The sequence below is a fragment of the Eubalaena glacialis genome, chromosome 18 (genome assembly GCF_028564815.1).
Source record: "Eubalaena glacialis isolate mEubGla1 chromosome 18, mEubGla1.1.hap2.+ XY, whole genome shotgun sequence".
Classification (NCBI taxonomy): domain Eukaryota; kingdom Metazoa; phylum Chordata; class Mammalia; order Artiodactyla; family Balaenidae; genus Eubalaena; species Eubalaena glacialis.
This window is the reverse complement of record NC_083733.1, coordinates 51372970-51638418: the sequence shown is the minus strand read 5'-3', so window position 1 is coordinate 51638418 and position 265449 is coordinate 51372970. Positions and strand designations below refer to the sequence as shown.

Sequence of the window (265449 nt, the reverse complement as noted above, 5' to 3'; positions counted from 1 at the left end):
CCCCTACTTCCCTGCTTCCCTTCCAAGGCCAACAGACAATAAGAAAATTCAAATAACTGGGGGTGGAAGCGGGAGGGGTGAGGCAAGAAAAACAAACAGCCCACTGAGTTTCCAGAAGGTCCTGCCCTCCTCACAATTTCTAGTGCTCCCAGCGGCTTCTCTCCCTGAGGCCTGAATGGCATCACCAATTTTTACAGTAAGAAAAAGAAATCCAATTAATCTTGTAAACACCTCCTGGGACACAGGGCAGGGCCAAGGATTTCTCCTATTTCCTTATTTATCTGATTTAAAAATTCGTCTCTAGAAAATTCACTTCAGGGCACAAGCAAGGACTTGGGAATTCAGCCAACAAAACACACGCACCTCCAGTGGCGAAGGGCCGGCAGGCAGACGGACGGACGGCTCCAAGGACACACTTGGCTGTGGATGCTCCAAGGCCCAGACACTCACCCCAGTCACCCAGAGGACGCTGTGTCCCACGGGAGGCGGCAGGATGCATCCAGCCACGTGCCCACTGGGTGCACTCACTTGGCGTGCAGACCCCGGGCCCAGGAAAGTTCTCTGTCTAGTCAGTCTCCACCTCTAACGGGCAGGAGAGAAGAATGACGTCCCTCCCGGCTGAGGGCTCCAGGAGAAGCTGCTCATCGGGAGAGAGGCTGCTATGGCAACTTGAGGAGAATGGAGCCAGGCACTGCCGTCACCTTGAATCCGGCACCGAGCGTTCTGCCAGGGCAGCAGACGGGGCCCGCGCCTCCAGCTCTGCCCCCCACCGAGGCCGGCGCTGGGGCTGACCTCCCGGCTTCCCTCCTCAGCCTCCTGGCCTCAGTAACTCATTTGCTCTTTGCTGAAACAAAGCACACAGCCCAGTCCCCTGAGAACACCACCTCCATCTGTTTTGTCAGGCGAGTTATTCCGTGTGTGTGGCTCCTGCTTACTTCTGAGATGGGGTTCTTCTTGATTTCAGCTCCTTAAAATCCTGCAGCTAATTAAAACTGCTCTAACGGCAGTGGTGGTAGCAGCAGCAAACTCTGGGACGAGTCCCTCCAGTTTTTATGCGTAGGCATAAAGTTGCAATGCTCTGCGAGGATGACGAATGACTGCAAGCGCTGAGACTCTGAGGCGGGGCTGCAGACTCCTGCCCCACCACTGACACGGGTGTGTGTGTGTGTGTGTGTGTGTGTGTGTGTGCTGACCTGGGTCCCGAAATGGCCAGGGCCCAGCCTTGGCACACTCAAGTAGGCATGACAGCACCCCATTCCTGGGGGAAGCAATTCACTTGATATACATTCCCCTGTTACAAGGTAGGGAGCCCTTCCAATCCCCCATGCTCTCTGCAGGGGGAGAGAAAGGGGACGCTAAGGTGAAGGCCGAGGCATAAATCAGGCTCAAACAGCCCCAAGCCATATCCCCACGGCCCCACTAGGAACACCACAGCCCAGCTTCCCACCACTGCGCATACAAAGAGGATGAACGGAAGCCTGCAAACACATAGCCACGGCAAGAGTGTCCCGAGAGCCTGGCCAAGGTGTCACAGGCTGCAGTGCCTTCCACTGCTACTATGGGTATCATCTCTGCCCAGAACGTCTTATATTTTCAGGGTGTTTTATGACAATGGAACAGGGTCGTGGAATAGTAATTCTACAGGTAGAAAAACTGAGTCCCTCCCCACCCCTGCCCAGGCAGTACCTCCAATCTTGTGAGCATGTGTACCTCAGTTACAGCCCTTCCCCCACTGTGTGGAGAGCATTCACATGCCTGTTTCAGACTCTTTGCTCATCTTTGTATTCCCAGCACTTAGCACAGTGCCTGGCACAGGTGATCGATAAACTTCGCTGCATGTTGAATGAGCATGAGTTAATAGGCAGAGGTGATTGGGCCATCTGGAGAGAGGCACTCCATGAACCTGGAATTTTAAAAAGGTCACTTATGTTTCAGGGAGCTGTGGGTTTGTTTTGATCAGGTCTGGGTTGGAATCAGGTCCAATGAGTAGTCCAATCCTATGACTGAAGAAGAGACAAGGAACTGAGCTCCACCAGGGAGCCCATCGGAACCTGACAGCTCCCAAATACCCAAGGCACACTCGCCACCAGGATGCCACTTTTGTATCCTCATGTTGGTAGGGCAGATTTCAAATCATGGGGCTTGAAGACTAGTATACTTGTAGAGGTAAATGATGACTCTATTTCTATATATAGATGTATATTAACACACATAACACATGCACAAACAAATATACAAGTCATTTAGATGCTGTAAAATGGATGATTCCCAAACCTTTAAAATACAGTATGATGATAGGAAACTCCCAAACAAAATTGGAGGTTGAATGTGTTGATCAAAAACCAATGACAGCAACACACGGTGTAACATGGATGAACCTTGAGGACATTATGCTATGTGAAAGAAGCCAGTGACAATAGGACAAATACTGTACAATTCCATGTAGTCAAATTCCGAGACAGGAAGTAGAATAGTGGTTACCAGGGGCTGCAGGGGAGGGGGGGAGGAATGGGGCATTATTAATTAATGGGTACAGACTTTCAGTTGGGAAAGATGAAAAAAGTTCTGGAGATGCATAGTGGTGATGGCTACACAACAATGTGAATGTAGTTAATGCCTCTGGACTTAAAAATGGTTAAAATGGTAAATTTTATATTATATATATAAATAATAGTAATGATAGTAATTCTACTGCAATAAAAAAAAATCAGTGAATGCAAACTGAGCAGAAATCACTATGTTATCATTTTCCTCATCCCACAGGTGACTGGGTGTGGGCCCAGAAGCTGAGGAAGACCAGAATGGTCAAGTTCACGCCTGTGTGAAACATGACCAGGACATAGAGGAACTAAGTTTACGAACCCAGGCAGCCCCCCCAGAAGCGACCAGATGTCATGGGATGGACACAAGGCTCAGAGTGGTGGGCTCAGGTTCTGGGCCTAGCTGCCCCTCCAATTAACTGTTGACCCTCAGGGTTTGATTTTCCTAACCTTGAAATCAAGATGCATCCAAAATATGCGCTATAGGTGAGTTTCCAAATTCCTTGCAGCTCTGGTGTGAGACAAACACCTATCTTGGAGAACAGAAAGGCACCTTGTGAATTTTATTTGCGTGAGGCCACTTTCAGGTCCCTCGCCCACACCTGCTGACTGTCCCTTGCCACAAATCTGGGTCAGTGCTGTGCCCCTAGGGACCAAAGCTGCCAAGCTGTTTCTCTTCGAGATAACTCTGTCCTTATTTGAGGGGGCAAGGGACCCTGATGCAAGTGTCAAACTGAAAAATGTGTTCTCAGGTTCTTTCTGATCAACCCCTGAGGCCTGCGTGGTCTAGGCGAGTCTCTCCTGGGTCCACTCTCTACCTGGGTTACCACTGCTGTATGTTTGAACCCACTGAACCCAGTTGGGACAGTGTCTCATCTAATGATAAAAATCATTTTAAGGCAGAAATCCAAACAGGGCTAATGATTTGAATCCCACTGTATCCATGGTCAACTTTTGTCATTTAAAAATCTTTAATTCTTAAACAATGTAAAAGGGCAACATGAGGCATCCTTGTGGTGATGGAAATGTCCTCTGTCTTGACTGTATCAATGTCAACGTTCTCACTGTGATATTGGACTGTAGTTTTACATGATGTTATTATTGGGGGAAACAGGATAAAGGGTACACAGTATTTCTCTGTATTACTTCTTACAACTGTATGTTCATCTATAATTATTTTGAAATAAAAAGTTTAATTAAAAAAATCAAGAACTTAAAAAGAAAAGTTACTGGCCTTTCAGCTCATGCATGATGGAAGCATATTCTAATGTTGTGCACATAAATAACAGATAACCATTTTCATGGATTAGCACCATCCTCTGTTGAATAAGAAACATTTTAAAGGTAAGGGACTATGCCTTTAACAGGAAAATTTGATGTGTTAGCAACTACTGGTTGATCTTTGTGTATTTTTCAATTGCAAATTGCACTTTAAAAACGCAAACAATTATTAATATTGATTTGGACTAAAACAATATTGAATTTCAATGTATTTCCGGCTCTTTCATGAATTTCCCCGTGGATAATACTCTTTTACCATAATCAATGATAAGAGTATTTGCACGCTCGATTTCTTTTCAGTGAGGGACCTTGAAGAGGGCTGATGTGATCCATGGATAAAGAACTTCACAGGGACAAGGCTGGCTCCAGAGTCCTCTACCAGGTTCTCAAACTTAGCAGCTGGGACAAACTTTCAGGGCCACTTTCCCCTCTGGTCCTTATCCAAACCGATATTACAGAGCACAGGCTACGAACAAATGCTCAAGGCCTAGAATGGGACTTAGTGTCACAGTTTTTAGGGGAAAAGGAAAAGGAATAGACATTTGTCATGCTTTGTCAACGTTCCAGGCACTATGCTGGATACCACATAAACATCCCATTTAGCTTTCACACAATAACCTCTTGAAGTGAACATCTTTATCCCTATTTGTCACAGGTTTGGTTTTCTATAAGGAGATGCTGTGATGGAGTTTGGGGTACAAGATGTTTATCAAGGCTCAACATCTATGAAGGGAAAAGGGAGGAAGGGGAAGTGAGCAGGAGAAGTTGGTCAGGGATTCAGGTCCAACAAAGCCTGGATGGGAACTCTGGAGTAGGTGTTGGCTGTCAGAGCACCCTGCAGCAGGCAGAAATGGCTCCGCCTGTATGCCTCTACCTTACTCAGTAGCTGGATGTGGGGTGCCCAGGGAAGGGCATGACCTGGGATAAGGCAGTTTGCTGCAGATCCCTAAGGAGCTGACAGCTGACCACCTGTCCTGTGGTTGGTCAGTGAGTCCTTCCTGGAAGGGGATCCAGGCAGCATATCTCCAAGTCTACTGCTCTGTTTTACAGATGATAAAATTAAGACCCAGAGAGACTGTCAAGGTTACACGGTAAATAAGCCATCCCAGATCTGTTTGCCTCGCTTCTTCCAAACAAAAGCATAGATCAGATTATCCTGACCTTCAGTTACTGAGGCACGAAGGTTTGAAAGTCTCCAGAGGAACATGCAGAAAGTTTGACTGCGTAAGCAGATACCTTTGTTTCACCTGCAACACGCACTACTAACATCCCTGCAACACGCAGCGTCTGTGCGCACACACACGCTTACTTCTTGGCAATTAACTCGTTGCTAATGGTAGGCGGGGACGTGGATTATTTGGGTTAAAAGTTCCCCTGACAGTACAGCCTGGAGAGCATCTCCCCACAGTAGAGCCGCTGGATCTGGCGAAGAGCAGCAGACGATGTACGAAGCTGCACGGCCTCCTTTTACTTTTAGAAAGCACTGAGCTACTCACATTTTCCAGCTGCTTTGAAATCCACAGCCACAGCAGGGAAAATTACAGGGAGGAAAAAATTGCATATTTACTTCTCAAAATTGAAAGTTGGGGTATAATATGAACAGAAAGGAGTGTATGAGTAAACCCAGAATGCCCTGGCCCCTGGCAGAGTGCAGCTGCCTCCAAGTTGCAGATTGAATCCACAGACTCCAGAGGAGTAGAGAATGGCAAGGAGGTTTGGCTTCCTTCCAGGGAATCCCTCTCCCTGCGGCTGGCGCAAGGAGGCCCCAGAGGACTTGCCTTTGTGCTCCCAGCTGCCAAAAGTGCCTGGCACAGAGGAGGTATTTGGGCAACGTGTAGTGAGTGATGAAAGGCTAGGAGGAGGAGGGAGGAAGGGAAGGGATGCTTGTACACTAAGGCCAGCTGGGTGCTTTGAGTTGAGGTCATGTGGAGCCCAGCAGGTGTGCCCTGTGTGTCCTGTGGGAGCAGGCTGGCCTTTCTAAGCTGGCGCCAAGGCTGACCACCACATTCATGATTCCTACTAGCCCAGCATGATTTTCCCTGGAGCTCTTCTCAGAACAGGCTGGTTCCTTCCAATCTAAGGGCTCAAAGACTAAGGATATGGCAGAAAAACCAAGTCTATTGTCTCTGTCCTGACTGTTCCGTGGAGAATTGGGTCTCTCTCAGGCTATCAGGATGGGACCAAGGCTGTGAGTGACCTGGAAGTCCTAATGAGCGGCTATGCATGAGGTAGGAGCCTGCCTTCTCCATGAGACTCTGCCTCATGTCTCCTTCCACTTGACTTCCTGTATTTCAAGTCTCCTCCCCCTCAATGCCTTCCCCCTTTTTCACCACAGAGTGTTGGAAAGACATAAATTTAGGACCAACCTCCCCTCCCTTCCCTCTCCCCCGACATCCAACCGTACACCTGGTCCCCTGCTCCTGTCCTGTCTATCTTTTCCAGCCCCTCAGTGTGGCTGATTCAGCACCGGGATCCTGGACAGCTCCCCCACCTCCACACCGCTTCCGGCAGTGCATTAGCTGTCCCTCCCTGTTCAAAACCGTCTGAGGGCGCCCCGTTGCCGAATAGTCCAAGTTTAAATGTCTCAGCATGTCCCACAAGGCAAGTGAGTATCCGGTCTCATCTCTCACCATTCCCTGACAGCCCCCAGGCCGGGTGAGGCATCCAAAGAGCCCCTGGGCTTTCCTCCAACACAGGTAAGAGTGAGAAGTTAGTGTAGAGAAAAGACCACTGGGCTCTGAGCGTGTGCTACTCTCAGCACTAAATTTTCTCCCTGGGAGACTTTGGGGATCATCATTTCACATCTCTGAGCTTCAGTTTTCCCAACCAGTAAGTCAGTCCCAGGTGGACTGATACCACAGGGCCATATGTGAAGATTCCTGCTGTGACGGGATGCTGTCCTGGGGTGGAGGAAAGAGACTCAGGGCAGGTGGGGTGAGCTTCTGAGTCCCGGTCCCTTCCCTGCAGGGCACGTGCTCCCCACGGTTGGTCTTGCCCTTCTCTCCAAACAGTTCTGCTGACTTCTCCGCTTACCTTGAACAACATACAAGGCAGGGGGAGGGGTTCTGGTTTTTCTCTCCCTGAGCCTGCAGCCTCTTTTCTGCTGCCCTGCGTCCTGGATGTTCTCATCTTTCAGCTTCAAGGACACAGGTAGAAAAGGGGCTAAACCTTTATGATCCCTGGACATGGCACTCTATGGCATGTTTGCCAGGCTGGAGTGGTGGGCAATACCCAGTGAACTGGGAGCACCTGAAAACAGAACGGCATCAACACAGGCCCCACGTTGTGCCCTATACCACTCTGCATGCAAAGGGTCACTTGAGCCCTGACTTTTTATATGGTTGCTGAAAACAGGAAGACACAGGTGCAAATACACATTGTTATGACGAGACAGACTGGCCCATCGATGGTCTTCAGTGAACACTTGTTTAAAGCAGCCCTTTCCTATAATAACCGTAAGCCATTTTAATATGAAAATTCTTTTAAAGTAACCCTTGGTAGCAGATCCAGACCTTCAGATTTTCCGGTTTGAAAACCTGGATTTTTAACTTGATATTTCCTGATTCTCAAATTGGCAAGTAATGTACATTTTAAAAACCGACCTGACCCAATAAAAACTCATGTCCAAGTTGGATTTGGCCCGGGGTCCACCCATTGCCAGTCCTGCCATGAAAAGCAGAGCCTGGATTGGGGAAAAGCACCCAGCCTCTGGATAAAAATGATGCCTAACAGTTCAAGGAATTTTTGTGCAAAATCATCTGAGGGGAGAGAAAGCTTGTGAGTCAGCTGCAGTGGAGTGAAACTGCAGCAGCCTCGCTGGTCAGGAGCTGCTTCCTACAGCTCTGTAACCAGATGGCACTCACGCAGAAACAGTGGCTTCCAGCCCAGGTCATCTGCCTCCACCTGGAGGACAGTCACTGTGGTAGGACAGGGGAGTAGTGACACAGGATCCCAACACAGCAGTGACACACACACACACACACACACACACAGACTCACACTTGTATGCACCTGTTATGGGTTGAATTGTGTCCCCCCAAATTCATATGTTGAAGCCCTAACCCCCAGTACCTCAAAATGTGACCTTACTTGGAAACAGGGTCATTGCAGAGGTAATTAATTAAGATGAGGTCACACTGGAGTAAGGTGAGCCCCTAATCTAATAGGACTGATGTTCTTATGAAAAGGGGAAATCTGGAGACAGACATGCACACAAGGAGAATGTCCTGGGAGGATAAAGGCAGAGATCTACAAGTCAAGAGATGCCAAAGACTGCCAGCAATCCCCCAGAAGCTCGGGGAGAGGCCTGGAACAGATTCTCCTTCACCATGCCCAGAAGGAACCAACCCTGCAAATACCTTGATCTCAGACGTCTACACTCCAGAATGGTGAGACAATATTTTTTGGTTGTTTAAGCACCCCCCCTCATCTGTGGTATTGTGTTATGGCAGCCCCAGCAAAGAAATACAGCTCCTGTGGCAGAAGGCTCAGCCCCCACCTATAGGGCAGCGTCCTCGGTGGGACAGGAAGGAGCTGGGGCGTTGCCAGGAGACCAGCTCTTGCCTGGTTCGGTGGTTGCCATCAATTGTGTGCAGTGTCAGACTAAGCATTTGCCATGAGCCCTGTGACAACCAGCATGTGTTTGGAGGTGAGTAATAGAAAACCCAGCTCAGTGGGAATCCCGAAGTTTCATGGTGTCACCAGGACCCAGGTCCTTACTGTGGCTCCACTCCTCTGTCCTCAGGCAGGTTTTATCCTCAGATGGCTCCTTCATGGTTGTACGATGGCTGGGCCACAGTCCAGCTTACAGGCATCCTCGTTACATCCAGCAGCACAGAGGGAGCCCTGTCCCCAACTGGACCCTGAGCCAATGGCACCTCTGGGGCTGGGGGAATGCCCTCTGTTGGTGGATGCAGGCCTGGGTTACTGGAGCCAGTGGGATGGAATTGGCCTCCCTGGAGCTGAGGGTGGGGTCAATCCCTCCCAAACCCAAAGACTAGGGTACGAGCTGGGGAGGGGTGACCCGGAGCTGGCCACTGAGTTCACTGCACAATTATCTCCTTTGCTCCATATAAAAGCCACATGAACAAGTATAACCCCCATTTTACAGATGAGGAAACAGACTTAGAGAGGCTGAATAACTTACCCAAGGCCACACTGCTAGGAAGTGGTGGAGTCAGATTTGAATTCAGGTCTAAGTCCAAAGGACGTGCTCTCCACCACGCCTCTTCTTGAGCCCTGGAATTCACCCTGCCTGTGACTGAGGAAGCCACATCCCAGGCACACGCCAGCACAGACCTGTGTCGGTCAGCGGGGAGGCGGTCAGGGCTGCTCTGCCGCTCTCAGGAGCCCTCTCTAAGCCACACCCTGCCTGCAGCACTGGCCTACTGGCTCCCAAACAGACACTGGCCTTGGTGAGAGCTTGAGGGACAGCGAGAGCAAGGAAGGTCCTAAGAGGGCCCTCGGCTCATGCGTGAAAGCGTCTGTAACTACATGTGTGCACACACATGTGTGAGCGTGCAGACGTGTCTCTGTGACTCCGTCCTGTGGATGGAGTGGGTGAAGGGCCGGGTATGTGTGCCTGGGTGAGCGTGTGTGTAAGTGGACATGTGTGTGTGAGTGGATGCGTGTGCGTGTGTGTGCCCGTGTGTGGCGGTTCCAGAACCTCCCACCCCTCTGCCCTGTGACCACCAGCAGGGAGCAGTCCAGCTGCAGCCCAGGCCGTTCCCACCTCCTGGCCACCAGGACATAGACCACAGCAGCCCTTGCTCCCAGCTCAGCGGTGCTCCCACACCCCCAGCTGCGGCCTGGGGTCAGGCCTCCTTCCTGGCAGAGGAGAGCAAGGCTCCCTTTTCTGCAGGGCCTGGAGGGAAGGTGGCGGGAGGGTGGGCTGCGGGGGGCAGTGCTCAGGGGTGGCAGCCCAGAAAGGCCATCTGCCATCTGTGCTGTGCCTCCCACTCTCCCCACTCTGTCCCCTTTCCGCCTCAGGGTGCGTCACTCTGGCGACCCCTGGGAACTGGAAGCTAATTTTCCACGATCATTAGTGATGGAAAGACCTCAGGTTCTGCCTTTAATTAAAGTCAAACGTGGGGCTGAGGAGAAGCGCTGCATGCAGGCATCCTCCTCTCACTTGTAAAAGCTATACGCAAATAATTAAGCCAGGCATGGAAGCCATAATTAAAAATTTCACAAACCCCCTCATTAGCTGAGCAGCCTGCACAGAGAAGTGGAACCGAGCCCCTCCCTCATGTCGGTAGCAGCTCCTACAGATGGTTAATTGGGGCTGGGGGAGGGGGCAGGCTGCACCTAGTTGACTGTGCACCTGGCAATGAGCTGACAAGACTCCTGACCTCCCAGGCCAGCAGTGATGACCTCTCACCTCTATCTAGGAAGCTTCTAGCCAAGGGCTAGGGCTCCCAGAGTGTAACGGGTGGATCCATGTCCATCCCCCCACCCCCCCACCCCCAGGTCAAGGAGGACCACAACACAGGACCCTGGTCCCAAATCTCATAGTCTCCCTGGCTCGAGACCCATCTGTGCAGGGCGGGATGCACTGATGGAGTGGGAGAAGGGTCTCAGCTAGAGATTAGAGATAGCGCCAGTTGGACATCCTCAAGCCCCCCCCCCACCCCCCAGCGTACCCAGGAGGGAAGCGGGACCCTCGGATGGAGGCAGGCTCAGCAGATCCCTTCTCTCTCCCAGCAACTGTGTGTCCTGAGGCCCTTCAACTCCTGCCATGCACACAGATGTCCCCAGGCCTGGTGGCCGCTGTGCAGCAAGTGACCCACCTGAAGACAAAGGCCCTAGACAGGATACCTCCACACACCCCAGAAACATTCCATCAGCCCCAGCTTCAGTCAGCTTTCACAGAGCTGTGAGTAGGGTGGCATGGCAACCTCGCTGTTCCAGACATTCTCTGGCCCCCTCTCCCCCCTGCCCGAGTCTCAGCCCCTGTAGACATCTGGTCCATCTCTTGTCCTGAATCGATCTTGCCCTGCCGGTCACCGCAAGCATAATCTCCACGTGCCCTCTAACACTGCCAAATGAATATTCACTTGTCCCGATTGCCGCCACTTGTTTTCCGTCTGGCCTGATCAATGGCACTCCTCTGAAGGAACTGTTCTCATCAGAAGCATTGATCGACATCTGGGAAGTTGCCAGGCGGGCGTGGGGACAAGATGTGTCCTCCCAGCCACGACCAGCTCACCTCACCTGCAGACCACTGGCCCTCGGCTGGGCCAGGGCGTCCACACAGCTAAAACCGGCTCTCAGCAACTGGCTCTCCTTTTGTGGATTTGGGGATCTTATGGGGCCACAGGAAGTCATGGAGCTGAGATCTGAGTTCTGTCCTGCTCAGGTCAATCTCCGCCCAGAGGAGCTCCCATCTGAGCCTTCTACCAGGTCCCCGAGCTGAGCCCTTTCCACCTTCCTCGTGGTTCAGGAAATGTCATTTCTCTTCTGTCTCTTCTCTGGCAAACAGAAGGGATGCGAGCCCTTCTGCCAAGGGTCATCAGACACATCCCTCACCGCCCTCCCCCCCACCCTGCCCCCAGCATCCTGTTCTCGGAAGCTGACCCAGGGCAGCTGTGCTCTTGTTCCTCGTCTGTTCTCAACATGTTTTGACGGTCAGCTCTGCAAGTCAGCTCAGGGGATCCCTTCATTTCATTCACCCTCCAAGCCAAGCTGCCCTGACGGTCAGAGCCCACGCCCCACTTTCTCTTACTGTCCCTCCACATCTCCTGGTTACAAACGCAACTGCCTAAGAGCCTGCACTTCCAGCCACTGACACAGGATAGTACACAAAAGTAAGCCAATACATTTGGGTGGGGAAGGGGACTGTCCTACTGATACAAACCATATATAAATCTTACTTTTTGACCCAATTTGATTTTTTAAAAATAAATTTATTTATTTATTTATTTTTGGGCTGCGTTGAGTCTTCGTTGCTGCATGCGGGCTTTCTCTAGTTGCGGTGAGCGGGGGCTACTCTTTGTTTTGGTGCACGGGCTTCTCATTGCGGTGGCTTCTCTTGTTGCGGAGCACGGGCTCTAGGCGCACAGGCTTCAGTAGTTGTGGCTCGCGGGCTCTAGAGTGCAGGCTCAGTAGTTGTGGCGCACAGGCTTAGTTGCTCCGCGGCATGTGGGATCTTCCCCGACCAGGGCTCAAACCCGTGTCCCCTTCATTGGCAGGTGGATTCTTAATCACTGTGCCACCAGGGAAGTCCCTCCCAGTTTGATTCTTTAAAATTCATTGTGAAACATTTCAGATAGATAAAAAAATATTAAAATAATATAAAGAACAACCAGTGCACTTACCCTTAGCTTAAAGAATAAAACAATTACTAATATTTGGAGTCTCTTTTGTACCCCTTCCTACTACTTAACCCCTCCCTCCCCCCTAGAGGTAACCACATGTGTTAAATATTTAATGAGCACCTACCATGTGCCTGGCACTGTTCTAGGCAATTAGGATCTATTGGTGAACAAAACAAACAAAGATCCTGCCCTTGTAGAATTATATTCCAACGAGGAGAGAGATAGTGCTACAAACATGATAAATGAGTAAATTACAAATAACACTAGAGGGTGATAAACGCTATGGAGAAAAGAATAACAGCTGGGTGATGGGGATGGGAGAGCTGGAGGCTAGAGGCAGTCTCAAGACCTAAGCATGTGGGAGGAGGCCTCATTGAGAAGTGACATTTGAACCATGTGGTTATCTAGGGAACAGTCTGCGCAAAGGCCCTGGAGTGGGAGCATTCCTGACTCCCAGTATGTTGCGAAGAAGTGAACATAAGGAAGATGAAATAAGATAAGGTAAAAGAAGTAATGAGGGGCCAATCATGTGGGCTGTTGAAAGGATGTTGGCTTTGACTCTGAGAGAGATGGGGGACGGTGGAAGGATATTATGACCTGGATTTCAGCAGGACCCCTCTGGCCATGTAGATAGGCAAGGGCAGAAGCAGGCGGGTCAGGGAACAGACAACCATAATAATCCAGGTGAGAAATTTCAGCTATAACATGAAAATCTGCTTCTGCCATTCTCATGAGAATTGGCACTCTTAGAAGAGGGCTTTATTATGATGTTGAAAATTATATGTTTTTACTTTGATGCTCTGATATCAATGTGTATCTCAGGTCCACTTGCTGAGCTTTTCTCATGTAAATATTCTGGATCCTGAGAAAACTGTAAGTTACTCTTCATGTCAAGCCTGGCCCTCCCAGCTGGTTATCATACCTAGAAGTGCAGGAAACTCAGTTGCCTGGTATATGTAAATGAAATGGAAATGAGATAATGAGACACATAGTGATGACTGGAAGGAGGGCGCTGGAGTGGCCAGGTTGCTTGGGTCCAAATCCCAGCTCCATCACTTACCAACTGTGTAGCCCTGAGCAAGTGACTTAAACTCTATGTGCCTTGTTTTTCTCATCTGCAAAATGGGGGTAATAATGGTTACCTCCCAAAGTTGTTATAAGGGCTAAATGGGAAGTGCCTGGCACACAGGGAGTGCTCCATCATGTTAGCAGCTGCTTTGGGGAAGATGAACAGGGCTCCCCAAAGTGTTCCTCTCTCAGGCAAATCCATCAACCTGGACTTGGAGAAACAACTCCCTCTAGCAAAGCCTGAATGACAGCAAGAAATGGGAGTTGTGGAAGCTTCCAACGGGGGTCTCTGAGAAATGTCTCAGGGGCTCAGGCTAACAGGCAGACCCACAGAAAAATGTGACGCTCCTGGAAAGGGCTTCCATGAAACTGGCCCTTGAGCACTTCATCAAGAAGGGAAAATGAGCAGCCATTCCAAGCACTATGCCTCTGCAGCCAGCACTGGCCTTGGGCTACCTCTACTGCATGTGTCATGACGAGCAATGGGGTTGGTATTTATTTCAAAGTACCGTGTTTGCAAAACTATTTCAATCATGTCTACTGAGTATGCCAAACACTTCAGAATGATCAATTTCGAAAGTTTGATGCAGTTGATCTTTTCCCTGATGATTAAAATCATGGTAACGTCTACCTTCAGCCTGTTTACTCACCAAGCACTTTTGACAATTTCAGTTCAGACCAAGAGAACCCAGTGTGCAATCCAAATTCAGAGAATTAAGAGAACAGCACGGCATCCAATGCATTGGGTTTGGGTGGGTGTTTTTGGTTGTTGTGAGGTGTTTTGTTTTTTTTGTTTTTACATAATTATTTTACTAGCAAGGTTGAAGTCTTCTAAAAAAAACTGGCAAACGCTGAAGCTTGGCAGGGAATGATAGAGTATATTCTGAAAATATTTGTGAGGTTTTCCCTTGTATTCACACACACACACACACACACACACACACTCACACACACACACAGTCCTTGTCTTGAATTTGGCATTGCAAAAACACCCTTAATGGAAGTCCAATATTATTTTCCAATTCAGCTCATTTACTTCAAAGAAATTTGACTCCAGTTCAGAGACATAATCAATTCTATTGGTAGTCTCCAAGGCTTAGGAAAACAGCATTTCCTCTCTGATCACCTCCTGAGCCATGGATCACACACACCTAGGTAGCTATGCATGGTTTCCTTTATCACCCATTCATCACAGCTAATAGCCAAATAATAGATCTGACCTTTTGCAAAACTTTTAGCCTGCCACCCTGGTAATGAATTCCTCCAGGCTATGTTCTCAGTTTCTTGACTAAGAAGGCAAGGTCTGGCTGCCGTCAATGTAGTTTTCATGGGAATTTCCAGCAAGGTGAGAATCTGTATCCTTTAGGATTGCAAGAGTTTTGTACAGACTGGTGACAAGATCATGATGTTGCTAGTTTCTTTCATGTGAAGTAGAGAATGACGTTTTGCAGGAAAAAAAAATTAGACCCACAGGTTTTAGAATAAATTTCATGTGATCTTGGTCCAACGTATTTTAAGATATGAGGGTGGTTTGGCATTGACTGCCCAGATTTTCCAATGCCTCAAGGACGGTGACCGCATCTTTGCAAGAGACATAAATCTACCCTTGATATCAGCCTCATGTGTCATCATCGTCAGCTACCTCAAAAGGGACAAAGAAAGTAAAACCTGAGTACTGACGCTCAATTTGATTTGCAGATGGCAGTGGGACCTCCAGGACCAGCAGCCAGAGGGTAGTGGGGCAGGCCCGGCATCCATCCACACCTAGGCTCCAAGAAGCAGGAACGTGGCTGTGGGTTTGTTTCACATAAAAAGTCGTGAGCACAGTGTACTAGCGCCTGTGGTGATGGAAATGATCTTACTTTGATTTCCAGCTTGTGTAGTGTTAGGACCAACTTCAACTCTTGGAAAGGATAAAACTGAAGATGTAACAAGCTCACAGGCCCTTTTCTGTGCTACTCTCTAGTAAATACAAAAATCAAACTTTTCCTCAAAGCATATCCTCACATTAAAACAGAAAACGCTTCTGCGTATGACATGTAATGGGAACCACAGTGCACATGGCAACATAAGCACACAATGACAGTCCACAATATACACAAGTGTCAAGGAACAAAATCTCTTTTGTTCGAAATTCTGCAGAGCCCCACCCACCAGAAGAATTGTGAAAAGCTTTCCTTTCTATAGTTTGATTATGAAAATATAATTTTATACTTTGAACCCTCCCCACAAAACACCTCTCCAATTATGAAATATTCTTTTTCAAGCATTTCAAATCCTTCTCTCCCCCCCCAGACACTGATACACTTGCCTGAGCTTCATGTGCCTGTCCCTCTTCCTCCCATCTCCCTGGAGAAGTGCTGCTGTCGACGACCACCTCTGGGGAAGGTGGTGAAACAACACCACTTGTTTTCCAAGCCCTAATTGCTCAGAGACTTTCTTTCCCTCCCCACAAAGCCACAGCACCTCTTCCCATCTTGGTTAGGACCAAGCCCCAACATCCAGCATGGTGGAGGGTGGAGTTCCCCGAGGCTGTGTGTTCTCCCAGCCCCATGATGAAGACCAGTGAAGGTTCTCAAAAGGCAGGCAGGGGTTTAAGCAGCATGCCTAGCATGGAAAACCCAGGGTCCCCAAGCTCTAAGCATCTATCTATCCCCTGGCAACAGTCACTCAGATGCAGTTTAGTTAATTCCCTTCCACACAATCTCTGGGCATGACTCAGCACTCATGGCAGCCTTCCTGCATACAATAGCAGAGGGGGCAGAGTGGTGGGCATGAAGGGACCTCAGAATCATCCTTTCTCAAGCAGAGACAATTAAAAACCAAGCGTCAGATTTGCTCTCTGACATGTGCAGGGTTATGGCCACTCTCATTCTTTCCCTCAGGCCCTGTTGTTTTAGGATGATATGAAGTAACTCTAAAAATGGCCAATATTTCTCCCCCGACACAAAGGCATAAATCACTACATCTTTGGTGCTTTCTCTGTGGTATCGATTCTTCTCAGATCGAAGGCAGATGGTTCCGATATGGCATCATCTAATACTCCCCCAGCTTGATTTATGGATTTCTTTGTGCATTACCTGAACATAAACCAGTCTTGCGTTATTTCTTGCACACTTGTCAAATTAAGGTAAGATATTCTTGTTGACCTTTAAACCTAAAAAAATTAAATGTGCCTGAGACATTTTCCAGCAAGCATAAAAATGAGCTGGGTCCTCAGATGCCAATTAAGAGGATGTAATTATGAAGGGGATCGTTGTCTGTGCTTCGGGTAATGATTTAATTTTAGTTTTAATGTGTTCACTCAATGGAGGAAAAGAAAATAAGCCGGTTACGAATAACCTCATGAAAGAGACGAGAACAATTTGGCACGATTTGTCCCTTAATTTACCAAAATGGGAAGGAGCTGGGGGAGCTTGGCACCCCAGCCTTCCAGAAGGAAGGAACGCTTCTTGAAAGATGCAGAGAAAAGCAGCAGTAGCAAGAACCAAAATAGAGACAAGGAGGCCGTTTGCTGTGATGTTACCAAACAGAGTCAGCACCAGCCTTCAGGCTGTGCGAGGGTGTGAATTGGATCTAACTTTCAGCAGGGGAGTAAATTCCGTTTGGGAGCTGCATCAAGGCTTCCTCCTACGTTGTTTTTCCCTCTGCCCTTCCCACAACCAGGCCCAGGAAAAGGGTCTCTGGGCAACATCCACATGGGGCTGACTATTGTCTGCCAGGACACAGATAAAATGAATGCACCGTTCACCCTCCTTCTACAAACCCTACTCTTCAAGGCTAAACGATGTTGGCTGCACCTATGTGGTCTAGCCTTGGTATGTACAAACCTAGAAGTGCACACATGTGCACACACACACACACCTGTGACCACATAGGGCCTAGCCCATGAGGCTGGCTTTGGCATGCCTGAGGTCCCTTTCAGAAAAATACCCACTTTAATCACTTACGAAGATAGTAAAAAGGTTAAAAGACAAGAATAGTAAAAATAACTATGATTGCAACAATTAGTTAAGGGATACACCAGATAAAAAGATGTAAAATGTGACATCAAAAACATAAAACATGGGGGATGGGGGGGGTAATAATGTTGAGCTTTACAATGGGATCAAAATTAAGTTGTTATCAACTTAAAATAGACTGTTATAGATATAAGTTGTTATGTGTAAGCCTCATGGTAACCACAAAGCAAAAACCTATAGTAAATACACAAAGAGAAAGCAAAAGGAATATAAGCATACCTGTAAAGAAAGACATCAAATCACAAATGAAGAAAGCAAGAGAAGATAGGAGCAGAGAGGAGCTATAAAAACAGCCAGAAAACGATTAATAAGCACATATCTATCAATAATTACTTTAAATGTAGATGGACCAAATTCTCCAATCATAGAAAGGTGATAGATTAAAAAAAACAAGACCCTATGCTGCCTACGAGAGACTCACTTTAGATGTAAGAACACACACAGACTGAAAGTGAAGGGTGGAAAAAGATATTCCATACAAATGGAAACCAAAAGAAAGCTGGAGTAGCTATACTTATATCAGACAAAATAGACTTTAAAACAAAGACTGTAATAAGAGACAAAGCAGGGCATTACAGACAAAGGGGTCAATCAAACAAGAAGACGTAACATTTGTAAACATTAATGCACCCAACATAGAAGCAGCTAAATATATAAAGCAAATATTAACAGACCTAAAGAGAGAAATAGACAGCAATACAATAATAGTAGGGGACTTCAACACCCTACTTTCATCAATGGATAGATCATCCAGACAGAAAATCAATAAGGAAACATTGGCCTTAAATGACACATTAGATTATATGGACTTTGTTAAGTATGCTTACAGAACATTCCATCCAAAAGCAACAGATTACACATTCTTCTCAAGTGCTTATGCAACATTTTCCAAGATAGATCATATGTTGGGCTACAAAACAAGTCTTAATAAAAATAAGAGGATTAAAATCATATCAAGTATCTTTTCTCACCATCATGGTATGAAAATAGAAATTCATTACATGAAGAAAACTGAAAAATTCACAAATGTGTGGAGATTAAACAACATGCTACTGAACAACCAAAGGGTCAAAGAAAAACATCAAAAAGAAATAAAAAATACTTGAGACAAATGAAAATGGAAATGTAACATATCAAAATTTATGGGATGCCCAAAAACAGTTCTAAGACGGGAGTTCATAGCGATAAATGCCTACTCAAGAATAAAGAAAAGTCTCAAATAAGCAACCTAACTTTACACCTCAAGGAACTAGAAAAAGAAAAAATGAAACCCAAAATTAGTAGAAGGAAGGAAATAGGAAAGATTAGAGCAGAAATAAATGAAATAGAGACTAAAGAGGCAATAGAAAAGATCAATGAAACTAAGAGCCAGTTCTTTGAAAAGATAAACAAAATTGACAAACCTTTAGCTAGATTTACCAAGAAAAAAAGAGAGAAGACTCAAATAAATAATATCAGAAATGAAAGAGGAAACATTACAACTGATACCACAGAAATACAAAGGGTCAGAAGAGACTATTATGAACAATTACACATCAACAAATTTGACAACCTAGGAAAAAAATGGATAAATTTCTAGAAATATACAACCTATCAAGACTGAATCATGATGAAATAGAAAACCTGAACAGACTAATTATTAGTAAGGAGATTGAATCAGTAATCAAAAACCTCCTGACAAACAAGAGTCCAGGACAAGACACCCTCACTGGTGAATTCTACCAAACATTCAAAGAAGAATTAATACCAATCCTTCTCAAACTCTTCCAAAAGACAGAAGAGGAAGGAACTCTTCCAAACTCATTTTACAAGGCCAGCATTACCCTGATACAAAAACCAGACATGGATGCCACAAGAAAAGAAAACTACAGGCCAATATCTCTGATGAACATAGGTACAAATATCCTCAACAAAACATTAGCATACCAAATTGAACAATACATTAAAAGAATCATATACCATAATCAAACGGGGTTTATTCCAGGGATGCAAGGATGTTTCAACATCTGCAAATCAGTGTGATATACCACATTAACAAAATTAAGGATAAAAATCATATGATCATCTCAATAGATGAAAAAGCATTTGACAAATTCAGCATCCATTTATGACAAAAACGTTCAACAAAGTGAGTATAGCGGGAACATACCTCAACATAATAAAGGCCATATATGACAAGCCCACAGCTAACATCATACTTAATGGTGAAAAGCTGAAAGCTTTTCCTCTAAGATCAGGAAAAAGACAAGGATGCCCATTCTCACTACTTTTATTCAACATAGTATTAAGTCCTAGCCACAGCAATTAGGCAAGAAAAATAAATAAATAAAAGGCATCCAAACTGGAAAGGAAGAAGTAAAACTGTCACTATTTACAGATCACATATTACACAGAAAACCCTAAAGACCTCATCAAAAAACTGTTGGAACTAATAAACAAATTCAGCAGAGTTGCAGAATACAAAATCAATATGCAAAAATCTGTTGCACTTCTCTACACTAATAATGAACGATCAGAAAGAGAAATTAAGAAAAAAAATCCTATACAAATACATCAAAAATAGAATAAGAATAAATTTCATCAAAGAGGTGAAAGACCTGTATATTGAAAACTTATATTAATGAAAGAAATTGAAAAAGACACGAAAAAATGGAAAGATATACCATGTTCACATATTGGAAGAATTAATATTGTTAAAATACTACCCAAAGCAATCTACAGACTCCAGGCAATCCCTATTAAAATTCCAATGACACTTTCTCACAGAAATAGAATAATCCTAAAATTTGTATGGCACCATAAAAGACAACAAATAGACAAAGCAATCTTAAGAAAGCAGAGCAAAGCTGGAGGCACCATGATCCCTGATTTCAAGCTATATTACAAAGCTATAGTAATTAAAACAGTGTAGGGTTGGCAGAAAAACAGACACACGGATCAATGGAACAGAATAGAGAGCCCAGAAATAAACCCATGCATACTTGGTCAATTAATTTATTACAAAGAAGCCAAGAATATATAATGGGGAAAGGAGAGTCTCTTCAGTAAATGGTGTTGAGAAAACCGGACAGCCACACGTAAAAAAAATGAAACCGGACCACTATCTTACACCATACACAAAAATTAACTCAAAATGGATTAAAGACCGTAAGACCTAAAACCATAAAACTAGAAGAAAACATAAGTTGTAAGCTCCTTGACATAGGTCTTGGCAATGATTTTTTGAATCTGACACTGAAAGCCAAAGCAACAAAAGTAAAATCACAAATACAGATAACAGATTGGTGGTTGCCAGAGGCAGGGGTTGGGGGGTGGGAGACATAGTGAACTGTTTTGTGGGGTTTTTTTTTTTTTAGTTTAAATAAATTGAATTTAAAAAACACCCACTTAGGGACTTCTCTGGTGGTGCAGTGGTTAAGAATCTGCCTGCCAACTCAGGGGACACGGGTTCGAGCCCTGGTCCGGGAAGATCCCACATGCCGCGGAGCAACTAACCCCTTGCACCACAACTACTGAGCCTGTGCTCTAGAGCCCGCGAGCCAGAACTACTGAGCCTGCACACCTAGAGCCCGTGCTGTGCAACAAGAGAAGCCACTGCAATGAGAAGCCTGCGCACCGCAATGAAGAATAGCCCCCGTTCGCTGCAACTAGAGAAAGCCCGTGTGCAGCAACAAAGACCCAACACAGCCAAAAATAAATAAATTTATTAAAAAAAAAACAACCCACTTTACAACCAACCTCTAATTAAATCTATCCCCAAAGCTCACTAAGATAACAAAGGGATCCCACTGGTAATGCCCAGCTGCCTGTTAGAGCCCTCTGTCCCCATCCTGCTTCGGTATTTGTGTGTATGCACACCAGCTGTCCCTGTCCCTCTCCTCCCTCTGCCCAAATGCCCCAAACTCCTTCTCTCCTCACACCCAGCTCTGAGCTCCATAGCCCACCCAGCCCCTCTCACCTTCCACTCCCTTCTTTTCTTTGCTGTGGTAACTCTGCACTTTCCTGGGTAACCCTGTTCCCTCTTCCTTCCAGGACCAATGGGATCTGTCTTTCTTCTTCTCATTACCCTGACTACACAAAGGCCTGGGAAACACCAGGAAGACAGACTTCTCCTTATGAGGCTGGGAGGAGGGGATGCTGAAGTGTTCGCCTGTTAGAGATTGTTTCCCAGCCACACCCCTCTGCAGGCGTCTGCATGTGTATGTGCGGGGACACACACACATACACGTGCTCGCTTACCATGAAGGAGAGGAGACACACATACTCTTGGGTCCCATGGGGTGTAAGGTGTCAGTCCCAGAAACAAGTGCTCCATCTTAAGCCACGTGTCTAATTAACGTGGCCTACGTAGCTGGGCACTAATAGGCCCTTCCTGTCCTGCAGCCCATGGTGCTTAACCTCAGCCCCCTGGCCCGGGAGAAAGCCGGGTGAGGCAGAGGGGCTCTGATGCCCCAGCCAGGAGGGCCGAGGGTGGTCCAGGGGCTCATCTGCCCCAATCTGACCCTGTCCACCACCTCCCCAGGGCTGGGTAGGCCACTCAGAGTCCTCTTCACGCAAATAAAGCTTACTGAGTGCAACCGTGTGCAAGTTCAGGCCCCTCCCAGACCAGCACAGGGTTGCGAAGCACCTCTCAGAGGGCCTGCTTCCCCCAGAGCCACAGAGGAGAAGTCCTGCCTCTCCTTCCTGGGCTCTGGCAGCCTAGCTTCACCCTGGAAGAGGCTGTAGGACAGTGCTTAAGAAAAGCAATGTTTTTTTCTTTTTCCTTCAGTTTTGCAGATCCCCAAACAATTCTTTTGATATGATGGTTCTGATTAGATGCCCAAAATATTTCCATTTGACATTTTTCTCTACTTTCATACCCATCTGTGTCTTAAACCCCTAAGAGTCAGCCAACTACGGCTCACAGGCCAAAACCCACTGGCAACCTGTTTTCGTAAATAAAGTTTTATTGGGACACAGACATGCTCATTTGTTTTCATATTATCTATGGCTGCTTCATGTTACGATTGCAGAGTTGAACGGTTTCAGCAGAGACCTTTCAGCCCACAGAGCCTAAAATATTTGCTACCTGGCCCTTTAAGAAAAAGTCTGCTGACCTCTGACCTGAACTGCAAATATAATTCACTTATAAATCAGCAGTCAAGTAAACTTTTGGGATGTCCAATAAACTTTGAGTAAGCCATTCAACACCATCACTCAAAGATATAAAAATGAAAATCCCAGAAGCTCAAGGTAAACCATACAGAATCTCAATTCTAAATCCATACATCTCTTAAAATGACACATACACACAGGAATATATTCTCATAGGAAAAAACTTCAAACAGTACAATTAAAGATCCCTTTGAAAGTCACCCTAATCCAATCCACTCCACACTGGGATAATTTGGCATAATTCCTTCCAGACTTCTTTCTAGCTATGTATTTACAATTATGTAAATAGAGAATATACAGTTGTGGTTTTTTTTGCATGCACATATTTTTAAGCCATAAATGGTATATAAGTACATATTGTTCACAGTCTGCTTTTTAATTTAACAATACATTTTGGACATTTTTCCGAGGCAGTACATACATGTTTTTTAACCACCTAGAATATTTGAAGGTTGGGTGTTGCAAATTCTAATCTCAATGCACACAAACATCTGGAGAGGCCGCTGAGCTTAGCATAACCAGCTATCCTTCTTCCCAGGAAAGAGGAGCCAACGTCCTCGGGTCACGTCAGAAAGCAACCTTTCAGTTGATGCACTGCAGGCCCCTGGCACACACACCCCCCGTCTATTTGAAGGCACTCCCCACCCCCGGAGGCCCTGGTCCTTGTCTACAACTTGTGCCCCCTCAAGGAGTCTTTGCATGACCCTCAGCCCCTCCTGGCAGAGTCCCTAAGAACCATGACTCCAAAAACACCACTCAAACGAGCTATTTGAAAGGAGAATCACTGTGAATTTAAATGACTTTCTCAGAAGCTTGACTTTTAAAAAAGGAAGATGAATCTGGCCCTTGCAAATAAAAAACAGATTGAGAAGCTGAGCTTCGCGGAGTGACTTAAACAGGCATTCAGAGCTGGCACCCACTGGGAACAGTGCAGCAAAGGCAGGCGTTGGGAACAGGCAGAGCCTGGAACTTGACTCATGAGCACCTCCCCCCGCCTTTGTATCTCCTCCTCTTTGCCCCCTGCCTTCATCATCCCCCCCACCTTTACCTCCTCCCTTTGTTCCACAAACCCGCACTGAGCACTGAACCCACTATGTGCCAGCTTGTATATACTGCCCTCAAAGAGTTCCCAGTGATGCCAAGACAGTCCTGAGGCAAGGGACCACGGCATGTGGCTCTGGTCTGGGCAAAAGGATGTGCAAGGTGAGAACTGAAGGAGGAGTGGGGCAGGTAAGGGATGGGGGAGGGGTATGAACCCCTCCCACCAAATATGTACAATTTTCTCTTCAAAAAGACCCACTCCGGCTGCTGATGGAGAACAGACCTGTGGGAGGGAGTTGCTCCACCCACCCAGGGGCAGCCTGAGTGGCGCTGGGTAAACATCGGCCGAAGGAGCAGGGGTCCCACACACACTGTGCAGGGGCTATGCAGGTTGCAGGGAAGATTGTGGCTGGGAGGTGGGTACCGCCTCTCTCCTGAAGGTCCAGCCGTGTTGGTCCAACCACGGGGCGCCAGACGGACCCTCCCTTGGAGAAGGAGAGAGGGGCTCCAGGGGGTGCTGAGCTCTCTCCAGCTGAAATTCATGAAGCGGCCAGGAATAGAGGACCCAGGTGAAAATCCCACTGGACTACTGACCGGCTGGATGACCACACACATGGGGCTCAACCTTGGGTCCCTTTTCATTCATTGATTGGAATCAAGACAAGGCTGCCAGCTCCACACAGCTTCCGTGCCCTCACGTGGGGCTGGGATGTTAGAAACCTTCCTTCCTGCCATGAACACATGTATAGATGGACACCTGAGGGTGCGGGGGCTAAGGAAGGTGGTCAAGCTGAGTAAGGAAAGAACATTCATGCCTGGAAAAGCAGTTGTCGGAAGGAAAGGGACTTCTGTGTTAAGGATGACAACAAACACCATTTGTCTAACTTCCTTCCTTCCAAGCTTACTTTGAAAGAATCAAATAAATATAGAAATGGGCGGGGTGGGGGGGGTGGAGCCTGTATCCATGGAGGAAAGTTGGTCAGGTCACGGGGCAGGAAATCAGGCACAGCCAGGAATTCTAGCAAGCCTAGTGCAGCGGGCACAGGACGGGTGACAGGGCAGCCTCTGGGAGGTCAGGGTGCCTGGCAGAGTCCAAGAGCCACAAAGGAGGTTCACGAAAGCTTCAGGGGGACGCCAAGGGTCAGCCCCATGGAGTGACCTCCACAGATGGGCACCAATACATCTCACAACATAGCTTCAGAGTCTATAAAGCAAATGGTTAAAGGCAAAAGGACACTTGACAAATCGCCAGTCATAAAGGTTTTAACACTTTTAAAATGAATAAATTATGCAAACAAAATTAAGTGAGAATATTAAAGACTTGACTAATAAAATCTGGCGCTCTCTCTCACAGCTTTGTGCTCAGCAAACAGAATACAGTTCTCTCAATCACTCTTAGAATACTTAGAAATATGGGCTTATATTAGACTACAGAAAAAAATCTCAATAGAAGTCATTACTGGAACTTCCCTGGTGGTCCAGTGGTAAAGAATCCGCCTTGCAATGTAGGGGACGCGGGTTTGATCCCTGGTCAGGGAACTAAGATTCCCACATGCCGCGGGGCAACTGAGCCCGCGCACCACAACTACTGAGCTCGCGTGCCTCAACTAGAGAGCCCGCATGCTGCAAACTACAGAGCCCATGTGCCCTGGAGCCCGCGCCACAACTAGAGAAGAGAAAAACCGCATGCCACTACTAGAGAGAAGCCCGCGTGCTGCAACGAAAGATCCTGCGTGCCGCAACTAAGACCTGAGGCAGCCAAAAGATAAATTAAATAAATAATACATAAATTTTTTTTAAAAAAAAGCCATTACTTTACCATGATGCAGTAAAAATAGACTCTAACGAAAAAAGAGAGATAAAAATGTTGGCTACAGCATTGTTTTCAATAGAAAAAGGTTCAAAAAATATAAATTCCCATTAGTAGAAGAATGTTTAATTAAATTTTGGTCCTTCCAAACTCTGGAATCCTATACAACTGCTGAAGACAATCACCTCATTCATCTAATACAGAGTTGCAGAAGAGAATGGGGTACTGGTAGAAAAAGCAATAAACTGAGGGAATATGGCTGAGAATGTTCCAGAATGGAAAAAACGCGGGTTTTTTGCACTGAAAATGTACACACAATGCTAAAATCTGGGTAAAAATTTAAAAAATTCACCCATCTTGGTAAAACTCCAGAATACCAAAAAGGTAAATCTTAAAGTTTACCGGAAAGAAAAGACTGATTATCTACCAACAGTTAGACCACAGCAGACATCTTAGCATCAAGAGATGCCCAGAAAACAGTGGAGGAATATTATTTTTTGTAGGTGCTGTAGGGAAATAAAGGTCATTCTATTCAATTATTCAAGAATGAGGGAAAAATAAAGACATTTTCAGATACCCAAAGCTGAGGGTGTGCCAGCTAAAATAAAAGAATTACTAAAGGATACATTTCTGCAAGAAAAATGAACTCAGAGAGAATGAGTGGGATTTAAAAAACAGGAACATAGGTAAAATTTGTTGGCAAATTTAATTAACCATCAACCGTACATATTAAAAATACTATTTTTGCATTAAGGTACCAAAAAATTCTCAACTATAACAACAAGGAAGATGGAGGGAGAAAGTGTTTGGTGTGCAGTCCTTATGTGCAAAGATCCTTGATTGTCTTGGAGGATGACAGAGATAATAACTTTAGACTTGCTAAAAAATTTATAGTTAAATATGTATGTTAACATTTTGAGGGTACTCAAATTATAGAAAAAATCTATAGTTTTCAAATCAATAGCGAGAAAGAAAAAGAAAGAAAATTGTATTGACTGGACTGAAAACAAGAAAGGAAAGTAAACAGAAGCCACAAATAGGGTGATAGAAATAAATCCAAAATCTTAGTGTAACAATAAATATTAAGAGATTAAGCCCATCTAACATTTAGCGATGCTCACTCTATGCCAAACTAAGCATGTTACATGTATTGGCTTATTTAATCCTCCAAACAAGTGCATAAGCTAGGTATTGTTATGATCACATTTTATACATGGGGTAACTGAGGCCCTGGAGGTTAAAGGAATATGTGCAAGCACCCGCGCTGGTAGAGAGCAGAGCCAGGATATAGACCTGCACACACAGGATCCCCAGCTTATGCACTTTCTCATGTTCTCTGCTGCCTTCAGAAACAGGTGCTTTCATCTGGCCTACTGCCAGCCAGATGAAAACCATCAATCTTGATGGTAAAACCCTTTAAAAAGCAATACAGGAAGGCTGGAAGTTGCTGGAAAGTGGAATGCCAGGAAGTACTAACCAAAGGAAAACTGACATGATATTACTGATATTATTGTCAAATAAAAGTGAATTCAAGGCAAAAAAGGAATTAATAGAGGTAAGGAGTGGCACAACACAATGAGAAAAAGAACAATCTGAAAAAGAAGGTGTAACAATTAGGTACTTGTAGGCATCTAACAACAGAACCGCGCAATACATAAAGCAGAAAGTGGCAATCACAAGGAAAATTAACAAATCTACCACCAGAGTGGGAGATTTTAACAGGTCTCACTCGGAAATGGAAAGATCAAACCAATAAAAAAATTAGCAAGGGTACAGAAAATTTGAAAAGCTCCGTTTCAAGATTGATTTTATATATGCATGTGTGTGAATGTGTGCATATGTGGAATATGCAAATATAAATATGTGTGTGTGTATTCCTATAGCCAGCAAACAGAGAAGATACATTATTTTCAAGAACATGTAAACATATATAAAAACTGGCCACCTACCACATACCAGGTTACAATGTATTGCAAGGAACTAATATACTACAGATCACATTCTCTGACCACAATGTACTTAAATTTAAAATGAATGATATATGATATCACTTATATGTGAAATCTAAAATATGGCACAAACGAACCTATCTACAAAACAAAAACAGACTCATAGACATAGAGAACAGACTTGTGGTTGTCAAGGGGGAGGTGGGGAGGGAGAGGGATGGACTGGGAGTTTGAGGTTGGTAGATGCAAACTATTACATTTAGAATGGATAAACCACAAGGTCCTAACGTATAGCACTGGGAGCTATACTCAGTATCCTGTGATAAACCATAATAGAAAAGAATATAAAAAAAGAATGTCTGTATGTGTATAACTGAGTCACTTTGCTGTACAGCAGAGATTGGCACACCATTGTAAATCAACTATACTTCAATTAAAAAAATTTTTTTAATAAAATAAATGATAAACTCCGTATTTCATACATTCTAAGATTTACTTTTTCATAACATTGATGAAACCAAGATACATCTTACAATAGATGGGATGTTAGAGTTTAACTAGCAGTGTTTTGTTTTTTTTCTTCTTATTGGCATATAAAACAGTGGTATGCATTACAATCAGCATCAATTTAAATTTCATGTAAATATGGTAGTTTAAAAAAAATGTATGGGATACAATACTAACTAGAAATTAATAACAAAAGAAAAAATAAAGAGCTTTAATATACTCTCCTGAACACCTCTCTCATATCAAAGAGAAAATAAAAACAGCACTTTTAGACCATGAAAAAGTATGATAAGGGCAACTTATGCACACCGAAACTTATGGAATGTGGCCAGAACTGTACTCAGAGGAAATTTTTATCACTTTAAGTGTTTTATTCTTAAAGAAAAAAGGTAATAAATGAACTGGACATTCAACTTAAAATTAGAAAAAGAACAAGATAATAAACCTTAAAAGGGGATTAAAAATGAAAGAAGAAACTACAGATTTTTAAGAGTTCAACAGCAGGATGAATAAATTCAATAACTGTTTCTTAGAAAAGGTCAATATAATATATGAATCTCTGGTAAGTCTAATCAAGAAAAGAAAAAGAGAAAAACATTAAAGAGAAAGAGATATAACCGGAGACGGAAAAAAAACTATTAAAATATAAGAATACCACGTGGAATTCTATGCTAATAAATTTTAAAATCTTGATTAAATGTATGATAGCCTAGGGAAGCAGAAGTTAAACAATCTGATTTAAGAAGTAGAAAAGCTGAATAGAAAGTAAGTGTGGAAAACAATCATCCCCACCCCCAGAGGCGTTGTCCTCAGACAGATTTCACTGGAACATTTCAAAGCTTCAAGGAACAGAAATTTTCTATGCTATTTAAAATGTTCCAGAGGATAAAGAAAGGAGAGAAACTTCCTAATTAATTTTATGAATAACGCATAACCCTGGCACCAAAACCTGCCAAAGATGAAACAAAAATAAAATCATAGACTAATCTTGCTTGTCACTCTAGATGTAAAAATCCTAAATAAAAGATCATGGCAGACACACACAGCCCCCACCGTCACCACCCCCAGTTCCAAATGTATGGAAATGCTGGATAAAATATAATATAAAATAATTAAATACATAATCAGGCTTAAGGGAAAAAAGGGAAATCCTTGGGTGCAAAAAATGGAGAGATGTGTGAACTGGAGCGATAAACTGTCAGCTGGTGCCCCTGAGGCCCTGAACAGCAGATGGCAGACGGAAGAGGGCAGAGCTGGGGCGTTAGTGTCCACAAGGGGCAGGAGATACAGCCTGGCTCTCACCTCTCATAAGAGGAGCTAAAACTGAGCTCTTGCTCTAGAGGGGATCTCACCTCAGTGAAATGGGTGCTGGAACACTCAACCTCTGTCTGGGGAAATACAAAAGATCTTGTAAGGGCACAGTTTCCAGAAAGAAAGGAAATCCCAGCCCTGCACTATGGTCATGAAATCCAAATTTACACTATGGATGTGGTGTTAGAATCCCCGCCTGTAGAAATAATGGGGAAAATGGGTCCCAACTGGTGCATCCATGGAACTCCCAGCAGAAACAATTTTTGAAATGTACCGAAGCAACACTTTTACAACCCAGGAAGCACAGGGCTACCATTAAAAAAAAAAAAAAAAAAAAGAAAGAAAGAAAGAAACCACCAATCTTAAATTAGCTTGGATAATTTTTGTTTCCCTAGAATATCATATAGAAATTATAATCTGCTCAAGGAAATGATTCACCGTGAGTGAAATCAGCTGATAACAAACAGAAGGACTAGCACTCCATGACGCAATAAGGAAAAACCCCAAAAGATACTATAATTATGTTTGAAATTATTAAGTGAGTAAAAGGAAGACTTAAAATAATGAAAGAACAAAAACTACGAAAACAAGCATGTAGATTTAAAAGGTCCCCATAGAATTTCTAGAAATAAAAAATATAATGGTTGAAATGAAAAACACAGTATAAGAGTTTAATAACAGATTAATTAGTAAACCAGGAGATGTAGTGATCTAGGAAATAAATCTGATATAATCACCCAAAATTCATACATAGAAAATATGAGACTGAGGTTACAAGGAAGAGAACAGAATGAGAAGGTCCCAGATAATACTAATAACCATAGAGACTCTGGCAGAAATGCATCCCCAGGGACTAAAAGAAAGTCAGATCCTTCTAGAAAACTTACACTAATGATCTTGAAGCAAACGTGTTAGTGTCAGTGTAGGGTCTCTGGAGCATTCCAGAGAACACTAATAACTAAGACTTACAAAGAAATGACCATGTTCCAGGAACTATTTAAGCACTTTACATACATTAACTCATTTATTATCACAACAACCTAAGAGTTTGGTAATATTATTATGCCCAACTTGTAGATGAGAAAACTGAGAAAGAGTTTATATAATTCTCCTCAACTGTTATGCACTGAAGTAGAGTAGATCCATGTAGCTATCTGCAGAGTCCATATTCTTAACCACCATGCTATACTGTCCCTATACATGTGGTTGGCATTTCAAAGGCTAACATTGAGAATAAAGGAAAAGAACTATTGGAAGAGATGATGACTGAAAATTTTTCAGAACTTAAGAAAGTCATCAGATTGAATAAATAAGTGTTTCAACTTCCAAGCAGGAGAAATAAAATTATATAAGTAGATATATCTGAATGAAGCTGAGGAATATCAAAACAAAGAGAAAATCACAAAAACTACTGGAGATAAAGATATTATCCACAAATTACTGACAGAGTAACTCCCAGCTTCTCTGAGGAATAGTGGACACCAGAAAACAATGGACTAAGTCTTCAAAGAGCTAAAGAAATATAACTATCATCCAAGAATTTTATACCCGGTTTAACCATTAAGGGCAAAATCATATTTAAATGAACAAAGTCCCAGAGAGTCTTTGGTCTTCCACACAGGTCTTCCCTGAAAGGACTACTAAAGGGTTATGAGGGGCAGTTAGAAATGGAACCCAGAGAGAAGGAGTAAGATGCAATAAGCAAAAAGTTGGTAAACAGTTGTAAATCTAAACAATCACTAACTGTAAATAATAATAACAGTAATAATGATTTAAAAATTGGGGAGTTTGTCAACAATATGATGCTAAAATTAGACAAAAGATATGAGATGGGAATATAATCAGAATTAAAGTGTTCTACAGTCATTGTGTTGCTTTGGAAAAAGGTAGAAACTTTTATTTAATTCATACTGTGCTAAGCCAAGTATGCATATTAAAAATTTGAAGGTAATCACTGAAAGAATAAAAAACAGAATGTATAACTTTCAAATCAATAGAGGGAGCAAAAAAGAAAAAAGAAAATGCAATTAACCTTTTAGAAAGCAGAAAAGATTTTTTAAAAAGAAACAATAAAAAAGCAAGGAAAGTAGAAAACACAAAATAAAACAGAAAAAAGAATGCAAATACACCAGTAACCACACACACACAGATTAATCTTGCTACAAGAAACTTCCAAAACATGATTCAGAAATGTTGAAAATCAAGAGATACTATAAAGCTATACCATATAAAAGACAAAGAAAAAGTTGTTTTTTACAATATTAATATAAGGTTAAACCAAATTTAAGGCAAAAAAGCATCAATGGGGATTAAAAGAGTTCTTACACACTAGGAAGATATAACAGTCTTGAACCTGTATGCACCCAATAATATAGTTTTTTAAAAAAATATAGAGTAAAAGTTGATAAGATTACAAAGAAAAAATCAAGGAATTGATAACCATATTAGGAGATTTTAATACATCTCACTCTGAAATTGATAATTAAAAAGACAAAAATTTAAAGATATAGAAGATACAAACAATACAATTAAAAAGATTGAGCTAAAGAATGTATATAGTTATAGATAATAGAATTCTGCACCCAACTATTAGAGGATATGTATTATTTCAAACATAATGGAACAAAATATGACCATATACTAACCAGGAAACAAAGCAATTCTCAACTAAAATTAAAGAATCAATAGCACACAAACCACAATCTCTGGCTACAATGCAGTAAAATTGGAAAGCAAAACAGAAAAATATGGCTTTGAAATGCTTAAGAGTCTAAATAACTCATGAGACAAAGAATCACAAAGGAAATTATAAAACTTCTGGCTATCGAACAAGCAGTATAATAAAATAATTATGTACCCCAACAAATTAAGATTAATCCAGAAATGCATTACAGAATGACTCAATATTAGACTATCTATTAATATAACTTATTGCATCAATAGGTCAAAGGATAAAAACCATGTTTATCTACATAGATAGATTAAATACATTTGCAGGGGAGGGGGAAGCCCTTGATTACATATAAACACTAGTAAGATGAGATACTTTGTTTTTTTAAATTCTGAAAATCTTATCTCATAGATAGCATCATGATTAATAATGAAACATTAAAGTCAGGAATAGAACAAGGGAAGCCAGCTACTATTTAATATTGCCCTGGGATGATTTGCCAATTTAATTAGAAAGGAAAATTAAATTAAAAACATATATAAATAAAAAGTAGAAAGGAGTAAATCTTCATGACCTTGAGTTAGGCAAGGCCTTTTTAGATACAATACCAAAGCACAGCAACAAAAGAAAAAAAAAGATAAACTGGACTTCATAAAAATTAAAAACTTTTGTGCTGCAAATGACACTATCAAGAAAGTGATAAGATAACCCACAGAATGGGATAAAATATTTGTAAATCATATATCTGATAAGGAACTTGTATCCAGAATATACAAAGAACTCTTACAATTTGATAATTTAAAAAAATTAAGTTATGGGCAAAGGATCTGAATAGACATTTTCCAAGGATGTACAAGTGATCAATAAGCACATGAAAAGATGCTCAACATCATTAATCATTAGAGAAATGCAAATCAAAACTACAATGAAATCAAATACTAAATGCAAATCAAATACCACTTCATACCCACTAGGATGGCTAAAATCAAAAGGACAGACAATAACAAATTGGCAAGGAGGTGGAAAAAAGAGAACACCCATACATAGCTAGTGGGAATGTAAAATGGTACAGCCATTTTGGAATGCAGTCTGGCAGTTTCTCAAAAGGTTAAGCATAGAGTTACCAAATGACCCATGATTTCCACTCCTCTGTCTATGCCCCCCAAAATGAAAACACACATTCCCAAAAAAAACTTGTCCCATAATGTGTACACAGCAGCTTCATTAATCATAGCCAAAAGGTGGAAACAACCCAAATTCCCATCGCTGATAAAAGGATAAAATAATAAAGGTAGTATATACATTACAAGGGAATATTATTCAGCCATGAAAAGGAATGAAGTGCCACAATATGGATGAACCTTGAAATCATTATGCTAAGTGAAAAAAAGCCAAAAAAAAAAAAAAAAAAAAAAGACCACATACTATACGACTCAATTTATATGAAGTGTCCAGAATAGGCAAACTTACAGAGACAGAAAGTAGATTAGTGGTTGCACAGGATTGGGGAGGAATAAATGAGGCGTGACCACTAATACGTACACAATTTCTTTTTGAGGTGATGGAAATGTTCTAGAATTGACTGTGCTGATGGTTGCACAACTATGTGGACATCCTGAAAACTTTTTTTTTTTTTTTTTTTTTTTGGCCACACTGCGAGGCTCGTAGGATCTTAGTTCCCCGACTAGGGATTGAACCCGGGCCTTCGGCAGTGAGAGCGTGGGCCTCCAGAGAATGCCCTGAAAACTATTAAACCGTACACTTTAAATGGGTGAATGGTACAGTATGTAATTATACTAGAGAGATGGGCAGAGAGAGCAAGACAGAGAGAAACAGATAACTTCCAGATTCCAATCGCCATATTGGCACCCACTATTCTGCCTTCTTAGCCTTCTCTATGCTTTGCCAGAGGTTACATGTCTGTACTCCAAGGGCTAATCCCTCCACTTCTACCAGCTCCAGTGCTCTCTTACCTTCTCAGGGACTTTGAACCAGCCTACAGAATTTTCCACATTCTACTGGATCATTCCCATCAACATAAAAATATCCTGTTATGGACTTCCCTGGTGGCTCAGTGGTTGAGAATCTGCCTGCCAATGCAGGGGACACAGGTTCGAGCCCTGGTCCGGGAAGATCCCACATGCCACGGAGCAACTGAGCCTGTGGGCCACAACTACTGAGCCCGTGTGCCATAACTATCGAAGCCCACATGCCTAGAGCCCGTGCTCTGCAACGGGAGAGGCCACCGCAATGAGAGGCCCGTGCACCGCAACGGGGAGTAGCCCCCGCTCGCCGCAACTAGAGAAACCCCGGGCACAGCAGCGAAGACCCGACGCAGCCAAAAATAAATATAAATAAATAAATAAATTTATTAAAAAAAAAAAATCCTGTTATTTTTCCCATCAGAAAAACCAAGCAACAACAAAAAACCTCTCTCTTTTTCCTTTCTATTTCTTTGCTCTCTTTCACAGAAAAACATGAGTTACCCATATTCACAATCTCATCTCTTGCCATTGCCTCATAGACCCACTTAAATCAGAATGTTGTTTCCCCCACTCCACCAAAGCCCCTCTTGCCAGGGCACATGGTGGATCCACTAGTCAATCCTTGGTCCTCATCTTATCTGACCTGCCACCAGCATCTGACACAGGTGACCACATGCTCCTCCAGGAGGTACCGTCTTCACTTTGGTTCTAGGACACCACACTCTTGCTTTCTTCCTACCTCACTGGTCACTTTTTGGTCTCTTTGGTTGGTCCCCCCTCAACTCTCTGACTTCTACATGTTAGAATATTCCAGGTCTCAGTCTTTGGTCCTCTTTTCTTCTCTATCTACACTCACTCCTTTACTGACCTCAATCAGTCTTATGGCTTCAAAAACCACATGTTGATGGACTCCCAAATTTACATCTCCAGCTCTCACCTCTCTCTGTAACTCCAGACTCATATATCCAACCAAATATTCAACATCTGCAGTGGGATGTGCGTTGGACATCTCAAATACAGTGTGTTCTTAACTGAATTCCCTCCAACACCTGTTCTGCCCACTGCCTTTCCCATCTCAGTTGTGGGTAATTCCATCTTTCAAGTTGCTCGGACAAAAGCTTTCTTTTCCTCACACCCCATCTAATCCATAAGGAAATCCTGTTGGCTCTGCCTTCAAAATCTATCTGGAATCTGACCCATTCTCTCCATGTCACTGCCACTGTCTTGGCCCAGACCACCATCTCTCACTGCAACAGCCTGCCAGCTCTCTTTGTCCTTTATCGTGGCAACAAGAAAAGAATGATCCTCTCAAAACATAATTTGATCATGGCACTCTTCTGTTCAAAATCCCACAGTGGCTCCCTACCTCATATGGAGTGAAATCAAATTCCTTATCCTGCCCTGCACAAACCAAATTGTCGGCCCTCTTCCCATCTGCCCTCCGACAAGTGACCTCATTCCCAGCTGCCCTCCCATTGCATCTCTCCACCGTTTTACTGTTCCTCACTCCTGCCTTAAGACCTTTCACTAAGTGCCCCTCTGCCTGGAAAATCTTTGCCTAGATCAGGATTTCTCAACCTCGGCACCATCAACATTTGGGGCCAGACAATTCTTTGCTGTGGGGGCTGTTCTGTGCATTGCAGGATGTGGAGAAGCATCCCTCGCCTGGTGGTACCCATTAGATACCAACAGCATCTTCCAGGTATTGCCAAATTCCCCTGGGGGGGCACAATTGCCCCAGGTTGAGAACCACTGTCCCAGATCACCTGCATGGCCCACGCCCTCAGTTCCCCCAAATCTCACCTGGACAATGAGGCCTACTCTGACCCCCCCATTCCCTCCTCCCCCACCCCCCACTGCCAATCCCCTTTACCCTGCTTGGCTCTTCAAAGCAACTCTCACGTTGGCTTCATGGGGGACTGGGATCTTCCTCTGCTTTGTTTCCTGATGTATCCCCAGTGCCTCAAATACTGCCTGACACACAACTGGTTCTCAATAAATATTTGTTGAATAAATGAATCAGAAGACTCAATATGGTAAAACATAATAAATAAATAAAGTAAAAGGTCAATTTATCTGCCAACTTATCCTAAATTTATCTACAAATGAAACACAAACCCAATACAACTCACTATTGGATAGTATTTGAAATTTGACCCAACATTTCCATGAGCGTACCTAAAAGAATAAAAATGTGATATCACACAAGCACAGTGAGATGGTTTGCTTCCACTCTAAGATATTACAAATGTATTCGTAAGCTACAATCATTAAAATAGTGGGTTCTGGTACTAGAATAGACAGACTAAAATAGAGGAGTCCCAAAGCGGCCCCAGGAAATACAAGAATTAAGCAAATGAGGAAGCTAGCATTTTAAAAAAAGTAAGCAAAGAGTGAGTGCTCAATAAATAAAGCTGGGACAATTGGCTGGCCATTTTACACCTGCAGTATATGGATGTGATGTGGAAATAAATATAGAAGTAGTAATACACGCCAGGGAAATAGCTCAAAGAGTCCTGGGGGGTTGCCTCTGGGGAGCAGGAGTGGGAGAGGTGGGGAAGGATAAAGCGGGGGATTGCTGGGTTTATTACACTCCTTTTATTATCTATGCTTTTTAAATGACACATACATATTACCTTGATGAAAATAAAAGTTATTTTAAAAAAGCAATAAGCATGCCCCTCTTTAACCTGTCAAGTTAACCAAGATTTTAAAAATGAAGATTTGCTGGTATGAAAAAAGGCACACTCATGCACCACTGGGTCTTTCTGTAAGGTGATCTGTAGGGAAGTATTAAAAGTCTTAAAATCAGGCATACCCTTTGAGCCAACAATTATACTTCTAGAAATTTATCCTGAAATGACACAAAGGAATACAGCAAGAACGTTCACTCTGACACTCTTTAAAATTGAAAAACAACAATGAAAATCCCCCCAAATGTCCAACAGGGAACGGTTTATATAAATTATGATAAATTCATAGGAAGGAATGCTGTGCAGGTGTGAAAAGCGGGATGGAAAGAGATCCATTACCAGGCAAAGGCGTTCATGATGTATAGAGTGATTAAACAGGTTATGTGCAGTAGGCATAAAAATTATTGCACTTTTTAGAAAATGAATATGACTTATGAGTTTATGTACATAAAGTGATTTAAACATAAGATCTTCCCACCCTGTGAAAATGTATGGGAACCCCAGATCCAGAGGGTAGGTTGGGTGATGAGACTTTCTTTTTCTTCTTTTTGCTCTTAAGGCAGGGAGTTACTAAGATTTGTGAAAGTGAAGGCAGGAATGCTAAGGTGAGGTCCCTCAGAAGTGGGGTGGGAGTCTGCACAGGCCCCTCTGCTAGTCACTCATCCACCAAACCCCAAGCTGAGTGGACCAACCGGCCAGCGCTGGACTTGCCAGGATCCAGCTGCACTCAGGGTCCAGGCAGCAGCCCAATGGCCGCAGCCACAGCGGCAAGGACCCCCTTCTAGCAGATTGGGCAAGGGGGTCCCAGGACGGAAGCCATATTTGGGCAGGCCGCAGCTGCCTGCAGCCCGGCAGTTCTTCAGCATGGCCTGCAGTCTTGGCGGTTACTGTCTCTTTCTGGGGCTCTGGCCCCCACCCTCCAAGTGGGGAACTGTCCACCTTGCCAGTGGAGCTCTGGGGTCCAAATTCCTCCAGCCCAGAAGCCAAATGCAGTTCACAGGCATATTGTTTGGTCAGTGTAGGACGTGGATTTTAAATTCTGAATTAGTCTCCAGATTTCAGAAGGGGAGAGATTTCATATAAAAATCTACCCATTCTTGAATATTCGAATACCTGGCTACACTGAATCCCTAGCCCTGCCTGCGATGACAGCTGGATTTGAGTTTCCCTCCCCACTTCTGAAGGGGCAAGTGTCCCCAGGCATCCCAAACTGCACCACTTTCTCTCCAGGAAGGCTGGCTGCACTGGGGGCTGTATTTTCCACCCGGGCTGTTCATGTCTGGGCTACATCATGCCCTCTCCCCACTTTACCAGGCCCCTGTTCCCTCCTACCATTGGCTGTGGGAACCAGTGCCCTCAGCCCCTGTTCTGACCTGCCCCTTTGGGACATTAGGGTTTTTGTTGCAGAAAATCTCTCCAAGTCTTCCCCCCACCCAGAGCCGGGTGGTGTGGCAGCTCAGATCCGAGGGAGCCCTTTGGCCCTTTGGCTGCTCAAACCCTCCCCAGGGGGACCTGGACTGAGGCCAAGACCTGGTCCCTGCCTCACCCCAGCCCTGGGCTCAAGAAGGGGACACAGAGCAAAAAGAAGGATGTTGGTCCTCGGGCACTCTGATCCCGGCAGAAGATACTCACCTGGCAGACAGTTGGTTTAGGAAAAGCGAAATCCCTAAGAGCCAGTGTTGTGGGCTTCGTTTCCTGGAAACTCTGGGGATTATTGCGAAGGGCTCTTGGAAGAGGCCCCTGTGAGGAAGTGAGGAAGACAGGAGTGGGCAGACGGAGAAACTGAGGCCATGCCTCACAGCTGAGGCCTGAGCCCGTCCCACAGGGGGCTCCGGAGCGGGGATGGACACTGCCAGTCATCGGGTGCAGACGGGGTTGGGCAAAGAGCCCCCAGAGGTCGAGGGCAATTCCTATTTGGTGAGGAGGGGTACCACTGGGAGAATCGGCAGCAGAATTTCCCAGCAGTCCCCGTGGGAGCTCGTGGGCAGAGCACACCTGGGAGTGGTCAGGGAAGCATCCCGGAGGGGTGCTGCCAGCCCAGTGCTCTCTCGCAGGCGAGGCCTTCTAGGACGAGCTAGAGACGTGAGCGGAGAGTGCACTGAGAATTCAGTCCCATCCCGGCATTTATTTGAAACAGAACATTAATTCTGACTGTCATTAGAGTCCATTTCAATTTTGTAATAACACAAAAAGTTAAGAGTCTAATTTATTCATACAAATCTTGTTAGCATCCAATTTCCACATAACGTAACATATTCCTTAAAAAGCTGACAAAGCAGGAGAAATTAAAAACGTAAAAAAAGACATCCAGGGGCGCTCACTGCCACAAAGCCAAAGGTGAGGAGGGGGAGAGCAGGATGGCTCCAGAAAGGGCTGGAAGATTGGAACAAGAACCGGTGGATGCTGGAGAGGCAGGCTGCGCCACCTGAAGGAGCTGCCACCTGAAGGAGCTGCGGTCCGTCACATCCCAGATGCTGCAGGGGGGTGGGGCGCTCCTCTTCACCACCCGCACGGCCCCCACCTGTCCCCAGCATGCGTCCCTGCCCTTCCAGCTCCACAGACAGTTCCCTGGCACCTTCCTCAGCAAATCCACCCTCGAGAGCCCATAACTCCTCTTAATTACACGTCTGCAGTGTTTGCATTAGATAGCTGTCACCCTGTAATTTACCCGTACACGGGTTTTAGTTGTACATTAATCTATCCTACACGCCACTCCTCTGCTAGAATCTGTAACAGCAGCAGTTTGGGTCATTTTGTTTATTCCTCAACCAAAAATAGCTGATGAATGTAATTGCAGATTGTCCCTCCCCTTCTTTTCCAAGGATTACCTGCTGTGTGCCCGAGAGAGAGGCTCCTGTCACCTGCAGGCTGCCTTTAAACACAATATTGGACTGTTTCATGGCTGACATAAATTTCAGAGGAAAGGTCAGCAGCAACAAGCAATCTTCCAATCACCTGCCACGAGCTCCCTGGGCGCCTCTGCTCACATCCTTTCTCTCAAGCTCCAGCCTGATGGGTGCTGGGAGCACTCGCTTGGCTTAAGGACCATTCTCACAAGAGAGGATGACAGGAGAGGGCAACGTGTGAACCTAAGGAATCCACCGGCATGGAGGTTCCAAGGTCACTTGGAGAACCAGGAAGGAGAACTATAAATTACAAAGCCCTGGCTAGCTGCCAGGGCCCCCCCGGAAGCTACATTTAGCATATGATTCTCCCTGAAGCAGGAGGAAGCTTTAACTCCCTTTCCAATGGAATGTGAATGGAATTTGTTACAGGAATATTGTGATTGAAATATCACCTCTTGGCTTTTCATGACAACTCTGCAATAGCCTGCAATTGCGATGGGTTGTGTGTGTGTGTGGGGGGGGGTGGCTGTTGTGGTCTTCAGGGGGCCGGGTGGCAGGAAGAGAGTCCCCTACAATATTTATGAAATCCAGATGAAGCCCTACCCTGGCAATGAGCTGATACCATACCACAGATTTCAAAAACGCCTTGACATTCGCCCAAGATCAAATCTCCCCTTGCGAAACCCCATGAGGCCTTGTGCTGACGGTGGTCTGCCCTCTTGCCCCCCTCCAGCCACCTTCTCCATTTAAACCCGGGTAATAAACACTGGATGGGAGGAACCGAGGGATTGGAGTGGTGCAGACTAGACTAATACCATGAAAGCCCACTTTTCCTTTGTGGAAAACAAAAGCAGTGGTTTTCAGTGGTGGAAGACAGGAGTTTGATAATATTTATTGTTAAACACTTTCCAACAGGCAAAACAAAGTGCCAAAGTGCGGCGATCTCCTTACTGACGAGGCTCTGACAGCGTATTTGGATGAAGAGAGACAGGCAGCGATGATCCATCACACATCAGCCCAGGAAACAGAAACGAAAGCATGAAATGTATTTCCTTGGGGCCACAGATCTCGTTTAGGTGCAACCCTTGATTCGTTTTAGGAGACCCCATTAGGAAGAGTGTCACCAGCTTTCCCAGGACCTGGGTAACAAGTCATTTCCAAAGTGGTCCCTTAGGGCATCCTCCACCCCAAAGGGCTCCCTTTTCTACCACTACCCAGTACCCGTGGCTTTTAGAGACATAGGTTCCCCATGTTCCAGGACCTGGAGTGGTGGAATATTGCATGAAATACTGCATAGGAAACACTGAATGAAATATTGTATGGAATTCAGGCCTGAAGTCCCCAGAGATTGTTTACTAGTAAAAGGCGAGGGTGATTTAGTTGGGTTTTGATAAACACTTCATATAGCACATCTTAAGAGAAGCAAAATCCTTGTCAAGCATGCATCTTTATGAGCTGTCCGCCTATAAACCCTGCATGAAAGGTCCACGCTTAATGTTGGTTTGGCAGTAAGTTGGCACGATGCATGCGTCTGCTGCATCAAATTAGCATCAACCCATAAAACGTTACTGAACGATTCCTCAAATCCGCCAAGTCTTCAGATCAATTCGGAGAAAGCGTCAAAGGTTTTTTTTTAACTTTGATAAACTTTTCATATTAGTTATCACAGAAGAGCATAAACCTTTCTAATCTGTCTTTCCACAAAAAAAAAAGGTTGTTTTTCCCAAACTGCTTTTAGCTCTTCCATCTTTGCACACCCACCTCCACATCGGCATAAACAATGTGTGTGTCATGGATTCTTTGTTGCCCTATTTTAAAGTGATTGGTATTTAGCTCACACTGTCCCTGCCCCATGACCTTGGAGACAATTTCTACTGGCACTGTAACAGGGAAGAGGTAAATCGGACTCCACATTGGATCTGTTCGACTTTAACCTTTGCTTTCCGTTGCTTTTGTTATTATAATCATACATAACGGCCTGCCTCAGGGAACCCTTCCCACCTGTGAATGGCTGCAAGAAAAAAGAAACTAACACATCCCCTCACCGAGGCTGGTCATTCCAGATGTTTTGCAAGACTGATGGCCCTTGTACTTTACTTCTTCACCGCCTCTCCCTCTCTGATTCTATTAATGAAACAGGTATCCAGACCCCGATAAGATGGTTTTTCAGAGACACTAGTCTGTCATCTTCTCAGTCTGCCGGCTTTCCGAATAAAGTCGTATTCCTTGCCTCAACACCTTGTCTCCCGTTCAGTGGCCAGTTGTGCGGCGAGCAGAGAGAGCTTGGACTCGGTTAACAGCCCAGGATAAAGTTCTCACCCTTGGCCTTTGATGTGCAGTCCCAAGCATGCCTCCTCCAGGAAGCCTTCCATAACTCACCGATGAACTCTGATCCCTGCTCTACGCCCTTGTGTGTCGTGTCAACTAGACCATAGTTTCCTGGGGGCTCAATGCACTTCCTTCCCTGAGGACTTCACGTTTTGGACCCTCAGGGATGGGGCTCACACTGAGGGATCCATGAGGTGTCATCTCCCTGCTCCCCATCTTTGACGGTCAGCCCAGGCCTCCCTCTTCCAGAGCCCCCGGCAGATGCTCTGGCCAGAATCCCTTGCCCTCACTCCCCAACCTCAGAGATCTCAAACCAGCCCCCCCACCCCGTTATTCCCCCATGGGTTGCATCAGAGTTGTACGTGAATCTCTCTCCTGGAGGTAACGGCTGGGTCCCCAAACCAAACAAGAACAGAACCTGGATTTGAACATGGGTCTGATCCAGAGCTCTCATCCCCCTGGCAGTGCTGCTTTCCACATAATTGTCACACTTGAGGAGAAAAGGACCAAGTCACACCCAAAGAAGGGAGGCTTTATCATGGTCCCCATCAAAATGTGATGGGACAGGAATGGATGAGGTGGTAATAGACTGGCCCTTTCGCCTTCAGTTGACGGGAGGGCATGTCATCTATGCCCTTTGTGTGTCATCTATGAAAAGGTGGTGTTGAAAAGCCTAGCACGCTGCATGGAGCACGGATGGAATGTTGCTCTCTGCAGAGGGACCCAATGACACATAAGCCCATCAGGGATGAGGGCCCCCTCGGGGTGCTCCTAAATGGCCAGTGCTTGGAGCACTGGAGGTGAGCGCAGCTGCTGGGGGGAGGTCATTCAAAGGAACAGAGCACCAGGACAGGACACCCTCCAGGGTCCGAGAGCTCGACTTCCAGAGCCCTCCCCATAGCAGCCCAGGCTTCCAACAAGTCCCTGTCAAGTCAGCTGGGGTGGGAGAGGACAAAGCCAACAGGCAGTGCTCCGTCCTCTGGCCCTTCGTTCAGTGGGTATTTATGGGCCCCACTCTGCGCCAGGACTGTCCTAAGCACTGGGACACAGCAGTGCACATGACAGACAGGGCGGTCTCAATGCTCCTGGAATTTGTGAAGGGAAAGAAAAATGAGCCCCGGAGAGACTGATGGACCACGGGAATCCATCTGGTCATTCTGGGACAGGTGGCCAGGTCCCAGCTTCATCCAGAGAAATACCTGTCTACTCCACCCATTGCCTAATGACATGGAGGATTGACACCCACCTGGCAGAGGGAATTACCAGCGCCCTTGACATTTAAGACACTTAAAGATTTGGAGATGGAAGTGAGTTTTCAAATTTGTTGAATAATGTTTTCAACTACAACACATCCTTGGCAAAAATAAAAAATACTGTGTTAGTCATCTGGGAAATAAAATTAAAACCACAGTGTGATACATCTACATACTCATAGAAGAGCTAAAATGAAAAAGGTTGACAACACAAAGTGTTGGAAAAGATGTGGAGCAGCTGCACTGTCATATATAACTGGTATGTGTTGGGGGAATTAGTACAACCACTTCAGAAAACTGTTTGCCGGCACCTACAAAAGATGAACATATGCATATTCTGAGACCCAAAAATTCTCTTCTAGGTACAAGCTTATGAAGATGTGTACAACATATGCCCAAGAGATACATGCAAGAATGTCTACAGCAGCACTGTTCATAAAGCCCCAAACTCCAAACTACCCAAATGTCAATCAATAGGAGAAGGGATAAATAAATCAGGGTGTCTTCACACAATGGGATCCTACACAGTAACAAGAGCAAACAAACTACAACTACTCACAGCAGCATGGCGGACTCTCACAAACATGATGGTAAGCCAGACACAAAGGCACACAGACTTATGACTCCACTTATATCAAGTTTAAAAACAAAGAAAACCGGGCTTCCCTGGTGGCGCAGTGGTTAAGAATCCGCCTGCCAATGCAGGAGACATGGGTTCGAGCCCTGGTCTGGGAAGATACCACATGCCGCGGAGCAACTAAGCCCATGTGCCACAACTACTGAAGCCTGCGCTCTAGAGCCCGCGAGCTACAACTACTGAGTCCGTGTGCCACAACTATGGAAGCCCATGCGCCTAGAGCCCATGCTCTGCAACAAGAGAAGCCACCACAATGAGAAGCCCGTGCACCGCAACCAAGAGTAGCCCCCACTCACCGCAACTAGAGAAAGCCCGCACGCAGCAACGAAGACTCAACGCAGCCATAAATAAATAAATTTATTAAAAAATAAAAACAAAGAAAACCAATCCATGCCATTATGAGTAAGGAGAGCAGTTACCCATGCTGGAAGGGAAGTATCAAGAAGGGATCACAGGGATGCTGCCATGTTCTGATCCCTGCTCTGGTGCTGGGCACACAGGCCTGTTTTGTTTGCAGATATTCAGTGCATTGTACACACAATCTGTGTGTTTTCGGTATGAATACCGTACTTGGAATTAAAAGTTTTCAAAAGGGAACCCACCTACACTGCTGGTGGGAATGTAAATTGGTGCAGCCACTATGGAAAACAGTATGGAGGTTCCTCAAAAAACTAAAAAAAGAGTTACCATATGATCCAGCAATCCCTCTCCTGGGCATATATCTGGAGAAAACCCTAATTCGAAAAAATACATGCACCCCTATGTTCACAGCAGCACTCTTTACTATAGCCAAGACATGGAAACAACCTAAATGTCCAACAACAGATGAATGGATAAAGAAGATGTGGTATATATACACAATGGAATATTACTCAGCCATAAAAAAGAATGAAGTAATGTCAATTGCAGCAACAGGGATGGACCTAAAGATAATCATACTAAGCGAAGTAAGTCAGAAAGAGAAAGACAAATACCATATATCACTTATATGTGGAATCTAAAATACGATGCAAATGAACTTCTCTACGAAACAGAAACAGACTCACAGACATAGAGAACAGACTTGTGGTTGACAAGAGGGAGGCGGGTGGGGGAGGGATGGAGTGGAAGGTCCTACCGTATAGCATAGGGAACTATATTAAATATCCTGTGATGAACCGTAAGAGAAAGGATATGAAAAAGAATATATATATGCATAACTAAATCACTTTGCTATATAGCAGAAATTAACACATTGTAAATCAACTATGCTTCAATAAAATTTTTTAAAAAGTTTTCAAATGTACTGAATGCAGGACAGGGAAAAGGCATCCATGGGAAATTGCTAAGAAAAGGGACACCAGTCTGTAGGGGCACATGCCCCCTAAGCCTTTGTCACGTCACCAGATAAGGCCCTTGATCAACATGCTTCCTTGCACCTGAGATGGAAAAGGACTGAGCCTCGGCTGAAAGACCAAACCCAGGAGATGATGATGATAATGACGATGAAATAATAGCAGTTTCCATTTACTGTGGGCTGGCTATCTGCTGGGCGCAACTGGTCTATGAGGTATATTCTATTATCATCTCCATTTTACAGATAAGGAAACTGAGTCCCTAGTCCACAAAGTGATCACGTGGTGAAGCTGGGTTTTGAATCCAGGCAGGCTGACTCCAGGTGCTGGCTTCTGTCACAACCCCGAGGCGGCTGCACGGGGTGGGGCGAGGGGTGGAGCCGGTTGCCATGGCTGTCCATTGACACTTTAATTCATGGCAGAGGGAACTGAGAAGCGTTAAGTAATAGGCATAGATTGTGTTTTCACAGGGATGAATGGTCATGAAATTAAATTTGCAGATGAGGCCAACCCTCAGGAGTGGAAATAACATCAGTTGGAGACAGAGGCCCAGAATCTAAGCAGGAGACGGCAAGATGGACCCAATCTGGAGCAATGCAGTTCACCTCGCACACTGAGGCAGCAATCCACGCCTAAATGACTTTCATGAGAAAAATGTGTGGGAGTGGGTGCTGCGAGGGATGCTGAGGTGGCCGTGACCACGGACAGCAGGCAGCCCCTGCACCACAGCAGCGGCAGGCTCGGCCCCCAAGCACAGCGACGGGAGAGGGGGCATCGGGCTGAGATCGCCATACGGCACCAGGTCACCACGCCCCACGTGCACACCACCCCCAGCCCTGTGCCAGCCTGTGCCAAAGAGATTCGAATAAGATGTGGGAAACTGAGGGAACCATCAAGAAAAGCTCCTTGGAAGTAAGACTCAATTTGGACCCAGATGTGTGTAAGGGAAGGGGTAGAAAACAGTATTCCTGGCAAACGTGTCAAACAGGCTGGCTGTATCACCCACCGGCTCCACCAGTGTAGACAGATGGCTTACATCATGAACTGGGCCAAACCTGTGTAGACAGACTGTGTTGCACTTTGGGTTCAACCACTCCAGCTCTGGGAGACAAAGCCTGATGGGCAGGACCATGTCTGAGGGGAAGCGGGGGCCTGAGCTGAGTTCAGCCACAGGGAAGTCCCCGAAGCCAGAGAGAGAGTTTCAGAGGTTGTGCAAAGACGCCACAGAAAGTGGGGCAGGCATGGACTAAACGGAAGGTTCCAGTGCCCACACCCTTGACTCAGCCAGTGTAGACAGACTGCCTGCACCATGTACTGGCTCAGCTGGTGTAAAGTATCTGTATCACACACTGGCTCCACCAGTATGGACAGACTGCACACTTAAGCTCACTCTGCCTGCCTCAGCAATCAGTGAGTACCTTCTCCATGCCGAGAGAGCAGTGCTTGTACCAGCATCACGACCCGCTGTGTTCCCTTGGCTTCCTCCAGACCTGGCAGGAGGTGCTGCACATGAAGGACCACAGTCAGTATTTGCTGGGGGCCTGGATGCTTCCCTCAGGAGCACAGGGAGAAAAGCGCCCCCCCCGCCCCCCCGCCATCTCCGGGCTGGGGGAGGGTCTCAGTGCTCACAAGCTTGGACAGATGGGTCTCGTCCAGGGAGATGAGTCAGCCCCCCAAGAAGAGGCAGCCTCAAAGGTTGGGACAACTCGTCTGCCAAGTATGAGTCAACCTGAGCCTGGGCTAGGAGCTGCTGGCAGGGGGCTCTCCTGTGTTGCCTTCCCACTGATGAGCATGAGGGCATGACCGGTGGTCCACAGTGGCGAGTGCAGCAGCCAGAATAGAAAGGAAGGCCGATCTGGTGAGGCCGCACTCCAGGCAAAGAGCCCAAGGGCTGGAGGAATCAGCCCAGGGAGGCCTGGGGCCTGCAGAGTAGATCTGTCCCTCCTAGCGTCCTCTCCTTGGTACTCATCCCTCCCGGCCCAGAGTCGGGCCCAGCCAGGGAGGAGCTGGCAGAGTGAGGACAAGGTGACAGCGACCTGGCCTGTTGCCTGCAGCTCAGGGGCTGCTCCGCTCAGGGCCCAAAGCCAGCAGCGTGGGCACAACAGGAAGCGGGGTGACTCACAGATCTGCTCCCCCCACTCTAGTTTTGGAAGACAGAGCCCGGGGGACCCAGCTGATGTCTGCGGGGAAGCCAGGGCCTGAGCTGAGCTCAGCCAGCTGCAGGGAACTCACCGGCATCAGAGCGGGCTTGGGAGCTCAGGGCCTCGGGCAGAGCCCCTCACAGAGGGCGGGGGGCAGGCACAGCCTGGCTGCACAGGGAGGAGGGAAAGGAGAGAGGATGGAGAGTGAGGGGAGGGGACAGGAGAGGAGTTCTTTCTGGGGCAAGCGGCAGCCAGCTGCCTGTCAGATACAAGTGGGTGGCAGGTTAAGGACCTACCAGGGATGAAACGCAGGTCGAGGCCACCTCTGGCCAGCAGGTGGGCATGAAGGTGGGCGTCCGAGCAGCCTGTCCTCGTGAGAGAGCACTGACACTCAGCTGTCACTTACTGAGTGCCCACCACGAGCCAGGGCTAAACGGTGAACACACGGGGGAAGGTAGAAGAAGGCCCAAGGGCTTAGGGGACAGCTGGGAGGTGGGCCAGGTGGGCAGGGGCACAGAGGCAGGGGCACACAGGTGGCTGCCTGGCCCACCAGCCCTGGAGGATATAACCCAACCAGAGTGGATGGGCACTTGGAACATTCTGGTCCGAGGAGCACTAACAGGTCCCAGTCATGATCCAGAAGTCACGGTCCCAACCACGGTCATCATCTCCTCTCTGCACCTAACCAAGCCCTGGTAGATTCATGCCCACGCACCCCCTCTGTAGGACCACAGCCACCTTCCTTCAGGATTACTGCAACCCCCCTCCTCACTGGGCTCCTTCCTTTGCAGTCCCTCCCTGGCCTTCAAGGCTTTTTACGGCCAGGACTCCACCTGTGTCTCCAGCCCCGTCTCCCCCTCCTTCACCCTGCTGGCCACATGGGCCTTCCCACAGCTCCTGGACGGCGCTCTGCGATTTCTCTCACTCGTTCACATTCTGCGCCGGGAAGCTCCCTCCCTGCTTAGTTCCAGCTCTTCCTTCAGAGCTCAGCAGAAGAGTCACCTCCTCCAGGAAGTCCTCCAGAGCCCTCGGTCTAGGTCAGATTACCGTACTGTACATCTCGTTACCACCCAGATGCTTCCTTTATACGTTTATCATGGCCTAGAATCACACTTGTATTGGTGACTTGTTTAGTAATGGGATCGTCTGGCACAGCATGAATCAGTGCGTGATGAGGGGATGGTGAGCGAGTTTCTGCAGATGACAAACCCCAAGGGCAGGTGCCCCTCTTAGTTTTGCTTTCCCCAGAGCCTGATCCAACAACAGACACAAAATATTGGGTTGGCCAAAAGGTTTGTTCGGGTTTTTCCATAAGATGTTACGGAAAAACCTGAACGAACTTTTTGGCCAACCCGATACATGCTCATATACGGTCACTGAATGGAGGGTGACAAGGAGTCTGACGCTGGGAGTGTGGGACGGATCATCATTTGGCTTCTGGTTTCAATGTTGACAACTCTAATTTAGTTCAGATAAATGTCACTCACCAGGGCCAGCTCTGACCTTGGGTTGGCAGGGACAGGGTGTCTTGCCCTCCGTCACCAGTAGCAAGAAGCACTGATTTCCCAGAAATGCATGGCTTTCAAGGTGGGGAGTGGGAATGCTGAGACCCAGGCCCCTTGCCTGCAGACACTCTCTGACTTCCCCAAAGGTGGGTTTCGAGGTGGAATTTTGCTTCTTGATGTCAACCCACCTGGTCACACGCAGGCTTCCCCCATTTTGCTGGTGGCCAAGGCTGCATCTGTGGCCAGCAGGTGCAGGTTAGAGCACCAGATCACAAATGACAGGTAGTTTTGTACAGGGTAAAAGTCACAACTTTTTCCCATGACCAATTTGTAAGTCTCATGCTCTGCCACAGTGATTTACCGACCACAGGGTCACACATCCTCCAGCCGGAAAGAAATGAGACGGCATCTCCGGTGTCCTCTGCCACCTGAGCTAATGTGGCTCTGTCCCCTGGCTGTCTGAGCCCAGGGGTTTCCTCTGCCTTTGGGCAGCCTTTTCCCAGGAGGGAGGGAACACAGCTGCTCTGGAGTCAGATGAGCCTTGGCAGTGGCTCCAAAGACAGTGCCAGGGAGCCTACTGTCACCCCGCAGTCGCCGCACAGGCCACCTGCTCCCATCAAACGTCCTGAGGCTCCCAGACACCGTGGCCGCATATACATCCAGACAGCCATCCTTGATAGCTTTTTTATTTGTCGCTGTCCCATGTCAGAGCCACATTGATCTCCTTGGGCCAGCACTACATAAATCTCCTGTTTATAACTCATTACCTTCTGATTAGCTGAAAGGCTGGGTACTTATTTCACAGTGTTTACTAACTCGAATTGCCATAGTTATTCATGAAGGAGCTGCCATAGTCCTTTGTCCACTTTCCTGCCCATACACTCCCTCCCTGATCCATATCTCTCCGATGTGGCTGCCACACATGGATAAATCAGGGAGGTGTGGCAGATGCAGCTAAGACAGGTGTCTGAGACTCCAGACCAGGCAGCAGGCAGGAGATGGGGAACCACACCTTCCCCCAGCAGCCCCCAAAAGACTCCAGTGCGCACCGCAGGTGCCTTTATCCAGATGCATCAGCTAGCAATGATAAAAGCTCCCATCTCTTCGATCGGCAAAACCACAAAAAGCCTATCAGGCCACCGGTGGCAGAAACCAGGTGAAGAGCAGAGAAGCAGCCTGGAAGACGTTTCCAATCAGGAGAATCTGACGTTCCTCCTTTTGAAGGTGAATTCTGAGATGAGCCCACCAGGCACGTTCTCCCAAGAACCATACAGCAAAAAAGCAGTTACTGAACTTTCCCAGACTTATTAGCTTACACAAACAGAGATTTGAATAAATGTTTAAAAAATGAAATTCCCCTGATACTCTGTAATCAGTAAATGTTCATTACGGAAACACAGCAAATATGCATGAAATTTCCCAAGTGGTATTCTGGCTACAAGATTAAAAAGGCATCTCAAACAGCAGGCTGAGTTACAAAGCATCCTCCTCTGGTCACAGTCCAGGAAAGCTCAGCCAAGCCCAGGAGGTCAGGTGAGGCTGCTCCTCTCCCAGCCGGAAGCAGGGAAAATCAGAAAATGCTCCTCTGCCCACTCAGGCAATTTGGAAGAGAGCCCCCGCATTGGTTGATTGATGTGTCTCTATAAATAATTAATCCTTGACCTTGCTTTAAGAGAGCCTTGACTTTTTAATTTGGGGTCTTTTAAAAAATCAATACTGGGGGGAACATAAATCACTCTTGTGGAGTCTGATTCCAGGTAAATAAATAAATAAGCTATGCCTTCCCTCTGTCCCAGGGTGAATGGGCCAGGCAACGGATGGGGTCAGACTTTGAGGGGATTTTTTTTCTATTCAACTGTTATTGGATTATCGATCATCCTATGAGGCTCAGTTCTCTTCAGGGTCTGAATTTTATCCCTCCTTTGGGTCACTTCACAGAGGCAAGTCTGATGAAGTCTTCAGAATGTGCTTCCAACCCGCCAAGGGCTTCCCAGAACCCGTCCTGCCGTATGTAGTGGGCTGTCTGGATTAAAACGAGGTCTCCTCCAGGGACCAGAGTGTCAACCCCTTCTGGTGGCCTATCTGCCTTGCCTTTGGGACAGGGGCAGGGGGTGGGTAGGAGAGGCTATGACAGTTGGGAAATTTTAAAGAGGGCTCTGCCATTCTTGCCCCAGAGGCTGCACTGTTCTAGGGCAGGACTTAGGAAAAGTTCTCCACCCCGTGAGCAAGGGTCAAGGTGAATGAACACAGATGTCAGAGGTTAGCCAAAGAAAGTGGGCTTAGTAGTGCAGCTGGTAAGCAGCCCAGGGATGGGGAAGGAGCTATTCTGCCCCTTACCCCTCTGCAACCGCCCCCCTCCCCCTCCCCCCCAACACACACACACACACACACACACACACACACACACACACACACACACGTCCCTTCACTCACAGGCCTCTCCTTCAGGCTCCGCTGCCAGGCCAGATCCCCGCCAAACAGATAGAGAGGGCCCAACCCGTTCCCCTTAGCATAGCCAATCACGGCTCAGCCTCCAGGTGGGAGGGGGCCCAAAGACCCGGGGTCCACCGCAATATCGGAGACGGCTAAGGGACAGAGAGCCCCAGGGTTGGCCCCTACTTTTCGTCTAGGACAGACAGCCGGGCAGCGAGTACCCACAGCCGAGGGCGCTGCATAGTTGCCGCGCCAGCTCCACGTCGGGGTCGCGGGGCCTGGAGCCCAGACATACCGCGAAAGTTAGGGGAAGGGAGAGAGGTCCCCTCCGACACAAGCGCCAGCACTGGCACAACTAAATCCCGCGAACGCGCCTTCGCCCGGCCGGGCAGGCCTCCGGCGAGGCTGGTGTGCAGAACTAGAAGCCAGCAGCTGGAGCTGCAGCCGCCGCCAGAGCTCGGCTGGGTCCCGCGGCAAAGCGGATCCTTTCACCGCCCACTCCTGGGCTTCTGCACTACTACTGCACTCCTGGACACACGCACGCACACACCTTCACACGATCACTGACGCACACACACTCTCCTCGAGTACAAAACAAGCTGGTGCCCCGGAGAGTCGTGGGGTGAGGATGCGCGCGATGGAACCCGTAGGCACATTCCGCCGTTCCGTAGGAAGCCAAGAAGGCAGCCTCTAACTCCTTCCTCGCCCCTGCCCGCCACAACCGGTCCCCGATTCCCAGTCCCCAGCGCGCGGGAAAGCTCTGGGCGCCCCGGGGCTCCAGCCCGGCTCTCTCCGGGCCCGACGCTGCCTCCCCGCGCCCAGCATCCAGTGCGAAGAAGAGAAGCGGAGGATCCGCAGGGACCGAGGGAGCCCGCGGGGTGGCAGTTCACAGACGCGCGGCAACGACTAAACTCCAAGGAGCAAAAGTCTAATTAAAGTTCCCGCTACTGGAGCCAGTCCCCAAAGTGCGGCCAGACCGGAACCCCGCGCGCTCTATCTCCGCCCGCGGCTTGGGACTCTTACCGGCGTCGGTTCTCGAGTATGGGGCTCAGTGCAGTCCCGGGCCCTCCCGGGACCCTTCGTGGCGCCGCTCCCGGCGGGAGCCGGCACAGGGCGGGGACAGGGGTGGGGCGGGGGCGCAGCGCACTTACCTGGCGCAGCCGGCGCTGGCGGGGCCGCGGGTGCCACCAGCCCGGGCGCGGTCCTCCACGGCGAATCCTCCGTTCCGGTGTGCCCGGGCTGCAGGGAGGACCCCCGCCCCAGCTCGGGCCCGGTGCCTCCTCCTGCTCGGAGCGGAGCCCCGTGCGGTGGGTGAGGCGAGAGGCGTGGGGCCGGCTACCGGAGCGCGCAGAAGAGGGGAGGGCGCGGTGGCGTGTTCCTCCTCGGTCCCCGGCTCCGGTCCGTCCCCCTCCCGCCGCCGTCGTCGTTGTCGTCGTCGTCTCCTCTCCTCACTGCGCCCCCGGACCCCGCTCTCGCGCTGGGAAGGCTCCCAGCGAAGTGTGAGCGGAGCCTCCGGCTAGGCTGGAAATAGCGCCGCGCCCGCCCGGCGCCCCGCCCCCGGCCTGGGCCCCGCCCCGGGCCCCGCCCCGCGGTGGTGGAGGCAGCAGCGGTGGCGGGGTCGGGAGGGGATCACTCCTGCAATCGACTTGTCCCTCCAGGGAGCTCACAGGCTCCGCGCCCCCGCGCTTTCTGCGACTCCGGCGGCCCTAGGAGCCGTGCGCTGGGAGGTAAACGCCGCTGGGCGCGGTCCGGCGGCCACCGGGGTGGGGGTGGGGATGCCCGGCGCGGCGCCGGCCTCCCGGGTTCCCTGAGAGCCGGACTCCCGGCTGCCACTTGGCTCCAGACCGCGACCAGAGTGCTGCCACTGCCTCGGGGGGTCGCACGCCGGCGCCGACCCCGGGAAAGGACTAGGTGTTACCAGAGCGGGCCGTGACCACAGCTGGGCAGGAGGGCGCGCCTAGGACCCGACTCTGCGGGGGCGCGGGGCTGGGGAAACGCAGAGGATAGATCCGAGGAAGACTGTGAGAGTTCCCTGGACTACAGCCTCGGTGGAATTCGGTCAAGGTCTTGGGCAGCCTCGAGCCCCCGTGTCCCCACCGATCCCCAAATTCCTAGGGCTCTGGATTCTGCTGAAAGCGCCCCATGACTCAGGCTCTCCCTTGAGGGCTACCTCCTTGAAGTCCCTGTTGTGTCATGGGCCTGAGAGCTGGGAGGGGTCCTGAACGAGGTCAACCTGGGTCAACCAACCCCTCTGCATACATCCCCCCAAGAGGAGAGTGGGCACGTGACAGAGCCATAGCCACACAAAGCCAGGGCAGAGCAGGGACGTGAAGGGAGTCGGTGGGGGGCTCTGATATTCTGGTCCCTGTTCTTCCAGAGAAGAGGCAGCCCCCACCTGCAGGGGGCCGGCAGGTGCCAGGAAGGAAGGCGGGCTGGCTTCTCACAGGAGCTATATGAAACTGCTAATCAGTCACCTCTTAGTCTTGAAGGGACACCCAGTATTTTCAAAAACCTGTAGAGAAACCTTTAGTAAAATAAAGTGAAGGATGTTCACCCTCCTCTCATTTTATCGGTTGATAAACTATCATGATCTCCCTTAGTTTCTGCAACAACAAAGTAGGCATTATTATTCCTGTTTTATAGAGGAGGAAACGGAGGTACAAGGTTACCCCCAGCATACAAGTTACAAGCCACCAGGTTGCTGGATTCCACACATCTGGAGGGTGGCAGAGCCAGGATTGGGCTGCTGATTCCAAAGTAGAATGGGTTCGGTGCTGGGGTTCCCTCTCCAAGACCAGGGCCCTAGGCCCAGCCGTGCTCCACTGGCTGCGTGTTACTTGTGTGTGTATGAGGGAGGGGGATGTATATGGCTGAAATCTACCTGCTCCACCTCAGTCAGGTGCAGATTGGACAAACTGAATGTAAGCGACAAGGACTCAAGTGTTAGGGAGCGCAGGACAGTGGTGTCCTTATCCATCCCACGACCAAAAGCTGTCAGAGTTGAGAGGGAGGAAAGGAGGTGGCAAACAAAGGGGTAGGGGTTGGTGGTGAAGTGGGCAGAAAGCTACTTGCCTGAGGAGCCCAGAGTGCCCTGCCCCTCTACCTGCCCCTGTGCCCCCTCGTCCCTACACCTCCAGCCCCCTCACCACCTGGGGTCCTGGCTGCTGGTTGGCTGGGCAGCTGGGCTGGTTGCTGAAGCCTGGTGGTCAAGGGAACCTCTTCAGTACCATGCACACTCACTCGGGCAAACACACACACACACACACACACACACACACACATACTCACTGGGCAGTGGGAAAAGGATGGGGAGAGGAGTTCCCATTCCCTAACCCCAGCCCTACAGTCAGGAGGAGGCTCTGGACCACAGGTGCCTCCACGGGATGAGTCTACACAAGCTCTACTTCCACAGGGCATGTCTACACAGGCTTTAACCCGGCCAGGCTAACAATGAGTGTGGCTGGTCAGGCTGCCTCAGCTGCCCTGTGCATCTGTGTGCAGTGATCCTACTGGGAAGGATGGTTTTTCCATTAGCTTTTCCAACTGTACTTATTAGCACTTATTTGCATCTAATATTCCGGCAGACCCACTAGGAATCAGCAATACTGCATTCCTTTGACATATGCTACATGTTCAGTTTTGCACTCAGACTTCCTTCTTGTTTTGAGAGGCCCTCAGAGAAATCCCCAAAGGAGGCCTGAGGTCCCTGGCACCAACGTACACTGAGATTTCCTCCTCGGGATTTGTCCAGGGCTGTGTGCCCTTTTTTGAAAGTCAGGCTCAGCCTCTGCAGCAAGGAAGGCGGAGAAACACTGCAAATCCCAGGCAGGAAGCCCTGTGCTCGCTTACGATTCTTGATATGTGTGTCTCCACTGAAAGATTAGTGGCAAACTGTTCCCTTTGCATCCCAACTAAGGTAAAAAGACATTTGCACTGGATGGCCCCCTGAGTCCACATCCCAGGCCCCAGGAGAGGTAACAGAGGTTCAGAAGGCATTCTGTTACTGCCAAAGGGGTGGGTGCAGGAGGGTGCCTGACCAGGTTTGGCTGAGGGCAGCAAGCAAACCGCCCCTCCCCTGCTGGGCCCCGGACCATTCCCTGGAGCAGCGGAGATTCTTGCTGCCTTGGGGCAGGGAAGTGAAGGCAGCACAGCAAGGAAAGCACCTTGTGTTTGATGAAGGGCATGGAAACCCGGTGGCAGAGCTGACTCCTAAGTTCTAAACCTTCCATTCTGTGGCAATGAGAAGGACACTGTTCTTGGGAGGGGGATGGAAGTCATCTGGAGTGGCAGGTCTGGGAGCATCTGTCTCCCTGATCCCACGGGAGAAAGAAGAGAATGATGGCATGGACCAGGGGGTCTGTCTCAGGTCTCCAAGGGCTGGCTGGGTGGTCTTGAGCGTGTCTCCTAGCCCTCCCCATCCTGTTTCTTCGTTTGCGAAATGGGAGCAGTAGACTCCGCCCCTCTAGGGCAGCAGGGATTTGCAGAAGAGATGAAGGGTATGAAAACATTTTGAAAAGTGGAGTCCTTGGCTGGCCCGCTCTGAAGTCACACTTAGATCAGCCACCTCAGGGCTTGGGGGTCCAGCATCTGACCCTATACTGGCCTCTAAAATATCACGACCCCAAGGTTTCCCAAAGTCGATTCACCGCATCATGACATGCTGATCTGAGCACCATTCAGATGGAGGACTCTTCCCCGGGGACCTAGCTGCTTCCCAGCTGCTTCTGCTGTGGTCCTGCTGTGGGCTGGTGGTCAAGCCTTTCCTCCCTATTGAATAGTGAGGGGAGTGCAGCCCAGGTTCTTGAGGATCCTCCAGGCCTGAGCTGTGATTCCATGATTCCTAAAATTTCCTCTTCTGGAAAGGAGGCCCAGAGATTCCCTTGGCCACCTGGGATCTTATCAGATGAATGTCCCTTCCCTGCTCCTTTCCTCCATTCGCCATGACCTTTCTCCTTTTCTGTCCACCCTTGGGTTTCTGAGGAGCTGGAGGGAATATGTTGCTTTGCTTCCTTCTGTGTTGAGTTGCCTGAAATTCCCTGAGTGTCAGCATGCCTGTGTGAAAGTTGGCTGCATTAGCAATGCTGCTGGGGTTCCAGGCACCCACGCGTGCCAGATACCTGTTATAATTTCTCAAATTCCACCATCGTAAGAACAGTTCCTTTTTAAAGAACAGGTTTCTGGGGACACCAGTGTCCATCCTTAACACGATGAGAGCTGGGGACAGATAGGGGTTCCTGGGTAGCACATAGTAGAAACTGACTGTGGTTAACTTGAGTAAAAAGGGAGGCCTTCTTGAAAGGACACTGGGGGTCTCAGAGCAGAGAGGGAGCCTAGCCTCAGCAACCAGGGCAGAGGGCTAGAGGACCCTTGGGCTTTCCAGGAAGGGATACCCTGCTTCCAATCTAAGATCCACAGGTCTGCAGATGGCCTTTTGTTGACTCCAGAGTCCAAGAAGCAGCCAGATAGATTCAAGTCCAAGTCCAGCCCATCCATGCAAACTGGGCTCAGGGCCAGCCTGGTTTCTCTGTTGAGTCTTGGCAATATCAAGTTCATTTTGGTGCTTCTTAATTAAGAAAACAAAACAAACAAACAAACAAAAACAAACCACAAAACACCATTGAGCTAGTCTGCTGCAGGTTACTCCTTCAGTTCCCACGAATCCTTAAGCCCCATCATCCTCTGGCGGTCTGCCTATGGGGAGAGGACACTAAGGTGGGGCTTAACTGCAGGAGGGGGTCCAATAGACCTTGAACATAAATGGTAGAGATTTTTCTTTTTACTTTGGGGTAAAGAGTTTAAAATTCTAGACTATTTATATGTTACAACTCAGTACATGCTTTTTAATTTGGACCAAATGAATTCAGCATTCACGTCATGCGGGGCTGGGCTGAAGTTTACTTTTTCACTGTCAGTCAAAGACAGTGGAAATTGGCTGGTAGGGGGCATGTCTTCCCTACCTGGAGCATAAATGAATTTTGACTTCTCTTGCCACTGTAGTGTTCCTGTGCATCTATCTGCATCCAGATACAAATGAGCTCATTATGAAGAGTTCTCCCTATTCAATCAAGTTCACTTGGCTGACCTTCTTTTTTGGCTATGTGTTGTTAGTCATTAACTGAGATGACTATTAAAATGAGGAAATTACTGTATGACATAAATAAATGGCACTTCTTTTTAAACACTCCCTAATTGGGAGAGCTTGCTGATTCTCTAGGACTCCTTCTGGCTTAGCCCAGATTGTCACGGCTTAGCTTTTCATGTGTCTGCCGGTCACTGCCCAGAGTAGAGTGGCTGTAGGTTACTCAGCTTCATCCAGGGCTCCATGGGGTCTGAGAGAGGCAGTGGGGTCTCTGAGGGCAGAATTTCCTCTCTAGCATCATCAGCCCATATGCCCTTACCAAGGGGCATAAATCACTTCATCTCTTTCCATTATGTGGTAAGAAAATGGGGCTTAAGTATCTTCTGAGTTCCTGAGATAGCTAAAAGCATTTTTAAAAAATGCAAACTTGAATGCTATTCTAAATTTAATGCTTAGTATTAAGAATCATGTTTGGAGATTTTTGAAAAGAAAGGATTGCTTTGAACTGAACAAAATATTTCCATAGGGACACTCCAGAAACATTTATCAGGTGCCATTGGGAGCATGCCATGGGGTAAGGAGATACACCCTGAGACTTCCCTGTTGGGGGAGGTTTATCATCAGATGAGCTTAGAAATGTGACACAAAGATAGAGGACACACAAGTGGCAATTTCTTAGCCCGGCTAGAAAAACCGCATTCTGGAGGAGCCACAGCCGCATTCTGCGCCCACAGAGCTGGAAAGCAAGACGGTCACTAAGCTCAGTTGCGATGTGTGCTTTCCTGAAGACAGATACTGTAAGAATCTCCCAGATGCAGTGGGTTAGTCTCAAGGTTTTCTCAGACCCTTTTAGCAAAGGCGAGTTGTGCCATAAACCATGTGGGCGGCCACAGCAGAGATGATAAAGCAGTAGCAGGTACTGCCCTTCTTCTCCAGGCGATCCTGAGCAAGTGGCATTTCCACAGTGTGCCGGGGGCCCACACAACGCCTGGCAGCATGCATCTCTCCACCGGTACTGAAAACAAAAGCCTGGTGCATTATGCATCCACGGAAACAGATCAGGAGAAGCCCATCAATCAGGCAGCATGCCCCCAAGAGGGACATCCAAGGGCAGCAGATCAGGAATGCCTGTCCTTGGTCCAACACCCAAACCGGGTCCCTAACCTGCAGCCTCTGCTACCCACTCCTCCGTGGGAAGATGCCTCCACAGGAAACACCCAAGTTTACCTTGGAGGGAAGCACCTGAACCCTTCTCCTGCAGGTTCCCCGTGAAGGAGAAACTGGAAAATCCTGAGAAGGTTTAGTTCCTCAGACCCTCCAAAGGTTTTCCAAGCTGGAAGCAGGTCATGCTAAAACTTACTGTCAGCCCCTCCTATTCCATGCCCAGCACATCGCTGAGAGCCAGCCAGCCACCCAGGAAACTCCCCTCCCCACCTTGCAAAGCCATCCTCCAGGGCAGAAAATGTGCCAAGGTCACCAGGCTTTGGAAGGAGATGACACCACCTGGGAAGGTTTGTGGGGGAAGGGACATCTCCAGCTTCCTAGGATTCCTGGGTGCAGGAGTGCTCTGCAGGGAAACCCTTTTGGATACCTGGAGAAATTAAACCCTGTCATTGAAAATAGAAGGCAGTTGCGACAGAAACTGAGATAAGCAACTGCCATTTCATTGCTGAGTTCTCCCAGAGCCGAGGAAACTTCATCTTGCAAGCAGAGCCTGAGATGCTCTGGAGTTCAAAGCACTGCCCAGTGGCGTCCTGTCAGTAGCTATGGAAACAGTGAGCCCGTTGCCTTCCTGTCAGCTTTTGTGCCAGAGACATCTTGCTGTCAGTAGGGTTTCAAGTTAGCTTTAAAAAAAACAAGACAACCCAAATCGCCTCTTTTGACACCACGTGAAGGGCCCTGTGGCATGGAGGCAGCCCTGCAGGTCCCAGCATGGAGCCTGTCACACTCTGTCCCCCATCCCTGTCCTCAGACAGAGCTTCCTGGATGCCTTGGGCTCAAATGAGTCCACCTTTTTTGCCTGTTCCAGCCTTGGTGGCTTGTCCCAAGATTCAGGGGCGGGGTGCAGGACATGAACCAGGCTCAGCCCTGTTTAGAGGTGTGCTGAGATGATGCAGCAGCTGGAGGCAAGCCCATGAGTGAAGCCCAGCCCCTTCTATGCTTCTGGCCACCTGCCTTTAGGCACAGACTGTCCTGCCCCACCTTCATGGACGGACTGTTAGAGACAGGATGGGGGAAGCAAAGGGAAGAGCAGCTCACAGTAGAGGAGGAAGACAGATGCATGGAGTAGAATGCAAGGCAGATTATGATGGAGCCATGACAGAGGTGGCTGAGTCACCTTCCCCGGGGGCATCAGGAAGGGCTTAACGGAGGAGGTAGCATTTGGCCTGACCTAATCTCACCTGGCCTGTTCTCACTCCTAAGACTCACAGCCGGGCTTCCCTGGTGGTGCAGTGTATAAGAATCTGCCTGCCAAGGCAGGGGACACAGGTTCGATCCCCGGTCCGGGAAGATCCCACATGCCGTGGAGCAACTAAGCCCGTGCGCCACAACTACTGAAGCCCGCGTGTCTAGAGCCTGTGCTCCGCAACAAGAGAAGCCACCGCAATGAGAAGCCCGCTCCCCGCAACTAGAGAAAGCCCGTGCAGCAATGAAGACCCAACGCAGCCAAAAAACAAACAAACAAAAAAGACTCACGGCCACAGAGAACCAAGGGGACAATAATTCTACGTATATTTGGTTAAACATCAAGAATACTCTGGCACCTACAGTTAAAAGACTCTCACTTCCACGCCCAGAGAAAGGGTAGACTCTACAATTAGAAAGTAGGATTGCTGAATTCTGGAAAACGAGTGTAGCATTTAGGAATGACACTGTCTAGGGGAAACAATCAATCAGTCCCTTTTGGGGGAGTAAAGAGGTTGTAGACAAGGAAAGACAAGCATTTTATTTGTGTGGAATAAAAGATGTCTCATCAAAGCTATTAAAAATATTAAGCAGGTTATACGACATGAGAAATGTTTGAAACAGGCAAAGCTACTGGAACACAGCTTAGTCTCTGTCTTGGGTTATGGTCCCCCAAAAGCAGACCCAAGACAAGCATTTGGGTTCAGGTAGTTTATTTGAGAGTGACCTCAGGAAGCCCAAGGCAGGCTAACAAGTTTTGATGGTTCCAGGGAAAGCTCTATAGGGAGAAAAGAGACGCAGGAGCTTAAGGTTGGAAACATCTCCTGGGTTGAACTCAGATGGGCTGAGGGGATCAATAGAGTTTGTTACAATGTCATTATCAGCACAAGACACTCTACACAAATTAATGTTTACATAGCTTTTCTCCTCTGGTTCGGTCGTGATAAAGCATGCCTTGGTGGTGTTAAAGAGCCAAGGTTAAAAGTTCTCCCTGTGGTATTTTTGAGAATATGGCAGCAGTGCTGGTGGTATAATTTTGAATCCCCTAATAAAAACAGACAGACCAACTAGGTAGCCAGACCTAAAACCCGTGGGAAACATTCTCAGTAAAACTAGTGGGTAATGGGAATTCCCTGGCAGTCCAGTGGTTAGGACTCTGTGCTTCCACTGCCGTGGGCCTGGGTTTAATCCCTGGTCAGGGAACTAAGATCCCACAAGCCACGCAGTGCAACCAAAAAACAAACGAATAAACAAAAAAACTGGTGGGCAACGTATCCCTCCAAACATCAGAATACTAGCAAAGGGAAGAAACAGGGTGCTTGTCATGCCTGAGAACATGAGCACCCCCCAGATAGCCAGTAGGTATTCACTGGGAAGCATAGAGATCCCATTTTAGAACAGTAGCCGAAGCTGGGAGCGTTTTGCCCCCTCCAACAGCATGGAAGTGCAAAAGGCATCAGGTAAGATGATTTAAAGGGGATGGAGCATCCTGAAACTGACCAGCCAGGTCTTCCTTCCAGGAGGGGACACTGTTGAAAGAGGAATCAGAATTGAACCGAGAAGGGATAAAATAGGGGAAGGAAACAGAAGATCCAGATAAAAGTGGAGACATGTTTATAAGAGCCAGAACGTTGGAAATCAAACTGCCAGATCTTTTAACTGCGTGAAACGAAACAGGGAGCTTTGTGAAGTTAGAAAAGCTACCTTGAACTAAACTTCCTCCTAAAAGTTCAGAAAAATTAATTTCCTCTTTACAGAAATGAGCACAAGAAAAGAATCAAGGTCATACCCCACACAAAGTAAAAAATAAAAAAGAGAGAGAGAGAGAGAATAGGGAGTAGAATACCATCTCCACAGACAACGAAAAGCATAAAGAAAGATATGCTTACAAAACAAATAAGAAGCTATAACCTACTATTTCCAAAGATAAAAGCCATAAGAAATTAAGGAAATGGTATAACAACATAAATCAGAAATTTAAAAACTCAGAAATGATATGACAAATTCAGGAAAAAATTTGGTTTAAAAGAAAAAATATTTCAGAAATTAAGACTAAACTAGAAAGAATACATGAGTGAATAAACATGATAGATATTGCACTAGAAGAAATAGGAGATGGGAAAAAAAAATGGAAAATATTAAAAATCCATAAGAAATGAACATGATACAAAGGATTCAGGAGAAAGTGACAAATGTTGAAGCTAGGTAAAGATGACTTAACATGCAGAGAATAGGAGTCCCTGAAGAAAAAAACAAAAGTAGGGCTTGGAACAAATATTAAAAGCTATAATTCAAGGAAAACTGTCAGAAACAAGAAAGGGTTGAAACTACATATTGAAGGGTCACACCATTTTCCTGAGAATACTGACCCAGAATGACCAACTTTAGGGTATAATTTTAGTAAAATAATGAGACTTAAAAAAAAATAAAATTCCTTTGGGTAAGCAAAAGTAGCATATGATTTGGTAGAAAACTGGATTATCACCAACTTTTTGACTGTAACACTTGTGTCACAAGAAAATAGAGTACCATATTGAAGATACTCAAGGAAATAAAATGTGAACCAAGAATCTAGGAAAACTGACTTTCAAGTATAAAGGGTACAAACTCTTACCAATATGCAAAAATTCAGGAAATATTGAGCCCTTCTTGAGGAATCTACCAGAGAACCAAAGTGACTAGAGAAACATGAATAAAGAGATGAACACGAGCTCTAAATATTTGGTTGTTTATGGAATTAAGAATAATTGAGGATTAAAAAGGAAAGAGTATAGTATGTAATGGCTATACTTTCTGACAACATAGACATAGTACAGCTCTTTATTAATGGGAGGAATAAGAAAATGAGGAAAGCATATGGAAAAAATTTTTTTAAGTATAATACTTTTATTGTACCTAGGTTTAATAGAAGTCAAATAAGATCTTGTTATGTCTGTTCCAATTCTGTCAGCAAGAAAAATAACTTGGTATGATAAAATTCTTTTATTTTATTTTTTAATTGAAGTATAGTTAATTTACAATGTTGTGTTAGTTTCAAGTGTACAGCAAAGTGATTCAGTTATACATATATATAATATATGTATATATACATTCTTTTTCAGATTCTTCTCCATTTTAGATTATTACAAGATATTGCATATAGTTCCCTGTGCTATATAGTAGGTCCTTGTTTTTTACCTTTTTTATATATAGTAGTGTGTATATGTTAATCCCAAACTCCTGATTTATCCCTCCCCCCTTCCCCTTTGGTAACCATAAGATTGTTTTCTATGTCTGTGAGTCTATTTCTGTTTTGTAAATAAGTTCATTTGTATCATTTTTTTAGATTCCACATATAAGTGATATCATATGGTATTTGTCTTTGTCTGACTTACTTCAGTTAATACAATAATCTCTAGGTCCATCCATGTTGCTGCAAATGGCATTATTTCATTCTTTTTTAAGGCTGAGTAATATTCCATTGTATATATATCTATACCACATCTTCTTTATCCACTCATCTGTTGATGGACATTTAGGTTGCTTCCATGTCTTGGCTATTGTAAATAGTGCTGCTATGAACATTGGGGTGCATGCATCTTTTCGAATTAGAGTTTTCTCCAAGTATATGCCCGGGAGTGGGATTGCAGGATCATATGGTAGTTCTATTTTTAGTTTTTTATAAGGAACCTCCATACTGTTCTCCATAATGGCTGCACCAATTTACATTCCCACCAACAGTGTAGGAGGGTTCCTTTTTCACCACACCCTCTCCAGCATTTATTATTTGAAGACTTTTTAATGATGGCTATTCTGACTGGTGTGAGGTGATACCTCATTGTATCATTAACTATTTTTAATAATGATGTTGATTGAGGTAGTATTAGTGTTTTACACTGAGACTTTTGTGCATATAATATGGGATAAAGTAAATAAGTGTTGGATATTCTAATTCTGTGATTCTTGTGTACTCTTGAGAAGTATGATTTTGGGTGAGAAAAGGGAATTCAGGTATAAGAAAGAAGACTTTAAATAAACACTTGATAATTCTCAAATTGAATTGAAAGAATCAGTACACACTCATGAGGCATTTTATCTTTTTTTAATTAATAGAATCAGTTTTAAAGAACTGCTTTAGGTTCACAGCATAACTGAGTGGAAAGTACAGAGGGTTCCCCTCCAGCCACCCCCATCCCCCGAAACCAGCCTCCCCTACCATCAACATCCAGTGTCAGTGTGGTACCTTTATAACAGTCAGTCTACCAACATTGACCAACCTCAACCGAAGTCCATTGTTTACATTAGGGTTCAGTCTTTGTGTTGTACGTTCTATGGATTTTGACAAATGCATAGTGGCATGTATCTACCATTATAGTATCATACAGAATATTTTCACTTCCTTAAAAATCCCCTGAGCTCCACCTATTCGTCCCTCCCTCCCTCCCTCCATCCCCTGAACCCCTGGCAACCACGGATCTTTTTTACCATCTCCATGGTTTTGCCTTTTTCAGAATGTATTATAGTCAGAATCATACAGATGTAGCCTTTTCAAATTGGCTTCCCTCACTTAGCAATATGTGTTTAAGTTTCTTTCGTGTCTCTTCGTGGCTTGATAGCTCATTCTTTTTATTTCTTTGTATATTTTGGACAACAGTCTTTTATCAGATATGTATTTTACAATATTTTCTCCCAGTCTATGGTTTGTCTTTTCATTTTCTTGACATTTTATTGAAAAAAAAAAAAGATAGACAGATAGATAGATAGAATCCACTATGTATAGATAGCAAGGAGACTGGCAGTACTAAAAGACATGTCAAAAGGACATGGAAACCATCTGTAAGAGGCCCCTGGTGACCAAATATGGAACCATTTGCGCTTCAACAAAGATTATAATTGTAATGAATTAAAACCCATCAAATGTATTTAGACCTTTAATTCATAAAGCTACTTAAAACATAGTCACCTTCAGAGGAGAAAGAACAAATTTATTCTCTCGAAAACTGGTAAATGAAGGGAAAGAATCAAACATCTATCCTGCCTTTAATATGTGAACCCTACCACTGGGTAGCCAAACAGTGTATGAGTGGAAGCATCTCTTTTTTTTTTTTTTTTAATTTATTTAATTTATTTATTTTTGGCTGTGTTAGGTCTTTGTTGCTGCGCGCGGGCTTTCTCTAGTTGCAGCGAGCGGGGGCTACTCTTTGTTGCGGTGCGCAGGCTTCTCATTGCGGTGGCTTCTCTTGTTGCGGAGCACGGGCTCTAGGCACGCAGGCTTCAGTAGTTGTGACTCACAGGCTCAGTAGTTGTGGCTCGCAGGCTTTAGAGCACAGGCTCAGTAGTTGTGGCACACGGGTTTAGTTGCTCCGCGGCATGTGGGATATTCCCGGACCAGGGCTCGAACCCGTGTCCCCTGCATTGGCAGGTGGATTCTTAACCACTGTGCCACCAGGGAAGCCCAAGCATCTCTTTATAGAAGTACTCAAGTTAATATATGAAAGAGAAATGATAGAATATCACCATTTTAAAGCCCCTGTGAATGAACAGAGCTAGGTATTGTGCAGCAACAGCTGTTAAACTCACAAAAGGAGAGGCAAACAGATATTATGTGTCTCCTTATGAAAGAACACACCACCACCTATGGTCTTGCCGAAAGGACTGAACCCGAGTCTGATCCAACCTCTGGATTCAGCTGCAAATTTTACAGGAAAATACAGAGGGACACCTTGAACTCCACCAAGAGTATCAATCAGCAGAACCCAGACAGTGGGAAACTGGGTCAAAAGGCTCAGATTCTTCAACAGATAAATTATAAAGAACAGAAAGGGATGGAGGGGGAAACCTCTAGATTAAAAGAGACTCAAAAGGTAGATTGGATTTTGAAAAATAGCAAGACTACAGCACATGTCTAGGAAGGCACTCGGGTGATACAAGTGTCAAGAAAGACAAGAGACCAGATTCCTATCAGAGTCTGGAGAGGGGTCACTTATGCAGGGAGGAAGGCAGTTGAGATTGAAAGCAGACACATGAGGGCGCAGCTGGGGATGTTGGTGAAGTTCTATTTCTTGCTCTGGGTGGTGGTTGTTATAATAACTCCTTAAGCTATACATTTGTTGGGCTTATTTTTTCTGTCTGTTTTATTTTACAATGAAAATACTTCTTTAAAAAATTCTCCCCATCCCTAGTTTCATCCTCATTCGCCACATGCCCAGAGGTAATGGTTGTGGCTGTGACTGATTTCCCAATATGATGCCTTAGGGCTCTGGCTCCAGAGTAAGGATGCTGAGTGTCTAATTAGAAGGACCCAACGACCCACCACAATAAATGCTCCAGATGGTCAGAGACTGTGCCTGCCGTGTTCACTGCTGTATTCCCAGCTGCACCTGGCATGTAGTAGGTGCTCAATAAATATTCCTTGAATGAATGTATGATGGAAGCTGGACTCAGTGGTTTTACTTTGTCGGGGAGAAATGTACAGTGTAATCGGTCATATAAAAGATACTGCGACCCCACCACGAAAAGGCCCGTCTCCTCCCTGTTTCTGAATCGGTCCTATCCACATCTCTGAGGTCATTTTCTGGCCCACATTTGGACACCACCCGTCCCACCAAAAGGGAGAACCTCCTTGGTGAACCACAACTATGAAGGATGCCTTGCTGCTTCTAGAGGACTGGCCAGGCCAGGGGTGGGGCTGGATCATCCTTTCACCTTCATTTTGAACCAGAGTTTGGTGATGCTTCAGAGAAGCAATGCCTTGGTCCGGTCCCCACTTCCCCCTACCTGGAGAAGCATTTGCCATGGTGACTGCCATGGGAGAAGGAGGGATATCTGTGGGCTCTAGGGTTCAAGAGGATTCCTTCTGAAAACATCAGGGAAAGACAGCATGGGCTGACACTGGTGTGTGCAGGCCCTCTGCCGCTCTGCTTCCCATCCCTGCCCTTGAGGGTCCCCAAGAACACGGGGATTCCAGGTGTGCCCACATACAAACATGAGGTACAACCTTTATCCTTGGAGACCCAAATTCAGGGCATGTTTGGAAGGTAGCATCATTTAAAGTGACTTAGATGAAATTAGGTTTACACAAAATTGCTGAGAATTATTTGCTTCCCTTAGCCCCCTTTATCCTGGTTTATACCCATTTAACAGCTGGGACAGCAGAGGCCAGATAGTTACTGGATTACTCCAGTTGGAGAGGACTAAGGGCTCTTGAGGGTGATGCCTCTGTTTTCCATAGATGGTCCCACTCATGACCGGTGCCTCCCAAACTTGACTTTGGAAAGGATGAGCAGGTGGTTCATGGGACTGGAGCCAGTTTCCTCTCATCTGGCATTTGTTTGCAGTTCTCTTCCCAGAGCATGGATGCTACCTGCCCCTCCACACGCCCCTCCACCCCGCTTCCCAAGAAATAAGTTCTAGAAATCTCGGGGATTCCAATTCCCTACAGTCAGATCTCTGGGCCACCTATTCCAGAGAGTCACTTGCTGTGACCCATCCCAGTACAGGGAGCTGATAATTCCTTCCACGTCATCTTCCTAGGAAGTGTCAGGCACAGAGTGAGCAAGCCATGCCCAGACCTCCCCTCACAGAGCTTATCGCCTGCCCAGTGGACATTCAAACGCCCGTGCCTTGCAATTCCCAGAGGTGGATAGAGGTTCCCTTGTTTAATAAAAAGCAGAAGAAAAAAATGGATTAAATCATAGTTCTCTCAGGTAACCCTCTTCTCCACCAGTTAAGTACAGTAAACCTATTTTAAGAGCATCGCTCAGGAAGCATAAACTTTATTTCACTGCATCATATAATCCCTTGTAATAGAAAACCAGTGATGAGGATGCCAGCAGCAGGTGCAAAAGGCAGTTTTACATCAATAGAACATTCAATTCTAATTAATCTCTTCACAGCCAACATAATTGAGTTTTCATGGGGACCACCGGGCTCAGCCACACCCCCACCCCACTGTTCCCTTTGACGGGGGACTGTCTTGCCCACTGCTGTGCCGGAATTTGTCTGGAAACAAAGGGAAAAACAGTGCTGATACCATCTCGGGCAATGTGGGTTTGCAGCGGAATCTCTTTATTTCCATCACCGAGTTATTACTGACATCCAAGCCTCCGAGCGCAGTCTCAAAGGTCTTCCCTGGGTATGTAAATAGCATCCTGCTTTGTTATTTATTTCTTAGCTCTCCTCTTTCCTCCCCTGCCCCCAAGTTGTTTTCTGTCTTTTTTTTTTTTTTTCTGAAGACATCACAAGGGTCACATCTCTCTCTTCTATCACAGCGGTCTTCACTTTTGCAGCATAAGAAGGAATTATGAGCCGGGTGAGTGCCGGTGTCCTACGCACGGGTGTATGTCTTGTCGGCCTCCCCATCCTCCCAGGTTGAGGCCATAATTCATGCATGGGTGACAGCCAGTTTAAAAGCCATCACTGTGAAGCCACAAGAAAATGCACAGGATTCATAAACTCCCAATATTGCCTCATCTGATCTATTTCCTTCATTGCTTTCTTCTCCCTATGTTAAACTGTGATCAGCCTTAGCATGGAGCAAAGTTGCATCAGCCTAACGTTTCAGACCAGCTATGTTAATTAAAATGCTCCCTCTATGCCGATTTCCAATAGGCTCTCCTCCCAGCAAATGTGAGCGCACAAAAAAAGCCCAAATCAGACTTGTATTGGTTCTTCACGCCCACTGTGAGCAACAGGTCAAGCAAAGACAGGGTGGGGGCACTGCCCAGGAGCCAAGGTCTGGCACAGTAAGAGGATGCTGCAACTTCAGAGTCCTCCTTGAAGCAGGGTTCATGGTCCCTGTAATCAGAACAAGCAGCTTGCCAGGGTGAGTTGTCTCCCACCTTATTTGGAGTCTGGGGTCTGCTTTGGATGCCTCTGAAAACTGAGTCTTCTATTGCCAAAGATAGATCTAGGTTTCTGCCTTGCCCACGTGAGGCGTTGGCACTGCCAGATGAGGCTGTGAGCATCGTCAGATGTGGGTGGAACAGTCCTGCCCACCCAGCAGCCCATCACCTGCATCACCACCAGATACCCGTTTGCCGACTACCAAATCAGAGTCCCCAGCCAGGAATTCAGGGTTGGGCTTAAGCAGAAAATCGGAGTCCGTCTCCTGTTCACCATCATCCTTGGACCTTGGTGTCCCAGAAGCCACGGACACTAGCAATGCTTTCACGTTCATGCCAGTAAAGACGACTAGGGGCAGCAGAAAGCCCAGAGAACCAGAGTAAGGCTTGGGAATGGGGTCCAGATAGGCTCCTCACCACTAGGGCTTGGGCTCCTTGGTGGAGTCTGGGGTCAAAGGATCAAAGGGCTCTCCTCCCAGACTCCTCCTGTGCTGGTTTCCCTTGAGGACTTTGAGGGGTTCCTGTTTCCTTGGTCAAACACCCGTTTTTAAACACATTGACGGATGAATGGATAAAGAAGATGTGGTACATTTATACAAAGGAATATTACTCAGCCATAAAAAAGAATGAAATAATGCCATTTGCAGCAGCATGGATGGATCTGGAGATTGTCATACCGAATGAAGTAAGTCAGACAGAGAAAGACAAATATCATATGATATCACTTATACGTGGGATCTAAAAAAATGGTACAAATAGACTTATCTACAAAACAGAAATAGAGGCACAGATGTAGAAAACAAACTCTCGGTTATCAAGGGGGAAACGGGGTCGGGGTCGGGATAAATTGGGAGATCGGGATTGACATATACACACTACTATATATAAAATAGATAACTAATAAGCACCTACTGTATAGCACAGAGAACTCTACTCAATACTCTGCAATGACCTATATGGGAAAAGAGTCTAAAAAAGAGTGGATATATGTTTTTTTAAAAAGTTCTGTACTAATTATTTTTTAAAAGTTACAATAAACAGCATTGTGAGACAGCCATAAAAAATTTTTTAAAAACCACACACCCCACTTCCCCAACTCCTCACGGGGACAGCCTCCATCCACCTGCTCCCCTCTCTGTCCCCCAAGGGCCATCCCTCCTCCCTTGCCTGCTTGCTGCCTGCCTGTTCCTTGTTGCCCCTGCTGCTGTGGGTGCTGAGCTGGCTTCTCCTCTCTAGTCTCAAGATCTGGGCTCATCCTCTGGCCACCTCTTGCTCTTCTGCTGCTCTGATAGCTGGATAGGGAGGGTCAGAAAGCGGTCTGAATGCCGCCCTGGAGACGCTGTGGGGAGGGGGGAGATATTGGCACCACAGTGAGTCACCGTCTCCCAGGCCTGCTTCCCATTCTCATGCCATACCCTTGAGGTCCAGCCATCCCCACTAACCTAGAGATGCTCACTGAGGTCCCAGACTTTTATGGGGCTGAACTAACCAAGGTCAGAAAATGGAGGATGGGGGTGGGGAAGGCTTGACCACTTTCTAATGTTTCAGATGTTACACTGAAGTCTGGGGCCATAGCCCTTTGAGGCCTGAAATTTTGAGTTTTTATGGATTGCTATTTATGTGACATTCAATGACTAATAACAAAAATAAAAGGAAATCCCACAAGACCCCATCCCCACTTGGAAGTATAACTGAGGGTGTAGACATTCTTCTGGAGGGTGAGACAGGGAAGGCACAGAGGCTGCCCTTGGGGAGGATCATTAGCTTTGTCCTGCCACACTTGAACTTCTTTGGGAGAAAGCACAAACCTCCCCATGCTACACAGGGCCCCAAAGTTTTAGGACTTAAACCTAATCTCAACAGAAGACCTGGTGTTGCTCATCACAGGAGACACCAGCAGACACTCCCACACAGGTCCTGTCCTCACCACCTCCCCTTTGATGATTTGTAAGGACCGAACTGGTCACCCTTTCTGGGTCTCACATCCCTCTGGTCCACCCTCCACCACAGTCTAAGTCGTGCTTCTAAAATACAACCTGACCACACCAGTCTGATGTTTACCACGTGTCAAGTCAAATCCACAATCCCCACACTGGGAATTTAAGACCAACTTCTCCTTTCTTCACACCATTCTCTAGACGCATCACTGCTTTCTTCCTGCCTACTCCCGTTCATGCTGTTCTGCTGGAATGCCTCCCCTGCCACCCACTGCCATGCCTCAGTACACACTTGTGCCTGCTACCGCCTCTTATCCAATATTGTTCTGAGAGTCTTAGCCTGTGCAATAAGTCAAGAAAAAAATATAGATATGTATAATGATGCAAAAAATAGAAAAGAAGGTAATTACTTGAAGATTATATGCATTTCAAAAAAACAAATGGAAAACTGTTAGAACATTGATATCAAAAAAAGAACTGAGATGCATAGTTTCCTGATATACAAATTGTAACTCACTAAATATAATGAAAAAAATCCCATTTACCATAGCAACAAAATATATAAAATATCCAGGGATAAACCAAAAGAAATATGCAATAACTGTACCAAAAAAAATCTATAAAACTGTACTGTGAAATATAAAATAAGAGCTTAATAAATGAAGAGCCATGTTATGGCATAGGAAGACTTGGTAATAAAAGTATTTCAATTCTCCCTAAATTAATCTATAAATGTAACTCCAATAAAAAATCCCAGCAGGATTTAGGGAGAAGAACATAATAAAATTCAGTTGAAAGATTTCCAAATGACCAAGATGAACTAAGAACTGTTCTTTAAAGAGGAACAATGAAAGAAGATTTCATTTACTGGCTATTGAACCAGAATATAAAGGGATGCTTCTTAAAAATAGAAATAGACAAAACAACAGAAGAGGAAACAGGATTCCCCAAATGGATCCTTGCATATGTAGACATCTGATATTACTAAGAATAAAAATGGATACTTACTGAGTAAGTAATCCATGTGCCAGGCCCTGTTCTAAGCACTTTACATGTATTAATTCATTTAATCCTGACAACAGCTCTGGGAGGTTGGTTACTATTACTAACCCAAGTTACAGATGAGGAAACTAAAGCACAAAGCAGTTGAATAACTTGCCCAAGGGCATACACCATTATGATAAGAGTGACAGATAAAGTTGGTTAAGAAGGATAGTCTATGGGACTATCAATGGGATAAAAGGAAGAAAATGGAATTAGATTTCCTACCTCAGATCATGTACAAAATTGAATCCCAGATATGGGAAAGATTTCAATGTAAGAAGAATCAAGGGTACTAGATGCTCATCACTATTCACAATCTCCAAAAGGTGGAAGCAACCCAAACGTCCACCAACTGATGAATGGATAAATAAAATGTGGCTAGTCCATGCCATGGAATATTATTCATCCATGAAAAGGAATGAAAGACTAATACATGCTACAACGTAGATGAACCTTGAAAACATTATGCTGAGTGAAAAAAACCAGACACAAAAGGCCACATATTGAAAGACTGCATTTATATGAAACATCCAGAATAGGTAAATCTATAGAAATAGAAAGCAGTGGTTTCCAGGGGCTGAGAATAAGTAGGAGGAGATTTGGGAGTGACCACTCAATGAATATGGGTTTTCCTTTTAGGGTGATGAAAATGTCTTGGAACTGGATAGAGACAACGGTTTCCCAGCATTGTGAATATACTAAATGCCATTGAATTGTACACTTTAAAATGGTTAATGGTTAATTTTATCTCATGTGAATTTTACCTAAAAAAAAAAAGTACTGGAAGACACTGTGGAAAGAGTGACTTTAACACCTTGGGGTAGAGCGTTACTATACTGGCCTCCACTGAATCACATCTTCCTGTGTCTGTGCCCCTTAGCAATGTGACCTTGGTGTTCTTTCCATCAAGAAGTGGAATCTGTCCCCCCATCTCTTGAAGCTAGGCTGGCCTCGTAACTTGCTTTGGCCAATATAATGCGGGGAAGTGACCCTGGGCCAGGTCTGGATCCTCTGATGTAAGAGATGTTACAGCTTCTACTTTACCCTCTCATAGTCCTAAGACCACCATGCCATGAAGGAGGCCAGGCTAGCTTCTTGGAGCAGGAGAGGGCATGTGTTGGAGAACTGAGGCATCCCAGCCTATAGCCAGAAACAACTGCAGCTTTAGTCACGTGAGTGATCCCCGGAGAGACCAGCAGAAAAACCACCCAAATGCCATCCAGAGAACCATAAAAAATAATAGATGGTTAATGTTTTAAGCCACTATGCTTTGGAGTGGAGTGTTGAGCACTGATACCTGAGTAGATAACTGATACATTTGGGCTAAGGAAGGCTTTTTTTAATGCAGTGGTAAAGAAAAATAGATAGTGATGAAATAAAAATTCACATTTTAAGGCAAGACAAGAAAAATATGAACATAAAACTTTTCCTCTGCCCTTTGGCCTCCTCCCTCCCCTCTAGTGTGCCTTGTGCACATGCATTATGTATTAACCAGATCTCCCTGATGGCAGAAATACCTGCTCAACCATAAAGATCAATTTTTCTTCTTCTGGCACCAGCCATGTAACTCCTTAGAAGATAACATTCCCTTCTCAATCCTGTAAGGGGTCACGATGACCCACCACTCACCTTGTATGTGCAGACATCTCTGGTGAACTTTATGTACAATGCCAATATATCATTTCTCTTAAAGATAGAGATTGGTGCAGAACAGACTAGTCAGATGACCTGGGGAGATACTGGGCCACACCTAATGGAAGTTCTTAGCTTAAATATTTACTTATGACCTTATTAATGCTACTAGCTACATTACTTGTATTCTGCCTATTTTACAAGGTATTTGGTCATGCTTCTTGCATTGCCAAATAGTGTGACTGAGCCTCAGATAAAATTAATGATAATTAGGTGACTTGAAATGATTGGTCAAAAATATATTTCTAGGGAGTTCCCTGGTGGCCTAGTGGTTAGGATTCCAGGCTTTCACTGCTGTGGCCTGGGTTCAATCCCTGGTTGGGGAACTGAGATCCTGCAAGCCATGTGGGGTGGCCAAAAAACAAAACAAAACAAAACAAACAAACAAACAAACAAAAAATAGATATAGTTCTAAAGATCAGTGATTTTAATAGTGTTACTCTAGGTATGGGAAGAAGCAACAAGAGGGAACCATTTCCTGGACCATAACAGACTAGTAAGAAAGGTGGTCCAGAGGCCTTTGGTTACTGTTAACAGGACCTAGTCCAGTAATAGCACACTGAGTGTCCTATCAACAAAATCCTCACCTGACCTGGGAAGAAGCATTCCTAGCACCATGGGACAAATTGGTCATAAAATACCTTCCAAACCTTGGTTGAAGTAAAGACCAAAAAGGAAGAGATTGTAAAATAAAGAATGTCACCCACCATTCAGTTCTACAAGAATCAAGTCATTAGCTACTGCAGTCACTGACCTACAGTACACCCTGAAAGGAATTCAGGGTGAAGATCAGGATGAGACACTTTGTGCCCCCAGAAAACTGACAGAACTGGCCCTCAGATAGGGCCACATATTTTCAGGAGAAGATTGTGTGAACCTAGTTTCTTGCATCTTCCCATACTTAGAAAAGCACTAAAACCCCTAACTGAGATATCTGTTCCTTGTGGCTAGTGGCAACCTTCTACCAAGATGTGTGCTTGATTGCACACACCCCTTTGCCAAAATCACATATATCCTGGCCTCCCCCTTTTCCTCTTCGGAACAGTTCTCAGAGCTCTCTGAGAGACTGTCTCCCGGGTTATAATCCTTAGGTTGGCTCGAATAAAATTTTTCATTTCTTTCTTAGTTTGACTATTGATTTTTTTAATTTTTTGCGGATAATAGAAACAGGACAAATTTGACTAGGTAAAAAATGTAAAACTTCCACACAGCAAAACACAAACAAATAAAACACCACTAACAACTGGTGCTTATCCTGGGGGTATATCAAAACTGGGAGCTTTCTCAGTACGCATATATCAGTCACATGTCAAGGAAACATTTCAGACTCCCCAGGGTTTAGAGTGAATACATGTGGCACTAGTTCATGGTTAGAGCAAGAATCCTGTAGACAGGCAACGGCATGAATCCTACTTGCCGGCTGTGGGCCCTTGGGCAAGATGTCTCTCTGCCTATAAAACTGGTACAATAGTAGTATGTGTCTCATAGGGTTATTGTTGTATGGATTACAACAAGTTAATACATGTGAATCCATTAGAACAGTGCCTGTCATATAGTAAATACTTAATAAATGTAGTCAGCATGTGAATATTGAAAATTTTCCAAATGATTCCCATACACCACCCACCAAACCAGAAAACAAAATTTGACTGGAGTGTGTATGTGGACAGAGATTTGTAATACATTATGATGAGCAAAAGTTATCCTCAAGGTACAGACAGTTCTGAATAATCAATAAGAGAAACATGTAAAAACAAATGCAATCAGTTCCAAAAGAAATGTAAATACACAACAAACATTAAAAGACATTCAACGTTTGGACTTCCCTGGTGGTGCAGTGGTTAAGAGTCCTCCTGCCAGTGCAGGGGGCACGAGTTCGATCCCTGGTCTGGGAAGATCCCACATGTTACGGAACAACTAAGCCCGTGCGCCACTACTACTGAGCCTGCGCTCTAGAGCCCGCGTGCTGCAACTACTGAAGCCCACAGGCCTGGAGCCCGTGCTCCGCAACAAGAGAAGCCACCGCAACGAGAAGGCGGCGCACCGCAACAAAGAGTAGCCCCGCTCGCCGCAACTAGAGAAAGCCCACGCGCAGCAACAAAGACCCAACGCAGCCAAAAAATAAAAATAAAAAAAGACGTTCAACTTTAACGGTCATCAGAAATATACATTAACGCAATTTGTTTCTGGTCTTTCATATTTGCAAAGAGTAAAAAAGGATAATTACCAATGTTGATGAGCATGGGGAGAAACAGGAACGTTCATACCCTGTTAGGCAGATTTTGAATTGTTACCATCTTTCTGAGAGCAACATAACAGGAATGCATACACAATTGTAATGTGATCCACTTCTTGGAATTTATCATAAGGAAATCATCAAACAGGTTAAGAACAATATATGAATAAGGGCATTCATAATAGTCTCCATGTTAAAACAACTCTGATGCCAGTGAATGGAGATTCATAAAATAAAAGGACAAAGCCGGTTTCAGAGCAAAGTGAATATGGTAGAACCCACTTTTGTAGATACGTATGCAGAGGGTGTCACTAAACACTGTCCCTGCTGTTGGGGAGGGCGTTGGTGGCGGGTGTAATATTAGGAAGCCCAACAGGGGCTGGATATCCTAGGGAATTCACGTCAGCCTCATCATACCCAAAGCTGACGATTTCATCTCCATCTGTCTGATTACTGAATTTTATTTTTCAGGTGGTTCGAAACTTGTTATTGCTCACCTCAAACGCCAACAAACCCCTCGTTCTTCCTTATCCTCCCTCATTCTTTCACAATAGGTCTGATTGGATGAACCATTAAGCCCATCATTTAGCAACCAAAACTTGGTTGCCCTTTCTTTCCTCAAGGGCAGGAAGAACTTAATATGCAACCCTTCCCGGAGGAGAGATGAAATATTTGCATTCTGTCTCTCTAATGCAACGAAACGAGAAAAAAGATCAAAGAGCTTCGATTCTTTAATAAAGCAGGCTGAGCATGCAGAGTCTGCTACCACATATATGTAAAATTTACTATAAATAACCGAGAAAAAAGACTGGAGGGATGTGTATCCAAGTGGAGGAGGGGCAGGAGAGTTGAACAAGCTAATTGGATAAATGAAATCAAGGGTGTTTCCTGTTTTCTTGAATTTTATGATTTTTCTGTAATTTTCATATATTTCTCTTGAAACAGAAAAGCAATCTCCTATACTATTAGACTTTCGTCTACCTTTCAGAGGTGTCTCCTCAACTCAAAATTATCTCTAATCCCCGCCCCTTATTTTGACAATGTTGGTGGGTGTCTAGCTGTCTTGTACAATGTGCTTAAATGCTCCCAATCCCCAAACCTGCCTCCATGCAAGCCTGAGGGGCTGAACCAGGGGTGGGTACTGTGGACAGGGAATGTTGCCTGCCATTCCAATAAACAAAGAATATTGCCCGCCATTCCAGTAAACAAGGTTGCCCGTCATTCCAGTTCTACAAGGGTCAAGCCATCAGCCACTACAACTGCCGCTCCCCCCCACCATAGGGCACCCTGAGGGGATTCAAGATGAAGAAAAACAGGATCCTGGCCCTAGATGGTTAAGATGTATATCTAAGGAATAATTTCAGTGAGCCCTTGCATTTTCCGATACTTAGAAAAGCACTAAGATCATTAACTTGAGCTGTCTGGTTTTTGTGGTTTCCAGTAATCTTTTGATGTTCGATTACTTTTTTTCCAGCAAAAGAAACTCCTTTATATCCTGGCTCCTCCCTTACCCCTTGGGAGCAGTTCCTCAGAGCTCTCTGAGAGGCTGTCTCCTGGGCTATAGTCCTTAGTAAAGTCCCCAAATAAAACATAACTCACAATATTTAGGTTGTGCATTTTTCTTCAGTCGACGGCAGTTACCAAGCTGGGCCAGTCAAGATCCTCTGACCAGGAATTTGAAATCAGGTTGAGAAAGTCAGTCCTTTGTGTGGCTAAATCAGTAACCTACACAACCAGGAAAGCTGGGCGGCCTTGTTTTTAACCAGTCCAGGCTCTGAGTGGTGAACCTTCCTGAGGTTTCTGTTTGCAGGTTCTACAGCCTCTAAAAACCCATGTTTTTGTTTAAGCCTATTCTAGTTGGATGGTATAATCAGAAGAGTATTACGCAATATGAACCTTGGTACCAGAAGTGGAGTTACAAGTAGACAGTCCTTGAAAGACAGTGAGCTGACTGAGGCAGGATGAGAGTGGGGATGACCACAGTGGGGAGTCCCATCCAACACTGAGAAGCCTCCCAACTGTGGTAAATATTGGAGAAGCAATTATGATGCTTGTTGGCTCCTGGGCCTAGGATTAGGGGCTAATAGAGAACAAGGCTATAGGGGATCCCTACACTTAGACGGCTTAGGTTTTCATGAGATATATTTCCAGGAAAAGGAAAGCCTGGCTGGGCTTCCCTGGTGGCGCAGTGGTTGAGAGTCTGCCTCCCAATGCGGGGGACACGGGTTCAAGCCCTGGTCTGGGAAGATCCCACATGCCGCGGAACAACTGGGCCCGTGAGCCACAATTACTGAGCCTGCGCGTCTGGAGCCTGTGCTCCGCAACAAGAGAGGCCGCGATAGTGAGAGGCCCGCGCACCGCGGTGAAGGGTGGCCCCCGCTTGCCACAACTAGAGAAAGCCCTCACACAGAAACGAAGACCAAACATAGCCATAAATAAATAAATAAATATATTAAAAAAAAAAAAAAAAAAGGAAAGCCTGGCCAACAGGGGCTTGGGATTTTCCGTCTCTTGGGAAATCCACAATTCTTAGCTTGGGCTCTAGCTGGGGGTGAGCCATCGAGGTGGTCACCCCCTGGGGGGAATCTTCCCTAGGACTCCTCTCTGGAAGGTCCCCACAGGACACTGGATCTGGAGATCCCCCCTGGGATGGGTGCTGGCCGGGGAAGCAAGCCACCAAAGCACTGTGGAAGGCAAGAAACCTCCGGTCCCATCACTCCCAGATCCTTTCTGGGCAGGAAGAAATGGTATCTGCTTTGGACTGGCAACTGAGTGGGGGTGTATCTCTGTTCAAGAATGTTCTTAATGTATCCCAATCTTATAAATGAAACTCACCACTGTCCATAGGATGAGTTTTTACTCAGCCTAGGGTGGCACCAGGCACCGATGGAGTAGTAGAGTGACCTGCTCCTTATAAAAAGAAAGTGAGCTCTGAGAAGAGGAGCCACACAGCTGCCTGGGTGGGGCGGGAAACAGGGACACGTGGGTTTTAGGCACCTTTCCATTGGGAGGAAGTCCTCTGATCTAGGATGGGGACAGATGGACAGGCAGGAGGGACGGTTCTCTTAGCTTTACATTCCTAGTTCCAGGCCTTTCAACACTGGCTGCCCTCCCGGCCGTGGGCTCCATGGGTAACTACTGCATCCTTCAAAATATGTGCCCCCTTATGCTCAAGCTAGCTTCAGCTGTGTTTTGTTACTTGCAACTTACAGTCTTGAATTTTTAAAATGAATATATTTTGTACTAAAAAGGTCATAACTGAACATGCTAAAAAATTCAAGTAGGTCAAAGGGTAGTCAATTAAAAAAAAGTAGTTCTCCCTTCCACTCCAGACCCCTGTCCTTTTCTCTGGAACCAACCACCATTAACGGTTTATATAAAGGGTTTCTATAAACCCTTTCAGGAACTGTTCATGTGTATAGAAGCACTTGTATGTAGTTTTTTTTGAACAAATAAAAGCTTATTATACACACGGTTCTGCACTTTGATTTTTGTTCTTTTTTTTTTTTCTTTTTTTACTTAATGATATCTTGGAGATCATTTCATATACCAATTGTTTTTTTATTTAAAATTTTTTTTACCAATTCATTTTTAACTTAAAAATCACGTAAATAAATAAGTGGTACTGTGATAGTTAACTGTTTATGGACATATTAAATTAGCTTCCTTCTTTATACCATGCACCAAAATAAGTCCCAAGTAGTGGATTGAAGATTTAATTATAACAACTGAAGCTCTCAAAAATAATGGAAGGAAACGTGGGTGAGTGATCTTCACATGGCAGATATTGAGTGTGAGAAAGTCCTTCCAAGCCTGACATGGAAACTACAAAATCCAAGGCCCACAGGCTCAAGTGTGCATGTGGGTTTTCTCCAGACTCTACTTTTTCTCCTATAAGAAAAGAGTGTCTTAGGTAGGGCTTCCTAAAAGCAGACCCCAAGATGAGCATCCATGTGGTTTGTTAAGGAGCTGGTCTTTCATACTCCTGCCCCTGTCAGTCATCGACTAAGGGCTGCCCAAGGGACATGCACCTGTGGGCAGAGCAGCTCCTGTAACCCAGGGAGATCCCGAGAAGTTGCAGGTGCAGCTCATAGAATCGGGGCACAGATGCCCAGGTGTGGGGATCTGAGAGGCTCTGGGAGGAGCATCAGTTGTGTCTACCACACAGGGAGTCTTTCACAGAGGCGGGAGCTATGGGAGGCCTGTGGGGGTCAGATCAATGCCACGGTCAGCTGGAGGTCAAGACGTGAAGTTACAACTCTGAGCTTGCAGTGAAAGTTCCAAGAGGATGGGGGCCCCAGGCCCTCATACCCACAGCCAGCTGGCCCCAGAGCCCAGGCATCTTTGGGGCAGGGGGTTTATGCTGAGGGCTCTCAGAACGGACCCCTGTAAGGAAGTGAGGAGTGTAGGAGTGGGCAGAGAGGGAAGCCGACTACAGTGGGGTTACAGCCAAGGCCTCGGCCAGTCCCATGAGAGCTCTGGAGCTGGGACAGCCCTTCAGTACACAGTGAAATTCCCAGCAGCCGAGGGGTGGCGGCATCAGCCCTGGAGAGGAGGTCTGGGTGGCACGCCACAGTGTCCCCTCCATGTGGAGATGGGAAAGTCTCTCCTGGAGGCATCCATCTGCTGTGACTCTCCAAGGAGAGGGGCCGAGGGCAAGCCCAGGGAGCCGCAGATCCAAGGCCATTGGGACGGACTCACCCTCAAGGAGGTCCCCTCTGTGGAACCCTGGGGGTGTTGGGGGCCTACCCGTGGGCTCCGTGGAGCTTGGGTTCCCTGGCAGAGCTGACATTGGGAGAGATCTCAGGGGAGATGTTCTCAGAAACCTGGCGAGGGGGAATACTAAGGGTCAAGGGTGAAACCCTGGCGTGCGGATGCTCCAGCCTGGGGTCTGTCTCCCCCAAGCTTTGCTGTAGGGTTAGGGTAGTAGTCTGATGGGGTGGTCAGCGGGCCAGAGCAAGGTGGGCTTCAGCGAATGCCCTGCCCCTCTCTGGGCTGAGAGGACATGGGCAGCTTTACCCTCTCGAGAAGGGTTCCCATGGAGGGTGGGGGGCCTGTGGCTGGGAGCCTGCTGCTTCGCTTTCCAGCTGCTGGATCAGAAAAGCAGAGAGAGGTGCCCAGGAATGACTGGGCCTGGCCCGGCTTGGAGAGAAGGGCTGCCTTGAGACTGGGAGGTTTGTTTCTGGCCCCAAACCCCCATCCCAGTCACCTCAACTGCTGTTGCTTTTAAACAAATTATCCTGAGAACGAGAAGTGGCAGAGGGGCGTGGGCAGCCAGGCAGCAAAGGGCTCGTGGGCAGGAGCTGGAGGCATTGTGTCCCCACGCCTGCCCCTTTGCAGATGAGGTTACGGCCGAGGGCAGCCCTGGGAGCCCAGAGGGATGGTGATGGAAAAAGCAGGCCAAGGCATCTCAGGGTGTGGCCACCCGAGGAGAGGTGTGGACCCGAGGTGTGGGGTGGGCAGTGAGGGCAGCCTGCACTGTTGCCATTCCCCATGCTGCCCAGTGCTGGGCCGGAGCCGGGGTCTCAGGAGGACCTGGCTTTGGGTCTGGTTGCCAGGATACGGCACGGCCCTGCCTAAGCATCCCTGGAAATCTAGTTTCCCTGAAACACTCCCGACCAGGGCCGGAGCGGAAGGACCGAGCCTCATTATTGGCTGAACAGACGGTTCTTAACAAATTGTCCTCAGCAGACAGGGATGTGTGGGCAGTTCAGCCCCATGCGGGGGTCTGGGAAAGTTCCAGGCCCTTGGTGCTGCGGGGAGAGGGGTTAGTGCGCCTCCACATCAGGGGCAGCCAGGCTCCTTGCTGGAGAGGCTGTCAGCCAGCTCAGTCCCCATGCCCCTTATTGGTCTCCCAAAACTGTCCCCAGGACTCTGTGCCTCCACCTCAACTGGACGCCCTGCTCATTGGCATCACCCCAGAGCCTGCAGGGGAGCCAGGCACCAGGAGCCAAACATTATGGATTATGCCCCAAACCAGTAAGGACAGCTAACAACTCAGGACGGAGCTCCACTCACACTGGTATTGATCCTGGCCGTGCAGTGGCGTGGAGGCCAGTGAGAACCAGGCTTACTTGTGAAAGGAGAGTTTCCTGCCTCACAGACACTGGAGGTTTTAATCGACGCAGAACATCTCAGGGGACTTCCCTGGTGGCGCAGTGGTTAAGAATCCGCCTGCCAATGCAGGGGTCACAGGTTCGAGCCCTGGTCCAGGAATATCCCACATGCCGCAGAGCAACTAAGCCCATGTGCCACAACTACTGAGCCTGTGCTCTAGAGCCCGCGAACCACAACTACTGAGCCCTCGTGCCACGACTACTGAAGTCCACGTGCCTAGAGCCTGTGCTCTGCAACAAGAGATGCCACCGCAGTGAGAAGCTCGTGCACCAAAACAAAGAGTAGCCCCTGCTCGCCACAACTAGAGAAAGCACATGTGCAGCAACAAAGACCCAACGCAGCCAAAAATAAATAAATAAATTTATTAAAAAAAAAAAAAGAACATCTCAGAACAGCATGTGCTCCCCCACGCCCTGTGCTTGGCTGGGGGGCAGGCATGGCGGCCCAGGCAGTCAGAGTTGGTACATTTGGGACACAAGCCTGGGGCACAAGCCCAGTTTCCAAGCCAAAGGAGGTTCCATGGAATTATGAGCCAGGGCAGGGGGCTTCCAAGAAATGGAAAGGAACAGCCCCATTGCATCCAGCTCAGGAGAGCATTAGTCACGCAGCCCAGGGCATGCCCAGCACACAGGTCCTGCCAGTGGGATGACCAGGCGGGGCACGACAAGAGCCCGTGTGCCTCAGGTTTCCGATGATGGCTGCAAGGCTGACTTGCTCCAGGGAGAATATTTGAGATGCGAATGTGATGGGACTTTGGCATTCCATCCTCAATGGCTCTTAGCTCCCCTTCTCATGGCTCATGGCAGCTGGGTTTTCTGGAAGCAGGTCCTGGTGAGGAGGGGGCGGGTGTGGTGTCGATGGGGCAGAGGATCTTCCTAAATCGAAGACTGTTTCCAGTGTTCTTCAGGGCCTCATTTAGGGAAGTCTGGGCAAGTGGAGAAGGCTGTGTCTACTCAGCTGGGAGGTGGGAGAGGTGGGGCAGGCAGATCCTAAATGAGGCAAAAGCCCTGAGATGTGGCTTCCAGACAATGGCCCCCAGGACGATGATGCTTGCAGGTGACGGCCAGCATCTGGAGGAAAGCAGGCCCACCAGGACCAAGAAGGGGCCCTAGCTGTCCAGGGCATGCTGGCCTCTGTCCCCTTTTATTGTCCTGGACCTCATCCTCTGGAATCCAAAGGGAAGGGCGGTATATCTACCCTCAGGCTGGAGTGGAGGCCGGTGTAGCCGGGCCAGCGGTCACTGGGAGTGGCCTCTGCGTGCGCTCTAAGTGGAATGCTCCCTTCGCTGCCAGCGCTGGAGGTTTGTCCTCATCCTGGAGGCTGGACGTTTCCCTTGCACCCTCCACTGCCCTCTCCTTGCAGCCCCCCAGGGCAGAGCGGAGAGGATCATTTACATAAGGGTGACGTAAATGTGTAGCCCAAAGATGTGGGTGCTGGCCAGGACCATCGGGCCCCTTTCCCGCAGGCTGCCCCGTCCTCGGGGAGCCCTGCTAGCGCCCCTTGCAGGAGAAGAGGAACCTGCAGCTTCAGCCATGGGCCAGCCGCCTGGAGGGTCCAGGCCCCATGCAGGCAGCAAGTCTCTGAGACATCTGGTAGACGGTGTCCTCAGGGAGCCCAGGAGGACTGAAGCTGGGTCCTGGCCATCCCACAAAGAGGGACTGGACTCCAGATGCCCACCCAGGGCTGCTAGGGAGATGGAGAAAAATGCAAAAGTGCTGGTCTCCACGAGCTTAGGATTATGCTTCAGGGACAGAGAAAGCTTCTTCAGACTGGGGTCCTTGTCCCACATGGGAAGGAACGGCAGGAGCGGCAGAGGGATCCAGAGTCCTATCTCAGCTGTTCTGGGTGAGTGAGGCACAAGCCCTTACACCTCAAACATCTGACTGCGGGCTTCCCACCAGGAGCCTACGGAGTGAGCTATGTGGGATTGCTGCAATTCAAGTCTGTGCATCAGTGCATTAATCATTCACCTTAGTGTTCTGCTAAAGTGTACGGCGGCCGGGCCACACTGCACGGCTCCCCGCACGCAGACACACAGGGCGTGGGCATCACCAGTTTCCAGGAAAGAGCTTTGTTATCATCATATCCTCAGGCCACTGTGAGTCGGTCACAATACACAGCTGCTGTTTTTCTTCGCTTATCAAGGTAGGGGGAATAATGCGCAGTGGAGGAAAAAATTGCTGCTTCAAACTGACACTCTTCTGGGAGGATGGAGCCTGGTGAGGGAAAGATGATCATTCCAGGGTCTCCGCTGTTCTTCTCAGAGGGCCTGCTCTTTGTTCTGCCCCAGTGACCCTCATGTGTGTGTGTGTGTGTGTGTGTGTGTGTGTGTGTGTGTGTGTGTATGCTTGCACACATCCATGGTGTCCCTGGAGCCAGCTGTAGGAGGAAGAGCTGGTACTCCCGGGGGCAGCCGCCTCTGGGATGGAGGTGGGGGTCAGAGACCAGAAGCCAGGAGCCCAGGCCTGACATGGAGAAAAGGGGTGTCTAACAAGCAGCCTCTCCTCCAAGGTCCACAAACTCGCAGGCCTCAGCTTGCATTCGTAGTTGATTTGGAGAGGCTGGGGAAGGTGGACCATGATGACTAAATTACGGTCATCACGGCATGATCGAGAGGCAGAGGACAAGAATTCAGCAGAGGTGGCAAATGGAGCAGGAGCGACATGAGAATAGAATTCACCCCCTACTCTCAGGCTCAGCTTTGCAGAAATCTCAGTAGAGTTCTTAGGCTTTCTGTTGCATGTGAAATATTATTTAGACCATAAGGGGCATCTGGGTTACATTCGTTAGGTTTTAGTATTGTTTTGTTTAATTTTTACAAGTTGTTATTAAAGCAATGCATGCACATAGTTCAAAAAGTCAAATATTACCAAAAGATTTATAATAAGGAACAATACTTCCCTACATCCCAATCTTGTTCCCAGAGACAATGCTTTTACCTCCTGGGCCTGCTCCCTCCTGTATTCACCTCCATGTTTCCAATCCACATTCACAACCATGGCCCCCTCTTCCTTCATTGGTTCTGTCATTCTAGTTTGATATCCCACCCTGTGAATGAGTTCCCAGCTTTCCTAGGGCATCCCCTCCCTACTTCTCCTCCACTGTCCCCCATCACACTTCTGGTTACAATTACGGCCAGTGTTGATGTTATTTTGACTATGCAAATGTGGTTTATTGTTGAGTCAAGAATATATAATCATCTCATCTCCTTTCTTATCCAACCTTGTTTTTTTCCCTCTAGAGTTATTAATTGCTTCACTTTTTTATTTGCCTGGTTTTCAACATACCTATCATTAATTTTTTCCACATGTTTTGAAATCTCTGCCACAGTCTATTAACAATAATTTTTGATACACGCTAATATCACAATTACCAAACTGCATCGAGGCACACCAGGATATTGCAGTGAACATTCAGAAGCATCACGGGGTATTTTAAATTTTTGAGAGAAATACAGTGATAGTCAACATTTGTTAGCTGTCACAAACTACTAGCATAAGGCAGTTCACTGTTTCAGTGTTAGTGTGAACTACATTCCTTCAACTGATGTCACATTTTTGCAAAGCTGGGTTTTCAGCATTTACTGTGATAATATGCAAGTACTGGGTAAATATCAGTGTGAAACAGAAAATGAGGGTGGAGGTGTATAATCTGATTCAAAGGTTTGAGAAGCTGTGCAGTGTCCAAACAGGTGCACACATCTCATTAGGAAGTAATTGTGATTATTAAAGAATGAAATTCATATATTTTGATTTCAATTTATGTGTACTGGTTTTTCAAAAGGCTACTAGGTTGTTAGGACATAAATATTGATTAAGTTGCTCAGACCTAACTATTTTATAAACAGAACTGTTCGGTATTTCTTTTAACCTAGGAGTATCAAGAAAAAATTACCAAGACGAGGACACCATGAACCAAGAAAATCTGGGAACCTCTGCTCTAACAGACCTTCTGTCTCACTCCTGAAGATGTCTCTCCTGGAACTTTCTCCTTCTTGTCACAATCTACTGTGAAGCTGTCACTTTAGGAGCAACCTTCACTCTATTCCTGTGTAGATCTTCCATTTCCTGGATTCCATGTTCTTTCTCATCTTGCTGGAGCATGTTCTTCAGCTTCCCGAGAAAGGGTATTTGGAAAATAAATCTTTTTAGTGCATGAAGGTCTGAAAATGTCTTTATTCTTCTCTCATTTTTGGTTGATAGTTTGGCTGGATATAGAATTTCATATTGAAAATAATTTTTCCTCAGAATTTAAAAAATTTTCCTCCATTGTGTTCTAGTTTTTACCTTTGTTATTGAAAAACCTGATGTCATTCTAATTTCCAGTTTTTTATATGATGTTTGTTGAAAACATTGTCTTTTCTCCATTGAATAGTTTTGGCACCCTGGTTGAGAATCAATTGACTGTATCTGAGAGTTTATTTCTGGGCTCTCTCTTCTATTCCATTGGTCTATATGTCTTTCTTTATGCAGGTAACACACTGTTTTGATTACTGTAACTTTGCAGTAAGTTTTGAAATCTGGAAGTGTGAGTTTTCCAACTTTCTTCTTTTCAAGATTATTTTGGCTATTCAAGTTCCTTGAGATTCTATATGAATTTTAGAATGGGTTTTTCTATTTCTGTAAAAAGTACCATTGGGATTTTGATAGGGATTGCATTGCATCTGTAGATCACTTTTGGTAGTGTTGTCATCTTAATAATATCAATCTATGGAACATATGATGTCTTTCCATTTATTCAGGTCTCCTTTCATTTCTTTTAGCAATGTTTTGTAGTTTTCAGTGCACAAATCTTTTACTTCCTTGGTTACATTTATTCCTAAATATTTTATTATTTTTGATGCTATTATAAAGGGAATTTCTTTCTTAATTTCATTTTTGAATTGTTCATGACAAGTGTACAGAAATACAACTGATTTTTGCATGTTGATTTTATATCCTGCAACTTTGCTAAATTTATTTATTAGCTCTACATTTTTTTATTACTTTAGAGATTTTTACATACAAGATCATGTCATCTGTAAACAGAGATCATTTTACTTCTTCCTTTCCAATTTGAATGCATTTTCTTTTTCTTGCATAATTGCTTTGCCTAGAACTTCTAATACTACTGATTAGAAGTTGTGAGTAGAAGTTCAATAGAACTGCTGAAAGCAGGCATCCTTATCTTGTTCCTGGTCTTAGGGGAAAAGTTTTCAGCCTTTTACCACTGAGTATGATGTTAGCTGTGGGTTTTCCTTAAATGGCCTTGGTCATGTTGAGGAAGTTCTCTTCTATTCCTTGCTTACGGGGTGTTTTTATCATGAAAGGGTGCTGAATTTTGTCAAATGCTTTTTCTGCATCAATTGAAATAATCATGTGTTTTCCCCTTCATTCTGTTAATGTAGTGTACTATATTGATTGGTTTTCTTTGTGGATTTTTGGTTTGTTTTTCTGTTTTTGTTTTTCTTTCTTTCTTTTTTTAATGTTGAACCATCCTCACATTCTGGGCATAAATTCTGCTTGGTCATGATGGCTTTTTAATATGCTGCTGAATTTGGTTTGCTAGTGTTTTGTTGAAATTTTTGGCATTGATATTCATTAGGGATGTTGGTCTATAGTTTTCTTTATTTGTAGTATCTTTTTCTGGCTTTGGTGTAATGAAAAAGCTGGTCTCATAGAATAAGTTAGGAAGTGTTCTCTCTTCTTCAATTTTTTGGAATAGTTTAGGAAATATTGGCATTAATTCCTCTTTAAATGTTTGATAGAATTCACCAGTGAAGTCATCTGGTCCTGAACTTTTCTCTGTTATGAGATTTAAAAAAAAAAAATTACTGATCCAATCTCCTTACTAGTTATGAGTTTATTGAGATTTTATATTTCTTTTTGAGTCTGTTTTGGTAGATTATGTGCTTCTAGAAATTTATTCATTTCATCTAGGTTTTCCAATTTGTTGGTTATAATTGTTTATTCATAGTATTCTCTTATAATCTTCTTTATTTCTGTAAAATCTGTAGTAATGTGTCTAATTTTAGTTCTGATTTTAGTAACTTGGGTCTCTCTCTTTTTATTCCTAGTTATTTTAGCTAAAGCTTTGTCAATTTTGTTAATCTTTTCAAAGAACCAATTTTGGTTTCATTGATTTTAGTTTTCTATTCTCTATTTTATTTCTCTCCCCTCTAACTTTTACTCTTTCATCCTTCTACTTGCTTTGGGTTTAATTTGTTTTTATTTTTCTAGTTCCTTAAGGTGTACAGTAAGGTTATTGATTTGAGATATTTCTCCTTTTTTTAGTATATGCATTGGCTTCTATAAATTTCACTTTTAACACTGCTTTCATTGCATCCCATGAGTTTTGGTATGTTGTGTTTTTGTTTACATTAGTCTCAAGTAATTTCTAATTTCCCTTGTGGTTTCTTCTTTGACCCATTTGTAGTCTAAGAGTGTGTTGTTTAATTTCCACATATTTTTGAATTTTCCAGTTTTCCTTCTGTTACTGATTTCTAGTTTCATTCCACTGTGATCAGAAAAGATACCTTATATGATTTCAATTTTCAAAAATGTATTAAAACTTGTCTTGTGGCCTAACATATGATCTATCCCGGGGAATGTCCCATGTGCATTTGAGAAGAATGTTTATTCTGCTGTTACTGAGTGGAGTGTTCAGTATATGGCTATTAAGTCTAATTGCTTTATAGTGTTGTTCAAGTCCTGTTTCCTTATCGATTTTCTGTCTTGTTGTCCTATCTGTTATTGAAAGTGGGGCACTGAAGTCTCCAACTATTATTATAGAATTATTTTTCCCTTCAATTTTGCCACATATATTTTGAGGCTCTGTTGTTAGGTGCATATATGTTTATAATTGTTACATCTTATTGTATTGAAACTTTTATCTATCTATCTATCTATCTATCTATCTATCTATCTATCTATCTATCTTTCTCTCTAGTCTTTCTTTGTCTCTTTTAATCTTTTTTTGATTTAAGGTCTATTTTGTTTGACAGTAATATAGTCACCTTACCTCTCTTTTGGTTATTGTTTGCATGAAATATCTTTCCCCATCCTCTTACTTTCAACTTCTTGTGTCCCTATATCTACAGTCTCTTATAGACAGCATATAAATGGATCTTGTTTTATTTATCCAATCTTCCAATCTCTTTCTTTTAGTAGGTGAGTTTGATCCACTTACATTTAATGTGATTACTGATAAAGAAGGATTTACTTCTGCCATTTACTGTATTGTTTCTATTTCTGTAAATAGAAACAAATATGTACCTTTTTGTTTTCTGTACGTCTTCTATGGTTTTCATTCCTTGATTCCCCCATGACTGCCTTCTTTGTATTTCATTGATATTTTGTAGTGTACCATTTTGATTACCTTTTTTGGTATTTTTTAAGTTATTCTCTTAGTCATTACCTTGGGATTACAATTAACATTTTAAACTTATAAGAATCTAATTTGAATAATGCCAACTTAGTTTCAGTAGTATACACTCTGCTCCTATAGATGTCCATCCCTCCTCTTTATATTATTATTATTATCACAGATTACACTTTTATACAATGTATGCTTATTAACATAGATTTACAATATTTATGCATTTGCCTTTTAAATCATATAAGAAAACAGGAGGAGTTACAAACCAAATCAAAAATACAATAATAGTAGCTTTTATATTTACCTTTGCAGTTGATTTTACTGGTGTTATTTCTTCTTATGGCTTTGAGTTACTGTCTGGTATATTTTTACTTCAACCTGAAGGACTCTCTTTAGCATTTTTTGTAGGCAAGTTCTATTGGTAGTGTTCTCCCTCAGCTTTTATCTGGATGTCTTAGTTAATGTCTTAATTTCTCCCTCATTCTTGAAGTGTAGTTTTGCTAGATGTAGAATTCTTGGTTGCATTTTTTCTTTCAGGACTTGAAATATGTAATCCCACTGCCTTCTGACCCCCATGGTTTCTGAGGAGATAGCAGCTGTTAATTTTATGAAGATCTCTTGTATGTGACCAGTTGGTTATCTCTTGTTGCTTTCAAAAATTCTCTTTGTCTTTGGGTTCAGCAATTTGAGTATACTATATCTTGGTGTGGATCTCTTTGAGTTTATCCTACTCGGAATTAGTTAAGCTTCTTGGATGTTTACATCAAGTCTTTCGTCAGATTTGGGACATTTTCACCATTATTTATGCAAATATTCTTCTGCTTTTCTCTCTCTTCTTCTGTGATTCTTATGATGCATATGTTGTTATATTGATGGTGTCCCATAGGTCCTTTGGTCTGTGTTTATTTTCCTTCAGTCTTTTTTCTTTCTGCTCCTCAGACTGAATAATTTCAATTGTCTTATCTTCAAGTTTGCTGATCCTTTTTTCTGCCTACTCAAATCTTCTGCTGAACCCCTCCTGTGAGTTTTTATTTCAGTTATTGTACTTTTCAGCTTTAAATTTTCTATTTGATTCCTTTTTATAACTTCTCTTTATTGAAATTCTCATTTTTTAAGACATAATTTTCCTGATTTCCTTTAGTTCTTTGTCCATGGTTTCCTTTAGTTCATTGAATATATTAAAGACAGTTGACTTCATGTCTTTGACTAATAATTCCTATGTCTGGTCTTCCTCAGGGATAGTTTCTATCAAATTCTTTTTTTCCTGTGAATAGGCCACACTTCCCTGTTTCTTTGTATGTTTTGTTAAATTTTTTTGTTGTTGAGAACTGGACATTCTGAGGATTATGATGTGGTAACTCTGGTACTCAGATTTTCACACTTCTTAGGGATTTCTGACTTTTGCATGTTGAGGGCTGGGGTCATCTATTTATGATTTTTTCCAAACTATTTATGTGAAGTGTGTATTCTTTGCTGTGTGTGGTCACTGAAATTTCTGTTCCATAGTCTCTGTGATTGTTCAGTGACCTGACAAATATTCTCTTAAATGTCTGGGGGAGGGGGGGTACTCTTTCTTTAAATTTCCTCATGGTGAGAAAGCTGCTTTAGTTCATGGGACTTCAAACAATGATTGGTCTCTGTGCCAGCCCCTCAGTGATCAAAAGCAGTATTCAGCAATCAAAACACACAACCCTTATGCTTGTAGGACAAGGTCCTCATTGCCCACCCTGACACCAGCAAGCCATACTAGGAATGTGGGCTGCCATCCCCATGACTGCCTGCCAAGGGGCTGGTGGCTGGAGAATGCTAACCACTATATAAAATGTGAGAACTTACCAAAATTTACCAGCCTCTTCATCAAGCTCTCCCCTGGAAACCACAAGTGTTCAACTGGATTTCAGAGTTCCAAAATGATTGCTTCAGACAACTCCAGCTAACTCAATAGTTGTTTGGATGGAGGGACAGATTCCTTTAGCTTCCTACCCTACCATCTTCAGTGACACTACCCAACCTCCCTGTTTTTAATCATGCTAAAACCCCACTCCCAGCCCCAGCTTCCAGAGCCCAGCCCCTCCAATACGGAGCCTGGGAATTCTGTGGTTAATGGGCTCGTGCTCACCAACATCCCCCTCCAACTCACCTCTGATATTACTGTCTCTGCTCTACTCAATCAGAATGCACTCCTCCCTCTATTTTCTGCCTTCCAAAATTTATTGAAACCCCTCACTGCTACTATTGTACCTCATCTGTCTTTGTCCTTGTTGGTTTATACCTTTTAAAATTGCTTTACTTTCATGGTGGCAGGGTTGGGATGGGGAGGAGAAGATGCTTGAGGTCAAGCCACTGGTTTTTAATAGGCACTCACTCCAGGTTTTGCTACTGCTAAACACCTTGTTCCAGTGCAAGGCAGCACTATTACCATTTGACTGTCATTGTATCCTTCTATGTACTGACTATCATGGTCAGGAGAAATGGTGGAATAGGAAGTTTGCAAGGGTTTGCTCAACAGTGTAGCCAAGTAATGGCAAGATGGCCAGCCCTGAGTTTCATTTAGGGGAAGATGAGTCAAAGTGAGATGTCTGGGGACTCCTGGGCATATTACTGGAGGGGACACTGAATTCTAATCATGCCAGTACGCAGTCCTGCTGAATTCCAGAGCAGCCTGCTACTGTGGCTTTGTTCTTAGTCTAACCTGCCTTGAATTGAATGTATGAATAACAGGCACCTCTGATGCTGGGAGGATGCCTGAGCCTTTAGGATTCAAGAGAAGTAGTGGGCCTCTCCTCTGAGCAGGTCTCAGGCCCCCACACACTTGCCTGCATCTAACTGCAAACAGGTAGCAGTACCCTCACAGGACAAGCGAAGGCACCTCCTTTTTCTGTTCTTTGGTGTTTAATATTGAGTTTCAGCCCTGCTCTTGATCACAGCTGCTGTCAAAGGACCTACAGGAAAATCCGTTTTTATTGAAGCTGAAAAGGTCAGTTTTCTTGGATGTCTCCATGGTGAAAATAATAAATGCAGCACATTCATACCCTGTGTGATATTTAGGCTCTCCAGCTGGAATGACCCTTGGGAAAAAACACCTGAGATTTTAATTATGTTTCTCATCCTTCCAGGCAACATTTGCTGCAGAGGAGACCAGATGGTTTCTCCTTGGGTCATAGGATAGGTATGTGGTCAGGGACTGGGCAGCCCTGCTAGGTGTCATCCAGTTTAACCTGGACAAGTTCCCAGTGGGCCTTCCTGGATCAGGAGAGCAAGATACACATTTGGTCTAAAATGTGGCCCACTAGTTATGTGGCTGCTGCTATTCAGGGCTTATCTCATAGATTGACCTGAATTTGCAGGGGGACGGGTCTCTCTCCTCTGTCTGTCTAAATCCCATTTGAAGATAGGAACCCCCTTCTGGGAAAGCCTGAATGGCTGAGACTCAGCTTATAGGGATGGCCAGCCTCTGGTCCCTGAGGACGCTCCTACTCCCTGGGGCATCTGAGCAGCCCGAGGGCAGGGCCACTGGACGTGCAAGTTTATCTCACCTGGGATTAACCGATGATGGACCTAGAGCAGAAGAAGGGAGGGGTCATCAAGAAAGCAGAGAAAGAGACTGAAAGTTCAGGGTAAGGTTCCACTCAAGGAGGGCAGGGAGATAGGGGTGGAGGGAGAAACTCTATGGCCAGCCTGGTATTGATCTCTTTGTGGGTACTTATTCTTCATTTATCCAGGAGACTAGATCATTTCACCAGCTCTCTTTTGATGTTCATTCGTTTTGCCTGGTACAGAGTAAATGCTTTCAACCTACAGATCTACGTCTGTCTTCAGTTCAGCAAGGTTCTCCTCGATTTTATTTTTGAATGCTTTTTCTTTTTGGCTAGCTGTGTTCTGTATTTCATCACACCCCTTACCCTTATTGGATTTCCAGTATCTTGTCTCCAAAGATGTTGCCTTCTCTCTGATTACTTCCAACTTCCCTTGTCCTTTTTTGCTGCATCCTGAAAAAACATCTCAAACTCACTCTCCGTGTCACTGCATCAATTGTCCACAGGCCCTCTCTGGACTTTTACTGTCGCTGATCCTTTTAAAAGTCTGCTGTGGTGTCATTTGTGTCCTCAGATGGTTTGCCCAACTTCCAGCTTCACTTTGATTACAGTTTGTTGTCATTCTCTCTCCATCTCTTGGTTTTTAGAGTCAATATTTTCATTTTGAAAAAAAAAGTCTTCATCTGTTTCTCGGAGCAAATATTTTCAAAATTCAGATTTTTTCGCCTTCCTTGATATTATTACAATATGGGTTTCTGCTCCGTCCACCTTTTCTTCAGGTGCTATACGGCTGAGTTCACTCTCATGCCCAGGTTTCTTCCTGCCAAGTTGGGCGTGCTCCATCCATCGTGTGAGTGCGGTGTATCTCTCTTGTTCAGGGCAGGGTCCCTGAGGGCCGACTGAGCCCACGGCAGTGGTGAAGGGGCAGTTGGAGAAGAGCCCTGACCACAGAGTTCTGCCTGGTGCGAAGACTCAGCCTTTCCAGGCTCAGCACAGCCTCCTTGTGGCAAGTGGTCCCCGGGGACAAAGAGTACTCATGCCTCTAGTGTACCCCTCCAAGTTAGAGGGTTCAGGAAGGAGTTCTTCCACACCAGTAAATGGCCAGGTCAGAGAAAGCTTCGAGCACCCCAGGGCTGCATCTCGGTGCAACCGAGACCGTGCTCATGGCTCGGCGGCTGGGGCCTCTGAAGGCCCTTGAGACATGGTTGGCACTGGCCCCCACGTCCCCCCACGAGTGTGCTCACTGTGTGCCTCATCTGGAGAGGAAAGGACGTATGTGATGCTCCACCAGCATCTCCTTTACTTACTTCCTGACACCACACATTTTTTCACTTCTTTCCATACTCAGGAAGGAGGGCTGTGGATCTACTTCAAGCCAGCACCTCACCCTGGTCTCAGCTGCCCAGCACCTTGCAGAGACTCCTTCAAGTCTGTAAAATGCAGCTGCTGCTTTCCTTGAGTTTCAGCAGGGCTTGCCTGAATTTTGTTATCTTTTTTGCATGTTTTCATTTCAGGGAGGGAGATATGAGGCATTTTCCTTACCCTCCCTTCACACATCTCATGCCTAAGTTGTGTGCTGTGTCCTTCACAGCCCTTTGGATACTTTTTAATCACACATGTCAATGGCTAAAGAGATTGATGAGTCATTATTCCAGTGAAACTTTAATAAGGGACAAAAAAATTTTTTGTTTTGTCTCTGGGAAATGCGGAGATAAAGAAAGCACAGCTTCTTTATCTGAAGACAGGAAAATAACAGCACCTACGTCAGGTTCTGTGGCTTGAATTAATTAAGACAATCAATATCTGTGAAGCCCTTACAACAGTGCCTGGCAAGTGGAAGTGATCAATAAGTGGTGCTTAGGCCTTATTTATTATAATAAAAGTCGTCACTCTGACTCCTGTTCCAACACGACCTTGTTTGGTTAAATCACTACTTATCGTGAAAGCACATTCTGTATTTACCGTGATATATGCTGTGAGTCTTCAAAATACAGATGGCCTAAGGTTGGGATTATCGCCTTACCTCAAATTCAAATTTTTACTAAAGAACATCAGTGTATAAGTATACCTCTTCCAAGGGGAAATAAAAGACCACTGAGATATTTAGGTTTATCCCATAAAACTAATCTTGTCCCTGAGTCATCTAGGAATAATAAGTTATATATACACCCACACATATATATGCATATATGGATACAAACATAGATACACACATATACGTGTGTATATTTTATGTATGTAAATATATATGAAAAATGTGTATATAATTTATATATGTATATATATACACACAAATATATGTGTACATGCACATATATATGTTATATATACATGTATATTATATATGCACATACGCATATACACGCACACAGTAATGACTTTATTATCTTTTTAAAAATTATTTATTTATTTAGGCTGTGTCGGGTCTTAGCTGCAGCATGCAGGATCTTCATTGCAGCATGTGGGATCTTTAGTTGCAGCATGCAGGCTTCTTAGTTGTGGCATGCGAACTCTTAGTTGCAACATGCGGGATCTAGTTCCCCAACCAGGGATTGAACCCGGGCCCCCTGCATTGGAAGCACTGGACCACCAGGGAAGTCCCAATAATGACTTTAGAGGGACTAATTTATACCTAATCTTTTAACCCTTTACAACCATATTGAATGTAATAATTTGGGACCCAGAGTCAGGCCCTTCTTCCCTCAGAGCCTCTGAATCCTGGAATGCAGCCCAGAGTTCCACCCTTTTCCTAAACTTCAAAATAAAGAACTTTTTTTTCTTCCCCTCGGAGCAAAATTAGCAAATAGAGACAACTCTGCAAACAGGGATGGGGCTGAGATCAAAGAAAAACCTTGTGCATTTTGCAATATCACAGCTGCTCAGTGTCTGCACCAGGTTGTTTCCCCATCTCTGGACCCTGAGCTGGAAGGTCTCAGCACCCTGAGGTCCTGGTCGGGCCCTGCTGTCTGGCTGGAGTGGCAGGAGAGGAGGGCTGCATGGAGGAGGTGGCGCTGTGGGTTCAGCTGACTTCGGTGCAGGCTACAGGCAGCTGCACAACCTCTCTGAGCTTTGGTTTCCTGACCTGTGAAATGGGCTCACAGCACCACTCCTGGATAAAGAGGGCATCTGTGGGGAGAAGTGCTCTGCAGATGGACCACACTCGTGTCTCCACTACTCCCCTCCCAAACACTCCCTGGCCCACTCAGGCTGCTGTGTCACAGCCCAGATGTTTTCACCAAAATTGGCAGGTTCCACTTAATCACCAAATCCCTCAGCTACCCCCCAGTTCCCAGCCCCTCCACCTCCTTCAGCTTGAATGAGGGAAGTGAAACAGAGCTCAAGGGACTCAGCTGCCCAAGGAAGATTCCTTAAACCCGGTAGTGACCCTGTACCTGCAGGCCCTGCCATCAGCTAACCCCCAACAAGCCATTAAGAAGAGAACAGGCCTCCAGGGCAGGCAGTGAATTCCCATCCCCCTGTGGCGTGGGGCAGAGTGCTTGGGGGGTGTCCTGCACCTGCTGGGCAATCTCTCCAGCCCTTAGCACAGTCTGTTCCCTGGACAGCACTGAGGCTGGCAGATGAGAGGGCCAGCATGGGGGTGGGGGGCAGGTGCAGATATGTGCCCTCCCCCCTCCCCCATCCCCACCCTCTTTGGATGCAACTTTGGGTAACCTTGTGGTCAACAAAGATCGGTGTTCCTGGATCAGGTAACACAGGTCGTGAGCACGCCCAAATACAGGCACCAATATGCTTATCTGTGTGCACACGCACTTGTGCATACACACCCCTCACAGATGTGCACGTGTGCACACTTACATGTAGGTACACACCTGCACCACACACGTCCATGTGCACGTACACAGACACACAGGCATCTGTGGGTCCCTTTCCTGTCTGCCCCAAGGCTGTTCCTGGCACCTGACTGTCCTTAGATGCCCTCCTGCCCCCTACAGCCCCCCGAGCCTGGCCTGGGCAGTCCCAGGAGGCAGTGCTGTGATTTCATTTTCCATTTTCTTCTTCTCACCGAGGAGGCCTCTGCAACGTGAGCGGCCCGAGGGTACGAGCAGTGCGCAGAGCTGTATGCGATTCATTTGAGAAGCTCCGGTGGTGGTGGTGTCCGACTGTGTCAATTCCAGAGTGTCAGACTTTATTAAAAAAAAAAGCCTGTGTGATGAACACGCACACACACTTACACAAATTCTCAATGGCACACTTGAGCACACTCACGCATGAGAGATAAAGGGCTCACACAGATGAGAGCACTCCGTACACATTTTCACACACACATGCACAGCACAAACACAAACGTGTATAGGCATGTACACACACACGTAGAGAGACAGGCACACAGGTAAGCACGTGCACAAAAACCAGGCGGCACGCACACGTGTGCCAAAGCTGGTTTGCGATTCCTGCCCTGTCTTCCTGGGCCCACTCGTCCCAGGTTGGGGCCCTTGGCTGAATGGACAGGATACACACTGACTCCACTGACCTCCAAAAGAAGGGAAGCGGAAAATGCTGATTCTGCCTTCTAACCATTTTTCACATGCACTGGCCCTCTCTCCAGGCTCCCTCCCCACCCCACGCCCCGTAGATGGCCTCCAGGTCGCTCTGAACCCCAGCTCTGAGCTGCAGAGGTGTTCAGAGCCCAGGCACTTTGGCTTGATACCTGTGTCACCCCAAATTGCCCCCCTCACGGACACCCCCCCACCCCACCCCACCCTCCACCCCCATGCTCCAGGCCCTCCAAGTCCCCCTCCCTCCCCCCAGACCTCTAGGCGGTGGGTGCCTGCTCCAGACTCCTATGTACCCCTCCAGGCTGGCTTGGATGGCCTCTTCTCTGGTGCCCCCCGCTCCCACCAGGCAGAGCTGGGCCCCTGTGCTCTGTTGTCCCTGAGCTGGGCATCCACACCTCCATGGCTGTCCTCTCACAGTGTCATGTAGTGCGGCTCCGTTGTCTCTGCCATACCCAATAAACCCCTTCTGGAAGCACAGGCTCCATCCTCCTCGTCTGAAGGTGCCAGGAGCCTGACTCGTGGTAAGCCCTCAATAAATATGTGTTGGCGGAATGAATTAACAGATGAATGCACCCATGTTGCTAAGTTGAAGTCAGTTCTGTTCTGTTTGGAGGCAGGGACCTAGGCCAGCTGGAGAGCCCTCCCTCTCTGCTCTACTGTTTTGAGTTCAGCAGTGTCCCCAGAGGGGAGGATCTGCAGGGAAAACTTAGCGAGGAAAATGCCATCTCCCAGCCTCATAAATCTGCAAAGGCCCACCTTCCTCGGGAAACTCCATCCTCTAAGTGAAAAATGAGGAATCAGACGTTCTGTATTCAAATCTATATGAATTCGGATCATTGACTCAAAACCTTGTGTTATCACCCAGCTGCAGCTCAGAGCACGGACACATCACTCTGAAGGGAAACGTTCAACACCAGCAGAGGAGAGATATTCCCGTGGTGATGGCTCCAACAGGAAGAGGTCACGTCTCCGTTCCCATTTCCATAGGCTGAACCTGTGCCCAGTGGGCACCCGCAGATGACTGACCTCTGCCAGTGCCCAGTATCTGTAACGTCTTCTTATCCCACGTGCCCTGGGGAGGGCAAGCTCCCCTTCCACCACCCTCTCCCCTAAGTAAGGTCAACTCACCCCCATCTTAGCTGAGGCTTTTGCCTTTTCAAGACGCTTTGGATATTTTGGTTCTTGAGTTTCCACATTTATCATTAAAACAATTATCAGCTAAAAATGCCCTGTTCCCTAAAACAATGCAATCAGAAGGCAGGAGTGTATTTGAAGTTATAAATAACTTCCTTTCTCCCTGCTACTTGTTTGCGGTGCTATATAAATCTTCAGGTGTACGAGTTTCATCATTACTAATGTTCTTTAAAATGTAATAAAACTTTTCTCATTAAAAAAGCCAGCCAATCAAAATAAGCGCCTCACAGACCCACAGACTCGGGCGCCGCGGTATTTGCATTGCAGAACAACTGTAATTTTATTCATGGGTTGGCATAGCTGCAGCCCATCAGTAATTAAACACGGAACAGCTGTCACTCTGCGGCATCCAAGGCAGATAGGATGGGATAATGAGCCCCTGTCCCTGGGCTCTGCGCAGGGGGCTGACGTAGGAGGAGGGGGGCTGCGCAGGGAGGGGCCGGTGCGGGCAGGGGCTGACCTGTGTGGGATCGCTGAGCTGGGCTCAGGGCTGTCCCGGGCTCACGCACTCCAGGCTGTCCTCCTTGACTCTGAGGGAAGAGGGGCTTAGAGAGACAGCGGAGGGTTTGCTTGCATTTGCGCAGACCTCAGGGCTCCTGGTGGAGATGGGCTGGGTTGGGAGGCACTTCCAGCTTCCTGCCTTGTATCTTCTGTGCTGTTTGAAAAAGGTTAACAAGCCGGCAGGTGGTGACTTTTGTAATTGACAGAGCTGACTTTTAAAAAGGGTCCGGTGCTGAGTGGTGAGAGCAGAGGAAGGGCTCCTGTTGGACTCCCAAAGACTTGGAGGGATGGGTCCTAAGTGTCTAGGTATCCAAGCCAGAAAGGGCATCTGCAAGCTTCTGGCCCAATGCCCCCATTTTGTAGGTGAGGACGGCTGAGGGATGGAAAGGCACAGTGGTTTGGGGCAGTCGCTGGTGAGAGCCCAGTACAGGACTGGGAGTCTGCAGGTCTGGGTCCTAGACACCCACAGTCCACAGTGTAACCCAGAGCAGCTCTGTCTGCCTCTGGGTCTCAGTTTCCTCCTCTGTACAGGGAGTGGGATGGGGTGGGGTGGGGTCTTTAGGGCTGTTGGCAAAGACATCCTGCGAGCAGAGTCTTCCCGGGGCCCTTTTAGAGATGGACCTATTCATCTCCCATGGGGCCCAGATGGGCGGCCAGGGGTGGTGGTCCAGTTTGTTGTCTGTCTGTCCTTCTACGAACCCCACCTGGACTCCCCTTATACCTCTCCAACCCCCAGTCTGCACATCAGCTTCTCTGAGGGTCTCCTTCTCCCTCTCTCTCCCTCCCTCTCTTTCTTCCAGGCACTTCCAGGTTGTGTGTGTCACCTCCCAACAGCAGGGGACATGGGTGATGTCTCCCAGGGCCCCCTGAGGAGCCCACATCAGGGGCCTGAAGGCAGGACCTCAGGGGCCCGAGCTCCTGCAGGCCAAGCTCCCTGCCAACCGCCCGAGGCTGCACACCTTCAGGTGCCTGCTGACCATCCTGACCCAGGCCTCCCGCTGGTCTGGAGGCCAAGGGAGGGGGCGGCCTTCCTCCATGAGGAATTCTTGGCTTGTCCAGTCTCCCAGGGCACTCTCATCTTTATCAATTGCTGCCACACTGGAGTCAGGGAAGAACGGAGCAGACCGGCTGGCCAGGCTATGGGCGGGAGACACAAGGGCCACCCTAAGGGGGCTGCACTGGGGTGGAGAGGGGAGGTCTTCTGGGAGTGGGCTGGCAGGTGCCGACTCTGGTCTGAGATCAGATAGACTCGTGTCCTTTACCCACAGTGACAACAGGGGGCAGAGGGGACGCTACTCAGTGCCTTGGACGGGGCATTGTCTGTCCTGGGTGTGCAGATGGGGATGGGCAGGGTCCATGTGTCCACTTGTCTGGATGATGGTTTTGTGGGAGCTGGGGGGTGGTCTGGAGGGAGGGGTAGCAGCTGGGAATCCCTGGGGCCATCACCGTGGGGAGAGGAATGCCAGGTCATAGCTCGGGGAGCAAGGGAGGCCCCATTGCCAGTCTGTGCCCTCTAGGACCCAAAGAAGGGGAGGCCTATAACCCAGACCCAGAGGTGGGGCGGGTGCCTCCACCAGACACACACACTGAGCTCCAGGGGCTCGGCTGTACTGCAGGTGTCCCCGGGTCTGCTCATCTCCCTGTGACTGCGAGGATTTTATGTCCTACTGGGCCTGGTGTCCTCTGTACCTTGATGTCTGGACCTGTGAGGGTGGCTGGATTTTCAAAGACATCTGTGGCACCTGAGGGCTGACAACAGAAAAGAGTATTTGAAGTCAGGGACCTCTGGTGAGGCTCCTGGGGCCAGGTAGAGAGAACGTCCCACTGGGTAGGTGGGGCCCATGTTTGCAAGGACCAACGTAGACAGGCAACGGCGTCACGTGTTAGGCCCACGCAGGAGGGGCGCTGATGGAGAAGGCCAGCGAGCGCTCCAAGCCAGCAGAGAAGCTGCTCCCGCTGCCCATGAGCATGTGGGCTAGGGCCTCCCAGCAAGACCCAGGCCCCCTCCTGGGCTGCAAAGTCACCTCCTAGACTCTCCCTGGTCTCTCTTCCTTACACTGGTGACAAGCGTCCGTGCTCCACGCTGCCTCTGACAAGAGCCATGGCCACAGTTTAGGGGGGCGCTCTGCTTGGTGCTGTACAAGCACCTCCCCGTGCACCTTCATAACAAACCCACAGGATGGGTGCTACCGCTCTCCCCCTTCACAGAAGTTACACCAATTATAACTCTTCTTTGTTGTTGTTGTTAAAATTTGAGCTTTTTATTTTTTTAAATTAAGTAATTAATTAATTTTATTTATTTTTGGCTGCGTTGGGTCTTCGTTGCTGCGCAGGCTTTCTCTAGTTGCGGCGAGCGGGGGCTACTCTTCGTTTCGGTGCGCGGACTTCTCATTGTGGCAGCTTCTCTTGTTGCGGAGCACGGGATCTAGGCGCACGGGCTTCGGTAGTTGCGGCATGCAGGCTCAGTAGTTGTGGCTCGCGGGCTCTAGAGCGCAGGCTCAGTAGTTGTGGCACATGGGCTTAATTGCTCTGCGGCATATGGGATCTTCCCGGACCAGGGCTCGAACCCGTGTCCCCTGCATTGGCAGGCGGATTCTTAATCACTGTGCCACCAGGGAAGTCCAGTTATAACTCTTTTGATCACAGGGACTAAAGCCCAGCTCAAACAGGCTTAAGCAAAAGTGGGATGCACTGGCTTGAGCATCCAAACAATCCGGGGACAGCCCTAGCTCCAGGGCTCTGAACAGTCACGTGCTTAGCCCTGAACCAATCACCGTGGCTGGGGAGTGTGATGCTCTGATTGGCCCACCCCCGAGTTTGTAGGGGCAATCAGCTGCTCCAGAAACAGGACGACAAAGAGTGGGGAGTCTCCAGAGAAGCATGGGGTGACCAGAAGGCAGATGACTCCTGGCTGGCTGGCAAAGCTCACCACGAAAACCAGATTTGAGCCAGGGCCTGCGGAGGCTCCAGAAAGCCCCGTTTCTCTGCTTCCCTACGGTGTTCTGGGGTCACTGGGCTGGCATGCCTGCCCCCAGATCTTTCCTGCCTGGCCCCTGGAAAGCCCCTGACTGTGATCCAGGCCTTGGGGACCCATTTCTGTCAGCATCAATTCTGCTCTTGATTTTGGGAGGTGCAGGATGCTGGGGCGAGACAGGGTCCTCTAGCACAGGCTCTCCAAGCTGGGGCCCTGGGGACCCCAACTGGATTGTCACTGCAGTTACATAACTTAAATATATGGGACGTAATTATTTTTTTTTATCTACCAATAAAATTGTCTCTGATTATTTTAGTCACAATACAAATAGCCTCAATTAGAGCAGAAATAGGGCGAGGGTTTATGGCTCCCATGAATCTGACAGCAACCCCAATTCTGAGGCAGAAAAGCAGAAGCCCCTGTATGGCCTTGCCACGAATCTTGCGGCAAAATGTCCCTAATTCCAGTGTGGGCGCTGCAGGCTGGGACGAGGGGGGACGGAGGGCACCTGGGTCACCTCTGCAAGGCCCCAACTCCCATAGCTTGTCTCAGGCCTGCTGCGAGAGGGAAGGTCTTCAGGCCTGCAGGAAGGCTGCACGTGGGGTTGAGGACACTGACCCATTTACGGGTCCACGCCCCACCCTGCAGCCCGGTTTTCCATCTGTCCCTCTGTTACAGCCTAAGACCTGCAGGGCCTGGACTAGCCCCGCTCTGGACCTCGCTCCCAGACTCTCCTGGGCCTTCAGCTCCAGTCTGGCCCACTCAGCCCTCCCAGCCAGCCTGACACCCAAGTTCCCTTTTACAAGAGGGCAGTTTTCACCTGCTGTCTCCAAAGGCAACCCTGTTGGAGAGACCCAGGCCCTGAGATCCAGCCAACCCCCCACATTACTGATCGAGAAACTGAGACATCAAGGGGAAGAATAGTCCAGGGTCACACAGCAAAAGAAGTGGCAGACAGGGGACCCCAAGACTCTGTCCCCAGTCCCGGGAGCCACAGGGAGCCACAGGAGAGTACAGGACAGAGGTGGGGCAGCCAGCCCTTGGAGGGAAGCCTCGTGGTCCTGCCTGCCTTGCCCCACCCTCTCCTTCTCCTCTGAGTATCTGTGCAGCTGCTGAGACCCCTGAGAGCCCAACCCAGTCTCCTCGGCCCCGTCAAGGACAAGGACACCTCGCCAAGCAGCCATCCTCACAGGTCTAGACTTTGAGCTGGACTCAGCCATGGAGCCCCTGCCCTGGGCTCCCCTCAGGAGACACTCTCTTTCCTGTTGCAGGTTCAGTACGTATGGCGGGTGACCCCATCCGACCTGGGCCACCCGCCCAGGGAACGGCGTCAAGGCCTGAGGACTTAGAGCCGGCACACTCCCAGCCCCACAGTGACAATGGCTATGCGTGGCTGCGATGTCCCTACAGGGCTGGGGCAGGGCAGGTGTGAGGCTGATGCGTGGGGACGATGCGTGGGGACAGCAACGCCCCTCAACCCAGCCACTCGTGCTCTTTCTGACGAACCTGAGCATTTGTCTCTCAAACTCCAATGGAAATGTTTTGGGGATTTTAAAAATTGGAATTGTGGTAAGAACACAGATGAACTTGGAGAGAAATAGGATTTTCACAAAGTGAGTCTTCCCAACCCTGAAAGAATTATTTCTCTCTAACCAGGCTTGTCTTTTTGTCCTTTCAATGTTTTAGTGTTTTCTTCATCTGGGTCTTGCACGTTTCATGTTCAGTTTATGTAGTTTGTAGCTTTACTGATGTTGTGAATGAGGATCTTTTTTTTTTTTTTTTTTTTTCATTTCATTTCCCAGGCAGCTATTCACTGGTACAGGGGAAGCTGTGGATTTTTCTCAGGGTATCTTCCATCAGCCCACTTTTCCAGGCTTTCTCAGTGGCTCTAATTGTTGTGCAATTAACTTTCTTGGATCTTCCCGGTAAACATAAACATATTGTTTACCAAGAATGAGAATATTGTTTCTTCCTTTCTAATCTTTAGTTTTCCTTTTCTTCACTTTCAGTCTTATTGTGTTGGCCAAGTACCCTTGTTTAAAACTCACACATAAAGGGTCACCTCCAGCTTCTCACTGAGGCCCCAGAGATGGGCCCCTAAGAGCCCACAGTACTGTGCACACCTATCAGCGTTCCCAGTGGTGCTGGGGCTCCTGTCCTCAGCACGCCCACAGTTCCAAATGCCTTACCTCTCCCTGGACTCTCTCTTCCTTCTCAGGGAACTCCAGGGCCAGGCTTGGGGTGGAGGCGGCCAATCCCTCCACCCCCTTGTCCAGGGGCTCCAAGGGAGATTTTCCTGGCTTGTCCCCAAGTGTCTCTTCTTGAGGGCCCCTGAACACAAGGATGAACTTGTTTCCTGACTTAAGACCCATCTGGGTGTTTCCTAACAAGGGCTGGCAGGCTGGGGGGTGGTATGGGGGCTCCATGATCCTTGGAGTTCTGGCCATAGAACCATGGTCCCACCTCCCAGCTGTGCCGTCTGATCTTCCGTCCAGCACGTGTTAGTGGGCCCTCACTGCCGGCCGCACCCAGCGCAGTGACTGGGGGCCCAGGGAAGACCAGGTGAGGAGCGGGGAGGAGACTTGCCGACAGTGCAGCGAGATTGGCCGGGGACGGGGGCAGCTGCTGGGCTTGAAGGTGAGAGAGGCCTCTCCGACTTGGCTCTGCGGTGGGAGAGAGGTAGGGGTCACCTGGCGGAAAGATGGGGGGAACAGGTGGGGGACGGCAGCCCAGAGGTGTGAAAGGAGCACTGACCGCCCAAGTCCCGGGTCCCAGCAGGGCAGGATTCCAGGTTGGACGGAAGAGGACACGAGGCTGCAGGCAGATGGGGGTTTGTGCAGGGATGCCCAAGGTAATGAGCTTGAACTTTACCCGGAGCTTGAACTTTACCCACTGCCCCTAAATTACTGGCATTTTGATTTGACCAGTTAGAAATCTGAGACAAAGTCATGGTGTTTGTTAGTTTGGAGCTGCCCAGCACCCATTCCCTCTTCTCAGGGTCCTGATTCCCCATGGGTCTCGCTCCTTCTGTGTTCTCAGCCTATGTGGCTGGAGCTGTGCCCTACGTGGGGCCAACTTGTGACCCAGGGCCCAAGCCCATCAGAACACTGCTCCCCTGTGCCATGGTGATGGGCCTTGCAGTACACATGTGACTCTGGCCACACGGTCAGGCCCCATTAGAACTAACCCCAGGGTGTTGTCTGAGCCACTGGGATGCAGTGCCCACCATGTCCTAATGGACCTGCACCTGGACAGATGTGAGAAACTACCTGACCGCTACGTGGAGCCCATGAATATCACCAACAGAGTCAACCAGAGTCCAGAGTCTAGATTCCAGAGTTAGTGGCTGAGGCCAGCCCTGCCTGAGGCCAGTCTGCTCTGGATGGGATTTGCTCAACCCATAGTGGGCTGGGTGTCCTGCCCCTTGCCACCCCAAGAAACCTCCCCATGCCCAGCATCCTTCCAGTAACTTCCCCCTTTTCTGGCTTAAGTTAGCCCAAAGGGGTTTCTGCTGCTGGGTGGAAGAGCTGGTCCCAGAGGACTGCTTTGTTCAAATGGACAAGAATGGGGAGACCCAGCTCTGGGATCACCCTGGAGCCAGCTCCAGTGCAGGGACAGAGAAACCCAGCATTGTCCTTTGAGGGTCCAGACGGCAGGTGGGAACTCTTAAGGCAGATCCAGGGATGAGCCTCAAGACCGCCTGGGGTGCAGGACGCCTGGGGGCAAAGTGGCTTGAGCTAGGCCTTGGTGGCATTTGGATGGGGGAGAGCATGCTGGTGTGGGACACCCAAGGGCCAAAGGCCTGAGGCAAGACAAAGTGAGGAGGCCTGGGTCCTGATGCCTGGCCGGAGCAGAGGCTGCTACAGCCTGGCAAGCAGGCTGGGGAGTTTGGATTTGACACCCAGGAAATAGGACATCACCGCGATATGATTTACTCCAAGTGGGTGATCATTGATTTAGGACTCCTGACAGATGTGCTATTCTGAAACTTGACAGAGAGAAACATTAAGTCCAGGAGTCCCCATTCTGCATGGAGCAATCCCATTTCTCTATGCCTGGTCAATTCTACAAAAGTACTTTTGTCCCCTGGAGGGAGTCAGGATGGATTTGAATTAACCAGGAAGTTCTTTGATTGCTATTTTAAAACTTCTCTCTGCTACCCGGCCTGACATAATAATTACCTGCCTGTGATTTATCTCTGGCAGATTAGGATCGATGACAGGGTTTGAGGTGACAACTGAGTATGTCCAACACCTCACCTCCTCGCTCATCATTCAAGCTGAAGCAGCCCTGGTTTTCCCTCTGGGCTACCGATGTTCGCTATCACCTTGCCGAGAATGGGTTACAGAACGAGGTGGGCATTTTGCAGGGAGTCCTGTCAGCTCACGCAGAACCCTGCTGTGGTCAGCCCAGTGGGTGTCCATCCAGCTTCGTCTTGGCCCATCACCTTGTAAGTCACCCCTTAGACAGAGGCTCACAGCTCAGATGCTAAGCCAGACTTCTGCTCCCACCTTCCCCAAATATTTACTGGGCTCCTACTGTGTGTCTGGCACTGTTCTGGGGACACATCAACGAACCAAACAGAAAGAGCCCTGCCCTCGGGGAGTGTGGAGGGAGCGTGAGGGGCAGGGTGCCACAGGCACATAATCAAATCAACAGGAAAGGAACTTCAGAGACAGATGTGCTATGGAGGAAATGCGACAGGGCCCGGGAGGGCCCCTCGGAAAGGCGGCATTGGAAGTGGAAGCCCAAGGACCCAGCAGTGGAAAAGGCAGGAAAGAGCAGATCAAGCAAAGGGAACAGCGAGGGGTTGGGGAGGATGGGACGGAGGTGGGGGGTGCGGATGAGGGGAAAGTGGGGGACATGAGCTCAGAGAGGTTGATGGGGCATTGGGGGTGGTCTCCTGCAGCTGGGGGTGAGGTTGCCCCAGAAGAGCAGCCCCCATCCTCCCCCAGAGGAAGCCCTCGGGGAAGGGGTCGCAGTGCAGCCAGTAGGAAGCCCGGGGTGGAGTTCAGGACGGTCCGCACCAGCACCGTCAGTGGCCCCTGGTGGCAGGGCGGCTCCATAATTGCGGGCCCAGTATGAAATGAAAACGCAGGGCCCCTTGTTCAAAGAGCAGGAAAAAGCTTCCTCTGTTCTTCAGCAGTCTCTCTGGCCACGTGTCATGGTGTTTTTTAATTTGCTATTTAATGCTGCCCTCCCTTGGGCATGGGGAACCTTGTGGGGAGAATGCAGATCCTCATGGGCACCCGGGGTCCCACCCTGCAACTCAGTGCCTAACCCGGCCTCCCACTGCCTGTGCTCAGGTTCCCAGGAGTGGAGGGTGACAGCAGTCGCTGGGTAGGGCGCGGAGTAGGCAGCTGGCATGTGGCAGGTGGTGGAAGGAGGGGACTCTAAGCTCCAACACGTGTTCCATTATCCCTTTGAACTTCACTTATAAAGCACAAGTTCAAAGATAAAAATGATTAAGAATCTCAGGAGTGGGAGGTACAAACTATCAGGTGTAAGAAAGACGTCTTCAATGCTGTCCCAGCAGTGGCCACAGGTCCCTGTCCACATGGGAGGCTTGCCTCCTCCCCTCTCCTGCTGAGGGAGCCCGGTACCCCTAAGCCATGGACCCTGGACCCTGGCCTGCTGCAGGGGGGGGAGTTGGATGAGGGTACCTAGCTTGTTGGTGCTGGTGGTCTGCTGTGCACAGGGCCACAAGCCATGGGGTGATGCCACAGTGGGTGTATTTCTTAACAGGTCTCAGACCTGGACTCTGCCCTGGTTCTGCCATCAGCTTCCTGTGAGTCCTTAGGAGAGACATCATTAGTTCAGCTTGGCCTCAGTGTATTTATCCATGAAATGGGCACAGTGCCTTCTCTGCTCCAGGGTTCTCAGAGCTGTGGTGAGGCTATGAAGGACATGAGGGTCAAACAGCTGCTGGGCATTAAGATGTAGTTTGGTAAAACTAGCTGTGTGTGAAAGCAGAGAAATCCAGCGGCGGTGTGTGACTTTCCAGGGCCTGGAGAATCTGTGATTGGTTGGCTTGTCCCCTGAACAAGTTCTTCTGAATGACGATTATCCTGAAAGATAATATAAGCATACTAACAAACATTTGGAAAGCAGAAGAATATCCTTCATAAGCCCACAGTCCTAATGCAACTGTTGTTAAAGGTATAATCTGGGGAATATGTGGGCAGAGTCTTTGGTGTGGTCGATGAGCTGGTGTGACACGCTCATTATTCCAGTCTTGGCTCACTCTGGGCCCCTCAGAGGCGATGGTGGGGTATAAAGAATGACTCTGAAGCCAGACCAACCAGGCTGGGGTCCTGCTCTACACAGTTTAAGAACTGTGTGATCTGGGCAAGTTACTTAGCCTCTCTGAGCTTCAGTTTCTTCATCTATAAAATGGGGATAACAATGGTACCTATTTCATCAATATATTAGGAGGCTGGAGTGAGATGGAACTGAGAAATACTGGTCCTCTCCTTACCCCCCTGCCTTAGCCACTGCATGTGCATGGCCACACGCCTCTGATCCTGGCTATGCGCCATGTCCTGAGTCCTCCAGCAAGAGCCACCAATGGTGCATTGGGAGGGGGCTGTCACCTCCGCACAGAAAATGCTGCATGTCTCTTGTGGAGGTGCAGTGGACAGGTGCACGCTCTCTCTCTCTCTCTCTTTCTCTCTGTCTCTGCACACCTTAGGATGGGTCTGCAGGCAATACAAGTGTCTTGGGAATGAATCTCCTGTTTCCTCCCAGGTCCTCCCTGCCCCACAGGCTCCTTTGAAAGCGAGTCCCCTGACGTACTGATGTGGACAGCATATCCCCTTTGTGGCTTTTCAGGAGGCCCAGCTGTGAGGGCTCACAGTTCCACCCTTGTTACCAGAGGAACTGGCCTCCCCATGACATCTGGCTTCCTACATCCTGCTCTGTGCCTGGTCACCATGTGTCAGCCTTCACCATCTGCAGGGAACTCAACTGATGCTGGAAGAAACACAGCCACAGTGGGGACACGACCATCTGGGAAGCTCAGGGGCTTCCCAAAGCGTGCCACATGCCCAGTTCAGGCACATTCCACCTCCAGGCACACCGCGCCACTCATTCAGTACCTTCCTAGGCTGGGGTATGTACGGGATGCCAGGCTGTCTGAGATGTGAACAGGCGATGCTGTAGCTCACGTGCACAGTCTCAGAGCCTGCGCTGCAGGAGGGGCCGGAGCATTATCTCTGCCCAGAGAGGGAACCCGCTTGCCAGAGATCACACAGCAAGTTGAGGGGCAGAGCCAGGCCTTGAGTCCAGGCCTCCTGACTCTGAGCCAAGTGCTTATCTTTGGGGAGGAGTTGACAGAGACTGGAAGGGTGGGTTGGCCAGAATTTGGGGGTCTCAGTTTATTCCACACTCCTGAGACTTCCCTGACCAGCCCTCTTCCCCATGGATCTGTCTTATCATCCTGGGGAATGCCAGCATGAGTGCCAGGAAGAAGGGTGGGTGCCTGAGGAACCCGGATGTCATGAGGTGAGTTGTGTTTCCCCCAAAGATACGTCCACCTGGAATCTCGGAATATGACCTGATTTGGAATAAAGGTCTTTGCCAATGTTATTAGGGATCTCAAGATGCGATCATAAATCCAATGATAAATGTCCTTATGAGGACATAAAAAGAGAAGACACAGAGCCTGAGGGAAAAGCCCACGTGAAGATGGAGGCAGAAAGTGGAGTATGGGGCTTCCCTGGTGGCGCAGTGGTTAAGAATCCGCCTGCCAATTCAGGGGACACGGGTTCGATCCCTGGTCCAGGAAGATCCCACATTTCGTGGAGCAACTAAGCCCTTGCAACAAAACTACTGAGCCTGTGCTCTAGAGCCTGTGCTCTAGAGCCCGTGCGCCGCAACTACTGAGCCCGCGCGCCTAGAGCCCGTGCTCCACAACAAAGAGAAGCCACTGCAATGAGAAGCCCACGCTCACCAGAACTAGAGAAAGCCCGTGCGCAGCAATGAAGACCCAACGCAGCCAAAAATAAATACAACTAAATAAATTTATATTAAAAAAAGTTTAATTAAAAAAAGAAAAAGAAAGAAACTGGAGTTACGCCACTGCAAACCAAGGAACGTCAAGGTCTTCCAGCAGCCCCCAGAATCTAGGAGAGAGGCATGGAACGATCCCCTCTCAGAGCCTCCAGAAGGAACCAACCCTGCAGACAGCTTGATTTTGGACTTCTGGCTTCCAAAACCATGAAAGAATAAATTTCTGTGGTTTTAAGCCACCCAGTGTAAGGTAATTTGTTACAGCAGCCCTAGGAAATCAATACATCTGGGGAGCCCATCTAAGGGCAGGGTCTCGGCCAGTCAGGGGTCACTTTCTCCGGGGTGGGCTTGGTCGAGTGCAGCGGCATCATCCTGGTAGAGGTGGGCACGAGCCCGCTCACATCCTGCCTGCCTTTCACTCAAGCGTGCGTTCTAGCGGATGATAAAGGCAGTAAAGACAGATCTTCAGGAACCACTGCAGTAAGAGAAAGAGACTCCCGTGTAGAACTGAGCTCAAGTCCTCCATGTAGAGGCCACTGGGCGTTTTAGAGGGAAGATGGGGGGTAGGGAGGGGGAACAGGCAGGGGTGGAGGCAGAACTGGGGAAGTGAAAAAGTGCATAAAACAGGTGGGGGTTGGTCAATGTGATTAGGCCCCTGGGTTTGCTCACTGGAGCTTATGGAAGTCGGCTCCTACCCTCCCCCAGAGATGGGGAGACAGGGGGCCTATCTTCAGGTGTTGGCTGGAATAGACAGTAAATTTTTTTGGCAGCCTTGAGCTTTCCAAGGCAGGAAATTAAGGGGGTAGGGGGAGTGGGCTGTCCCAGGGATACGGCCTTGAGCTGGTTTGGTGATGTCTCTCAGCGTGGGGAGTGGATGAAATTGTTTGTCCTGAGAGGCTGCAGTCCTTACAGGCCAAGGTTGGGGCCAGTGGGCAAGAGGGCTCAGAGGAGCCTGAGTTTGGTCAAAGAGAGAGTCTTTGTCAAGGAGATGGAGGCAGATGCAAGCCCAGCCCTCCCAGCACGGAGTTCTAGTGGGGAAGACAACCAAATCAATGGGGAGTATGCGGTGATGGGGAGAGTGTGGGAGCAGGGGGCATGTGGAGGAGAGACATCTGAGCAGACAGAAGGCAGGGCCGTCAGGGAAGGAGGGAAAGTCCAGGCTGGACCTGAAGGTGGTGGAGGCAGAGGGGGCAGGGAGGGTGGCTGGGGAACAGCATATGTGACGTGTGAGGCTTGGAAGCAGGAGAGCCAGTGCATCAGGGATGTGGAATTAGGGTAGGTGGGCGGGGGCAGTGGAAGATGGGGCTTGGGCTGACAACAGGGGGCAGGTGGAGTTGTGCCAACATTCGGGCCCCTGCCTGGAGGTGGGACCAGACACAGCATCGCTAAACGCTCTCCGGGCGATTCTAAGATGCAACCCTGCTTGAGACCTGACGGCTTTAGCTTAAGGGTAATGTGGCATCCCTGAAGGGCTGTGAGCAGCCGAGAGGGACAAGATCAGATCTCTTTTATTTAAAAGCTCGCTGGGCAGAAGCTGGGAGAGCCTCGTTGAATGTTCTAGCAATAACCCAGGGAGGGAAGAGGGAGCCTGGTCCAGGGCAGTGGGCTTGGGAGGAGGGAGGGATTCCAGCGATACTTGGGGGAGAACTGGCCGCATTTGATGACAGGTGGGATGTACCTGTGAAGGTGAGGTGACACCAGATTTCTGTGTGGACAGCTGGCTGCATGGTCACTGACATGGGGAATCACAATCGGAATTGGGGCCATCAAGTAGTGACCACGTGAGGCTGTTTGTCTTGCCCAGTGATACCTGAGTGGTGCTGTTGGGAGATACAGAAATAGAGCCAAGGGGAGAGTCTGACCTGGGATGAAGGTGCTGCAGTTGCCAGCACGTGGGCAGCAGTTAGAGGATGGAGGGCCTGCGACAGAGGGCCCCTGGTGGGGGGGCTTCGATTTTTGAGGGATGGGCTGAATCTCAGCAGTTGGAAAAAGACCATCCAGAGAGGCAGGAGGAAGTCAGGAGAGGGTGGGCAGCTGGGAGACAAAGCAAGAGAGAGTTTCAACAAGGAGTGAGTTATCCCCAGTGCCCTAAGGTGCCAAGAGGCCGAGTAGGATGAGGCTGAAAGGCGTCTGATGGATCTGGAGGGACAAAGAGCCTGGGCTGGGCTGGGCTGGCTCTCCTCCTGTCCCCCACCCCTGGCCCCCAGGCTGAGGCTTGCTTCTTACTTGGAGCCCCAGGCAGCCCAGGTATCAGGGTAAAAGGCAGCTTTGGGCGCACAGAGGGAGAGATCTCCAGCAGGATGTAAATGTTCAGCTGGCTTTAATAAGGAAACTTCGGAGTTTAGGTGTCTTCTTTCCTGCCTTAGGAAGAGGAAATGCAATTTTTTCCCTCAAGGGCAGCCTGGTATCCTCCTCAAGGGCAGCCTAGTTAATTATAGCAACATTTTACAGACTGAAAAGTGCACACACCCTAAGCGTGCAGCTCTGTGCATTTTCACAAACTGAATACACCCGTGGAACCACCCAGATGAGTCCAACCCAACCTCACTGGCCCCAGAAGTCTCTCCTGTCCCCCCTTCCAGGCACTGCTGGCCACAGGTAACCATGATTTTGACTTCCAACTGTTTAGATGAGTTTAGATGAGTGTTCTTTTTAACTTTTTTCTTTTTCATTTATTTTGTTTTTATGTTATTAATATTTCTTTTTTATAAACAGGCAATACATTGCTTCCTAAGTTCTCTTAAAAAAGAAAAATTCTACCTAGTAAGTTTGGAGATCTAACTGGCTTTATTCGATGAAACATGGATTGGGCAGCATCCCTTCAAGCAGATAGCAAGGAGCTCCAAGGAGATGTACAAAATGGAAGACTTTTATAGGCAGAAGGAGGCAGGCAAGGACGTTATTTTAGCAAAGAGCTGATTGTTTCAGGCAAGGTCACCTTCCTATGGGGGAGGGGACATCTATCTCACTAGTGCTGACCAAGTAATTCCAGATTGACTGGTTAAGGGTCACTTTCCTGGGAGAGGCTGAAACTGCAATTAAGTTAGGTATTAAGTCTTAGTTTGCTGATGTCGGGGCTTAGCACAAGTGACTCCATTTTAGCCTGTTGTTTCCTCTTTTTTTTTTTTTTAACAGTTCAAAAACCAAAGCAATATAAAAGAGTGTACCCATTGAGAAGTCTGGCTTCTATCCTTGTCCTTTTCCACCCCCCCTACCTTATAGATCATGAGATGGAAAACTTTTTTCTGAAAAAGGCCAGATAATCAATATTTCAGGCTTGCAGGCCCTGCAGCCTCTGTTGCAATTACTCAGTTCTGCCGTTGTCATGCAGAAACGGCCGTAGAATCACACAGCACCTGCTCTGTGTCAGGCTGATCTCGCTCAACACCATGTTTCTGAGATTCATCCTCTTTGTGGCATAGATCCATTGCATGACAGAAACACTCTATTTATCCAATCTGCTGCTGCTGGGCATTTGGGTAGTTCTAGTTCAGGGCTTTTCTGAACAGGGCAGCTATGAGCAGCCTTACCCATGTCTGCCGATGGACAGATGCCCATGTTTCTGCTGGATGCGCACCAGGGAATGGAGGTGCTAGGTCAGAGGTGGGCACTCTGTCTTAAGGTTTCAAATGAACAGCTTCCATTCTAGGTTTCATGAGTCATCCAAGCTGAATGTAAAGACGGAGACAGAATTTGGGGTGAATGGTGGAGGGACAAAGAGGATGAGGGGGCAGGGCGCATGGGCAGCCTTCAGGAGACAGGAGCAGAGTGAGGGTGGGGACTCCGTGGGGAACTTGTATGAACTGGTTGGGAGTCAGAAGGTCCTGCCTGGGGACCATGCTTGCCTTCCCTCTTGTGGGACCCCACCGTCCCTGTCGACTCTGTCTTGAAGTTTTCTCGATCCTGGCTTCCAGGAGAATCAACCAGGGAGTTTTCAAAAATCCCAATGTTCTATCGCCATTCCTGGAAATTCTGATTCAGTTGTTCTGCCCGAAGCGCAGGCACTAGCAGCTTTTAAAGATTGTCCAGGAGATTCCAGTGAAAGCCAGGGAAGAGGACCACTGGGCCTCATGTAGTAGTGGTCATGTGAGATCACAGTTGACCCCCAAGAATCAAACTGCCCACCGAAGACCACCCACCCACTGGCAGGCATTGTGTCAGTCAGGGCTCCCAGATGTAAACAACAAAAATGGACTTACGCAAATGTATACTGAAAGGACGCCCTTGGAAGGGTGTGAGGCAGCTCTCAGAACCTCCTGAGACCTGGGCTGGGGAGGAGCCCATGGCGGGCAGCCTCCGGTACTGCTCCCTTCACAGCCCACCCAGCTGCCTGTGCCGGCTCCGACGGCGGCTCTCCTGCAGCCACCGTGAACCTTTGCTGCCTGAGCTGCACCCTAGGCAGGGCACTGGCCTGGCTGGGCTTGGGCCTGCACACCCAGCGGCCCTTGAAAGAGAAAGGGTGTTGAGGCACAGGGCAGCCACAGTGACAGTGCCCCATGGGCTCTGGCAGGGTGGAGGCGGGGTGGGGAATGCTCTACCTGTTCTGGAAGGGGCTAAACTGGGCAGGATGGACACTCCCCAGGGGATGATGGTCTGTGCCTCCCCACCATGGCCCTTTCTCACCTTCTCTCCAGTGGCCAAGATTCTGCAGGAGCACTAAAGCCCCAAGACACAGGGGACCCAAGTGAGCTCTTGGCTGGGCCCCTGGGTCCAGCAGAGCAGAAACCGACCAGCAGTGTCCTTGGCCCCTTCCCTAAACTATCCTGCTCTTCTCAGCGACAGCGTGACCTTTACCAGCCAGTCTGGACAGTGTCCTCTCTTGCTGTGGTCACCATTGGCATTTGCTGCCTGGGGGTGACAGTCCCTCAGTGAGCTGGCTTTGAGGTCAGTCAGGGTACAGCATGTTTCCCCCGGGGGCCACCCAGGAGGATGAGACATGTCAGGTTCCCAGGGAGTCCCCAGCAAACGCCCTGGGAGGCCAGGTGCCCCTCCGACCTCTGAGGTTTCTGGGAAGGTGGGGCCTGTGGGAGCTGCTGTGGATCAGCTCCACCCCCCCGGGCCAGCTGACTGGGCCACTTCTCTCACTTCCCTTCCCCTCACTCCGGGCTCAGGTGCTGGGAGCAATCTCTGAATCCATGGAAACCACAGAGGAGGCAGAAATCAGAAGGGAGGAGGGGGCTGAGAACTGTTTTGCAAATCCTGGGGAGGGCGAGGGGGGTATTCCTTTCCTTGATGAGTAAAAGCCAAAGGTACCATTTTTCTCTCCCTGGCAGCCCCCCCACTGGGGAGAGACTGGCCCCCATTTCTCACCAGGACGTAGAACGGAAAGCAGGAGAGGGATTGCTGCTCTGGGGGGGAGCCAGCAGGCCCAGGCGTGGGGGGCGGCAAGGGTCAGGGGAGGGGAGAAGGGCCTGGGGAGCAGGCTGTGGTGGGTGTGCGGATCGGGGCTCGGGGGTCAGGGCTCTGGGACTGGAGGTTGGGAAATGGGGGTCAGTAGTGGGGAGAGGCAGAGTTGGGAGGTAGGGATGGGGAGTTGGGAGTCGGGGGGTGGGGAGATGGGGTTGGCCACACGGTCCGGGCTCCCGTGAGCCAGGGTCGTCCCCCTACCGAATGGCCCCAACTTCCCAACTGTCCTCTTGGCACTGCCCTGCAGTCCTCTGTCTGTGATCCTTGTCAATAATAACCAGACCTTTTCCTGCAAAACACAAACCAACCTGGGAATGTAAGTTGGTGCAGCCACTATGGAAAACAGTATGGAGGTTCCTCAGAAAAATAAAAATAGGACTACCGTATGATCCAGCAGTCCCACTCCTGGGCATATGCCCAGACAAAACTATAATCCGAAAAGATACATGACCCCTATATTCATAGCAGCACTATTCAATATAGCCAAGACATGGAAACAACTTAATGCCCAACCACAGATGAATGGATAAAGAAGATGCGGTACATATATACAATGGAATACTACTCAGCCATAAGAAAGAACAAAATAATGCCATTTGCAGCAACATGGATGCAACTAGAGATTATCATACTAAGTGAAGTAAGTCAGAAAGAGAAAGACAGATACCATATGATATCACTTATATGTGGAATCTAAAATATGCCACAAATGGACCAATCTACAAAACAGAAACAGACTCACGGGCATAGAGAACAGACCTGTGGTTGCCCAGGGTGGGGGTGGGGGAGGGAAAGGGATGAACTGGGAGTTTGGGGTTAGCAGATGCAAACTATTACATTTAGAATGAATAAGCAACAAGGTCCTACTGTATAGCACAGGGAACTATATCCAATCTCCTGGGATAAACCATAATGGAAAAGAATATAAAAAAAGAATGTATATATGTGTGTATAACTGAGTCACTTTGCTGTACAGCAGAAATTAGCACACTGTTGTAAATCAACTGTATGTCAATTTAAAAAAAAGTCACAAACCAAACAACCTCCCCTCTCAGACAAGAGTAGGAGGTGCAGAGGGCATCAGCGGTGGCTCCAACAGATTCCAGGGCCCCAGATGAAAGCAAGCTCCCCAGTTTTCAAAGGAGCCCCATAGGCTGCAGGGCATTCCCGAGACAGAGGTTTTTTGTGGTATTTTTACAGTGGTTTTATTTATTTTTTAATTACACAAATGCCTGAATATATTCTCCCTAAAAAAAAAAAATTCAGCTATTAGATAAAGGTATAGCCCCCTCCAAGTTGTCTCACAATTCCCTCCCTCATCCCTGGTTATCTTCCTCCAGACCTTTTAAGCACTTTTACAACATATACACGTGTCTGCGGAGAATTCATAGAACTGTCTATTGTTTTATCGGTTTATAAACATAATGATATAACACAGTATGCACCGTTCTTCCACTTTTCACTCAACGAAATGCTGTTGAGAGCTCTCCAAGTTGATGACTGTAGATCTAGGACATTCCTCTTAACGGGTCTCAAGTGCAGGAGCAGACAAGTGTTCACATGTGGATGAACGCGCAGACTGCTTCTAGTTTTTCGCTATCACAAATAATTCTTCAGTGAACTTGCTGGTTTGTGGCCTCTCGTTTTCATGAGGCAGGATTTCTTTAGGGTAGATAATGAGAATTGCAATTACAGGTCAGAAGGCTTTGTTTTAAATTTTGGGGTTTTATAGCTATTTCCAAGGTACTCGCCAAAGTAGAAGTTCCAATTTATTTTCCCACAGCCTTAGAACATTTGGTCTTGGCACGCTTTTACTCGATGCCCATCTTGGGGTGAGAGTGATGGGCTATGGGCTCTTTAGCCAGCAGGGGCTGGGGCCCCGTGGACACCAGGGGTCCCTTGGCCAGGCCAGCGAGCTTTTCTGATTGGGCCGTGGGAAGGGCAGGAGGAGGGGGCCTCACTGGAAAGTGGGGTGTGAAAGGGCCCTCAATGGGAGGAAGGATGGGAATAAATGTGTGGGTGATGGGGGTGATGAGCTCAGGACCGAGGCCCAGCGCCCATGCCTCATCCCTGGAGAGGCAGCTGACAGGCCAGCATAGGACTGCGTGTGACCTGAGGTCACGAGAGAGGTTTAGCTACCTTGGGTGGCTGTCACACAATAAACCCCAACCCGGCCACAAACTACTGGTGGCTAGCGTGTTGGCTAGAAATCCACGTGGCTGGGTCGCCTCCCAGCCCACCAAATCCAGATCTCTGAGGGGTGGGTGACATGCCTGTCCCACCCCTCATGCCCCCAGCAATGACACAGAGAGAGCTTGCAGCTTGTCCTGTGCTGGGTGGGCCGTCCCCAGGGGACTTGGACCTCCTTAGAAGGGGCCCTTAGTCTTCACATGGCAAGTGCCCTTGGTGACAGAAGGGACAGAGTCTGCCAGATCCAAAGCTAAAACTGGTTCTCCGTGCAGCCAGTTCTGCAGACGGTGTTCAGCGAGCATCCGCAAAGATTCTGGGAGCTCTTCCCATCCCAGTTTGGGCCTCCTTCTCCCTCAAGCAGAGGTGGTGCCCGGGGGAGACGCTAGGTCCGTTCTCCTCCCAGACCCCCCGTAAAGAAGGCCTGGCTGCCCACCCCCGACCGGCACTGCTGCACTGGTCGGCCGCCCAGCCTCCCCCGGAGGAAGCTGACAGCGGCCCCGTGCTGGGTCAGCAGCTGGTCCTGCGGGCGGATTCGTGATCTGGGAGGAGCTGCATGTGCCGAAGCTCCTGCTTCTGGCGTTTCCACTGTGAGATGATTTTCAGTAAATTCTCCCTCAAGCCCTAAATATTGATCTCCGAGCTCTGGAAATAAAATTGTAATTTTCCCAAAGACTGTTTGAACGGAATGTCCAGACAGGATGGGGAAGCGAGTGAGACTCCTGCCGGCTCCTGAAGTTGCCGGTGAACTTGGCATCTGATTCAGAGACTGTGCTACTGTCTGGACTGAGCACAGCGGCGGCAACGTCTTGGGTACCTATTAATCTTTTTAAAAGATGCCCCAGATAGAATGACCAGCTCTTGGAAGTGGGGCAGGCGCTCAGCTTGGACAGTCCAAGCCTTGGACTTAGGCAGGCGTCTCTGCAGCGGGACGCTTGTCTTCATCTAGGTGAGAAGGTGCTTTGCTTTGGGAAGAGCAGGGCTCTCCTCGCGCTCTGTGCTCGGTCTCCCACAAGGTTTGGGTCTGTCTGAGCCAGGCTAGCCTAGGGGTGAACTCCCTGCTGACTGTCACCTCTCAGCTACCCCTCCAGGCTACCCAGGTACAACCCCATGCTATGTGCGCCCCACGTTGGCCTTGCTTTGGGGTGTGACAGCGCAGGCCAAGTTCCCAGGCCGGGCTCACTGGCTTTTGCTGCACCCAAGGTGCACACAAGGCTCCATTGGCATAATCGTTTGGATTTAATTGGCTCCAGCACCATCTCTATTACAGGGGCCCTCCAGTCCCCTTAGAAGTCTCTTTCAGGTATTCCTGGCGGGGTCCCCAGAGGGATTCTTACGGAAACTCAGAGTCCTCCCACTTCCTGTGCTTCAAGTCGGCTGCCCAGAAATCTCCACTGGGGGCACCATGTCTCTGCACCACCGCTGCCCAGTCTCCCTCGTGCAGAAACAGAGCTATGTGAGGGTGGTGCCTTTCCACGCCCCCAAGGCGGTGCAACCACAGGGTGCCGGGCAGAATCGAGGTCCCGGCAGCCAGACTGTGCTCCAGGTAGAGGTGAGTTGATGGTCACACTCTCTCCCCAGGGCCCCACAGTGGGTGCTGCTGGGACCCTGCACCACCCAGAGCTCCACGTGAAAGCAGCCCCTAAGACCCCTGTCCCCAGCCTCCCCTCTGGGGTGTTAGTTTCAGGCTCTCCTCCCTCTGCCCCGTGTGATAACCCGGCATAACAAATCATCCAATGTAATGGCTCAGAACAACCGTTTACATGGCTCGGGACGCTGGGGCTTGCTTGGCTGGTCTCAGCTGGACTCATTCGTGGGTCTGCAATCAGTCCTTGGGTTGGCTGGAGGCTGATAGTTCAAGCCAGTCTTGCCTGTGTGTCTGCTGGTTGGCAGGCTGTCTAACGGGCATGTTACATTCTGGCAGGCTAACTAGGGCATCTTCATCCGGTGGTAGGGCTCCCAAGAATGGCAAGAGGGTCGGCCCCAGTGGGTGAGCCCTTTCCAAGGCCTCTGCTTTTGCGAATGTCTTGTTATCCAAAGTAAGTCACGTGGCCAATCCAGATTCAAGGGCTGGTGAAATAGACTGTACTTCTGGATGGGAGGGGCTGCAGCATCGCTAAACAAGGACGTGGACACAGCAAGGAGAATTTGAGACCGATTTTGCAATCTATTGTATGTCCCTAACCACTCTCACAAAACTCCTTGCAGCCCCTCTTCCCTATGTGCAAACCCATGCCTACAAGTAGAGCCCTGCTGGCTTCATAGGCAGGGCCAAAAGCCCTGGGTGCAGCCAGGGCTGCCCTCTCTGCAGCCTTCCCCACTCATCCGTTTTCCTGCATCTCTTCAGCATCTCTGTGTTTGGCTGGACTGCTAGCTCATGTACAGAGAGAGAGCAGGGCTGGCTCGCAGTGGCTAGGCAGCCCCAAGAGCCAGCAAGTCCTCTTGAAGGGAATAAGCACTGACCACCTTGGCTTGGGGCTATGGACTCACCCATTTGTGTCAAAGTTGTTCTGTAGGTGGGCAGGGTTAAGAGTGACGTCATGGGGCATCTCGCCCACCTCCACGCCTTGAGGATGAGGGTCCTGGTGCTTTCCTGCTGCCCCTACTTCTCACATGACCACTGAAATAAGTATGGCAGCCATCCTGAGCCAGGGGCTGTGCTGAGGGTCTCATGGGATCACCCATCTAATCTCTTCAACAATCCTCTGAGCAGAGACCCATCAGCCCCATTTTACCAAGGCGGAAGCTGAGGCTCAGAGAGGTTGGGTAACTTGCCCAGCACCACACAGTGAGTAAAGTAAAAAAGCCAGGAATGGGATCTAGGTTCCTGCATCCACATTCCTAACCTCCATGTACATGCTCTCGGATAATAAGTATCATAATAAGGAAAGTGACCACTGCCATATTTGTATAGTGTTAAACTGTTCCCTAAGAGCCCTGGTGTTCAAGGCTCCTCTGCCCCTTAGAACTGCCCCTTAGGGGAAACAAAAGCACCCTGTTGTCTCCAAATGGCAAAAGTGAGGACCAGAGAAGTCAGGGGACCCAGGCATCTGATTTTGAAGTCCATGCACTTCCTTTCTTTCTCCACCACATGATTTCTAACAGGCTGTTTGTGCTTGGGGATATTTATTTGGCAATGATATGGAGGCAGGGCTAGGTAAGACCTTTAGAGCTAAAGAAATGAAGATGATGTATCCTCTCATGTAAACTGAAAAGAAAAACCATGAAACAAGAAAATCACACTTGTGCTGAAATGAAAATCGCTGCCTTCTAGACTTTTTGATTACAATACTCAGGACTAGTTTGTCCAAGTTGACCTTTTCAAGGTTTATTTGGGGGGAGTTGCTGGCACACCAAATTGGTACCCACAATATTGTGCGTCACAGGGATTTGTGTATATCTCCCAGCATCTTAACCCCCACCTGTTAGGAGAATTGGATTTAGTGAGATGCCGGGCTCCCAACCCTTCCTTCCCCGCTGCAGAAGCCCAAAGGGACAAGATGGCCAGAGCGTGGGCATGAGGCTTGGGCTCTGTCAGTGGCTACACTGCCCGCCAAGGGCTTTGGCCATGCAAGGAGTGAAGCCAGGATGCTGGATGCTGTGTCAGTCCAAGGTGATGTCCAAGAGTAGGGGTAGTGGCAATAATTAAGGGCAGCAGTGTGTGGTGTGGTCTGGCTGTGCACTCAGCTACCAGCTTGCCTGGTTCCCTTCTGTTTTCTGAGTCTGTCTCTCCTTCAAATGTGCCTCCTAACGCCCTCCTGACATATCCTCTACTTGAGGATGACCAGACTCAGGGGCTCTTTGTTACAAAGAATGCTGATGAGCATGGGGCTTAAAATGGGAAGAGACTGCAGGCAGGTAGTCAGGCAGGCAGCCCCAGAGCCTTGGCATTGACATGGGGGAGTGGGAAGTGGCTGCAGGAAGGAAGAGGTGGGGGGGATGGCGGGGTGGGGGGGAAGACAGGGCACTGAGGAGGAAGAGTGGACAGATGTGAGGTCGGGAGAATGAGGAGTCGCAGGTGACCCCGGTCTTGCTGGTGGCACAGACAGGTTAGGTGGCTGCTGGGGACATAGTCTGTGGGTGATTTCATGAAGGGCAGAAAGCATCCCCCTTAAAATGACACCCTGATGGAAACCCACGAGAGGGGAAGTTGTGAGTGTCAGCAGGAACATCAGAGACGTTCAATAACTTGGAGCTGGGCAGAGGGAAAGCCCATCCCCGGGGGAGATTTCTCTCCAGGACACAAGCCACAGAACCCAATTTCCCTGAGCTGCCACTGTACACTCATACTTTTGAATTTCGTTCATTTTATCAAGATCTTGAAACGTGGTAATAAAGTTATACCAATGAATAGCCCCACACAACACGGGAAATGCAATAAAAGTGAAAGCAATAAAAGGTGCAGAGACAAGCCACGAGCACTGATATGACTTGGAAGAAATAAAAGTAATTATCACCTGTGCAACCTGGCCAGCCCACTCCGCGTGCGCGCAAGAAAACCATTTCAGAACTTTATTTCCTATATTGAATGTCGATAATTGGATGTATTTATAAGTCTCTCTGGAAGAAAACAGCTTGTGATTTCAAGATGAGAAAACAGTCTCCCAAAGAGTGAAAAACAATATACTCCCATTTTCACACACACACACACACACACACACACACACACAAAGAGCTTGTTTCCTTCGATGTTTTTAAGGTGCTGTTGGAATGATTTGCCTTTCCGAAGGCACCGTTCCATTTCTCATCTTGAACTGCCTCATAGACCTTGGCAAAGTGCTCAGCAGGGACCACTTCATTTGAGGCAGTGACGGGGCTTCCTAGGGAAGGCCCCCCCGGCTGCTGCCTGCCTATTTCCTGCAGGAAGATGGATACCCAGGAGGGCTGGGAGGGGCCAGGAAGGGCAGGAGGAGTGTGACGTGGTGTGGGGCTCCTCTGGGGGTGCTGAGGGATGGTGGTGACGGCTGTGGCATGGTCTGGAGGAAGGAGCAAGCCAGGCTGGCCCCAGGAGTCGGAGAGCTATGGCTGCCGCTGCTGCTGATGTTGCAAAGGCTGAGGGCTGGGATCCGCCAGACCCGTGATGGAGAGGTGGTCTCCTGGGCATTTCATTTCCATCACGCTCCTTCCTTCCCTACTAGGGAAGAGCTTGGGTTAGACTATGCCACCCCCCTCTCCCATCTCACACCCGCACATGCCTGCACCCTTCTCTTCTTTCTGTTCAGTCTATTTGGTGCTGGCTTCCTGAGCCCAGTCTTCTATTGTCAGCAAAAGCAAATAGTCACAAAAACCCCACATGCCACCCCGTGTGGGTTTCACCACCCGAGGCTGGTGCCCCCATGCAGTTAGCACAGAGCCCTTGCCAGCGCCTCCTGCTCCAGACGCGGGCTTGGACCCCGCTGCTCTCCTGCTCAGAATCTCTCAGTAACCCCCAGCTCGTCACACAGCCCTGCTCTCGGCCCTCCCAGATGGTGGGCTCCTTGGGGACAATGCTGAGGGCCCCTCTTCCTCCTCGGCCCAGACCTCCAGGGCAGGGTCTGGGCCCCATCCCCTCCCAGATTGGCACGTGAGACAGCTTGGTAGTAAGGGCAGAGCTGGCATCCAGTGTGGTCACACAGAGCCTTCCGGCAGACCAGCATCCTCAGATGTAGCAGAAGATGGAAGGGGCCCATGTCCTGCTCTTCCAGGCACGCCCCTGCGAGGCCCCAAGTCAGAGTTTGGCTGGTCGCCACCTCTGGGCCAACCGTCTCCAGGCAGCCAGCCGTCAGCAGTGTCCATGGAGCTTCAAGAGCTTGGTGCCCGGGTCGAGCGGTGTGGGCAGAGCAGGGAAACCTGGCAGTGTCACAGGGACAAAGGGAGCCACGGGAGCTCCAAGGAGAAGCTTTCCTGGGACCAAGTTCCTCTGTGGTCTCTGGCTGGGGCAGGGCACTTCATGAGAGTCATGATGCCCTGGCCACTGGGCTGGCTGAGCGCAAACACTTCCTAGCCACTTGTAGGTCACGATGAGGGGAGACTTTCCACCAACAGTCTGTGACCTCAGAGGGGACGCTGCGTGAGGCCTGAGTGTGCTGGCTGGAGCTCTCCCTTGCTGATTTATACTCTCTCGCTCCAACTCTCTAAAATCAATCTTTTCCCAATTGCCTCCTGGCTTCCTGCAGCATTCAGGGTCGGCCCTGCATGAGTAATCTTCACCCACTCCCAAGGCTGCTTCTCCTGGAGCCCCTGCCAGAGCCCTGATCAGGAGGGGGGTGGCGGGTGGGGACAGCCCTGCCAGAGCCTCTGATGGGGAGGGGTGAGCAGCAGCAGGGTAGCCCTCGGTGCCAGGCTCACTGGCAGGGCAAGCCCTCCATCCAGACAGACCAGGGTGGGCAGGAAGCAGGGGCAGGCCCCTCCCACCCCCCAGCACCGCCCACAAACAAGGGTGCTCCACTCAGTTGGTAGGTGCCCTCCCCCTATTATTTTGTGGCTATTTAGGATAATTACTTCTTTTTCATATTAATAAACACTCAGAGCTGGCAGTTGGCTTAATTTTCACATATTTTTTGTCAAAATCAATGGTGGAGGGGCTGTGATTAGCTCCGGGGCAGGTTTTCCTTCCACAAAAGAGCATGAGAAGCTCATTCTGCTCACCCTTTGCTATTTTTAAAAAGTGTCCAGTCTCTTTCGCTGAAGGTGGGAAACTGCATAATGGGAAGTGGGGGGCGGGTCCGAGTTCTCAGGGCAATGGGCTGGGCAGTGGGGTGTGGGGCTTATACCTCTGCTCTCCTCCCTGGAAACAGGCAAGAGGGCGGACAGATCCTCTCTGGGGTCCTGCCTGGAGGAAGTGGGAAGGGGGAGGAAGGATGGAGGTCCCCTCTTCCATCAACTCTCCTTGGTCTTATCTGGGTCAGGGAGGTGGGAAGGGCTGTCTGGAGGTGCCACCTTCCTCCTCATGGCTTTGGCCATTTTAGCTGTGCCACAGGCTAAAGGTGCCTGGATGCCTGCTCATGAAATCCTACAGCAGCCCCGTGAGGCGATACCATTAGCTCCCACCTGTCAGATGAGGAAACCAGGGATGGTGCTAGGACTTGAAGCAGGCATGCTGTGTCACCCACCCTGCTTATGCTCTGGTTTGATTCCTCCCCCTATTTAAGGGGCCTGCTCTCTTCCCAGCTTTGTGGGGACAAACAACAGCTGCTTCTCCATCTCGGAGTCCCTGGTGCCTCCCTAGCTCAGCCATGGTGACCTGCATCCTTGTTCTGACAAAGAAACAAGAGGTACTCCCAAACCCAAGGTCTTCAAAGAGAAGCTACTTCCAGCTGTGAGATAGCTGGGGGCTGGGGTAAAGAAGCCCATGGGCACGTGCTGGGCCTCACATCCTGTCCACACACATCTGCATAACCCTCGTGGGGGCCAGGACTCAAGGGGTTACCTCCCCCACCAGCCCTGGGGCCCCTTCCTTTACTGAGCCAGTGTGAATCACTACCAAGTCACTACTGCATGAGGTCAGCCCCTGTGTGAACTCAGGTGAGTTATCTACCTCTCTGGGCCTCGGTTTCCTCAGCTGTAAAATGGCATTAAGGACAGAGCCTACCTCACAGGGCTACTGTGAGGATTCAGTGAACTGACACTTGCAAAGCACTGGGGCACACTGAGTGCTCCGTACCTGTTAGTATTACTATTATTCGAAGGCACCGGCAACACAGGGAGCTCCCCTGGAACATCTACTTACCACCACCCTTCCTGTGCCACTCCCCAACCTTCTGGAGGACACTGCACCCAACAACAGTACCCAGCAGGGCAGAGGGGGATGCCCACAGTTCTCCTGAACTGTGCCCTCCCTGTGCCCACTTCTCCCCAGCCCTCCTCACTGGCCTCCCTGTCCCCAGGTCCTTCTCCATCCTGCAGTTGAGGGAGCTTGGAAAGGTCCCAACAGATGTAACTCCCCAGCCCATATTCAAGGCGGTGCAAGATCTGACCCTTGCTTACCTCTGAGGCTGCACCTCTCACTCTCACACCCCCCTCCTGGACCCTGAACTTTTAGTTTATTCCAATTGCCCCGGCCTTTGCTCAAGCCATTTCCCTTCTTAAGCAACAGCTGTCACCTCTGCCCCGTCCCTAGACTGGGTCAGAGGCTCCCTCTCTCAAGGTGCCCTTCCCCTGGGCAGGCTGGGACGCCAGGTCAGGGGCAGAATCAAGGTATCCACTGCGTCGGTAAGTTCCCTCCTATTCTGGAAAGGCCTCTGCCTCCACCCCAGCCCCGCCCCTCGCCTGCAGCCGGGGGCCGGCGAGTAGATACATTCTTCCCCTCCTTCAGGGCTCCGCCGCTCCGGGTCCTGCGGAACCTTTTCACTAGAGGGGGCGGGGCAATGGCTCCAGGCCCCGCCCAGGCCCCGCCCCCAGAAGTGGGACCCTAGTGGGGCTCAGCTGACGCCTCACTTCACGTGACGCTGGAGCCGGGCAAGCATGGCGGCGGCCACCGGGTGAGTGCTGCTGCTGTTCCCGGCCCTTGCACGGCGGCGCGGAGCGGGGGCTTGGGCCTTCCGGCTGGACAGGGGCTGAGAGCCCCGTTAAAGGGCCGCGTCCCCGCCGGGCGTGCAGTGTGGCCGCGGGCAGCGCGCTTCTTCGCGCGGGTTGGGCGTCCAGCGCGGGGCGTCTGGCTGCGCGTCCGAGTCAGCTCCCTGGCCACTGCCCACTGCCCTCGGGGCCGCAGTGGCGTTCAGGCCCCACCCGCGCGTGTGGAGTCCCCACTGTGCGGCCGAGGTGGGGTCCACGCGCGCATTCACGGTCACGACCCTCAGATGGGAAGACTGCGTTGCCAGGGCGCTGGGGACCTGGGGACCCCCCGGGAGGAGGCAGCGTTTGAGATGGGCTTGGAATCCCCTCCCTAGCGCGGCACTTCTCTTCCTTCAGGGCCCAGATGGAACTTCCTCAGAGAAGACTTCCCTAAGCACCTATCCTACTCTTATCACCGCCTGGTAAATTATATAGTACATAACAAAAAAAGAAACAACTTGTTTCTTGTCTTCTCTCCATTTAAAGTGTGAGGTCAGGGCCTTTGTCTGGTTTGCTCCTGGACCTTGTTAGTACATGTCTTGCACACAGTAGATGCTTCATAAATTCTGCTGAATGAAAGAATGGTGAATGGTCCTAGTGGCAGGAAATGTGGACGGGTGGGCTCACTGAAGCGTTGGGGAATGTCCCTGATGAAGGAACATCTGAACAAAGGTTGAGAGTTCAGAGTGTTCTGGGGACGGGGGACAGTGGAGCGTGTCCCTATGCTGGAGGGCACAGTGTCCCAGCTGGCTTTTCCAGACTTTGTCCTAAGGGACTGGAAACTTCCAAGGGTTTTTAATCTGCTCACATCTGCCTTTGAGACGACTATCCTCTGGGCTATGTATGAGTTCAGGGCAAGGCCCAATTATGGGGGCGGCATTTGGGCCTGGAGATGCTGGGGGCTGGGAAGGGGAGTGGTAGAGAGAGGGCAGTGCCCCAGATGCCAGGCTGGAATTGAGATCAGAATGGGGGAACTGGTGGACTAAATGCATCTCTCTTTTTGGAAGGTAGGGAGAGTGGCAACAGAAAATGGCCCCCTCAGTTGGCCCCCAGCTCCAAGGTTGGGAGAGCTTAGGACATGCAAGTCAAACACTTAATAGGCACCTGCTGTATTCCAGGAACAGTACTGGGCCTACCCTTAGGTGTTCATGGGCCACTGGGGTAGATGTCATGCCTCTAGTCTTGGTGTGTGCCATTGACGGGCATGGATTCTGAGCTCAGAGGAGAGTGTGGGTAGGCTTCACTCCCTGGATGACATTTGTGCTAGTTCTTGAGCACCCCTGAGGCAGAGAACTGTGCTTGCAAAGTCCCAGATGAGTGTCAAGGAGTCTAGGGCCAGATCCTTGAGCCCAGCCTGTAACCCTGTCTTAAAGAGCGGAGTGAGCAGTAGGTGTAGGCCAGTGCCCACATGTGGGTCAATTACCCCTATATCTGGGCCACCAGGTGGTCACAGGGAGTTCCAGGGGCTGCATTTGGATTCAGGGCTCCATGCTGACTTGAGGTCTGCTGCTCTCCCGAAGAGACAGGGAGCCAGGCTGGTGAATGGATGGGCGTGAGTCTAGAGCTGGCCGAATCCTGGAAGGAGGGCCCTTATAGCAAAACTGATTCTCTGGGCCATGGAGCAGTAAAACTGAGTGACAGAGGCCTTGGAGAGGTGTGTAATCGGAAGGGAGACCTGACAGGTGCAGGTAGCTTCCAGAGATTGGCAGGACCTGCTTGGCAAGAGCCATCCCAGGCTGGTATGGGTTACCCTGTTGGACACTTAGAGCCCAGCCGATTCTTTAAGTGGAAGAGGCTTCGAGTGTGTTTCCAGCAAAGCTCGGTGCCCAGCTGCATACACAGGACAGATCAGAGTGTCAGGCATAATGAGACACCATACCATCAAGTCACAGCCACAGGCTCCCCAGGAGTTGGATTTGGTTGCCTGTAGAGTCCTTCCAGATCCTGGGCCCGGGGAGGCCTGGGTGCTTGGAGTGTGCTCCACGTGATATGAGGAGTAGTGGAAGCCCTAAGCTAGTATCTCAGATTCAACTAGAAACCTGAGAAGCTCTTCTGGGGAGTGTTTAAGGGTTGATCCTGCTCTGTCCTGCCAGCCTGGGCAGGGACTTCAAGTTTGAGACAGAGGGTCCCACAGCCCCCAGAGAGTCTGCCGTGAGGTCGTCTCCACCCCCTCCCCTAATCCAATATCACTTGGTGGGAGGGAGCCCTGCCTTCTCTGTGAGTCATGCCTTGAGCTTCCCATGGACAGAGATGAGACTTCTCTGCTGTTGCCAGACCTGCTGCATCGACCCCCCCCACATGGCTTTTTCCTTTCTCCACCTCCCTTTGCCCATTCACCGGCTGGCCCTGGAGAGTCCTTATCCTCTGACATATTGTTCACATACTTGCAGACTCAGCTCAGATAGTTCCTCCTCCTAGAAGCCTTTCCTGACCCCCCTCCCTCCTGACCTCCAGTCAAGGCTTCCTGCTTAATATTCCAGAGAATCCCAGTTTTTCCCACTGGCAGGATGCTCTTCTACATCTGCACTCCTGCCCATCGTGGTTGGGTGAGAGGTTGCTCCCCTTCATGTCTCTCTGGCATCCTTGAAGCCCAGGGACCAGTTCGGTTTGTGTCTCCAGGGCCCTGTGGCCGCCCAGTGATTGGTGCTGGGTGACACGGTGCCTAATGAATAAGAGGAGGATTTACTTTACACTAATCCAACATGCCATCCCGCTTTGCACGGAGCCCTCAGTGATTGAGGAAAGGAACGGTGGGCGGGAGTGGGAACAGAACTCTGAATAGGATGAAGGAGTATCTTTTTTTTTTTTAAACATCTTTATTGGAGTATAATTGCTTTACAATGGTGTGTTAGTTTCTGCTGTATAAGAAAGTGAATCAGCTATACATAAACATATATCCCCATATATCTGAAGGAGTATCTTTAATTCTTTAACTGAGTGACTCTCAGGGAGCTGCTGCCCAGAGGGCTTTTGCCCGGTGATAAGCAGCAGGTGAGCTGCCCTGGGTGTGTACCTGTGGGGTCATAGTTCACGCTGGAGTCAGCATTTCTGGAGGGCAAGTATCTGGAGGAGCCAGGTTCTGGATCAGAGCCCGTCCCCACCCTGATACGAACCTGGTGCTCTTGGAGAAGACGCATTGGGTTGACCTTGGGGGTTGGGGGGAGGGGTGAGTCTGTGGGAGGCAGGCTGGCCACTGAGTGCCCCTTTGCCTTCCCATGCCCTTCCCCAGGCCTGGTGTGACTCCACACAGGTCCCTGTGTGTGCTTAGCCCCGCGACCCTCCTCAGGAGAAAGGTAGGCAGGGTGGGAGATGCTGACCAGCTGCCGTGAGGCCCCTCCAGCCAGGGTGAGCGGGCTGGCCCTGCTGACAGGCAGCCGGAGGGCTCGGTGGGCTCGGTGCCTGGACTGAGCTGGAGGCTGTGGCCAAGGAAGCAGGCCGGTCCTTGACTGGCCTCTCTTGCCGGAAGCTTAGCAGCATGGCCCCATCCAGAAGTGGTGTCACATCCTAGTGCAGGGATCTTGTCCTTGTCTGTGCTGTGGACCCCATGGGCATCCGTGAGACCTTGACATGACTCTCAGCATGATGAAATAAAATACAGAGGATTACAGGGAAAACCAATTATATGGAAATACAGTTATCAAGATGTTAAGAAATAAATTTGTGGTATAGTAATATATGCTTCTTTATACATTAAATAATAAAAGCAGCAGGTCTAAGAACCACCTTAATGTTGAAGTAGTGATGAGTAAAAGTGGTATTCTGAGGTACTGTGACATCAATAAGGTGACAGGAAAATACCTCTGATTTCTGTTGGTGACAGATTCACACACCGCTGATACTGTTGTGGTTTGTTGCTTACATTAATAATTGAAAAAAATGTTAATTTAAAGGTGAGATTAGAAAAAATAAAGATATAATTTTTTTTCCCATCCAAGTAGGTGGACTCCCTAAACACTATGCATGAATCCCTTGGGTGAGAACCCTGCAGGTGGCCATTGAGGTCAAAGGAGGGGCTGACTCAGTACTGATTTGGGGGACAGGAGAGAGTTTCGGGGCAGTGGTATCACACCTGCTGCGGGGGCTGGTCACTGGCCATTTCCTGGGCTCTGGCAGTTGGCAGGGGGTGGGCTGGCCCATGGGGGCTGGAGCTTGTTCTGTGTGTCTCTTTGATACCCTGGAGCCTTTGTCCGCCAGCCCCTGCGGTCTTCCCCGGGCGTTGCCTGTGCCCTTGGCTGCCTGCAGTAAAATGTGCCTTATTTATACTTGGAGCTGGGGACGACCTGGCTTTTGCCTTTTAGATTCCGGGTGCCAGTTAGCAAAAGCTCCAGCAGAAACCAGTTGGAGATGTTTTATGGGTGCTGCTTTTGCTGAACTTGCAGAGAGAAGCCACCTGCGATGGCTCTGGGCCCAACATTCTTTCTGAGGGGTTGGTTTATGTCATGAGAAATCAAAGGGCATGTCTCTATAAAGCTTGATTCTGGGGTACCCTGCCGTAATGAATGACTGCAGCCATCGGCCTGCCTGGGGGCTCTGGCCAGGCTGCCTTTCTGTGTTCTGGCTGAGCCCATGGAGGACTAGATTGTGTTGTAGATTTTGCAGGAGCAGCTGATGCTCACAGGAGGGTAGCGTATTGAGTTTCCTGTCTTGACCTGGGCTGCTTGGCCCTTGGGCCACAAAGGTCCTGTCTGGGTGCCCTGAGGAATTTAGGTCTCTCAGAAGGTTCTGGATAAGACAAAGCCCAGCCCTTCTGAGAGCCTTCCAGGTGGGGACGTGGTGGCAGTCCAGGTGGACCCGGTAGCTGGTGTGTTTAAGGAAGAAGGTGTGTGGGGCGTGAGGCATGGGGGGCGGGGGGATGAGGTGGGTGGGGCTGTGCAGGCCGCCGGCCGAGGCTGGGCATTTTCAGGCAGTTGTGCTGTTGAGTCTGCACGGATCTAGGCACCTTTGGCCGAGGCCATCTGCAGCAGTGCCTTGGTGCCGTTCCCTCTGTGCCGCTGGGAGTCTGTAGAGACGAGGCTCTTCCCTGAGCCCACCCCCTCCATGGGCTTTGCTGAGTGAGGGGAAAGAATGGGAGGGAGCTTGGGGGACTCTGTGCACGGGTGCTGGTGGCTGCACTTTCAGTTCCTGATAGCACGGCCAGCTGGGGTGCTGGCATGTTTGTGAGCTGTCACCTCTGTCCTTTCATCCTTGTGGCTGAGCATGGCAGGCAAGTGGCATGGCTTAGAGGAAGCCCTGGCTTCTTGTGTCCACCCGCCCAGGAGGGTGAGTGGGGCCCATGCCCGGGAAGGGGGACAGCAGGGAGGCTGTAGCCCTGTCAGCATGTGCGGGGTGGGCAAGACCCCTCCACCCTTCCTGGCCAGGCTGGCCCGAGGGTTCTGCTTCCTGCCCCTCTGGGGCTGATGTGGCAACTTCACACAGCTGCGTGGGTGGCCCCACGTTGTGACAGTTGTTCACTCAGCAGATATTTATTGAACGCTTGCTGTGTGCTAAACATAGTGCTAGGCACGGGGCAGCAGGGACCGGAGCAGACCCAGATCTCTGCGTTCATGGGGTTTCCATTCTAGTGGACAGAGGCGGACCTCACCAGTGAGCACCAGTACACATTTATGTTGGAGAGTGAACGCGTCATTTCAGCAGGGACTTGGACGAGCCTCAATCCAAGGGGTGACTGAAGAGAGTGTAATGCAGGGTGGGTTTACACAGCTGTGGGCAGGTTGGGTGGGGGGAGAATGAGCAGCCTTTGTAGTTCCAGGTTTCCCCAGGGAAATGGGATTCTCTGTCCTCCCCCATCTCTTCCCGCTCTCCAGCCTCTTGCCCTGTTTCCCAGTCACCAAATCCTCCTGGAGCTAACGAGGTCCTCGTGGGCCAGGCCTGGACAGAGTGGGAGAGTGGATTTGGAGACATGAGTGGGGGAAGCCCGGCCCAGGGCTAAGTGGGGGGACAGGCCGGGGAGAGAGCTGCAAGGTTAAAGAGGGAAGCCAGGGAAAGCCATCCTGAGAAAGTGCCATTGGAGCCAAGATGTGCAGGAGGTGTCACCTTCCTCTGAGGGTCCCATGGCCAGGTGAGTGTGGGAGGTGCCCCAGGGCCGTGAGGGCAGGTTCCACCTGCCCAACTCTCACTGCAGCCCCAGGCAGAGCCCCCTCTCTTGCACCAGCTCTGGGCTGTCCCTCCCCTCTTGGACCTCCGTGCCTGCTCCCTGCTGGCCAGAGAGCCTGCAGGGCCTCCCTCGAACACACATCACACGCACTGCCTGACTCCTGCACCCTGGCTCTGGCCTTGCTGGCCCCCGGCCCGCTTGCTACGAGTGCACTTCCTTCCTTTGTTTAGTCATTCACGTGGCACTATTTTAGGTGCCAGGAAGGAGGCGAGGTCCCTGCCCTCACAAAGCTTACATTTTACCTGGGGAGACAACAAGCAAGTAAATATATACTGTTCGGCAGCGATGCGTGGCTCTAGAGAGGCGGGAAGAGAGTAGCGGATAGGTTTGGTTGGGGTTATCGGAAGAGCTTCCGGGAAGGGGGAGCATTTCTACAGAGGCCTGGATAAAGCAAGAACGCGAGCCTGGTAGGCACTGGGAGAGAGCACTCCTCACGGGGAACAGCAGCAGCGAAGGCCCCCAGTGGGAGCGTTCTCGGAGTTTCGGGAAGGGTGGGATGCCTGTGCGGCTCCCCTCAGCGCCCTGTGGCTGGGAGTAAGTCTGCACCGTGTTGTAAGGGCAGTAGAAAGCGGGGAGGGGTTGAGCAGGGTAATGCCTGCTGGGATTTCCATTTTTCAAGGGTCCCTCTGGGTGGGTGCAGACCAGGCTGTGGCAGAGGCTGGGACTGGGAGCAGGTAAGAGTTCCTGCGGTTGTCCAGGTGGGAGATGGGGATGAGCCGCATGGTCCGGGCTCCAGCTTGGAGGTGAGCTGAGGACGGAGGGGGGCCCGGAGGGGCCGGTGCTGGGCTGGGTTTCAGCAGAGAGCGTGGCATCCAGTGTCCTGGGCACCGAGGCCCCCTGAGGACTGGGAACCCACCTGCAGATTCAGGAGCATGGGGCCATCGTGGCCTGGCAGGGGCTGTAGTGCAGGAGGGGGTGGGCCAAGGTCTGCTGGGATGGATTGAGGAGAGCACGGGCGGCCAGGACACGGGGATGGGCTGGGTGACTCTTCAGAGGATATTTATTGCAAAGGGAGAGAGAAGTAGACGGCTGGCGAGCACGGGGGTCAAGGGGAGTGCTTTTATTTATTTATTTTCAAGCCGGGTGAGGTTCCTATATGTCTGGATGCTGAGAATGATCCTGAGAGGGGAAAATTGATGCTGGAGCAACTTGGGGGGCGGGTGGGGAGAAAGGCGAGGGGAGGGGCAGGCCATGCCCAGGTGGAGGGGGAGCCTCGGGTGGGGGCAGCTGTCTAGAGGGGCCCGAGGCAGGAGGGGTCTGGAGAGTGGGTGCTAGGGGGATAGGGGGTGTTTTCTCAGTGAAAAGGAAAGCCCGTGTGGGCGTGAGGAGAGACACCCACCTGCTCTGCCAGGACTGGCTCTGCCTGGCCTTCAGCGAGGCCAGCACAGCTCGTTGCTTGCCAGCTGCCGTCCTCAGGGCCAGCACCCCAGGGGCTGCCGCTCCCAGGTCTGTCTTGTCATGCTTCCTCCTTGCTCATTTGGCACCTACGAGCCTGGCTCGGCTTAGGGCCTGGTGCTGCGTGCCCTGGGCGTGTGTGTGTGTTCGTGTGTGTGTGTTGGGGACAGGTGGGTGTCCCGGCTCAGGTGAGGAACAGCCCAGGCTGCTGGGTCTGAGACTTGCAGAGAAGATGGCGGCCTGCAGACACATGGGCAGGGATCCAGTGTCGTCTGGGCCAGATCTTGCACGGATGGGAAGCTCCTTGAGGGCTGGAATTGGGGGTTGGGGGTGTGTCTCCACACCACTGCAGACTTTCCTTCCGTGGGCTTCATCCGTCTACCAGTTAAACAGACCCAGCTGCCTCTCCTCCCCACTGTGGTCCAGTGCTCAGGGACAGGAGGGGAGGGTGTGGTTGACAAGCCCCTGTGGTCCTCCAGCGGCCCAGTGAGGGGCTGTTTCTGGGTCATGGGCAGGCCGAGCTTGGACCGGCTTGCCACTCGCTAATGGGGGTCCTGCCTCTGGGTGGGGGACGCGCCTGGTGGTGCTAACAGAAGCCTGCGTGGCGGTGTTTGCTTGTGTCTTTGCAGACCCTCATTTTGGCTGGGGAACGAAACCCTGAAGGTGCCGCTGGCGCTCTTTGCCCTGAACAGGCGGCGCCTGTGTGAGCGTCTGCGAAAGAACCCGGCGGTGCAGGCCGGCTCTTTCGTGGTGCTGCAGGGCGGGGAGGAGACTCAGCGCTACTGCACCGACACCGGGGTCCTCTTCCGCCAGGTGAGCCCAGCCGGCAGCCTCCCACATCTCTGAGTGTGCACTAGGCCCGCTGTGGGCTGTCTGCCCTCCTCCAGCATCAGGCCTGGTGGGCCTGGGCAGCTCTGCCCCCTGGGGGACCCTGAAGAGGCTCTCTGAAAGCAGGCCGAGGCTTGGGTCCCCAGGGAGCCCCCTCTGCGGGGGGCAGGGCTGTCACCAGCCAGCCTCAGCTCTCTCAGGTCAAAGTCTGGAGCGACGATGCTCCTGGGGGAGCAAGCAGGCAAGGCTTCATGGAGGAGGCAGTATTTGGTGTGAGCCCTGAAGGCCGGTGTGAATTCTGACAGGTGGAGCTGGGGATGGGCGTTCTGGGCTCGGGGGTAGTATCCACAGGATTGGACCTCAGAGGGCGGGCTGGGCAGCCTTCCCTGGCCCGGGAGAGGTGCAGATGGAGCGGGCTGAGTTCCTGGGGCCAGATTCTGCCACGGCAAGGAGGACGGGGGCTGCAGAGGTCCTGGGAGGAGGCATGTGAGCAGGGTCTGAGCAGGAGTCGGCAGCCCGGGCATTGGTCCTGGCTTGGCCAGTGCCGACCCTGTGACCCTCACTGGGTTTTGGTTTCCTCCTCTGGGAAGTGGTCCAGGGGCTCCTCGAGGTTCTGGAACCCTGTGGGGCAGCGGGTGGCCCAGCTGTAGGAAACCAGCTTGGATGTGGTGGCCTCGGCTGAGAATCACTGGCATCACTCGGTTCCCAGGAACAAGAACAAGGACACTGGACAGAGGAGCTCACCCAGAAAGCCAGGAGGGCCCTGAGCTGGCCCCACTTTACAGATAAAGAAACAGGCTCAGAGGGAAATGACTTGCTAGAGGTGGAGCTGGGATTATTTAGAACCCATCTCCCGACCCCAAGTCTAGCGCTCTCTTCTCCTCCCTGCGCTGCCCTGAGCGGAGGTCTGATGCGCTGGGAACTCCCCGGGGGCAGGCAGAGCCGAGAGGACATGGGCGTCCAGCATCCGGGTCAGGGAGGAGGCAGGGGAACGAGAGGGGAGCTAAGTGCGGAGAGCGGGTGGTAAGGCGTGGCCTCTGCAGCTGGACAGCGTCCACCCCGCAGGGCACAGGCCGAGACCCACTGCCGGGAGCCACGGCGCAATGTTTTCTATGGAAAGCACCTCCTACTGCAGGGCTTCCCTCTGCCGCATCGTTCTTGCAGCTGCAAGCCTGCCGTCCCTGTTGCTGGAGATGTGCAGGTCTAAATAAGTTTTCTCTGACTAGTCTTGATGCTTCTTGAGGTTTCCATAGTCTGTGACTTAAAAACCAATCTCCTAAATTCAGCTGTTGGCTCCCTTACTGGTGTTATGCAAGATTAATTTTAGAAGAGTGCCTCCTCCACTTCATACCTTTATAACGCTATTTTAGCTCCGTGTTTAATGCTAAACACTAAAGTCATCAGCTGCCCCGGGGGTGGGAGAAGGAAGGAAGAAGTCCTAAATGGAGGAATCCATTTCTGAGCAGATGCCCGGCCTGGGCGTCTAAGTCAAGGTGGCATCTTGCCCGCCTGCAGGCAGTGGGGGTAGCAGAGAGGTGGGGGGAGGGAGGGGAGTGCGGGCAAGGCGGAGACGGACCCGTGGTGCTCCTGGGCACCCGTGTCTTAACCTGCCCTGTCTGGGACCTGAGGCGGGTGGCCGGTGAGGTGGGGTGCAGGTGGGGCTGGGGCACGGGCCTGAAGCAGGGTCTGAGCAGCCAGCCAGGAGGAAGGAGGGGACGGCAGCCTGCAGCTGGTGCAGGGGGCAGAGTGCTGAGGTGGAGGGTGGTGTGAGGCTGGGGGTCAGGCACCGAGAGCCAGGGAGCCCGAGCTGACTCTCCAGGGTGCGGGGAGGAAAGCGCTCAGTCAGATACCCCACCTCTCTCCTTGCACCTCCCGTTTCTGTCCTGCTGACGGGGTGACCTGGGTCCTTGTTCCCGCCACAGGAGTCCTTCTTTCACTGGGCCTTCGGTGTCACTGAGCCAGGCTGCTACGGCATGATGGACGTGGACACTGGGATGTCGACGCTCTTCGTGCCCAGGTTTCCTCCCAGCCACGCCACCTGGATGGGAAAGTACGGAGCACCCCGGGGCGTGTGACCGTGCCTGCTGACCGCTGGCTGGCTGGGGTGGGGGTGGGTGCAGGGGGCCTGTGCGGGGCAGGGGGGCAGAATTAGCAAGGGGGAGGGTCAGCGGGCAGGCCTGTTAACAGCCTACTCTGGGCCAGAGCCTGTTACCCTTTGCTGGGAAGGGGTGTCAGAGCTGGAGCCACAGACCATGGTTACGTTTGTTCAGAGGTGCTATTTATTAATCTTGAAATTCCGGATTCCCAGCTTTGTTAAGATGCCCGAGGCTTTGGCCTGGGTCAGTGGGAGGCAGCCCCTCCCTGGGTGTGGTGGGGAGGGCAGCCTGGGGCCCTTCTCTGAAGCCTGTCACTGGCGTGCAGTGCAGGGCGTTACTGGGTGCCTCCCGCGTGCCGGCCTCTGGGCTAGGCTCTGCGGCTCCCAGGATGTAGGCCCTGCCTCAGCTGGCTCACCTGGGAGACAGGGTCGTTCTCTAGGGTTGTGCTGTGGGAGAAGTGTGAGGCCAGAGGCCTGGGTGAGCCTGAGAGGCTGCCTCCCTCATCATCTGTGGTGCCTGCCAGCTTCAGGGCCCTTGGCCCTGTCCACCCCTCCCGGGAGCCGTTCCTGCCTGCTCAGAGGCGCTGAGGCAGAAGCTGTACTTAACTGGGGATGCTTAAGGTGATCAGAGGATCCTGCCAAATGCTCGCCGCCTTCCAACGTGTCATTTCTGCCAGGAAAGTGCTTATTCTGGGCTAATGTATACATTGCAGCCTTTGCTGCCTCATGGGCCCAAAATGCTCAGTACCGGGTAGGCTGGCGGGTCTGCGGCTGGTTTGAAGGATAAGGCATCCGGCTGCTGCAGGGACATTGCTCTGTGCAGAGGGCCAGGGCAGGGCTCCCACACCTCAGCGGGCTTCTCCGGGGAGCGGGTCTGGCCACTGTTGGGCTTCCGATGCCTTATCTGTGGAACAGCGATGATGCCCCTCGTGAGGCATCGCCAGGGCTGTAGTCACAGTGATGGTCACTGTGGGGTGGTTACATTTGTGACACTGAAATGAAGCAGCGAGGGTGCTGGGGACAGGCAGCTTGTAATGTCCACAGTATTTGTGGCCATTCCCTATGGAGAGCCGGAATCTTTTCCCTCCTCCCTCACTCAGTCAGGACCTGGGTGACTGCCTCGATGCGTGAACGTGGCCGCGTCACCGTGTGACTTCTGAGGCTAGACTGTAAAGTGTGGTACGGTTTCCACCTGGTTCTCGATCCTCAAGCCCAGTTGCCACTCAGTGAGGAACCCAAACTCACCCATGTGGAGGGACCAGAGGCCCCGCTGACAGCCAGCACCACCCGCTAGAGTGGGTGACGCCAAGCCCCAGCCCTCTCAGGGCTTTGTTCCGAGCCCCGACCTTCAGAGTCCGTGAACGTGATACATGCTTTTTTACTCCCCTGCGTGTCAGGGTGATTTGTCACAAAGCCCTGGTAACTGGAGGAGTTTCCTGGTGAGAGTTTAGATCTGGTCTCCGTGAGAAGATTCTCCCGGAGCCCTTCCCGCACCTTGAGGTGATCACAGAGCTGTAGCCTCAGCCCGTCCTGCCAGTGGCCCCTGTGCCTGGGCGGCACCCATGGCTTCGGCCTGGCTGCCCTCTCAGCCTCCCTGTGGCCCTGCCTCTCGGCTCAGGGCGTGCTGAGATGCCCACTGCTCAGCAGCGCTGCGGTCAGAGATGCAGCACCGTGAGACGTGGGCGTGGGCAGTGGCGAGTTTCTGTCAGGAGGTGTGGAGGGGCTCTGAGTGCGTCCCCTCTTCTGACTGCTGCTGCTTATGCAGAGCTAACTCTCATGAGAAGTCAGGGAGTGCCTGTCCGTGGGGGAGGGTGGACATCCTCCAGGGCGTGGCCCCTGCCTCGGGGACTCCACACGCCAGTGGGAAAACCTGAGCAAATCTCACCCTGCCTCCCCACAGCCATCATCTGGGGAGCCAAACAGCACTTGACTTGAGGGCTTTTGTTTTGTTTTGTTCTGGCCAAGCCGCACGGCATGTGGGATCTTAGTTCCTTGACCAGGGATCGAACCCGTGCCCCCTGCAGTGGAAGTGCAGAGTCTTAACCACTGGACCACCAGGGAGGTCCCGACTTGAGGGTTTAAAACCCAGGACCTGATTGGTCAGGGAGCAGCTGTTACCGGTTGGCTGTTCTAGAGCATAATCTCCAATAATACAGGAATGATGTTCTGTGCTTTGACCACGGCTGGGTTTAAGAGCTGCTGGTAAAAAGTTCTCGTTTAGTCTGTCCCTGCTTTGCCAGGGCAGCTGATTATCTGGTACGCACCTTGGAGGGTACAGATGGGTCTGTAGGGTGGGTCTCCCTCTTGGAAAGGCTCCATGTACGTGCTGGGCAGGCCAGACCGAGCAAGCTGGTCCCAACGGGCGTTCCGGCTCCGCAGCAGATAGCTCGCCCCTTGTCTCTTGCCGACCTGGCTCCCCTCCGTGCCCATCCCCGGCAGGCCTTTCCCTTCCTCTGCTCTGGTGTGACCCTCCCCTAGTCCCCATGTCCCAAGCCTTTGGGAGAGAAGGCACGATGGGAACAGGGCAGTGGAAGGGGTTGGTTGTCTGGGGCTGGAGGTGGGGAGCAGCCAGATCTGATGTGTGTAGCTGTTTCCAGATGCTCATAATCAGTAGGGTGGGAGCGAGGCTGATGGGATTACCTGGCGTTTGCAGTCGAGACCCACCGGACTGAACGTTTGACCTTCAGCTCCCCAGCTTCCTTTTGAGTCTCTGTCTGATGGCTTTTGAAAATCCATCTGGCAGACACTGCAATCCAAAGTCATCCAGGGAAACAACACCCCCGTCTGTAGATCTGCCACTTCCCGTGTAAACAGCCTGTCCTGTTGTCAGGGCTGCAGACACCAGGGGGCTCGCGGGCAGCCTGTTACTCCGCCTGTTCCTCACCCCAGGCCTTTGTGGGGACAGAAGTGTGGTAGTTTCTATTTTGTTTTTATTTGGAGTCTTTGCTTACAAAAGTTTGGTGTCTTTTTCATGTGAGAGTGTTTCCCATCATTTTCGTCAGAATCAGCCTCAGCTGATGGCAGTTTTGGCTGCTGGGGTGTCTGGGGTCCTCTATGCAGGTGGGAAATTGCCTCTTTGGGCAGTTTCAGCACTGACAGAGGGTGAGCAACTTTGGGCCAGGCTGGGCGACCCTCCTAGAACCTTTGGAGCCTTGGCGGTTTTCTGCTCCCATCCCTGGCTGAGGCCTCGGGCTTGGAACGTGAGACAGTGTGGCCGGCCTGGGGTTTGTAGGGAGGAGGGGGCTCTCCCCAGAGCTGAGGCCCAGAGCGCTGCACTTTCTGGGATGGGGACTGATGTGTGCTGTGGTGTGTGTGTATGTGTCTGCAGTGTGTGTGCATGTGTGATGCGTGTGGGTATGTTTGTTGGGGGGTATAGTGTGGTATAGTATGTGTGCTAGGTGGTGTGTGTGTGGGGGGGTGGAGTGTGGGAGTGTGTGTGTGTGGTGTGTGGTTGTGGGGTGGTGTGTCTGTGGGATGTGATATATGTGTGGTGTAGTATGTGTGTGGAGTGGTGTGTGTGTGGGGTGGAGTATGGGGGTGTGTGTGTGTGTGTGTGTGTGTGTGTGTGTGTGGTATAGGGTTGCGGGGTGGTGTGTCTGTGGGGTGTTTAGAGTGTGGTTTTTCACAGTCACTGCCCCCACCCCATACACACAGCTGGGTCACGGGACGAAGGCTGCCTCCGCCCGCCTGACGGCCTGGCCCTGGCTCCCCCGTCTTTAGGGAAGGCGCCCCGGGCACTGATGAGAGGTGCAGGCCTTCTTGAGGAGGGCCAAGGGAATTCCTTTGGCTCTGACCCCAGGCAGTTTGCGGGGAGCCTGACCCCGGTCAGCCCGAGGCCTGGCGAGGCGTTTGGCCCCTCTCCCCGGGCTCTGCTGCCCATGGGCCTCCTCTCCATCACCTCTGCTCTCCGCACCGGCCTCTCTGGGAAGTGCTGCCTCGCCGCCCGGGTTCAGGCGCCTGCATAGCTTTGGAGAGCCCTGCTTTTCTCTAACAAGCTAATAGAGCCTTGACATGGTTGCCGACTTCCTTCTGGGGCAAGTGCGGGGTGCCGGGCGGTGAGCGGGAGGAGAGGCCGCTGCGCTGTATGTGGCTGCAGGCAGGCTCCGGCCGCTGGAGATGGATGATAACGGCTGTGATTTGGCCCTGTTACTTATTCATTAGCCCCATGCGGGTGGTCAGCTTGCCAGCTAGACCTGCGCTTGGAAATTTCATTTTCTAGAGGACTCCACGTGTCTGCACCATGGGCATTAATTGAGAGTCTCCTTCTCACAGGAGGGCCCGCACAGGGTGTGGGCACTCGCTGCGCCTGCCCTGACCCTGAGTTCTGGGAAAGGCCTACCCTGTCGTATGCTGGGCCCAGCTGCCTGTGAAAGAGGCCTGCGTGGGCCGGGTTCCCAGACACTGGCTCCTTCCTGAAGACACAAACCCTTTGGAGTGGGACCCTCCCTCCTCTCTCCTGCCAGAGCTGCCCCTTCCTTTTGAAGGGAAGAGTTTCTGAGGTGGGGTTGGCTTCCCTACTGACCCATCCTCTCCCATCCAGTTGCTTCTACTTGGATCTCCCACACGACGGGGTCTGGCATGAGCTGCCCTACTGGACCCCAAACTCCAGTCAGGGCTCCATGCAGCCCTCTGTGAGGCTGCTGCCAGCCCGGCACTCAGGTGGCATATAGCTGCCCAGTGACCCCTCCAGCCAGCTCTGTAGGGCTCACATGGACATGCCACTCCTTCTCCTGTCAACCCCTCTGGTGGCTGGCTTGACGTGGTGGCATGGCACACTTACCTCTTAGGGTGACATTTAAATGATTATTACTATAATTGACCCCCAAACAGGAAAAATAAGTACTATTCAAACTTAATTATCTCTGCCCTTTAGAAAAAAAAATGACACGCAAAGTGCCAGAAAAGATGCTTACAGCTTTTCGGGTTGTATCTGTCAAGTGGTTATTCTTGCTGAGAACCAGGCCTGTGGCTAGTTGGGCGATCTGGGGCCCTTGAGGCCCAGTGTGCGTCGAGGTGGGCAAAGGGCATTTGGTGAGGCTGGCCCTTGAACTCACTTCCTCCTGGACATCGGGATGGCTTCAGCCGGCTCTCCCATGGGCTGGCTGGCCCTTGCCACTCCTTGGCTCCCGTGGCAGGTGAAGTGGCTCGTGGCTGGTAGGTGAGGGGTAGACAGGCAAGCGCACGGCCCTGGGGCCGCCCACAGATCACAGCTGCCTCGTGTTCTCCTCTCCTTTTCCCCCTCGTCCCCCCACCTCCTCCGGTTCCACCTTGTCAAGACCTTGACCTCAGGCTGAATACACGGAGATGTTCCCAGGTCTCAAGTCGCCTAGGTCTCTGCTGAGTACTGACTGCCAAGACTCCCAGGTAGGGCAGGCAGGAGCACGTTTCTCGAGGTGTCCTTTGGCAAGACAGCTTGGGAGAGTTAGCGTCCCCGACGGGGGGTGAGGTGAAAAGGTCAGTGTCCAGGCTAATGGCCGAGACACCCCTCTGTAGGGATCATTGAGGCTGGCCTCGAAAGCATGTCCTTGGCTCTTCCTGAATATTTTGGGAGTTTGCTTTTGATGCCTGTCACAGCTGGAGGGGATGAAGTGACTGGGGACCAGGGGTGAATTGGGGACCTGCTGAGAATTCTGGGCGTCTGTCCTGAGCAGGGACTGGAGCCGGGGCAGTCAGCGTGAATGTGGAGATGACACCGATGGCCCTGCCTCTTGCCTTTCCGGCACGTGCTTTTGTGAATGGCTGCAGGGTCAGCTGTGCTGAGGGTGTCAGTGCTTGGTAGCAAAGGGTCAGCAAGCTCTTTGCGGTAAGCCCTGGAACCGGGGCCTCCAGCATCCAGGCAAGGTGCTTGTCATCAGTTCCTGCCCCACGTAGCTGCCACAGGCAGTGCTAATGGAGGCACAGCCTTTGGCCATTTAACTTTGAGTCCCATCTCAATCATAGAAGCTAATGCAATTGGATCGTGCAGATTTAATTAACAACGGGAGCTTGATACCCAGTGCCCGCTTCAGAGGAGCCGAAAGGGCGGTAAAGCAGAAAGGGTTCTGGGGCACCAGGCCGCCGATCTTAGTGGACCACTGTCTCCCCGGCCTGGCTTGCTGCCTACGGCTGTGAGCTCCCTGCTGCTGATACCCGAGGCCGCCCATCTGTCCCTGGATTGTGCTCTGTGTTTCCTGGCCACAGTCCGGTCTGGGACGCTTGTTTGGGTGGAGAGGAAAATGGTGCAGGGCTCAGAGAGGGGAGTGGGAATCTGTTTCCTGGGTAGCGGTGCTGGTTGGTCCGTGGTGTTGCAGAGGCACGTGGAGCTTGCTTTTAGAGGTGGTCGTTTCCGAGTCCCAAAGCGCTCTCCCTCCCTGTCCCCTACGGGCCTCCCCAGGTACACTGTCCTTGGCACCTCCACCTGCCTGTCGTCTGCTCACCCTGAGAGCCCAGGAAGCACAATCTGAAAACCATCTGCTACTTCCTCTGAGGCTTCTTTCAGATCTGACACTTGGTGACTAGAATATCATGCAATCACAGGCAGGACGGGAGTGAATCCCCCATGCTGATGTGGTGCCCAGGCGTGGGACGGTGTGTGTGTGTGTGCATCTTGGACACCCTTCCCCCAGGCGGCTAGAGCTCCTGATGTGAGCTCTGTCACCAGCAGTGACATTGACTCATCCGCCTACCAAGAGGCTGGGGGGTGGGGATGGTGCTTGCTGGACCCACCAGCCCTGCTCAGCGCAGCCGTGACCAGGAGCCCTTTGTGAGGTGGGCAAGGGCTACCCAGCCTCCTCCGCCCTGCGTCTTTGTCTTCTCACTGGCTGATTTTTCAGGGACGATGAGTAAGCTTGAATGTTTCTCATCACAGTGAGTAATACTGTTACTGACTTCTTTAAAATGTTAACTTTTAAACTTTTCTTTAAAGAGGCTCTGTGGGGGCCTGGGAGGCAGCTAATTTCATGCCCCAAAGCGTGGGTGGGCTGGCTGGCTGCCCGGTGGGCTCTCATTGGTAGTGGAGGGAGGTTTGTCCGCAGCTGCTTGCCCCAGGCGGCCAGGGTCACGAACTCGAAGGAGGAGCAGAGGTTGGCTGGGGGAGGTGGAGAGATGCAGGTGGGGTTCAGCAGTCACCCTGTGGCCCAGTGTCCTTTGCCCTCCGAACCTGTGTTGGGCAGACCGGCTCGGTGCCAGGTGCCGGCTGGGGCAGGGATGGGCCTGGGGCTTCTTGGCCTGGGCTCAGAAGGCAGCCTGGACCCAGCTGCGGCCAAACCCTGACCCTGGCGTTCCCTGTGCTTCTTTTTGAGGATCCACTCGAAGGAGCACTTCAAGGAGAAGTACGCCGTGGACGACGTCCAGTACACAGACGAGGTCAGTAGTGGCCGACTCCTCCCACTGCAGCAGCCTGGCTGGACATCGTGGGACAGCACGGTCCAGCCACCAGCCCCCTCAGCAGTGCCCTTGTTTGGAGAGAGCAGGCAAGAAACATGCCTCTCAGACCTCCCCGGGAGGCCCCTGGTTTGCTGGGGCAGTGCCCGACTCGGTAGCCGGTGTCTTGTACCTGGCATGTGGCCGCTGAGCTGCCCGGAGGAAGGATGTCTCTGTGAAGATCTGATCAGGCTTGGCCGGGCCTTCGCGTGTTGGGAGGCCCTTCCCACAGGCCCTCACCAGCTGCAGGTGCCGCTGTCAGCAGAGCCCCAGACAGCGAGAGGCCTGTGGGGTGGGGTGGGCTTGGAGGGGCCCTGGCTTTAATCCTCTTCCCAGCATGGTTGCCCAGTGGCATGTGGCCTGGGTGTGTATGTGACCGTCCTCCTGGGGCTATGAATCTGTCCCCCAATCCAGGCAGTCAAAAGGGGCTGCCCCTGACTTCCACTGCTGTTAGGGCCAGGCCGTGGCAAAGGTGAGAGCACAGCCATGTGCCCCCCTCGTCTCCTTGGGGGACCAAGTCCCCCCGATACTGCACCACCGCCAGGCGCACCGGAGGCCTCTGCTTGTCCCTGGGTGCTGTCACACCCCCATCCTCTGTGCAGATCGGTGCCGGGTAGAACGTGAACACTCTGAGATGAGTGCCTGCCGCCCGGGGTGCAGCCCTGGCCTGGCAGGATCGGCTGCACGGAGCCCCTCTGTGCTGCATTTCCCCAGACAGAGGTCGTCGTACACAAAGAGCTGGGGTGCAGTGTGGAAGCTGCCGGAGGAGCCAGCCAGCTGGAGGCCGAGCAGCCCCCGACCCCACTTCCCCTGGGCAGGACACAGTCTGTGTCAGGGAATGACAGCAATGAGTGAGGGGCTCCTTCCCAGGGATTGTGGCCAGGCACACAGTGCTGTGCGGAACTGGTGTATCTCAGCCTGGCCTGCTCAGGGGCAGACAGCTCACCTTGATGAACACCTGTGCCCAGCCCCCGGCAGGCCAGCGCCAGTGTCATCCTGTGCACAGGACAGTCCTGCTGCAGTTCTGCTGTCCTGGAAGGCCAGCCCACTCCTCTGTCAGTATCCGATCCTCCAAGGCCTCGTGCAGCCCACGGCATCCCCTACCAGCTCCGGTCCACACTGGCAATCCTCCTCTGGCTCTTGGGACCAGTTGTGGACCCTGGCCGTGTTCTGGTCTGTACCCTGCCCTTTACTGTCTTGTCTTTGTCACTAAGGCCCAGTTCTTTTTCCCCAGAGTTTACGATCACACTCGCTCCCTGCCCAGTCCCAGGGACGTGTGGACATCAGAGCTGGTTGGGACCCAGGGCTGAACTCAGCAGCCAGGGGCACGGGCTGGTGCAGAAGGTGACCGCACGGGTGGATAGTCAGCCGTATGGTGGTGCCCAGTCAGGAGGGCCTCGTGGAGGAGTGCACCTTACTTCCACGGGGCCTGTATCTGCAGCACCTTCTGTCTGGCTAGAGTGTGAAGGCAGGGGGGCTTTTGGTGGGTCTTTGTTTTATGTCATGTGATTTCAATACCAGGTTATTGGGGGTGACTCATAGCATCTAAAGAGTCTGTTAACATACACATGATGTGTTGCATCGACCTTTGGGTATAGGATCTCCAATAGTCTGAACATTTATTTGCACGCCCCTGATGAGGTCATTTGCCACTTACGGTAAGTCCCTTACAAATGAACGAGTTCCATTCCGAGAGCGTGTTCGTAAGTTCAATTTGTAAATCCAACAAGGTTAGCCTAGGTGCCCAACTAACACAATCTGCTATATAGCACTGTACTGTAATAGGTTTATGATACTTTTCACACAAATAATACATAAAAAACAAACACAAAAAATAAAGAAAACATTTTTAATCTTACAGTACCTTGAAAAGTACAGTAGTGCAGTACAACAGCTGGCATACAGGGGCTGGCATTGAGTGAATGGGCAAGAAGAGTTACTGACTGGAGGAGGAAGAGGAGGTGGGAATTGGTAGAGCTGAAAGATCATCAGCAACAAGAGATGGAGGGCAAGCTGCAATTTCACTCACACCTGATGTTGATGGAATGCACTTACGCATCTTTGAAAGTTTGCAACTTGAAGGTTCATATGTAGGGGACTTACTGTACCTTGTATTTTTGAAGTGCTAGAGAGAGAGGGATGCCCATCCTTAGTTCTGATTTTGTTCTGACCCCCTCCTTTGGTGGGTGTATCCCTCCTACCTTTGTAAACTGCATCTTAACATTATTGCTCATTGGGACCTTGACCTTCTGGGTCTCCTCGGTGTGAAACCTGGAGGGGGCAGCCTGGGATGGGCCCTGAGGCTCAGCGCATCGAGTCAGAGCGTCTCTCTGCTGCAGCCTCCCAGCCACAGTCTGGTGTTTTTGCTTTTATGACCGGGGTGGGCGGGGAGGGGGCCGGTGGCCGTGAACTCAGCTCCATTTACACAGTGATTTCTGGCGAGAAGGAGAGCCGGCCTCCAAATGTGGTAAAACAGAGGAGGTCTTGAGTGTCAGGCCAGGAAAGCCTGTCATGATAGTGTAGAATTACAGCCCCACAGACCAGCTCATTCTCAGTCTGTATTTATGAAGCAGAATCTTAAGTGAAGCCTTCAGTGGAGTTGAGAGCACGGAGCTTTCTGCAGGGCCGCGCCGTTATCACTGTCATCGTTAATCGGCCTCGTTGTGACTATTACTGCTATGGATCTTATTGGAAACGAGGGCTCCTGTGGACCGTGGGACAGGTGCTTCACTCCAGGGGTGCTTCACCTGTGGGTTCTAGCAACCTCGGCAGCTCACACAGATCCCCTCCTCCCTCCGCCCTGTCCCGTGGTGGGCCACAGTCTCACCCCGTTAAGAGGAATCCAAGGCTCCAAGCAGTGAAGGGCCTCATCCACGACCGCATGGCCACGGAGTACCAGGGTTGGGATTTGACCCCACCAACTTTGGACCCCGGGGGCTCGCCCTCCACCTCTGCCTTTGCCCTGTCAGAAGTGAATGGATGCTGCAGGACACGCCTCCAGAGGTGACAAGGCTCCCAAGTGCCTTTGATTTTCTGTGGCTTGAAATGGAGCCCGACTCAAGTACAGACACCTGGGCTGGGAGGCACTCGCGGGTGCCTGGGGCTACTCCATCATGCAAAGCGACAGGAAGTCCTTTATGTTGGGGAAGGGTTCCCTGCACCAGTTCTGTGGTGCTCAGCTTGATCTAACCTTGGGCAGCTTTGGCTACAAATCACAGACGAGAAGCAGCTGACACTTGTCTCCTGTGAAAGAAGGCAGGAAGCCCCCACCCCAGGCCGCGGCCCGTCACTCGATACCACATGTACAGTACAGGTGTCTGATGTAGCAAACCTGGCTGTCTAGTTTCCCTCCTCCTGTAGGTGATCCTGAGTTTATTGAGAAGGTAGAGTGAATGGTGGCTCCCCTGAGAGGGGGAGCTCAGGAGAACCTTGAGAGGGGCTACTAGGCATTGCCATCAAGGTGCAGTGCAGTGGCTGGTATTCATGGGGACGGGAGTTGGCCAGGAGGAGGGCACGTTTTGTGTTCTCCTTTATGGCACCAGGCAGATGTTGCCAGGGTCACTGGCTCGGATGTAAGAGACCTTGGTGGCAGCACAGTGATGGATGCTGCCTGCCTCTCTGCCTCGGTGGGTAGAGGCGTCAGGGAGTGGTGGGGTCTGTGGCGGGCCCTCTGAATGCTGTGTGGGATTGCTCGCCCCAAGTTACTAGATACACCAGTTGTTTATGAGTAGCTGCAAATCCATGTTGTTCATGGTCTTTCCCAATGTTTAAATTTTAGAAACAAATTGAAATTTTTATTTTTTTATTTTTATTTAGCTATTTATTATGGCTGCACCACGCGGCTTGTGCGATCCTAGTTCCCCGACTAGGGATCAAACCCGGACCCTTGGCAGTGAGAGCGCAGAGTCCCAACCACTGGACTGCCAAGGAATTCCCCCCAAATTGAAAATTTTAAATGCATTGCTGGCCGCCAGCGTGCAGCCCTGTTTCAGACTGCCGTGAAAAAGGTTTATTTTTAAAAGCTTTGCTTTTTGCACAGTGAAGCCCAGCTCCCGGAGCAGTGCAGGCTTTCTTGACAGCACTGGTCAAAGATTGTCCAGCCCCTTTTTCTGGATCATCACCCTTGAAGAGTGGCCAGCAGGCCTGGTGGGAGCTTTGGGCACAAGGGTGCGTGAGGTGTCCACGGGAAGCCTCTGACTGTCCCCAGGGGAGGATCCTTGTCCACAGGGCTCTGAAGAGTTCTGTGCGTGCCGTCCACTGCGACCTGCCGGAGAGGCCAGGCTACCTGGGAAACTGATGCTGTGGCATGAAGCAAGGCAAGGCGTTTAACAGCACTGGTTCATGAGAGCTGGTGGGTCCCCAGTGGCCACTGGTCCATGGAAATGAGGCCCCGTGTGGACAGAGCCATGTCGTCCTGTGTGCGGAGCTGTATTTCCCACCGGTGACGCATAGCTGCCTCATGTCCGTCGCCTTAATTTCGGAGGCAGGGAATCAGGGTGTGCTGACGAGAATGTAGCACTGATTGGTCTCCACGGGGAAGGGTGGGTGCAGCGGCCTGGCTGGGGGAGGTTTTGCAGCCACAGAGGTAACCAGGGCCCACTCAAGCGTTCATGATCAATAAAAGATGCTGCCCTGCCAGGACCAGCAGACGCCCGGCCTGCTGCGTCAGACCTCCTCCATCCGCCTGCACATAGGGTGGCATTGAGAGGGCTGCTTTCTCCTCCATTATCCCCAAGCAGCACGTCCTGAGTCACAGCCGAGAGAAAAACCAGCAGCCCACACATTTGTTATCCTGCTCCCCTCTCCCAAGGACAATAGCACATACAATCCCCAAGTGCCTACTCGTGCTCTGGTTGTGCTTCCGTAATTGATGGACCCGCTCTGTGCTGATGAATGTAGACCCTTCAGTCGCCGTAACAACACACCCAGGGCCTGACAAGTGCAGCTCTGGTTCCTTCTAATGAGCCGCCCCCTCCTCGCAGAGGGCCTGGGGCGTGCTAGTGACTCACCACGCTGTTGTGTGTGCAGCTCAGAGGCTGGGCTTCAGTCATTCTCAGAGCAGTTACTGAGCAAACGAGGAGGGTCCAGGGAGATGGAGTGTTGGGCTTGCTGGTGGGAGGGTGGTTGGTACACATCCAGAGAGTCATCTGGCCGTGAGCATCAAAACCTTGACGAAGTATGGGGCTTGTCGCCCAGCAGTTTCACTGGGTCAATTTTTTTTTTTTTAAGGAAGTCATTTTTTTTAAGGAAGTAAAGACTTTATATCAGGATGTCCATCAGGGCATGAGTTATAAAGTTAATCATTAGAAATAATGTAAGTGCCCAGTAGAGAAATGAATAAATAAACTATGCCAGATCTGTTAAGAGAATATGACACAGCCACCACTGTGCTCTCTTTTAACTATGGGCAGATTAACCCATAAGCCTTTTCACTGGTGAAATCTGGACATTTGCAGTACCAGCTTCCTGGGTGGTTACATGAGATGAGTCTGCAATGACTGGCACAGGCTGTGTAATCAAGTGTTCCCTGGACGTTTACCATCCCCCGCAGTAGTGACTGGTAAAAATGGCGTGTTTGAAGAATATTTAATGACAGGAAATAAGCGAAGCATGTAACTTCATGTGATCCAAATGTCATTACAGATCTCTGTTTTTATGTGCAGAGATAAAAAGTCTCAGGGGATGGTTTTGTAGGTGTATTTTATCTTTTTATAGTTTTCGGTATCTTCCAGGTTTTCTCTGGGAGCCTCTCAGTATTAAAAAGCATATATATATATATATATATATATATATATATATATATATATATATATATATATGTGTGTCAGAACTTATCAAAACGTGCACTTCAAATAATGTGCAGCGTAGAGTATCTCGGTGATGGCTCAATAAAGCTGTTGAAACAACAAACAACAAATCTTCCTCACTCTCGCCCTGTGTCAGGGTGTGAGAGTTTAGGGTGGGAGCGTGGGGAGGGGGCTCAATACGGTAGGAGCTGCAGTGGCCAAGATGCAGAGCAGACTGAGGGGTGGGGCCAGGAGAGGAAGAAGGTGGTCCCCCACCAGGGTGGCCCGCACCCTTGGGGTGAAGATGTCACGGCCGAGGCAGTGTGATCGGCCAGGGGGGCAGTAGAGGAGGGAGTGGACCAACCGGCCGGGGGGGGCCAGAGACCTCAGTCCTGAGTTCAAATTGAGGAAGCGGCTAAGATGGGGAGAAGGCGTCCCAGGCAGAGGTGAGAGCCCAGGCAAAGGCATGGGGAGGTGAGCTTGCGTGGCAAGCTCGTTCAGGGGGTCGGGTGGGAAGCAGCCAGCGTGCAGGGGCCTGAGTGGGCCGTGGGAGGGATGGAAAGCGAGGATGTGGGGTTGGGGGTGGCAAGTCCATGTGGTCAGGGGGATGAACGGGGGCAGGGAGGAGGGTGTCTACCCTGGGCACCAGTGCAGAAGAGATTGCCTCAGTGGGTCTTTCATGAGGGACCAGGCAGGTGAACAGAGGTGCTAGCCTTGGAGGGCGGGTGGGTCTGGCTGTTTGGAGCTGGGATCTGTGTGGGGCTCGGAGCCAGGGCAGCACGTGGGGAAGCCAGGTTTAGGTTTGAATCCCTCTCTGTTACCTGATAGCTGTGTGGCTTTCAGAAGTCCCTTATTCTCTGTAAACTTCTGTTTTAAGGACGTGCTTGATCAGTGTGAGCTGTCAGCATTTAATAACGCTGGTACGTCATCGCCATCAGGCTTCACGTGGTGGCGCTAAAGTGGATTTTTCTTTCTGACCTTTCAGATCGCCAGCGTCCTGACATCACGGAGCCCCTCCGTCCTCCTCACTCTGGTAAGTGGCTGGTGTTCAGGGACCAGGCAGCGTTTGAGTACGGGGAGGGGCTTTAGGGAGCCGCTTGCCCCTGCAGAGGTCAGGGCCGTGGGGAGGATTGAAAACTGAGAGCAACGGTCATTGCTGATAAATAGTGACACCTCAGTCTGAATTGCTAAACGTGTCCAGGACCACGTCCTCCATTCTCCAGTCGACCTGGGCTGTGTCCTGTCCCGAGGCCACTGTGGACAAGACGCCACGCGTACTCTGAGGGTTAAAACCTGACTAGAGGATGTATTTGTGTCAGGTTGAGCTCTTGGGGTTTGTGGACGTAGAATATCAATTTGCTTCCACCCTGTGTCTCCTCCGTTGTTGATAGAGTTTGAAAAACACACCCTTTGCATCTGCCCATGAGGGTGCTGGGCTGTGTGGCATCAGATTTTGGACTCGGGGCACTAAATGACGGAGGGCCTGCCGCAGCCTGGGGCAGGCAGGGGTGCACGGTGCACCCTCGCAGGGCGGGGAGGGGGTGCTGAGGCTGTGAAATGGCTCCGAGAAGAAGTCTGCTTTCTTATACTTCTTCAACCTTGGGGAGCTTCAAATATGAAGAGCATGCAGCCCTTCTACCCTCCCAAAGTGACCCTTCTCTCCTTTGTTAATTGATTTTTACCGAAATAGTTTTTCTCAGTTATTTTTGTTAGCACTACACATGATCTCTTTTTTCCACCGTGCTGTTTTGATGGCTGAGAAGAAGCGTTATGATTGTGGTCGCGGAGGGTTCAGTGTGTTTTATTTGGGGGGATACAATTAGACATCGACCTGAAGGTCTTGAGGAAGAAATAAAAGGCGATTTAAAAGGCCTGGCCTCTCTGGTGATGGCACGTTTTCCTCTGAATCTTTTGTTTTGTCTCCGCTCCTGTCTGAGTTCCAGTTGGAGTCTCCTTACAATTAGGGAAAGGAGAGGAATGTAACACAGAGTCTCGGTGTCACGGAGAAAGGCCCCTCCTGCCTGAGTCGGGTCACACCTTCGTCTCTGGAAGGGCCGGATTTGACAGTGCTTTTCAGGACACTGTCTGTGGGGAGTGTGTGTGCACAAACATGCACAGGGAGACCAGCCAGCCTTGGGGCGGCGGGGGGATTTGTGGTTGGAGGTGGTCCCGGTCCGAGGTCTTCTCGCCCAGCCTCCACCTGTGCCCAGGCAGCCTGAGCTGGGGTCAGCAAAGTGCTTGGATGGAGGAGGCCTTGCTTTCTCTCCTTTTCAAGCTGCAGCAGAGAAAGGAGGGCTGCCCTTGTGCTAGGGCCCGGCCTGGAGTTACCTGAAAGGCGGGAAGGGATGGGTTGGCTGGGCTGAGGCGGGGGCTCCCCGTCGTCGCCCCGTGTGGTGGGTCTGCGCCCTCACGTTCCCTCTCTCTCTCCAGCGCGGCGTCAACACTGACAGCGGCAGCATCTGCAGGGAGGCCTCCTTCGAGGGCATCAGCAAGTGAGTCCTGGGGCCCCGGGAACCGTCTCCCTTCATCCTCTGTCAGCTCACATCTTCACCAGCAGGCTGGCCCAGTCTACAGACTAGACACAAAACACACAAACAGGAGGATGCTAAAAAGGGGTTAGATTGGGTGATTCGAGGACATGCTTAGAAAAATAATTTGCCTAAATTCACTCCAACCTTGACTTTAAGGATCGATGCCACTTCCCTGTCAAGCTCTATTGTGAAAGCACAGGCCCGCCACGTGCTTAGGGAGCCCTGGCCACCATGCACACACATGGGGCGGCTATTTTCCTTCCAGGGACCTGCTCTGAGCTCCGTGGTCTCCGTTTTTATCAGCCCCCTCCCCTCACTCCTAGCCCCTGACCTGCCGCAGCCTGGCTCACAACTTCCCCATGTCCCCTGCTGCCCCAGTCCCAGACGGCCCCCCCCTTACCTGGCCTCGCTCCCCAGTGTAGCCCCAGGCCGAGCCCCCCAGCTCTGTTCCCCCTTCTAGGCCTCCCAGGCAGGAGGGCAGGTGTTGGGCACAGGGAGCCAGCACCTCTCCCGCCTTGCCACCCTCACACCCTGGCCCCTGTGTCCCCGGGCTGGCTGCTGACTGGCCCTGCGGGGGGCGGTCTGTAGGGCCCGAGGCTGCAGCAGATGAGCCCTTGAGGGGAGACATCTGCTCCTTGGGGCTGCTGAGTGTGGACAGCTCGACTGGTCTCCTGTTTCTCTGGCCCTGCCCCTCCCCCCCCCCCAACCTGTACTCTGCTCCACGGCATCCTCTGTCCTTTGGTGGACCGAGGAAGTGCCTTATAATTATGTATGAGCCTGAGCCACGGGAATTTGTGCGTATGTGTGATGCGTGATGTGATTAGGAGAGATTATGAGCTCATAAATATGTATCACTTCCCCCAGTGATAAGAGTGGTGGGGCATCAGGTTTGCTTCTTTTCGTCGCACACATCTCCGCATCCTCTTGGGAGCTCCCCAGAGCGGCCTCGCCTCCCACACCGGCAGTGATTAGCCCAGCTCGTTGAGATGCTGGCCGTGGAGCCGCTGTCTTTCTCCAGGCCCTTGAGGGGAGTGGCACGGGGCGCAGCTTGCTGCTGCCTCTCCTGATCCGAGCCTCCCCTGGTCCCGCAGCACTGCCCGGTGCGGGGCGGCTCCTGTGCCCTGCTCACCTGCCTCTGCTCTGGTCCCGTGCGCTGGCCTCTCCAGTCTCGACTTGGGTCTCTCTGCCTTGTGGGGAAGCCCTGAGCTAGAAGGAGGGAGCCGTGGTGGCTGCCACACCGACCGGTTCTGTGACCTTAGCAGAACTTGCCTCTGAGCCTCAGCTGCCCCACGTGAAGCACGGTGCTGCTCAGGCTTGCTGTGGGATGAAATGAGATCCCGCTCGTCCGGAGCCTGGCGTGGAGCTGGTGCTTAATAAACAGTTGCCCACGAGCAAACCCCCATCACGCCCCAGTGCCCCTCCGAGCCTCAGTTTCCCCATCTGTGTAGTGGGCCAGCAGACTTCAGGATCTCTGATGACAAGATTCCTGGATGTCAGTGAGCTGTGGGGTCTTTCTCCCCCCCCCCACCCTCCAGCCGAGGTCTCTGCTGCAGAGAACGCCTTCTCAAGCACCCGGGGCCCAGACCCCAGGGGTGGTGTGGTGGGGATGGCTCCTGGCTGCTCCCTAAGGTTTTCTGGGGGAGCGGTGGGGGACTCCAGGGACATCATCACTCTCCGTGAGCAGTGGAAGTTGAGGCCTCGTCCCCACTCCCCCGGGAGGAGTCCCACTGTGAACTAACCTCTCCCTCCACTGAGCAGACCCCAGCCTCTGTTCCCTGCTGCTCCCTGAGTCCCCGTGGCCCCTGCCAAGAGCCCAGAGCATCCTGTGCTTGGCCAACACCCCACCCCACCTTGGGAGGCTTTTTGGAGAGCCTTAACTTTGCACACTCTCCCAGGCTGGCCCTCTCCAACCCATGGTCCAGTCCAGACGGGGGCTGACGTGTGAGCCGCTCCCCAGGCCCCTCACTGCTGGGCTGAGCGCCTGCCCCCATGCTGGGGGGATTCGTTTCCACACCGATGTGGCAGGCTGAGTTTTCTGACGTGGCTGAAGTATCGCAGGTGAGAGCCCTCCCTGCCTTGGGGTCCCCCGGCCCCCCCTGTGGTACTCCCTCCCCTCCTGTCCCCTCACACCTTGCTCTGGGCCTCACATCCCACTGTGGCACCCTTCGTGTAGCTCCGCCCTTAGGGGTTGCTCCATTTGGGTACCCCCCCAACCTGCGCGCTGTGGCCACTGACCTCGGGCCTCCTGCCAGCGCGTTCCCTGCAGAAAGTCGTGTCTGTATTCCTGGGGTCTGGGTGCAGCTCAGCCCCCTGTCTCCCACCCACCCCAGCTCTGCCACCTTTCGGCCCCTGCGCCAGGCTGGAGAGGCCCTTGTCCTCCAGAGCCGCTGCGGCTCAGTGACCGCATTCACCTGCCAGCCGTGAGCACCTCCAGCAGTTTGCAGGGATAATAATAGCCTGTTTCCTATGCAAGATGAATCTTGCTGTCGTCCTACTTTCCAATACTCAACTGCTTCTATCCTTGGTCGCTTCTCACTGCCCTAATGCAGTGCTTTATTCCTGGAATTTTTGTTTTTGACCCTTTTGAACTTCTCTGCAGCACCTCCCATCTTGGATCCTTCATTGACCTGGTCTGACAGAAGTTCAGGTTTTGGCCTCTCGGTTTGTCCTGATGGGCCACCCCAGGCCACCTTCACCCCTTGGCCTGGGGGCAGGAGGGAGCTTGTGATGCAACAGTGGCCTCGGCTGTCCACCCAGCTAGGCAGTCAGCCTGTCACCTCTCCGGACGTGGCTCCTCAGAGTTGGCTGCCTTGGGCCTGTCACCTCGGTGGGGCTGTGGGTTTGGTCCTGGGAGCCCTCAGACCTCCCTTGGCCTTCCGATCAGGGCCAGGCCGCCCGCTGCCCACGGCAGGGGGTGTGCCAGGTGTCACAGTGGTGGGGTCGGCAGAGGACTCGGAGCAGGGAGACAGAGGCGGGGTGGGATGGTAGACATGCGCTGGGATCTCCCCATGGCCGGGGGCCCCTGGGCTCACCAAGGGGTGTGGCCTTGTCCTCCCTGGGGAGCCAGGGTGTGATTATGCTGGGGTGACGGGAGCAGGTGGGGACAGTCTGTAGGCCTTGTGCTGAATTTGACTCCAGCCCTGGCCACAGCTCCCTGTACAGCGGGATTGGCGCCCGGGCAGCTCCTGGGGAAGGGGTGGAAGGAGCAGGCCCTGTAGTGGGCTCTGGCCAGAGGACAGGGTCAGGTGCTCGTTGCCAGGTGCTGGTGAGGGCAGGGCCGGGGCTGGTCTGTGGAGAGGGTAGCTCCACAGGAAAGACACCTTCTTCCTGGGGGCGGCACATACCACAGCTGCCTGGAGCAGCTGGGTCCTGCAGCCTGGGAGCAAAGGCAGACATGATTCATCTTTGTTAGCATCAGAGGAGAGGTAGACTTGAGAGCAGGTTTTCCTCAGACAGACAGACAGACAGACCCTGGTTATGAAGGGAAGGAGATGATCTGTGGGGGGCCAGGTGGCCTATGGGCCGCTTTCTTGGCCTGAGACAGTTCCCTCCAAGGCAGGCAGACTGCCCAGGAGCCCTGGGCAGGGGCAGCGAGTAGAGAGCACTGTTTCACGCAGTTGTCTGATGGAGAAACATGGTCGATGTTTTACATTAGCTGGTTATTCAGGATAAGCATATTTCTTATTTTCTGGCATTTACTTAAATTGCCTTGCATATTTGACGACGATTGGTTACAAATTAATTTCATTTAAATAAGCAGTTAAATATGAAATTGCTGAATTTGGGGGTTATTAATGCAGGAATATTAATGTTCAGGGATGTGAATTTTCAAACCCAAGAAATAGAGGGACATTATTAAAACTCGGCAGTTACAGTAAAATGCCAGTCTGTGGTGTGGGCACCAGTGGCTTTCTGGTTACTGTTAACTCATGTATCAAGTTAACAATTTGGATTGAGGTTCTGATTATGGCTCATGGAATCTCCGTAAGTCTCCTAAAGAGACAAGAACCCGCCCCAGCCCCCAGTGCGGGTGGAGTGGGGGGCCTTCTGGGACCTGTTCTCCATCTTCCAGGTAGAAACTGCAGGGAGGAGCCCGGGGGCTGGGGCGGGGCTGGCTGGGCTTATACTACTCACTGTGCATCACCCAGCCCACAGCTAGAGCCCACCAGGGAGGTACCCTCTGCTTCCAGGACATTCTCCACCTTCTGGGGAATGCTTCCAGGACATTCCCCACCTTCATGGGTTCTGGTGGGCTTTGTTGTTGTTTTTACACAATTATTACATGCTCGGTGTAGAAAGCTCTAACTAGCACAGAGGCGAAAGCAAGGAATGTTCAAATTTCATTACCTGAGTTAAACCACTGACATTGCAGTGAATGTCTTTTGGACTCTTATGTGTGTGTCTGAGGGTGTTTCTCTGTCTGGATGTTCTTGTGTCTGAGTGTGCATTTGTGTGAGTCTGTGTGTTTCTGTTTGTGTGTATATTTGGGTGTGGATCTTTGTGTGTTAGTCCAAGTTTATGCCTTTGTGTGTGTGTGTGTGTGCATGTATTTGCCTGTGTCCGTGAATATACATCTGTGTGTGTCTGCCTGCACCTCTTTTCTAAGCGTATGCCTGTCTGTGTGTGTGTCTGTGTGTTTGCATCTATGTCTTTGTGCCTGGTCACCTTGCTGTTTGTGTGTGTGTGCGCACGTGTGTATATGTACGTATGTTTTGTAACGTGAGATTTTACTGGCGTGTTTGGCTTTGAGGAGATAGGCCATCGCTTTTCCTAGCATCAAAGTGATATTTGGCAGAATGGGAGACAGTCTATATTGCCGTCTTTATTTATGTCATATCCTGCTCTGTTCTTCACTCTGAGCCACGTTGGCTGTCTGTGGTCTCTTTGATATTTCACAAGTAGGGCTTGATTCTTCAACATTTTGGTAGACTTTGAATTAAGTAGTCTTATTTTTATAGTTAGGGATCCCGAAAGCTTCGAAGATCTGTAATCCTTTCAGCCTGCTAATACCTCCTTCCCTCTCCCTGTCCTTGTCCCTCCTTCAGCCAGAAGTGGGGGTACCAGCTGCACAACCACAGCATTCGATAGGTGTTTTCAAACACCCGTCAGTGAGGCCATGGAGGATTCCTGGTGGGTCACAATCCTGTATGCCCTGTGTGATACCCTGGCTTGACATGGAGCAGGGGTCAGAATCCTGAGGATTGAAGGCTTCCCAAGGCTTCTCTGCTGAGGCCCATACATTGTGCTGGGCCACATTGCGTTTACCTAGCTGTCTCACTGATAGCTTGAGCTCTGAGTCACACATGACAGAAGTGTCAGGGATGGGCCCCAACCTGATCCTTTTGTCTCCTGGGTTCCCTTTTCAGTTATGTTCATCTTATCAAAGAACTTTTGGCTTTGTAGATTTTTCTCTATTGTATGTTTGCTTTTTATTTCATTGATTTTTTGCTTTAAAAAATTTCTAATCTCTTTAGGTTTTATTTGTTCTTTCTCTGGTTCATTGAGAAAGAAGAAAGATATTTCTGGGATGGAAGTTTATTTTTATTGATTTATTTATTTGGCTGCATTGGGTCTTCGTTGCTGCACGCGGGCTTTCTCTACTTGCGCCGAGCGGAGGCCCGCTCTTCCTTGCGGTGCATGGGCTTCTCATTGTGGTGACTTCTCTTGTTGCGGAGCACGGGCTCTAGGCGCGTGGGCCTCAGTAGTTGCAGCATGCAAGCTCAGTAGTTGCGTCATGCAGGCTTCAGTAGTTGCAGCACGTGGGCCCAGTAGCTCTGTGGCATGTGGGCTCTTCCTGGACCAGGGGTTGAACCCGTGTCCCCTGCATTGGCAGGCGGATTCTTAACCACTGCGCCACCAGGGAAGTCCCGGGATGGAAGTTTAGATCATTGATTTTCAACGTTCTTTTCTACTGCCTACATTTAGAGCTATAAATTTTTCTCTAAGCACTACTTTAGCTGCATTTCACCAATTACGATATTTCATGGTTTTATATTCTGATTTTATTATTATCTCTTCTTTGAACTGTAGGTATTTAGAAGTTTATTGCTTAATTTCCAAACAATTTTGGATTTTATATTTTTCTGTTACTGATTTCTAGTTTAATTCTACTGTAATCAATGAATATTCTCTGTATTTCATCCCTTTGAAATTTGTTGAAACTTGCAACATATGTTATTGTTTCATGATAAGTGTTTCATGTATACTTAAAGAGAGCATGTAGTCTGCAGTTGTTGGCTGTAGTGTTCTGTATATGTCAATGAAATTAAGTTGGTTAATTGTATTGTTTGTATCTTCTGCAACTTTACTGATTTCTCTGCTTGTTCTGTCATCAGAGGAGGTATGTGAAAATCTGAAACTATGCTTGTCGATTTATCTGCTTCTCATTTCTGTCAATTTTTATAAATCAATTTTATTAGAATAAAATTTATATACAATAAAATTCATTATGTGTATAAGTCAGTAAGTTTTTAAAAACAGCTTTGTTGGAATATAATTCACATACCTTACAACTGACCCACTTAAACTGTACAACTAAAATGCCTTTTTGTATGTCTATAGATTTGTGCAGTCATCATCACAATCAATTTTAGAATATTTTCATCACCCAAGAAGAAACCCTGTACCCATTAGCAGTCATTCCCTTGGCCACCACTAATCTATTTTCTGTCTTTATGGATTTGCCTACTTTAGCATTTGATATAAATGGAGTCATACAGTATGTGGCCTTTTATATCTGGCTTCATTCACTGTGTTTTCAAAATTCATCCATGTTGTAGCATGAATCAGTACTTTGGTCATTTTTATGGCTGAGAAATATTCCAGTCTATGGATATATTGGTTTCTGTTTGCATAATATATCTTTTCCCATCCTTTCACTTTCATCTTGTGTCTTTGAGTCTAAAGTGTCTCTTTTGAGCATATAGTTGAATCTTTTTTTTTCCCATCTATTCTGCCAATCCTTGTCTTTTAATTGGAAAATTTAATCCATTTACATCTAAAGTAATTACTGATAAGGAAAACCTTCTTTCTGCCATTTTGTTATTAGTTTTCTGTGTCATATATTATTTTTGTTCCTCAGTTTCTCCATTACTCCCTTCTTTTGTGTTTAATTGATTTTTTTGCAGTATACAGTTTTGATTCCTTTCTTATTTCATTTTCTGTATATTTTAGTTATTTTCTTAGTGGTTACCCAGAGAATTACAAATGACTTCTTAAACTTGTAATAATCTAGTTCGCATTAATATCAGTTGATTTCAATAGTACACAAAAATTATGCTCCCTTCCTTTGTGCTGTTATTGCATACAGATTGCATCTTTATACATTTCGCAGTGATCTACACAGGTTTATAATTATTGCTTTATGCAGTTGTCTTTTAAATCAGATAGGACTTACAAACAAAAAATACATTTACACTGTTTCTGTACTTGCCTATGTAATTATCTTTACCAGTGCCCTTTTTTTCCTTATATGGATCCTAGTTACTCTCTAGAAACTCCTTTTGCTATAATCTGAAAGATTCCTTTTAGTATTTCTTATAAGCTAGGTCTTCCAGTGATGAATTCGCTCAGTTTTTGTTTATCTGGGACTGTTTTAATTTCTCTTTCATTTATGAAGCATAGCTTTGCTGGATACGGAACCTTCGTTGACAGATACTTTTCTTTTAGCAATTTGAATATGTCATCCCATATTCTGCCTTCTGGCCTCTGTAGTTTCTGATGAGAAATCAGCCATTAATCTTACTGAAGATCCTTTGCGTGTGATGAATTTGTTTTCTCTTACTGCTTTTAAGGTTTTCTTTTGACAGTTTGATTATGTGTCTGGGTGTGGATCTCTTTTGAGTTTATCCCACTTGGAGTTCATTGAGCTTTATGGATGTTTACATTGATGTTTTTCATGGAATCGGCAAAGTTTTTGGCCATTATATTTTCAAATATTCTTCTGCTCCATTATCTCTCTCCTTTTCTTCTGGAACTCCTATTATGTATATGTTGGTATACTTGATGGAAGAGGCTATGCTGTCTGCCTAGCGAGGGTGGAGGATGACGTTTTGCAGCCAAGCAGCTTGTTCTCCAACTGACTGCACTTGGAGGACGTGGCCTGGACTGCCAAGTCTGCTGCAGGACGTGAGCAGCAGCAGGCCTTCTGTTGTCCAGGGAGTCATGAAGTTAAAGTTCTCTTGGTCAGGCTTTCTCTTGGTATGTCTTGAATGAAGTATTTCTTGCTGGGAGATGATAGACCATTGAACTAATGGACTTTACTTGTTTTCTGTCTGTAGGTTCAATGTCAACAACACCATTCTTCATCCGGAGATTGTGGAATGGTGAGTATGGCTTGTGGCTGTTTGTTGTGCTCAGCCCAGGAAGGTGAGAGACCCTGCTGTTCCCGCCCACTCCATCTCAGAGAGCCCCTCAGACAAGCTGGTCCCTAGAACTCTTCTCTCAGCCTCTTCTGTTTGTATTTTTTGTTTGTCAGTTGGTCTGTTTTTCCAAAAGGGCACACGTCACTCGAATGTCAATTAAATTTCTCTTTTTCTTTAGGAGTTTTTAAAAGAAATCTTACCATAAATGAGCCAAATGTATATAGCTCAGTTAAAGTAGATAGTGAAAAAGAATAAAAGTAAACATCATACATGATCCTATTACCAGAAAGGTAAACATGTTTTCCTCATGTCACGCATATGTCTTGACTAGTTGGCATCCTTTTTACGTGTCTTATGTTGCCTGCTCTCTTTTTTTTGCTGGTACTGATAGCCCTACCTGCAGTGTGTTTTCTGCTGGGTCACAGCAGGGCAAGGTGCCTCCAGTTGGGCATCGCCTCTGTGGGCCCTTGAAGAGGCCCTCCACTGATGTGCTGCCAGTTTTCTTCCTAAGCCATCAAGTTGTTTTTTCTTTTTTTAATTATTTATTTTTAAAATTTATTTATTTTATTTATTTATTTTTGTCTGCGTTGGGTCTTTGTTGCTGCCCACGGGTTTTCTCTAGTTGCGACGAGTGGGGGCTACTCTTCGTTGTGGTGTGTGGGCTTCTCATTGCGGTGGCTTCTCTTGTTGCGGAGCACAAGCTCTAGGTGCGCGGGCTTCAGTAGTTGTGGCACGCGGGCTCAGTAGTTGTGGCTTGCGGGCTCTCCAGCGCAGGCTCAGTAGTTGTGGTGCACGGGCTTAGTTGCTCCGCAGCATGTGGGATCTTCCTGGACCAGGGCTCGAACCCGTGTCCCCTGCATTGGCAGGCGGATTCTTAACCACTGCACCACCAGGGAAGTCCTCGAGTTGCTCTTTTATAGCACTAAAACGTGTTTTATTTGTTGTATGGCTGCACTTATTCTGAATGTAGGAGAGAGGAGAGGCAGGGCTTTGGCTGTATTGTCCCCTGACTGGGAGGCGTGTGGACTCCTCACATCTGATCCTAAGGCCATGCGTCAAGTTCCCTGTCTAGTTGGGAGAACTTGCTCACCTAGTCTTGAAGCACTTGGGAACACTGTGGCCTGAGGACGAGGGTGAGTCAGCCATTGAGTTTGGGGGAAGCACAGAGTGGGGAGAAGGAGAGCGTGATCCAGGCCAAGGGGCCACTTGTTCAAAGGCTGGAGACAAGAAAGGTTGGTGGCTTTGTGTGGCCAGCCTAGAGCCGCACACTGCGGAAGTGACCCCTGAGGTTGGTTAGAGAGATGGGCAGGGGCCGGGTGGGCCGTGGTGTCTGCCTGGACTTTGTCTTGAGAGAAATGGGAACCAGGGGAAACCTTCAAGGATTTAGGCAGCAGAATGGTAGGATCAGGTTTTCTTTTTTTTTTTTTTTTTAATTTGTTTTTTTAAAATTTTTGGCTGTGTTGGGTCTTCGTTGCTGTGCACAGGCTTTCTCTAGTTGCGGAAAGCGGGGGCTACTCTTCGTTGGGGTGCGCGGGCTTCTCATTGTTGTGGAGCACAGGCTCTAGGCGCATGGGCTTCACTAGTTGTGGCATGTGGCTTCAGTAGTTGTGGCGCGTGGGCTTAGTTGCACCGCGGCATGTGGGATCTTCCAGCACCAGGGATCGAACCCGTGTCGCCTGCATTGGCAGGCAGATTCTTAACCACTGCGCCACCAGGGAAGCCCAGGTTTGGGTTTTTTAAAGCTGTGGGGCAGGAGTGGGAGCAGGCTGCCAGTTAGGACGCTGCTGCAGGGTCCAGGTGGCTGTGGAGGGGTAGGTGACAGAGTTGAGAGTAAGGGGCAGTCAAGGGGAACGCTCCTGGGAGGAACCGGCCTTGATGCCTGAGTGAAGGGTGGAGTTGAATGTGACTCTGGGGTTTTGTCCTGAACAGCTGGGTGGTGTGTCACCAAGATGGGGCAGGTGCTTTGGCAGGTGAGGGACTTGTTTGTGGTGTGTTGAGTTTGAGGCAGGTGCCACTGGGAGAGAGGCTGGTCCAGAGGCGAAGATCTGAGGGCTGTCGACAGGCATCGATACTGACCCTTGCGAGAGCTGGCGGGTAGGCGGGCCAGCAGCTCTGTCGGCAGCCCTGGCCCGGAGCCCATCCTGGCCGCACACTCTGTGAGCATGGGGGCTTGTGTCCTTCCAGCTCACAGCCACCTCTTCTTGTTTTGATGAAGTAACAAATGCCTGGCCCCTCCATAGCCCCCAGTTGGCAGAAGAATAAATCCTGGCTACTCAGGGACCACGTCCACCTATGTCCCAGGTGTGGCATCCCTTGTGGCCGCTTACATTCTGAGTACTTTGAAGACCAGGGCTGGGTTGTGCACCCCAGCATCTCCTGAGGGACAAGTCATTAGTTTGTCACTTTGGAACGAGCATGCTTTAATTCTGGTGACATTTCCAAGGCTCTTAGGTAGATTCTGCGTTCATAAGATACTTCCCAGTTTTATTAAAGCCAACAGCAGAAAGGACTTATTTGGCATTTGATGGCAGTAGAACTGTTTTAGAAATGTCACATTGTCCTTACTGCCTCAGGGGTGTGTTTTAGCAGCGTGCGTTCTGGCCTCTGTAGTGACTGCAGTCATTCTTGGTGGGAGCCATGTGAGTCACCGTCATCTCCCTCCTCCGGTAACTGAAGGAAGGATTCTGGGTGGAATGGTGGGCAGACCCCTCATTTATAGGAGAGACTGGGTTTCCATGGTATTAAATTATGGCTCATTGATGTATCTTTGGGCCCCTGTCCTGGATGCTTTTTCCAACGCCCCCCTCTCGGCCCGTGGAGAGAAGTTACCTGGGGTAATGGAAAAACTATCCAGTCGGGCATATCCAAATTCTCACCCCAGCCCACCCACCTCAGGAAGTCACTTAACTTCTCTGAGCCTCAGCTTCTTCATCTATAACATGGGGATGTAGTAATGCCTAACTCACAGCATGGACGTGAAGATTCATGCTGCCTAACAATTACCATAGACCGGGTGGCTTATGAGCAACAGAAATTCATTTCTCACAGTTCTGGAGGCTGGGAGGTCCAAGGCCAAGGTGAGGACCCACTTTCTGGTTCATAGACGGCCGTCTTCTTTCTGTGTCCTCAAATGGCAGAAGGGGTGAGGGAGTTCTCTAGAGTCTCTTTTATAAGGGTACCAATCCCATTCATGAGGGTTCCACCCTCATGACCTAAGTACCCCCCAAAGATCCTACCTCCAAATACTATCACGCTGGGGATAGGTTTCAACCTATGAATTTGGGGGGAACACAGTGTTCAGTGTATAACACCAAGCCTCATTTTCCACACCTGCAGAGTGGACGTGGTCTCCCTTGATGGATGGCTCAAGGATTGAGTGAGAGCAAAAGTCAAGTGACAACACATCCTAGTAATCATGCTGTCACCTTTTGAGACTTCCTTTGTGCAAGGTGCTATGCTAAGCACTTGACACACGTCACCGTATTTAAAGAGGTATTTTATTTATGTTATAAGGTAGGACTCTGATTATCCCCATGCTACAGGTGAGCAAACTGAGGCACAGGAAAGTGATTTGCCCAAGAAAAAGCCAGGAGCTGAGCCCAGGCCAATGGTTCCAGGCTCTGATGCTGTCCCGTGTGGCTCTGAGGAGTACCCTGAGGGGTGGGGGGTGCTGCCTGAGTGTCAGCCTCTCTCTCGGTTCATTCTTGGCCATCCGACCTGCTCAGAGCCCACAGAAAAGATCTTGTGGAGGCCAGGGTGTGGTGGGGTGGAGGGCCTGGGGACGTGCAGCTATGCTTCCCCCAGCACGGCGCCCTGCCACCCACATGTACCCCAGCTCCCAGGTAGCGGCTGAGCTGGGGATTTGGGATCCTTCCCGGAGCCTGTCTGATTAGGAGGCAACAGGCAGCCTCTCCCAGCACAGGGGAAGCTTCACTTCTCATTTACGTTTGGGTGTCATTCATTTCCTTTCTGTGACTGATTTATTGTTTTCCATTCTCTCAAGCAGTACCTTTTTGATTTCCTGTAAATTCCTCTATAATCATACTCTTCTTCCCCACAAACATGAGATCATAGCTGATCATTTCTTTCCTTGTGCTAGGTATTGCAGTTTGAACGTGGAGGTCAAAAGTTGAAACTTAATAAGAGCAGGCGTCTCTCACTTCCATAATTTAGGCTGTGGTTCTGCTTTCCTGTTCAGCAGATGATTAAATTGATCTGAAGGTGGGGTAGGAAATAGAAGGAGATACTTCTGTGCTGTCTAATAGCTCAGCGCCGTGGATTTCAGTTAAGCACCTCTGGAAGCGTCACAGAAAAGCAAGCATGTCAGCCATTGCCATGCGCCTTCTCGGGTTTTGAGTGAGGCCGTGTTAACTTGAGTCGGTGTCATGCCAGTGTTAGAGCTGTTAATTACACGGAGCGGAGGTGGCCTGTGTGTATTCATCAGGCAGCGGGGTAAGCTGTCTATTTCTATTCCCCTGCCTTTCTGTGCACGGGAGACGGTGAGGGGTGGATGGTTTGGGGCAGACACGTACCAGGATCCTGCATCCTGGGTAATGTGTCCCAAATTAGAAAAGGTACGTAGATGATGACTTAGATTCTTGGTGTGTCTATGAAAAGTATTCCAGTAGGCTTGCTGTCTTTGTCTCCCGGTGAATAGGCATTTAACCCTAAGTCAAGGAGAAAGCTAAGTGGAAAGTGGAGACCTGAGAGTAGGGGGGAGAACCTGACTTACTGTGCACTGGGAGGCTGGACACAGGAGGTGGGAGCATTCAGGCCCTGGTCCCAGCTCTCCCTGCACGTGGGTCGCGACTGCCTGGCCCCGGTCAGGTCTCAGGCACACTCAGCTCACCACGGGCTGAACCACCGTTTTCTTCCTGGCTCTGGTTTCTCTGAGAGGACTTATGGATTGAGCTTCCTGAGGATATGTAATTCCAACCAGCTCTTTCCTTTCTGTCCCTCCTGTTGTTCTGGGATTTTACCCTTTGAATCCCTGGGTCACAGGGTAGGGAAGGAATGGCCGTGGGGGTCATGCGGTATGGAATTCCCGCACTCCTCTCCCGCAGAAGCCCCTGCACATTCATCTGCGGGAGAGATGGAATTCCTGTCCCTTCAAGTAGGTTTTGTGCAACGCTGTGGCACTTTGATGCTTAGAGACTGATTTTGGAAATACTTCATCCTGTCTTGCTACTATTTTAATCAGTGGAGCATTCAGACCTCACTTAATTGATGTCTTAATCCTGCATTTAATGCCCAGAGGCAGTTTTGTGACCTGTGAGTATTTAAGGAAAAAAAAGATTGCACGAATGAATCTCAGCTTGGTCCAGTTTTTGTCATTTTGGGCCAGTAGCAGGGGACTCTGTGCCTTCACCCCCGCCACCCTGCCTGTGGTGCTGCCTTTCCCCTCGAGCAGCCCCCTTGATGTGGTGATGCTCACAGGCCTGGCCACGAGCTGGGGACCCTGCCTGAGTGCCTTCATCTCCTGCACACGTCAGGCACCTCCTCTTGCTGCCGGAAGAGCCTGAGTTGCCTTCTGCCCAGATGTCTTTTTTTTTTTTTTTTTAAATTAATTAATTAATTAATTTTTACTTTTGGCTGTTTTGGATCTTTGTTGCTGTGCACGGGCTTTCTCTAGTTGCGGCGAGCGGGAGCTACTCTTCGTTGCAGTGTGCGGGCTTTTCATTGCGGTGGCTTCTCTTGTTGCGGAACACGGGCTCTAGGCGCGCGGGCTTCAGTAGTTGTGGCACGTGGGCTCAGTAGTTGTGGTTCGCGGGCTCTAGAGCACAGGCTCAGTAGTTGTGGCGCACGGGCTTAGCTGCTTCCCGGACCAGGGCTCGAACCCGTGTCCCCTGCATTGGCAGGCGGATTCTTAACCACTGCACCACCAGGGAAGTCCTGCGCAGATGTCTTAAGTGGCATCAGTGCTGTCCTGTCCTGAGCCTTGGTCCTCTGATGCTTCCTGGAGGAGGTGACCTTCGTCCTCCCCTGGGGCTAGAAGCCTTGCAGATGATATTTCTAACCACCACCCCACATGTCCTTGGGCTGGACAAGGCGGGGGCTGAGTGTGACACTCAGAATCCCTCACTCCAAGGCGGCTGGGCCTACAGAGACTGAACCCCAGTAGAATCCCCTTACCTTGCCTTTTTGTGCTCGGAAGTAAAGGAAATAGCCTCCTCAAATTCAGGGCAGTGAAGTCTTCCTGCAGATGAGGAGAAACTGTGCAGAATGCTGGAAAGTCTTACTGTTTTCTGCCGTGATCTTAAAAACGGTTTCTGGTGCTTGTGTTGTGGAGATAACGGGGCCAGGCGGGGACGCCTGGCACCAGGGCGAGACTTCAGCCCCAGAGTGCCCTGTGGACAGTTGGGTGAGCCGGCACACAGCAACCTTTACTTTCAGGGCCCTTAAAGCTTGGATTCAACTGGGCCAGGCCAGTGCTCAGCCAGGCCAGCTTCACTGGAACTGCCTTTGCCCTGGTTCAGTTTGCTTTTTTTTAACGTGACTAAAAAAATAAGTCCTGAGGCAACCAGCTAGAGGCCTAGTTTGTCATCTTCCCCAAAGTGAAATTAGAAAAGAAAGCAGGACTCTGGGCCTCGATGGCTCAACATGCTTATCATCTCTGATAGGCAGGGAGCATGGTCTGGGCTCCAAGAATCCTCTCTCCTTGGGCTGATGGAGTCTTTTTCCCGGCTCTTTTCAAGACTGAGGGTGCCTACGGGGCAGGGAGGAGGTGAGCGGAGAGCCTGTGAAGTGGGCCTCTGAGGCTGGGGCTGCCTCTTCCTGCTTCTGTGGCGGGGGGTGAGGCAGTGGTGGTGGGAGTTCGGACTGCTGAGGCCCAGGGAGGCTGTCCCCCACGCCCTGTGCTGCCCGGGGCCTGCCCGGCTGTGCGACATCCCACCACGACCTGGTGAACGGCCCAGGGAGGGCGGGGTGGAGGAGGCCTCCTTTTCTTTTTGAGATGAACCATTCTCTCTCCTGGTTGGAAGTAAGGTGTTTTCCAGCTTTGGTGCAATGCCCAGGTACTGTTACTAACCTGTAGTTACTGTGTGTCTGCTCTGGGCCAGGCACTATTCTAGCCCTGGGACCCTGCCCTCCAGGGCTATGGGCTTTTAGGGGGAGACTTAAATGAAAAGGAAATTACAAGCGTGATAGCTTACTGAGGATTCACATAGACTGCCCAGGGAATAGAGGGAGGGATTTAGCCTGGTAGGGGGCTGGAGGGAGCCCCTCCCCACTTTCTGAGAAAGGAGCTAGAGGATGAATGTGCAGGAGCTGGTTCCAGGCAGAGGAGTCCCTGTCGGGGGTGGGGGGGTAAGTGGTGGAGACAGGCAGGGTGTGGCCTAGAGAGCCTCCTGGTCGCTGGATAGAGTTTTAATTTCATCTGGACGACATCTAGAGGCTACTAAAGGTTTTAAGCCAGGGAAAGCCTGGTCAGATTTGCATTGCCCGAAGATCCACAGCTGTGGTCGGGGAGCAGACAGGCCTGGAGGCCAGAAGAGCCAGGAGAGGTTGTCCAGGCTGGAGAGAGTGGGGTCTGGACGGAGCGAAAGGGGAGGCGTGAGAGGTTGTGGAGGTGGAATTGCCGCCCTTGGTCGTAGGTTGGATGTGGGAGTGATGGACGGATGAGAGGGAGGTGCCCAGGTGTCTGCATTAAGCAGTGGGAGGTGGGGAGCTGTGGCTGGAGACGGAGCCTGCAGAAGGGTGGGAGTCTCTGTCCTGCTGAGCTGGAGGTGCCTGGGGGGGTCCTGCAGGTGGAACGCAGCTGAGAGGCCTGTGCCAGAGCTGGGGGTTTGGGAGCAGGTGCAGCGGCAAGGCTGGGGGGCAGGGACGGGAGGGCCCGTCAGAGATGGAGGAGGGGAAGCAGCCAAGCACATGCCAGCAGAGGCAGGCGTCACGGTGCCTCTTGCTCTTGGGAGGTCACGGAATGCCTCTGGGTTTGGCACCCTGGCGGTTGTTATCCCACATGTTGGTGAGGCGGTGCTGGCAGAGTGGCAGGGGCTGAAGGGAGAAGAGGGGAGGGGAGAGGGTTAGTGAGAAGATGGGGAGGAGGTTTGTAAAAGCTGCTCTCCCTCCTCTCCGGAGGCAAGGACTGTCAGGGTTTCCTTTCTGGAAGCGTGGCTGGGTGGTGGGGGGAAAGCTTGGCTGGAGGAGGAGGTGAGTGGTCATGGAGCTTCCAGTAGGAGCGGCAGGTGCACAGAGGCGGTTGGGGGCTGGGATCTGAGCCCATGTGTGTGTGTTGGGGGGCTGAGCGTCACTGACAAGAGGGCACCCCTTCCCTTGTAGGCAGGGAGAGAGGGGAGGATAGGGGTGGGGAAGGCTTGGGAGTTTGGAGAAGAGGTGAGAGTACGTCCACCTGCTGGCTTCTGTGTTCTCCAGGAAGTAGGGGATGAGTTCATTCATGTGACAAGGAGCCCTGGGAGGGCTCCGAGGTGGGGGAAGTTGAGAGGAGCCTGGACGCTCCCCCTGTGACTCCTGGCAGAGCTGGGGTGTGTGGAGGCAGGTGGCAGCTTGCTGTGCCGTCCGCCCAGCTGAGTGCTTTCCCCCTCAGCCCTCGTGTCCTGCACATACAGGCCTGGGCTTTGGTTCATCCCTTGCGGGCGTTTGGCCGAGCCTGTGTGGATCGAAGGGCACAAGTCCTAGGGGGTCTAAAGTGTTGGCTGGAGTGGTGGCTAGAGGGCTGGACCAGGGCTCTAGGCTGAAGAGAGAGGCAGGGGGTCAGAGGCGGTTGTAGCCTGTGCCTGGTTCCCACCTGTGTTGTCACTCTGGTCATCACCGCATCGGAGAATAGAGAGACCCGCTGCCAGCTCACAGATCCTCGGGCTGGGGCCAAGCAGGGCAGGAACGAAGCATCAGGGGCCGCTAGGTTATCTGTGAGTGGATTTGGACCACACCCTCCGGGGCACGGGAACCAGCTTTCTGTTCCCCCGGGTAGAGCTGCTCCCAGCGCCCCGAGGTGGAGCCGGAGAGCAAGCTTAGGCTTCAGGGTCTGCCCCTGAAAAAAGAAGGCAGGTTCATCTGGAGGAAGTCTCAGTGGGTTGGGGGTTTGTCTTTCCTGCATCCCCTGGAAGGTTTTACAGTCTTAGGAAGGTGTCCCTGTGCTGTACGATGCCTTCCTCCCTTCCCAGCGACAAATGGCTGGCTGTCCTACATGGGCGTCGTGGAGACAGCACAGGTCGGTAGCTGCCTCTGGTGGAGGTGGGAGCGCCTTCCCTGCCATCCTCAGCCGCCTCGGCGGTGGGCAGTGGCTGGACAAGGGGTGCGCTGTGGACGGAGGGGCAGGCGCTAATCTGCCATCATGACACTCCGCTTTGCTGATCTTGAGGGGGCTTGAGCGTGTTCCCTCTGTGAGAGGGAGAGGTGGCTCTGTGGGAGCTTTGGTGAAGGCAGGTCACCTTCATAAAGGGAGCAGGGTCAGCCATGAGGGATGCACTGAGGACTCCATGCGCTTAAGGGCTGGGCCCACTGCCACTTAAATGCCGTGAGCTGGAGGTGCTTATTTGAAATGGGTAGAAGTAGAAAAAGAATATTTATTTAGCTTCTCTACGGGAGGCTTACTTGGGGTTGAGATTGATTGCAAGGACCAGAAACCTAACCAATTTTGGGCAAATGAACATGAGCTTATTGTGAGGACCCCAGTACGCCCCTGGAGTCCAGCTGGCAGGAGGCACAGCTGAGCCTTGAAAGGACGGCAGGGTCTGTTGGTTGCACCGCCCCGTCCCCATTCCCAGCTTGACCCTATCTCACGCAGGGGGCCTGAGTCACATGGTTTTCCAAGGCTGCCTGGACGGGTGGGTGTGGCGGGAGGAAATGGGAGAACTCTTCAGCCATCTGGGCAGAGCCCTGGGAGTCAGCACACTCAAGATTCAGGTCCAACAGCCTTGCCATGTAGATTGTATCCCCATTTAATGGATGAGGAAACTGAGTCTCAGTGAGGCACCGTGTGTCTGGCTACAGAATCTGGGCTTCTGCCACCCACAGCGGCTTCCCGATCTTGTAACTGCAAACAGCCTGCACCCCTGAGGCTGGCGTTGGGTCGGGATGGGCCGTGCTTAGTGTGGCTCATCACTCCTGGGGCTTGGTGGCCCATCCTGCCCCCATCCTATGCCCAGGCAGCCCATCTGCAGCCCTGGGCTCCTTCCCAGGCTGTGCAGGGTGTGGAGGTTTCCCTGGAGGGGTCTGCCAGCTCCTGCTGGAAGTCGCTGACTTGCTGCTTCGTTTTTCTCCTTTCTGCAGCCGGGTCTTCAAGACAGACATGGAGCTGGAGGTTTTGCGCTACACCAATAAAATTTCCAGCGAGGCCCACCAGGAGGTAAGCTGGGTGCTGGCTCATTGGACCTGCCATTCTGGGTGGGCTGGGGAAGCAGCATTGCTCTGTGTGGGGCAAGACGGCGGTGTCGAGGTGGATGGTCTTGGGGGGGCGCTGGTCCCCAGCAGGCAGGAGGTGTCACTGCGGACCCGAGATACGGTGCTGGCTGTTTACTGTTCCCCAGTGGGGACAGGGCAGGGAGGGCCTGTCCTCACCTTAAGGTACCCACCCTCAGGGAACTTCCCAGCAAGAAGTCCCGACTTCCAGGACAGTAGAGCTTTCCCTCCTCTCATTCTGGCGGTCCCAGTTCCTTTTAAAGAATCTGTGGTCCTTAACCAAGATTCAAGCACGTTTATTACTATCATCCATTTTTTGAAAACACCCTCACCTGGTTCTTTCCCAAACCTTCCCACTTTACCTGAGGAGCAGGAGCAAATAAGGAAGTTTAGTTTTGGAAATGGGTCCGGGCCATTGGGATAGCCCAGTACCTGCTTACTGACATTTGCAGAGTTGTGTCAGGAGACAGATGGGGGTCATGGGGGGCAACACAATCTCTTCTCCGAGTTCATTTTCTCTGTGTTTTATAAGCAGGGAAACCTCTTAGGATAGTTGTCATAGGCTTCTGAGCATTAAGTATTCACCAAACATGTCTTGGCTAAATCTTCGCTTGCCTCCCAAGGTGTTTATCGACTTCTGAACAGAAGTGCTCCAGAGTGGTTTAAATAAACTGTATGACTTTGGAGCTTTAAAAAAGTTCTAATTTGTCACATTTCTGCACCACTGTGTGCACGTATCATTCTTTTTTTATTTTTATTTTTTAAAGAAGAGGTTCTTTTGAAAAAAATGCTATACATTATTTATAAGGCGGTGTTACTTATTTCCTTAATACAAATGTCTTTGCTTAATATCCATCCTCCAGGTAATGAAGGCTGTAAAAGTGGGAATGAAAGAATATGAGATGGAAAGGTAAGCTGCTGTGTTTCTCTGGGTAAAGATTAAACTGTAAAAAACAGTAATTTACGTTCGCTGAGCAAGTAACAGATGAGGCGCGGCAGCCTGGCGCACAGATTGAGTGGGGATTAGGAGTAGGGCTTCGGCGTCGTGGGCAAAGAGGATTTTTCTTCTGACTGTGGCCACTTCCCTGGCTCTTGGCAGACTGTTTGATGGTAATGGTCTTTGATTACTTTTCAGGGTGGTTTAGTGCCCCATCATTCCACTCTTGGACTTTGTTGCTGCAATTTGCAGGAAACTACCAAATAGCTGCTATTGTGACTCTGAAAGCGGCTAGTAAAACAGCTTGCCATTTTTATGTGTAAACACTGCCATTATGTCTGCTGTGCTTGGACGACTGGGTTGCGGGTTGGTTAAGTGGCTCATAAAGCGTTCTGGAGAGCTCCATCATCCTGAAGCTCCAGTTAGGCTGCAGGGAGCCTGTTGCCACCCGGGGCCTTCCCAGGGCTGCCCTGCTGTGCTGGGTGTGGCCTGGCCAGCTCCTCTGGCCAGCTCCTCAGCCCCGCTCCAGGACCCAGGGGTCAGTCAGCATGCTGCGGCCCACAGTGTGAAGGAGCCCTGGGGTCAGACCCAAACTGCCCCAGTGGCTCCCCTCCTGGCCACCTCCTGGGGCAGGAAGCCCCCATTCCCGAGTCTCTTACCAGTGACTGCACTGCGTGGGAGCCCCCGTGGGGAGATGACACTGAAGCTGCCGTTTCTCCCCCTGTGACATAATAGGAAATGCGTATTTGGTCTCTGCCCCTGGTTCCTGGCACGGAGCTTGTAAAACCTTTGAAATGCCCTGATAGAGAGGAGCATCTGTTGTTCTTTATAATAAGCCCCTTTCCACCGCACCTGAGTTTATGCTAATGAGGGACTCTCGGAGGCCCCGACCTCCTGGGAGAAGAGAGGGACTAGAGATGGAGATTGAGTTCTGACCAGTGATTTAATCAATCCTGTATCTAAGGAGGTAATGGCACTTCCATAAGCCCTAAACCGAAGGGTTTGGAAAGCGTCTAGGTTGGTGAACACGTGGAGGTGCTGGGAGGCTGGCATCCCTGGAGAGGGTTTGGAAGCTCCACGCCCCTCCCCCACACCTTGCCCTGTGCCTCTCTTCCACTTGGCTCTTCCTGAGTTGTATTCTTCCTAATAAAGTGATAATAGTAAGTAAAGCGCTCTCCTGAGTTCTGGGAGCCATTCTAGCAAATTATGAAACCCAAGGCTAGGTTTTGTGGGAACCCCTGATTTAACGCCGATGGGTCAGAGGTAAAGGAGGCCTGGACTTGTGATTGGTGCCTGAAGAGGGGGCAGTTTCGTGGGACTGAGCCCTTAACCTGTGGGGTCTGCACTAACTTTGGCAGTTAGTTAGTGTCAGAAGGTGTCCACAGAGAGGTGGAGAATTGCTTAGTGTGGAAAACCTACATATTTGCTATCAGAAGTGTTGTGAGTACGAAAAAGCATCTTACCTTGGACCCTCCACCCTGGGCTGCCCTCTCCTGCCTGGCCTTGTAAGAGCTTGGTGCTGCTGCCCCTTCCCCACCTCGCAGGGCCCATGTCCGCCCCAGGTACCCTCAGGGCCCGCTCTGCCTCCACACCTTAGCAGTGCACAGTGAGGGCGAGGTACAGACAGAGTCAGCAGTGGGCACTGTGGGCATTTACAATCACCATCACATGGCTTGGGGGTAGGCGGACACCTTAGCAGTGCAGAGTGAGGGCGAGGTACAGACAGAGTCAGCAGTGGGCACCGTGGGCATTTACAATCACCATAATGCGGCTTGGGGGTAGGCGGGCACCTTAGTGCAGAGTGAGGGCGAGGTACAGACAGAGTCGGCAGTGGGCACCGTGGGCATTTACAATCACCATCACGTGGCTTGGGGGTAGGCGGGCACCTTAGTGCAGAGTGAGGGCGAGGTACAGAGTCGGCAGTGGGCACCGTGGGCATTTACAATCACCATCACGTGGCTTGGGGGTAGGCGGCTTTTTTCAAAGTCTAATAACCCTTAAAGGAGTCCTGAACAGGGAGCCTCTATATTTCTCTCCCCTTACCCTGGGAGGTAAGAGGTTAACATGGCCTCGGAGGCCCCGCTGCTGTGCCTTCCCAGGAGGGGCATGGAACAAGTGAGTCATCAAGGACCCGGCTCTGTCAGGCCAACCCAAGGAGGACGGGGAAGGGGCGGAGCCATCTAGCTCTTGCCTCCGTGCTCTGGGATTCCCAGGGTCCTTGCCCCAGCCCCGCCCCCACCCCCGACCTGGGACAGGAGGAGTTCTGTGGGGCTGCCAGGGAGGTGGCATGGGCAGTGGGTCCCTCAGATTGGCACTGGCCCAGAAACCTGTTCCCAGCTGAATTGGCCCACAGTGACCCACAGCTGATGCTTCAAATAAAACAACCTAGAAATTGGAGCAGGACTCGCTTGCTCCAGTGTGGAGCCACGCTGACTGCTGCATTGTGCCCTAAACTGCGGGGAGTCCAGCTCTGAAGGTGGCTCCTGGGAGGGACCTGAGCCGTCCTCGGTGTCCCAGAGCCAGATCAACCTGGGTGTGAGTTCTGGGTCAGGGGCTGGTGACTCAGAATACCTAGAGGTCTTTTTTTTTCTTTTAATGACAAATTTCAAATACCCCCCACTCTCAAGTAGAAGAGTATAATGAACGTCGAAGTCCCCATCAGGGTTTTCTGTTTCGTTTTGTTTTACTGGAGTATTTAAAGTCAAACCCCAGACATTGTGTCATTTTACCTGTAAATACGTCAGCGGGTGTCTCAGTGGATGACGGTATTGTTTTCCTTTTCATGTAACCACTGTGTCATGATCACACCTAAGTAAGTTAACAATAATCCTTAATGTTATAAATGTCTAGTTCATGTTGTCTAAAACTATCTTTTTAGAACTGGTTTGTATGAGTTGGGATTCAGGGTCTACACGTTGCGGTTGGCTGTTGTTTGAAGGAGACCCTCTTGTTGAGCTGAGCTCCGAGGAGATCTTACATTTGTCTACAAAGGGGGCTCAGCCTCCCGCTCCACACTGCATCCCAGATTGGTCCCACTGCTGCCTCCTCTGTGGACCAGGGACGGCCCTCGGAGAAATGATCCTGAGGCTCAGGGCCCGAAGCAGCCACCCTGAGGGTGCTCAGTGGCATTAATCCAGCTCAACGTGCCAGGTGTGTGCCCTGTTGTGCACCTACTATGCGTCATGCCCACCCTGCGGCTGGCCGTAGGGGGTACAGGGAGGAAGCAGTGGCTGCCCTCGCACCCTCAGCCTGGCAGGGGGGCCATCTGATCTCTGGGTCCCTGAGGCCTGAGAGCAGGGGGGTTCCTGGGGTGGAGTGTGGGGAGGGGTTTTAAAAGCTGAGGCAGAGATGATGAGGACAAGAGACAGAGTCTGTTCCCGAAGGGCAGGTAGGAGGGGTGACCCTGGGAGGCAGATGGTGTCACCCCCTGGAGACAGTGGGAAGATGGTTCTCCCGGGACATTGGGGTGTCCCTGGCCAGATTTGAGGAGGGCACCACCCACTGCCAGTGTCAGCCTAAGCCCGGGTGCGTCTGCCGTGGTGAGGGGGCCGATGTCGCTTTCTCTGTCCCCACAGGCACGTCACTGCCCAGGTAGCCTGGGATGCTCTTTTGTGGCCTGTGTCCTTGGAGTCTGGGAACTTTCTCTCGGAGGCCCCATCTCGTTAATCTGCAGTGTCTACCCCGCAGTTGGTATCAGGAAATACGTGTGGGCGGGTTAGATGGATGGGCAGGAGAGAGAAGAAAATGTCCTGAACTACTTTTTCCTGTCTTCTCTGCCGCTGTGAACTTCAGCATTCTTCTCTTAACCAAGTGGGAGTATGAGATCGCGTGTAAAGCAGGTGGGGGCTCCCCAGGAGGTGTGGCCTCCTTAACACAGGCTGGACCGTTGCCCAGGAAGGTCCAGGGCAGCGACTCTCGGGCAGGCCACCGACCCCTGGCTTAGAAGAGCATCCCTAGAACCTTCTGGACGTTCTGCTGAGAGCATGGCCAGCTCCAGCCCCACGGAGGGACACAGGGCAAGAAGGGCAGGGACTCCTGGGGGTGGGGGTTGGGGGGAGATTGGGGCTGATTTTCTGGAAGGCGGGCATACCACCGGCACAACGGCGCTCAGACTCAGACAAGGGCCGCTGGCCAGGAGACCCAGTTCTAAGCCTCATCTTTTTGTTTTATCATCAAAGGTTTGTCATAAAATCTGGAAGGCATGTGAGAAACAAGGAAGCCAGCTGGTGGTATTTATTAAGACTCCTCCTCTGTGCTGTGCCTGCACGCAGGGTTCCAGGGAAAATGAAAATCAGTTTCTGCAATTGAGGTGTGGTAAATTGTGTTAAACCAATAAGACGTTAATGTTTGGGTAAATCAGGTGCTAATGGCATCTGACTGCAGGCCCAACCAGGCATGCATTTTACCTCCTCGTGTTACTTAATGTTAGTGGCGTCACCGGCTTGTAGCCGGCTGGCATGGGGCTGGCAGCTGAATCAATTACCGGCAAACACTAATTTAGAGCATGCTCAATTGGCTGTGTACATTTGCCACAAGGAGATTAATAACTTGATGTTTTTGACAGTCTGGGACCTTAATTGAAATAACGCTCTCTTTCTCTCCAAGCTGTGAACGGGGCATTTCGGGCCCTTTCCCGGCAGCTCCCGTGGGGGGTGTGGGAGTCATTTAACAGGCAGAGGGGTCTGTGAGGTGTACTAGGGGACAACACGGCGTTGTCCTCCTTCCCCAGCTGGCGTCCTTCTTGGCGAACAACCGGACCCTATCTGGAGACCCCTGACAAGGCCTGGGTTTCCCTGTGCTCCGTCACAGGCATCAGCCCACAATAAGAGTCTCCTGTTTTCTTTGTCATTTTTTTTTTTAACATCTTTATTGGAGTATAATTGCTTTACGTGGTGTGTTAGTTTCTGCTGTATAACAAAGTGACTCAGCTATACATATACACATATCCCCATATCCCCTCCCTCTTGCGTCTCCCTCCCAGCCTCCCTATCCCACCCCTTTAGGTGGTCACAAAGCACCGAGCTGATCTCGCTGTGCTATGCGGCTGCTTCCCACTAGCTATGGATTTTACATTTGGTAGTGTGTATATGTCCATGCCACTCTCTCACTTCTTTCAGTCATTTGTTAATGTTGAACTGCACGGCTGGGCTACTCCGTGCTCAGAGTCGCCTTGCTTTTTGCTCCCCTTTGTCCAGATGGAGCAAGTCAGGAATCTGTGTGTTCAGTGTGCCCACTGGGCCCGGATTGGGGGCGGGGAGACAGGGCCAGGCCTGAGGGTCTTCTCCCCAGGGCTGGAGGGTGGGGGTCTCCCCCCTACAGACAACCCCCCACTACTCACACCACATACCACACACACCCTCCACCACACACACACCACACACACAAACACACACACCCCACCACACACCACACACACACACACACCACACACATACACTCCAAAACACACACACCACACACACTGCCCACCACTCATACCACACCACACACACACACACACACCCCCCACCACACACCACACAGACACACACCCCACCACACACCACACACACACACCACACACATACACTCCCCACCACTCATACCACATACCACACACACACACACACACACACCACCACACACCACACACATACACTCCAAAACACACACACACACTGCTTACCACTCATACCACACCACACACACACACACCACCACACACCACACACACACTCCACACCACCCATACCACACACTCACACACACACACACTCCAAAACAACACACACACACTCCAAAACAACACACACACACAACCACACACATACACTCCAAAACACACACACACTCCCACCACTCATACCACATACCACACACACACACTCCAAAACACACACACACACAGCCACACACATACACTCCAAAACACACACACACACACACTCCCCACCACTCATACCACACACCACACACACAGAAGCACACACTCCCCATCACTCATACCACACACACACACACACACACCACACGCACACCCACCACACACCAGACATACTCCCCACCATTCACACCACATACCACACGCACACGTCCCACATCACATACACATACCACACACCATACCACACACTCACACACAGATTCCATCCAAGCCATGTGGTGCTGGATCAGTGGCTTGATCGGTGGTTGATCTTTCAGATTATCAACCCAGGGAGCAGGCTGCAAAATCCTTGCTGTGTTCTTGTTAAAAAAGGCCTGTTTTTTTGTTTTTCCTGAGGATTAGAAAATTTAACTGTAGTGAGGGTAATTGGAAGGTGGGAGAGTTTACAGGAAACCCTGCACCGCTACTAACCTGTGGTGATTGTGTCTGCAGAGAGCATAGGCAGGTGTGTCAGACCTTTTCTGTCTCTCCCGCCCAGGCCTCCGCAGCACAGTTACCCCCTGCGCCCACCCCTCACTCTTTGCAGTGCCACCCCACCCCCTTCTCGTCTGGACCAGCTTCTCTGTCAGATCTGCAGGAGCTGCATCTCCTGCTCTCAGGTTAGCATCCTCTTCTTTCTCTGCCCATCCCTTCTGGTGCACTGTCACCCCTGCGGGGCCATCTCTTAGACGCCTGGGCCTGCGTGGCCCTCCTCTCGCTCTGGGTCTCTCTCTGCCTGGCATGCTGGATGTGGTGGTCAGACATGGCCCTGTATATCTCTGAGCACCCCCATGGGTCATGCTGGGATCCAGGTTTCATTGGCGATGGACAGCACCAAGAGGCCCTTATTACTTCCTGCTTTCCTGGAGGTCCTGGAGATGTTCCCTGGAGTAGTCCCAACGTAATCTGGTCTCAACCTAGGCAAGCTTGGGCCTCACGGAGACTGCCCTCAGTTTATCTACCTCAGGAAGGTGCTAGATTTTGCCTGGGGCCTTTGCGGCAGGTCTGGGTCCAGGCAACCACTGAGACCAGAGCCCCTGGGTAAGAACAGCTGTGATGGGCCCTCCTCCGTGGGCCTGGTCACTGTCTGGGCGGTGAGTGCCCTGCACCCTCCACAGCAGACATGTCACTCACTCTCGTTGGCCACTTTGAGGGATTAGGCTGCGGCCTGGCCTGCTGAGACCCCCAGGTCTGGGTGTGGCCCAGCCGGCTCTTTGCCTTGCGTTGCGTGGCTGGTGCGGCTTTCCTGCCAGCACTTCCTCGGCGGTTGCAGATGAGCCACACACAGCCCACCACGAAAGGGTCAGGAAACCCCCATCTGTTTGGTGCGCCCCTCAGGAAGGCAGCCCATGAGTCCTGCACCCCGCCGCACCTCGGCGTATTTGAGCCGAGCCCTTTCTGACAGAAGAGTCAGGGCCATCTTGGGTGGAGAATTCCTGGGGTTTTGAGCAGGCTTTACCTCATCCTGGGCCCCCCGATACCAGGCAGGGCAGGTCCTGTGTGCCCACCCAGCCTGCTCTGTCTGCAGACCTGACATCAGAGAGGAGAACCCAGAGGCTCTGCCGAGCCCAGTGTCTGGGAGCGTAGCTGGGTCTTAGGGGTCGTGGGGATCTGTGGCTTAAAGCCTGGATAGCTCATCTTGCTTAAAAAGTAACTGAGAAATGGGCACATTTAGGACATAAACTAGCATGATATCCAGCCAGAAAGCTGGGCAAAGAACCAGAGGGAAGGACTTCCTGCAAATGTGCACCCTGGTTGATGCAGCCCTAATTAGAGCTTCTGGGGGCAAAGCCAACAGAAGTCGGCATTTTCTTTTCAGATGCCGGGGGAATTGCCCCTGGAGAACCCATTGGGTAACAGTGGTGCCAGCAGGCATCTTCATGGATTTGCCTCTAGTGTTTCACCATTGAACCTGGTGCTGTTGATTTTCAATAAATATTTATCATAAGTGTAAGGAAGTAGTGTCTTCTTCCTGGCTTACTAGGAGATTTTATCAGGAAAGGATGTTGAATTTTATCAGCCTTGTGTGTCTGTGTTTTAAGCAATTAATAAACTTTTGACTTTAGAACAGGTTTAGATCACAGAAAAGTTACAGGGATATTACAGACAGTTCTCTTTTTCCCCTATTGTTAATGTGATTGTGATACATTGTGACCACTCATGAACAGTGTTTTTTTTGTTTTTGTTTTGTTTTTTTGTGTCTGTGTTGGGTCTTTGTTGCTGCTTGCGGGCTTTCTCTAGTTGCGATGAGCAGGGGCTACTCTTCGTTGCGGTGTGCTGGCTTCTCATTGCGGCGGCTTCTCTTGTTGCAGAGCACAGGCTCTAGATGTGTGGGCTTCAGTAGTTGCAGCACACAGGCTTAGTAGTTGTGGCGCACTGGCTCTAGGGTGCGCGGGCTTCAGTAGTTGTGGCACATGGGCTTAGTTGCTCTGCGGCATGTGGGATCTTCCTGGACCAGGGATCGAACCCATGATCCCTGCATTGGCAGGCGGACTCCCAACCACTGCGCCACCAGGGAAGTCCATGAACAGTGTTGATATGTTATTATTATCAAAAGTCCATACTTTATTCCACTTTCCTTAGCTTTTACCTAATAACCTTTTTCTGTTCCAGGATCCCACATTACATTTCGGCTGCCCTGGGCTGTGGCCAGTTCTCTGACTTTCCTTGTTTTCAGTGACCTTAACAGTTTTGAGTGGTACTGGTCAGGTATTTTGTAGAACGTCCCTCGGTTTTAGTTTTTCTGATGTTTTTGTCATGGTTAGACTGGAGATATGTGTCATTGGGAGGAGGACCCCAGAGGTAAAGTGCCACTTTTATATCTCATTGTTTCAAGGGTACATGTTAGTGAACTGACTTATCACTGATGTTGACCTTGATCACCTAACTGAGCTAGTATTTGTCAAGTTTCTCCACTGTAAACGTACTTGTTTTCCCCCTTTCCATACTGTATTTTTCAGAAGGCAGAATACACAGCCCACACTTAAGAAGTGGGGAGTTATACTGTCTCCTTGAGTGGGGAATTATCTACATACACTATTTGTAATTCTTCTGTACGGAAGATTTGTCTCTTGTCTCCTGTTTATTTATTCAATCGTTTATTTACTTATATCTGTATGGACTCATAGATATATATTTTATACTTTGGGTTATAAACCAATATTATCAATACATTATTTTGTTGCTTAAATTGTTCCAGCTTGGCCATTGGGGACTCTTTCATTTGGCTCCTGTGTTCCTCTGACACACTGCATAATTTTGCTTTTTGAACACTTTCTTAGTTTCTGGCACTGCAGGATGCTCCAGGCTCATCTTCTATATCCCTTGCTCCAGCCCTTGAATCAGCCATTTCTCTGAGGAGCCCTCGTTCCTTTTATTGGATCATGGTATCAGATACCAAGATTGGGTGCTGGGTGTTCCTTAGATTAATTTTATGACTAGACTTCCTGGTGCAGAGCCAGCCAGGCATCCCCGGCACACCCTACCTTGTTGTGGTGGATTACTATTTTAATAAGCTGCAGGATTGAAATGGGGAGGCAGTCCACGTTAGAGGTTAGGGCACGGTCTCTAGAGACTGGTGTCCTGGGTTTGGGTCCCAGTTGCGCCACTTACTGTGCCTCAGTTTCCTCATCTGGAAGAAAGGATAATAATAGCACTTCATAGGATAGTTGGGAGGATTTGGTGAATTAATATATGTATAGTATATAGAACAGTATATCTAGTAAGCATCATAATGATTGTTTTCTGTATTTATTTATTTAACATCTTTATTGGAGTATACTTGCTTTACAATGGTGTGTTAGTTTCTACTTTATAACAAAGTGAATCAGCTATACATATACATATATCCCCGTATCTCTTCCCTCTTGCGTCTCCCTCCCACCCTCCCTATCCCACCCCTCTAGGTGGTCACAAAGCACCGAGCTGATCTCCCTGTGCTATACAGCTGCTTTCCACGAGCTATCTATTTTACATTTGGTAGTGCATATATGTCCATGCCACTCTCTCACTTTGTCCCAGCTTACCCTTCCCCCTCCCCGTATCCTCAAGTCCATTCTCTAGTAGGTCTGCATCTTTATTCCCGTATTGCCCCTAGCTTCTTCTGACCACTTTTTTTTCTTTTTCTTTTTTTTTTTTAGATTCCATATATATGTGTTAGCATATGGTATTTGTTTTTCTCTTTCTGACTTACTTCACTCTGTATGACAGTCTCTAGGTCCATCCACCTCACTACAAATAACTCAGTTTCGTTCCTTTTTATGGCTGAGTAATATTTCATTGTATATATGTGCCACATCTTCTTTATCCATTCATCTGTCGATGGACACTTAGGTTGCTTCCACGTCCTGGCTATTGTAAATAGAGCTGCAATGAACATTTTGGTACATGACTCTTTTTGAATTACGGTTTTCTCAAGGTATATGCCCAGTACTGGGATTGCTGGGTCATACGGTAGTTCTATTTTTAGTTTTTTAAGGAACCTCCATACTGTTCTCCATAGTGGCCTGTATCAATTTACATTCCCGCCAACAGTGCAAGAGGGTTCCCTTTTCTCCACACCCTCTCCAGCATTTATTGTTTGTAGATTTTTTGATGATGGCCATTCTGACTGGTGTGAGGTGATACCTCATTGTAGTTTTGATTTGCATTTCTCTAATGATTAGTGATGTTGAGCATCCTTTCATGTGTGTGTTGGCAATCTGTATATCTTCTTTGGAGACATGTCTATTTAGGTCTTCTGCCTATTTTTGGATTGGGTTGTTTGTTTTTTTTGATATTGAGCTGCATGAGCTGCTTGTAAATTTTGGAGATTAATTCTTTGTCAGTTGCTTCATTTGCAAATATTTTCTCCCATTCTGAAGGTTGTCTTTTCGTCTTGTTTATGGTTTCCTTTGCTGTGCAAAAGCTTTTAAGTTTCATTAGGTCCAATTTTTGTTTTTATTTCCATTTCTCTAGGAAGTGGGTCAAAAAGGATCTTGCTCTGATTTATGTCATAGAGTGTTTTCCCCTAAGAGTTTTATAGTGTCTGGCCTTACATTTAAGTCTTTAATCCATTTTGAGTTTATTTTTGTGTATGGTGTTAGGGAGTGTTCTAATTTCATTCTTTTACATGTAGCTGTCCAGTTTTCCCAGCACCACTTTATTGAAGAGGCTGTCTTTTCTCCATTGTATATTCTTGCCTCCTTTATCAAAAATAAGGTGACCATCTGTGTGTGGGTTTATCTCTGGGCTTTCTATCCTGTTCCATTGATCTATATTTCTGTTTTTGTGCCAGTACCATACTGTCTTGATTACTGTAGCTTTGTAGTATAGTCTGAAGTCCGGGAGCCTGATTCCTCCAGCTCCGTTTTTCATTCTCAAGATTGCTTTGGCTATTCGGGGTCTTTTGTGTTTCCATACAAATTGTGAAATTTTTTGTTCTAGTTCTGTGAAAAATGCCCTTGGTAGTTTGATAGGGATTGCATTGAATCTGTAGATTGCTTTGGGTGTATAGTCATTTTCACAATGTTGATTCTTCCAATCCAAGAACATAGTATATCTCTCCATCTGTTTGTATCATCTTTAATTTCTTTCATCAGTGTCTTATAGATTTCTGCATACAGGTCTTTTGTCTCCTTAGGTAGGTTTATTCCTAGGTATTTTATTCTTTTTGTTGCAGTGGTAAATGGGAGTGTTTCCTTAATTTCACTTTCAGATTTTTCATCATTAGTGTATAGGACATAATGATTGTTTGATGTTATTTTACTGACATTGTATATAGGTTCAAAATAGGGGATTGAGGTAGACTTTTTTTTTTAACTTCTTTGTCATATTTTAAGATGAGAGTTTTTGAGATCATGATCTGGGAAGCTCTCCACATTTTTCCACTTTTTGGAACAATTTAGAAAGCATAGGGGCTGTCTGTTCCTTGAAGGTATAAAGGAGTCTTTTGAAGCTGTCAGAACCCACTGTTACTTTGGGGAGAATTTCTTTGATGCCTTTTCAAGTTTTTCCTGGAAAATTTTTGTTTTCATCAAGAATTTTAAACTTCTTAGAACCAAGTTATCAATTTTACTCTCTTAATTTTTAAAAATATGTGCTCTAGGGAATTCCCTGGTGGTCCAGTGGTTAGGACTTGGTGCTTTCACTTCCCCGGGCCCAGGTTTGATCTGTGGTCAGGGAACAAAGGTCCTGCAAGCCACACAGCATGGCTCCCCACCCCCCCAAGAAATTCTCTATAACTGTAGTTGTATTTCCTTTCTCATTCCTAATATTATGTATTTGTGTTCTTTTTCTATCGCTTAGCATTGCCAGAATTATACCAGTTTTATTGGTATTTTCATAAAATCAGTTATTAAATGTATTTCTTGGTTCTGCTTGTCTAACTCATGGATTCCCAGTTTTATTATTGATTTCTTTCTCCCCCCTTCCTGACCTTGTTTTGAACATCCATCTTTTAACTTGTTTAGTTGAATCTTAGTTTTTTATTTTTTCCTCTTCAGTAATAAGTGAATTTTAGCTAGTATATTTTTTAATGCTGCTTTGACCATATCCTAAGAGGTTTTGATTGATTTGTTTTTTAACCCAAGAAATGAACTAAGAGCATTTCTTTTCATTTCTAGGTAGATGTGTGGTTTGTTAACTTTTTATTATTAGTTTCTGGTTTTATCACCTTTATAGTGAGAGATTATAGTCTGTGTAAATTTTGAGATTTTTCTTTGTGGCCTATTTAGACATATTCTTTGTCAATCTTTTATGGAATACTGGAAAATGTTTATTTTTTATTTGTAGAGTACATACTTTGGTGTACATGAAATCAGATTTCTTACCTTATTGCAGTCCTCTGCCTCCTTCCTTATTTTTGTATATTTAAGATTAAGAGAGATGGTTTTATGAATTCCTCTTTGTGATTCTTAGTAGCTTTTGTTTTATTCATTTCCATCCCAAGTTGTTTGACGTATAAAGGTTGATGATTAAGACTTTATTGTGATATTTTACCTTTTTACAGCTTTTAAGAACCATTTTGACCTAATTAATCCTTTTTATCTTGAATCTGACTTTAACTGATACTGGTTTTGCTATTAAATGTTTTCTTTTGTTGCATTTTCATGGTGTATCTTTGCTTACTCCTTTATTTTGAATTTTGTTCATTGGTTGCAGTTTACTTGTTCCAAATTGAGCCCCTCCCAGTGTTAGGAGGGCCATTCGCATCTGTGGTGATGACCAGTATGTTTGGTTTTTCATCCAGAGTCTCCTTTGGTGCTTTCTGGTTTTTGTTCTGGCTTTGAAAGAAAATTTTTTTTTGTCGTTGGAAAGTTGGTGTTAAAAAGTTAATCATTTTAATAACAGTTATTTAGATGTCACTGTCCTACTGAATCCAGTGTGGACCCCTATTTTGTACTGTGTTTTCCCTTTCCTCTAAAGCATTTAGTTTGACCCCGCACATTGGAGAGTCCTTGTGTTGTCTCCTATGTGAAGGAGGGCTTTACTGGGTATTGAATCTCTGTTCTATGAACATGTTCCCTCCATTGTTGCCTGAGATCTTAGGCCAATCATATTCTTTCTCTTTTGTAGGGAACTTTTAATTTTCTTGCCTGATGTTTTTAGGACTCTTGAGCACAGCAGTATTTCCCGAGGATCTGTCTCGGTACCGTTCTGTGCTTCAGCCATGCTTTGGGAGTCATGGATCCCACTAGCCTCGCCAGCTAGGTGGGAGGCCCTGGAGGTGGCTCCTTGAGAAGAGGCATGAGTTGGGCCTCGTGTTAGCTGACAGCTCTTCAGCCAGGCAGTGCGGGTGGGTGCAGAGGGCAGCACAACTCAAGTGACAAGACTCAGATCAGGTGTATTCTGACCTAAGCCAGTGAAAGGTAGAGCAGAGAAGCAGTCACACCTACACACAGAGCAGACGAGGTGGAGGAAGACACAGCCTGTTGACTGTGATCCAGGTGACAGGTCCGGTGATGCCAGCAACAGCTCTGTGGAGTCAGGAACAGCTGGGCCACCAGCCAGGACAGGCCAGAGGCAGTGGCCACGTGCACACTCAAGTGAGAATGTCACACGCTCTGTATTCCCTGTCTCTTGTCCTCCTGGTCACTCCCCAGGGACAGGCATTTATCCCCTTGGGTCATGTTATCTGAGACCTGTAATGTAATTATATATCATGTCACCCTGGACAGATTTCACTCCCTGGTCTCTCTGTGACTTCCTTCTCAGTTACAGGAGCTAACATGGTGACCCATTGGGTGCCAGCAGCTGTGTAGACAGGCCTGGGGTTGTCCCTGTCTCGGGGCTCTCATCTTTTCTCTCATAATCCCCACTTCTGCATCGGTGGAAAGTTTGCAAGCTTGTCTTCTCATTCACTTCCTGTGACCCCCTTCCAGAAGCTCTGCTCCTCCCTTATTACGCTCATTTTATAACTTGGCCACCACATCTGTGGTCTTAGAGAGCCCCTTTCCATCGTGGCCCCTTCTCCATCCATGACTGTTGGCTCTTGCTCTTCAGATGTGCTGACCTTGTGGAGCCCATAAAAACATGGGCCAGAGACTCTAAGTCGCCTCCGGTTTCCCGAAGGGAGACTTGCTCTGGCTCCTTCTGCACAGCTGGCCGAGAGTTGTCTGATTGACCCTGAGATGCAGGGTGCCGCTGAAATGGCTCAGGCCCAGAAGAAAAGGGGAGGAAGGTTTGGGTTGCCTGTGGATTCACTGTCAAGTTGAGCCACCCAAAGGAGCTGAGGAGGGCGTGAGCCACACCGGGGGTGCAGCAGGCCTTCGCTCTCTGGCAGTGGGAGACATCTCGCCTGCGCTGGCTGCTGCTGGAGCTGGCTTTGGCCATACCCCATTAGCTGGCCTGCCTTCCCCTGGGGGCCCTGGTGAGAATGGGCTGCAGACCCTGTGGCTTTCCAGAAGCTTCTGTCAGGTTAGGGTCTTGTGGGGAGTGGAATCTCTGGTGTCCCTACTTCTTACTCCCCAGGAGGAATTTTCTAGCAAGACAAAGTCCAGAGGTTGTAAACTGGTGGGTAGCCTTTGGGCTAGACCCAGGGCGTAAGCAGTGTTAGTTTGGCCCACACAGTGGAATTTTTTGGTTTGTTTTGGTTGTTCTAAGTCAACAGTTAAAAATCAGACTTCTCTGGGTTTCCCTAGATATTGAAATTGATAGTATCCTTGGGCTGAAACTCCCATAGAGCAGCAGCCCAGTCGGGCAGAGTAGCCTTTGGGGCACATGCTGCAGGCCTCACCCCTCCCTGATGCCTCCCCCAGCACTGAGGCAGACCCCTTCCACCACCTTTTCTCATGGCTCTCATGACATTGGTTCTTTTGTAGTTGAGAAAGATTTCTCATACCAGTGTCTCTATCAAAAGAAGGAAAGAGGAAAAGCAGTCAAAAGGGTCATGTATTTCAAGAAAAATGGGAGTGCTATGGGGAAAATAAAAGGACTGTTTCTCATATTTTGTGTGTAAATCTCTGGTCAGCTTCACTCCTTTACAAGTTACCTGCCAGGTGCCCCTAGGCCTCTGAGCTGGTACTGGCCCTTACCCCGACCCTGGAGTAGCTTTTCTGCTTTTCTGTACAAGAGGAGCCCCATGGCAGATAGGAACGGGTGAGGATGTGGTGCGTGGACCAGGGGCCCATCTCGGAGGGCAATCTGCCCTGTCTGGGTCCGATGGTCAGAAAGCATTGCTCTGGGTCTCAGGAGCGTCTGGTGAGGGATTATCCTGTAGGAGCTGTTATTTCGGTTTGGCCCCCAGAACAAGCAGACAGTTGTGATTTTGCTGCAAGGTTTGGTGCTGGTTTTTGGAAAATTCTCATCCAGACCTATTACATTCTGGTGCAGAAGGATGCTCCCTGTGGGAGCAATTATTCTGGGCTGGGAGTTTTTCCCTCCTAACTCTGAATTCTGTAGATGTCACGAAGGGTTTAGTCCAGGAACTCTGAAAGCCCATTCCCATATCTGCCAGCAGGCATGTATGCTTCTAAAACCCGGAGGTTATTGATGGTGGAACCACAGAGAGGGTTTCCCACTTAGAGGTTTCAACCACAGGGGCTGCTCTGAAGCCACAGTTGTGTCCCACACGAGCCCCCCCAGGCCAGGCCGGCCTCTGTGCCCTGCACCGGGACTCCCCTTGGTCCCTGGAGTGGAGGGTGGGCCGTGTGGGCCTTTGAGCTTCTACTGTTGTCAAAGGGCCTGCCACGGTCCTGGCTGCGGCCTCCTCCTCCCGCAGCGGCCCCAGAACAGGGTGAGGAAGGGTGCAGTGTCGGGTGGACGGTCAGGAGATGGGCTCCTGCAGCTCCCGTGGACCCGGGACTCTCCTCACACTGTGCTTGAGGCTCAGAAGAGACAAGGATGTCCAGGAACCAGGCTGCTGCTGCCTGGCTGGGGGCCATGTCCGGTGTTGGTGACAGGCCTCAGGCCAGGGGTTTGGGCTAGCATGTCGTCACTGTGGAGTGTCCTGGGTTCCTTCGGGCCCCAGTACTGCCATGACCCAAGTCCCTTCCTGTTCCCTGCTTCTCTGAGCAGAATGAGACGACGGCCCCTGCCCATGGGTGCAGTCCTGGCCACAAAGGCTGCCATCTCCCTGCCAGCACCTGCGGGAACCTGGTGTGGTTACCGCTGCTCACAGACCCAGCTGGCTACATTTATGTTGATTCCACTGTTCCGTTAGAAAACCCAGTTCTGTGGCAGCCACGTCTCCTTATCCCCTTCTGCTCCAGCGTCATGCAGCTGTGCCTTCCCCCGGGGCCATCCTCCATGAACGTGCCACACCCCCGCCAGCCAGGTGGCCTGCGCTTGTGACAGCACTTTGGGTCCCCTCGCTTGTGAGTGCAGTCCCCTACCGTCTGTGCCTGGGCCTGAGGTGGGGCTGTTCTCACATCCCGACCTTGAGGAGCAGCACTGCGGCCGGCCCGGCGGCTCTTCTGGGTGTCCTGGCAAGGGTGGGGTGACTGGGGCCTGTTGGTGGAGAGCTCTGCCCGTCTAGCCCCTCGCACAGTGGATGCCTGGTAGCTGTTAGGGTCAGGGCCTGGCTCGGCTTGTTTTTGCTGTGTTTTTTTTTTTTTTTTTAACATTTATTTATTTTATTTTTAAAAGTTTTGGCTGCTTCTGGTCTTAGTTGCAACACGCGGGATTTTCGTTGTGGCCCGCGGGCTTCTCTCTAGTTGTGGTGTGCGCGCGTGGGCTCCGTAGTTGTGGCGTGTGGGCTTAGTTGCCCCGCAGCATGTGGGATCTTAGTTCCCCGACCAGGGATCGAACCCCTGTCCCCTGCATTGGAAGGAGGATTCTTTACTACTGGACCACCAGGGAAGTCCCTGTTTTTGCTGTTTTACTTTGTCTTGCTGTTCATCCCAGCAAGAGAAGTGGGGTTTGACTGCTCGACCTGGAACTGGGCTGGTGGCTCTGGAGATGGGCACCCTGGGTTGGGGAGGCTGGTATTGGCTGGGCCCTGCCCCCTTGGGTGGTGAGTAGCCCTTTTGTGGGGTAGGGGTTCCTTGGGAGAAGGAACTGTACCAGTACCAGCTGCAGAACTGGGGAAAGAGGGTCCTCCTGGGGCGCCTCGTTTGCAAATGGGGTACCTTGTTGGTCTCACTAGCCACAGCCAGCTGGCGTGTGTCCCTGGGGCCCTGGGTGACATTCTGCTGAGGGGTAGGAAGGGCTTGACTGAGGCGTGGGCAGCTGGTGCTGGACGCAGCTGGGCGAGACACTGTCGCACGGGTGAAAAGGCACAGGAAGGAGTGTGCAGGTGCCTGCGTGAGTCTGGGGCCCGGCTGCCAGCACAGCCCGTCCAATGAGAGTGTGGTCGGTGCCTTTCTCCCCAACGCGGGGTTACTCAGAATAGGCTGTACGCAGTCCATATATGTTCAGCATGAGCTGGAGTCTTTGAATCATTTATCTTGGCAGCTCTTCTTGAAACTGGAGAAAGGTAAAAATTCATCTAGGTGCTGAGAAAGGAGCCTGGAAGAAAACAGTGTCTGGTGGCTGCTGTGATGGGTGGCGTGCTTGCAGGGTAGTGCTGGTGGCTCAGAGATCAAACAGCGGAGAAACGGTTTCCCAGGAAGAACTCAGGGAATTCTAAGTAGGTAATGAGTAGTGACTTTCTTTTGATTTACGGCAAGACTTGGCAATCAATCTGTAATGCTTTGAAGAGGAAAGAAATGAATCTCCGAGAGGCTGCAGTCTAGATGGTTCAGACTGGCAGCCCTTCCTTGGGGTGGGAGTGGGGGTGGGCGCCAGAACTCCAGCCAGGGGCGGGCTGGGTGGGGGGCTCTGCATCTCTCTTCGGCCATGAAGACACAGGCCCCTCCTGGCAGGCAACAAAGCTGTGGCTGGAGCTAGCCTGGGGGAGTGGCTCCTCATGTCCTCTCTCTGGCCTCTGAGGTCTTGGCTTTGACCCTGGTGGGACTCTGGTTCAGCTTTTAGGTCATGGGCGATTCAGGCTCTGGTGGTTTGTGATCACAGCCTCCCTGAGAGCTTCTGGAGACCTCTCATCCTTCTGGCCTGAAGGTGTCTGTATTAGTTTGCTAGGGCTGCCATAACAAAATATCACAGATGGGGGGCTTAAGCGATAGAAATTTATAGTCTTACAGTGTTGAAGCTGGAAGAGACCAAAATCAAGGTGGGGGCAGGTTTGGTTTCTCCTGAGGGCTCTCTCCTTGGCTTGCAGATGGCCACCCTCTCGCTGTGTCCTCACATGGTCTTTCCTCAGTGGGTGCACATCCCTGGTGTCTCTGTGTCCTAATCTCCTCCTATAAGGATGTCAGATTGGATTAAGGTGCCCATAATGGCTTCAGTTTAATTTAATCACCCCTTTAAAGGCCCTGTCTCCATACAGTCACATTCTAAGGCACTGGGGTTAGGGCTTCAACGTAGGAATTTGGGGGGCACACAACTCAGCCCATAGGAGTTCACCGCTGACATTCCAGAGGGGAAGATAGACAAGCAGGAGAATTATCAATACATGTGGTGATAAGTTGGAGTCCAGGAAAGAACAGGGAGCTGACGGCCCAGCGTGACCCTCGCACTGAGGCCGAGAGGGGCAGAGGAGCCAGCCTGGCACTGACCCACCTGGTGAGGGGCACAGGGACCGGGGCCCGGTGGGTAAGAGAGGAGCGGGTGGCAGGCCGGGTCTCAGTGAGACGCCCCTCGGAGATGTCTGTGATTGGCGTGACTTGACCTGCTGGGGCTGTGGCTTTGGGTGGCAAGTGGACAGAGGCGGCCACAGGAGGGCAGTGAGAGGAGAGGATGGGTTGGAGGATGGTTGAGGCTGGAGCTGGAGCTGAGGGCTTGCTGAGGGATGGCACGTGGGGGTGAGGGAAGAGAAGGAATGGTGGGAGTCCCAGGCTTCAGACTTGCGGCCTAGTGGTGCCGAGCCAGGCTGTGCAGGCCGAGTCACGCTTCCCCGACGCCTCTTGCCTGTCCTCTTACAGGCAAGTCTGGTTCAGGCAGCTCCGGGTGCTGCACTTCCAGACTGCTTGCTTCTTTTTATCCCGCCTCCTACCTCCCAGCCACTGTATTTCCGCCCTGAAACACAGAGGCTCTGCCTTAGGGCTGTGCTTTTATGACATCCGTGCATTTGGATGGGAGAGAACTCCCTAGGGACCTGGCTCTGCACTTTCATTCAGGGCCTGGCTGTATTTCATGTCCCTGCCTGAAGTGTGTGTGTGTGGGGTGAGTGTGTGTGTGTGTGTGTGTGTGGTGTGTGTGTGTAATGTATTTGTGTGTGTGTGTGCTGTGTTTGTGTGGAGGGGTGTGCACACCCATTAAGCACGCCCCCTCACTCTGCCTGCCTGAGAGCACACAGGCCTGGCCCTTGCAGGTCCCTTTAGACCACGGGCAGGAGGTGGGGTGGGTCAGACAGATCTCCAGAGGGACAGAGCCATTCGTGGGGCTGATGACCAGGTGGAGGAGTGAGGAGGAGCTGGGCAGTGGGTCTGGGGTCTTAGAAATGATCTGTCAGTGACCTGTGCTGACAGGGAGGTGGTGGTTCTCAGGGAGGGGCAAAGGGGCTTTGGGGATCAGAAGTTCTTGGTCCAGCATGTAAGACACAAAACCCCGGAGGCCGGGGCGAGTTCCCTCAGCTGTTCCTCTTTCAGCCCATTCGTTTGTTCTGCAAGCATTTATTAAGCACAAACTGTGTGCCAGACACTGTTCTGAGCCCTGGGGATCCAGCAGTGAAGGAGGCCCTTTACCCTGGAGCTAGTCCTGGGAGAGGGAGGCCATGGGCATTGGCCAGGCGGCAGCGACGGCCCCGCAGGCGTTTCCAGAGGCCTGGGCTTTTCCCCCTTCTGCCGTCAAATGAGGGTACGATGCATTTCACCCTCACAGCAACCTTCTGCATGTAGGCACAATTGACTCTTTTATAGGCAAGGAAAGTGAGGAACAAAGAGGCTGAGTAACTTGTCCAAGGCCATGCCATTGACAAGAGCCCAATCCATTGAGCCAGGATTGGAACCCTGGCCCGTGGCTCTAGAGTGCTTGACCTTCGCTGTTCGGCCATGGCGACCTCTGCCCAATGGATGGGGGCCTGCTGCTTTCATCCTGGCAGTGATCACTGCACAGTGCAGGGTACCAGAAAGGCCCAGGTCTCTTTTATGGGAGTTCTGATTTTTTAAATTACCTATGCAAATTTAAAATGACAAAGACCTATCACTTTATGAATTATGATGACATATAACCTAATGCCAGAATCGGAGTTAGGGGGGAATCTGGCCAACCCTAGGTAAGGAAGAGGTTCTGCCTCCTAAAGTGGAAGAAATGGCCTCCTGAAATGCCTAAGAAATGGCAGGGCATTCAAAGCACCCCCCACCCCCCCACACACACACCCTGGGTCAAGGTCAATCTCAACCAGGAAGCCCAGGGGCCATTGTCTAGAGGCCGGGGTGTGGCCTTCAGAGGTTGCTCCAGCCTCTAGAAACATTCTCTGTGGCCCTTTAGAGACCACAGGTCCAGAGCAAAGGGACAGGTTGGGCAGGGGAGCGGTTGGGTAGACATGCGGGCGGGGCAGAGGTCACCAGCAGGCAGAGGTCACCAGCAGGGATGAATGGTTCTGGACTGCAGACAGGGCAGAGAGAACAGGCCCTACCTCAGGGCCTGTGGCGGCCTGGTACGTAGCAGGTGCTCAGTAACTATTCCTGAGGAAGAGGAGGGCTCCACAGGCTCCTCGCTCAACCCTTGGAGGATTCAGGGGCCAGGGAGTCTCCAGGCCAGCTGGGGCCAAAGTCGTGCATGTCAGAGCAAGATCACGTCCCACCCCCATCCCACGCCACCCCACCCTACCCACAGCCATGCCCTCTTCCAGGCAGCCTCGCTTCCTGTGGATGTGGTCACTGGCCCTGGTGAACCTGACAGCCCAGTGGTTATCGAGGAATTGGGTCTGCGCCCCTGCGCTGGCAGATAAGAGGCATGTTGGTGTCGCAATGAGGCGCAGTCGTTCACAGGTGGTCTCGAGGCCAGACAAAGGCCGGCCTCGCCAGAAGGATGTTCGTACGGCAGGCTGTCGAGGTCACCTCCGCAGGCCTGGGACAGCCAAAGCTGACCTCGCTGGGCTTGGCGGAACCTACAGAAACCAGCTTCACTGTCCCTTCAAGACCAGGATTTTCCAAAGTCATTTCCAGATATAGTCCGTGTGGAGAAAACTGTCTCAGAGCTACGTTTAGCGTTGTCCGTCACAGAGAGTTCTGATTTGACCATTCAGAGGGTTCGCCGGGAGGGCAGCGGAAGCCCTGTGGACCCTCCCGCTGATCTTGGCCGAGCAGGCTGACAGGTGCCCCCCACACACTGTCTGTCCTTGGCAAACAGGCCACCCCTGGGCCCATCCTGCCCGCCGACCAGCAAGTATTGGCTCATTCCCAGCTTGCCTGTGCCAGTTGGTTGGATTACAAACATTTATTGGGGGAACTACAGGTGCCAAGCAGTGTTCTAGGAGCAGAGAGACAGAACAGAGGGAAACCTATCTGCGAAGCTCTAGAGGGAAGAGAAACAAAATAAGTAAGTAAAATGTACAGAATATTCGATGGTGACGAATACTACAGAAAACGGGAAACCGTGAAAAGTGATAGAGGGAGTCCTAGGAGTGATCTGCGGTTTTGAGTTGGGTGGCATCGCAGCCTTGCAGAGAGATTGGGTACGACCCAGAGGGGCTGGGGGCTGAGCCCTGGGGTGGCAGAGGAGAGGAGCAGTGCAGAGGCCCGAGGGGCAGAGAGGAGAGGGCTGGGGGGTGAGGGCCGAGAGGCGACAGGTCGGGCAGCGGAGGGACTGTCTGATGATGGCGAGTAGCCTTTGGCAGCTGTGCTGAGCAGAGACAGCAGTGGGGCAAGGGCGGCAGCAGCAGGCCCCACGAGGAAGCCCCTGCAGTGGTGAGAGGTGACAGGGCCCCAGTCCGGGGTCAGAACGTTTGAGGGGAGAAGCAGACAGGTTCTGGGTGTATTTTATGCTGGACCTGTTGAACCCGAAGGCTCAGAGGTTATCGTGGAATCTGGTCCCTGTCTGATTTGGAAGGTAGAGCCAGCAGGATTTGTTGTCAGATCAAGGGTGACTGCAAGGTTTTCGACGTGAGTACCTGGAAGGATGGAGTTGCTATTAAATGATTGGGGTCGGGGGGAGACTGGCTAGAAGAGTCCGGACCACCTGTGCCTGGGGAGATTGAGACAGCAGAGGGGAAAGGTTCATCTCCAGCCAGGGTCACCCGTCTTGTGACAGGTCCCACTGGACGTCGTCTAGAATTTTTATAAATGAACCATTGCTATGCTTGAGGAAAAGCCAGCATACAATCATTCAGAACATTTCTTGGAACGGTTTTCTTGTAAGGTTTGGCATTTGCTCCAGGGAATGTATGAAAGGCATTAATCAAGGCCTGAGGGTGGCAGCACCTGAGAGGCTGTGGTCTGATTTAATCACGGATGCTGACAGTTGGGGGCGCCAGCCACCCTTCACGAGGATGGTGCTGGGTTGCGTGACCCGCAGACCCCTGACGAGCCAGCTGTAGTGGTCATCTCTTGGCCGAGCCCTCTCACTTGGGAATCTTCTTTTTGGTGAGCCCCCATGGAGCTAAAACCAACTGCCTGGGCCCCAGGGGCCCTGCCGGGTCACCCTCAGAGACCCCGCTTCTTGGGGAGGCTTGACGGGCATGCCAGCCTGCCCTGTGCCCGGTCGCCCACCCCACTGCCCCTGTGCACAGGGGAGAAAGCCTTTGTGCCGACCCGCCTTTGTCTAAGGTTTGGCCGCTCCAGGAGAGGATTTGGAGGGTCTAGTGCTGCTCCCCAGTCCTGGCAGAAGTCATGGCCAGGACTTCCCTGGTGGCGCAGTGGTTAAGAATCCGCCTGCCAATGCAGGGGACACGGGTTCGATCCCTGGTCCGGGAAGATCCTACATGCCGCAGAGCGACTAAGCCCATGCACCACAACTACTGAGCCTGTGCTCTAGAGCCCGCGAGACACAACTACTGAGCCTGCGTGCCACAACTACTGAAGCCCGTGTGCCTAGAGCCCGTGCTCCGCAATAAGAGAAGCCACTGCAATGAGCCGCCCACGCACCACAACAAAGAGTAGTCCCCGCTCGCCACAACTAGAGAAAGCCCACGCTCAGCAGCAAAGACCCAAGTCAGCCAAAAATAAATAAATAAATAAATAATAATAATAAACCAAAACAAAACAACAGATAAGCAGTAGCTTCTAGCATTTGCAAAAGCTGTTTAAAAAAAAAAAAAAAAGAAGTCATGGCCACCAACAGCTGGGGCCCCTTGTCTTAGGTGCCCAGCCAAGGGGAGGCGGGGCCAGGAGGTGTAGGACCCGGGCGCTGCCGGTACCCTCTGGGGTCTGTGGGTGCCTGTGAGACATGGCAGGTTATGAGAGCCCTGGCCAGGTCATGATTTTCCCTACCCAGGCCATGACTTGTCTGGAGCATGGAGCAACCCCTCAGACCTCCACTTCAGGTCCCCTCCGAGAGCAGCCACTTGTGCACTGCCAGGGAGGAGAAGTGTGTCACTGGGCTGTCCTGGAGCACAGGTCCCTCTTTGTTAGAGAGCATTCTCCTTGTTTCCTGTGTTCTTACAGAAGCACACCTCAGTCCCAGAGGCGTCATTGGTTTGGCTCCACAGTTCTGCTCCGGTGAGAGCAACCAGTGCAGGGAGACTGTTTTCCTTCAGGACAGCTGCCCCGCCAGGGCCGGCTATTGATGCGAGCAGGGCCCTGCCGTACCCACCTCCATCACCCAGGGGCCACTCTGGTTTGGCCTGGCCGGCTGGACAGTGGAAGAGCTCACCATCTGGCAAGGCTGGGGGTGTCACGGGCCCCGGCAGAGGTCTTGGTCTTGCAAGGAATAGGGCTAAAGGGCCAGTGGAACCCTTTGACCTGCCTCTTCTCTCGATGCCCTGCAGTCTTCATTTTCTGGCAACCCCAAAATCAGGCGGGTCTGGCCCAAGAGAGGGAGTGGCCCAGCGTGTTGGTTGGGGCTCCGAGCTGGGGCAGGATCCTAAGATGGGCATCGTTTCTCCTGCAGAACGGGCATGGCATGGGTGTTGAGATGTGGCGTCCCTGCCCCTGGGACAGTTATTTCCCAGGCCCAGGGGCAGATGGATCTGTTCACCCTGTGCCCAGCCGAGTGTCTGTGCCGGAAGCCCAGAACCCCCGGGGCTGCCCTCTGAGCGCCCTCCCCGGTTTCTGGACGTTGCACAAAGTCTTGCTGGTTGGTGACATCCTTGGGGGCTTGCCTTTGGGCAGTGGGCCAGCCAGCGGGACGTGGAGGGCGATTTCCAGCTGTCCGGGAGGATCACCCATGGCTTTAATGCACTTCTCTCCTTATATTTCACAGTTAGATGCATCACTCCATCATTCTTCCTGCGTTATTTTTTTTCTGCCCATGTCATTGGCTCTGCTGCGACGTGGTGGTTGTTGGGGAGAGCTGGGTATCAGACCCCACATGTTATTGAGGGTTGGGAACCCCACCTCTTCCAGCAGTGAGGTGACACGACAGGAAGTGGTGAGAGTCAGCGAGAAAACAAGCCCCTCTCCACACGGCCCACACACCTCTGGAAATCACTGTCTGAGTTGCTTCTGATACCACCTGCCCCCCACCCCCAACCCACCGTCATGTCATGTCTCCTTACCTGTACTGGGCAATTTGGTTGGATTTATTTCTGTGGGCTCTATGCACTTAGCAGTTGAGAAAGATATTTGTCATTTTGCTATACAACATCAGACACACCGTGGCCTAAACGATTGTGACAACAGAGTTCAGCCACAGTCTAAAATTTCAGCATTATTTATGATGCCGAGAGGTCCGGCGTCTACAGCATCTCCTTAATCCGGTCTAAATCTAGAGCCCTGTCTCCCGGGCCTGCCTGTGTGTCTCTAATGGCTGTTAATAATAGTCCTCCAGGCACCCTGTTTGCTGATGGAAAATCCATCTGAAGCTTTTGCATCTCATGTGGCAGTTAAAAATTGACGTTTCTTTATTGATGTAACTGGTTCCTGCCAAATACTTGGGGACAAATAAAAGTGATTGAACACAGAGATAAGCAGAGAACCATTTGTTCATGGAATGGCTGGCCAATTGATGTTGGTAGTTAAACAAGCTATCATTTAAAAGAACCTTGAAAGAGGAAAAAGTAAACTGTTTCAAGAAGTTAACGTTCAGAGTGCCAGGAATGGGCGACACAGGCATTCTGAGGGTCAGAGCCCCCGGAGGTCTGGCTGCCTCCTCGGGCCTTGTTGCCGCTCCTCTCGCATGCCCTGCTTCTCTCCGCCTCTGAGTTTCCCACTTGCTCTGCCCTCTGCTGCAGACCCGCTCCTCCAGGAAGTCTTCCTGTGAGTCCCGTCACTTTGGCTGTGCTCTCCCTCACATGGCTTCTGCTTTGTCCAACTTCCCACTGTCACAGTTAATCAGGTAATGTCTGTCTCTCCATGGACGAGGGCCTGGGTCTGCCTCACTCATCCTGTTGTGGTCACAGTATGTCACAACTGGCGCATAGTAGGCGTGTGGATGGTATTGCCCAGGGACCTGATGGACGAGCCGGGGAGCTGGGCGTGATGAATCTCTCTCGGCAGCTTCCCATCCCGGGCCCTCCTGGGATGCAGGCGTGAGGCAGGCGGGCTCTCGGGAATCACCGGTTTTGGCCTGTCATCCTGTGGAGTAATTACTTTAGACCAGCAACAAGTGTGGAAGATCGAGGAGGCAATATCATTGATTTTCCCATAAAGGTGCAATTTATAGTAAGTGAAAGAAGCTTCCTGGCAATTCCTCACCCATCTTCACCGATGGGCCCCTGAGTCCCTACAGGGCTAGTGGACAGAGTCTCTCTGGTGACCTCATCTGGGGCAGCCCCCGAGGCCTCACTGGTGGGCACTAGTCTCATGGCCCATGCCGGGGGCAGGTGCCTCCTCAGCCTGGGGGGCCCTGGAGCTCTGGATTGTGCTGGTCTTGGTCAGGCAGGAGCAGCCTGTCCTCACCAGCAGGAGATGCTGGAGAAGGCTCACTCTAGCTTCCAGGTGGGGCTCTGGAGGTCCACTGGGAAGGCTGCCCGTCTGAGCCCTCCTGCCCCTTCCCTCCTCCTCCACCTCTCCTCCCCTTTCCTGCTCCTCTCTCCAGAAGCAACCCTGAAACCAAGCTGGGAGCCGAGAAGTTGGGGGAAGCTCTGGGCCAGTTTGACTTCAGGCTTTTCCTCGCCTCCCCCAACTGGAGCCCACCTTTCTTCCTCCTCACTGCTTCCTGGAGGCCAGCCTCTTTCTTCCTCCACACCTGCTCTACCTTCCAGTGACGCTCGTCGAGGGATATTCATTGCCAGGCACTGGAAGACAGAGGACCTGCTGAGAGCTCTGGGGGGGACACCGACCTGCAGATGGGCCTCGGACTAGCACAAGACCAGGCAGGGGACCCCATGGGAATGTGGTGTGAGGGGCCCGAGGCGGCCCTCAGCCTGCAGCCCTTGGCGATTCGGACCCCCAGGATGCTGATGTGAGTGAGAGCGGAGGGTCATAGGATCAGCACTTATGTGACAACATCTAGTCAAAAGTGTGGTCAAGGCCAGAGAGGCACGCTCTGGAGCCAGGACCCCAGCACCAGGGTGGACCCGGCCTGGGGCTGAACCAGGGGGAGGGTTCTGGGGGTCTTTGTCTCCCAGCCAGACCCAGGCCCCAATTGTTCATTGTTCTGGGCTGTGGCCAGGTGAGGGAGGGGCCTGGCACCCCCCACCTCCTGACCACCTGTCCATTCTGAGGGGCTGGGCAGCCAGAAGTGACGAGGGAGGCCACCTGCTGAGTCACCCATCCCGCGGCCTCCCCTCGGCTTCCAGATTCTGTTTTCTCTCACATTAATTGCATTTATTATTCATAAACTTCTAAAACTGGCTTCTGGGGCCTTAATTTTCCAAGCTCCCCAAGGCTGGCACAGCTGAGACTCTGTGTTGGGCTCACCAGGGATCCGCTGTGGCTTTGAGTCGGGATTAGATGCTGGCTGACGCCCGCCCAGGGCCTTTGAATTTGGAAGTGAAAACAAAGGCTTCCCAGCTTGGTGGCTTTCCAGCAGCCCTGCGAGGCTGGGCTTCTTCGCTCCTCTGCCTGGAAGTGCAGGGTGGATGTGAAACTGTCACCTCAACTGGCGGCACTTGGCCGCCCCCGGTGCTGGGGGCTGTCTGCCACCTCCTCTGTCCCTCCTCGTCCCTCGTCTTCAGTTCTGGCCTGTGTTCTGCTAGTCCCTGTTGCTCACGCTGCAGTGGGCCTGCACCCTGGGGCTCCTTCCCTGGGGAACTTGATGTCTCTCTCTGCTCCCTCTCTCCGGTTATCCTCAAATGTTTGCCTGTCCAGTGTCTGCGCGGCCCCTGACCGCCCTGTCTCAGTCTGCACTCAAAGCAGGAAGGGCTGGACCTCGCAAGCCACTTGCTGAGCTCCCTCCTGCTCCTTCCCGACCCCGTTCCCGAGGCCGAGCGGCCACTCAGAGGGCATGACCTTTCCCAGCCACTTCTGGACGCCCCCAGCTGGTACCTTTCTCCCCTGCTTGAAAGGGTTTGTGTTTTTCACTCCCTCTGCCTCATCCCCAATCAGGCTTCCATTTCTGCAGAGGTCTCTACTCGCAGGTGAGGGGGCGTCAGAGTCCCTCTGCAGCTCCATTTCTCAGGAGCACGTGACCCCACCTTTGGGGCTGGGGGGAAGGCTAGATGTGCCGTCATCCCACGGGGTAGGTCTGGCTTTAGGAGGAGGCGGTTTCTGCCAGCTTTGCCCAAGATGACCGAGAGAGGCAGGACCCAGGCCCGGTGAGGCGCTCCGAGGCCTCACTCTCGGGTTCAAGCCTCTAGGTCATAAAGCGATGGGCTTGAAAGTTTCTTCTCCGCCAGGGAAAAAGCAGCAAACATGAACAACAGAGACACTGGAGGACGACTGGCAGCGTCCACCAAAGCCGAGCATCCCGTACCTGGCGACCAGCAGTTCCACTCGGGGCGCAGCAGACACGCCAAGAGCCACACGCGAGAACACTGTGTATGTGGGCTGGGGGTTCTCTAAAACCGCGGGCACCCAAAGCCCGCCCGTGGAGGTGGATGGACTGTGGTGTGTTCACGTGATGAGCACCGTTGGGCAGTGAGAACCACAGGTCTCTGCACACGAGACCAAGGTCAGGCGGCTCCCGTGGGGTCAGTGTTGAGAGAAAGGAGAATTGTTCCATTCCATGAAGTTCCCCAACAGGCAAAACTCTGGTGATGGAGGAGCAGATGGGGGCAGAGAGAGGGGGCAGCGGTGGCACCTGCCAGGGGACTAGACATGTTCTGCGTCTTGATCTAAAGGGTACGTTTGTGAAACCTCATCAATCTGGACACCTACGATGTGTGCGTTTTACTGTACGTATGTTATATTTCAATAAATAGGTTTACCCCCCAACCCCCAAAACAAAACAAAACAAAACAAACAACTCTGCAAAAGCAGAGCCATTACAGTGACAGTCTGGGCAGAAAGGCTGCCGCATGTCTCTGTCCTGTGTGGTCCTTGTACCTTCCAAATTTATAGGCATCTCAGGAGCTACAGGCTGACACGGTAAGATGACCGTTTGTGTGTTTTCAGAATTATTCCATTGGCCAGTGACAGAAAGAAAATGAAAAGTTAAGTGTAATTTGGGGAAGTACCGCCCGGGCTGTCTGGTAAGGCCAGGACCTGAATATTGAGTCTATTAGAAGCAATTATAAAAGGGACAGCATTTTTTAATGTTTCTCATTTGACAGGAAGGTTTTTAAATATGGGGCATTAGTTAATAAAAAGTCCCCAGAAGCCTGTTGTAATATATTACCTAATTCCTAACAGTTCGTAGTCACTGAAATAGGTAAAAAGGGCATGTAAAATTAATATATAGTTATTATTAAAATTGCCTTATAAATTAGTTAAGTCCCCTGGAGGTACCAAGTGGGCATCATTATTCTAAGACCATCTGAAGGGCCTCTCTGTGCCCTGTGTGTGTGTGGAGTGGGAATGCCCAGCAGGGAGGGGAGCTCTCGGCTCCATATTTAAGGGTAAAACACCTGCTCATGCTGGAAGAGGCAGGAACTAGCAACCAGACCACAAAAATTTCATAAAGAAATCTCTTCCCTAGTTATCAGAGTTTCTGAGGAAGCTGGCGCTTTGTGGCCTCATGATGCTTGTCCTGTGCCTGAGACAAGGAAGGCCAGGAGAGATAGCCGGATTCACATGGGGTGGAATTGGTTGGGAGCCGCATACATGTGTTCGTGTAGCTCCTGGGGCCCTGGGGACCACCATTTGTCCCAGAACTGGGGTGGGGGAGGATGCGGGTAGAAAGTGTCTTCCCCCAGAACACCCTGCTGCGGGCAGGCGGGCGGGAGGGTCTGATGCCATGTACCCAGCCATAGCTGCAGGCGGTACAGCAGAGGGGGACCAGAGGCTCCCGGGAGACGTGTGTGCATTTGATTCAGGCAACATCAGGGCCACTGTCTCCAGGTTACACGTGCAGGGAGCCCCAACTTCCCACCTTTGCCGTGCAGCAATGCATTGCCTTGGGGATTTAGAAGCTGTGAATGTAAATCCATTCAAATCTGAGCTGTTTACTGAATCTGAGTGCTCTTTGCAGGGGCATCTGGTGAATGCCGTGCTTTCTGTGTCCTAGGTGAGGTTTTCCCTGTGCGTGCTGAATCTGTTTAGAGTAGCAGGCTCGCTTCCATGGAGCAGCTCAGTGCCCTGGGCAGAGAAGCGTCCTCCTGCTCCCAGGGGAGATGGGGAGCTGGGGTTTCCCAGTAGCAGCACCAGGGGCAAATTTGCTTCTTAATTTGGCCCTTCAGAGCTGCATGTACGGCCCCATCCTGTCTCTGGCTCCCTCCACTCAGCGGGAGGCCAAGCCCTGTGAGTTTCCCGAGGTGGGGGGTTGGTCCACGGAGGGCAGTGTGTATGGTGTGGGCAGCCAGAGGAAGCAGGTGAGGCTGTTTTCCAGCCAGTCTCTGACGTCCCCAACTTAGGCTGCAGGAGGGATGCCTCCTCGCGCAGACAGAATCCCATTCCAGAGAAGACAGATAAGTGGGCTTTTGAAGCAGGACTGAGTAGACATTCTTGTGGCTTGGACTCTTCACACTCCATACCAAAGGGCCTTCCTACAGCATTTGTTTCTGAACTGTGATCCCTCAAGCCGGGCTGAAGTCTTCTCAAGGTTCTCAGTGCGGGTGGCGGGCGGTGTGCACTAGCGACCCCTCGTGGCAGCATCGCAGCATTGTCCCGGATCGTGGCTGTGTGGGTTGTGTCCACGTGGGAAAGAGGCCTGGTGGAGCCAATGGGGCAAGGCTGGCTGCAGGGGAGCTGGTCTTTAACAGGTAGCTTTCATTTCTTCCAAAAAATATTTTCAAAATGAAAACAGCTTTCTCGGATAAAAAGATATTATGTGTGCCAGCAGGAAGTTCAATCAGCACAGAGCATTATAGACAAGATATGAAAAATATCCTGTGATATTCAGAGGTTCACTAATCCCTGTTGCTTTAGCAGTCGTGTTCTGGATCTCTCAGGGGGCACAGACAGACAGACTCAGGTCTGCTGGCATCACACTAGGCGGAGTTGTCCCTCCTCCTCTGTGAAGTGGAAATCTCTTCCGTCAGTGAACCAGAACCCGCTGCACCCACGGGGCTGCACCGTAATCCGCTTATCGAGCCCTCCGCCGGGGCAGCCAGGTGGTTTCTGACTTTACAGCGTGAACAACACTGTGATGATCAGCCTTATCTATCCACCTCTTGGGTGTTTAACTGATAATCTCTTTGGGGTAGATTCCTGCTAATGGAATTTCTGGGGGGGATTTTGATACACAAAACCTAACTGCCTTCTAAAAGTTGTTCTCCCACACAGCTTGCATGGTGTCAATGTCAATGTCTGGTGAGCACATACTATGAGCTTCCTGGGGATTTTCTCATTTAATCGCGTGAGGTGGGGATGGCATCTTTGCTTTATAGCACACAGAGCCAGGAAGGCTTTAAGGAACTGGCCCAAGATCCCACGGTGGACAGATGGGTCTTAGAGGAGCCAGGTGGCCTCTCTCCAGAAACCGAGTTCTCAGCTACCGGGCCGGACAAACACACACACACACATACATATACATATACATCCATAGTGCCTGTGGGCCCACTCGGACAGCAAAGTTAATTAGTACTGTTTTTATTATTAATCATCTTTACCAGTCTGATAAGGGAAAAGTAATATCCCACCTTTATTTGTACTTCTTTGTCTACTGGCAAGGTTAAACTTCTCTTACAGGTGTTTCCTGGGCATTTGCCTTCGTGGCTTGTCTGTCCTTGGCACAATTTGCTCTTGACATGTGTAGGTTGACTTACTGATCTACAAGAACACTTTATAATAGGGCTCTTCATGTTACAGTTCTGTTGGTCAAAATATTTTTCCCAATTTGATATACAGGAATTTTAAAATATAATAGTCAAATCGAGCCTTTCTTGTATAGTTTATGCCTTTTGCATAGTTACATAGACCGTTTCTAGCACCTCAATACAATTCAATTATTTGCATATGTTTTCTTCTACTTTTATGATTTTCTTTTAAAAAATATCTTCTGTACGGTTACAAAATATTTTGACGCTGGTATGTATAGTATAGCATATCCATGTATCCATGTGATTTCATTTTTAAGTTGTTAACTCTTTATTTAAAGTGCATTTAAAGTGGTGAGCGAGCAAGGATCCTGGCACTTTTGCCCTCTTGAAATGAGTAGTTGATCCCCTGTCTTTGGAATAATGTCTTTGCCCCACTGACTTATAATTTCACCTTTACCATATTCTAAACTCCTATGTGTATTAGTCAGCATAGGATAGCCTTTGCTGCCATAACAACAAAACCCCAGATCTCAGTGGCTCAGCCTAGGGACAGTTTATTTCTGGCTCATGTTACAGTCTGAGTGGCCCCATGTCTCTCCTCCAAACATGGGGAGGGGCTGCTTCATTGCCCAACGCTGCCCCCTTTGAGAGGGGAGAGAGAAAGCACAGAGAACGTACATCCAACTTAAAAGTCTTGCTGAGAAGCAGCGCACGTCCCTTTCCCTTGTACTCCCATTGGCGAGAGTCAGTCCCTGGTCCCAGCCTAACTGCAGGGAGGCTGAAAAATGTGCCCAGAAGGAGGAAGTGGAGTGGTGAGCACACGGCTAGGTCTCCACCTGGGGCTCTGCCTAGACAGCCAGGGCTTAAGGCTGTGTGTGTGTGTGTGTGTGTGTGTGTGTGTGTGTGCACGCGTGCATTCTGTTTTGGTCATTAGGCGTGTGCAGGCCAACCATCCCTGCCATCTGTTACCCTTTCCCCAGATGTTTACTGAGGACTGACCGTGCGCTCCTCACTGTGCCCAGCCTTGGGTACAGGGTGACTTGGGCCTGCTTCTAGGAGTTCCCTCTGAGACTGGAGGGGGAAAAGGCAGGCACTGTGGCACAGCCATGTGCAAGGCTAACAGCCATGAGAGGGCGTGCACGTGTGCGTGTGTGTGTGTGTGTGTGAGAGAGAGAGAGGGTGGGGAGGAGGTGGGGAGGAAGGTGCCTCACCTATGAAGAGCTTTCAATGGGGAGAGGAGGGGAAGGCTACTGGGTGGGCCCTGAGGGGACCTGCTTAAGGCTAGCAGGGTAGCCAGGTGGCCTGGGGGGAGCCATGAGGAGGGGCCGCAGTGGTCCTGGGGAGAGGGGACCTGACGGGGTGCTGGCAGTGGGTGGTGCTGGAGGTGGAGCCTGGGAAGGAGAGCTCAGGGCACACTGGCCAGTATGAGGATGCTCCCCGCAGGGGTCAGCATGGCAGGTGGGAAAGCACACCTCTCGGGGTGGCCCCCTCTTCCTCATCCTCCAAGTTCTCACAGCGTTTCGTGAGCTTTCTGAATTTTGGCAGGTGATTTGGTTGCTCCTGCAGGTCACTCTGGTGAGATGCTTTGCAGGGTGTACAGGGAGGGGAGTGGAGAAGTCAAGGGACTTTTCTGCCTGGTGCTGCACAGCAGAAGGGGAAACCCAGGCCCTCATCACATAACTGGTGTGTCCGCCTTGGAGTGTGGCTCTTACAGGCCGGGAGCCAGGCGAGCGCTTCCGGACCAGGCAGTTAACTGTAATTAGATTGCCATCTGCCAGGACGAGGACATAGAGTTCCTGCAAGCACCTTTGCTCCCTGAAATGGGATTTCACACCCAGAAGAATTCCTGCTGCTTGTCTGCTGGCGTTGGTTAGCAGCGTTAGTACCATGAAGAAAGATCATTTAACTTTGCATCAACAGGCAGAGAATTATTAAAATATAATTAAAAGCATGAATTCTTCTAATTATTGGCTTTATATAATGTGCATTTTAAAACAAGACATCTGTTAAGGCTTTCTTTTGAATCTATCCAGAAACCAAAAGGGGGTAGCATTTTAATTAAAAATGGATTATTTCAAAAACAGTTTAATCACCCTGTCATCAGGGGACTTAGACCTTATTAATTAGCTGTTGATAAGTAGGTTTAAGTTACCAAAATATTTAATTCATGGGGGTTGTTAGAGGTGTACTTTTAGGAGCCTGCCCTGCAACTCTGGGGTGTGTCAGTTGGAGAAAGGTTCAGAGCATGGGAGTGAATTCTTAAATCACCTCTCCTGTCCCCTTGGACCCAGAGTGGACATGCTGCAGCAGGTCGGGGACAGTGGGAAGCACTGTGGCGATGGAAGGTGGCATCGTTCTCTGACCGTGTCCTTGCTGTGCTGAACCTCGGCTGAGGCCCCACTGTTAAGTTCCCGCGGGAGCACCGATGCGGCCCCCGCCGTGCTGGAGACGCCACTGGCCAGGCCAAGCCCCCCTCTACGCCCCCCACCCCATGCTTGCAGACTGTCTGCACCGGCAGCACCTCCTCTTTTCAAGGCTGATCTTTCTCCAGGGGCAGCGTGAGTGCAACCCCCATTTATCATCTTTAGTGGATGACGACTTTCAAAGTGATAAGTAGAGTTCTCTGTTGTTTCTTCAGCCGACTGTGACTAAAAGAACGTTTGGAGTCGTGAGTGAGGATGGGAAAGCTCATTAGAAGAGGGGTCTTCGGCAGCTCACACCAAACAGCCGATATGCTGCCAAAAAGCACAGCCACACTCAGGGTGGGAAGGGCCGTTTCCACCGAGGGTCCCCAGGCCTTGTCGGACAGTGTCTGGGCCTCCATCCACTGCTGTTTTGACTTCGACCTGGGCTTTGTGGCTCCTGGGGGCTTGGGAGAGCCTTCTCAAAGAAGAGACATCATGTCGCAGGAACCTGGGGTAGCGGTTGCCTGGTGAAGCACCCATGGTTCTCGCTTCCTGCAGGTGGCCTGCAATCCTGGGCTGCAGGGACGCAGCTCCCTGGGTCCCTCCAGCCTAGGGGTGACCCTGGCCTGCTGCTGCACACTTACCGCCCGGGCGAGCACTTCCCTGTATTCGGTGCCCTGTGCTTAACACACCTAGAGGGGTGTGTGTGCAGGTAGGCCTGGCTTGGGCAGCACCTGCTGCTCTTCCTCTCCCCTCAGAGCCTTGAGCCGAGGGCAGCTGGGAGGGAGGATGTGGACACGAGACCAGAAGAAGAGCCAGAATAAGCCGGGGCCCAGCTGCGGCTCAGCCACTCGGAAGATGAGGGCCACGGGGGTCTGCCCAGAGCCGGAGCCGGCCCGGGGAGAGGGAACCAGTGCTTGGGACTGCCACGTTAGAAAGGCAGTGATATAAAATGGTGCTTTCCAAAGAAAGTTCTATCTGATATGACACTTTTGTGAAATATTTTTTAAGACTATAAGGCTGAGAAAGGAATTCGATGTTTGGAAATAAAGTAGCACTGGGCTCTGTAGAACCAAAACACAACACCGTAGAGGGATTCAGAAAGCAAAGCCCAGAGGAATTCAGGAATAAGGGTTAGTCGTCCTGTCCTACCTGCACCGGGTGGAATCCGGGGCCCTTGTCTCCTGCAGGATTAGCATTTAGGAAGCACCTGTTTGGTGGAAGATTCCAGGTTTTGTTTCTTCTACTGGGGGTAGGAGGGGAACTCATGGAGTGGGGAGAGTTGCAGCAGGTGGTGCCCCCAAGGACACCCCAGGGTGGAGTAGGGCAGCTGCCAGGCACCCAAGGTGCTATACAACCGTGGTCCCGAGTGGGCGTCAGACAGACAGTCATTGCCTGACCAGGCTCTCTCAGTGCCCCAGCCTCATGAGGAGCTATTAAATAAAGGAAGGTAGAAACATTGCCAAGCGAGACTCCAGCCAGGATTCTGGGCTAAAGGGAAGCTCTCACTCGCCTGCACTTGGTAGGGGAACAGAGCATCGTGGTAAGAGCTTGGCATCTGCTTGTCCGGGGCCTTCGGCAGCTAGGTTTGCTGGAGGTGGCTTTGTTCCCTGAGACCCCTCGGCATCCCCGGTGCTAAGGACGGAGGGCCCATTTGGCCTTTGTCCCCGGGGTCCACACTAGCCTGGTGTCCAAGGCTGCTGAGCTGGGGACAGGAGCAGGTGGGGGCACTGTAGAGAGCCTAGGTTCTCTTGGGGTCCTCACACCAGCTGTTTTCCAAAGACTGGCAGATTTGGGGGACATCTGGGGATGGGGAGCTTCTGGACTGTCCTCCCACCCAGAACTAAAAACAGGCTTTTCTTCAGAGAACTTCTGCTAAATCCTTGTATTATTTGCTTAATAGTTTATTTACTTTTTTCTTGAGATATATTTTAAAAGAAAGCTTTGTGTTCCTGTCATGAGTGAAACCCAGTATAATTTGCAGGAAGGTGACTTTAAAATAAATACCTAATGCATCACACATGTTTATCAGTGTACCCCATCCCATAATGTCATCTCATGGACCCATGTCATGCTTTGGGAAACACTAGCTCAAAGAAAATCCTTTCCCTCCCCTCCCCAAGAAGACTCTCTGTGTATGAGCTTCCCTGCCCTGCACCTTCCCGGGGAGGAGAGGAGGGGGTGCTGGCATCCCTTGGAGGGAAGGTAGGCTCTAGATTGTGGTGAACGAGGATTATCTCCCTCCACCCCTTCCTGGTCCTGCAGTTTGATCCTCCCTGGCTGAGTCCTAGGGCGACCTGGTGCATTTTTAAAGGGGGAGTTTTTGGTTTGGGGCCCATAAAGGTGTTCTTGTTGACATCGGCAAGAACTAGTTAGATTGGGTCAGATGAGAGCAGATGTTGGTCTCTGAGGAAGGCAGAGAACAGTTGGCAAATTGTGCCTGTGTTTACATGGTTCTTCCAGGGCCTTCCAAAGCTGGGGCCTCTCACTTGCTGGAGAGTGCCAGCCCCAAAGAGGTCTGGATCTACAGATCTAGAATTTCCCACTTGAGCCATGTGCTGTGGGATCCAGGTTTCATCCTCCTGTGTGTCGTCACCATCCTGGGCACCAGTAATGCCCTGCCTGTGTCTACAGCTCCTGCCCCAGGCACCCCGTTCTTTTTCCAGACAAAGAAGGAGCTGGAGAGGGTCAGAAGAGGCCAGCCGCTTGCCACGTAGATGATGGTCAAAACCACTAGCTAGTATCCTTCATAGATAAATCCCTTAAAGATCAGTAAGAAAAAGATGAACATTCAGTTTTCTGAAATAGAAGCAGGCCATTCAGAAAGGAAGAAATATGAGGAAATAAACATATAAACATGTCCAAACTTGCCAGTTAACGAGACAACGAAATCCTTTTTGTTTTGCCTACCAGGTTCACAGTCCAGTGGCAAACAGGCCCCATGGTACACGTCTCAGGACCCTGAAAATCCTCATGAGCTTTCTGGGGTCCTTTTGGCAGAACATGCCCTGAGACTCAAAACTGCAGATGCTCAGGAATTCTCCTAGGAATTTAGCCCGAAGATAGTGAAAAGGCATATGGCCACGGCTGTCCATCGTAACACGGAGGTGGAAGCAACCTAGATATCTAACAGCGTGAAATGGGTTAGGTAAATTATAGGCTGTGGTCCTGCTCATGCAACCATTTACTTATTCCATCACTCAACAGATGTACTGAAAACTTCCTGTGTGCCAGGCACTATTCCAGGCTCTGGGGATTCTGCGGTGAACAGAATAGACAAAACCCAGCCTCATGGGAGGTGAGAGAGGATGGATGGATGGATGGATGGATGGATGGATGGATGGATGGATGGATGGGGGGATGGATAATAGGTCGTATATTGGTGAAGGAGTATTCTTTACTCAGGGGGCTCAGGACAGGTGTCCTTGAGTAGGAGACATGAAGGAGAAGCCTGAAGGAGAGAGAACAAGCTGTGGACCTGTGGGACAGACGTTCCAGGCAGAGAGAACAGGGCTCATCTGGTGGCCCTGAGGTGGGAGCTTGGCTGGTGGTCCCATGAGTAGCAAGGAGGCAGATTGGGAAGTGAGAGGAGATGGGGGAGCGAGAGGGAGGCAGTCTGCTCATGGGAAGGCAGGGTTTGAGCAGAGGAGTCCTGGGGGCCTACGTACATTGTTAAAGGAGCACACTCTGTAGGAGATGAGGGCTGAAGCAGGGGAGCCAGCTCCACCACTGTCACCATCGACCAGGCACTGTCACCATCTTTAAGGGAAGATGGTGGCCTGCACCAGGGGCAGGCGGCGGGGAGAAGTGTCAGATTCTGGGCATAGTGGAAACACGTATCTGTTGACAGGGAACAACGTTCTTGCTTTAGAAGGAAGCTTCCCTGGCACATTCCGGCCCTCATCCCGGGCTGGGTGGGGCCATTGGTCCTTGCAGACCCTCTTCAGCTCAGTTGGGCCCCATGCACAGGTATGAAGTGGAAGAGGCCAGTGAATACATAGATCCAGTTGCCTGGAAAGACTGGCTTTATCTGCTAAAGCTGAACCTACACAGAATCCAGCGACACACAGCATTTCCACTCCTGGCTACGTGCTCGGTGGGGGATGTGTGTGCACGTGCCCTTGAAGACTGCACAAGGTCCTCGGCAGCACTATTCATGATGGCTACGATCCGGAAACAGCAGGCACGCTCACCAACAGAAGACTGGGACACATTCACCCGGCGGAACATTGCCAGCGCTGAGAAGGAACAAGTGACAGTGACCCACCATGGGGGGTGGTTCACCAGCGTGATGTGGAGAAGCGGAAGAAGCCAGACTCAAAGAGGTCTTGGTTTTTTATTCCATTTACGTCAAGTTCAAAAACAGGCACATCTAACCTGTGGTCTTGGAAGTCAGGCTCCCCGTGGGCAGGAGGACTGACAGGGAGGGGCCTCTGGGCACAGAGATGCTCACTTTGTGACAGGCCGTTGTGCCGAGCCCTTATGATTCTGGTCCTTTTCTGTATGTATGTCAGACTTTAGTCAAGAGGTGACTTTTTTAAAGTTTAGTTCATTATTATTTTAAAAATCTGTGTTTATGCGCTAAAAAAATTGGAAGGATGTTCAACCAAATATTTGATAGAGATTTCTAGGAGATAAGATTATGGATGATTTTAATTTTTTTTCCTTTGTGTAGAAAATTTCTAAAATCTCTTACACACACACACACACACACACACACACACACACACACACACACACACACACACACACACACACACCCCTGAAGTTTATTAGCAGTCTGATGCGGCCAGGGCTTTGCCAGCTGAAAGGATGTAGTGCTTTATCCCGGAATGGATACCGAGGAACTCAGGAACTCCACCTAATCGAGCACGTCAAGAATAAAGGGGAATATTTGTTAATTGAATGTCATGTTATGTCCTCAGTTATGCCTCATACAAGATAGGCAATTCAGAATTCCCAAGTATCCAATTAGAATGCTAATTATCTCATACCTTGATAAGGCCGCTCTCGCGGAGAGAGAGAGAGTGGCTTCTCCCTGGCACTGCCTCTGCTTATGCCCTGACCACCGCCGTCTTTACGCTGCCCTTGCCTCTGGCAGGCGAGCTTTCCCTTTCCAGGATCTCTGCACCCCAGCGGCCTCTTCTGGAGCACCAGCTCCTGCTTTCTACAGGCCGGCCTGGTGCACTGTCCCTGGGATGGGTGGGCCATTTGTCCTGGCAGACCCTTTCCCGCTCACTCTGGGCCCCATGCACAGACTAGAGTCCAGGGCCCCGGAAGGCATAGCACAGCATCATCCACCGCTGGTGTTTGGGGAACAGAGAGCCTTGCCCCGCCAAGTAACCCCACCGCTGACAGATGTGAGGTTTAGAGGCATCGGGGTCAGAAACCCTACATGGACCCCAGGCTCAAAGGGACTCTTTTGAGGGCTTTCCTGACCACAGCACATCACCATGCTGACCTGCAGTTTCCTCATCAGCAAAGTAGGAAACCCTCTCCTCCCCTGAAGGATTGTCCTAAACGCCAAATGCTGCAGGTAGCTGTTGGGTCTTTCTCGCTGGCCAGGCCTGTGGGAGGTCCTGGGTGAGAAGGCGGCAGCATCCCCCATCCGGCCAGGGTTGCAGGTGGTCCTTTGTCCCTGGTGGTGCTGCATCGGTGCAGGCTGGGCCACGAAGCTGTTCTGTGAGCACTGGTTTTATTAATAATGCATTTCTGGGTTTATCCAAGGCTTTAAATCCGTCCCTTCTTGATGTCATTCCGTGTGAATGCTACTTGCTCGTTTAAAACGTGCTCGGAGCCTCTCCGTGGTGGCTCCCTGGAGTGCTCTGTGTCTTTCTTCACCAGGGGGCCTGGGGAAGGAGGGGGACAGGGCAGCCCCCCGGTTCACCACCGAGTGCCGGTACCTCCCTCCCGCAAGAAGGCCCTCACGCTCTGGCCCTGCCCACCTTCGTAACCCCGTGTCCTAACTGCCTGCCCTCCTAGACCCTCTGCTCATCCAGGTGGCCTCCACCACCACGCCCATCTTCTCTTCCACGCTCCTGTTCCTGGCTCGGCCTCCTGGGAGCCTGACATGCATCGAGGCCCAACCTGGGAGGGGATGAAGTGGCTGATGCCACCCGCAGCCCCTGCTGGCCTCCCTGGCTGGCCCCGTCTGCTGGCACTCACACTCGCACTGAGAGTTTGGCGACCCTTGCTGCCTGGGGCAGCCCTTCTGCCATAATCTTGGGCAGCTAATGCATTTTTTGCGGGGCTGTGGCTATCTCCTCATCAGATGGTACACCTCAGAGGGCAGAAGCTAAGCAGTGCGGCCAGGAAGGCTCCATGGGCTGGATTTGCGGGCACCTGGGGAGGCCCAGCAGTATTGTCCCTGGAGATCTGGGCCTTGGAATCTGCTGTCCCTGCCCTGTTAACCCCTCTCCAGACACTGACGGATGGGACTGCCATACTGTCGCTACGGGAACCCCATCCACGTCGTTATTCACAGCACAGACTCTCCCAGGTTACTTAAAGGTTCTCATTTATGCCTGGATACAAAGCATTTTCTACCTGTGTCTTGCTTGGGAAAAATTTCTAGGCAAGAGTGTTAGAGGGATGGCCATGTCGGGGAGCTTCAGGGGCCACCGCAAGGCGGGTGGCAGGGCTTTGGGCAGACCCTGCCCTTCCCTCTGCTTGTCAGGAAGCCCCTCCTGCAGCTCGGGGAGGCTGTGGGCCATGTGCCTGGTCGGAGTGCCCGCCACCCATCCTCCATCCAGGTGAGCAGGAGGAAGCTGGGGTGGTTAGGCCCACCTGACCCTCGCGCTGCACGTGAGAGTCCGATTGTCTGAAAGGGCAGGCGGGGCTGGTCTCTGGGGCTGCCGACATTGCTGCCTGTCTTTCTGTCTGCTGTCCTCTTATGGATAGACCAGTCATTTCTAGCAGTTCTGTTGTGACTCTTTGTAAAATCTGCCTGCTGTGTTTTCATACTGTACTTTTAGGTGTTAATTATCTAATATGTGTTTATAGTCTCTATCTGATTGTTCTTTTATCGGAAGTCCTGGGAGGGTCTAGCCTGCTGCTTGCTGTGTCTGACAGCTCTTGTGGACTATTTTCAAACTGTGAGTTCATCTTCAGTGTGTGAGGTGTGTGTATATATATGTGTATATGTACCTGCATGTGTGTGTAGACGTATGTGCATGTGTGTCCATACGTGTGTGTGCACATGCAGAGATTGTGGCAGATCGTGGCTCTCCTGCCTGGGTTGAGAGTGTGGCCGCTCAGTTTGGCTTTGTCAGTTTGGCTCCAGGTATCACCAGTCAGGGACCAAGTTTTTTGTTAGTTTCCTGGCTTCGGGGTTTCCAAACCATACAGGTTGTTCACACTTGAACCTGAACCCCGTGGAGGACAGACCTATGCTGCGAATTCTGAGGGAACGTTTGTTATTTTTTTCCCAGAGCCCGGGAAGCTTCCTGATTGCCTCCTGTGATGCTGGTGAATTTTCTCCAAGTCTGTGCATCCCTGCCCGGCCCCCAGCTTTATGTTGGGGAGGGCTCTCAGTTCTGGCCCCCTACCTCTGGTTCGTCCAGGGCCTCTTCACTGTCCCCACATGGCAACAAATGCCAAGGCCTCCAGGTTAGCAAGACCGGCAGCTTCCTCTTCTCTTCTGGCCCCGCTTTCCTTTTGTCCTGTGGATGTGGCTCTGCTTATGAGTTTTAATCAGCACCTCTGAGTGTTGGGGGTGAGAAGGCTTTTGGCTGCATACTCTACCTTCATCTCATTGTCGCTCCCAAGGGGCTGATTGGTAGCTCACAGCCGAATTCGGCCATAGACGTGTGTCATCAGTAGTCAACCCCTCAGGTTATGCGTCAGCTGGACCCTCACCTGGTTCACAGTTTGCCATATTCTCCGTAAAGGTCTAGTGGGTCTTTATGAAGTGTCCTCCCGTTGCTGCCTGGTCTGTGAGTCATCCAGTGGGAATGGGGTGCCTCTGCTGCTGCGGTCCGTCCTCCAGGCCTGTCCTTGCCGAGCTCTGACCGGGCTGTGCGGGAGCCTCACGTCGAGCCTGTGGCCCCAGTTTGGAGCATCCTTACTCCCCATGCCTTGAGAATCAGAAATATGTCGGACTCAGGGTCCTGGGCCACTGCATTTGCCCCAGAACTTGGGCGCCTTTGCATGTCCACGGCCCAAGGCTGAGGTCCTGGGGAGAGGGGCCCTTGAGGTGTGTGAGCAAAAAACGCAGCCCGTCGAGTCCACGTGTTATGCCACTAGAGCATCAGTTTGTTCTTGTATCATGTCAGACAGGTTCATTTGAAACAAAATCAGATGCTGAAGTCCAGCTTGAAGGACTTAAACCCTTTTAAGGGAGAGCGAATTTCCAGCATGTGGCGTTTCCCCTCCTCTTTCTAGCTCTTCCTTGTGGGTGTGGGATCATGTGGCTGACAGAGGTAATCCGGGCTGCAGTTTGCAGATGAAAACTAGGTCGGCCGTTCCTTAGTCTGGTGCTTCTGTGAGTCATGCCTTTCAAAGGCTTTTTACTTAGAAGCCAAGGCATGCGATGAAGGCTGTTTCTACTGAGTACATTACAGGTTAGGGAAACACCTGCTTCTGAGACTGGCTGCAGGTGGGGGAACCGATGCCACCCCGTTTCCCCAAGCTGAACCTTCTGATTTGTTCATTCACCACCCCTCTGCCTGTACCCTGCTGTCCCCATCACCTGGAGAGTGGCTGCTGCCCCCAGAGCCCTGCTTCTGTCTGGGCAGGGCATCGTCCCCCAAGGCTCAGGGAACCCTGTGGCTCTGTGGCCTGTCAGCATCCCCCACTCACCGTGGGCTGCTGTGTGGAGTCCCAGTGTCTGAGGCCCCATTGTCTGGGTGGGTGGTGTGGAGCCGCCTCAGGGCCCTCACTTGGCCTGGCCGTCCTGTGGCCTCGGAGAGACTGAGGCTGAAGTTGGGGGCAGCCGCCTGAGCGCTCCCGCCATGAATACGGGGGCAGCTGATGCCGAATGTGGCTTTCCTCACCTCCCTGGGCAGTTCCTGAAATCCTCTGTGTTGAGGAAATATTTCACTTGCAGATACCCAATTATTCTGTGGGATTTGTAAAGGAAGTCTGAAAGCTGATTGAATATAGCAGAACTGTTGCTGCATAACAACTCCTTAGTACCGAATCATAACAATTATGCATAATTTGTGTTTATAGTGCCTGGAAGATTAGACTCCTCCGTACAGACGTGCTCTAAAACAGGCCTAGAACATGCAGGGCAGGATTGCCACTTAGTGTGCCCTTGGTGTTCTGAGCACAGCCCTGTGGTCGGTCTTCCCTGCCCTGGTGGTCAGTGGGTAGGGTGGGGTCCACCTGGACCTGCTTCTCAACCAAGGCCACCCAGAAGGCTGGGCCCGAGCTCTTGCCCAGGCCTCAGGGAGGGGGTGAGGGCAGCCCCCCACCGTTGCCCTCCTCCCCGGCTGGGTTCTGCAGAGGCTGGGACCTTGGAGCGCTGAGTCCCACGCCCAGATGATCTCCCACCCGCCAGGTCCTGCAGTGTATGGTGGGGGGAGGGGCAGGGTCCTGGCATCTCCAGAGCTGTTGGCAGTGTGGTCTCCCGAGGGTTCAGCACTGCTCGTATGGTGTTGATGTGGCAGTGGCTCATCCTCTGACATCCGTCACACCCCTGGGCTTGCCAGGCTCTGCTGACCTCCCCTGGAGGCCTCCCCTGGCTCTGTCTCTGTCTGGGCTCAGCCTAAGGGTGGGCTACCGCCGACCTGCTCTGAGGTCTCGTCTTTCCCTCTAGACCTTCTCCTGGCCTCCCCTGCTCCAGGTGGGAGCTCGTCCAGGGGGCCAACCGGTTTGCTACTTGTCACAAGTAGGGAGAAGCTGGGCCTGCCCCCAGACCCTGCCTTTCTCCCGCTCCCTGGAGCCTGCCCTGCCTTGCTCCATCTGCACACGGACCTGCCCCTCAACCCCGTCCTCTAGGCCAGAGCCCAGTGGCTCCCGCTCTCTTTCCCTGCGCCCTTCCCCGGGCTCAGGCTCAGGGCCTGGGTAAGTCCAGCCCTGGGGCTGGGAGAGCTCTCGTCCCTCCCTGGCTGTGCATCCAGCCCCTCCTCGTGTGGGAGGATGTGGCCACTGGAGAAGGGAGTCACAGGGAGACGCCCCCTCCAGCCCTGCAGAGGCAGGTGGCCCCTGCCCCAGCCCATCTCCCTGCAGGACCAGGGCTGTCTTCCTGATGGGCCTGAAAGGCTGGGCAGCGCCGTGGCACTGGAAGTGGAGAGCTCTTCCAGCCTTGTCCCCTCTCTGCGCTGACCTCTGTGCTTTGGCGGCCTGTGGACTACAGGCTACCAGCCACAGATCCACGCTGGGGAGTTCAGGCCTTCCTGCAGGCGCAGCTGAGCAGGGCCTGGGCTGAAGATTTGCACGGGGGCGGGGGGCGTGCGTGCTCCAGTGACTGTACTCTGACGTGTCTCCCTTCCCCCGCAGCCTCTTCGAGCACTACTGCTTCTCCCGGGGTGGCATGCGCCACAGCTCCTACACCTGCATCTGCGGCAGGTAAGCGCGCCTCCTGGGCCGCGTGGGGATGATCACGGGAGGAGGTTAGGGAAAGTGAGGGGACCCCACCGTCCTCCCAGCTTAAACGCACCTGCTGCTCCCATGCCCGAGGCAGTGCCCACCTAAGCCTAGAAGTCGCTCTCCCCTCCCAAGGCTCTGGGAGCTGAGGTTGCTTCTGCCTGTCCTGGGCGGTGCCAGGTGAGGAGGGGAGCCGGCCTGCCCACTGCCGTGCCCTCCCTTCCCGTCTCCAGCCGGCTGCTCCTCCTGGGGCTGGCCTTCCTCGCCCCCTCCACACAGGCACGCTCCCAGCATGTGGGGACCGGGCCGTGACCTCAGGCGATGCCAGCTTCTGTGTGCGGGCGGTGCAGAGGGAGCTGTATCAGCGCCGGAGGCTGTGGTTTTGCGTGTGTGTGGCCGTGTGGGGAACAGCACAGCCGTGGGTGGGTCTGGGGCTCTGTCGCGCAGGGCGTCACTGTAGGCGTGTTTGTGTGTGGCACGTTGTGACTGGGGGCGGGGGCTCTGTGTACATACGTCCTGTGTGTCACCCGCACTTGGCCGGGTGTGCTTTGGAGGCACAGGGTGGAAATGACCACGAGTATAGGGGCAGCTCGTGGCGGTGAGCTTGCACCGCTGTGTGGCCTTGAGGGGCACGTCCTGGGTGTGGGCGGCCCCCTCGGCCCCCAGGCTCACCCCATCTAGTCTCCTTGTGCTCGCCCCTTGGCCCAGAGGGTCTGGCCTCTGTCCAGCCAGGATGGAGCCGGCAGCTCTGCTGATGTGCACGTCCTCGGCACATGAATAATACATGTGAACGTCTCAGTCCTTGGAAATGTTCTTCTCTGGTGGATAGAGAGAAAAATCATTGTTTCTACTTTTATGATTCCTAAGACTCCCAAATAGGGCCATAAATATTACACCCAGTGGGGTTTTTTTTCCCTTTGGACAGACTTCAGTCTTTTTTTTTTCTTAAAGGCATCGCTCATTAGGGAAGTGTTCTCAAGCAGAGGAGCGAGGAGGCACTGGCTCGCCGTCTGTGGCCCTGGCCTGGCAGACCTCCATGGCAGCCCCCGACACAGCCCGGGCCCTTCCCACTGGGCCTCCCCTCTCCGCTAGTCACCAGGAAATAAGGGCTTCTTTGGAGTCCCTTCCCCGGGCCCGCAGGCCCTCGCTCCCACATCAGGCCCACATCCCCAGCGCCCAGGCCACCTACCCGCACAGCCTCAGCCAAGGGAGTGCCGCCAGTGCCACCGCCATGAGCCCAGAGGTTGGCCAAGAGCTGTGTGACTGCAGTATGCCAGGGCCACCTTGCCCCTCACCCCCACCTCAGGCTGTGGACCTGGTCCAGCGGTCCTGGACCCCTGCTGCAGGGTGGACAGTAATGCCCTGGGGGCAGGGAGTTGGGGTGCTAGCGCCCGGGGCGTGCTGGGTGAGGATGGGCTATTGACCTCCCCCTGGTGCTCTGCAGTGGTGAGAACTCGGCCGTGCTGCACTACGGACACGCCGGGGCCCCCAACGACAAGACCATCCAGGACGGAGACATGTGGTGAGTGAGGCCAGCCCCTGAGCTGCCCTGATGCTGCGGTGGGCCTCAACCCCAAAGGTGGCTGACCACGGCCTCTTGGTCCCACCCTGAGAAGGCTGACCACGGTGAGGTCCCCCCATTGCTCTGGGTCCAGACTTCTCTGCCAAGGCTTTGGCCTACATGTAGCCTCCTCTCCAGGACCAAGGAGGCCCTGAGAGAGGGGAGCGGGGGCCCTGTGTTGTGCAGGTGAGGCGCCACCTCAGAGGAGGGTCTGCGCCGTCTCCCAGCACCCACCACGCTCACTCCTCTGGCTTGGTGCTGGGAGGGTGGGCATCTCAGTTCGGAGCGGAGAAGACCCCTAGGGAGCCCCCCGCCCTCTGAACCTGCCAGCTCCTGCCTCAAGACCCCTTGGCACGAGCGGCCGTTGATTCAGGAGGTCAGAGTGGTGCTTGGCCCTCAGGCTGTTGGCAGGGCTTTGCTGAGCACAGTGTGATGTGCTCCCTGCCCCCCATGGAGCCGTGAGTAAGCAGACGTGGGCAGGACCCACAGCCTCCCGCCCTCGGATGAACTGTGCCCAGCAGGCGGGGCCGCAGACCCTGCTCCCAGGCCCCAGTGTGTAGGGCTCATACTGGGCATACGCGCCCCTCTCTTGGGTAGCCGCTCTGGCCTTGGCAGGGGCCTGTGGGCGCCTCACTGACCTGGACCGGCCCCGTCCTCCGCTCACGGGCACTCGCACTGCCCGCCTGTTCTCTCCACCACCCAGACGTCGGGCAGGGCCAGTCCAGGCTGCCAAGGGCTCCCGAGAGCCGTCCAGAGGCCACCAGCCCCACGGGGCCACCTGTCTTGGCCTGCAGACATCTTGCTGTGGTCACCGACCCGCAGATGAGGGCAGGAGGGGTGCGCGCTGTCCCGCCTGGTCCCTTGGTGCCTTTCCCTCCTGCTGCTGAGGCACCTGAGCCAGGCTCCATCGCGCTGCTTCCCGCTAGTGCCACGCCCCCTCTCGGGTCGCACACGTGCCCTGCTAGGCTCCATCCCCGAGCTGGCATTCCGGTCCTGCCCGCAACGCTGGCCAAGACCCAGCCTCACGCAGGGAGTGGGGAAGGCTGCACACGGGGTTCCCTGGCCCACAGCCACCGGGGGACGTGAGCCAAGAGATGCCCGGGTCTGAGCTGTCACTGCCCAGTGTTTTCAGAAACCCGCCCAAGCCCAGGGTGCCCCTGCTGCAGGGTGCACCAGGCACCCACTGGCTGCGGTGTCCACTCACCCAGGGTCAGGAGCTGGATGGATGGATGTTCTGGCCCGGGCCCCTGTTGGCAGGAGCCCAGCTCAACCTTCTGGGAGGAAACAAAGCCTCTTAATTCCCACTCTGAGCCTCAGTTTACCTGCTGTCGGTGGAGATAGCACACAGCACTTGGCACTGCACTGGGCGGCAGCAGGGACACGTTGGGACCACAAGTGCTGGGTGGACACACGCTCTCTCAGGGGCCTGGGCCAGCAGGACAGGGACGGGAACACGCAGAGGGGGACACCCAGTGTGGACACAGAGGCCACTGCCGCTCACTGCAACACCCCCATCCCCAGAGTGTCTAATGCCCTTCCTGGCATAGGGGTCAAGGGCGTGCAGCAACTTTGACAGTGTTCTCCCCTATGCCTGGCGCCAGGGACAGCTCTTTATGTAGATTTGCTCCCCTTGATCCCATGAAGTGGGTGTCTCCCCCTCCCCTCACCCCCCCACCCCCGATGTGTAGGCAAGGTCACTGAGACACAGGAGCGTCCAGGTGCAGAGCCAGAGGATTTGGGGAGGGGGTCGGCTGCCTCCGGCTTGACTCAGCTGGAGACTAAGGAAAGTGGGGGGCCCTGCCCTTTGGTGGCCCCAAAGGAAGATCGCCTGGTGTCTTCAGGGACTCACGCTTCCTAGAACCTTTGCTAACGCTTTTGACTCTGCGGCCCCTTCTGGCTGGGCCAGGACGTGGGAACCCAGTCCCCAGGCAGAGGCAGACCCCAGCCACACCAGCAGGCCCCAGCTGTCCCCGTCGGAGGCTCTGCAGCAGGGCCATGTGGCTCTGAGTCTTTCTTCTCTGTGAGTTTGGCACGGCCCAGAGGAAAGGACTGCTTCTCCTATCTCTTTATGTGTCCTAAGACAGTCCTCCCCCCATGAGAGGCTGGCTCCAGGGGCCCTTGGCGCGGCGGGGCCTGGTTGATCGGGGTGCCATGCAGCAGGCCTCCTCCACACGTCCAGACGCTGTGGCCTCGACCCTCCTGGGCAGTGTGTGGCACCTGCGTCTCTTGGTTGCGGCTTTAGAGACAGGAGTGATCCAGGGAATCCCACGGATGTTAATGCCAAGCCCAAACTGGTGATTTTATTTTTCTAGTGCTAACTTTGAAATGTAGCCAGTAGAGTAATTATGAGTTTATTATAGTCAATTTATTATGCAGCATTTAGAACAACATGTTTTGTTGATTACTGCTACTGCCAGATTGCTGGCGGCATTTATAATCCATTGTTTTATTGAAATTGATCTGCCAAGCGCCTACTGTGTTTGGTAAATAATAAAGCACTCTGTTATCCCAACATAAAATTCACAGCACTTCATCATAAGGTACAAAACCAAAATATAAGCATAGTGCAGAATTTTTCCTGAAGCTGAGCGTCTCCCAGAGCCATGACTATTTTCCAGGTGCCCATCGGGTGGTACGCTCTGGGTCTCAGTTCCTTGATGTCGGGTGAAAATGCCCCAGAGATAGTTTAACATTTAGGAGTGGGGCTGTTTGGGGGCCGGAGCTGGTCCAGGACAGTCAAACTGCTGGAGAAAGTGAGGAGTGGGTGTCGAGGGACAGCCAGCCCTTCCCATCCCTCTCCCTCTGGTCCCAGACGTGTGACGATGAACACAGAAGGTCCCCAGTTCAAGTCCCTGCCCTCCCCCTCCCTAGCTGAACGGCCACCCCTCTGAGCCTGTTTCTCCATCCGCCGTTGGGGGAGACACAGCACCCAGCTCTGAGGACTGGGGTAATGAGGGCAAAACGCTGAGTGTGGAGCCCGGCACGGGTGGCTCCTGGCGGGAGAGAGCTGCAACACAGCGACGTCCCCAGAGCCAGCAACGCACCCGTGCCCCTGAGGCCCGCCTTCCGGCAGCTGGTTCCAGGACGGAGACTGGAGGCGAGAGCCACCAGCAGAGCGCGTGCCGGGCCCAGTGTATTCAGACAGCTCTCCGGTCACGTGGTTGCCTGCTCTGTGTTTTCAGCCCCCACACTGTCCTCAAGGCGCGTGCCAGGTGGAGCATGTAGCCGGCCAGGGCCACCGTCTACTCCGCTGTCCTTCTAAAACCAGGCGCCTCCCGGGAGCCGGGCCGGGAAATCGGGGCCCCGTAAGTTAGACAGACGCGCTGGTTCTTACTCCACATCAGACGCGTCACCCGAGAGCTGAGAAGAGGAATTTGGGGACCACTCCTCGTACCACGCCAGCCCCCGCCATTTACCTCGGCTGGACGCTGCCCCGCTTGCTCCGCATGGATCCCGGGGTGGGGAACTGGACTTTGACGTGGCCTTAGGTCCCCACGTTCCTCCCTCTTGGCTGGTTCAGAGGCACAAGGCCTCTTGTGGGGCCTCTCGGGGCTTTGCTGTTGCCTCTGAGAGCCTTTTCCTGCTGTGGCCCTCGGGGTTCACCATGAACCCCGTCACCAAGTTGCTGTCCTAGAGAAGCCATTAGCTGCTGTTTTCATTTTAAGGCAAAAGCAGGCAGACCTTCTAAAACAGGGTAACAGAAGTGTGGCGCACTTCTAATTAATGCTCTTGCCGAGCTCACCCAGGGGACGGTGTCTAACGTCATCGAAGGCCCTTCCTGGGTGGGAGGGCCCCAGGAGACCCCCTCACCACCAAATCGGTCCTGACCCAGTGGCTCTGAGCACAGGAGTGGCTGGGGTGATGGTCCTCTGAGTCCTCACGCACTGCCCTCTCCTCCCAGAACCAGCCTGGGCTTTGGAAACCAGAGTCTCCAAAGGTAGAGGCGCCAAGGGCTGGTGCCCTGCCCATGGGCCACCAGGGAGCGCCACTGTCCATGTTTAAGTCCCCAAGGAAGTAGTGCACCCAGAGTTGGACCCACTCTTGCGCTTGACTCCCCGCCTCCTCTGGGCCCAGCAGGCACACCCCAGGGGGCAGAGGTAGGGAGGGTCCAGGGTCTGCGTCCAGTGGGGTCTGATTTGGAAAACAGCTGGGGCACCGCTCCTCACCTGCCACCTCCTCCCTCTCCCACCATCTGATCAGGTGGCGGAGGAGTGGTTCCTGGGGTAGCGTGCCCTGTGGCCCCTATCAGAACCTTCTAGCTGCCCCAGTCGAAGGATGCCCCGGCCTGGGTTGCCCAGCTGCAGACAGCATGTGGCTGGTGGGTGGTGAGCCGGACCTCCCAGCACTGGCCAGAAGAGGGCAGCGTTGCCTCAGGACGTGCTTGCCGGGCTCATCTCTGCTGGCTGTGGTCTCTGTGTCCTGGGGCATGGGAGGGGGGCCGCCAGCTCGGTTAGTGGGGGGGACAGATGCCTGTCCCAGCCCGTCCCTCAGCAGCCAGCCTGTGTCATTTCCTCTCCTTCCCTGTAGTGGGACGAGGGCCCCTTCTGTCTCCTTGCCCTGATAGTGGTCAGCCTGAAGCCCCGGCTTTGCCCTGCTGACTGGCGGAGGGCTGACACAGCACTCCTGGACCGAAGCCCAGAGAAGTAAGGGCTACTGATTTCCTCCCAGGGAGGCCCCGGAAGACACCCGAAGTGTCGCTGGCGTGTGGGTGGTGCGTGCCGCTGCTCCCCGAGTTGAGGTGGTGTCAGACACTGTCTGCAGGGCTGCCCGGGCTGCCCCGTCCTTTCCTGCCCAGAGGAGGAGCCAGGCCCACGAGGGGGCACGGCTGGGGCAGCTCTCTCCCCTCCTGGCCACCTTCCTCCTGCCACTGGCACCACTACCGGCCGGCTCCTCCCTGCCCTTCTCTCGAGTTAGTTCCCTGTTCGTCCCACGGGTTTGATGTGGACTAGTCATTAGTTTAAACTACTTGGGAAGCGTGCCCCCGCCTCACCCCCTCCGTCACACGGCGCCCGGGACAGCAGCCTGTGTCTCCGTCATCGACATCCCACCCCCACCCCTGCGGGCTGCGGGGTGCCCGCTGCTCACCCAGGGTCCCGGCAGCCCCCTTGGCATCTCAGGCAGGGATGGGACGATCCTGCCCACTCCTGGGGGCCACTTGGTCTGATGTCTTTCTGGCATCTGTGTGCTGCTGCCCACGGAGGGGCGAGTCATGCCTGGGGCTCCTCCCCAGCTGGCAGAGAGGCCACATGGAGGGGCCCCCAGGCCCCCGTTGTCCTGGTGCCTGAGGTGCCTGAGGCCTCGGTCAGCTTTAGGGTATGAGTGTCACCTCCAGGCCCAGCTTCCTGATGCCAGGCCCAGCCCAGACACACCCCCGCCCCGCCCGCACCCACCTTGCTGTCTCCTCAGAGGACAGCGCAGCTGTCACCAGCCAGCCCCCTCCTGAGGATTGGATGGTCTTAAGGACATGCCCCAGTCCTGGGGGCAAGAGAACACTCTCAGGAGAGCACAGGCCCTGGTCAGCCATCTGTCCAGACCAGTGGCCGTGGCCTTCAACCTGCCATCCAGGTTGAAGCAGCCTTTACGTTATAATGCAGGACCAGGGGAGCAGACACGCGTAGATGGTAACCAGGCGCCCTCACCATGGGGTTTACGTTATAACGCAGGACCAGGGGAGCAGACACGCCTAGATGGTAACCAGGCGCCCTCACCGTGGGGTTTCTGTCCGTTCTGTTGTCTGTTTATGCTCCTTCCCTGTATCCCACACAGTTGACGTCACGGCTCACAGTGTGAAAGCACCAGTCCAGACAGCCCGGGTGCGCGCAGATACCATGGGACACTACTTACCGAAAAGTGGAACGAAGCATGTGCTGTGCGCGTGACACCGACTCACTGCCTCCCCCGCAGAGGCCACTGCCCTGACGCCCAGCCCTCGCCCCGCTGTGCTGTGGCAGCAGCCAGCCCCGGGTGGGCGCCCGCTGTGTCCCACCCATAGGTCGGACTGGTACCGAGTAATGTCCTTCCTGGGGACGCAGCCCACACTGGTGCTCTGCTTCTCCCCACGTCATCTGTGGAAAGGTAACAACAGTTCCATCCAGACGCAGGAGGCCCACAGCACGTGCCTGCTCTTGTCACCGTGTGTGCTGGGGATTGCTGGCTCTGGGGGTCCTGGAGCTGGTTGTCTGGGTGACTTCCCTGTCTGCCCGGGCCCCACAGGAACAGCTGTCCCGTGACTGGGTTGGGGAACAGGGATGCCCAGAAGGCAGTCTCTCTGGGGAGAGATCAGCTTGGTGAGTCAGCCTGGGGTATGGAGGGAGCCTCCAGGGCTCCGAGTGGTGGCCTTTGCCCCGCCGGTCACACCTGGGGCTCGGCATTGCACCAAAGGTCTGGCTGGGAGCCAGTGGGTGGCCCGTGGGTCTTGTCTGGCCTGCGGCACACGAACGGGAAAGTGACCAGTACGCCTCCCTCTCTGTCTCATGCTGAGGTCTGGAGGGAAGCAGGAGTTTCCCGCAGCTCAGAAATCCCCCAGCCTGGTCTGGAACGCAGACTGGAGCGGGTGCAAGTTGGGGTCTGAAATGCTGCGACTGTGGTGAATAGGTCTTTGAGTGAGTGCACACACACACGCGCGCATGGACAGTGCCTTCTCTGGGGTGAGAGGTAGCTGAGAGCGAGGCAACGGCCCTGGAGCTTAAAATGAAGCTGCAGCCTGCATACACAGCGGCCCTCGTATAAACACTGCAGCATTTCCCCCAAACCCTCCTCAGGCCTCACATCACTGGCCGAACCATCTCGTAGGCCTTCTGCCTGCGGTGGAGCCAAGGGGACTGAGGAGGGCCTGGGTGGGCCAATGGTGGCAGGTAGCCCGGGCCTGAAGCTGCCCAGGAGGAGCCAACGGAAGACAGAACCTCTCATCTGAGCCAGAAATAGAACCAGATGAACACATGTGAGGATTGAGACGCCAGCATATTGCTCGGAGATGTGTAATATCTCCCCAGATGGCTTAGATTATCACACGCGTTCACTCGGCCAGAGATGGTAAGGTCCCCGGTGGGTGTCCCCAGGCAGCCGGGGAGGACGGATCCGGCGTTCTTGGTTGAGCCAAAGTATGAGCGAATTCTCCATCATCAGCGTGCATTCAGAGGACGGATGGAGTGGACACAGAGGAGTGGGGGGAGATGATTTATAAAAGGAGATGGCTTTCATCCCTGGATTCCAGAATGGCTTAAAATCTGAATAACTTATACATGTAGGAACTCTGAGGGGGATTTAAAAAAAAAAAAAAAAAAAAAAAACGAAAAGAGATAGGGAACTGAGAGCACAAAAATAGACGTCAGCCCCGTGCCTGAGCGTCGCTGGGCAGGATGGAGCTGGCCAGCTGGGTGTACACTTCCTTCTCCAGAAAGCGGATGATTTTAAAACAAAAATTACAGCTGAAGTTTTCTAGAACCTGAACAATAAAGCCAGACTGGCTGAGGAACTCCAAGCACCCACCTTCCCACATTTTTGTTTTTGAGAACTTGGTCAGGAGTCTTGTCTGTCCTGGGGAAGAGTCCTGTTTTCACTGCTCTGGATGACTCCAGCGTTTGGCCTGCTCTTTTGGGCTTCCTGGCTTTTTAAATAGTTTAATTTCTGTTTTTCTTTGAGATCTGCACCATCCGATAGAAATTTCTGCCGGGGGTGCTGCTACAGGTTGCCCTCTGATGTGGTGGCCCCCAGGAATCCATGTCCCCACGCCCCTGGCTCTATCCTGTCTGCTCAGGTCATTCCTGGGCATTCTGAATCAACAAACCACAGACGATTTTCCTTTGTTGCCTCTCTGAGGAGCCCAAATGAGAATGCTCTGCTCCGCGGGTGAAGCTAGGCCGCGGCCCCATGCAGTTCCACTCCCCAGGCCTGTCTGCGTGCTGGCCCTGGCGGACGTGAACGTGCAGCAGTGGTGGCGTCCGCGTTTGAAAAGTGGGAAAACTGAGGCCCTGAAGGCTGAGGGCCAGAGCCAGGACAGGAGAGCCCATCCCTGGGCTCTGAACTGCTGACCATCGACTTGGGACTTTGCTGGACCAGTGTTCAGAGCCTCAGTTTCCCTGCAGTTTAGGGCTAAGATATGCCCCACCCTCCTGGCCAGCTGGAAGGGGGGTGGGAGTTGAGCGGGGATGTGCCCCGGGCAGGAGTAAGGCTGCAGACAGCCGTCAGCCCTAACACCCTGGTGCATCTGGAGCATCCTGGAGAGCAGATGCCTGGGCATGTCTGCTCAGGGCTTCTCGACATTTGGTCCTCGGTTCCCACACCGGTCCTGGGCGGGTCCCCTCAAGTGAGGCCCAAGTCCCCCTTCCGTTGGCCCGCCCCAGGCAGGGTCCCCCAGAGTCTGTGACTTTGACCCAACCCGAAGTCTCCCCTGCCATGCCAGTGGGGCTCTTCCCCCGCCCCCTGAGAATCACCTGAGTTGTTATCTGATGGTTTTTGCACTATTGACACTGTTTATGGTGTTTTGCAATCAGAAAAAGACAAGAGATTAAAAAGTGCCCGACTGGGGACTTTGGATTCCAGCAGGGCGTCTGCGGATCCCGAGCATTCGCGTTTTTCCTTTAAAAATCTGTTTCTGTGGTGTCCCCGGTGCTGCTGTCAGGCCGCGTGGCCCAACTCCTTGCTCCACTTGTAGGGCCAGTTGCTGGGGGTAGGGGTCCCCAGAGTCAGGCACACAGGCAGCTTCTGGAATGTTGGTTGAGCCGTCGTGTTTACCATTAGAATTTGGGTTTGGGTGAGAAGCCCTTGTCATGGAAGGTGTGGCTTTGCCCCCCGGGCTAAGATTTGCCAGGATTTGTGTGGCTACAGACTGCCCCCCAAGGGGCAGAGCCAGGCACAGAGAGGACAGCCCTCACCGCCTCCACCCCACCTGGCGCTGTGGTCCCCTGGTCCTGAAGACACAGCAGGGGTCCGGGCCTGAGGCTGGACTGATGTCCCTCTGTCGGTTTTGTCACTGTCAGCATGCTGACTTGGCCCTGACCCCGTGATGGGGTCAGGGAGCTGGTGGGTCCCTGCTCTGTGGCTGCAGTCGAGCAGCCTGCTGGGGTGGGACAGGATGTGGAGGCCGCTCAGTCTGGGCACCCCACCCCTCTCAGCGTGGGTGACCCAGTGGGAGCCAGGCTTGGACCCAGCAGCCCCTCACTTATTTTGTCTTATCTCACCGTGGAGGATGCGTGGGGCAGGATTCTTACCCGCCCTTGACCAGTAAAGGGTGTGAGCGCGTGGTCAGGCAGCAAGGGTGTGGGAGCGAGGCTCGCTCCACTCCCTCCCAGCCCTGCTGCACCGGGGCCCTGTCACGGGGTGTCCAGAGGGCAGGCTCAGCTGGCCCGTCCTCCTGACTCAGCAGCCTGCCTGCCTGTCCCAGCACCGTCCTGCCTCTGCTGGCTCGTGCTCCCAGCTCCGGCTTCTTCTTTCCTCCCCCTCTCTACTCCCGCCTTCTGTGCCTCCTGGTCTCCACTCTGTCACCTGGAGATGCTGGGGGCCAGATGGCCCCCGAGTCGGGGACTTGGCCCGCCGGGCCCTGGCAGAGCACACTGTCCCACCTCAGTGGGGAGAGGGCCGCGCTTCTCTGGCCAAGGGGACCCCAGAGCTGGAGCAGAGCTGTCTGCTGGGTTTTCACTGGGACACTGGGGCCTGCAAGAAGCAGGCACTGCGGCTCAGCCCACGTCTTCTGTCAGGCGGGTGCATCTGTCCCAAGGACCCGTCCAGCTCCCATGAGCATTGCCTCGTGGGCTGCAGCTGTGCCCCATGCTGGGTGCCGGGTGGCCCCGGGAGGGTCTGTCAGAATGCCCTTGTGGAGGCCAGGTGGCAGGCGGGGGCCTGAGGACATCTCCGCCCCTCCCCCTCCCCACAGCTGGGCATCCAGAGGCCTGGCCAGCAGAGGCCGTGGAGGGGAGGTGTGTGGGCAGCCCCACTCCCCCCAACCTTCCTGCTCTGGAGTCGGAGGTCTCCTGGGACGCCCCGTGGTTCCTTGGCCGCTCGTGTACTGTGAGGAGACAGCAGGGTCGGAGGGCCCCAAGCTGCTGCCTGCACCGGCCACGTTGCAAGAAGGCTCGGGCTCAGCGGCCTTGAGCGCCGGGCGGGAGGGAAGTGTGGTTGGAGGGGACGGGTGCCCCTGAGTGTACCCCTGGCCTCATGCCCCACTCTCCCTGCAGTGTGTTCGACATGGGCGGTGAGTATTACTGCTTCGCTTCGGACATCACATGCTCCTTTCCCGCCAACGGCAAGTTCACCCTGGACCAGAAGGCCATCTATGAGGCGGTGCTGCGGAGCTCCCGGGCCGTCATGAACACCATGAAGCCAGGTGAGGGCAGGGGCGGGGCCTGTGGGGAGGACCACCTGGCATGGGGATGCAGATGGCCAGGTGGCAGGGCACCTCGGAGGAGCAGGTCCTGCACTCTGCGACCTGAATCCGTCGCCCCCTCTCATGTTCAGCCAGCAAGGCTCCAGATGCTAGCGGGTCCCCAGCGTCCCTTTCCTGGGAAAGGGGTCTGACCACCAAGCAGGGACAGAGCTGGGGATCGGGGAGCTCAGCCCAAGGTCACCCCACATCCCATCCGACCTCCACCTGCACATCTTCCTTTCCACACTGGCCACTGGGATGTCAGCGTGTCCTCTGCCCGGTCCCAAAGCAGAGTCTGTTCCAGAGAGGGCTTGGCAGCTTGGACACTGGCCTCTGGTTGCGCGTGGAGCAGCCTCGTTCGGAGCTGCCGGCTGCGGCTGGGTTGGCGGGAGCCGAATGTCTCTCCGGTATTTGGGGAATGGTGAGAGGAGGCTGCGGGGCCATCTGAGCACCTGGCGTGACGGGCCTTGAAGGCTGGGCTCTGAGTTCATGCTGAAATCGGGGACTGTGGCGGTCAGATTTGTATCCCTCCATGGAGCTTTTTTTTTTTACAAAGAGAAAAAGGGGAAAAGATCCTGAGTCCCAAGACTGTAAGGCCCCAGTGTGTGGCCCCTTTCGGGCCCAGAATCTGATGGCTTGGTTCTTGGCCTCCGCAGCCCTGTGGCCGGTTGTTGCGGGCCGGGTGCTGATCGTGAGGGGTCCTCTGCAGCTGCCCCCTTCAGGGGAGGCAAATTGTCAGCAGGGCTTTGTGGATGCCCCCATCCAGCACTGGGGCCCACCAGGGGCCAGGGAGCCCTGGAGGGGTGATGGGCCTGCACCCTGTGTCCAGAGAGAACAGAGCTTGGTGACCAGATGAGTCCAAGGATGAGGAACTCAGATACACCCCAGAAAGGAGACAAGGAAGGAAACCTCAAAGCTAAGCTCCTGCCGGGTGACAGTGTCAACGAGACTTGCCTGGTTTAGCGGCTGGGGAAGAAAACAGCATCTTGTGCTGTAACTGTGTTTAAAAAGCAGCAGCTCCCTCTAGGTAGGAATTAATATGGACACCTCCAGGACAGGCCGTTGCATGAAGACACAGAAGTGCAGGAGGGGGTGGCCAGGGGACCCCCTTTTGTGAAAAACAGAGGACGGCGAGAACGTGAGTCCACATGTGCTTGGAAATCCACAGAAGAGGTGCAGGAAGGGAACCAGACAGACAGGGTGGGGCGTGGGGAGAAGGGAGAGTGTTCACCAGGAGCCTTTTTGTACTTTTTGACCTTTAAACCTCAGAATGTGTGACCTGTTGCCTGTAAAACCCGGCCTGTGTGGGGCAGTCAGCCCGAGCGAGGGACATCTCCTCCTCCCCCTCCCTTGACACCCTCGCTTTACCCCAGGGAGAGAAGGAATAGACGGTTCTGCTCAGCTTTGAACATCGGTCGTTTAAGTGATAAGTGTTCGGGATGTAGCAAAAGGTTTGGGCCAGTGAGAGTGGATGGAGGTGCCTGGCCCCCGAGGTGGGCGCTCCTCTGGGTGAGCCCCGTGACCCCTGTGCACCCACGCCCCATGGCGGGTCCCTCTGGGAGCGTGGCGTGGGCCTGCGTGGACCCGAGCCTGGCGCCGGGCCGTGGTACAGAAGGATGGAGGGCTGCTACCGCACTCCACGCTGGAGACAAAGGGGCGGGCAGAGTGAGCCAAGGCATATGGCGGTGGTGGTGGGGGAAGGTTGGCGCGATGTCGGGCAGGTAGGGATTTGGAGGGACAGTGTCTCCCCTGGGGCTCTTCGCTCACCTTGGAGCTCCAGGCTTCATGTCCCTGGCATTGCTTAGCCCCGTCCCCGTGCTGAGACAGGGGTGGCGGCCAAGGCCTGGCTGACCCCACCCACCCACAGGAAAACCTGCTGTGGCCTGGGCAGGACCTAGGTGGTGCCTCCCTAGCTGGTGTCCCGGCCAGCTCAGTTGGCCAACCAAACAACCCCAACTCTGTCCAGAAGGTGGCCGGGCCCACAGGCAGGTCCCTGGGGCCACACATTTGCACTAAAAGGACCTGGTGCGTGGTCCTGGCACCGAGGTCCCGTGGGGCTGCCTGGCCACGTCACTTCAGGGGCAGTTATAAGGCTTCACGCCCGGCCAGGCTGGGCTCAGCTGAGCTGGTCCCTGCAGATGGAGGCAGGCCTCTCCCGGCGCACAGTGGGACCTCGAAGTTCTCTTGTGGGGGGGATGAAGCAGAGCCCCCACAGAGCTCCCCCGGCCCACACCCCGTGCTTCAGGATTGTGACACACAGTTCCCCGGGGGCCGCATGCGGTGCAGGCCAGGCGGGATGGGGGTCCTGCCCACAGAGCTGCTCTCACATCGGGGCAGGTCGCCTCCCCACAGGCAGCTCAGAGGCCATGGCCAGGTCAGCCCCGTGCCCTATCCTAGCGGAAATGCCCCGGGTTTGTGGGTTTGGCTCCTGGGCCAAGACAAACACCCACTGAGACTGCGTGACTGCTTCCTGAGCCTTCCAGGGAAGAGTAAATAAAGGCGGCCGGGGTCACAGCAAGATGCCCAGAGGAGAGGCAGGGACCAGTGCTTGGAGCGTACACGGATCCTGGCCTACTGCCCTGGGATTGAGGAAAGCAGGCCTGGGGTCAGAGGGGGAGCGTCCCTCACTGCCACTCAGAAACAGCCAGGGAAGGAGGGCTGAGCTCACTCAGGGGGGCCGCACGAGGTGGCAGGGGCAAGCCAGGCAGCTGCCGCACCTGGGAGAACGCCACCCTCATCTGCCCCGCGGGAGGGGATGCGGCGGCCACGTGCCGGCTTCTGGCCAGGTGCAGTCGAAGCTCTCCAAGGCTTCCGCGTCAGGGCAGGCGGCCACGCCCCCCTGTCTCTGCGGGCACCCAGGAGCTTGCCGATGGGACCCTCCCGCCCCCGGCCCATATGAGGGGAGGAGACACTGTGGGGAAGGCTGGGGCCAGAGCTGGTGTCTGAGCCGGCCGCAGGTGCAGGGCGGGACAGTTCTGCAGACTCCCAGGGTCAGGGTGCCTTTGCCTGCTCTGCCTCACTCCCTGGCGGGGGCAGGGGCTGCAGCGGCAGGACTCCCCTCAGGCCTCGCCTCAGAGCTGGTGCGGAACGCAGGGCTCTGGCAGACAGAGGTGCTGGGAGAGCGCGCCATCCAGATCGTGAGCGCCCTCTGGCAGAAGCCAGGACAGGGAGGGCTGTGTTTGGTGAGGGCCCTGTGTCCCCCCTCTGGCCTGAGAGGCTCCCTTGCTGGCCGAAGGGCAGTGAGTGAGTCCCCACCCTCCCTGGCCTCTCCGCCAGGGAGGGCGGGGAGGGACCACGCGGAGACCACGTGAGGCAGCCACGCTTAGCTCAGCATCGAGGCGCCTGCAGCCTGGGCGCGTGCTGCCCCTGTCCTTCTGCAGGGTGAGTGGGTCCCCAGAGGTCCTGGCAGCAGGCAGGGCCGTGTGGTGGGGCGGACTGGAAGGCCTCAGCCCTGCGCCAGTGCAGCCTGCCAGACGGTTCCCTGCAGCCCGTGGGGCCTGCCCTCCTGCACCCCCAGGGCCTGGCGCGCTATCATCCCCCGAGGGCCATTGTCTTCAAATGAAGTGAGCTCTTTGTCTGGATGGGGCTGTGAGGATGTAGCTTAAGGGGCCCTCTGCTGCCTTCCCAGCTCGGCTCAGGGCCTTAGAGCCCCCAGGGCTGTCACGCTCTGGGCAGGAGGCCTCAAGCCTGTGATGGATGCTGCTGAGGCTCCAAGGAGCCGGCCCAGGCAGCAGGCCCAGCAGGCTCCGGGCCCAGCAGGGGAAGGTGTGGTCTGAGGGGGGCCAGGTGGGCACAGAAGACCAGCCAGTGACTTGGGGCTGCTCTGGATACATAGTGGGGCCTGGGCACTGGGACTCTGGTCCCCCTGAGCCAAAAGGCAGGTGATGCGGCGCCCACCCAGATGCCGCCCTGCCACCCTGGGGTCTGAGTGCACAGAGGAGCGGGGTGGGGGGCACACCTGAATCCTGGGCCCGTGAGGTCACTGCACTGGCTGCAAGAGAGCCACGAGGGAGGCAGGGGCTCCCGGTCAGGCCAAACGGTTACCAGCCTCGGAGCAGGGCATAGGCCCCGCCTTCTCAGGGTTCAGAGGCCACGACCTGCCATGGCTGTGCCCGTGTGCTTAGCTCCGGCAGCACGGGAAGGGGCAGTCAGAGAGGGCTTCCTGGAGAAAGCCTCAACACAAAGGCCCATAGGAGGAACGGGAGTGAGACTGGGAAGGCGAGGGCCCTGGAGGGGGGTGGTCCCAGCTGAGGGAACAGCAGGTGGAAGGCACGGGGGCACCAGCACTCAGGAGTGGGTGAGGGTGAGGCTGGAGTGGGAAGCCGGGCCGAGGAGCTCGGGGCTCTGTCCTCGGTGGCGGGGGCGGGACTGGCATGGTCTGATCCACGTTCTAAAGAGATGTCCTGGTGTCCCGGCCTTGTGCAGGATGCAGCGGGGGTGAGGCATTGCAAGGACTGGGGAGGAACCAGGCAGGGGTCCAGGAGAGGTGAGGGCCCACAGAGGCACCGGGTTCAGGAGATGTTTCGGGAAGACGGGACGAGACTTGGTGCTTGCTGGAGGTGGGAGGGTGGGCAGGGCAGATGACGCCCAGTTTCTGCAGTGTGATCCCTGGCGTGGCATCCCCAGTAGGAGCAGGCTTGGGGGACTGCCGATGCCCCTGGCCGGGCATGTGGGCTCAGAGGTGCCTGCGGGCTGCAGAGGCTGAGGAGCCCGGGCGTTGGGGCGTTAGGGGGGCAGGGAGGCCCTCTGGCCTGTGCCCACCCCTCCAGCCTAGCCCTAGGACAGTAACCTCCACACACTTCAGGGGCCCCTGCCCTGGCCGTGGGTGTCGTAACCACCATCCGGGCCAGACGCTGGGGCCAAGTTGCTGGAGGTTTAATCACTGTCTCAACCCTAACCACACGCAGGCAGAAACTCCCGCTCCCGGCCAAGAGAGCTGTGTGCAAGGCCTTCCCCAGGGGCACGCAGGCAAGGAAGACTAGAGGCGCCGTGGGGACCGCTGGGGCCTGCACGTCCGGCCCCCACGAGGGGCCACGAGGACAGGAGGAGAGCCGAGCTGCCAGCACGGAGCTTGATTTATACCTGGTTCCCACCCTCTGCTGCGGCTGGGCCGAGACCGCAGCCCCGCCGTGGAAGTTAGCCAGGTTTGAAGTCAGACTGCTTCCCGGGCCTCTCTCTTGGCCACCGGAAAAGGCCCTGCCCAAGAGAGATGGAGCTGCCCTAGGGTTGGGGCATCGGCCCTTCCTCAGTCCCAGGGGCCAGGCTGAGTGACAGGAGCCGAGTTCGCTGGGCTGTTAGGGGGCTCTTTTAGGCCCAGAGCCCCAGGCGGGAGCAGACCTCAGAAAAGAGTGTGCTACACGCTCAGCCCTGAACCGGCACCCGCTCCGCCGGGCCCTGGTGTGCCCGGGGGAGGCAGCCGCCCTTCTGGTGGAGAGACCCTAGAAGCAAGGAAGCACACGTGCTGGACAGGAACAAGGTGCACGGAGAGAAGTAGCCAGGACAGCAGAGAGAGAACGACGGCGGGGGTGGTGTGGGGGGCTGTCACCCCAGGAGGGGCTGACGTTTCCGCTGAGACCTCGAGGATGAGGAGTCACAGGCCAGCCGGGTCTGGAAAGGGTCTGACGTGCAGAGACCTCAGTGTGCTTCTGGAACACAGGTGGCCTGACCCATGGAGGTTGAGGTGGGTGGGTCGGTCTTAGAAAAAGAGCGGCGGCCGAGGCTGGGGCAGGCTTGGCTTGTGCCCCAGGAATGCAGAGAACTGTCAAGTGTCCAACCCAGGGTCTGGCTGGCCACAAGTGGCTAATGACAGTTTGGGGGGATTAGTGAGCTGGTCCCCCAGTAGATGCCAGAGCCTCTACAGCCAGCTTTCTGGGGCCAGCGTTGTGGCCCTGTTTGACAAAGGAGGCGTCTGAGGCTCACAGAGGTGAAGGCTTGGTCAGGTCACACGGCAGGTGAGCAGCCAAGGTGGGACCCGGTTACCCAGGTCTCCATTTCAGGATGCCAGACCATCAGAGAAAAGCTCCCCATGCCGGCTCCACCCTCAGTGGTGCAGACCTGGCCCCCCACGCTGATGTGGTTACAGCCAGACTCCAGACCCCAGGATGCCACCCCCATGTGGTGGGCCCGGGCAGGTAGAACGGGGCTGGACTTAGGGGCTGGATTCCAAGGAGGCTGAGCCTCGGGACAAGACTGGGCATCCTCCACCCTTGGCCTCCCTGCACCTTGGGCCGGGGGCTGGCCACTCTCCTGTGAACTGGCCAGGGCGCAGCACCACCTGCTCAGAGCCTGGACCCTGGGGATCCGGGACGTTGGATCAGCCCTGGGCCTCCAGCCAGCCCGAGACCCCAGCCGTGGGCCCACTGTCTCTGGCAGGCAAGGGGCCCCCACATGGTGCCCAGCAAGAGCATCTGAGAGGGGAGGGTATGTGTCCCAGGATGGGCTCTCATCTCCTTTTACCCCTTGGGCCCATCATCTGCCCTCTGCCAGCCACAGAGGTTCAGACCCTAGTGGCCTAACCCTCACCAGCGCAGGGTCCAACAAGGCCCCTCAGGGTGTGGGGTCCCAGTGCTCCCGTGGTCATCAGGGCATGGCTGGGAGGCCCCTTGGGAGCCAGGGTTACTCCCCACATGGAGGGGGCCGCAGGGACCGGCACTGGCCACCCTCTCTGGGTGCCGGTCCCACCCTATCCACCTGGCCCTGAGTGTCCTGGGGCTGCTAGCCTCGGCCGGCACATGGCCTGCCCCCAGCTCCACCCTCGTAGGATGGGGCGGGGGGTGTTGCCAGCCTAAGGCCTTGTCTGGTGCTTAGGCTGAGCACCCAGCGCCCTCGAGTGAGGCTGAAGGTGGGGACTCCATGGAGCCCAGTGGCCAAGGCGGCCGTACGCCAGTGACGGCCGAGGCTCTTTGAGGCGGCTCCCTGAGGGCCCTAGGCTCCAGCCCCTAAGGGCCTCCCTGGGCGCCAGGCAGGGCTGAGCCCCTGAGCTCTGCACAGCCTGCCCTCCTCGAAAGTTGGTTACTGGGGATACTCTCCACGGTGACCTTTGTCCCAGAAGGACGGGGCAAAGATGAGTTTGATTAGCAGCCTGGGGCTTGGACATCTGGGCTGCCAAGGAGATGGTCACCTAGCGCTTGTAGCAGGCAGGGTCACAGACCCCTGCCAGTTTGCCCATGAGGTAGTGCCAGCTGCACTTTCACCCCAGAAACCTTTGCTCGCCACAGAGCCTCCAGGGATGATTCAGTCCCATGCGGGGGTGTGCAGGGATGCCCCCTACCCCCAGCCTGAGGCGCTGAGGCAACAGTTTGGACCTGAGCCTCAGTCTGGGGCTCACTGAGGCCACCCCACGTCCGCTGCTGGGGACAAAACGCTTTTCTCCTCCTGACGCCAAGGACCTTACTGGGCTCCCCTGGCCCCAGGAGCAGACACGACATGGGCTGGGCCCCTGTGGTGACCGTGGGTGACAGGAGCCTGCCCCTGAGGGCACAGTGGAGAGAGAAGAATGGTCTCAAGTCCAGAGCTGTGCTGGGAAAGCCCTGCATGGAGGGCTGCCCGGGACACGTCACTCTTGCCCCTCACCTCAGGCCCTCCAGCCTCAGCCAGTGCGAGGGCGTCGTGTGTCCCCTGAAACCTTGCCCGGGGAAGCCCTGGCCAGGCTGCCAGACTTCGCCACTCATTGCAACCTCCTTCTGAGCCACAGGCGTCTGGTGGCCCGACATGCACCGCCTGGCCGACCGCATCCATCTGGAGGAGCTGACCCGCATCGGCGTCCTGACCGGCAGCGTGGACGCCATGGTCCAGGCCCACCTGGGAGCCGTGTTCATGCCTCATGGGCTCGGCCACTTCATGGGCATCGATGTGCATGACGTGGGAGGCTACCCCAAGGTCAGTGTGGGCGCATCAGCCCGAGTGGCCTGCCTGTGAGCCGTAGCTGGGCTTGGCCCTCCCTGGGCTGGGCTGGGCTTGGCCCTCCCTGGGCTGGGCTGGGGCTCTGGGAGATGGCGGGGGTGTAGTGGGACAGGCAGGGTGAGGAGGAATGGGGTCCCGGCAAGGCCCGCTGCCCCTCCTCCCCCTTCACCCATTGGTTGGTCCTGGCCCAGGTCGCTGCCCTGATGCCCCCCGTGCCCAACGCCTCCCCGGTGGCTGCCTCCACAGGACCTGGTGTGGGATGGGCGTGCTCTGCACAGAGCCCCGGGCTGTGCGCTGGGGGCAGCGCCTGCCCTGAAAGGTGGTAGACGGTCCGTGTGCAGTGCACGGGGTTCCCACAGGGCAGCGGGAGCCGCAAAGCTGGGTCTTAGTGATGGGGCTGGCACTGCACCCGTCATGTCCTCATGCCTCTGGCTTCATTCAGACAGGGGTGATGAGGCTCCACCAGCTGGTGGCTGGCCCCGGTCCCTCCTGGGACTAGCTGAGCCCAGCGCCCCTCACAGGTCCTACTCCTGCTTCCTCTCTGGTGCAACCTCTGCCCCCCAGGCCCCTGGGCCAGCACGCTCTGCTGGCCTCCTTGTCTCTAGGAGGTACCCTTGGCAGGGGAGGAAGGCTTGTGTGGGCGTCTCCAGGCCAGGCTTTCCCCTCCCCCTCCTACTGACCGACCCTTGAAAGGACCGACCAGATGGTGCTTGTGGCTTCAGGAGGCCCTGCCGAAGCCTTGCAGGGCAGGTGGCTGCAGCCTCCCGGGCCCGTGGGTGTGGGTGAGCCCGGCCCTGCCGTCTGGCCTGGTGCCCGCAGTGCAGGGGGCGGATTATGCAATCGGTGCATGCCCTGGGGCCCACCAGCCAGTTAGCCAAGACTGGGCTTGGCCTCTTAGCTGCAGGGTATTTTGAAAGCTCTAAGAACGATATTTTGGGGGGGGGCACGGAATTGCTCAAGAGAAGCATTATTATTCAATTATTTTTTCCTCAAGTGTAAACAGTTAAATTTGGAGAAACAAAATCAGTTTTAATTTCCTAATTTCTATCCATCACATTGTGCGCGGGGAGCCAAGAGCTGGGCCTTCCAGACATTGTTAACTGAGGTTCGTTATTCATTAGTCTCCAAAGCACTTTTTTTCCACCAGAGAAAATTGGCAGCAAACTGTTTTCATCTTTTCCAGTAAGCAGTCCTTTGTGCTCAGAGTCTATTCTTCTGACAGATAAACATTGTGGAAAAAATATGGCTTTTCCTATAAAAGTCATTTGTTTTATTTCAGGCCTATAGACACATCTGGGTCTCTTCTGCCCGGAGCCCAGTAAAGTTGAGGCCCCGTCGAGCCCTGAGCCCAGGCAGAAGCCAGCGTGGACCCGGCATGAGCAGGGGCCCCTGAGCCCCAACAAGGCTGAAGTCCCCGGGCCCGAGGGGCTGGGCGCTCAGCTGCTCCCCTTCTTGGGGTCTTCTCCCCACTCAGCTCGGCGTCCATCCTTCTCCCAGCCCTGATCTGGCTGTTCTTGGTGGGCCCCGTTAGGGCAGACTCCCGAGAGCTAGCACGCTGAAGGGGGGCGGGGGGTCATGGTCAGTGGGCTGGGGCACGCACATTCTCCTATGCCCCATGGGATCCCTTCCATTCTCCCCTCACCCCCAGTCTGAGTCGTGGTCCTGAAATCTTCCGGAGGGAAGGCTGTCTGTACAAGTTGGAGCAAACCCTCCAACCTCGGCACACAGCTCTGGGGCAGCGGGGGCCCACGGTGACCAAGGAGGTCAGGGAGACCTTGTCAGTCTCTGCCTCCGCCAGGCCCCTGGCTTTGACAACCTTGGAGTAGAGAGAAGGGAACGGCACCTGGGGGGTAGCATGAAGGGAAGGGACAGGAGGGGCTGCCCAGGGGCAGGCACGGGCTTCAGATGGCAGGAGACAGGGCCCCGCCCCGCCCCACCAGCACCTCCCACCTGAGCACAGGCACTGTCATCCCAGACTGTGCCTTTCTAGGTCCCCTGCCCTCCTGCCTAGCTCCTCCAGTCACATAGTGCTTTGGGGTCGGGTACCACACCAGACAGGCATCTGGGCCCAAGAGCATGACCCATTAGGGGTCACAGGGCCTTGGTGTCCCCTCATCACCTCCGTCCCAGCCTGACTCACACCAGGTCAGGGCGGCTGCGTGTACCAGTTTCTACACGCCCCGCTGTCCCCGCCCTCATGGAATCACGCTCACAGCCTTCCCTGCTGTGCCCAGCCGTGGATGGAGGCTGAGCCAGCCCGTTTCTGGTTACCTTACATGAACCACTAATTGAAGTCTGATGTTCTTGGCCCCCAAACAGTCAGAAATGACAGCTCCATCTCCACCAGCTGGGCTTCCAGGGGAGAGCTGCGAGCGGGGCAGGGCAAGCTCAGAGCCCGACCAGAAAGCTTGCTTGCTGCCCCACTCACTCACAGGCCTTGGCCAAGGGATGGGTGGGTGCCTCTGGGACCTGGGGAAGGCAGGGAAATTTCTGCAAGTGTCCTAGGTACCACCTGCCCTCTTGGCCCCATTGGCCACGCCCATGTGAGTGTTGGCAGGGGAGGGGGCTGGTGCCCCTGCAGGGCTGAGAGCCGGTCACCATGGCTCAGTGGGGGTCCAGCACACGGGCATGGTGTGGAGCCGCCCACGTGCGCTTCTCGGGGGCCACACCCCCAGGCCATGCACACGGGGTGAGCGTGCGTTTGTGCACACACGAGCCAGAGCTCGTACTGACGGCCCGTCCTGCCGACAGCACCTGTCCCTCCTCCTGGAAGGCCACGTGGAAAACCTGGGACTTGGCTTGTGGGGGGAACCAGGTCCAGCACTTCTGGGGCTGGTTTCCACTTGAGCTGCCTAGAAGAAAGCACGCAGCCTGGGAGGCCCCGCAAGCCTTCTTAAAAGCTTCGCAAGTTTGGCTTCTACTGTTCCCCTCGCGGGGATAGGGCCTGGGTGAGGCAGCCGGACCCCCAGCCAGCCCCACGGGCCAGCAGGGGCAGCTTGCCCTGGGTGTGTGCGCACGGGCGTCCACGGGGCACAGTTCTGAGGAGAAGCAGGGGCAGGGACGTGAGAAATCTAGGGGAGCGTGCAGAGAGCGGAGGGTTTTATCTGGAGTGCCGTGGACAGCACAGCAAGGCTGAGTCTGGGCTGGAGACCCCCATGGTCACAGCCTCCTGCAGCTCCAGGGGGACCCATGGGGCCCGAGTCAGGCCCCACGTGTAGACGCCTGCACGGGCAGGGGCGGGTGCCCTGCGCGCTCACCTGTTTCCATCTTCCTCCCACCGATGCGGTGGCCCTGGGCTGGGGCTGCGCCCTCCTGGAGCCCCCTCACTGTCCTCTCCCCCAGGGTGTGGACCGGATGGACGAGCCCGGCCTGCGGCACCTGCGCACCGCTCGGCAACTGGAGCCGGGCATGGTGCTCACTGTGGAGCCCGGCATCTACTTCATTGACCACCTCCTGGACGAGGCCCTGGCTGACCCGGCCCGCGCCTGCTTCTTTAACCGCGAGGTCCTGCAACGCTTCCGTGGTTTTGGCGGGGTGAGTGCTGGTGGGCCCCGCGTCCTTGCTCCCAGAACGGCCCCCCCAACTGCTGCGTGTCACCTCTTTGTCCTCCAGGACAGGAGGCACAGTCTTGACTTCCTCACTTGAGAGGGACCTGGCCCGCCCTTTCTCATGGTCTGTCACCAGACAGGAGCCTCAGCCCTCAACACAAGCGACTCAGATTCCTACAGAACCCCTGCCCACTCCAGGGGCTCCCGGCCACCGGGCAAGGGGCAAGGCCAGGGCGGGCAGGTGGCACGAGCAGGTCCCTGTGGGAGGCGCCTTCTTCCCAGCAGCTGCCCACAGAGGCCTATGAGGCCAGCCCCCGCCCCCGGCAGTACTGACCACTCCTCAGAAAGGGCTCTTCCCAGTCGGCGGGGCTCAGCCTGGAGCCGTCGGGCCCGACCCTCAAACTTAGCGTGTGAGGCCAGCTCAGAAGTAACGAGCATCCGTCGGTCTGACCAGGTCCGGATCGAGGAGGACGTCGTGGTGACTGACAGTGGCATGGAGCTGCTGACCTGTGTGCCCCGCACAGTGGAAGAGGTTGAAGAATGCATGGCAGGCCGTGACAAGGCCTTCGCTCCCTTCTCTGGCCCAAAGTAGAGCCACGGGCAAGTTCACTTCATGGACGGTGGCCTGACAGTTGGCCCCCGGCGGTGCTCAGAAATCACATGCGGCATCGGCGTTTGATCACACCAAATATGCTGTTTCCCAGGGAGAAACTTTTTTATTAACCTTCTGTGGGATCACACCCTTAATCTGTTTTTACTTTGCTTGAATGACAGCGGCTTTTAAAATGCTAATTTTCAATTATCCCGTTATTTTGAATAATCCTGTTCTTCACTAGCAACTAAATGTGTATCTTGCCGTCATTTGTATGCTGCTCAGGAAAGATGCCTTTCTCGTGTTTTCTCTCAAAATCAATACACAGAATGGAATTTGCAATAAAAGATTTCCTAAAATGGACCTTTGTGCCCAGCTCCCTCTCTATTCTTTGTCCCTTTGCAGGTGAGCACTGCAGGGTTAGACCGGGAAACTGGCCCTGCAGAGACCCGGGAGTCTGGGCATAGGTGGGGCTGGGCCTCTGCCCACGTGAAGGGGGCCATAGAGTAGGAAGCCTTTTTGGTACGGTTACTGCCTCAAAGCTGGATTTCCGAAGCGGGGCAGAATTACGCAGCGCTTAAGGTACAGTTATCGACAACATGAGACTCGCAGATTCCTTGTCTGTGATTTCCTTCTCATGCGGGACAGGCTAGCAAAGCCAGCATCTGTTTGAGAGACACTGCCGCCTAAGGCAGCACCATGGCAAAGGTGAGCTTTCTGGTTCCTTCCACGTCTGCTGAGTCCATTTGTCTCCCCTAAGTGGAAGTCCACTGGCCGAACTCCACTCGGAGGCTGTGGAGCCATCCAGGGCCACCTGGGCCCAGTCCCTGCCAGTGGCAGAACACCTGGCCTTCCTCTGCCTGCCCACCTCTCCCACGGTCCCACAGAACCGCCCCCGCCCCTGCAGTGGGCTTCGAGAATTCTGCACACCATTCTAGGGTTCTCTCATCCTTGGCTCTCATCCGAGCCAAGGTGAAGGGCAGGTGAGAAGGACAGACATCAGAGATGAAACCTTAACAGGGTGGGGAAACTCTGTAGCCCAAGCCAGAGACCGCTGAAGTCACTGAAGAGTTGAGTAAATTGATTTCTTCCTATGGCAGTAACACAAAAGTGCTTGTGATGTGGCCACATTAAAATAAAGCAGCATTAGTTTCAAATCACCATTTATCTTTTTCTTGCCTCTTAGATTTATGAACAATTTTTTAAGGTTTCCTCCTGGTGTGCAGGTATATTCCGTAAGTTATCTGTGGTATTAAGCAGTTTGAGTAATGACCGTCTTTCTGAGGGTCAGAAGTTTGAGTGTGCCAAATCGTTCTCTCCCCCAGCTGTATCTGCGAGCCATGCTCTAGTGCGCAGGGTTTCAGGGTCCCCCACCCCCCAGGATAAAACCAGTTAAAAGTTAGGTTGGAACTCTAAGTGGACAGTTTAGTTTAGCTGTGTTAACTACAACACACACACATCTTTCTCCTTCCTCTCCTTTAGACGTTTTATACCAAAACTGCCCATTTCATATAAATGTTTGATTATCAAAGAAGTCGATAGGAAAGAACAAGGAGAAATCTCAGGAACTAAATGCTCTTTGTCCAAGAGGGACACTGGGGACAGAACTGGCTGCTTGGGCCCAGGTAGGCGAGTCAAAGGCATTCTTTGCAGGTGCAGGTCTCAGGGGACCACAGTAGCCACCTACTCTGCCCCATGTTCTAGAGAATGGTCCAATTCCTAAGTCTCCAACTTCTGCAGAAATTTGTACAGCTTCAGAAATATATTAGAGACCCTTCCAGAAAGCCATGCAGTGCCAAAAGCTTTTCCAAAACCCAGGAAAGATCTAGGTGTTCATTCAAGAAATGAGCATCTGCTATGTGCCAATGTGGCATAAAGACATGACCCCTGCTCCCAGAGCCCAGTCTCCTGAGAGAGGCTTCCCCTTAAACAAACATGCACAAATAGATCATCTCAAACATTAGAACGTGCCAAGAAGGAAAGTAACAGGACTGACCTTGTCTAGAAAGCCAGGGGGGCTGAGACAGGAAGGGAGGAAAGTGAAAAAGGAAGAGGAGATGAAGCATTCCAGACGTAAGGAGCTGTCCTAAGGCAGCCGGCCCTGAGCTAAAAAGTGCTGAGAAAAGCCCTGCAGCCAAAGCAAAGTGATGCGGGAGAGTGGAGGGGAATGAAGGCAGCGAGAGCAAACAGAGCCACATCCCAGGGAGCCTGGGTCTCACCCGGAGTGCACTGGGGAACCACGAAGGTTCTGGAGAGCATGCAACAGTCCAGGGAGACAGAAGCCAGGCAAAAGAGGGTGATGGCTCTGCAGAAGGTGGGGAAGGGCCTAGGTGAAGCAAAGATTCACAAGATTCATTTAGGAGGCAGAACTGAAAGGTGGTGATGTACAAAGGCACCTGGCTCCAACAGCTGCTTCAGAGGAAACAAGACTCGGGTACCTGGGCTGCAGAAAAGTGTACAGGTCTACAGCTTCAGGTCTACAGCTCTGGGAGGAGTGGGATGTTGCAGTCAAAGGATATTCAGGGTTGCTGCTCTCCTTTGAGTACGTGTAAAATACATATGAACTCTTCAGATACTCACAGGCAGCCAACCAAAGAGCAGTAGATCTAAAGTGCTTTTATTGAAAAAGAGCTAGCACCCTCACAATCATGTCGATATAAAATTCCCTGACAAGTTATTGGATTTTAACTTACAGCTAATTCATAAAAATGAAATGGGACATATTACCCACAGAAATAATTACTGTACTACAATTTTCACTAAGATGCAATAAGTAGACATCTATTTCCCATGACATGAAAGTAACTGAAGGATCATAGAAGGCAAGTATCTATGGCACTTTCCCTTGAAACACTCAAATCAGCTTCTTGGACTCTTATGTATGAATTTGTTTCGACAGACACCCTATGGCATCGTGTAAACGAAGACGACACGCATACTATAAACTGTACTGTTAGAGGAAAGGCCTTACTTTGACATTCCGTCGACCTCAAAGCCTCAGAACTTATTTCCTACCACTATATAGGTGGAGACCACGCTCTGAGACGTCAGGTGTCTAAGCAGGATGCGAGTTATTGCTTCCTCTATTCTGGTATACATTTCTACATTAGACTAGGGGACAAAGAATATTACTGAAAGGCACTCTAAATTCAGAGAAAACTAGGTTCCTATCATTAAGGGAAGTCTAGACTTGGGACGACAGCGCCTCCGCCTGCCCCCACGCCCACCTCACCCCTGCCCTGGGCTGGGAACAGAAAGGCAGCAGGGCATCTGCCTGCTCCTCAGAGCTGGTTAACATTTGCCCTACATTCTTGGTATCTAACATAAAGAAACCCACAATGAAATACAGTCATTATTCCAAAGTTTTTTTTATTTCAAATTCATTGAAAGAAATAAAATTATATTTAAAAAAATAGAGTAATCTCACAAACTGAGGAAAGCCAGGAACAAAAAGAACAAGTACTTTTTCCTGAGAGGCAGATCTAACAGCTATAGGACGGACTTTCTTCCTTCCTAGCTTTTGTCAAACAAAATTTTTTCCTATTTCTAAGGCATCAAAAACACTCGAGTGTTTTAACTGGGTTGTTCAGGTACAAGGTTTCAAGCCCTCTAAGGGGGATTAAGAAACATCAAAAGCTGCTACGATTTCCTTTGTTGTAACACCAAACATTAAATTGTACATACATCTACTTCTTTATGTAAATTTGAGAATTTCACACTCGTGACCTGAATTTCAAAGATCTGGTCATATTTTATTAAAATTTTACTACTTCTTGGTAAGAACGTCCAAAGTATCTGAGCTCACATCCCAGTAACTAAAAGGGGCCAGACAGCAGGAAGAACTGTTGGATCGCACCACCTGCAGCCAAGACATGTCAGAAAACACCCATCCCGGAAGACTCACATGCAGCTAGAAATTTATACTAAAGCCTAATTCCTAAACCACTAGACCTGCCAGCAAAGGCAGATCATATCCTAATGGTTCATATGTAACCTACAGGACAAAAGTTACAGAAGTCATATACAATTCCCAAACTTACCCATTCCCCATACTTGGTTTCCCTCCATTTTATACTGATAAATCTATCCAACTAAAAACTTTCATTCCCAAACACTTCAGTGAGATAGTCAAGACAACGGTTACCATTTCTGTTCTAAGCATGACTGCTGGTGCTAGTTTTGATTTGCATAGGTAAAAGGAAAGCTTGAATTTTTCCAAAAGGTACAATCTTATTTTCTTATTTGAAATAATTGAGTACATACCTGATGATTTCCCTAAAGCTTCTTTTCCAAGATAGTTAAGTCAATTCATATAATTGGTAACAATAAATTCCATGGGGACAACCATTTCTGAAAGATATTGTTTAGTAAATAGATTAAAAATGTCCGTAGCACCTCTTACAGGTGCTTAAAGATTCAAGTGACCTAACTGCATCTCCAATGAGGTGCTATTAAAGATTCAGTAGGATTCTGTGGGTATCTCCTAGTTAGTCATTTAAAACATCTATCAACCTACAAGTAGATCCATACTCCAACCACAGTAAACCGATGTTGGACCCTAATAGGAAGCCCTATCCTGTCTCCTGGATCTAGAGGGAGTTAACCGTCCTGGGACAGTCGCTCTCATGGAACAATACAGGGCTCTTGTCACATGCAGAAGGGACTCTTGGCCTTTAATAATGGCTTTGCTGAGTTGCAGGGCACTGTGATGTCTTCTTCTGCCCAGAAGGGCAGCACAGACAGCACTCTTCCACCAACCCAAGGGTGCAACTTGAGTTACATCCTGGTTACACTGTCCCAGGTCCTAGTATGAAACAACAATGTGGCCCAAAATGACCATGTTCAAATAAGATACCTGGTAACTTTTTAATCTGATGTGACTCAGTCTCTTGTCACCAGCCTAGGTCACCCAAAAACAAAAACCAAAAAAAAAAGAGAAAAACACAAATTTGAGCTAGAATTGTTCTTAAAAGAAAAAAAAAGTCTCAACAAGGACAATCAAAACTACCAACATTTATATAAGCCAGACCCTAGAGATTTCCATCTTCAGTGACTGCCACTTTTTAGTCTTAAGAAAAATGTCAACGTCCTGAGTTTTATCAGTATTTTCTTGCTAAAATAATTTATGGGACATAAATGCATACAAATGAATAAAAAGTGGTACAAAAGTCTGGAAGAACAGCCCACTAACTAGAAAATGTCGCAAAAACAATATAAAACGATGTGTTTAAGTGAAATAAATTAAAGGTTAAACCTTACACTTTCAAGTTTTCTTAGACTATTATTTTGGGAAATGGCATGGAGTTGATGACGTATTTTTCTAACAATCAGTTGTTTAAGATCAAATACCAAGTGATCGTTCACAAGAAGTTTTTGCTTTTAAAAACCACGGCCCCACTGCAGTGTATCTGAACACAGGAGAAACTATCTGCTGAAATTAATATGCAAAATCCTAATCAGTAACTTGTGTGGCCATAAACTGTTAAGACGTTTTGTTTACTAACTTGGCTGTCCAAATGGTATGTTAAAAAAAAAAATGCTTACTTTACTAGCATCTGCAGAAACTAAAATTTTGGTACATAAGTTTCTCTAAACCACTGAGTTGTTTTTTTAACAAAATAATGCCAATGCAATAACCCAAAGGTATCCCAAATGCTTTGCTTTTACTTTTAAAAAACCTATTTGCTTCCTAAATGCTATTTATATTTTTTAAGCCAGTTGGCTGCATACTGCCTTTAAAATGCAATGGGGTTTCTTTACTTAACCTGACATCACTATTCAAAAACTTGTACTTGCTGGGGAAAACGGTACTAATTATGCTAAAACAAGGTTTATGCTATACATAAAATCACTCCAAATTATAAAGTGATTGGTTTCTATAGCTCTAAGCATTTTTAATACATAATTTAGAAAAAAGTCACACATAGATGAACAGAGATGGCATTCAACTTTCTTTCATCCAATTAACCATATCCATTAAAACCAAGACCCTTCTGCATGACTTGCCAGTTCCCCATTCCTTTTGTCAACCTAGAAAAGAAACATTTCTTGGGAAGTCAGGATTTATTAAGAACATCAAGCTCCAGGGCATTTTTTTTTTTTTTTTACCATATACCTTTAAAAATGTTTTTTATCCCCACAAAAATCCTTATCATTTAAAACCAGATATTCAAATTATATGGCTAACATTTTTAGCTAATCAACTCTTCAGTGCTGATCCTAGAAAACAACCTTCAATGGATCTTTGAATAATGGAGATTCAGCCGCTGATACGAGTAGTGTAGGTAGTCACACCTTTAACGTTCAAGCCACAAGTTGTGACGTTTGAAAGGGGTGAGGTCTACTGTCCTGCATTATCAGAATTTGTCGTATTTTCAGTGCTACTGGGTTGCACATTATCTGCGAGGTTGTGTGCATGCTCAAGAAATAAATCTTTCAGTACACTTAATTCCTTAGTCAGCAATTTAATTTTTGCTTCCAACCGTTCATTCTCTTCCTTGAGCTGATTCACTCTCTGCAGCGTATCCTGCGCTTTCTGCTTGCTTTTCAACCGGCTCTTTTTCACCGCCATGTTGTTCCTCTCTCTGCGCTGACGATACTCGTCACTGTTGCGATCCATGGGCAAACTCTTTTTGCTCTGCTTGCTTGGAGGCAAAGCTTTGCCTCCGCCCCCAGGGCCGGCGGGCACCAGCTGAGGAACCTGCTGTAAGCCGCTGGCATGAGCCTGAGTATGAATGACACTTATTCCATTCACGCCCGGGGTACTGTTCTGCTGTGACACCTTGCTCATTTGGGCACGCTCCCTTGTCAACACAGAACAAGTAGAAATGAGGACAAGGTGATCAATGGTTTGATCTGCCAAGAAATCTTCACATGTACCTAGTTAAAAAATAAATTGCATTAAAATATTTGAAATGACAAGATCAAGTAAGATTAAACTTGCATGTACCTAATAGCAGGCCAATATTAATTGATTATGCTGAGAAAAGTCTATGACAACTGCCAACTACTCCAATGTTTCAGAAGTCTAAGTCATGTAATTTAGAGAGGTAAGTTAATACAGACGCACCACACGGCCAAATTCAACCCACCTGAACCCCTGAGGGTACTGCCCATCTGTGCTTGTTATCAAAAATGGGAGGAAAAACAAAAGAATACCACTAATTAGGTAGCACATATGAACCAATAGCACTTGGCAATCTGCAAGAGAGAAATGTGAGATGTTTGGTTTAAACACAATGAGTTCAATTATGATAGGAGAGACACCTGCAATAAAAGAGGGGAAAAGTTTCAGTTGTTGGCTCAAGTCAAAATAGAAGGCTGGAGCAGAGCGCCCAGCCCAGTCTCCAGTGCTCATCGGGAAGCACTGCACTACGATCTCTGCATGGTACTTACTCTAATATGCAGAGACTGAGTCATCAAGGACTCGACTTCTCTCCCGGAGCGTAAGAATCTTTACAGGATATTTTGAAAAGGTGTTTTTTGCTTGTTTTTATTTTTTTTAATGACCTCAAATGAGAGTAGTTTACAGAGATTTTTTTAAGTTAGTTTCTTGGATCACAGATTGAGGAGCTCTGAGAGACCCAATTTGCTTCCCCATCCCATCATGCTTCTAACAGTATTTTTTTAATTCTCGACATAATTAGTAAACACATCTAAACACAGTCAGCTTAAAACCACAAGGAAAGAAACAAAAGCCCTGATGATGCATCCAAGGAGGTGCAAGCACTGGACTCAGGCTGGACCAAGAGCCAGAGCAGCTGCAGCGCCTGCACCCACTTGACATTGCTCAAGGAGCGCAGAGGAAACGCCAATTCTGAAATATTACGGCAGTGCTGCCTGTAGAAATGAAGTCACAGTTTCAGAACTAGTCATATTTGGATTACTATGAATTCAACCAGTTCGCTACCACTACCTCAAGATGTGTCAAAAGCAGACCTATCCTATCATCATGAGGCCACTTCAAGACAAACTGACTAAGGTGAGTGAACCGTGCCCACCAAGAAGTCACAGCACTCTTGGAAACTGAGAAAGCAGTGTTAGGAACCATAAAACTATCCCGTTCTCTTTTCACAAAACTGCTAAAACTGCATCAGTGGGAAAAAACCTGCAGCCAGAATTATGAACTGCCTCAAATGAGTACACCTTACAGTTCTTAATAAGAAAAGCTCAGTTAGTAAACACCAGTAGCTTCACCCAAACCTTTAGCCAGGCATTTCTGTATAAACACCATTTACTGGTCTGCTTTTTAAAAATCTTTGCTTTTAAAAGGGCCATATATCATTACTTTCCATTGTTTTTCAAGCCACACAGGCAGCCCTGAGCTAGCCGGTCATCCGTTCTCACTTCAGTGCTAAGAAAACACCAAAAGCTTCCTTCCAAACCATGATGGATATCTACTCCAAGTCTATCTTCAGTAATGGATATTTCACATTTCCCTTGATAATTTATCATGTTGCCTATTTTTTCTTCCAGTTAAAAAGTGGCAGTTCAGTATAATTTGAGCTACACTTACCACTAATAGTGTTAAAGGCCATCTATACCATTGCTTATCTATTTGGTATGAAGTGAAAAGTGTTTACTCAATTTTTATGAACTTGTTTGATTTAACACGTCTCCTGGGACTGTCTCAACAATCATGATTATGTTCATCTTATTTATCTTTTTTATTTTTTATATGTCAATTAGGTTTTTAGTCTTTAAAGCTACTCTCTAATAAACTCAGAGATAACAATGATCCAAAGAAGTACAAACCAGGAACCAAGTCAGTTCTTGTCTTGGCTCTGACTTCCCCCATTTCACTCTGGACATACCCCTTCCCTCTGTGCCTCGATTTCCCCATCTGCAAATGAGGAACATAAAATGGTAAAATGCCTTCTGACTTTGACAATATATCATGAACTTCAGTCACCAAAAACTCTTATTACAGCCTCCAAATTTAGTGATGTTCATGCCCATTTTTGTTCTCAAAGATACCGGAACAGGGAAGGGCTCTTTTACCTCAGTCTGACTCAAGGTACTAGGCTGAACACAGTAGGTAAGGTTTTGAAAATGAGTCCTTTGGCTTGTAAAACAAAGAGTAATCATCAAACTGGTAAAAATGTAAGAAAAGGAAACTTGGAGATAATAAAAAGAACTCCAATTTTTTTTGTTTTTTAAGTTCTCCAACCGAAGACAAGCCAAGAAAGTAGCTCTTAAAGTGAAGAGCTATCCACTAAGGAAAGGGGGTCAAAGAGCTAAGTGGTCTAAGACTTAACTCCAAACATATTATCAATTTTGTTTTTTACACTGAGCAAAACAGCTGCCTCTACAAGTTACATATTTTACAGTTTACACAGTTATCTGTGCTTTTGTTTTTTCCACAAACATTTATTGAGCACCTACAATGCACAAAAAGAAAATAAGTTTATTTCAAATCTGGATATTCAACCCTAAGTGAAAGTCTGGCTCCTATGTGGACAAATACTATTCCAAAGTTCAGTCTACAGGAAGCAGAGTGGCACCTTGTTTCCTTGCTGTGAATCATTCAAGCAGGAAGCAGGAGAAAACCTGAAAAGCAGTGGTTCTCAAAGTGTGGTCCCTGAACCAGCAGCAGCAGCATCACCTCGTTAGAAATGCAAATTCTCGGGCTGCCCCAGACCTAGGAATCAGGAGCTGTAGGAACAGGGCTGGGCGATCTTGTTTTAACATGACCTCCAAGTGATTCTGATGACACTGAAGTTTGAGAGCCACTGCTACAAATCAACCATGGACCTTAACAAAGATGGACTGAGTGGGTAACATTTTTTAAATTCAAGTTCCTTAATTCAAGTAATGTTCATTCAAATCAGTGACACAGTGACAACTCAAAACGTTAGAATGAGTAAAACAAAATCAAAATTTTCTCAAGTTTCACTTGGGAAAATAAACCTCTCAAGGATTCTCCTAACCCTCTTGTCATTTTCTTCACATGTGTACAACCAGATATTCCTCCCCTGCCCCCCCAAATAAATTTTTAACTCCAATTTCCTCAACGAAGGTCTACACTCCAAATTATTCCGATGTTTGTCCCTTATTCCAAATCTGTACAAATCACTGGTATCTGACAATTCTACCCACCCCCACCCCCCCAAAACACCTCACCTCTACTATCCGTCTCCATCCCAATGCCACAGAATTACCTCAGGCTGACATCATCTCTCAGGGGCACAGCCTCCTCTGCTTTAGCAGTGTTCCCTCCAACCACTGTCTCCAAAGCAATCTAACACTCAAACCTGAGTGTGTCACGCCGGCTCACTGAAAAGTCTTCTGTGGCTCCAGCATACAGATCAATCCAAGGTGCTAACCCTCTCTCCAGCCCCTGCTCCCTTTCACATCACACCTCAACAATACTGAACCACAATCTGTCCCCTAAATGGTCTGCACGTTATCTTTTCTTTGTGCTTCTGTCCAATTTGTTCCCCCAGTTTCTTGGTCAATGCCAGCTCGATAGTGTGCCTCCCTGTAGACTAAGCTAGAGACAGGACTCTGTCTTTATCACCATATGCCCAGCATCTAGCGGTGGTGCTCCAGAAATATTTGTTGAATACAGCCTCAAAAGGCTAAGAGAAAACATTTATTTTTACAAATGTCTTACATAAAAATGAGATTCTCTAGCATTAAAATCTCTTATAACAACCATAATTAAATCAAGACTGTTACTAAGATATTATGGTCTTACCACCTAAAGTTCTTGGTCTTTCTTAATGGTATACAGGAAAATAAAAACATTTGCTACTTCTAGCCCCCAGCCTATACAGTGAACATCATTCTTGTCTGGTCTTTGCTTCATATCAGTTCAGAACCTTTATTTTCCACTTTGCCCAGTTATGTTTTCCATAACCTCAAGTTCTTAGACATATGTTGCCAGGGTCTGACAACTCTGTACTACAAGTGAAGTGAAGGTAAGCAAAGTTAACAAACACCCAAATGAGCAGGATTTCTATTTATTTGCCACTGCTGGTTTCATGACCCAAAGCAGGGTCCATGAAGGAGGGTACATCCCTTCAGGGAGTACACAGTGGTCCACTGGAGTATGAGAAGAAAATGTATGTTCTTTTGTCTTTTTTTAATGTCATCTTTTTACTCCGCTTTTAGTGCCATTAACAACACACACAAACTAATACACACACATTGTTTATAAATATACATCTATTAGGGAGTCATGCTCATTTCTTTTTTCTTTTCTCTTTTTTTCTTTTTTAACTGATAGGTCTGGAAAGCCAAAAAGACAGGAGACCAATGTACCTACCAGTATAAGAGCCCATGGAAGCACCCCCTCCCAAGAATACAAAAGAAACCTGGAATTGTGGCTAACTGCGTTTACCATTTCTGTGATCAGGTGAGGCAATCTTAGGTCGTTAAGACCAAATTCAGCCCCATGAGGTCCTATTTATCTTTACCTAGGACTCACCAGGTGCTGTTTAAATCCCAAGGGATGAAACCACCTGTCCAAGATCAGACAACCTTGCTGACAGTCATGATGTGACCTTGAGAATTTAGAGGATATTCTGGGGGGAAAAAAATTAAGTTTTGCTTCCACCTATGTTTTTCAGGGAGGTATTAAAATGACTGAATCCGCCAAGTGTGCACACCAGAAGCAGGACTCGAACTGAAAAATTCTTCAGCTCACTAGCATCCTGTAATTATTTAGCCTTGTTTACACTAAGTTTTTCCAAAACAGTGAATCAACTTTAATAGCTTATCCCAAATACTACTCAAGTAGTAACAGCTGACCAGATTTTAACTTTTAACTGTCAAGAGCTTTTAGATGCAGAATTTCTTAGTAAAGCAAACCTTTATACTATTTTATTTCAAAAGTTTCTTTGAGCGTCCCACATCCTATCTGAATTAAAGCACAATCTCTTCCAATAAGAATTCAACTGAGTGAGTGTACACTGGGGGAGAGAACTACCAATTTTTGTGTAACCCACCAAGGTTAAAACCATTCCGAAACGGACACATTTTAAGACGCCAGATGACAGCACAAACTTCAGACCAGAGGAAAGCCCAGCAATTAAACCTTCTGAAGAATAAAAACACACGAGCTTACTTGGAAGAACAGATTCTCCTTCCCCTCAAACATGCATTTCCATCCTCTCCACCTAGACACCCCTGCTGGCAATTTTCCTTACTGTGTTCCCTCCAAGCATGCTAAACGAAGCACTTCATTTTTTGCCCTTCTCTGTTCTAGTCAACTCATGGTTGCTGCACGTTCATCCAACCTGTGTTCAACAGTCACCTGAAGGATATTCAAAGTACAGCTCCATAAGGAAGCACACTATTATTTGTGTAAAGTCACATATTTAAAAATCGACCGCCTTCCCTGACTACTTCTCGACTAACTTCTAAAAATGATTCTCGATTACCCGACACCGAGCAGTTTCGCAGGCGCAGGAAATACCCCAGGTGGCACTGAAGTAGGATACCGTCCACCTTCTGCTATTCTGGGAACACCCTTTATCCCCAGGGGCCAATACGAGCCTGGCTAGTCACACTGCACGTTGCATAAACAGAGGGCCGGGTTCTGGAGGGGGCACAGCCCGGCTCGCATCCCGTCCCGGGCCGACAGCAGGGGCGCTGGGGGAGCGCGGGGGTCTGCGGGTGGCGCCGCGGCGCTGGGCCGGGGCCAAGGATGAGATCAGCGGCCCCGCCGGGTGTTGCCGGCAGGTTGCATCAGACGCCGCGCGGGGCCGCCGCCCGCGCCGCGGGCCGCGCGGGGCCTTCCCGGCAAGCCGGCCGCCCAGGGCCGGGCCGGGTCTCCTCGGGCCGGGGCCGCGCCCACGCGAGCGGCCGGCGGCGCCGCGGCCTCCTCCTCCTCCCTCGGCCCGCCCGCGGCCTCCTTACCTGCGCCTCCAGCCCGCCCGCCCCCAAGCGGCCTCCACTCCCAGCGGCCCCGCACGGCGCGGCCCGACCCAGGCCTCGCGGCCCGCGAGTCGGCGAGGAGGAGCGACGGTTACGAAACCGGCAGCCTCCGCCCGTTCCGCAGCCGCCGCCAGCGCCACCGGGTTCCCCTCCTCGCCGCGGCCGCGCGCGCGGCCACGACCGCCTCCGCCATAACCAATGGGAGCGCCGGCTTGCGGGGGACGCGCCCTCCCTCCGCGGCGGACAGCGCCTCCAGCCAATCGCGGGCGGCCTGGCCGCGGGAGGCGGGCACGTGGCGGAGGCGTAGCCCACTGCGCGGTGGGGCGGGCGGGGGCGGTGGTAGCGACCGAGCGGGGTTCCCCGGCCTAGCGCGAGGGGCGGCACCCCTGCGGTAGGCGACCCACTGCGAGAAAGGTTCTGTGAAAGTTGGAGGCATTGGAGAACCGTAGCCTCGTGAAGGCAACACCTGTCTTTGGAAAACACAATTTGCTGAGGTGATGTTTTGAACCATCGATTTGTTTTGGTTTCACCACGTCCTCGGGGAGCCCCGCCTCGGAGTCGCTCCCGGGGACATTTTCCCGGAACGGCCCATCAGACTCGCCTCCCGGGACCCGGGGTGCCCGACGGTCGCCTCACCGCCGACGGCCCGCGCCCCTCGGAGGGAGCCTGGAGAGAAGTCCTGGACCTCACGGCACTGAAGGCAGCTGCAAACTTGTTGAAAGACGAAGGGTGCAAAATTTTCCCAACGTAGGATTAGTGTTGATGGCACTGGTGCAGACTGTGGTTACGGGGAAATGAATTTCCACGATCAATTCCCTTGTGCTGTCCTCCAGGTGAACAGATTGAGAGACGTGAACTCAAAAAAATGGATGGCAAACCAACCTTATTTATCTAAGACGATTCGCAGGAGGATCTGAAAGCGTATTACAACCGGGAAGCAGCGCGCTGGGTGGAGGCAGACAGGTTTGATTGCTTCCTTTTTAGCAATTCTTATCGTCTAAAAACTGGAGTCTTTGAAAGAGGAAACGTTTCTTCATCACCCAGGCCATGGCACCACCTCTCCGCATAAGCCGGTTTCGAGGAATCAGTAAAGAGATAAAACATTTGCGAAAACAATAAAGATATAAAAATTAAGAGGGCTGCAACTAAAAGTGAACACTGATAACCACAGAAGCAAACTTGGTAGAATGACACAATATCAAAAACCAGTACGTTTGGGCTTCCCTGGTGGTGCAGTGGTTGAGAATCCGCCTGCCAATGCAGGGGGCACGGGTTCGAGCCCTGGTCCGGGAAGATCCCACATGCCGCGGAGCAGCTGGGCCCGTGAGCCACAACTACTGAGCCTGCGCGTCTGGAGCCTATGCTCCGCAACAAGAGAGGCCGCGATAGTGAGAGACCCCCGCACCGCGATGAAGAGTGGCCCCGGCTTGCCGCAACTAGAGAAAGCCCTCGCACAGAAACGAAGACCCAACACAGCCAAAAATAAATAAATTAATTAATAAATTAAAAAACAAAAAACCAGTACGTTTCTTTCACTTTGGCCCTTAGTGTTCTGAGTTGGAATTTCTTTGATCAAGATTTTAGCACTGTTAAAACTGGATTCGATTTTGTTGCTCACAAAATTATAATTTTACCCTCACCATGTCCTAATCACTTTAAAAATTGTATAGAAAAAAAAAAACGTATAGATATGTTCATTTATCCCCTGGTTTGCTAACCACTCTGCCAAGCTGCTCCAGCATTCTCTGTATCTGTCTGGGCAGGCCTTCTTCCACACTCAGCGGATTAGTCAATGCCAAGGAGACTAGAGTATTTATTTCGTCTTCAGCTGGTAGCTGGTAATTCTGTCTTCTCAGTTTACAAATATTTATTTGGTGCCAACTATGTGCTAAGCTGTGGGGAATCAGCAACAAACAAGACAAGCAGTCCCTGCCCACATGGAGCTTACACTTAGAGGCAGGGAGACAGACATTCAGTAACAATTTTCTAATTACCATTTTCACAGCTCTTACAAGAAGGAAGTACAAGGTGCTGCGAGAGATTATAAGAAGGGAATCAAACCTGGTCTGTGGGTTCCGGAAACACTGTAAGATGAGCAAGATTTGCCTAGGTGGTGCAGATGAAGTGGATGTGCCTTCAAGTCAGAGGGACTGTCTTATCTAAAGGTCTTGAGATGGGAGAAACACCTTTCTTTGGCTGAAGCACAGTGCCCCGGAGGAGACTGATGAGATGGACAGGGCCTTGTGGCCTGAGAAGGGTTCTGATTCTTACCCTAAGAGAGATGGGAATCCTCTGAAAGACTTGCTCTCACTATAAGGAAATGAGGAGAGCCTGGTGGAGCTGTCTCTAGTTTGAGGAGATCCACCATGTTGTTTCTTGCAAGTCACAGGGACCCAAGCCACTATAGTCAAAGAAAAATTTCCTGCATGGATCTCTGCCTCACTGATACCTGATACGTAGTCTGCAAATCCAAAGAATTTGTAAAGAAGTAGTACATTAAAATCCCCTCCAAAGGACTTGAGAAGTAGGATGTCCTGATAATTGAATAGGCTAGTTACCTGAGAGCTACTACAGTTAACTACTTAGTTACCTAACAGGTATGGACTCTAGTGTCAGGCTGTTCTGTTCACAGCTTCACCTCTTACTGGTGTGTGACCTCGGGCAAATTACTTAACCTCTCTGTCATCTGCAAATGGGGAGAACAGTGTCTATCCAATAGAATTGTTGTGAGGATTAAGGAGTTGATAAAAGTAAGGGCCCTAGAACATTGCCTTACTGATACATGGTAGGAGCTCAAAAGTATTAGCTGTTATTACCATGATGCTCATACATGAATTATAAACAAATTATATCCATAGAATTGTAATAGACTAAAATACACTTCAAAACAAAGTCATGCTGTGCTTAATATTGCTTTGATGATTCAGGCACTGAAATATTCACAATATTGAAGGTGATGTTGACTCGTTAGGGTATCTCAAAAGGCGTTTTTTAGAATAATTCCCTTAGTTACCACATCTTATCATTTCACGTCTTTCCGCAGAGTGGAGAAAAAGTTTAGTAATTTGAAATCTCTTACTGTTTGAAAGCCAGATCAATAGATGTTTACTATGCATACTTAAGTATTTATCTTAAATGTGTCTTAAGTACTTAGGATAATACTTAAGTATCATAAATGTGTATTTGGAAAATTTCTGAAAAATTAATATACCAAATTTACCACCTTTGACAGATCTGGACTAGAGCTATATAGCATTTTGAGAATTGAGATAATGTCTGTCACAGGTTTGAGTCTCAGTAAATATGTTTTCTGGTATATTAGCAATAACAGGGCAGTGATTGGCCATCATTCTGCATTGGTTAGGGCTGTTTGTTTTTTTTTATAGTCCACTGGCTAATTTGCTGGTACAAGCTGGCCTATTTATCTGTAGTCTCTTTTTTTTTTAAAGGGAACGCTATTTATTTATTTATTTTTGGCTGTGTTGGGTCTTCTTTCTGTGCGAGGGCTTTCTCTAGTTGCGGCGAGCGGGGGCCACTCTTCATCGCGGTGCGCGGGCCTCTCACTATCGCGGCCTCTCACTATCGCGGCCTCTCTTGTTGCGGAGCACAGGCTCCAGACGCGCAGGCTCAGTAGTTGTGGCTCACAGGACTAGTTGCTCCGCGGCATGTGGGATCTTCCCAGACCAGGGCTCGAACCCGTGTCCCCTGCATTGGCAGGCAGATTCTCAACCACTGCGCCACCAGGGAAGCCCCAGGGCTGTTTTGATAGGAAGTAACTGAAAACCATCCCCGAGTAGGCTTAGCATAAAGAAGGATTTGGTCAAAGATTTTAGGGCTTTATTCTTTCTTCACACGGCCACTAACAGCCTCGGTGTTCAAAGCTTTGGTCACTAAAGAAAGGCCCACTCACCTTTTAAGTTCCTGTTACAAAAGTCCTAGGCAAGGACTCTGGGGTTGGTGCAGCTGGATCAAGTGCTCTTCCCTGGAATGATCAAATGGCCAGGACCAGGTCACGATGTACTAACATGGCAGCTATGGATGGGATGGCAGAGGCACTTTTCCAGAGGAAAAGGGAGTGCTGAGCAGACGAATCCATCAATATCCACTTCAAACACCAGCTCACACCGTGGTCACTCGACGGAGCCTTAATCACTCTGGTTGTCTGATCTGTTCTTTCCTGTATCATATGATTCTCCATCCTTGAGGGCAAAATTTAAACCTCCAATTTTACCTTTGGAAGCACTATTTGGAATCATAACAGCTAAGATGCTAAACGGTTGTCTTAGGACATCCCCAAATTTCATAAGCAGGTCCTATGCGTGAAAGACAAAATTCTGACATAGTTTAAACTTGAACGGGTGGCAAATAGGGTGAATGTCCATTATAAAGCACTTTTCCACGTGTCGGATTTCATTATTTTGTGAGTTAAGACATGTCACTTGTACATTTAAGGGTAGTACATGTCATCTGTGCACACAAGGATCGGTGTGTACTGTGGTGTGTAGCTTGTGAGCACATGAAGCTAGGTACAGACTGTCTGCACACATGAGGAGAGCTGCATGCATCTGTGCTCATAAGAGTGGCATGACATCTGTACATATCAGGAGAAGTAATCCGTATCATGTTGTGGGCCTAGGAGGGTCTTATTCTTATATCATCACCCCACTGAATAAGCAATGATTACCTGTTACATATTGATTGTAATGCAAGTTATTCCAGTGCCTATGAGGCACAAAACTGAAGATAAACAGAGGGTCTTTTGATTTGTCTATTTGTGACGTATGTGATACCAGTCTCCATCATAGCGGTGTGATGGGTTTTGGAGACAGAACAAGGTGATGCTGGCTAGCATTTACCTAGCTAAACCTCTGTTCCCCATCTGTAGAGAGGGTTAACAGCAAATTCCTCATAGAATTGTTATGAGGATCAAGTAAACTGACATGAAAAGAAGCTAACACAGTGCCTGGCACATAGCAGGCACAAAATAATCTGTCCATCCAAAAAGAATTTGCTACCTAGGACCCTGTTCTTGGTTTCTAATAACATTCTCCAGTAATAGCAACTGGGCTCCTTGGAGAAATGGCTGATTCTAGGATTGACGCAGGAAATACACAAGATGAACCTGGAGCATCTTGCAATGCCAAAAAGTAACGAAGCACTCAAAAAGCAAAACAATGAGGGTATGAGTCTTAGCTCAGGCTGCCGTAACAAAGCATCATAGACTGGGTAGCTTAAACAACAGAGATTTCTTTCTCACAGTTCTGGAGGCTGGCAAGTCCAAGATCAAAGTGCCAACAAGGTAGATTTTATTCCAAGGCCTCTTCTCTTGGTATGTAGGCAGCCACCATCTCACTGTGTGCTCACGTGATCTTTGTGTGGATGCTGGGAGAGAGAGAAACATGCTCTCCAGTGTCTCTTCTTATAAAGGCACTAATCCCATTATGAGAGGGTCCTCATGAACTCATCTAACCCTAATTACTGCCCAAATGCCCATCTCTAAATACCAACATGTTTGGGATTAGGGGTTCAACATATGAATGTGGCAGGGGAAGGGTAAGACACAAACATTCAGTCCAAAATGGCGTGTCAAAGGGGCATAGGAAGCAAATGGAAGAGCCCCTAATGCCCAAAGAGTCCTAATACCAATTTGAGTGGAAAACAAATAATGTAGTATTGAATTATAACCCAGAGTATAAAAGAAATACCCAAGAGTCCATGTTGATGTAAATAAATAAATGTTGGAGAAGAGATGAGTCTCCCATGCAGAAGAATTCCAAATAATTTATGTAGATGCTCTGCCCTCAGATGGGGGAGAGTAATTCTCCACTCCTTATGTATGGGCTGCACATAGTGACTTCCTTCTGAAGAGCAGAGCATGAAAGGGAAAAATAAAGAGAAACTTTATAGTGGAGAAACCTGACAAACACTACCTCAGCCAGGTGATCAAGGTCAATATCAATTAGACATAAGCCATGTTGCTATAATGAGATGAAAATGGCACTTGACGTCCCAAGAACTCATGGTAGTCTAACTATGAGAAAAACACCATACAAATTCCAATAGAAGGGCATTCTACAAAGTATTATCTGACCAGTACACCTCAAAACTGTCAAGGTCATCAAAAACAAGGAAAGTCAGAGGAAGTCTGGAGAATCCTAAGGGGACATGACAACCAAATGTAATGTGGTATCCTGGGTGGGATCCTAGAACAGAAAAAGGACATTGGGTAAAAACTAAGGAAATACAAATAAAGTATGGACTTTATTTGATATTGTATCAAATTTATCAGTCCCCCTTCTAGAGTCCCCTCAGCCTTGGCCAGCACATCTCCTAGTCTAAGAAACTTACCTGTTGGGGTAACCTTCACCCTTCATTTCCATGTCCTTTTAAGGCTTTGGCCGCTGCTCTTGTCCATTTACCATCAAGACTGGCAGGGGATCAGTCACGCAAAGGAAACACTGGACAAATAAATCAGAAACTAATGATATTGGTTACCTATGAGGGGTGGATGGAACTGAGATAGAAAGAATGGGAGAGTGGGAAGCAGGTAGGAGAGATGAGGGAGCGAGTGATACCTCTGTGAGTATACCTTTTTGTATATCTCTGACTCTGAGAACTGTGGTGAGGTTTCACAAACCCCAGAAACAAATAGTTAACACCAACCAGGATGTGGGAGGAACCCAAAATGAAATATTGTATGAACAGTAACCAATAACCTAACTGTACTACAAATGAACAACACAACCACACTGTGGCGAAGGGACTTCCTTGGTGGTCCAGTGGTTAAGACTCCACGCTCCCAATGCATGGGGCCCAGGTTTGATCCCCGGTCAGGGAACTAGATCCCACGTGCATACTTCAGCTAAGATCCCGCATGCCGCAACTAAAGATCCCATATGAGACAATGAAGATCCCGTGTGCGGCAACAAAGACTGGCGCAGCCAAATAAATAAATTAATATTAAAAAAAAGAAAGAAAGAAAGAAAGGAACTAACCTGAGTAGCTTCAGAACACAGTATTTTGATTGGATAGGCGAAATACAAAAAGAACTGTACACCGATGATATGCACTAGTTACTAAGTTTTTCAAAGGGGTATTGGTTAGCAATTCCGAATATATATTTTACGTAAATATATATAAATAAATATATAAATATATAAAATAATATATTTTATGTATATGTTAGGACTGATCAATTAAGTAAATACATTTGGATAATGAGAGCAGGTTTCTCACTTTGGAGAAAGGATTTACAAATAAAAAAAGAGCAAGACTAGAATGAACCCTGTGGTGTTGGACTGGAATCAGAGGCTATCAGAATGAATTCATGATTTGTAGTATATTCATAGATTAATAGATATGGAAATAAATACAGATGTGTGTGTAGGTGTGTGTGTGTGAGAATATATATGTTCTCTCTATGTGTTCTCTAGGTTTGTCCACTGAGAGGACCTAAAAGCCATGACACCCCAGTAGCAATGATCCTACCTAGAGACCAAATCATGGTTTCTAAATATCTTTCTTTAATGAGAGGAACTAGAGCTCATTGGAGAAGTGGTTGATTCCAGAGTTGGGCAGGGAAAAGACAAGAAGAATCTGGCATACCTTGTGGTGCCAGGAAGTAAAGAAATGCTCAAAAAAATGGTGGGAGTATATCAAAAGAACATATGTGTTAATTTGAAGAAGTTCCCAATGACCAAATCTGGTACAATTTGAATAACAAAATAAATAATAATAATAGATTATAGTTCACAGAATAAAATAAATATCTATTAGTTTATACTGATATAAATAATTAGACAAATAAATGGCAGAGAAGAAACAGCTCTTCCTTACAGCAAATCCCAATTAATAAATGCAGAAAGAATGGCTGAAACAGCAAGTCACCATTAGATAAGCACAGCAGTATAATTGTTGCAGGTACGAATCATCAATAAATGTTAAAACCAATGGGTGAAAGTATAATGAGAAACAAAATATATATTCTCAAAGTATCTTCTCACAAGGTACTTACTAATTACAATGGGAAAAATAACTTCCAGAAACCTGGAAGATACTACCAGAAACCTGGAAGATTACCGCCAAGTAATCAAAGTTAACATCAGCAGGACTAAGACACATTGACATCATGAACCCCTGTTATGAGGCACTGAGAAAGGCATTCCTGTGAAAATGCATAAATAACCTCAATCCAATCATGAGAAAATTTCAGACAGATGAAGATTGAAGGACTTTCTATGAAACAACTGACCAGTACTCTTCAAAAATGTCAAGGTCGTGAAAGACAAAGAAAAGCCGAGAAATTGTCCCAGGTTGGAGGAGACTAAGGAGACATGACAACCAAAGGCAACACGGGATGCTGCATTGGATTCTGGACCAGCAAAAGGACATTAGTGGGATAACTGGAGAAAATCTGATTGAGCCTATAGATTTGGTAATAGTATGTATTGTGTCAATGTTAATTTCCTAATTTTGACCAGTGTTCTATGGTCAGACCAGCATTTTTGCTGGGGTGTTGGGAGTGGAAGCAGCCATTGTGTAAAGAGACAGGCACCCCTCCCTCACCCTGCTGAACCACCCATTGTGTTCTAGGCAGATACCAATGGTTATCATGGCCAGAGAGGAGCCAAAGGCCAGCAGGAGGTAAGGCTCCCCAAGTACACAGGACAGTAAGAAAAATTTCCCTGATTAGCACTCAAGCCCTGCCCCAAGGCTATCACAGAGGTTAGCAAGTTGCTCCTCTACAGGATAGAAACCTGCCACACAGAGGTTACCTAAAATTGACTTCCAAATCAAAAAAGACAAAGAAAACAATTCATAGAGTTGAGCACGTAAATACTTGAAACTTTTGGATATAAAAATACACCATAAATAAAATTAGTAACAAATGAGAAACTGGAGAAATATTTGGAACATATAATAAATTTCCTTATCATACAAGTAACTCTTAAAAATCAATAATCAATATACAGGAATATTACTCAGCCATAAAAAGGAACGAAATTGGGTCATTTGTAGAGACGTGGACGGAACGAGAGAATGTCATTCAGAGTGAAGTAAGTCAGAAAGAAAAAAACAGATATCGTATATTAACGCATATATGTGGAATCTAGAAAAATGGTACAGATGAACCAGTTTGCAAGGCAGAAACAGAGACACAGATGTAGAGAACTAACGTATGGACACCAAGGGGGAGAGCGGGGAGGCAGGGTGGTGGTGGTGGGATGAATTGGGAGATTGGGATGGACATATATACACTAATATGTATAAAATAGATAACTAATAAGAACCTGCTGTATGAAAGATAAATAAAATAAAATTCAAAAAAATCAATAATCAAAAGATGAACACCACAATATAAAAAAGGGCAAGGGACATGGACAAGCATTTCACAAAGAAATACTAATGGACTGAGACTTGAAAAATAAATTACCTTATTATCATCAAACAAATGCAATTAAATCAACAAGATACCAAATTTTGTCTTTGATTATAAATCACCAAAAAGAATGTTAATAAATGATGTTAGCGAGAAGGTAAGGAAATTGGCACTTCACATATGGTCAGTGGGAAAGTAGTTTGGTAAAACCTTTCTGGAAGGTCACTTGGCAATTTGCAATAAAAACCCTAGAACTGTGTGATGTACCCTTTGACACGGCCATTCCAATTCAGTCATTTATTCTAAGAAGATCATCATACATGCATGCAAAAACACAAGGAAGTATATTACATCATGTTTACAATAGCAGAGGAAGAGAGAGAATTCATCTAAATGTCCATTCGGATGAGCCCCAACCAGTGGTGACCCATTTCTCAAAATCAACAAGAAGGAATGAAGGTGAGGTTTGGAAGAAAAGATATGCCTAACATAGGTAACTGCCTTAAAGTAACAGGATTATATCTGGGACTATTATTGGATTTTTTTTTTGTCACCTTTCTTTCTTTTGTCTTCTTATCCCTTGAGGAACTAAATGCCTATTTGCATGGAGTGCACTGTAATTTGACCATTAGGGCAGAGAACTCTATCCATCCCACCTGATCTCAGGTGTTGATTAAAAATGTACTCCTCTGGGCTGTCTGGTATTTGAACAAAACCAAGATTAATGACTTGTGTTCTTTCTTTCAAAAAGATATACACACAGCTTTGGAATATATATATAAAATATATATTCTAAATGAATGTTCATTCATTAATATATTCATGACTCTCAAGATTTTTATACTTCTAAGTTTAAAAATTGACTTACAAAGATCAGTCTTATTAGATTCATTCTTCTGTATAAATTAGACTGATACCAAACCTTACATAAGTGTTTCTTATTTTTAATGAGGATTTACAGTGAAATACATATTAAAATGTATACATTTTAATGATGAGTTTTTTATTAGAAAAAGTGTGAATAACTTTATAGTAGTAACAAAAGCTTATATTTAATAAAGCTCTTTTTATTTCTATAAAGCATATATTTGCATATATTATCTAGAATTTGAATGTTGTAGGTTCAGAAACTTGTGAAAAAACTGAATTATAAATACTGTAGAAAATCATAAAAAATCACTGATGTATGGAGGCAACACAAACGTCCATCAGTGGATGAATGGACAAACAAAAAGTGGTATATACATACAATGGAATACTAGACAGCCTCAAAATGGAAGGAAATACTCTAACATGCTACATGCATGAACCTTTTTTTAATTAAAAAATCTTTTTTTTATTTTTATACAATTTTTAAAGGTTACTTTCCATTTATAGTTACTACAAAATATTGGCTATATCCTCTGTGTTGTACAGTACATCCTTGAGCCTATCTTACATCCAAAAGTTTGTACCTCCTATTCTCCCACCCCTACATTGCCCCTCCCACCTCCCCACTGGTAACCACTAGTTTGTTCTCTATATCTATGAGTCTGCTTCTGTTTTGTTATATTCACCAGTTTTTTATATTTTTTAGATTCCACATAAGTGATATCATGCAGTATTTGTCTTTCTCTGTCTGACTTATTTCACTTACCATAATGCCCTCCAAGTCCATCCATGTTGCTGCAAATGGCAAAACTTCCTTTTTTTAATGGCTGAGTAGAATTCCATTGTATATATACATATACCACAGCTTCTTTATCCATTCATCTGTCGATGGACACTTAGGGTGATTCCATGTCCTGGCTATTGTAAATAGAGCTGCAATGAACATTGTGGTACATGACTCTTTTTGAATTATGGTTTTCTCAGGGTATATGCCCAGTAGTGGGATTGCTGGGTCATATGGTAATTCTATTTTTCGTTTTTTAAGGAACCTCCATACTCTTCTCCATAGTGGCTGTATCAATTGACATTCCCACCAACAGTGCAAGAGAGTTCCCTTTTCTCCACACCCTCTCCAGCATTTATTGTTTGTAGATTTTTTGATGATGGCCATTCTGACTGGTGTGAGGTGATAACCTCATTGTAGTTTTGATTTGCATTTCTCTAATGATTAGTGATGTTGAGCATCCTTTCATGTGTTTGTTGACAATCTGTATATCTTCTTTGGAGAAATGTCTATTTAGTTCTTCTGCCCATTTTTGGATTGGGTTTTTTGTTTTCTTGATATTGAGCTGCATGAGCTGCTTGTAAATTTTGGAGATTAATCGTTTGTCAGTTGCTTCATTTGCAAATATTTTCTCCCATTCTGAGGGTTGTCTTTTCGTCTTGTTTATGGTTTCCTTTGTTGTGCAAAAGCTTTTAAGTTTCATTAGATCCCATTTCTTTATTTTTATTTTTATTTCCATTTCTCTAGGAGGTGGGTCAAAAAGGATTTTGCTGTGATTTATATCATAGAGTGTTCTGCCTATGTTTTCCTCTAAGAGTTTTATAATGTCTGGCCTTACATTTAAGTCTTTAATCCATTTTGAGTTATTTTTGTGTATGGTATTAGGGAGTGTTCTAATTTCATTCTTTTACATGTAGCTGTCCAGTTTTCCCAGCACCACTTATTGAAGAGGCTGTCTTTTCTCCATTGTATATTCTTGCCTCCTTTATCAAAAATAAGGTGACCATATGTGTCTGGGTTTATCTCTGGGCTTTCTATCCGGTTCCATTGATCTATTTTTCTGTTTTTGTGCCAGTACCATACTGTCTTGATTACTGTAGCTTTGTAGTATAGTCTGAAGTCAGGGAGCCTGATTCCTCCAGCTCCGTTTTTCATTCTCAAGATTGCTTTGGCTATTCAGGGTCTTTTGTGTTTCCATACAAATTGTGAAATTTTTTGTTCTAGTTCTGTGGAAAATGCCATTGGTAGTTTGATAGGGATTGCACTGAATCTGTAGATTGCTTTGGGTAGTATAGTCATTTTCACAATGTTGATTCTTCCAATCCAAGAACATGGTATATCTCTCCATCTGTTTGTATCATCTTTAATTTCTTTCATCAGTGTCTTATAGTTCACTGCATACAGGTCTTTTGTCTCCTTAGGTAGGTTAATTCCTAGGTATTTTATTCTTTTTGTTGCAATGGTAAATGGTAGTGTTTCCTTAATTTCTCTTTCAGATTTTTCATCATTAGTGTATAGGAATGCAAGAGATTCCTGTGCATTAATTTTGTATCCTGCTACTTTACCAAATTCATTGATTACCTCTAGTAGTTTTCTGGTAGCGTCTTTAGGATTCACTATGTATAGTATCATGTCATCTGCAAATAGTGACAGCTTTACTTCTTCTTTTCCAATTTGGATTCCTTTTATTTCTTTTCTTCTCTGATTGCTGTGGCTAAAACTTCCAAAACTAAGTTGAATAATAGTGGTGAGAGTGGGCAAC

General features: G+C 50.5%; 2 protein-coding genes across 4 annotated transcripts; one reads left to right on the top strand and one right to left on the bottom strand.

Annotated features, from left to right (window-relative positions):
* Positions 1 to 125194: 125194 nt before the first annotated feature.
* On the top strand, positions 125195 to 240135 carry PEPD (peptidase D). Of its 2 annotated transcripts, XM_061173284.1 has the most exons (15): positions 125195 to 125297; positions 133549 to 133732; positions 135670 to 135797; positions 143123 to 143186; positions 150015 to 150062; positions 151460 to 151521; positions 159840 to 159884; positions 170151 to 170226; positions 171143 to 171189; positions 215723 to 215791; positions 217254 to 217331; positions 227543 to 227691; positions 235424 to 235608; positions 238975 to 239166; positions 239635 to 240135. In XM_061173284.1, exons 1-15 carry the CDS (start codon positions 125281 to 125283, stop codon positions 239770 to 239772), a joined length of 1482 nt encoding a protein of 493 aa, XP_061029267.1. In that variant the 5' UTR covers positions 125195 to 125280; the 3' UTR covers positions 239773 to 240135. The 2 variants fall into 2 exon arrangements, with proteins under 2 accessions (XP_061029267.1, XP_061029268.1); XM_061173285.1 differs by lacking the exon at positions 217254 to 217331.
* A 3010-nt stretch (positions 240136 to 243145) lies between these two features.
* CEBPG (CCAAT enhancer binding protein gamma) lies at positions 243146 to 252711 on the bottom strand. Of its 2 annotated transcripts, none has more exons than XM_061173024.1 (2): positions 252637 to 252711; positions 243146 to 246651 (listed from the first exon to the last, which is right to left on the bottom strand). In XM_061173024.1, the coding sequence occupies exon 2, from the start codon at positions 246560 to 246562 to the stop codon at positions 246113 to 246115; it is 450 nt and encodes a 149-aa protein (XP_061029007.1). In that variant the 5' UTR covers positions 246563 to 246651; positions 252637 to 252711; the 3' UTR covers positions 243146 to 246112. The 2 variants fall into 2 exon arrangements, with proteins under 2 accessions (XP_061029007.1, XP_061029006.1); XM_061173023.1 differs by lacking the exon at positions 252637 to 252711 and adding an exon at positions 246864 to 246909.
* Positions 252712 to 265449: the final 12738 nt, after the last annotated feature.

What these genes read in the sequence shown, in the direction of transcription:
- CEBPG (XM_061173023.1), bottom strand. Translation starts at nt 246,888, where the DNA reads ATGGGCAGTACCCTCAGGGGTTCAG. An exon ending in CAGTACCCTCAGGGGTTCAG is followed by an intron (nt 246,652 to 246,863) that starts GTGGGTTGAATT and finishes TTTTTTAACTAG; the next exon opens with GTACATGTGAAGATTTCTTG.
- PEPD (XM_061173284.1), top strand. An exon ending in CCGGGGTCCTCTTCCGCCAG is followed by an intron (nt 133,733 to 135,669) that starts GTGAGCCCAGCC and finishes TTCCCGCCACAG; the next exon opens with GAGTCCTTCTTTCACTGGGC. An exon ending in CATCCGGAGATTGTGGAATG is followed by an intron (nt 159,885 to 170,150) that starts GTGAGTATGGCT and finishes TCCTTTCTGCAG; the next exon opens with CCGGGTCTTCAAGACAGACA.